We start from the raw sequence: 217,547 nt of genomic DNA, 5'->3' as shown, positions 1-217,547 counted from the left end.
GTTTGGATTTGATATCCCGCCTTTCACTCCCCTTCAGGAGTCTCAAAGCGGCTCACATTCTCCTTTCCCTTCCTCCCCCCCAACAAACCCTCTGTGAGGTGAGTGGGGCTGAGAGACTTCAGAGAAGTGTGACTGGCCCAAGGTCACCCAGCAGCTGCATGCAGAGGAGCGGAGACGCGAACCCGGTTTCCCAGATTACATGACTACCGCTCTTAACCACTACGGAGCCCCAAGGGAGGCCCATTTGCACAAGGGAGCCCCAAAGGTCATCTAGTCCCACCCGCTATAATGGAGGGAATACCAATAAAACAGTGAACAGAGGGGTGGTGATACAATGACTACTGCAATCTACACAAGATAATATCACCAAGGCAACTGCCTGTAAACAAAATAAACATCCATAAAAATGGCAAAAGTTTCTTTCCCAAATCAGTTTTATCTTAACAGCAAACACAGTAAATAAAGAGTTCACTTGCAATATGTTGGTGGTTCAGTGCTCATTTTTTCTCTTTCCCAAATTAGATTTTATCTTAAACAATTGCAAGCGCAGTAATAAATAGTCCACTTTTGATATAGCAGTGGTTGGGTGCTCAGACGTTGTTCCAGTAATCCAATGTTTCGGTGCTAAAGAGCTGAGTCATCAAGCTGCCAAAATCTATTGTAACAGAATTGCAATTAATTAACAAGTAGAATAAGGAGAATTAAAATTAAAAATACGTTGAGAATATGTAATTAAGGTATACCTTTGTAGTAAATGATACACAAGAGAAGACAGTGTGTAAACAGCTTAAAGCAGGGGCATATCAACAAGAAAAAAGTGAGACAATAACTCGTCTATTTGCACATACAGTGGTACCTCGGGTTACATATGCTTCAGGTTACAGACTCCGCTAACCCAGAAATAGTGCTTCAGGTTAAGAACTTTGCTTCAGGATAAGAACAGAAATCGTGCTCTGGCAGTGCGGCAGTAGCAGGAGGCCCCATTGGCTAAAGTGGTGCTTCAGGTTAAGAACAGTTTCAGGTTAAGAACGGACCTCAGGAACGAATTAAGTACTTAACCTGAGGTACCACTGTACAGTCATACCTTGGGTTAAATATGCTTCAGGTTGAGCGTTTTCAGGTTATGCTCCGCGGTGACCCAGAAGTAATGGAATGCGTTACTGCCGGGTTTCGCTGCTCGCACATGTGCAAACACTCAAAATGACGTCACGCACATGCGCGGAAGCGTCAAATCGCACAGACGCACAGTCGCAGGTTGTGTTCTACTCAGGATATGAATGGGGCTCTGGAATGGATCCCGTTTGCATCCAGAGGTACCACTGTACCTAGTTAATACCCCCAGTCACTAAAGAGAACAATGTCCTTCCGTTTGTCAAACCTCCTTAGGAAACGTGGGCAGAGCTCACAAATTTAAAGACATAACGGCAGAAAGTCCACAAACAGCTGCATGTAATTACTTGAATCCTGTGAACTAATGTTGAATTTAGTCCACATGGAACTAGTGTGTTGAGTTTATAGCAGTCTTAACAGGGCAGGTGGTGGCACTAATGTATATCAACTGACAAGGGCAATCAATTAATTAAATCACGTTTCTGGTGCCACAGTTAGTGAATCCATTCGATTTCAGAATCATGGAGCTGTTAGGGACATGGTAAGAGGCACTTTCAATAGCCTGGTTGCAACAGCCTCCACACTTAAAGTGTTCCAGTGGTAGACGAGAAGTTTTCTGTGGTCTTTTAAAAGACCACCTGCCCTGTTAAGACTCATATTTCAGAACACCGATCCCACATTAGAGGCAACATCAGAGAGGCTCCGCTGGTTGAACAGTTCATTGAACAAAACCACACTTGTGATGACTGTCGCTTATTTGTTGTAAAGCACCTATCTTCAACTCTCTCCGCTGGTTTTAATGTGTCCAGATTACATTCCCAGATGGAGTCCTAATATATTTATAAACCCAATAAAAATACCTAAGAAGGAAACAAACAAACAAACAAACAAACACATAAGTAATTACTTTGAGGGTATGCTATGGTTTAAGATAAAACTGATTTGGGAAAGAAACTACTTTTGCCATTTTTTATGGAAGTTTATTGTTTATAGACAGTTGCCTCGGTAATGGAGGGATGGCAGCTACAGAATCCGTGGCAGGTGGCAGATGCCTGGACACCATTCTGCCCCTTCCGAGACAAATAAACATTCCCTGAATACAGCGCAAAGATAAATAGGGTGGGAGAGATTCATATGCATTATTTGGGTTGTGTGAAAACGTGCATTTGTAGGTGGTCAAAGCGCTGAGCTCACTGCAAATGATTGAGGTGTAACTTCTCCAGATCCTCTCGTGGGAAGGAGAGAAAGAAGCCATGACGCAACAGCAATTCCGCACAACATGTTGACCAATAAGTGTATGAATAATAGTATGTAAATACAGATAGATATTATGCACCAAGGACCACTGTGCCAGGCTGTGCCAGGCTGTTCCACAGTAGCTCAGCCTCACCTTGGGTCACTGACAGCCTCCTTTTTCCCTTGGATGTAAACTCTGCTTCCCATAAAATAGATGCAAGTCCAGAGCCGCTGACTACCAGAACAGGATGCAAATATCTGGCTTGTATGCGACGCGAATCATGAATCCTGTTGAGAGTCAAGTCACCAGAATATGGGCAGGACTTAAGTAGTAGATTTGAATAGTAAAAGAAGAATCAACAGCACAAGGCCTATTTGCTTCTTCTCAGGTAACTGCAATAGGACTGTAGTGAAATCTTCTGCCTTATAGAAGTATTTAGCAATATAATGGTTTCATATACATAAATATGGCTTTTATATGTAATTAGTGTTATTCATAATTAGACCAACAGTTTTCAAACACATCATTCCATAAAATTAATAACCTTTGATCTTCTCTTTTTAAAAAATGGCATTCAGGTTGTGTGAGTGAGTGGATATAATGCAGGAATCTGCTTATATAGTACTTTCCTCTCCATCTATCATGCACTGGCTTGAGATATTGATTAGAAAGCTCTGCAATAAACCCCTGGCACTTGATTTATTTGACGGTTTTCTTCATTGCAGGGTCCCTGCTTCATATACACCAAAATCCTATATTGCACACAGGCAATTTTCAAAGAATATTACATGCCTTTGTCTTTTGTTTTACAATGTGTGCTCAACACAAAGAATTAGATGAAGCAATGTATTTTCTTCCAACAGCAAAAAAATGTGTTATAGTGCTGCCCATCAAATTGCATTCAGCAATCAAGCTTTATTTGTGGAGCCAACCATTTCCTGAATCGGCTGTGTTGTTCCAGATTTATGGCACTATTTTTTATCACAAAGTGGATCTAATGGCCTGCTGCAATCTTAATTGGCATAAATTAGCATATCCATTGAAAGTTTTTTCAGCTCTATTCTTTACCATTACTGTAATTTATTAGGTCAAATGTCTAGAACTTTCCCTGTGTGCACAACTTGGAGATTCTTGACCCTTGGTTTCCTTTTTCTAGGTGTTATGACTGTCAGCATCGCCCTAGAGCCAGTGCGCCAACTGGACTCATGTACCTCAACCCCGACTGGGCTGGGCGAGCTGGGTAGCACCGCCAGAGACCTCCTTCCCGCAGGAAACGGTCACAGTGCTGTGGACTCACAGCTTAGAGCTGAGAGCACCGGATTCACTGTCTCAATAATTCAGTCATTGCGCAGCAGAGTTTTGCAGAGTCTTGCAGAGTATAAACCACTCGGAGAGCAGCTCTGTAAAATATCTTCCTTTTATTCTATAACTACAACTATGGTACAAAACTATATACAGAGCTAAGTATTCTGAGCATAAAGCAATGCTATACTGAGAGTCTGCAGCTGCTCTTAGCAGCAATCTAATCTCTAGGATCTCTAACACTCTCACTCTCTCCGATACACTGACTGACTGACTCTCTCACACACACACAGATATGTTGCTGGGCAGAATAAGTTAATAGGCAGGACACGCCTCCTCTTCTCTGTGGAGTCAGCAGAGATCATCAGGAGATGGTCAGGAGATTCTTGGGTATGGGAGGGGTGAAATCTCCTCATCCTCCCCCATTTCATCCGACCATTTCAAGAATCTTTAACATAACTGCAATTTACACATACACTCCAAAAGTTGTTCTCTGCTTACAACCTTGGTTAACATATTTGCAGGTATCTCTTTTCCCAGCATATAACACACTTTTACAATACCATTGAATAAGCAGCTTCTAGAAAAATCTTCACACACGTTTCTCTCTTTTAAATGCAAATTGACATTTCTAATTAGGCAGATTTGAACAAACCATTTTCAGAACTGAAATACACGCTTTCCTTCAAATATCAGGTAAGGAAATAAATAAAGTGTTTTGTGCTACTACTCTCAGCACACTTCATGCTAGGTTTAAAAACTCCACCAGAGTTGCACGTGACCGCAGTCTTTGCAAACTCTTCAGAAAACCTTTTCGGTGGTACACCCTTGGTTGTTCTCTCAGATCTGCGCAAAACTCTCTGATCCTCTTGTTCTGGTGCTTCCTCCTCTTTGGGAGAATGGGGAGCTAAAGTATATGAAGCTGCTAGGTCTGAGTCAGCGTCAGACTCACCTGAGGCTTTTGGGCTCTGATAATCTGTGCCATCATCTGGAACTACATTGGCATCAGGATTATCACCACCAACAACACTTGCCTCCCTCTTAACTTTCTTTGCCCCTTTTGCACCATCATCACAAATGGGATGATACTGAAAAACACCAACTTTGTCCCATTGTGGATTGTCATCAATACTTCTGGTCAGCCTTATGGCTTTCGTGTCTGTGATCAGAACACGATAAGACCCTTTCTCATATCCTAGGAAAACACCATGTTCTCCACACTTGCTCAGTTTGTCACCATGCGAGGTGTGCACCCAAACCTGCGAACCAAAAATTTTAAAATGCTTTACACATGGCTTTCTTCCGTGAAGCATCTCATATGGGGTGCAATTTACACTAGACTGGTACCTCCTGTTATACACGTGACAGAAAAACGAAAGAGCTTCGGCCCAAAAGGGATTGGGCAGCCCTGAATCATGTAACAGTGTTCTGATTCCTTGCTGCAGGGTTTGGTTTACTCTCTCACATAAACCATTCTGCCAGGGTGATCTGGGCGTGGCGGTCCTATGCTCAATGCCCTGTTCAGAAAGAAAACTCTCAAACTCTTCTGAACAAAACTCTCCACCCTTATCTGTGAAAAGAAAACGTACATTCTCCTTATGTACATTTCTGAGCCATTTACAAAACTGACGAAACTTGGTAAAGGCTTCAGACTTTTCCTGCAGCACATAGACCCAAACATATTTTGAATAGGAGTCTATCAGAACCATAAAAAACCTTGAATTGCCTCTAGAGAGCGCTAGAGGCCCCACTAAGTCTGCATGAATGACTTCATATGGTTTCTTGGCCTCTCTCCCAGACTCTGTACCTTTGGGAGCTTGCCTTGCCTTACTCTCAGCACAAGAAACACATTTCATGTGGTAGGGACATTCTTTCAACCTCATACCCTGAACCATATCAGGCATTTTTGCCACAGCCTGGAAACCCAAATGACCATAAATGCGATGGTAATAATGAATACATTGGTCATGCAACTTCTCATTCTTATCAACAGATAAATTGCAACACTCTTTCTCAGTTGCTTCTGCAGTGCCTGTACCTGAAACAAAAGGCAATTGGTACAATCCATTTACACATTTTGCATACAAAATGAGCTTGCCATCTCTAAGAATTTCACAGCGAGATTTAGCAAACACCACCTTAAACCCTTGACGATCAAGCTGGGAAACACTCAACAAATTGTCCTGAATATCAGGTGCATACAGGACATTCTTAATAGTTGCATTCAGGCTCTTTAAGAACACAGTTCCCTGAGCCACACTTGTGAGAACTGTCCCATCTGCTTGATGAATTTCTTTCTCTTGCTTCTCAAGCTGAACAAAGAGATTCTTATCTTTGGCTACGTGGTTTGAACAGCCAGAGTCGACCACGAAGAAACTCCGCCCACGTTGACTGGAACAGCGAGAGATCAAGGCCTTTGAAGTAGCAGGTGCTTGGGGATTTCTTCCTCCTCCCCCTCTGCCTCTGAAGTTTCCCTTCTTCTTTGAAGACTTCTTGCACTGGAAACTCAAATGGCCTTGTGCTCCACACGAAAAGCACCGCTTCAATTTCAAAGCTTTAACAGCATCAGTTTCACTTTCACTTTCCCCTGCTGAAGACTCAGGCACATTTTCAAGCACATTTTTAACAGCACAGTTTTCCCGGCTTTCTCTAACAGCCTGTCTGCGATCCCACTCATTCAGAAGCACGCTAGAGACATAATCTTCTGTTAGCCGGTCAGAAGGCATCGTGGAAATCTGGGCAGCCACTCCATCATAAGACTCATCTAGGCTATTGATCATTAGCATTGCAAACACAGCCTCTGAAATAGCCAGGTCTCGCTGAACAAGGTCCTGTCTGAGACGCTTTAATTGAGATAGATGGCTAGGCAAATCACCACCTTTCTCCAACTGCAGCCTGCACAGCTTCTTAAAGAAAATCACACTGGAACCAGCATTTTGTCTCAGATGCATATCTCTCAACTTATGCCAAACAGCTTGTGCAGTCTCTTGACCCTCTAAGTTCACCAGCAAGTGGTCTGAAACACTCAAAATAATTGTCCCTCGGGCTTTCATATCTGCAGCATGCCATTCAGCCCAATCATCATCATCCTTATCTGGAGGGTCATCTTCTATCGTGTGAAATAGCTTTTCCCTCTGTAAAAGCGCTTTCATCTTTACTTGCCAAACTGCATAGTTTTCAGGCATGAGGAGGGGAAAGGACAGAGCCATCTGGCCAGAATGTGCACAGGCCATGTCTGCTATTACTTAGAGCAAGACACTTCCCTCGTGCAACACAGATAAAGCCTTGACTCCTTCAGCCACTCTCTCTCCCACTCAGAGCGCAATTAACAGGCAAACAGGGATGCTATCTTCTTCCTTTGGCAGTCAGCAACATACCTCCATAAATCAAGCAGCAGCAACAGCAACAGCGGCAGCTTGAATACTCTGCTCCAAAACAGCTCTGCTTCTGGGCACCGCAAATCAGTCCAGCATGCAGCGTCCGTTCCACCGTCCGGCAAACAGCAACAGAAACCTCTGGCGATTGGGACGACTGGGACGACTGGGATGACTGGAACAACACCAGGTCAGACGACTGGAACAACGACTGGGCCCATAACCGATGTCAGCATCGCCCTAGAGCCAGTGCGCCAACTGGACTCATGTACCTCAACCCCGACTGGGCTGGGCGAGCTGGGTAGCACCGCCAGAGACCTCCTTCCCGCAGGAAACGGTCACAGTGCTGTGGACTCACAGCTTAGAGCTGAGAGCACCGGATTCACTGTCTCAATAATTCAGTCATTGCGCAGCAGAGTTTTGCAGAGTCTTGCAGAGTATAAACCACTCGGAGAGCAGCTCTGTAAAATATCTTCCTTTTATTCTATAACTACAACTATGGTACAAAACTATATACAGAGCTAAGTATTCTGAGCATAAAGCAATGCTATACTGAGAGTCTGCAGCTGCTCTTAGCAGCAATCTAATCTCTAGGATCTCTAACACTCTCACTCTCTCCGATACACTGACTGACTGACTCTCTCTCACACACACAGATATGTTGCTGGGCAGAATAAGTTAATAGGCAGGACACGCCTCCTCTTCTCTGTGGAGTCAGCAGAGATCATCAGGAGATGGTCAGGAGATTCTTGGGTATGGGAGGGGTGAAATCTCCTCAATGACAAATGATTATATATTTTCATGAAACCAGCTGCATTATACTAGGCCACACTATTGGTCTGCCTAGAGGATCACATGATTAGCACCCCCATCTCTTGCAGGTCAAGAGGGACTGGCGTGCGTCTTGGGGGCAGGGCGGGGAGGCAGCTGCGATGGCACCCTACTGGGATCGCGCTGCCGGGGGCGGTGCGCTCCCCCCACACTCCTCTTCCTCCACCAGTGGGTGAAGCCACCGACCTGCCAATCATATAACATTGGGGTGGGGCTTGGGAGCACGATTTAGCCCATTATTCTGAATAAAGTATTAATCTCCTGCCCAGTGGCAGACTTTGGTAATATGGTGTCCTGAATGAGGGCAAAATCTGGAACCCCCAAGCTTTGAGTAGACACCTCCGTAAATATACTCTTTAGGTAGTATTATGTTGTTGTTGTTGTTATGAGTCCCCTTGGCTCGGAAGTCCTGCACCACCTTAAATCTGGCCCTGCCCTGCCATGTACCTTCAGTGGATTTGTGCTTATGTGGGTTGCTCTGAAACAAGTGTCTTTACCCACTCTTCACGTCTGTGGCTCTCCCGCCTAGGGAAACACACCTTGCCTTACTCCCTTAGTGAATTATTAACACCTTTATGCCTTTAGCTGGAAGCATTTTGCCCTGTCTCCCATGTCCTTCTAATTCCATAAAGATGCCGCTGCCCTAAATAGCAGTATATCACAGCAAGACGTAGCTGGATCCTTCTGAAAATCAATAATCACAGCCAATGTTTTTTTCTGGGGGGATGCACACCCCTAAACACTTTGTGACGCTTTGTACTTTTGTTCATTTACTATATTTATTTCCCCTCGATTTGAACTATAAAATGGTGATTTTCTTGAGTAAAAAGGAGAGTACCCCTCAACATTTTTTAAGAAAAAAAGCACTGATCATAGCTAAACATCTTTTTGTCAGGTCACCTTTTGTACCCAAGAACCTCAAACACGGCCTCCATTTTGCTGCAGTTTCCTTTGGTACATACTGGACAGTGAAATTGACTTAATTTTTTGAGGTTTGTTTTGTTTTTTGGTCTGTCTTTTCTACATATACCGGTAGATGAATTTTAATTACAGCAAAGATGGTGCAAAACATTTAAACTACTTCACACTGTGAAGAATTTATTTTCTGTCACTCCAAAGGGTAGGACCCAAATCAGTAGGCTCAAATTACAATAAAAAGGATTTAAACTGAATATGAGGAAGAATTTCCAGATGGTCCACTTGGTTGACAGTAGAACAGACCCCCTGGAAGGTGGGGGCTTTCCTTCATTATAGGTTTCAAGCAGAGGCTGGGGGGCCACCCGTGAGGGATATTGTAGTGTGGATTCCCTGCACTGACAGGGGCTGCCCACTTGAGGTCCCTCCCTCCCAAATCTATGATTCTCAGTTTATAAATACTCAAGCCAAAAAATGTGATCCAGTGATATCATATTCATGCCTACTAAAAAATAAATCCCACCAAGTTCAGTGGGGCTCATTCCCAGGGAACTGAGGATAGGATTATTATAGAGTTGGAAGAGGCCCCCAGGGCCATATAATCCGACCCCCTGCAATACAGGAATCTCAGCTGAAGAAGCAGTACATGTGAAAAGGATCTAGGAGTCTTGGTTGACCACAAACTTGACATTAGCCAACAGCGTGACGCGGCAGCTAAAAAAGCCAATGCAATTCTGGGCTGCATCAATAGGAGTATAGCATCTAGATCAAGGGAAGTAATAGTGCCACTGTATTCTGCTCTGGTCAGACCTCACCTGGAGTACTGTGTCCAGTTCTGGGCACCACAGTTCAAGAAGGACACTGACAAACTGGAACGTGTCCAGAGGAGGGCAACCAAAATGGTCAAAGGCCTGGAAACGATGCCTTATGAGGAACGGCTAAGGGAGCTGGGCATGTTTAGCCTGGAGAAGAGGAGGTTAAGGGGTGATATGATAGTCATGTTCAAATATATAAAAGGATGTCATATAGAGGAGGGAGAAAGGTTGTTTTCTGCTGCTCCAGAGAAGCGGACATGGAGCAATGGATCCAATGGATCCAAACTACAAGAAAGAAGATTCCACCTAAACATTAGTAAGAACTTCCTGAGAGTAAGAGCTGTTCAACAGTGGAATTTGCTGCCAAGGAGTGTGGTGAAGTCTCCTTCTTTGGAGGTCTTTAAGCAGAGGCTTGACAACCATATGTCAGGAGTGCTCTGATGGTGTTTCCTGCTTGGCAGGGGGTTGGACTCAATGGCCCTTGTGGTCTCTTCCAACTCTATGATTCTATGATTCTAAGAATCCCTGAGAGGTGGCCATGCAACCTCTACTTAGAAACCTCCAAGGAAGGAGAGTCCACCACCTTCCATGGGAGTCCATTCCACTGTTGAACAACTCTTACCATTTTTAGTCAGAATCTCCTTTCTTGTCATTTGAATCCATTGAATCCCACCCTCTGAGCAACAGAAAGCAAGCTTGGCCATCTTCGAGGTGACAGCCCTTCGGGTATTTGAAGATGACCATCATATCACTGCTCATCCTTCTCTTCTCCAAACAAAGCATATCCAACACCCTCAACCATTCCTCACACGGCTGAGAGCCAGTGTGGTGTAGTGGTTAAGAGCGGTAGACTCGTAATCTGGGGAACCGGGTTCGCGTCTCCGCTTCTCCACCTGCAGCTGCTAGGTGACCTTGGGCCAGTCACACTTCTCTGAAGTCTCTCAGCCCCACTGTTTGTTGTGGGGGAGGAAGGGAAAGGAGAATGTTAGCCGCTTTGAGACTCCTGGAGGGGAGTGATAAAGCGGGATATCAAATCCAAACTCTTCTTCTTCTTCTTCTTCTTCTTCTTCTTCTTCTTCTTCTTCTTCTTGCAACTTTCAATATAACTAAAAAACAAAATATAAAAATATCCCTGATCAATGAAGCCAGGGTCCATCTAGAACACAAAAATATGCACAGCTATCTCGATGCACAGCTATCCCACAGCCCCAGCCAGCATGATCAGTAAGGGTGATGGAAACTGTAGTCTAACAAGAGTGGGAGGGCCACTTTTTCCCTATCCTTTAATTGCAGTCTCCAGTGTCCCACTGTAGATCGCCAAACTGTTCTGGGAACTGCAGAAGCGGGGTGTGAAGGTAGCAGCTCAGGCTGTTGTCTTTACTTTTTAAACAAAGTGATGTTTTACTGATAAACCCCAGGATGATTGTTCTTTTGATCTAGCAAAAGTCCGTCCCCCCCGCAAACTCTTGTGAAGTTGGTTTAACCTTTTTAACAGATTAAATGCAAGGAACTTGAAATTACCATTTAGTCATAAGACTCCAGTTAATTCTTTTCCGGGAAGGACAAACTATTTAAGGGCACTAAAGCAATTAAAACTTGAAAGAATAACCACTGAAAAGTTTTAATGGATATTTATGGCTGAAATCCTGTACAGTTATCTGGGAGTCTGATAGAACTTACTTCTGAAGGGTCATGCATAGGACGGTTTTGTGCCTGATCAAAAAAATTGATTCAGCTCAGTTGATTAGGGAATTGGCCTGAATGGACAAAAAAGAATTTATGCTATTTAGATTCATGTGCTTTCAGGTTACAAGGGTACATTTCCAGGAGTGCTCCAGATGTCACCCCACGACTAAAAATAGGAACATGGTGAGATACTTGTCAATAACCCGGAAAGGCTTTCAATGCCAATCTTTCTTTAAACTTCTGCAAATAGAAAAATAAAATATTTAAAATATTGAACTGGAAAGTAGACTCTACATTAGGGATGGGGAATTTACCAGAAGTTAACTTTTGCCCTTGGCCCTGCCTCCCCCTGGCAAGTTTGTGATCAACTATCCTGACGAGTTATTAACTTGGTCAGAGGAAGGGCACCATTCACTCTGCGGTCGTGCCCTTCCCCTGACCAAGTTCATAACTCTTCAGGATGGTTCACCTGATGTAACCAGCAATGCGATTACCTGGGGAGCGGAGCTGCAACTGAGATACAATTGGTTCAGGCGGAAGTGCATTTTGTGTGCATTAGTGCCTCCATGTGCAGATGCTTCCCACACTGGTAGCGGGTGCAACTATGGCATGCATCCACATGCTAAGCTAGTGAGATCTATTAACATGGAGGTGCAAAGAAAGTTAAGGTTCTTCAAACTAACTTTTTCTATATATACATGGAGATTCTTAGCCGAATGAAAAATTCTATAGACAGTTCTGTACTTGCAGCCACTATTCACACAACCCTTATAGGAATGGCAGAAGTGAAATTGTATCATTACGTTTTGTAGCAGTATTCAAATATGCTGCATGTACTTTCAGGAACTTGGACCACTCATTTAGAAGTATAGCTAATCTTAATCACCAGAATAGGCTTTGTTTATGTTCTCAGGACGCCGATTGCATGAAGCATATCCTACTGCATTGTGGGCAGTATGAGCAAGCAAGGGATCAACTGATCAAACCCTTACTAGCAAATTTTCCGGGAAAATCTGAAGCCTCCCATATTAAATACCTTCTGGAGGATAGGTCAAATGACATTACACTGGCCGTGGCAAAGTTTCTTTCGGAGGTCACAAGAAACAAAGACCATCATGTTCTAGACATAACAAAATGACCACCTCGGTCTCTTTCACCTGTTTGGCTGTATCTTATTTTGAAACTGTTTTGTGGGTCTATGGACCGCAATAAAGATATTTGATTTGAATCTTAATCATAGGATCTCATGGACTGGCTGGACGAAGAGGAGAGATGGGAAGCACCAGTTGGGGAACCAGCTAGGGAGGCGCCCTGGGGAAGGCGACTCAGAGCCAGGGACTGGTGGTGGGAAGACGAGTGGTCAGAGGGAGCAGCAGACTGGGAGGGGGTGCCAGAAGCAGAAGAGGTGAAAGGGTTTAGTGAGCCGCAAGAGGCCAGGGAGTCTCCCCCTCCTGCTGCAACCAGCTGCTCTCCCTCCCAGAGAAATGAAACAGGCAGAGCAGAGGGAGGTTGTGTGCAGACGGCATGGGAAAGACCCTGGAGAGGAGTCCTAGTGGGCACTGGGAAAGCAGGGACCTTCAGGCCTCACAACTGCTTCATCTGAGCAGGACCTCCTGGAAATTGTTGCTGAGACTACCAGGCCGAAGCTGTGGTTTGTTTCCTTGAACGAAGAGGTAACTTCACTGGCCTCAACTGATTTGATTGTTTGCCTTTACAATCTACTGTTCATGTCTAAAAGCGATCCGGGGAAAGCTTACATCACAATTCCTCACAAGGGGAGGCAAAAATGTTATTTGCAAGAATCTTTGGACAAATCACCAATTTGCTGGACAGAGTACTGTGGACAACATGAGCCAAACATCTGTAGTAGTAAGCAATTACCATTTCAAATGCATTTTGCTTCTAGTTAAGTGCTAAAGAGGTTGAGGTGGCAACCCTATATACACTTACCTGGGAGTAACTCCATTCAACTCAATGGGACTTAATTCTGAGTAAATATGTAAAAGGATTGCACTCTTAGCCATTTTTGACCAAATGTCATTTTACCTGCTGACAAACTCAGAACCAAACCATGCATCACATTTCTAAAATATTTAAGCATCCATTATTTATTGTTTTGTTTTTCCTAGTTAGCAGACTCATCCTAAAAATAACCAGGAGCTATGCATTATACAAAACATCATTCACTGCTCATTTATTGCATTCTGGGATTTCTAAATCACTTCATAGAGTAATTTAAGAGAATACAAAAGATTATTGCCTTGGGCAAGACGTGCATTAAATGTAATTTTGGGTAGTAAGGAGCTTATTTTTCTTCTGTGCTTTAGCCATCTGTGAAGGATAAGAGATCTAACAAACGTATTTCAGAGACCTCATTTTTCTTCCTCCCCATCATGACTACAAATAAGAGGCAAAATATCTTATGGGTCCTATTGACTTCAATTCCAAGCTGCCATATTTTTCAAACCAAGATGTTTGCTTCAACGAGTGGTATATTAGATGTAACAGAGATGCAATCAAACTTTAACAGTATTGTTTTATTAAGTAATAAAAAACAAAGATGAGTAGAACCAAGAAATTATAATTCTCTGAAGAAGTGGGCAACGCGTTTTACTGGTACAAAAGGACCCGATTCAATAAACAGCATTACTAGCTTCTCCACTCCACCAGTAAGACCTGTATTTGTGTATCGAAAAACGCCCATTTTCCCCACTTCAAAGTGCTTAAGTTATTTATCTTTTTCTTTTTGCTCTTTGTCTTTCTTTTCACGCTCTGCTTTGGCTTCTTCCTCTTCATGCTTCTTTATCAACACTTCCACTTCTTTTTGCTTTAAAACTCTTATTACTGTCTTTCCATTCTCTCTTGTCAGGGTTGCAATCTCAACTGAAACATGAAAAATATAAATGATACATTTGAATATCCAAGGCTTCTTTTGAATTGAGTCAGCCAAAGGAAGAAGGTACAAGTCGCCCCTACAAAAAATATTGTCAATTTGTATGACTGACATATGAAAGGGACTGCCTTAAATTATTAAACTGGCAATTAGTCAACACCCGTCCTCTGTTTTAAAAATTCACCAAACTAGAGCAAATGTCTTAAGTGTGGCTTCTCTCCAGTGCCAACAGAAAACACTGAAGTACAAGACAAAGATAGAAGGTTTTATGACACTTCAGCAGATAATGGAAGTTCCTCGTCTTTATTTTTATGAAATTTGTATACCGCCATTCATCCAAACATCACAGGGCTGTTCACAACATAAAATTTCCACTAACAAAATACTGAGCATGTCAGAATCCTTGCAATCCTGAATTTTCTTTAAAGATCTGTTTTCCCCATAGGAAAACTGCGGAGTGTTTTGGGGAAGGCTCAGGCTCAGGGCTCCGGGGCAGAGCATCTGCTTGGCATGCAGAAGGACGCAGACTCCATCCCCAGCATCTCCAGGTTGGGCTGGGAGACTCCTGCCTGCAACCCAGTCAATGCAGACCGGGCTGAGTTAGATGAACCAGCAGCTCCACTCTGTGTAAGGAAGCTTTCTATGGAACTATTTAAGCAGGCTTTATTATATTTTGTACATCATCTTGGGACATACCGTATTTTTCGCTCTATAGGACGCACCGGACCATAGGAGGGGGAGAACAGGGAAATTTTTTTCCCCCTTGTCTCACCCTCTAAAACAAGGTGCATTCACCTGAGCTTGTGGGGCTGCTTTCCCCCACCGCCAGCCTCAAAGATCCCTGAAGCCTTTGGAGCGCAGTGCCCCGCTGCCCTGCAGAGGCTTTGGGCGCAGCCATCCCCAAGCTAGAAGAGCGGGACGGATGGCTCCGTCTCGGTGTTCTGGCTTGGGAACAGCCTTCCTTTGCGCACAGCCACCCCCAAGTTAGAAGAGTGGGACGGATGGTTCCGTCTTGCTGTTCTGGCTTGGGAACAGCCTTGCTAGCCTCTGCAGGACAGCAGGGTGAAGGCACCCTGCTGCCCTGCAGAGGCTTTGTGCGCAGCCACCCCCAAGCTAGAACAGCGAGACGGAGCGCTCCGCAGCTCTCCGTTTCCCTGTTCTGGCTTTGGGCTTAGCCATGCAGCCTGCATTCGCTCTATAGGACGCACACACATTTCCCTTTAATTTTTGGAGGGGGAAAAGTGTGTCCTATAGAGTGAAAAATACGGTATGTGGAAGGAAATACAACCACCGCCACCACCAGCTATTAGGCACTGTCATGCTACTCATATTAAGACAGGGAAAAATCATTATGGATGATGCTGACAGATTAAATTATTTAATATGTCAAACATACAGAGCATTAGAAAACACTGCCAACTGTAGCATTTATTAAACAGATACACACTTCCCAGAGGGAAGGCCAAAACCCTTTGTGATGGCATCTTAATGCCTCACAAGAAAAGACGCATTACAGCTCACCTTTCTCTGCAGAGAGTTTACTGACATCCATGGTTTTGTTCAGGACTTTGACAGCCAAGGCAAGGGCGGATTTCAAGGTCATTTCTCCCTCTTTGTAGTCTTGCTTTAACATTGACACAGCTGCCTGTTAAGGAACATAAAAGATGACACTGCAGTTCTGCTGTGCCTTTATGTAAGACGGGAAGCGTCAAAGCCTGCTAGCGGATACTCAGCATAGACCTTACTGCTGGATGCTCTATTTGCAAAAAAGTTATGTTCAAGATTACGAAACAAGGAATTTAGCATGAAAGATGACAAACTTACAGCACTGTTGTTTCCAATGCAGGTGGCTTTCCATCCCCCATAGTTCCCACTAGGATCACTCTGATAGAGCTGGAATCCATAATGCTTATCCCAGCCAATGTAGAGCAGTGAAACTCCAAAAGGACGCTTTCCTGTTAAAACACAAGGTTATGAGTGATTTAAATTAAGAAGCACAATTTGCCAAGAGTCCCACTTCAAAAGGGGAAAAGCCAAGACGAATGCAAAATCCTTTGTCTATGAACTAGGATTTAGTAGCTTGTTCAGAACTTCTGCTGCTTAAGATAAGCTCCAATACTGCCTCACCCCCACAGTTTCTTTCCAAGATGTGTGTAAGAACAAGGATGCCAGAGACCTATTTTTGTCAGCCTGCCCTCATGCAGTTTCCCCCTTATGTTTCTTTGAGTCAACACACAAGCATAAGTAACTGCAAAACATATACAGAGTGATTAAGGACTGATTCCCCCACCCCACCCCCCAAAAAACCTGTTTTATTTTGAAGTAAATATTTATCTAAGACAAAAACCTGAAATGCATTTTGGAAAATCAGACACAACAAACAACTCCGTTCAAGCCTTGCAATAGTCAATAGGCAGATTTCTTAATTAAAAAGCAGAGGCAAATTAATAATAAAAGATCCATGTCATCTCTACCCCAAAGAGAGAATTCAGAGGACCAAAATACAATTTGTTCTGCTGGTTAATTAACTACCCGACTGACCTGCCATCTCAAGCGATTCAAGCACCACTGGAGCGATTCACCACTGGAAGAAGCCTCCCACCAAACACAGGGGTGGTGAGTGCACCTTTCCAAGGAGCTCTGCCTCAAAGTCCATTTTTCAGTCTGACTCTGGGCTCAATCTATGCCAGCAGAATTAGAGCCAGCTGCTTACAGCCCAGCAGCAATAATTAAATCAGCAAACTTTTTCAGCAGGGGGCCGGTCCACTGTCCCTCAGACCTTGTGGGGGGGGGGCGGACTATATTTTGAAGAAGAAAAAAGAACAAATTCCTATGCCCCACAAATAACCCAGAGATGCACTTTAAATAAAAGGACACATTCTACTCATGTAAAAACACACTGATTCCCGGACCGTCTGTGGGCCGGATTTAGAAGGTGATTGGGCTGGAACCGGCCCCTGGGCCTTAGTTTGCCTACCCATGAATTAAATTATTGGTGTTGGAAGTGGTGATTTCCTGTACTTGACTAGGAATCTAACTTTTAGGACAGTGCTCTGTATTCCAAGTTACTTTTATTTGCCACTTTAAAGGTAAAAATGTTACCTCCAAATTGTGTATAAGCTTGCTTGATATCACACAGGGCTGTTACCAACTGCTCACAAGGAATTGGTTCTTGATACTGCAACAGATACCTAGAACAATTGGCACAATATTTACAAACATGTTATTAAATTCCTAAACCACACTACATCTGAAGATCATAGAGCAGTTTACAATAGAAAAACACAAAAATACATAACATAGTAACAAACCAAAACAATCCCACACCCCACCTTAAAAGGCCACATATTATTTAATTAGCCAAAGGCCAGGGAGAAGAGGAATGTTTTTACCTGGTGCCTAAAGATACGTAACAAAGGCACCAGCAAGTCTCCCTGGGGAGAGCATTCCACAAACAGGGAGTCACCATGATAAGGACCTCTTGAATGTGCTAATGCACCCGGTGCAATGATTAATGGTTTCCCGTCTACTTCTGAAGCTACCTGGAACAACTCTTACAGCATCAGGGTAAAATATTATCAAATAATTTTTTTTTTAATATCCCTATAGAAATTGCACAAATCAGCTACAAATAAGCACCATGTTTACGTTTTACTTTCAGACCCCAACAGATTGACATGCTTGAAAACAAACATTCCAACACACACCCCCCCCCCCCCCGATGACTGGAGAGACTGGTCTTCTCTGTCTTGTTTTGATCCCTTTCCCCTTTCCTTCAAGCATCTGCCATAGGGACTGCTTCACTACAGCCTGGAGGACCTACATCCAGCTGCACTGGGATTGTTAAGCAGTACAGGTGGGGACTGCTGCACACAAAAACCCAGCTTAGGAAAGACACAGTGCTAAATCTACAACTTCAAAGCTCCTATAAGACTCATTAGAATAGGGGTGAGGAGCCTCAGGGGCCAAAAGCAGTCCTCTGGGGCTCTCTATCTGGCCCCCAGAACTCTTCTTGGCTTTGTACTATGAATGGCTTTGTCTGGCTGGACTGCATCCTCAATCTGTTGTACATTCATTCCCCTGCCCACCACTGGCCCGTGGCCCTCAAAAGGTTGCCCAGAAAATGAAAAAAATGCCTTTATATCATTACTTTTAATGATATAAATTAAAAGGATTGAAGAAAATCCAAATATTTGTAGGCAGGCAGGATTGTTATGCTACTTAAAATAACTTAATTCAAAAGCCAAGTCAGCATTCTGTAGCTGATCCACTGGGACCCTAAACTGGGTCACTGAGCAGTTGAAGTAGGGTTGCAAATAAGAGTACAGCCACTCTTATCTTTTGTCTTTTTTATTTAATGGAAGCTGAAACAAAGAAAAATTGGGGAGCACGGAAAGAAGGAAAAAAAGGTAATCAAACCACTTTCATTGTCCAATTTCAAAGTGGATACATATCTTGCTGCCTTAGAAAAAAAAAAAAAGTCACTGAGAGGACAGATTGTTCTGCTCTGTCTGAGGTGTGATTAGATACACTTTGACTATTCTATTTTTAAAGATTTCTAACAAGGCATGCAATTGACCCTTGCTTTAAGGGCAGCTCAGTCCCTCCCAAAATCAAGCAGCTTTTCCTGGGATTTTGGTCAATGGTCATGATCAAGTCAAAGCAAAAAACTCATCCCACTGGTTTTACGAAGCAATTTAAACATGTTTAAGTGTCTGGAATACAATTGAATCTCACCTGCAATACCCATCTGCAAGCAGAACAGACTTCTGATGGCACAAGGGGACTTTCCCCTTCCTCTCCTCCCTCCTGCATGTCTCTCAAATCTGCTCTAGAGTGCAGCGGTACACCCTAGAGCAGATCTGCAAGGTGGTACCTCCTAGAGTGGGACGCGGGTGGCACTGTGGTCTAAACCACTGAGCCTCTTGGGCTTGCCAATCAGAAGGTTGGCGGTTTGAATCCCTGCAATGGGGTGAGCTCCCGTTGCTCGGTCCCTGCCAACCTAGTTTAAAATAATGCCAAAAATGCAAGTAGATGAATAGGGAAGGCAAACGGTGTTTCTGTGTGCTGCTCTGGTTTCGCCAGAAGCGGCTTAGTCATGCTGGCCACATGACCTGGAAAAACTGTCTGCGGACAAACATCGGCTCCCTTGGCCAGTAAAGTGAGATGAGCTCCGCAACCCCAGAGTCATTCGCGACTGGACTTAACTGTCAGAGGTCCTTTACCTCTACATTATTACACCCTAGAGCAGGCGAAAGGAGAGGAAGGGGGAAGTCCCTGTGAACAACACTGGATATCACCTCATATGCTTTAAACTTTCAAGTAAGGCACCATCAACAGATTGCTTAATCTCTGCAGACTACGGCTAAAGATGAAAGACTAACAGGAAGGAAATCTCACTAAATACAGTAAGATTTACTTATGATAGGTCTGATTAGGATCTAACTACAGAACATTGGGGGGGGAGGGTTGTACATTCTGAACTAGCCTTTCTCAATCTTGGGTTCCTAGAGGCTGTTGGACTACAACTCCCATCCGTCCCATCCAGCATCGCCAGTGATCAGGGATGAAGGGAGTTGTAGTCCCACGACATCTAGGAACCCAAGATCGAAAAAGGCTGGTCTAAACAATTGGCTCCTTTGAACATGGAAATACTTCCATTTAAAAGTCTGAAATCTAAAGTCACACATTGTCTTTATTTCAGAATTTACATATTAGTAATATCTTTTGATACAAGAAGAAAACAAGTATGTCTGGTGACTTTGTCATACTGCTGGACTTTAGGTTCCAAGCCTAACATCAGTTGTCATGAATTTGTCTCTTAAAGATTCCAACCATTCTTGTGATTTTACTATTCTCTTCTGCCTGCACTGTCATTTAAAGGTAAAGGCACCCCTGCCTGTACGGGCCAGTCTTGACAGACTCTAGGGTTGTGCGCCCATCTCACTTAAGAGCCCGGGGGCCAGCGACACTTCCGGGTCACGTGGCCAGCGTGACAAAGCCGCATCTGGCAAGCCAGCGCAGCACACAGAAACGCCGTTTACCTTCCCGCTGGCAGCCCTGGGCAGGTGGAAGGGCAGGGCAGAAGAATGCAAACACACACACAAACAAACAAACAAACGTACCTTTGTGCAATCAGCCTCAGTTCATTCGTTAGCACATTGGCATCTGAAGTTATGCCAGCCACACTGCAAGCCATATCCCTGGAATATAGAAGATCACTGTGTTTGACTGTGAGCTTCACGTACCATTTTATAAAGCAGAGGCACTATTTCATAACACCATAGCACACTTAGCTCCAACCGAGCCTATATCTTCACTGCACATAGTCATTACTTGAAACAGTTTGCTGATTATATGGGTTTATCAAACGACTTGTATTAACACAGTGCGTGTGCTTCTATGTCATCAAAACTAATCCACAAATTAACATATTATCAAATTATCACAGCTGGACTTTTGAAAACAAGTAGATAAACAATTTTCTCTCCTCTGGTCACATCAAATATTTTTCAACAATACTGACACCGCTCACAAACATTTGTAACAAGATAACAAAAAATCGTACACTTGGGAAGTCCAGATATGGATCATCCCAAAGTAAGGGCACCTGCCCACCCAGAGATGCTTGAAACAATGGATGGGGAGGCATAGGAATTGGGTGGGTGCTCTTACTGGATAACAACAAAAATAGGTGGATGTATAGAGACGACAGATTCAGCATCCGATAGGGTGCACAGGAGGGTACACTTGAGAAGATGCACTGCAAACAAGCCAGAAGTACCAGACAGAAACGCTTCACCTGCCAAAATTTCAACACAGAAACAAAGGCAGAAAGGGTAAACTGGAAGGTAGGAAAGGAGAGAACTGTCCTAGAAAATTAACTGGAAACAGCTGCTAGAGGTATTAAAAAAAGTTTTGCTGTATCTGCTTTCTTGACAAAAAGTACTTTGTGTCTCAATAGTTCTAACCTGTTTTTACTAAATGCTTTTCTTGCTGAATTTAAGAGGGTTACATGATAGCTATTGTTTCAGCAGAAGGAAAACAAAGGAAGTAATTTAAGGGTTGGATTTAGGAAAAGAAAGGGTAGCCTAAATTGGTATGGAGCCTAAACCAAATAAACATTAAGTTAATTTGTTGATATGGTAAAATATTCCTTAACAGTCCAGGGGAGAGTTACTGATGCCTAGAAGAGGAATGGCAAGAACTATAGAGAAATCAAATACAGAATATTTTGTTGCTGAAATATAGGAATGCTATTGAATGTTTCTGAATGCATAGAAATTGATGGCAAAGTTATACATCAACTCACTACAGAAAAGGAATGTTAGCACAGTATTATTTCTGCTAGGAGAAAAATGTTGCTATGGCAGCAGCCCTGAAAGAGACACCTGTAAATGGAAGTTGAAAAAGGCAGGGAATCAAAGACGTCAATACCTCATAACCTGAACTTGCAGAAAAATAGGGAGCTGCCTTATATGGAGTCACATCACTGGTCCATCTAGCTCAGTATTTTCTACATTAACTGACAGTAGCCTCCAAATTTCAGACGGGTCTCTTCCTAGCCCTACTTGAAGATGTGAGAGATTGAATTTGGGGCACTGAGCTGAGACTTTTCCTCAAAACATTTATAATCGTACCACCTTTAAACAAAAATATATATAAAACATAGGGGCATACAACTTACTCATTGAGTTTGTATATTTTCTCTGAAAAAAATACTTCATCCAGAAGTTTGTGGATGTTGCGCCTTTCTGCTGCCAGCAAGACTCCATCATTTGCCAAAATCCCCAGGCAGGTGCCTGCGTGTCCAATGGCCTCCATGGCATATTCAACCTGATACAGGCGACCTGAGGGGGTAATAGTGGCAGCTGAGTCACTGATTTAAACTCTAGGCCAGAGTCACACAAGCATCAAATTTCTTTCATTTGTGTCCTAGCCAGGGATTCTTTTGGTCCAGAACAAAATATATAGCATGCAACCCAGACTTCCCACAAGGAGAGTTCTACTCTGATGCTCTGCTGGGCAAAAGAGTGATTCAGCAAATTTCTGCCACTTCCTCCTCCACTCTGCAGACCCCAGTACCACCTCTCACGAGGATACCCGGACCCTGCAGAGCAGCTTTCTGGAAAATGTGGGAGACGCAGGGGAATGGGCAGAAATCACTGACTCACCCTTTCTCCTGTGGGAGCCTGGGCTGGACTGGGGTCTCCTCTGCAAACAGAAGGAATCCTTCCATTTGCAGAAAGCTATTTCTGGTTCAAATCCACTTTGACCAAGTCCACACAGAATAATAAATAAAGACTGCCACTTTTAGAAATAATGTTAGTGTAAAATAACAGCATATGGTTGTAACTAAGGGTGCCCTTCATTCTGATGGAAGACTCTTTAATTCCGTGCAGAATTTTGCCAGTGGAATGAGGGTGTTTTTGTTGTAGTTCTTTTACCAATTTCCTATCCCCTCTGCAACTGTAACATTCAAAACTTGCTCCAGAGAACTGGGAGGTGGCCTGGACGAATGGGTAAATATAGCTTCATTCCACTGATGGAAGGGTCCACTGGATGAAAGAGCTTTCTGTCAGTACGGGGGACACATCTGGTGACAACCCATGAAACTGATAGTTAAGATAATTAATATTCAAATGCATTATGCTCACAGTGCTACCCTATGCATGTTTATCGGGAAACAAGTTCCACTGTTTTCAATGAGATGTACTTCAAGGTAAGTGTGCACAGGAGTTTATCCTCAGGTGAACTTCAGTTGCTGCTTATGGCAACCCAGGAGATCAAATCCTTATGCTTCAGTACACAGCCAACCTCTCAAGGCAGATTACAGCAATGTAAAAATGAAATATTACAACCAATGAACCATTCACAAAGCTCCATAACTGCCACCTTGGAAACAGCATCATTTCATTTTTATCAGAGCAGCTGATGAAGACAGAAATTGAAATGTTGCAATGCAATTACCTTCTGGGGAAAATATTGTCGTTCGCGAATCATATCTTCGAGACTGCAAAGATGATTATTTAATTTACAAACCATTCAAATGATAAACTGCAACATCCATAGTACTTGGAAAAATAAGAACTTGGGGAAAAGCATCTGGGTAGGTAGCTGCTAAACTTATCCACTGCTAGTTTTATCCTTCTGAACTGTGTCACAAAAGACAGTCTATTTGAAACCCAACGGGGGTCCTTAACTCTACTTTGGGTCCCATATCAATGCATGTCAGAGGCACAAATTTCTGTGTCTGATCTATATACTGTCCTATACCCCAAGATCACAGGATGGCTTACAATAAAAAACACAAAAATATATAGCATAACAACAACAACAGCAACAAAACCCTCAAGTTTTAAGGACCATAGATTGTTTAATAAGCCAAAGGCCTGGGAGAAGAGGGATGTTTATGCCTGATACCAAAGGTAAGTAGCAAAGGAGCCAGGCAAGCCTTCCTGGGGAGAGCATTCCAAAAGTGGGGAACCACTGCAGGGAAGGCCCATTTTTGTGTTGCTACCCTCCAGACCTCTCATGAAGAATGGCCTTAGATGATGATGGCAGGGTCCAGGTACTCCTTGAGGTATGGGAGTCCAGAGCTGTTTAAGGTTTTATAGGTCAAAACCAGCACTTTGAATTAGGTCCTGAAACTAACTGGCAACCAGTGCAGTCAGGCCAGGATCGGTGCAATATGCTCAAACGTCTTGCCCCAGTGATCAACCTGACTGCCAAAATCTACACCAGCTGAAGTTTCTGAACAGTCTTCAGAGGCAGCCCTATGTATTGCAGTAATCTAGCCTAGAGGTTATCAGAGCATAGAGAGCAATAGTTAAGACTGTCCCTGCCTAGATAGGGGTGTAGTCAGGCCACCAACCAAAACTGATGGAAGACACACTGTCTATTGTTTTTCATGTTCTAAGTGCATGGAAATCCCATAAATGAGCCCACACTTCTGATTTTCATAAAAACCTAATTTTTTATATTCTGAACAGTGAAAAAAAAATTTATTCTGCATATATCTGTGGACCTGTCAACATAGCCCCTCCCCCCATTTCATTAACCTTGTTTTCATACAGCTTGAGCCTCAATCTACTACTGGCTATCTTCTACGGCCAGAGTGCTTCTAAACACGAGTTGTTGAAAACTGCAGGAGTGGAAAGTGCTGTTGCACTCACACTCTACTGGCAGGCTTTGCATCGTCATCTGGTTGGCTACTGTCAAAACAGGATACTAGACCAGGTAGGCCACAGGTGTGATTCCACAGCCTGTTCTTACATTATGTAATCTGAAAACTGCTCCCACCCTCATTGCTAAAATATACCCATCTTCCACAGAAACAGGACAGAAACTCACCATGGTGCTTGTAGACTGTAGTATGCTGCAAAGGAAAACAAATGGGTGTTAGATGGATCACACACAGGATTGCCAACGTTTTCCTGAATGTTCTGCAAAGCCCTTAACAGCAAGCCTGTCTCATGGAAATTCCTACCATTCATCCATGCCAAGAAAAGCTTCATCTGCTACTTTTCTGGGAGAAAGACTGCCAGGACCAGTAAGAAAACTGGCAACTTTAATTGCATATAAATAATAATAATAATAATAATAATAATAATAATAATAATAATAATAATTTTTTATTTATACCCCGCCCTCCCCAGCCAAGGCCGGGCTCAGAGCGGCTTACAAGCAATAATAAAAACAAGATGAGTGATTACAACTTAAAAACAAAAATAAAATACAACATTAAAATAATGGAACATTAAAATATTAAAATGTAGCCTCATTGCAGGAGAAGGAAAAGAAAAAAGAAAAGGGGGGGAGGGAATCAAATTGGCTCCAATCCAAAGGCCAGGCGGAACAACTCTGTCTTACAGGCCCTGCGGAAAGAAATCAGATCCTGCAGGGCCCTGGTCTCATGAGACAGAGCGTTCCACCAAGTTGGGGCCAGTGCTGAAAAGGCCCTGGCTCTGGTTGAAGCCAATCTAACTTCCTTAGGGCCTGGGACCACTAGGGTGTTGTTATTTATGGACCTTGAGGCTCTCCGTGGGGCATACCAGTCGAGGCGGTCCCGTAGGTACGAGGGTCCTAGGCCGTGAAGGGCTTTAAAGGTCAAAAGCAGCACCTTAAATCTGACCCTGTACTCCACCGGGAGCCAGTGCAGCTTGAAAAGCACTGGATGAATATGCTCCCATGGCAGAGACCCCGTGAGGAGCCTTGCTGCAGGATTCTGTACCCGCTGGAGTTTCTGGGACAGCTTCAAGGGCAGTGACATCCAGTGACATCCCACACTTACCAAACACTGTTTTAGAAACAGATGAAGCATAGAATCAAAGAATGGTAGAGTTGGAAGGGACCACAAGGATCATCTAGTCCAACCCCTGGCAAGGCAGGAATCTACTTACTTCGCCAAACCTTTAATAGACATTACAAATACCGGTATAAGGGACCCCTGACTGTTAAGTCCAGTCGCGGACGACTTTGGGATTGCGGCGCTCATCTCTCTTTACTGGCAGATAGAACCGCCGTTTGTCCACGGACAGCTTCCAGGTCATGTGGCCAGCATGACTAAGCCACTTCTGGCGAACCAGAGCAACGCACAGAAATGCTGTTTACTTTTCTGCCGGAGCAGTACCTATTTATCTACTTGCACTTGACATGCTTTCGAACTGCAGGAGCTGGGACTGCAGGTGGGCAGGAGCTGGGACTGAGCAACGGGATCTCACCCTGTTGCGGGGATTCAAACCGCCGACCTTCTGATCAGCAAGTCCTAGGCTCTGTGGTTTAACCCACAGCACCACCCGCGTCACTTATTACAAGTATAGGCCATCATAAAACTTCCATATATAAAATTTTACCTAACGTGGGGCTTGAACCCACAATCCTGAGATTAAGAGTCTCATTCTCTACCAACTGAGCTATCCTGACTACAGTAAACCAAGTTAAAAGTCCTTGCACAACCTGGTATTTAGATTTTGTAGCATCAAAGGTATTTGTGACATCTTAAATATTAACAGATTTATAATGGCACAAGCTTTTATATATGAGTAGAGAAGGGAATATTGTCCAACTACATTCAGTAATTATTTTCTAGGGGAAGAAATGCTCAGCCTACCATGACCTGGAAACTCTTCCCTTAATCCCTGGTATATGGAAGTTCTACTTTTACAGTGGTCCCTTGGTACTCAAAAGGCTTGGCTCCCGAATGCCGCAAACCCAAAAGTAAGTGTTCCAGTTTGCAAACATTTTTCGGAAGCCCAACATCGGCTTCCGCTTGAGTGCAGGAAGCTCCTGCAGCCAATTGGAAACTGCACCTTGGTTTTCGAATGGTTTCGGGAGTCGAATGGACTCCCGGAACGGACTAAGTTCAAGAACCAAGCTACCACTGTACTATGAATTACCCACCCCCGCCCCCAAGCAGCTACAGAATTAGAGAGCATCTTCTTCTTTCTTCTCTGGTGATCACTCGTAGCCGAGTAAGATTGTTTTTCATGAACACCGTTTTAACATTGAGTCTGTGACTGAGGAGCCAATTCTGGATCCACGCTCCTTCCACAGTGGGGGCATAGGTTTCTGGGCGGGAGCTGATCACGGTGAGGGTTTGCCAAGCATGCCTTCCTCTTAGTACGTTTCTCCCTTTCGTCCCAAGTTTGAGCATCTTCAAAGTCCACAACACCTTTGGTAAAGGCTTTGCAGCGCTCGCAGGCCAATGTTTCCCAGTTGTCAGTTTAATACTACATTGTTTTAGATTTGCCTTGAGGGAGTCTTTAAACCTCTTTTATTGACTACCAGCATTACGCTTTTCATGTTTAAGTTCGGAATAGAGTAGTTGCTTTGGAAGACGATAATCAGGCATCCGCACAACATGACCAGTTGAACAAAGTTGCTGTTGAAGAATCATTGCTTTGACGCTGGTGATATTTGCTTCTTCCAGTACACTGGCATTAGTTTGCCTGTCTTCCCAAGTGTGTAAAAATGTTCGGAGACACCGCTGATGGAATCTTTTGAGGAGTTGGAGATGGTGTTTATAAGTGGCCCATGTTTCACAAGTAAGGCTGGTAGTACAATACCTTCGTAAACAAGCATTATGATTTACAGTGTTGAAGGCCTTAGTCAGGTCAATAAACGCTATATAGAGGAGTTGGTTTCCTCTCCGCATTTTTCTTGAAGCTGTCAAGTGGTGAAAATCATGTCCACTGTCCCCTAGAACAGGCACCCCCAAACTCGGCCCTCCAGATGTTTTAGGACTACAATTCCCATCATCCCTCCTGTTAGCTAGGGATGATGGCAGTTGTAGTCCCAAAAACATCTGGAGGGCCGAGTTTGGGGGTGCCTGCCCTAGAATGCCTAAAACCATTTTGGGATTCAGGAAGGGTAGCCTCAGATATTGTTAACAGATGGTTTGCTAATATCCTTGCAAAAAATTTTGCCGGCCGCAGTTAATAAAGAGATGCCTCGATAGTTTCCACGATCCATTCTATCACCTTTTTTTAAAGAGATTGATAATTATGGCATTCCTGTCGTCTGCTGGGATCTTCTCTCCCAGATTTCTTCGATGAGCTTGTGAAGTTGTTGTATAAGTTCAATTCAAGCGTTAATATGTCAATTAAAAAAAAAAACAACCCCAAGCATTTTCCTAAGCAACATCCCTTTCTTCCCACACTTTTAAAACATTTTCTCAACATTGGCACAAGACCACTTCAAGCTTTAGGTGTATGAAATATTATTCTCGGCAAAGTTAACGTCCAAATGTGTGTACATAATCGTAAACGATCTCACAGAGAAACACAGGTGGTTACAAAGGAAAAGGTTGGTGTTCTAAACTGAAACACCCCTGGAAGAGAAACAGGATAGAGATCCTTCTCCCCTTCAAAAACAAACATTAAGGAAAACTGGCAAAATGCTCCTACTAATTATTATTTTTTTGGGGGGGGAGCGGGTGTTATTCCCCGACCTCCACAAAACTGCACTGTTTCAAATAACAACAAATGGATCTAGAGTACAAGAAACAGCAGAACCACTGCCTCTCCACCTGGCTCCCTCGCAGGGTGTAAGGAGGAATGGCTGGGTCGCTCGCTGCGCGGCAGCTCCATCTGCCAGAAAGCTACTCCTGGAATGAGAGGCGAGCTGGAAGGGACCCCTGGGGGTCATCTAGCCCAACCCGAGCTGCCCCGGTCGGGCTGCGGCCCAGCGCGGAGCTCCGGGAAGGCAGAGGAACCTGCCGAGTCATCCCGGGAAGGGGCGGCGGCCTCTCTCGGAGGAGCCTGCAGGCCAAGGCCCCTCGCCCCCCCCGGACCCCGCCCCGCCACCAGGGGCCGCAAGGACCCGCCGCCGCCCGGAGCCGCCCGAGGCCCCTCGGCCCCCGCCAGCCTCACTCACCGCCGCCGCCGCCGCTGCTTCTTTCCGAAAGCGAGAAAGATGGCGGGCGCCGCGCGCCTGCGCACTGCTGAGCAAGAGGGGCGGGCATAGAGACGAAGGGCCAGACTGCCCGCCTGGGTCTTCTCCGCGCTTCGCGACTCGGATCCCATTGTCCCCGTGGGTGGACTACAACTCCCATCATGCCCGAAGCGTCGCCTGCGTAAGCTGCGCCAGAGAGGGACGGAAGCGTCAGGGGACGCTCGGGGGCCAGGAGGCGGGTCGGAGGGGAGCGAAGGGCCAGATGATTCCTAGGAAGGGAGGGGCCGCTGCCTCCCCTTTGGATTTTTTAAATTAATACGAAATGCGAAACAACATTTTATATTGCTTTTAATTCTACATTTAAGGGTGTATTTAAGAGTGTTTTAATGTACTATATTGTATCTTATATGCCCTGTTATTGACCCAAATGATGATGATGATATTACTTTATTATTTATACCCCACCCACCTGACTGTGTTTCCCCAGCCACTCTGGATGGCTTCCAGCACATATAAAAGCATAATAAAACACCAAACATTAAAAACTTCCCCTCTGATGTCTTTGAAAATACAAATTCCCTTTCCTTGGTTGTCCCAGTGTGTCCCATCTGCAGTGTGGCTCATATTTGGACTTTTTTGGGGGAAGCAGCAGAGTCTGGGGTAAGAGTTGGGCTGCTTCCTTGACCCAGCACCCAAAGGAAAGGTATCTTGGAAAACAAAAAAAACTCAAATGTGCACAAAATGTGCATATGTTAATTTCTGCATATCATAGAATCAGAGAGTTGGAAGAGACCACAAGGGCCATCGAGTCCAACCCCCTGCCAAGCAGGAAACACCATCAGAGCACTCCTGACATATGGTTGTCAAGCCTCTGCTTAAAGACCTCCAAAGTAGGAGACTCCAACACACTCCTTGGCAGCAAATTTCACTGTCGAACAGCTCTTACTGTCAGGAAGTTCTTCCTAATGTTTAGGTGGAATCTTCTTTCTTGTAGTTTGGATCCATTGCTCCGTGTCCGCTTCTCTGGAGCAGCAGAAAACAACCTTTCTCCCTCCTCTATATGACATCCTTTTACAGTGGTACCTCGCAAGACGAATGCCTCGCAAGACAAAAAACTCGCTAGACGAAAGGTTTTTCCGTTTTCGAGTTGCCTCGCAAGACGAATTTCCCTATGGGCTTGCTTCGCAAGACGAAAACGTCTTGCGACTTTGTTTCCTTTTTCTTAAAACCGTTAAAACAAAGGGTGCTTAGCTTGAACAGCTGCAGTTGCGACTTGACTTCGAGGAGCAACTGTTAGCACGTGGTTTTGTAGCCTTTTCTCAGACTTTGCTCACTTTTGAAGCTTTTCCAAAACTTTTCCAGAACTTCTCTTGCATCCATTTGGTAAGTTAAACTTTTAAAACTTCTTTGGGGGTTTTTGGATTTTGGGTTGGGGTGTTTGGGATTCAAGGACTTGGTGTTGTGGGGGGGGTTGCGATAATCTGGGAGCTTGTGGGGCTTTTTTGGGAATTTTTATGATTTTCTGTGACCACTGGGCCAGTTTTTTTTTTTCTCAATTTTTTTTTCCTGAGTGAATTTCTGAGTGCTGGCTGGCTGGGGGAACAGTTGGAGAGGTTTCTGCAGGAATCTGGGACCATTGAGCCATGTTGTTATTTTTTGAATTTTTTTTTTTTTTGTCTGGGTGGGGGAACAGTTGGGGAGGGGTTTGCAGCAGTTGGGGAGGGGCTGGGGGAGCAGTTGGGGAGGGGTTTGCAATTTCTGTGTGGTGGGTGGGTGGGTGTCTGTGGGAACAGTTGAGGTTTTTGAAGGCATTGGTGATTTTTGAAGCTTTTCCAAAACTTATTTTGCAGCCATTTGAGGTTTCTGAAGACTTTGGTGATTGATTGTTGAAGCTTTTCCAGAACTTCTCTTGCATCCATTTGGTAAGTTAAACTTTTAAAACTTTTTTGGGGGGTTTTGGATTTTGGGTTGGGGTGCTTGGGATTCAAGGACTTGGTTCTGGGTTTTAATTTCTGTGTGGTGGGTGGCTGGGTGCTTTTGAATTTTTTGGATTTGAAGCACATCACTGATTTCTTTTTCTTTTTCTGAGTTTATGAAGGTAAGAGCTGTGCTACCATGGGACCCAAGAAGACTGCTGCTGCGGTGGCCGGCGAGAGGAAGAAGGAGAAGGTGACGCTGGAAATGAAGAAGGAGATCATCCGGAAGCACAATGGCGGAATGCGTGTGACGGACATCGCCAGGGAGTACGGGAGGAATCCATCAACCATCGGGACCATCCTGAAGATGAGGGAGAAGATCCTGGCGACTGATGCAGCCAAGGGAGTCACCAGGATCGTGAAGAACCGCCCAGCTGTTCTGGAGGAGGTCGAGAAGTTGCTGCTCATCTGGATAGAAGAGAAGCAGCGTGCAGGGGACACAGTGTCTGAGGCCGTCATTTGTGAGAAGGCCAAGGCCTTGCACGTTGACCTCATCCGGGAACAGCCAGGAACCTCAGGCGAGCCAGAAGTCTTCAAGGCAAGCAGAGGTTGGTTTGAACGGTTCAAGACAAGATCTGGCATCCACAGCGTGGTCAGGCATGGAGAGGCTGCCAGTTCTGATGTTCCTGCGGCTGAAGACTTTGCAGTGGAGTTCCTGGAGGTTGTGAAGACGGAGGGCTACGTTCCACAGCAGGTCTTCAACTGCGAAGAGACCGGGCTGTTTTGGAAGAGGATGCCCAAAAGGACTTTCATCACACAGGAGGAGGCCAAGTTGCCTGGCCACAAGCCCATGAAGGACCGTCTGACCCTGCTCTTCTGTGCCAACGCAAGCGGCGACCTGAAGATCAAGCCCCTGCTGGTGTACCACTCGGAGAACCCACGGGCCTTCAAGAGACACAAGATCGACAAGGAGCGGCTGAGTGTCATGTGGCGATCCAACAGCAAGGCTTGGGTCACACGTGTGCTGTTTGTGGACTGGGTCAATCTTGCTTTTGGCCCTGCTGTCAAGCAGTACCTGCTGGACAACGACCTGCCGCTGAAGGCTTTGCTTCTGATGGACAATGCTCCTGCCCATCCTAAAGGCCTTGAGGTGGACTTGTTGGAGGAGTTCAGCTTCATCAACATCATGTTCCTGCCGCCTAACACCACGCCACTGCTCCAGCCGATGGATCAGCAGGTCATCGCCAATTTCAAAAAACTCTACACCAAGGAGCTTTTCAGGCGATGCTTCGAGGTGACTGACTGCACCACCATCACCCTGCGGGAATTCTGGAAGGACCACTTCGACATCGTCACCTGCTTGAAGATGATCACCACGGCCTGGAACGGGATCAGCCAGAGAAATTTGAATTGCGCTTGGCGCAGCCTGTGGCCGGACTGTGTGGCACCAAGTGACTCTGATGCACCAGAGTCAACAGTGGTGCAGGACATTGTTGCCTTGGGGAGGACCATGGGCCTGGAGGTCACGGAGGAGGACGTCTGCGAGCTGGTGGAGGAGCACAACGATGAGCTGACCACCGTGGAGCTGGTCGAACTGCAGGCAGAGGCTGCGCAGGAGCAGGCCTCACTGGAAGAGGAGGAAGCAACTGAGGAACGGCTGTCCTCCGAAAAACTGAGGGACATTTGCCTGAAGTGGAAGGAGGTGCAGACTTTTGCAGAGCAGCACCACCCTGAGAAGCACGTGGCACATGACGTTGGGAACATTTATGATACAAGGGTCATGTCGCCTTTCAGGGAGGTGCTGAAAAGGCGGATGAAGCAGCAGACTATGGACAGGTTCTTGAGCAAGAAGCAAAGAGTGGAAGAGGAGCCTTCTTCAAGTGGTCCCCCAGAGTCTTAGAAAATGTACTGTACACTTTGTTGATTTTTAAATGTTTTTCTGTCATGTTTATAAAGTTAATTTATTTTCCCTTCAATTTTTGAACTGCTCTTTACAGTATGTGTGACTTTAAAGAGCAGTTAATAAACTCTTGTTGTACCAAATTTGGCTTTGTTTGGACTTTTTTTGACCATAGGAACGCATTAATTGATTTTCAATGCATTCCTATGGGATTTCGTGATTCGCAAGACGAAAAATTCGCTAGACGACAAAACTTGTGGAACGAATTAATTTCGTCTTGCGGGGCACCACTGTATATATTTGAACATGGCTATCATATCACCCCTTAACCTCCTCTTCTCCAGGCTAAACATGCCCAGCTCCCTTAGCCATTCCTCATAAGGCATCGTTTCCAGGCCTTTGACCATTTTGGTTGCCCTCCTCTGGACACATTCCAGTTTGTCAGTGTCCTTCTTGAATTGTGGTGCCCAGAACTGGACACAGTACTCCAGGTGAGGTCTGACCAAAGCAGAATACAGTGGCACTATTACTTCCCTTGATCTAGATGCTATACTCCTATTGGTGCAGCCCAGAATTGCATTGGCTTTTTTAGCTGCCGCGTCACACTGTTGGCTCATGTCAAGTTTGTGGTCAACCAAGACCCCTAGATCCTTTTCACATGTACTGCTCTCAAGCCAGGTGTCACCCATCTTGTATTTGTGCCTCTCATTTTTTTTGCCCAAGTGCAATACTTTACATTTCTCCCTGTTAAAATTCATCTTGTTTGTTTTTGCCCAGTTCTCTATAGATGCAACCTTTGGAGAAAATCCCTCTCCTTGAAGGCTGAGATGAGGGGAAGCCTGAGAGCAGACAGCGCTCTGCCCTCAGAACTCCTGGGCGCCCTTCCTGGAAGCAGCCCAGGGAGGGCAGGGGGGCTGCCCAGCCCTTGGGGCAGACTGCCAGGCAAGGACCTGCACCCACCGGGCAGCCTTGGGCCAGTCACTGCCTCGCAGCCTAACCTCCCTCACAGGGTCACTGTGAGAATAAAACAGAGCAGCAGAGAAGTATGTGACCACTTGGAGCTATTTGGCAAAAAAATGGGAAATGAATGTAACACTGTAAGAATAACCATGTTTCAAACAACCCTTCACTGTACTCTAATCATATTAATAAATTGTTTTATCTTGTTTTAAATTGTTGTACTTGAGCTTTTTAATGGGAAGGCTGGTATAAATATTGTTATAACTTATTTTCCTTATTATTATTGACACATGGAGGATAAATAATAAATAATAATAATAATAATAATAATAATAATAATAATAATAATATATTCATTATATGCCACCCATCTGACTGGGTTGCCCCAGCTACTCTGGGCAGCTCTACCGGGAAGGGAATTCGGGTGGGGATCACTACTCAGCTTCAATATTAGTAATAATAATAATAATTTATTATTTCTACCCCACTGATCTGGTTGTGTTTTCCCAGCTGCTCTGCCCAGCAAACGGAAGCAAAGACCTTGGGTTAGTCAGGAGTTCTTGAGGCTACAAAGTACCTTCAGATATTTGAAGGAAAGGTCCAGCAATAGAATAATAAGCTTTCCCAAAAATATTTATTTAAAGTGATTTTCATCCCACTCTTCAGATGAAAATAGGCTTCCAAAGCAGCTTACAGCAATCAATAAAAATCTGGTCCCTGCCTACAGGCTTACAATCAAGGGCACAAAAGGCAAGGGGGTTGTGGGGGGAGGAGGAAAAAAGCAAACACAGGCATTAGTTTTTGTCAGACGTTCCAGAGGCCTCTGTGTGTGGGCTCTGCCCAATGGAATTAATCTGAAATTCTTTGAAAAACTAGATTTTGGAAGCAGGGTGAAATTATACAAAGGATAAATACCGGTAAGTATTGGCATAATTCATTCAGGTAGCAGTATTCTAGATTCCCTGATCATAACATCTGGAACTTTAATCTGGGCAGAGCCCCATTTTAAAACTGTAAATCTGAGTGGCCCATAACCATGTAACCCAACATTTAGGAAGGCCCCTTTTTGGCATACGCTTCTGCTGTGTTAAACCAGATCATCTCCACAGCCTTTTGGCCCATCTCAAAGAGCAGCAGCAAGCGCTTCCATCCTGTCTTGGATGTGGTCATCAAGTACTCTTCATTCTCGGGCTGCAGGAGGGTGGTGTGGGCAGCCATCACGAGAGACTGAGCAAACCTCCCACTCACTAGGAGAAACAGGGCATCTCGCTCCTCCTCCGTCAGCGGGACGATGCTTTCATATCCCGCGAGAATGTGGCCTCCCACGCTGAGGGGTTCCTTGCTTTCAATCATCATGTACATGATGAGTATCGCTACTTCAAACACGTAGCAGCCATAGCTCATGTCGCTAAAGTCCAAAATACCAGACACCCTGTACTGTGAGCGTTTAGGGGAAGCAAAATCGGTATCTACTAGAATATTGTGGTCATTGAGATCTCCATGAATGATACCTGAAAGTGGAGAACGAAGAAAAACTGATATAATTCAAGTGGGGCCTGTAACAGAATGTTGCAGTGCTGAATGCTTCTGTTCAGGATTCCAGCCACTCCATGTCGTTATCCTGTTTCCCCTCCCCAACTGTCAGGCCAATGAGGATGCTCAGTCCTCACTGGGGTGTCTTTTGGGGCTGAGCTCCCCTTCCCCTTAGAACTTCCCCTCTAGATTACTTTTCCCACTTCTGTAACCCTTGGAGTTTCTCCCAAGCCTGTCAATGCCTCCCACTTGGGCATGGAACTATGGAACCCCCCCCCCACAGGAGGCAGGGGCGACCACCAATCTGGATGGCTTCAAAAGAGGGTTACACACATTCATGGACAAGAGGGCTGTGGGCAGCTGCCAGCCAGGATGCCCTGTGCTCTGCCTCCACAGCTACCTGCAAGTGCAGGAGGGGAGGCGGCTGCTGTTGTGTTCAAATTCTGCTTGCAGACTTCCCACAATGGGCATCTGGTTGGCCACTGTGAGAATAGGATGCTGGCCTAGATGGGCCACTGGCCTGATCCAGCAGGGTCTTCTTATTGTGATGTTGTTTTGACTGGAAAAGTATTGGCCTGAACATTGGAAAGGGAGGCAACAATCTGTTTAGAATAATATACAGTGGTGCCCCGCGAGACGAATGCCTTGCAAGACGGAAAACTCGCTAGACGAAAGAGTTTTCCGTTTTGGAGGTGCTTCGCAAAACAAATTTCCTATGGGCTTGCTTCGCAAGACGACAATGTCTTGCGAGTTCCTGCTGATTTTTTTCCCTTCCCCCCCTTTTTCTAAGCCGCTAAGCCGCTTATCAGCTGATCCGATCAGCAGATAAGCCGCTACAAGCCGCTAATAGCGCTAATCCGCCAATGGGCTTGCTTTGCAAGACGAAGAAACCGCTAGACGAAGAGAATCACAGAACGGGTTCTTTTCGTCTTGCAAGGCACCACTGTACAGTAGGCCCTGCCTTACAATGCAATTTGATGCATGTCTCTGCAGAAATCAGTTATCCAGAGTTCAGTGGTACTTTAAGGCTCATTATTTTAATCTAATTTGGGGCCTAATATACAACTGAGCACTACCGCGTCACAGGGAAGTTAGAGCTCCCACATGCATGAAGCATCTCTCTCCCCACCCCACCTCCCTCAGGCACATAAAAAACACTTAGCAAAATTTAAATCAAATAGTCAGAGGCACACCTAGGGACGGTGAAACCAGCCCCCCCCGGAAACAAGCCATGCCCCCCCCCGCATAAATTACCTATCAGACTATGGAATGCATGACCAATATGTGTGTGCAGACAATGCCGGTGTCGCAGCGAGATCAAATGCAAGAGGAGCTTCCCATCTTTCTCGCACCTTCTCGTAAAGTGGGCTTTTCGGGGGGGGGGGGCTGGTACAGCTCCTTGCCAGGTATGCCTCTGCAAATAACAACTACAGTGGAACCTCGGGTTGCAAACGTGATCTGTGCAGGAAGTACGTTCACAACCCACAGCACTGCGACTGTGCATGACGCAATTCAGCGCTTCTGCGCATGCGCCGAAACCCCTGGAAGTAACCTGTTCCGGTACTTCTGGGTTCAGTGTTTCCATAACCCAAAAACGTGCAACTCGCAGCGATCGCAACCTGAAGTATGACTGTATATTACTGTGCATTTCTTTAAAAAGATACTTACAGGGCCGAAAGGAGTGTAGGTTTGGGACTATTTTACGCCTGAACTGATCAATGGCCCATTTCACTGCGTCCAGATATTCGCTCCGGCCCAGCGCATGAATGTATTGCTCCAGGAGAGGGACATTAGCCAGATTCCAGATGAAGCCACCTCGGTGGAGACTTCTCGTCAATGGATGCTGGAATTTCTTTTGGGTGGCGGAGGAGGGGGGGGGACAGGAATACATTGTTGCAATTAAAAACAAAACAAAATTGCTGAGTGCATATATGGGCAGTGTTGCTGTGATGGCTTCTATCTTCCCAGATCAGTGGCTGCCCAGAATTTCAGGCAGAGGCCTTACCCCTTCCAACCTGGAAATACTGGGGGGGGGCACTGAACCCCAGACCTTCTGCATCTTCCCCTCCCCCACGTGAGCATTTTCAGCTTTCTCCATTACCCAAACATTGGAGCCAAATATCTCACATTGCTTAATGGTTACAGATTGGCACCAGCAGACGCACATAAAAGCGATATAAAGTCAACAAAAAATGTTTAGCCCACCCAAATCCCAGGTTGACCCCCCGGCACCCAAACTGCTGGCTTACTCCATGGCGTTGCTGGAAATTAAAATAGCAGCTAGTCTTAGTTACGGGGCTCACCTAAAACTAAGGCATATTCCAAAATCTCACCTCTGTGAGTGTTTTGTCCATCCTGGCTGCCATCCGCCCAAGTTCATACAGAAGAGGAGGACTCGTGTGGATCGTGGCCACCGTTTTGCCTGGGAGGTAGCTCAACAGCCGCACTATATATGCTCTTTTGGCAGAGCTAGTATCTAAGAAGCAAAGATATTCAATTTTATTCAGCAACATTCACATACAGAAGAGCTCTAAGTTGTTTACACAAAAGGATATCACAGCAATAAAAAAACTGACTTTAAAAACAGTAATAATAAAATTATCAAAATAGAAATAAGAGTTTCAAAAAATAAATGCAATACAATCACACTCCTATTTTCCAGGGACAGGTCTGGGTTTACAGAAGCCACCCAGTTTCTGATTTGATGCTGGAATGTCCTGCTTTTTGTTACGACGTCCCTATTTTAATTGGAGAAATGTTGGCATCAAGAAAATAAGTAACAGTACAACCTTTAGAAGACATCTGAAGGCAGCCCTCTATAGGGAGATTTTATAACGTTTAATGTTTTATAATGTTTTCATACATGTTGGAAGCTTCTCAGAGCGGCTGGAGCAACCCAGCCAGATGGGCAAGGTATACGGTAAATATTAAAATTGTTGTTGTATAGGACACCCCTATTTTCATCAGAGAAATGTTGGAGGGTATGGGATCACAAGCAGGGAGACTGCAGCTGCCCTCCTGTTCTGCTTGTGAGCTGCTCAAAGGCAGCTGGTCTCCTGCTGGACTAGATGGGATCTGGCACCAGCAGAATAGCAATGTTGGATGCATGTTCCACCCCCTCACCTACAGATTCCAGAAACATTATTCCACCCTCTTTCGTGGATTGAGGAGTTTGCACGGGAAAGCCCTCGCCATTCAGGAATATCATGACCTGGGTCTGCACCTCAATGAGTTCAGTGTTCTGGCTGTCTTCGCAATTGATTATTTTGAGGACAAAATTCTGGGCGCTCTCTGCTTTCCCTTCAAGTGCAGCCGAAGCACACACATAGAAATTCTGATCATCATAGCTCGGCAATGGTTTGAGCTCCAAGACCGTTAATCCGAATATCTTTTGGACCAATTCAGTGGCTTGCTTTTTGCTGAATGCTGGCTTCTTAAGAGGCTGTTGCTTATTTTCAGCCGACATTGTGCATCTGTAAGAGGATAGTAATAACAAGAATCAACAATGACAAAGAACAGAACATTTAGATTGAGTTTTGCAGGTAAGCTACTGTGCATGCATCGCCTTAAATCAGAATTCTGGATGTAGTCCTCTAGGAGTTTGTCAGCTGAATGATAAAAGTTGGCAGCAAACAAGAGTTTTATTATTTTCTTCTCAGGGAGATCCTATTTTGATAACAGGTCCCACTTGAAAATTCTACTGCAAAACTCTCCAACAGAGACCCTTGGACTCTGTTAAACAAAGTGAGAAGCTTCCTAACCTTTGTACATTAAAAAAAACCCTTACATGTAGCAACAGCGAGGTACAACAATCATTCTTCACATTGCACATAACTTATGGAATTTGCAGCAATGGTGACTGGGGGTGGTCGAACAGACAAATTTATTTTAGGGCTTTAAAAGGTGGCTGGCGCTGTGGGTAAAACCACAGAGCCTAGGGCTTGTTGATCAGAAGGTCGGCAGTTTGAATCCCCTTGACGGGGTGAGCTCCCGTTGCTCGGTCCCTGCTCCTGCCAACCTAGCAGTTCGAAAGCACATCAAAGTGCAAATAGATAAATAGGTACCAGTCCGGCAGGAAGGTAAACGGCGTTTCCGTGCGCTGCTCTGGTTCACCAGAAGCGGCTTAGTCATGCTGTACGCTGGCTCCCTTGGCCAATAAAGCGAGATGAGCGCCGCAACCCCAGAGTCGGCCATGACTGGACCTAACGGTCAGGGGTCCCTTTACCTTTACCTTTAAAGTCCCACCACCAGATCAGGGATTCTCACCTCGGGGTGTGAAGTCATAGCGCTGTGTGAGTGGTGCCAAAATGACCTCTCCCCCGGGGCACAAGCCTGGGCCGTGTGCCTGGAGGTCCTGGGCTGCCCAGATGAGAAGACCCCCCTCTTGGCCTCACGGATGGGGTCCAAAGGAAAGCAGAGCACCAGCTTGGCTGCAGGTGTTGCTGGAAGGAGGCATACGGGAGACATCCAACCGTCTTAGGGACTTGACTCCAGATTTGTGTAGGCTTTACTCCTTACTCTATCTCCTGAAGATGTCCCACAAGGCACCAGGGTTTGCCTTCTCCTAGGTGGACTCCCTTGAGCCCCATCTGCCCCTCGCTTTCCTCTACAGAAATTGCCTTCTTGATTGTTGGACCCACTCTGGGTCTCGTCTGCTCAATCTGCCCGACTCTGTCTCTGCATGCAGAGGAAGTCCCTGACTCACTGAGGATTTGAGACCAGTTGGAGGCCTTGATCAGATAGCCAGTCAAAGTCATTCCTGGGAATGTGGCCGCTGTCACCTGCCAACAGCTTCTAGGAACCACAGGGGAGAGTTGAGTGCAGGGTGGGGTCCAAAAGGTGGACAAACTACCCCAGAAGGAGCACAACATGTCCCCCACCAGAGGTGCTACCCCATACACCACAGAGATCATTCACATGCACAAATGAGTAAGTACAGTGGTACCTCGGGTTAAGTACTTAATTCGTTCCGGAGGTCCATTCTTAACCTGAAACTGTTCTTAACCTGAAGCACTACTTTAACTAATGAGGCCTCCTGCTGCCGCCACGCAGCCAGAGCACGATTTCTGTTCTCATCCTGAAGCAAGGTTCTTAACCCGATGTAATATTTCTGGGTTAGCGGAGTCTGCAACCTGAAGCGTATGTAACCCGAGGTACCACTGTACTTGCCAGCACAAACAATCTGGCATGGGTAACCCAATTCACACACGAAGCATGATCAAATTCACTGTGCTATTTCAATTCACAAGTATTTTCCCAATGAAAGTTCTCTTACCAGGACAACCAGGAATGCTTTCCTTCTTTCCTGCTTCTTTTTTTAGTGAGTGGGCTGCCCGCTGAACTGCCAGCTGAGAAAAGATGTCTCTAACCTAAGTTTTTGAGCGTGGCGCACAAGCAGGCCAAGCCCAGCAGGAGGCGCTGGAGCTCCTCCCGGGAAAGGCTCTGCCGGCTTGAAGCTGCGCCTTGAAAGGAGAAGATCTGCTGCGAACGGGGCCGAGGTTTCGCTCCTGCGGAAGAGCTCTGCCCGGGGCTCCTTCCTGCGCTTCTCGGAGCACCAAATGCAAAGCTCTTTTTTTAACTGCCTGGGAAAGCTTAGAAGGAAGCTTCTGATTGGCTGCAAACAAGCAGCCTCCCCCTCCCCCCCATTCATTTCCCCTCTGCGTGTGTCCGCCCACTCCGAAAGGGAAACTCACAAAGGCCAACTCACAAAGACACGAAGATTTCAACTTGCCAAATTCAGCATTCTTCTCCTGGTTTTTTGCAGGGGGTGGGGATTGTTGCCTAACAACCTGCGTGAGGAGGCACCAGCAGTTGAACAGGAAAGATTTGCAAGCTAATTAGCTAATAAGCTAATTATTTGCTATCCAGTGGACAAGCAACCGTGTGTACTTATCAAGGGAGGAGCAGCAGACTTGTCCTTCTGAGTTGGGAGGGACCCCCAGGGTCCTCTAGTCCAACCCCTTGCAGTGCAGGGATCCTGCCCACAGCTGTCCCTGGGGGGGGGGGGGGCTCAAATCCCCAGCCTTCAGCTTAACAGCATAAAAAGACAAGTCATAGAATCATAGAGTTGGAAGAGACCACAAGGGCCATTGAGTCCAACCCCCTGCCAAGTTATACTAGCTATCCCATCAGAGAGCTGCAGTGGGCGAGGCTTTTTGCTGCCCATCAGCCGTAATCCTATTACAAAAGTCTGCAATTTCTCAAGAACTTGAGGAAACTGGGTGGACACACCTGGCTGGCACCAGGGTAGCATGAGAACGTAAGAATCATAGAAGTGTAGAGTTGGAAGGGACCTTGAGCATCATATAGTCCAACCCCTGCAAGGCAGGAATGTACGGCCGTCCCATATGGGGACCGAACCTGCCACCTTGGCGTTATCAGCACTGTGCTCTAACCAACTGGGTTAAGCTGTTGAAGAGCTTCTTGGATCAGACCAGTGGACCAAGTACTCCAGCATCCTGTTCTCACAGCGGCCAACCAAATGCCTGAGGGAAAACCACAAGCAGGATTCGAACGCAGGAGCCCTAAGGCATTTTTCAGAAGTCTATAACTGTTATAACACAACAGATTGACCATAGAAATGGCAATAAGCATCTCTTTTTATTTACAGCCATAAGTTTCACACAACTTCCTCTTGATAGTCACAGACTTAAAATGTCCTATTAATGTTTGTTTTAATTTTATGGGAATACAAGATATATGGAAGCATGGATAGGACAAGTTTACTGTGCAGCATTTGCAGATGATTAATGAAAGTGAATCACATATGGAAAGTGGGAATGGGAATGGGAAAGATGTTTATCAGCAGCCTTCACTTCTAGAAAAGAATTATAAAACTTTATATTTATATAACTGGGTTATATAACAGAAGGAGGAACTGCTAATTCTCACGTCTAAGGAATAAAAGGTGGTCTAAAAATTTAAAAGGAAGAAAATGGTTTTTAATAGAGCAGTCTGTTAACCTGCTGTGAAAAGGTAAATACAATCAATTTATTTGTTAAGGGGAAAGGGTACATACAGATATGCTTTCTTTATTACAGTTATACCTTGGTTGTTGAATTTAATCTGTCCTGGGAGTCTGTTTGACTCCTGGAACCGTTCAAAAACCAAGGCGCAGCTTCTGATTGGCTGCAGGAGCTTCCAGCACTCAAGCGGAAGCTGCGTCGGTTGGCTTCCCAAAAACGTTCGAAAACTGAAACACTCATTTCTGGGTTTTTGACGTTTGGGAGCTGAAACATCCGGCAACTAAGCCATTCAACATCCAAGGTACAACTGCATATGTAATTTTTCATGTGTTTTTATCCTTGTTGTAAGTGGTCCAAGAACCTGGTTATATAAATATTTAAAATACAGTAATGAAAAGGAAAGGTCAGTAGGAAAGCATCTGCTTGCATACGGAAACTCCCAGGTTCAGCCCCTGACCTCTCCAGGTGGGAGAGAATCCTGCCTAGAACCATGGAAAGGGGCTGCCGACCAGTGCAGACAATACTGAGCTGGATGGACCAATGGTCTGACTCAGTACAAGGCAACTTCTTGTGTTCCTATCGTGAGAACAGCTGCTTCCTTTTCTCGCAATGTCTCGCCATGTGCTTCTGTTCTTCATTTAAAAACTGCATGACACAACTGCTCAAGGGGGGCATTGTCACTTTACCTTCCGTGCTTGTGGCAAACCATGCATGTGTCTGAGCTGCAGTCCTGTTAGGCTCACGGAAGTTCGCCTGGTGTGCTGTGTTGGTTGCCCAGAGTGCAGCATGCTGAGCAAACTGCAGAAAAAGATGTGTTCCGGCTTTGGCTTGAGTTGGTCACTCTTCTGTACTCAGTGTGCAGGAAGTCTTGTACGCCCTGATCTAAGAACAAAGTAATTTATTGGGGTTATCAATCTCTTAGACAAATTACCCACACTTTCATCAGTCAATGGGACTTACCGTAGCTTCCGGTCTCTGGAAGCTTCTCGGAGCATGCCAATGCCTGACCTCCAGGCCTGAGGGGCAGAATTCTCCTCAGCCAGAGGCCGCTTGGGGGTGAATTCGTGGCCTCCAGGCTGCAGCAGCTGAAGGCCCCATACCCCTCACCCCACCCACTTGACACTTGCTCCCCGAAAGCCGCCTGAGGTGGTGCAGAAGCCCCCTGGCTGCCCTCTGGGGCTCTTTCACGTCTCCCTTGAGGTGCCCAAATGGGAGGCTTCTGAGGGGATGAGTTTGCTTCTAGATTCCGTTGTCAGGGATTATTTTACACACCTTTGATGCAACTGGGTACTACTGTTTAAACTTTCCCTTTTTCTTTTGTATTGTAGAAACAGACTTGTTTTATTGCCCCCCCCAAAAAAAGTGCTATTATTAAAACAAGATGTCTGAGTCCCTATTGGTTTTGGCTGTTTTTTGTTAAATTTCTTTTTCTTTTCTTTTTTTAAAAAACATTTATTTCCATACATACAAACAAAAACACACTAAATCTACATACCAAGAAAAAATAATAGACACATTGAAGAACAACCTACTTAAACATACAAAACATTAAAATTTCCTACACCCATGTGACTTCCTCTGGGTTTTAAAATTCCTCATGAATGCAACCCCCCCAAATTTTTAACTCTTCCGCAGCCCCACCACAGTACCCTCCGCCTCCTTACATTTCCAACAAAGATTGGATTTTGACTTGTATATTTTGGCAAGCTTTGTGAAATTTATTTCCTTCACCACACGGTCTGAGGGGAGGTTACAACAATATAAAAATGCAACCTTGAAATAAGTTAGAACAATTTACAGTCAGAAGAACAGGGCAGGCCTTAAAATAGGTAGCATCCGGTTCCTCCAGCCTATCAGGAGAGGGACGTTCACCTGCAAAGAGGGACACCTGCTCTTGAAGGCAGAGGGCCTCTTGCTCTGGCTGCCCTGCTGGCATCAAGGAGCCATTCTGGGGGGTTGCCAGGGGTGGAAGGCAAAAGGCTTTGGTTCCACCAGTAGGCACAGAAAGCCTTGGAGCTGGTGGGCTTGTTTTGCTTCCCTTTGGAAGGAATGGGGCTTCTTGCTGAGATAGCTGCCCCCCCCCTTACTGTACTTTCACATCCAGGGAAGAAAGGATTTAAAAGGGGGTGGAGTGGGGGGCTCCGAGCAAATTGACATTTCAGCCAATGAACCAATGAAGGCCGAGGAAGAGAAAGCAGCGGAGTGCTATCCCCAAATGCCCCCAGATCTATGAGGGAATCAGTGGAGTTGGAGAAAGCACACAGTGACCGAATCCAGAGTCTATGCAGCTAACGGAAGATGGATCCCAAACTCCTGCCCAATTCATCATCTCCCATGGACCAGGGGAGTGTCACGCTGGGGAAATGGCCTTGTGGGCCAAAGTTAAACAGACCTCTGGGGAATAAAAAAAAATTCCTTCCAGTAGCACCTTAAAGACCAACTAAGTTAGTTCTTGGTATGAGCTTTCGTGTGCATGCACACTTCTTCAGATACACGCACACGAAAGCTCATACCAAGAACTAACTTAGTTGGTCTTTAAGGTGCTACTGGAAGGAATTTTTTTTAATTTTGACTATGGCAGACCAACACGGCTACCTATCTACTAGTGAGACCTCTGGGGAGGTTGACTTTGACCCACAAATTGGAGGATCCCCGTTTGGCTGCCTGGGATTTGCAGCCATGTGTGTCATAATGGCCGGGTTCCAGTGTCCCTGGAGACGCCAGAGAACTCCAAGGCAGTTGCAGACTCTCCTCTGCGGGCACCAGTGCTCCTTCCCAGGACCCCGCCCTCTCCCCCCTCAGATCTTCCCTGAAGACATCCCCCTCCCTCCTCCCCCCGGTGTCCCCCCCCAGACCTTGTCCCCCTCCTTTGCTCCCTCTCCCTGAATCTGCCCCCTCCCGCAAAAGATCCTTCCCTATGTCACCTCCCCCCCAAGAGACCCTTTATTGCCCCCCTCCCAGCTCCGCCCTTGGCCCTGATACCCTCCTATTCACCCCGTCCCTCCCTAAATCCGCCCTTTAATCTGCCCCCTCCCCCCTCGCTGAAGCGGGCTGCCTCCTTTTTCCTGGTCGTGCTTCCTGCTTGCTCCCTCCCTCCTCAGCCCAGTCTCACCCATCCTTCTTTCAGAAATTGTGATATATTGCTATATTGCGATGGTTAGCTGGTGATAGTAAGAAAAGATGGTAAGAAAAGGTTGGAAAATCTTTTTTCCAAAAAGGTTGGAAAGATCTTGTCTCTGTTATACTCAACTCAGGTCTGGTCAGTCTTACTCATTGAAACATTTTTCATATCCTAGACTGCGCATTTTCACCCCAGACTAGCTTTCATTTTCTGATTGAAGGTAGTGCTGAATAATAATAATAATAATAATAATAATAATAATAATAATAATGCTGCAGAGTAGAGTCCTGCAGGAAAATATCTGGGTTGCCAAAACAAGTAGCAGCAGTGCTTTGATGAGCTTTCTTGAAAATAGCAGCATTTATTTCCAATTACATCTTTTATTTTGTGGTATAGAGATTAATAAGGAACACCTGCAGGATGGTAATAAAAGGTTGGTAAATATTCTAAAATGTGCTTCCCAAAGAACGTTCACAAACCAGAACAGTCACTTCGGGTTTGCAGCATTCGGGAGCCAAAACATTTAGGAACTAAGCTATTCCAAAACTAAGGTACGGCTAGATTTTATTTTGAACAACTGCAATTGCAATAATAAAGAGTCCACTTGTGATTAAAATTAAAGAAAAATTAATTTTAATTTTCCTTATTCCACTTGTTAATTCAGTGCAATTCTATTACAACTGATTTTGACACCTCGATGACTAAGCTGTAGCAATAAACATCTGATTACGGCAACATAATCAGTCTATCTCATCTATCTTCACCTTTTAAGTTGAATTACTGAAATAAAGGAACTTTTCCACGATATTCTAATTAGCTCAGCAGGCTTCCTTTCATGCACTTTACTTACAGTCCGCATCTTGGGTTCACAGTTCCCTTCTGAAGGCGGTACTGCAGCGGCAATCGGAGAGCCCGGTCATTGCGCCCACGCTTTGCTAGACTTACCCAGAGCTACAAGATGTCTCTCAAGGAAAAGCTGATCGAAAATGTTCACAAAGTATGTCCCCTACCCCCCTCGAAGAGACCCTTTTTGCCCCCACCCCAGCTCTGCCCTTGCCCCCTCCCTCCTACACCCCTGAACACTGGCATGAGTACGACTAATCAAAATTTCCTGGATGGACCTCTGCTCGAAGCCCGAAGAGCCAAGTTGGTCGCTGTGGCGTTCGTACGGAGCCCCCGGTCGCCTCACGGACTATTGACCCGTACACCACTAATCCGCTGCCACCAACCAGGTCCTGCCTGGTAAAATCACTTCAGTCTCAGTCAGATTCTCAATTAATAAAGAAGAGTATCTTTTATTTCAGACACAAACAAAACTTTTACAGCATTCCAAACGTTGTTGCTCTTTACTTTCTTAGTCTTATTTTCCTCTCTCTGTCTCTTCTACCTCCCCACACTCAAGAACCCACGGCCCTAACTGTCTCTCTATTACCAACTGCCTTTCCCAGGGGCCCTTCTACCGTATTTTTCGCCCTATAGGACGCACTTTTCCCCCTCCAAAAATGAAGGGGAAATGTGTATGCGCACCGACCCCTCTCGCTCTCCAGGCTTCAGAAAGCTACCCGCAAGCCGTGGGAGAGCTGCACAACTTCGTTCAGCTCTCCCATGGCTTGCAGAGAGCTGCCTGCACCCCGACGCCTGGGCGCGCTGAGCTCAGCACGCCCCGGGCTTTGCGCAGCTCACCCACGGCTTGCGGATAGCAGCCTGTTCTGGGGGCTGGGGTCGGGGGAAGCTCGGGCTTCCCCCGCCCCAGCCCCGCACCTGGGGGGGAAATTTAAAAAAATTCTTTATTTCCCCCCCAAAAAACTAGGTGCGTCCTATGGGCCAGTGCGCCCCATGGGGCGAAAAATACGGTACTTTACATCTCAGCAATAATTCAAATGGGCTAAACCCGGTACTTTCTTGGGGTACATCCCTATAGGCATAAAGTAGTGGTTGTATCGTGTCATCCCAATCATTGGGATTTTCTGCGGTATAGGCTTTAATCATTCTCATTAGGGTTCCATTAAATCTTTCAACTAATCCATTAGTTTCAGGGTGATAAGGTGTTGATGTTAAATGCTTAATACCACACCCCTCCCATAGTCTTTTCATTAGTCTTGATGTGAAAGAAGAACCCAAGTCAGTGACTATTTCACTGGCAAAGCCCAATCTACTCATAGAGTTAATTAAAGTGGTTGCCACTGTTTCTATTTCAATGTTTCGCAATGGAATGGCTTCTGGATATTTGGTTGCGTAATCCACTATGGTGAGGATGTATCTGTTTCCCCGCCTGCTGGCTCTAGGCAAGGGCCCGATCAGGTCCAGCCCTAACCATTGAAAAGGGGTTGATATGATAGGCAAGGGGCGCAATTTGGCTTTTGTTTTGCCTCTTCTCTGACATATGTCACAGGCTTGACAGTATTGTTTTGTTTGTTTCCCCATGCCTGGCCAATAAAATTTTTGAGCCACTCTCCGTTTTGTACGTGTAATACCCATATGCGCTCCAAATACACTATTGTGAGCGTGCTGCAGGATTTTGCCTCGGTATTCATGTGGGATTACTAGCTGTCTTTTCACTTCTTCACCCCCTAGATGGTGGGGCAAGGACTTCTCGATATAAAAGGTCCCTGCTCAAACCAAACCGTTCTGGGCACTCAGGAGTTAACGGCCTCTCTGACTCGGCTGCCTCAAAGTACCTTTGTAACTCAGTGTCTTCTTTTTGCTTTTTGGCAAAACTTGGGGTTTGACTTTTAGTCAAAGGAAACAAAAAGGTGTCTTTTCCTTCCTCACACTGATCACCCCCTTGCTGTCCTTCAGCATTGTCTGCCTCTGCTACTGTATCCACCCCCTCAGGATTAGGTGACTTTTGCTCTGGTAAGTATGAAAGCACTCTGCACATGTTCTAAAATGTCCCAACCAATGAGCACAGGGGCGGGAATTTCTTCCGAAAGGGCTACCTGCCACTTCCCTGCCCAGTTTTTGAACCTGACATCTATTTCCGCCACCTTTAGGATCTCTGCTTGTTTCAAAATTCCTTTTAATTTCATCACTTTTCCTGGAATTATGGCCTCATTCCTGATTATTTCCGGGTGGACTATGGTGACTTGCGATCCCGTGTCCTTTAACCCGAGATATCTTTTTCCATCTATCCAGATATACTCTCCAGCCTTCTTCAACAAGAGATTATCTTGTTGAATCGCATAACAGTGCGGGACTTTGGCTTCTACTACCTCAGCAGGCTCGGGCCTAGTGGGCATGGCCGTTTCCTTGACAACCTGACTAGTCTGGCCCTGCTCCACAGGCTGCATACAATATGTCTGCTTCTGTGTGGTGCTATAACTAGACGTTTCTTTTCCTGTTTTGCAATCAAAACTTTTATAACCTAATTTTCCACATCTCCAGCATGAAATGTCTTTGGGTCCTACATAACTTGTTTTATTGGCTTTTCCCTCAGTAAACTCTGTATGGGTGTGTGCCTTCTCATGTGGGCTTTTTGATGAGGGGCTACTTCTCTCATCAGTTTCTGAGGTAATCTTTCCTTTGGTTTGCTGAAATTTATTCTTGTTTGTTTCCCAAGATCTCCCACCAATTTTTGGCTCATCAAATCCATGCTCTCTGATTTCATTTATTTTATCGGCTAAACCAGCTGCTTCCTCTATTGTCTTGGGGTTCCTTTCTTTTATCAGGTACTTCAATTGGCCATTTATTGTTTTGTAAAATTGCTCCAATGCTACCACTTCTCTAATCTTAGGTACTGTGTCTGCATTCTTTTGCTCTAACCATCTTGTGAGGTAAGTTTTTATCTTTGCCCCCATCTGCGCATAGGTTTCCTCCCTCACCTTTGTCACACTACTAATTTTTTTCCTCAACTGCTCTGAGGTAATCCCAAAGCGTGTGTATATTAACTGCTTGTACACCTCAAAATTTCGGGATTGTTCCTCAGTCATTTGAGCGTATAATTCGGCTAGAGGACCACTTATTCTAGCTCTCAAGATCATCATTTTATCTTCCTCTCACTTGAAAATCGTGACAGGCTCTTTTGAAGGATACCAGAAATGCTTCTGGGCTATCCTTATCTCTCAGGGAAGCGTTTTAAATCTACCTTCATTTGATTCTGCCCATCGGTGTTATTACTATTACTACGATTTTCTAAAACCGTTAATTCCAACGGTCTCATCTCTAACTGAAACCGCTCCTGTTCCCTTTCCTGCTCCGCCCTCACTTTTTCTTTTTCCAATTCTTGCTCAAGCCTAATTTTTTCTTGTTCAAGCCTATTTTTCTCAAGCTCTAATTTCATGTTATATTCTTGTACTAATTTCCGCTTTTCAAAATCCTCTGAGAACTGTGGAACTTCTACTTCAGGTGGGGTTTTAGTCATCTCTTCTATTCTCATTTCTTCCCCCTGGGGATTCCCATTTTCTTCTCCAGAGCTTTCGTATGGGTTTTCCCTCACTGGGTGCTTGTTCTTCTTGGGTGGCATTATGGGTGAGTCAGTGTTTTCACTAATTAATTAAATAAGAGAATTTTACTCTCAACACTGCTTGGCTTTTCAAGACCCTGGTCCTCAAAGTATAGCTTTAGGTTTTTGCCTCTAACCCTTCAAGCTTACTTCCTCTGACCCTGAGCCTAAGCCTCTGCCAGAACAGTCTTTTGAGATCTCTTGCTCTTATTGTGATCTCGGCCTCGCGGCAATCTGGGATTTATCCTCAATCACACCCTCGGGCCAGGTAATCACTTCACCGATTTACCCTTCCCCTCTCCAGGTGTATTGCTTCCCCTCACAGGCTCTTAGACTTATCGAATCCCGCTGCTGCCGCCAATTTTGTGGCGTTCGTACGGAGCCCCCGGTCGCCTCACGGACTATTGACCTGTACACCACTAATCCGCTGCCACCAACCAGGTCCTGCCTGGTAAAATCACTTCAGTCTCAGTCAGCTTCTCAATTAATAAAGAAGAGTGTCTTTTATTTCAGACATAAACAAAACTTGTACAGCATTCCAAACGGTGTTGCTCTTTACTTTCTTAGTCTTATTTTCCTCTCTCTATCTCTTCTACCTCCCCACACTCAAGAACCCACAGCCCTAAGTGTCTATTACCAACTGCCTTTCCCAACCAGCCAACCCACTAAATCCAACCAACTGCCCACCCACAACTCCCAACGAACTCCTCCCAGAACTGGTTTTATAGTCCCACTGACTCCACCCCCCCCCCCCGGTCCTGACTGTCCAACCTATTTAACTATTTCCCCTCCAGCACTCTCGCATATATGTTAACATCACATACCTCCCCCCTTAAGAAGTTTCGATTCAGGAGGGTTAACTTCTTAAAGTTACACTCCTGATCAAACAGTTTTGTATGTTGTTTTGTTTTCCCCCATATATATATATATATATATATATATATATATATATATATATACACACACACACACACACACATATACATAAACAAGTAAATTGTTGATTGTCTTTGTTCATCCTTCACTCTCAGTTTTCGGAAAGGAAGAAGGAGGGGGAAAAAGAAAGAAGGGAGGCCGGAAGGGCGGCTCCGAGTTGGGCACTCGACTAGCGGCCTCATCGTGTGAAGCAAGCGGGGCCATGGCAGGGTTGGCAGGGCCCCTGAGGGCCGCCTGGTGGAGACAGGCTGAGACAACGGCGGCACCCGGTTCAAGTTCCCCCCGTGGCCTATGCTGTTCGAAAAATGTCCAAAAATGAAGCTGTTGGAAAACTCAAGTCTGGAAGCCCGAAACTCCCAGTTGAGGGTGGAAACAAACGGGAGATGCACCCATCCTTGGCAGGATTGAGAGCTCCTCTTGCAAGATGGCCGCTGACGACAAGCACCTCTTCAAGCCGTTCTGCCAGGAAGGGCAGCCCCACGTGCTTGAGGCCCAGTCCCCACCTCAAAGCCCACCAGGCTCAGCAAGAGCCCAAGTGGCAAGGAGGAGGGCCCCCACAGCGACAAAGGCAGTCGCAAGACCCTCTTCTACCTGAGAGCCACCCTCAAGGAGTCCTTCCGTCAAGAGCCACGAATTCAGCCAAAGGATTTCCGTGCCCTGAAGCCCCACCTGTGGGACGCTGTGGAGCAGGAGATCTGCCTCTTGGAGTGTGACATTGACAGCTACAACCCGGACCTGGACTCGGACCCCTTCGGAGAAGAGGGCAGCCTGTGGTCCTTCAACTCCTCCTTCTACAACAAGCGGTTGAAGCGGATCATCTTTTTCACCTGCCGTTCCATCCGTGGCTCCACATACCCTCACCCTGAAGTGGGAGATGAGCTGCACATGGATCTGAGCGAGGAGGAGGAGGAGGCAGCAGCAGGCCTCTGCGACGAGGATGGGGCCAGCATTGAGGAGGAGAGGAGACAAGTGACTTCTGCATGTGTCTTCTGGGGCTCTTTTGCGCCCCCTCTGAAGAAAGCTCCTCCAGCGTTCTCCCCCAGACTAGCGTCGTCGTGTTGCTCTGCCTCTTGGCCCTGTGGATGCTGCCTGACCAGCTGGTGCCTCCAGACTCCCAAGGATGCTGCCAGCCAGTCCCTTGGCCCACCTGTAGGCTTGGGCACCCCTGCAGCACTGGAAACTTGGTCCGGCCCCTGAGATGCACTTGCCTGTTCCAAGTGGCATCAGGGGAAATGCCCTCCATTCATCTGCAGCAGCAGCAGCAGCAGCAGCCATGGTGGGGAGGCTGCCCCTGTCTGGGTTTGGGGCTGTGCCTCCCTTTCCTCAGGACACTGAACCCTCTCAGACTGACCCTCCCTGGAGATTTGTCCGCCAGTTTCCAGCATCTGGGGGCCCGTTTTTGCCCCAGAGTTGGCCTCTGCTGACTTCCAGATGCTACAACCTGCTAAAGACTGCAGAAGCTGGATTTCCTGAGGGTGGCATCTCCCCCTCCCTTGTTTTAGACCGCAAAAGACATTGGCGCCAAGTGTCCTGGACTGGCAGAAGTCAGGGGTTGGGCACCTTGGTGGTTTGGCTGCTTTGCAAACAAACACACTTCTCTTTTGCCCGGCAAAAACCCACTATTGACAGCTGAATCAGAACAAACGGCATTCCAGGGGAAACCCAAATTGCTATTTGCTCTGATTGAGTGGTAAAGATCAGGTTTTCCTGGGGGAAGCGCCAGGGAAGAAAAAATGCGCTCAGAAACAGACCAGAAAAGCGCAGGGCAAACGGTAAGAGCTACACTTGCAAAACATTTCTGAGCATTGCATGCAGAGCTCCCCAAAGCTCTCTAAATGAAATATTACTGAAACAGTACAATATTATATTGTATGAAAAATCTCAAATTATTAAACTGAGACACTGTTGCTATCTGCTCCTTTCTCTTTCAACTATTGCCCTCTAGCTGTCTCTTTCTTTCTCTTTTTCAGCTGTCCCTTTCTTTCTCTTTTTTCCCTCACTCTCATAATTTTCCTTCATTCCTCTTCTTCTTCATTCTCGGTAGTTGCGCCCACCCTGTGAAACACCCTCCTGTCAGATGTCAAGGAAATAAACAACTATCTGACTTTTAGACGACATCTGAAGGAGCTTTTTAATGTTTGATGTTGCCCAGAGTGGCTGGGAGAACCCAGTCAGATGAGTGATATATTAATAATAATAGAAGGGGAAGAAATGGAGGCAGCGAGAGATTTTACTTTCTTGGGCTCCATGATCACTGCAGATGGTAACAACAGTCACGAAATTAAAAGACGCCTGCTTCTTGGGAGAAAAGCAATGACAAACCTAGACAGCATCTTAAAAAGCGGAGACATCACCTTGCCAACAAAGGTCCGTATAGTTAAAGCTATGGTTTTCCCAGTAGTGATGTATGGAAGTGAGAGCTGGACCATCAAGAAGGCTGATCGCCGAATAATTGATGCTTTTGAATTCTGGTGCTGGAGGAGACTCTTGAGAGTCCCATGGACTGCAAGAAGATCAAACCTCTCCATTCTGAAGGAAATCAGCCCTGAGTGCTCACTGGAAGGACAGATCGTGAAGCTGAGGCTCCAATACTTTGGCCACCTCATGAGAAGAGAAGACTCCCTGGAAAAGACCCTGATGTTGGGAAAGATGGAGGGCACAAGGAGAAGGGGACGACAGAGGACGAGATGGTTGGACAGTGTTCTCGAAGCTACCAGCATGAGGGAGGCAGTGGAAGACAGGAGTGCCTGGCGTTCTCTGGTCCATGGGGTCATGAAGAGTCAGACACGACTAAACAACAACAATTAATAACAATTTAACAGCATTACATTATTGCTCTTGTCCACTCCATCCACTGGAGCCTGTCTTCACATGCAGGGGAAGTCCATAACTAACCAAGAATTTGAGACGCATCAGCTACCCTCTCTTGGTTTAGCCAGCTAGTCGAAGCTGTTCCCAGGGTGTGGCTGCTGTCACATGATGACAGCCTCTAGGAGCCAAAGGGTTAGGGGTAGGGTTTGTGTCAGGGTTAGGGCCGAAGGTGGACAAACTACCCGAAAAAGAACCACTTGTTGCCCCACTAGAGGTACTAAGCCTCCCCTAATGCCCTGTGAAGGGTGGTCTCTTTCATTTTGTTGACAAACAAATATTTGGGGTGCTTTCTGGGCAGCTCAGAGTCCTGTGTGTGCTTCTTGTGTCTTTTTAAAACATTTTATTTTTGTTTTTTTAACAATGTTTTTATACATTTAAATAATTTTCAATTTTTACATATCTCCTGTCTTCCCCCAATCTTCCCTTGGTTTCCAATTTTTCTGTTCATTCTATTGCATCTAATTACATTTTTCTAATTCATTTTATATCCTTTTTAAACCGTGTTAAACCACAGAGCCTAGGACTTGCCGATCAGAAGGTTGGCGGTTCGAATCCCCACGACGGGGTGAGCTCCCTTTGCTCGGTCCCTGCTCCTGCCAACCTAGCAGTTCAAAAGCACGTCAAGTGCAAGTAGATAAATAAGTACCACTCTGGCGGGAAGGTAAACGGTGTTTCCGTGCGCTGCTCTGGTTCGCTAGAAGCGGCTGAGTCCTGCTGGCCACATGACCCGGAAGCTGTACGCCGGCTCCCTCGGCCAATAAAGCGAGATGAGCGCCGCAACCCCAGAGTCGGTCACGACTGGACCTAATGGTCAGGGGTCCCTTTACCTTTAAACTTAAATCATATTACATTATAAGTGTTATAATCCCGCTAGCATTTTTAGATGTCTACAGTGGTCTTTAAGATAGTCTATAATTTTTCCCACTCTTGTGAGTGCTTCTTTGTCATCTATCATGTAGAGTGTGCAGCTTGATTGTCTTCCTTGTGCAATTTAATCTGCCCAAATCTTTGTGCCACAGCTCTCCTCTACTACTGCCAACAGAATCTTGTTCTGTGTACTCAGGCTTCCTAGCCACATGGAACCTTGTTCTTGCACTGGCACCTATCTTAGGCTATTTTGTGTTCCTACTCCTACAAAACACACACACACACACACACACACACACACACACTATTGCCCTGATTTTTCTTTCTTCTTTATGACACACAGCTGCATTTCGTGGAAGATAGACTGGTTATTTGAAGCGGCTCTTCCTAAGCCGTTTTATCAAGCGTATTTAACACATTTAATGTTATGCGCAAACTTTATTTTTGCTCTTGCATTCAGCAGCCTGTCTTAAAGACACAGAGCGCCCTCTCGTGGGCAGAGAAGTTATAAACCTTTTTAGCTAAATGTGTACAACTCTGTTGTAGGGACGCGGGTGGCACTGTGGGTAAAACCTCAGTGCCTAGGGCTTGCCGATCGCATCGTCGGCGGTTCAAATCCCCGCGGCGGGGTGAGCTCCCGTCTTCGGTCCCAGCTCCTGCCCACCTAGCAGTTCGAAAGCACCCCTAAGTGCAAGTAGATAAATAGGTACCACTTTATAGCGGGAAGGTAAATGGCGTTTCCGTGTGCTGCGCTGGTGCTGGCTCGCCAGAGCAGCTTCGTCACGCTGGCCACGTGACCCGGAAGTGTCTCCGGACAGCGCTGGCCCCCGGCCTCTTAAGTGAGATGGGCGCACAACCCTAGAGTCGGACACGGGGGAGACCTAGGTGTTTTTCTTGTGGGGGGAGTTATTTGTCCTGTCTTCACGCTTTTTATGATGGAGGACCGCTGTAGCCACCCCCAAGGACACGTTCTCAAGATGGAGGGGGAGGGAACAGCTGCAGTCGCCTGCGGTTCCTGCGCAATGTTTGCCATCTTGCCAAAGGTTGCAGGCAGCTTTACCTGCAGCAATTGCATGTTGATTGCCCTCTTAAAAGACAAAGTCCAGCAACTGGAGGAACGTGTAGCTATGCTCCAAAGAATTAGAGAGCTGGAGCTCTTCTTGGAAGCAACAGAGCACACCGTCTCCAGCAAGGAGGAGACAGGGGACTCCCCTGAGAAGGAGGCTAGTTCCCCAACACAGGAGCCAGATATATGGAGAAACGTGACTCAAAGAAGTAGGAGGCCCAGGGTTCGCTCTGATTGTTTAGAAATACACAATCGCTTTGAGGTCCTCTCCCCTAACATGGAAGACGAAGAGCAGACTCCATTTGAGGATCTCTCCATTTGAGGATCTCTCCCTCATTACAGTCGATCAGGTATATGAAGACGAGCAGCAAAGTCAGTCCTCAGGGAATGTGCAGGCGATCTTGGAACGGTCAGCTCACGGAAGAACCCCGACCAAACCTAAGAGGAGGCGTGTAGTGGTGATAGGGGATTCCCTACTGAGGGGAACAGAAGCAGTGATCTGTGGGCCTGACAAGATGTCTCGGGAAGTGTGCTGTCTCCCCGGGGCTAAGATCCAAGATGTAACTGAACGACTGCAAGGAATCATAAAACCCACTGACAAATACCCCTTCCTCTTGGTTCATGTGGGAACCAATGACACTGCAAGCAATAGCCTCCAGAAGATCAAAAGAGACTACGAGGCTCTCGGCAGGAAATTGAAGCAACTAAATGCACAAATTGTCATCTCATCTGTCCTCCCAGTTGAACGACGTGGCCCAGGGAGAGAGGGAAAAATAGTGGAAGTGAACAGCTGGCTTCGCAAATGGTGTAAACAGGAACGGTTTGGATTCTTAGATCATGGACTGCAGTTTCTTGAAGATGGACTTCTGGCAAGCGATGGGCTGCACCTCACAACGGTTGGGAGGAATGTTTTTGCCAAAAATCTCAGAAACCTCATCAGGAGGGCTTTAAACTGACTAATGTGGGGGAGGGAGACAGTGCTCCTGAAGGTAGGAGTCTATCAATTGATGAAGATGATCATCCAAATGTCATAGACCAAATGGAGCAAACAGCACGCAGACCTAGTGGTGGGAGGAAAAAATCCTTAAATAAGAGACACGGGGGAATGATTAATGGACTTCAATGTCTGTACACTAATGCGCAAAGCATGGGAAATAAACAAGATGAGCTTGAGCTCTTGGTACAGCAAACTAAATATGACATAATAGGCATCACTGAAACCTGGTGGGATAAGTCCCACGATTGGAATGTAATAATGGGGGGATACAATCTATTTCAGAGAAACAGACCAGACAAGAAAGGAGGAGGAGTGGCGTTATATGTCAGGGATGTGTATACCTGTGAAGAGATACAAGATTTAGAACCTCAAAGCCAAAGTGAGAGCATTTGGGTCAAAATTAAGGGAGAGAAGAGTAACAGAGACCTCATTGTGGGAGTTTACTATAGATCCCCAAGCCAAACGGAGGACATAGATGATGCCTTCCTGGAACAGATGGCCAAGCATGCAAAAGGAAGGGAGATAGTAGTAATGGGGGACTTCAATTACCCGGATATTTGTTGGAGGTCAAACTCAGCCAAGAGCATAAGGTCAAACAGATTCCTCACTGGCCTTGCAGACAACTTCATTGTCCAGAAAGTGGGAGAAGCAACAAGAGGAACAGCCATTTTAGATCTGGTCCTAACCAATGTTGATGACCTGGTTAGTGGGGTAGAAGTGGAAGGATCATTAGGCGCGAGTGATCATGCTCTTCTGAAGTTTACTATACAGCGGAAAGGAGCAGCCAAGCATACTAGGACTCAATTTCTTGACTTTAAGAAAGCCGACTTCATAAAACTTAGGGAAGTGTTGGGTGAGATCCCATGGACAGTAATACTAAAAGGAAAGGGAGTTCATGATGGCTGGGAGTTTGTTAAGAGGGAGATAGTAAAAGCACAACGTCAGGCAATACCAATGAGACGGAAACATGGAAGGTGCCTAAAGAAGCCAGGGTGGCTAAAGAACTTTTAACTGAGTTAAGATTAAAAAAGGATGTGTACAAAAAATGGAAAAGGGGGGAAACCACCAAAGAGGAATTCAAACAAATAGCCAGCACGTGTAGACACAAAGTCAGAAAAGCTAAAGCACAGAATGAACTCAGGCTTGCTAGAGAGGTTAAAAGCAACAAAAAAGGCTTTTATGGGTATGTTCGTAGCAAAAGGAAGAACAAAGAAACAGTGGGGTCACTCAGAGGAGAAGATGGTGAAATGCAAACAGGGGACACAGAAAGGGCTGAACTCCTCAATGCCTTCTTTGCCTCAGTCTTCTCCAATAAAGAAAACAATGCCCGACCTGAAGAATTTGGAGCAAATGATCCAGCAAAGGAAACACAGCCCAGAATAACTAAAGAGATAGTACAAGAATACTTGGCTAGTTTAGATGTATTCAAGTCTCCAGGGCTAGATGAACTGCATCCAAGAGTATTAAAAGAACTGGCAGATGTGATCTCAGAACCACTGGCAGTCATCTTTGAGAATTCCTGGAGAACAGGCGAAGTCCCAGCAGACTGGAGGAGGGCAAATGTTGTCCCTATTTTCAAAAAGGGGAAAAGAGAGGACCCAAATAATTACCGCCCAGTCAGTCTGACATCAATACCAGGGAAGATTCTGGAGCAGATCATTAAGCAAACAGTCTGTGAGCACCTAGAAAGGAATGCTGTGATCACCAACAGTCAGCATGGATTTCTGAAAAATAAGTCATGTCAGACTAACCTGATCTCGTTTTTTGACAGAATTACAAGCCTGGTAGATGAAGGGAACGCAGTGGATGTAGCCTACTGTTAAGTCGTGGGTTGACATAGCAGCCGGCACAGCGATTTCTCCAAGTAGCTCTTTATTGTGGTAAGCTGAAATAGAACTGGCTGAGAACAGCTCAGCCGGCCTGTATTTATAGGCAGCCGGCTGTCAACATTGTAACCACCACAGCCCAGAGTTCCCGCCTAAAATAACTGCCGCGGACCTGAGTGAAAACTATCTACAGACCTGAGTGAAAACTATATACAGTATCCCCCTGTTGGCCCAGGGGGAAACTACACTACATAACACCCCTCCCCACCGAGATAAGGCGTTAGTTACAATCGTAATGGTTTCCTTATATACAGCACTACGCGTAATGGTTCAATTAGGCACAAAAGCATATCGGTTACATTTCCCATACTTAGACCAACAGTGATACCTGTCCAACAACATAGTCCTTTAAATACGTTGGGCGCTTGGAAACTCTGCCAGACCGCCGGGGACTGGTAGCCAAGTCCGGAGGGCCACACAGTTCTCGCTGAGGCTGTGGTGCGACCCTAGGTGGCGTTGGAACCAACTCCCCTGGATCCGCTGCTGTGGGTGGAGCCTCCGCAAGTGGAGTGGTCTGAGTCTGTTCTGAAACGGCTTGGTTCGGCTCCACGCTGGCAGTTTGCGAGGAAGGTGTAGGTGGGGCCTCGCCATCTGTACGTGTCTCTTCTGGAGCCGCAAGCGCAGTTGGGGGCACCTCGGTAGTGTCCAAGTCCCCAACCCTGCGCCTAAGCTGGTCTATGTGCCGTCGCCACAAGCGTCCGTCTTCGAGTGCCACCTGGTACGAGTGAGGTCCAGTGACTCCCACTACTGTGGCTGGCACCCAAGGGATGTCCCCCACATAGTTCCGGGCAAAGACCTGGTTTCCTGGGACAAATGACCGTGGTGCATTGGCACAGCCTGGGGGTTCAGCCACGGCAAAGTCTGGGTGTAGCCGGTCGAGCGGTGACCTGAGGCGGCGGCCCATAAGCAGTTCAGCAGGACTCCTCCCTGTGGCCGCATGAGGGGTGATGTGTTGCACGAACAAGTATTCGGCGACCCGCTCATGCCAGTCTCCCCGGTCCAGGCGCGCCAGTGCCTCTTTTGTCGAGCGCACCATTCTTTCCGCTTGCCCGTTGCTGGATGGATGAAAGGGTGCCGTTAGGGCATGGCGGATGCCCAGTCCCAAAAGATACCGCTCAAACGTGCCTGACGTGAACTGCGGTCCGTTGTCAGAGACAAGGACATCAGGACACCCATGCGTTGCAAACAGGCCTCGCAGCACCCGGATGACAGCTTCGGTAGTGGTGGAGGGCATCAGGGCGACCTCCAGCCATTTGGAATAGGCGTCCACCACTACCATAAAGGTCCGGCCGTGAAAGGGGCCAGCCAGATCGATGTGCACCCTCGACCAGGGTGTCTTTGGCGTCTCCCAGGTGTGTCCCTTAGCTGCCGGTGGTGCAGGCCTCGACTCCTGGCACGCTTGACAGGCGGACACCCAGGCAGTGATGGCATCGTCCATATTAGGCCACCAGACGTAACACCGAGCCAACGCCTTCATTTTGACAATTCCCGGGTGGCCAACGTGCAGAGCCTCCAGGACGCGCTGATGGAGTCCCTGGGGAATCACGACGCGGTCTCCCCACAGCAGGCAGCCGCGATGAGCTGAGAGTTCATGTTGTCTGGTTGCGAAGGGCTGGAACTCCGATGCAAAAGGCCCTTGTGGCCACCCCCTCCACACCCAGTTGAGCACCCGGCTGATGGTGCGATCCTGGGCAGATGCGGAGGCCACAGTGGCAGCCGATACAGGCGCTGCCGGAAGATCCTCAATCAGAAGGAGCGATGAAGCTGGAGCCGGGTCTTCCACAAATGCTGGAAGAGGGCAACGGCTGAGGGCGTCGGCATGGCCCATCGATTTTCCCGGGCGATGGATGAGCCGGTAGTGGTAGGCAGCCAGGAAAACAGTCCATCGCAGCATGCGTGGTGAGAGGACCGGTGGAGTTGGACGATCACCGGCGAGGAGGCCCAGGAGTGGCTTGTGGTCAGTGATGAGGTCAAAAGTCCTGCCATAGAGGTATTCATGGAACCTCTTCACTCCAGCCACAAGTGCCAATGCCTCCTTGTCGAGCTGGCTGTAATTCCGTTCCGTCGGAGATAGTGTCCTGGAAAAGTAGGCGAGCGGTGCTTCTCTTCCATCTGGAAAACGGTGACTAAGGACAGCACCGATGCCAAAAGGTGAGGCGTCGCAGGCAAGGACCAGCGGCCTGGATTCACTGTACTGTACCAGCACACTGTCTGAAGAAAGGAGAGCCTTGACCGCGTTGAAGGCCGCCGTCTCCCGATGACCCCAGGCCCAAGGCGTCTTAGTGCTAAGGAGTCGGTGAAGAGGCTCAGCCACTGTGGCTTTGTGGGGCAGGAACATGTTATAAAAGTTCAGCAGTCCCAGGAATGCCTGCAACTCCGTTTTGTTCTTTGGGGTGGGGGCCTGCTGGATAGCGCGGATCTTGGATGTGGTTGGATGAAGACCGGAGGCATCGATAAGATAGCCCAGGAACTCTACCTGTGGAACGGCGATCTGGCACTTCTCCCTCTTTACCTTGAGCCCGGCCTCCTGGAACCTGGTCAGCACGGCACGGAGGCGCTCGAACAGCTGCTGGTGTGAGTCTGCAGACACCAAGACGTCATCAAAATATGGTACCACGCCCGGAAGCCCTTGCAGGAGACGCTCCATAAGGCTTTGGAAGATGCCAGGAGCCACACTCACCCCGAACTGCAACCGGCGGCAACGGAATGCCCCCCGGTGGGTGACGATCGTCTGGGCTTCAGCAGTGGCATCATCGACTGGCAGTTGTTGATAGGCTTGGGCAAGGTCCAGCTTAGCGAAGACCTTACCCTCACCCAGGGAATGCAGCAGGTGTTGGACAACAGGAACCGGATAAGCATGCTGCTGAAGTGCCTTGTTGATCGTGCACTTGTAGTCAGCGCAGATTCTCACCGACCCATCTGGCTTGACAGGCGTGACGATGGGGGTTTCCCACTTTGCGTGGTCAACCGGCTCCAAAACTCCTTGGGCGATCAGTTTGTCCAGTTGTTCGTCCACCTTAGCCTTGAGAGCAAAGGGAACCCGGCGTGGCTTTAGCTTGATGGGGGCGACTTGTGGATCAAGGCTAAAGGAGATGGGCGTACCTGTATATTGGCCCAAGGTGCCGTCAAAAACCTCGGCAAAGTCTTTGACCAGACCCTCAGTCTCTGCGTTAGAGATGCAGTTGATGCCGGTGACTTCCAGGCCGAGGGCATCAAACCAGTCTAGCCCTAGAAGGCTTGGCCGCTGACCTTCGACCACCACCAACCGGAGCAGGCCCGAAAAATCCTTGAAGGCGATCCGGAACCGGCCAACGCCTACCACGGGAATGTCGTTTCCCTGGTAGTCTCTCAGGTGTACGCGGTGAGAGTCGAGTTGCCTTTTGGACACTCTGGGTACCAGTCTTTTGATGGTGCTCCATGACACGATGGACAGGGCAGACCCGGTGTCGATCTCCATGTCACATGGAGCTCCTTCAATGAGCACCGTGACGTTCAGCTTGCGTCGCGTAGTCGAGTCGGTTTGGCCAATCGTGGTTCCAGACGGGCAGCGGCAGTTGGTGAGAGCGAAACAACTTTCCTTGGCAGACTGGAGTGAAGACTTGGACTTGCGAGTCGATGAAGGGGGGGTGTCAGACGGAGCCGATCGGCAGACCTTAGCGATGTGGCCCCTTCTGGAACACTTCCTACAGATGGCGTCTCTGAATCGACACTTGGCACGGGAATGGTTGCCTCCGCAGCCAGCACATTCCGGTTGGCCCTTGGACTTCTGTTGGAACTTCCTGCGCTCCCGCTTTGTCTGGTGCACATCATCGTCTTCACTGGAGGATGCCTCCTCACTGCTGGCCTCTTCATGATGCACCGGAACTGGCTCCCTAGCAAGACGCGGGCTGCTGGACTTGCGGATCTCCTGGGCGGAGCGTTCAGCAGCTTCTGAGGCCACAGCCTCCTCAATGGCTTTCTGTAGCGTGAGGTCTGGCTTGGCTAGGAGGCGCCGTTGCAGATGGATGTCCCGGACCCCGCAGACGATTCGATCCATCAGGGCATCGTCTAAGTCTCGGAACTCACACTGCATTGCAGCCTGTCGCAGGGCGGTGGTGTAGTTGTTGATTGACTCCCCCTCTGCCTGGTTCCGGTGGTAGAACGCATGGCGGGCAGCAATCTTGGACGGCTTTGGTGCGTAGTGGTTGCGGAGCTTCTCTTGGATCGTGTCCCATGGTGTTGCCTGGACTGCTTCAGGCGCAACCAACGCTCGGGCCGTCTCAAACACTTCAGGCCCACAGAGGCTGAGGAATAGGCCCCGCTTCCGATCCTTTGATACTGCTGTCAGCTCGTTGGCTTGGAGGTAGCAGTCGAACCGAGCGAGGTAGGAGTCCCATGATTCAGAGGCTGGCGCAAACGGCGGTAGAGGCACAAGTGAAGCCATGATTCCGATGCCGGCGTGAAGGGCGATGGATGGAACACAGTGCTCTAGCCAGAACAGTCAGCTCTGAATGGGTTCTGCTGCCCAGTGATTTCGCTCAGTGATTTCGCTCTGTGATTCAGCTCAGTGATTCAGCTCAGTTCAGAGGCTGGCCGCATCTGGCTGTGCTCTGATGTCCATCCATCCCACCCTCGTCGCCAGTGTTAAGTCGTGGGTTGACATAGCAGCCGGCACAGCGATTTCTCCAAGTAGCTCTTTATTGTGGTAAGCTGAAATAGAACTGGCTGAGAACAGCTCAGCCGGCCTGTATTTATAGGCAGCCGGCTGTCAACATTGTAACCACCACAGCCCAGAGTTCCCGCCTAAAATAACTGCCGCGGACCTGAGTGAAAACTATCTACAGACCTGAGTGAAAACTATATACAGTATCCCCCTGTTGGCCCAGGGGGAAACTACACTACATAACACCTACCTTGATTTCAGCAAGGCATTTGACAAGGTGCCCCATGATATTCTTGTAAAGAAGCTGGTAAAATGCGGTCTTGACTATGCTACCACTCAGTGGATTTGTAACTGGCTGACTGACCGGACTCAAAGGGTGCTCATCAATGGTTCCTCTTCATCCTGGAGAAGAGTGACTAGTGGGGGGCCACAGGGTTCTGTCTTGGGCCCGGTCTTATTCAACATCTTTATCAACGACTTGGATGATGGACTCAAGGGCATCCTGATCAAATTTGCAGATGACACCAAACTGGGAGGGGTGGCTAACACCCCAGAGGACAGGATCACACTTCAAAACGACCTTGACAGATTAGAGAACTGGGCCAAAACAAACAAGATGAACTTTAACAGGGAGAAATGTAAAGTATTGCAATTGGGCAAAAAAAATGAGAGGCACAAATACAAGATGGGTGACACCTGGCTTGAGAGCAGTACATGTGAAAAGGATCTAGGGGTCTTGGTTGACCACAAACTTGACATGAGCCAACAGTGTGACGCGGCAGCTAAAAAAGCCAATGCAATTCTGGGCTGCATCAATAGGAGCATAGCATCTAGATCAAGGGAAGTAATAGTGCCACTGTATTCTGCTCTGGTCAGACCTCACCTGGAGTACTGTGTCCAGTTCTGGGCACCACAATTCAAGAAGGACACTGACAAACTGGAACGTGTCCAGAGGAGGGCAACCAAAATGGTCAAAGGCCTGGAAACAATGCCTTATGAGGAACGGCTAAGGGAGCTGGGCATGTTTAGCCTGGAGAAGAGGAGGTTAAGGGGTGATATGATAGCCATGTTCAAATATATAAAAGGATGTCACATAGAGGAGGGAGAAAGGTTGTTTTCTGCTGCTCCAGACAAGCGTACACGGAGCAATGGATCCAAACTACAAGAAAGAAGATTCCACCTAAACATTAGGAAGAACTTCCTGACAGTAAGAGCTGTTTGACAGTGGAATTTGCTGCCAAGGAGTGTGGTGGAGTCTCCTACTTTGGAGGTCTTTAAGCAGAGGCTTGACAACCATATGTCAGGAGTGCTCTGATGGTGTTTCCTGCTTGGCAGGGGGTTGGACTCGATGGCCCTTGTGGTCTCTTCCAACTCCATGATTCTATGATTCTACGACTGGCCTGTACAGGCAGGGGTATCTTTACCTTTACTGTGTACGTACTTGGGCTGGCTTGGGGAGAGCGGGGCTCTGTGTTGCACACTGCAGCTGCCTCCCAACTGGTATTCTTTGGTAAGTGAAGTTTTGCCGCAGACTGGAAAATGTAGGTTGTGCAATTAAAGTAGATTTGGTGCTGCTGTGCAACAAACCCACTTCCAGTAAACAATCAAACAAACAAACAAACAAACAAACAAACGGTGGTGGCACCTCCTCTCTGGGCAGTGGAGAGAGCCACTGCACCAGCTCAAAATTTGCCTTGCTCCTTCGTTTACTCCTTCATTATTCTGTCATTTTACATTTGTCTCATGTCAACTTGTCTTCAGCTCACTCAGACACTAGCTCAGGTATAGGTGGGAATGGGATATATTACAACTTTTTATTCCTGAGCCCCATTTGGAAACAAATATTTCACAATCACATCCCAGAACATTCATAGTAATTAATTACAGATGGAGTCAGCCAAGTATATTTATTATTTTAGTTAATCGTATTTTAAGATTCCTGTGTTTCCAACAGTGAGTATGTGAACAATTCGGTCCAAAATCTGCTTGTAAGCTGGATTGTTGCCAAAGCTCTCCAGTAACCTTTTGCTCTCGTTTCACTGGAGCCCATACAGCTGCTCATTTGGGGACAGAAGACACATTTGCAAACACATTTCTGTATGCAAGAGCAGGAGCTAAAGTACCGGCATTCAGGTCAGGAGCCCTATGCACCGTGTACCATTTCACAAGGAATGTTACAATTTGCTAAGAGAGAATCAAAATCTCCTCGGCACAAAGTCCCCTCATGCCACGTCCTCACTTGGCATTTTTCATCAGATCCCTTGATGCCCTCAGACGTTGATCGGGGGCTAGATTTATTCTGCGAATATTAAGCTCTGTGGCAAAGGCTCTTGCCTTTTGGTAGAAGTAGAGAGACTTCTCTCGGTCCACCAGGAAGTTGTGGTAAATTATTGCAAGTCTTGTGTAAATCTTCAGTTGAGCCTTTTTGTTGCCCAAGTCCATGGCAGCTGCAAGGGCCAAGTTATAGTATCCAGCAGCATCAAAAGAGTCCTGAAACAGTGCAGCAAGATATGAGCCACGGTGGAATTTCATACCAACAACAATTTACAAATATTCTAAATAATACCTAAGAATAACCATCACACCTTGCAGGCAGCAAAATTGCTACTTGTTGTGAAGTGTGACAATTATTTTTGCCATTTATAACTCTAGTCACTCCAATTCATAGAGGGTGAGTTGTTGTGCCTATTTTTGTTTTGCTTTATGGCCTTGTCATCCAAGTAGCAGCCTGTACTTTATCTCACTAAATTTGGATTTTCTCCAATAAAGGAAGCAATATAGTATTTTTCTAAAGGTTCTCCAGAACAGGTAAACAAATACCCAGGTTCATGCCCACAATGGACCTCAGAATAAAAATAGATTTTGGAGCCATAAAAATGACTACATTCATGTGGTCACAAAGGCACATGAACGTGCACACAGAAACTGCAACCCATGGCACACACTGATGCCCTAGTGGACACAAAGACTTTCAGACACTTTAAACTTCATGCCTCTCCCTGTTATATTTCCTGCTGTATTTAGTGACAGGGCGGTATCTGACTAAGTCATGCTTGGTGTTGAATCTGATCTGCTCCATAAAATTATGGAACAGCTCAGAAACTCAACATTATGAAAACATTGTCTTTTATCTTAAGCAAAACCCAGCAATATGACTAAAACCAAGGCCACCCCACTCTCCTCTCTCATCCCGATTCATCATCTTTGAGAGCAAGACAGCAACCCAATCCTCAACAACCAAAACAAAGTGGCTACAAACAAAATCCCCAAACTGCTTGTTTCCCTTTTCAAAATGTGTTTCTACAAATTTGAACTTGGGGCAGAACATCATTGGACTGAAAGGTACAACTTGCCCACTTTGTTCCAGAAGCTTCCTCGTGGGACTCAATCAATATGCCCAAGGTCTTGAAAAAAAGTGACAAATGTTTGGAAGACAGAAACAGAAGCCAGCGGTGGGAGCGTACACTAACCTTTCACCCTCCAATCATCTGAACAGGGAATTAAAGAGTCCAATTCATTTCACACCAGCAAGCAAACTGACAAACCATTCCTAAGGCAGCACCTTGGAAGACATTTTTGACTTGGAATACTGGAATCCAACCCACCTAGTCATGGCAAGGCTGTATAATCTCGGTCCTGTTACTTAATCCAGAGCATGCAAAAATATTTTCCATATTCATATATCAATTCCATCCAAGTGTCTCACCTTTAAGTCATAGAATGTAATGTCTCCAAGAACAAGGTACACTTTTACATAGTATAGGGCTTCCTCATCAAACTCAAGAGGTGAGGAGCAGAGAGACAAGGCTTTTAAGAAGAAGTGCTCAGTGAGTTCAACTTGCCCTAGATGATGGTAGATAACAGCCAGCCGGTGATAGGCTATCCTTTCATTTAACAGATTCCCTAATGAGGTAAGCAAAAGAATCAGTACAGTGTGGAAATCGAAAGAGGAGTTAAAACAAACAAGCACAGCACTGTATGCATCGATGAATGACTTGGGTCAGATTCACACATACATGCTCCACATGTGCATGTGTGAAGGGGCCATTACAGGTAGAACTTAAATATCGTATTAACACACAAGTTTTTCAGTGGACTGGCATTCAAACATCCAAGGTCAAACTGTGGCCTGTTGATCCCTTCTCTGTCATCTTCATAAAAGAGTGTTTTGAGTCTTAGATGAGAAGAGGCTGGTTAACTATTTTCCTGCTAACCATTTTCAGCTTTCCCCAGCCACCAGTACACACATCTTTTTCCCCTTGCAGGGTTCAAAGTCTGCATTTGTGAAGTAAACCTGCACCATCTGTTTGCCCCCTTTTGGGTGCATTTAGGACAGAAGAAGGGAATCTTTTTAATCTGTCCAGCTGTGCACACTAAGAGAGAGATGCACCAATATCACATATAGGCATGTGTTCCTTGTACACCTATAAGCTCCCCTTTCACTACTAGTTTGATTAAAAGACACAGGTAATCCCAAGGTGGAAACTGCTACTGGGAATCAAAAAAGAAGGTCATTCTTGCTTCCTGGGCTAATTCCACTTGCTACATGAAGCCCCTTTGAAATGAGGCAAGCAATATCTTTCTCCTTTATAAATACAATAACAGCCTGAGACGGCCCCAAAACAAGGATTGGGAACCTGAAGTTTGGGGGCCAAATGATGCCTCCCAACTCCCCCCAGGCCAGACCCCTCACTGGCCCTGCCTATGGGCGTTCCCATTCCTGTCTGCAACGTGTCCTTGGATTCTGTTAACGTGTCTTGCTTGGCTACATGGAGACATGCATGTGTGTATAGACAGCTCTGAATGTGCAGCCAGCTCCATTCCAGTCATTAAAAGGGCAAGAGTCATATCCATAGGAACCAACGGGGCCGGGGTCCCTTGGGCCCCTCCAATTATTTTATTCTGGGGGAACAGGCCCCTCAATATTCTCTCCCCCACCCACTTTCCTTCTCCCTTGCTCCTTGCACGGAGCAGCCCAGCTGAAGTGCATATTCTCTTATAGGGTAGTCCACAAACATTGTAGCTAAAGATTAATATCCAACTATGCAAAACTGGGTAAACACTAAATTAAAAGCACAAGGTCACTTGAGGATTGCTCAGTTTTCCTTGTAGACCTCAAGTTCTTTAACCCTGTTGTAGCAAGAGGAGGAACATCTGTTCTAGTGTAAAGGAATAAAGATACCACACAGATTGTGTTCACATAATGGGACATAGAAACCTTTCAGAGAAATATAAGGGCTGGTTTACACATGCAGTCACAAAGTGATGAATATGCAACCTCGTTTATTGATTTGCATGTTTTGAATTTAATATATTCCAACTTTCATATGCTGAGTCCCATAGACTGCAAGAAGATCAAACCTCTCCATCCTTAAGGAAATCAGCCCTGAGTGCTCACTGGAAGGACAGATCCTGAAGCTGAGGCTCCAGGACTCTGGCCACCTCATGAGAAGAGAAAACTCCCTGGAAAAGACCCTGGTGTTGGGAAAGATGGAGATGTTGGGAAAGATGGACAGTGTTCTTGAAGCTACCAACATGAGTTTGACCAAACTGCGGGAGGCAGTGGAAGACAGGAGTGCCTGGCGTGCTCTGGTCCATGGGGTCACGACTAAACGACAACAAATATTCCAAGTGACCTATTGTAATTGGGTGGTAAACCAACCAAGTAGATCCATTAGCGCAATGACTTCTGGTGGCACAACACAGCTTCCCCTCCCTGTCTCTCACATGCCTCCAAATCTTTTCTGGATTTTCCCTCAACCCTCTAGAGCAGATCTGGGGAGATGAAGTTTTGTTGCATGCACAGAAATCCTTGCATGAAACTACTTTGCTGGATAATGCCCATTAACTTCAAGGTAGCATACAACAAATTTAGAAGCACAATTAGTTGAAAGCCTATCACAGAAATGTGGGAAAATGATTGCTTGTACATGAGAGCATGAGCAAAGTTCTTATTGTTACAGGGTGATCTCATAGCTAGAAGCATCCTTGGAGCATGAATAGCGCGTGAACAGCTCGTGCTGTCCCATATGATTGGCTAACGTAGCATGGCCTGATCGCTCGCACGGTTTACGAAGGTCTTTATCTGCTGGCTAGAACAAATTGCTTGACTTGTATTTTTTGTATCCTTACTTGGCTTGTATCTTTCTGATTTTCACACAATAAAAGCTGTGCTGCATTAGCCCTAGGAGCTGCCATGTTTCCCTAGGAGCAGCCATAATTCGGAACCTATCTTGGTGTGAGACTGATTTTTCTTTGGATGCCGAGCTGCAACTCGACAATTGGTGCCCCGTGTGACTGCCTTCGAACTTCACGTTGTTTTTCAGCACTCACCAACACGTCGTTCATCCACGTAGTGGATCCCTGGTGAGTGCTCCCGTGTGACTGCCTGTTTTTCATTATTCAGCACTCACCAACACGTCGTTCATCCACGTAGTGGATCCCTGGTGAGTGCTCCCGTGTGTACAACGTTCAGCTCTCACCTCGCCCCGCAAGGGCTGCAGACGCGTCGTTCATCCACGTAGTGGATCCCCGGTGAGAGCTCCCGTGTGAATGTGATTCTGGACTACGTTACGGACTTATCAGCACTTATCTCCGCCCGGACAGGGCAAAAAGGCGCCTCTCTCTCATCCTCCTACGGATCCCTCGGTAAGTGCTCCCTGCTCTTTTTGCAACTCTTGCAATCATGGGAAAATCTCTCTCTGCACCACAGAAAAAATTTTTAAAAGACCTTAAATTCCTTTTGGCCAGTAACAACCTTGCTGTTCGGAAAGCTGACCTTAAGTCCCTTATAAAAGCCCTGGACACTCACTGTCCGTGGTTCCCCCAGGACGGAAACTGGGAGTTAGACGATTGGAAAAAAATTGGACACTTCTTTCAAAATCATCCGCAGATTGATGTAAAGGTTTTGCATGCCTGGAGTAACGTCTACAAAGCTATGTCGTGCTTAACTCCTTCAAACATTCTTCTGGCTGCTGCAACAGTTTCTTCAAACGCCCCCCCGGTTCCCGCTTTGCCTGCCTCAAACCTACCTCCTAAACCGCCGCCTCCTCCTGTCACTCCCCTGCATTCTTCAAATTCTGCAGCACCCCCTGCTCTTCCACCTCCTCCGCCCAAGGCATTTGGCACCGCTCCTACTACGCCTCTCCAAGAATCTCTCCGTGCCGCCGCTCCGTTGTTGCCTTTTGATTCTGATACTCCAAATCTCTTTCCTGTGATTGCTCCTGCACCCCCAGCCCCCGTCATGCTGACCCAAACCGATGTCCTCGATGGGCTGACGGGAGGAAGCAATTTTCTTACCATTGCCCAACAGCCAACTCTCGACCCTCAGTATTGGGCAGCCACCACAGCCTCAGCCCAAGAGGCTCTGTCCTCTGTCCCTGATGACAGGAATGAGCGAGATGGCCGATGGGCGAGCATCAGACAGGATCCTGCAAAGCCCTATGGACAATTTGTTGATGGCCTGTACAATACCTTCAAGCGGCAAGTTCAGGACCTGGCAGCACAAGAACTGATTGTTTGCCAGCTTGCGTTTGATCATGCACATAAGGATGAGGACTTTAAGCAAGCACTGCGCCTTCTAATGGCAACATCAAATATAGCCATTGCTGATATGCTTAAAGCCTGCCAGTCAGTGGGCACTGCTAGCCACGGCCTGCTAGCCACGGCCTTGTCCTCCGCCGTGTCCCAAAATCCTGCAAAGGCTACAACCTGTTGGATTGACAGTGGCTAAAAGAAAAAATCCAGCGGACCTTACCTATTACGTGCCTGGGACACAAGCTGCCAGCATCTGCAGCCATTCCAGTCACGCCTCAACTACAGTTTCCTGATCTTAAACTGGTGGATTTACAACAAATTCTTGGACAGCTGAATCGGATAAAGAGTTATTTGGACCTGCCCACCTCCACTTTGTCTCCACTATTTTCTGCCCTTAAGGGACACAAGAATCCAGCGGACAAGATCACAATCACCTCTGTAATGGATAAAGTCACCTTCCACAGCTGTTCCAGTGTTTCCTGGCACGTTGAAAGGCCATCTTCATCCCTACTGCATTGGCCCCCCTTTTCCCTGGGAAGTCACTTCAACCACCAAACAGCGACCATCCCATCTGTGTCATCACGCTTCATTGGGCTTGGACTTTTGACTCAGCAGTACAAGGAGCAATACATCAGACTTATTTACAGCAAATGGGCTCCTGTATCTGCAGAAATGGCTGTGTGGCTTCTTCTGGATTGTGGTTTTTACATGCCAATAATCGAGCCACGAAATATCACACAGGTTGCTCGGAAATAGCCATTGGACTAATTTACCATTCTCATCCTTATTGACATCGCTTGGATTTTACCCCCCATACTTTTTTTTCTCCTCCCTCAGGAGTCCTGCCTTATGATGTGTTCCCCTGAGCATGTATAGAGGGCTGTCTTGGAACTATTGTGGACTCTTGGCAAGGGAGGGGGTGAAGGATTTTAGTGTGTTCCAGTTGTTTCATTTTTGTGCTTTGGCATGGTTCCCGGACAGAAAGAAAGTTGCAATATGGTTCTTTAGCACGGCCCGCGACTACAATGGGCTCTGTTCTCGACCTTGTTGCAATCTTTTTAGTTACAGCAAGCGGAATATGCTTGAAGCAGAATATTCTTGGCTAGTGCCTTTAGCTGCTGAGAAAAATGATTTTTAAAAGCTTCTCAAAGCTTTGAGCTTTTTTGGTGATGGTATTCTAGCATTCCAGTAAATGCTTAATTTAAGATTAGCAATAATATGAAGGATAATCGCATAAGTTTATTCTCTGTGTTTTTATTGCTTGCAGAAATAGTGTCTTATTGTTTTTGTTTTAATCATAATAATAGTACATTTTTAGGTCATTATCCATATTATAATTGGACATATGAATACATTAATGGATCTTCTTGTTTTCTAAATGTTACAACCATGAGTGGTAGGCCAAAGGTCTTAATTAATAATGTCACAACCTACATGACCTATGAACAACAAGCTGCGTGTAGAGACTTTTATATTTGGTTCGACTGGATGAGAAAGAGCAGCAGAACTACATGTTTGCTTCAATCTGACTTATGGTTATTTTGTGGCACACATGCCTACAAAGAAATTCCCTCTGCCTTTTCTGGTACCTGCACGTTAGGCATAGTGGTACCCTTGGTGTATAAAATAGATAAGCTCCCAGCGGTTCGTTTGCGTAACAGAAGGGAAGTACAATCACCTATTTCTCAATATACAGGGACAGCAATCTCTAGATCCCTTCTGCCTTCTTTAGGTGCAGCCATGAATTACCCTTCTGCCTTCTTTAGGTGCAGCCATGAATTACCGTGATTTGCATAAATTGGCAAACTGGACAGAAAATTTGTTTAATTCCACCATTTTGGCTTTAAAAATGATTAACAAAGAAATATCAGAAATAAGAAATGTGGTTCTTCAACATCATTATGCTTTAGATGTGATCCTTGCTTCTAAAGGTGGAATTTGTGCCTTAATTTATTCTCATTGCTGCATGTATATAACTGATCAATCGACCAATATCTCTGCTACTATTGATTATATGGAACAAATGATAGCTCATAATCCTTTGAATCCACCTGAAGGTTTTGATCCATGGGAGTGGTTGTCTTCTTGGTTACCCAATGGAGTATGGTTAAGAAAAGTATTATTGATTGTAATTGCATGTGTTGCTGGATTCGTCGTGGTGTGTTGTTGCATTCAATGCATACCCTCTTTGATTTCCCAATGCACTGCATGGTGGTACCGACCACGGCCCACCACAGGGGTTACAAGAGGAATTTATGTTGCAAAGTGTAGACGCTTAGGCAATGAAGTGTACTAAGGGTCCCTCTTTTCCTCTAACAATATAAATAAGAAAAGAGGACATGTGGGAAAATGATTGCTTGTACATGAGAGCATGAGCAAAGTTCTTATTGTTACAGGGTGATCTCATAGCTAGAAGCATCCTTGGAGCATGAATAGCGCGTGAACAGCTCGTGCTGTCCCATATGATTGGCTAACGTAGCATGGCCTGATCGCTCGCACGGTTTACGAAGGTCTTTATCTGCTGGCTAGAACAAATTGCTTGACTTGTATTTTTTGTATCCTTACTTGGCTTGTATCTTTCTGATTTTCACACAATAAAAGCTGTGCTGCATTAGCCCTAGGAGCTGCCATGTTTCCCTAGGAGCAGCCATAATTCGGAACCTATCTTGGTGTGAGACTGATTTTTCTTTGACAGAAACAACAACCAGCAGTGGTATAACAGTCGGACCACCACAAAAATGTCTGACTCCTAGAGTTCAGGAGGAAGAAGTGCACACTTTCCTTCTGGAAATCCTTCCATGACATCATGGCAGCTGCAGAGAAGGCCTTACTGCTTGCTGCAAATGCTCCAATGTCATGAGCTTACAGAACATGAATTACAGTCCTCAAAGATGACCTCAGCTGATGGGTGAGGTCATATAGGGGAAAGGCAGCCTCTAAATGGGTCATCATCCACAAATAGAAGATTAGTACCCCTTCAACATGCTTTTCAACAGCTAGTTCATACATTGTTGAGTTGTCAATTTTTAGGCAATGCGGAATACATATATGTATGTATGTCTGAATAGGCCCCAAGTGACTTTTAAAAGACTTCTATACAGTTTTCCATATATTCTCCTTACCTAAATTGACACTGAGCATTAATGCTGTTTGTGCATACCCCAGACATTCATCGTACACCTTTAGAGTTAACAGCAATCCCACCAGTTTGTTGAAGAGTCGGAGCTCAGCGTTGCTGTTCTTCATCTTAATAGCAAGTGGTAGAGCCTTGTCCTAAAAGGAGTACAAAAAACACACCAAAACTGTTTAAAGAGTTACTGGAAAATGTGTTTTCACAAAGCATCATCACATATCACACAGCATTATCTCATATGGGTCACAACCGCAGCCTCGTCCCTCTGACCAGGAGCAGAGTTAGAAAGATGGAGAACAGAAAACCAACCCTGTAGAAAGGCACTGCTTTTTCCTTTTCCCATTCTCCATTAAAAAATATGTCTCCTGAAGCTTCAAACAATTCCATTTGCAAATTAGGATCATGAGTACACAGAGCAGCATTTTGGGCAACCTAGAGAGAGGAGGGAGGAGAGAGAGATTTCATAATTTTGGACCTCTAAAGCAACAATAGTGACTGTTTCAAACAGAAGCACTACATTGGGTAGAGAGTATCAGCCCAGCCAGAATGGCCTGTAGCCAGGACCGATGCATCTGGAGGGTGTCACACTGGCTACTCCTGTAGTACATAATTCCACAAGTATTTCAATACAGCCTTTCTTTTGTGACGTATCAGGAACAGGCTATAAAGCAGGAGCAGTCGCTGTGGTGGGACAGTGCCCAACAGCTGCATCATTGCTGTTTGCCTGGATGGGGTCAGGACAGAGCAGTATGAGCACCGGATTGGGTCTGGTGCGCCCATGCAGACCTACCCTTGCTGCCATCCTGCCCTGGCCTGCCCAAGTAAGTGGCAGCAATGCCAGTATCCAAGGCACCACCCGGCCACACCAGCTGCTCCTGCTCTAACAAATCGGAGGTGATGCCAGTAACTTTTGTCTTGTCCACAGTTCTGCTCATCGCATGCCTAGGAAACAAGGGTCCAAGCACTTCTGCCTTTGTCCTGCCGTTTTACTCCAGGAAACACACTCTTTGGCACTCAATTGGAACAAGCGTCAATCTGGATAAAACCCAAGTGACATTTGCTCCAATTCAATGGCAAACATCAGGTTTCCCCGAAGGAAAGTGGCAGGGCAAGAGAAAGTGTGGGTGAGCCCCTTGTCCCTGAGGCCCACCTGAACACCAGAGTCCCCTTCCAAAACTTCAATTTCCTCTGTTCTGTTATCCAATACTTTTACAGGTGATCTCACAGAACTTGCCTCTTGTTTATGGGAGGATGCGAAGATACCTTTTAAAACAGCTGCACATCCACCCACTTGGACTAAGGCTCAAACATACATAGCATTTCAAAAGCTTGCAAATATCTCAGTATGACGACGTCTCTTTGCAGATCACTCATGCCCCATGTATGTGGCATCACTTGTTCTCTCCCTTTGCTTTCTAATCAGATTAACATGTTCCTAATTTATATGCTTCAGATTGAGTTAGACAGTTGTTCTATCACTGAGGTAAAATAACAGAAGACAAAGATGACATTAAACTGTATTTTTAACCGATGCAATCTCTTCTTAACCCAGCTATCCTTGCATCCTCCTTGCATCCCATCACAGCTTCAATTCCCAAGGCATCATTCATCTTACCTGGATATAAAGATCTACAAGCTCGTTCTGCCTCAATTTGTAATATATCTTTCCTGCCTGAAGCCAAGCCTGGGCCTCTCTCTCTTTTGCTTGAAGATCAATGAATATCCCAAGGCTTCTTTTAGTGTACTCCAGGGCAGATCTGTATGCCCTAAAAGAAATCACTCAGAGTAAGGAAAGGAAACACCTGCCCCCACTAACACGCTTTGCCACTTTGTTTTCAAGGAAGCTTCTTCCAGCTACCACATACTATTATTGCCAAAGTCACCGCGGACCATCATAATATATCCATTGGTTGCTTTAATACTGTCGGTTCATGGTGCAAATAAAACAAAAACACCTTTCAACTGATAATTTACTTGAAGCTTAAGATGAAATATCAGGTGACTATTTATCAGTCATTAGACTAGGACAGTGGCGGCTGTGTGTGCGCCATTTTCTCTTCCAAAACATCCTGGGCCAGCCCTGAGGATGGCTGTGTGCATGGAGGGAAGGCTAAGCAATTGCGCAAGTTTCCCTTATGACTTCCTGTCCGTAGTGGTCAAGCCATCCACCAGGAGCAGTGATGAATGGGGCTTGCCCTTGTGGCAATGTTGTGTCTGAGTGCATGTGGTCCCCCACGTGGCAGCCATTCACTTATTTAAGAGACAGACTGCAGACCTAAACATGCGCTCTACCCTGATTATTCCATTTTCTGGCATGAGAAACAGGATTTGCTTCTTATCAATGGCATACCATTTCCCAAAACAGAATAACAGAAAGAAATGGCGCTTGCTACACAAGTCATGGAAGCTGTAGTTCAGCAACGCCTGGCATACTGGGAGTCAGCAATTGTTTTCTGACTCCAGTTTCTATCCAAGCTAGATTCAGGCCCCTGTAGTGCTTGCCTCTCCTTTGAGTCTGACTTAACAGGGCACTGAAGTTCTTTTCCAATTGTGGCCCAGTGGCAGGGCTGCACCGGCATCTTTAGCTGCTGCCTCTCTGCACCTCAGTGCTGCTGCAGCTAAGAGCATCAAAATAATATGAAATAAAATGGGCAAGCTACAAAAAACTAAGAGACAAAAAATAAAACACCCAAGCACTCTGTTTAACAGCTTTACAGGGCTAACAGATAGTCTGTTGCAGCTGTTACATATCCACTTGAGAAAGAGGCTGCAGAAGCTCTAGGGCAGATCCACCTGCTGACCTCCAGAGGTTTGGAATTGCAACTCCTTTTAGCCCCTGCTAACTGTAGTCCAAAAACTGTTGTAGTTTCTTGCATAAAGCTCTAGCACGAGGAGCAAAGCAGCTTTCCCACGAGCGGAAGGTGGCTTTTGCATGCGGAAGGACACCTTTGGGTCTGGCTCATTGACATAAAACTAGCAATGTAACTAAAAAGCTTTCAGTTTGAGACAAATCAGCTTCTCCAACTGCCTCTTCTTACCTTTCTGTGCCTAAAGATAGATACAGCTGACTGATTGTTTCCAATATCTGTCCCTCCGTGACTTTGTCAGATATTTTCCTAACTAAGGAGAGTAGATACTCATTGTAGACGAGACACAGAGCTTCATCTGGAAGAACCGTACTGTAGAACTGACACAGATGCTGAACGGCCTGGAGCTGCCCTATAAAGAAAAGGGAACAAATGATTCCCAAAGGGAATTGTACAGAAAAAAATGGCTGCTTCCAGTGTTTATGGCAACAAACAAACAAAACACACACACCTGCCCCACTCAAGGCTGTGGGTGGCTAGATCAGTGTTTTTCAACCTTTTTTGGGCAAAGGCACACTTGTTTCATGAAAAAAATCACGAGGCACACCACCATTAGAAAATGTTAAAAATTTTAACTCTGTGCCTATATTGACTATATATAAAGTAATTCTCTTGAATAGGAATCAAATAAACACAAATAAAGTATTTTATAATTACTTTCTTACTTGAAATAGTAAGTAAACAGAAATATGAAAAATTATAAAATACTTTATTCAGTGCGCAACCTGGGCCTGTTTGGCTGAACACAAAGCTGAAATTCTGGCTGGAATCGAAGAAAGACACACACGTAGCTCTTCGTCAACAGCTCTCAGTCTCTCTCTGTATTTAGTTTTTATAGCAATCATGCTTGAAAAGCTCATCTCACACAGATATGTAGTGGAAAATGGGAGCAATGTCAAAATTGCTTTGTTTGCCAGAAGGGGGAACTCCTTGGCAGTATCCAGCCAAAAACTGTCCAAAGGTAGATCAGCAAATCTTAGCTTGAAACCACGATTTTGTCTCAGTTCAGTTAGTTCCTCCTGCTCCTGTAAAGTCATGTCCTTTCCACCAACTGATGCTGAGCTATAAGGGTCCCTAACCCAGTCAAGGCATTCAGTGGAGACTGAAGAGAAATAAAATGACAACTTTTCCAGTTCTCCTGGTGAACTCGAATCACGACGTCTTCTTCTCTCTGCTGCTGCGCATACTATGCTCGGGCGGGAAGGAAGTCGGAAGATGATGTCCTAGTGTGATAGGTCAAAACTGGAGTCTGGACCAATCACATCAGAAAAGTGGAGGGTGTCCCCCTGAGGAGCGCCAATTGGCGCCCCTGCTGGCCGAGGGTGGGGTCAAACCCCCCCATACCCAGGACACGGTCTGGCGCCCGCATAGCGGGCGAAAATTTGAAATTTGTTTTTTTAAAAAAATCTTTTGGATTTTTCCATTTTTCCTACGGCACACCAGGCAACATCTCGCGGCACACTAGTGTGCCGCGGAACAGTGGTTGAAAAACACTGGGCTAGATAACCAAATTGTTAAAAAGGAAACACATTTTTTTTACCAGATGGAGGCAGTGCTGCAGCCCTCACATACCTTGTAAAGCAGTGATGGCCAAACTAGGCCCTCCAGCTGTTTTGGGACTACAACTCCCATCATCCCTAGCTAACAGGACCAGTGATCAGGGATGATGGGAACTGTAGTTCCAAAACAGCTGGAGGGCCAAGTTTGGCCGTCTCTGTCGTAAAGAGATCAACAGGACTGCAGATTCTGAAAAGGACTCATGATCTGGTCCAGGTCACAATGCACCTTGATTGGACCAGGTGTTGGCTTAGGAATCCCAACTTCTGAAGGTTCTTTCCCCATCCCTAATTAGGGGTTTGATAGAAAGTGGCGGTTTTTATCACCTCACCCTAGTATTTACATCCATTGCTGGTTCCAGCTCATTATAACAAATGAAGAATTTGGAGGTAGCAATCTCTGTCCTGAGAAGCTTTTTCTAGTAGGATGAGGGAAGGGACACAGGGAAGTCCATTGATAATTATGTCAAAGAATGAACAAGCTAATTCAAGAGTAGCAAATGAGTTTACAAAGGAAATAAGGGAACCAACTTTTCTCATATTTCCCTGTGCAGAGATAACTTCTCATCTTAGCATCTGCAACGGTGGCCCTGAAATACAAGTTACCCCAGTTTTGAAAGCAAGATAATATACGTACCTTCCAAATGGTTTGCTTCCATTGCTATCAAAAATGCCCATTCAAAACAACATCTCCCTTTATCTTTATAAATTCCACTGACATAGTAGCTTCCCAGCCTGAGAAGGATGTATATAAAATCTCTGCCACACTCAACACTTGGCAGTTCAGAAAACAGTGCTACTGCTCTAATTAAGAAACGCTCTCCAAGACTTCTGGCAGCTGAATGCAGACAAAGAATCCCAAGGTTGGCCAAAGCCACAGCCTGATTATGTACTAGTCCCATCTCTCTTGAAATGCTCAGGGCTTTATAGTAGCTTTCAGCTGCCTGCTTTGTATCATTCATTCTCTTTAAAACAATGGCAATCATGTTGTAAACAATACCTAACTGCTGATGACTGCTCTGTGTAGACTCTACTACAGCATTTAAAATGTCCAGAGCCACCGTGTTGTGTTGGTGGAGAATATACAGCCAACTGAGGAAGACTAAATGACCAATAAGTTCTTCACTGCTTGAATGTGAATTTGTATCTAGTGCCTTCTCCATGTAGTCGATTGCTTTTCCGTACTGTTTGTGGTGGCTATATAGTAGAGATAGATAGCAACAAACCATGCTGCACAACTTTGGGTGTTCTTTGCTGGTCTCTAGCAAGTGGAGTACTTGTCTGAGATAATATGCAGTCTGGGAGGGATGTCTTTGCCCCCCAGTTTTCAAGCAATGGACTTTGGGAGCATTTTTAAATACTAAGTCAATGCTTCTGAATAACTCCAACAAAGTACATGAGCTGCAAGAAGAGGCGACCTTAACACAGCTTAGCACAAGGTGGGGCAAACACTTCTCACTATAGAGTGGACCTAGCTTAAAATAGCAATCCACTGACAATGAGCCATTTTGTAAACCCAAGGCATTACTCAGAAGCTGCAGCCTTTCTAGGAATGGCAGGGCTTCTTCACCCTGGCGAAAGTTCAGATAGTGCTTTGCTAGCAGGAAGCATGCTCTAGCTTCTGCATACTTGCTTTGACTCAGCACTGCCCTTTTTAAAGCATACTTCAGAATATCTGATTCCATTCTGGTGCTGCTGATATAGCTGGGAATTCCCATAAGCAAAGAAGCAACCTTTTCAAAAAAGCAAGCACACTTTTCCTTGTTCTTTTGTTTCAGGTAGATACCAGTTAGATTTGTATAAAGAGAAGCTATAAGGAAGAGGTCACTAAAATCTCCCTGTGTTGTTGCCAAAGCTTCTTCAAAATAAACCCGAGCTTGAGAAAGCTTGAACTTCCGGACACTCATTCTTCCCAGGAGATAGCAGAGTCGCGCCAAAGCCCTTGGCAGACTTGCTCGTTTGGCTGCTTCCCTTGCCAGTACAAAATAATCAACCAGATCTTCCTCGCTTGCATAGCCATGGAATAGGGTGCTAAGAAAGGAAAATGAGAGGTCATATATGCTTCTGAAACTGCTCTCATATCCTTTGCAGTTCAGAAACAACAGTAAGGAATCAAGGATTTCTGGCCCACAAACTCCATCATCTGGGCATATGCAGAAGTGTGGATCCTGGGATTTAGAAGGCATCTCCTCATCTGAAGCAGAGAATGGCCTTTTCTGATCCTTGACCTCTTCCCTGTGCAACTGTAAGCTTCTCGCTTTCATCAGGGAATGCACCATATTGTCTTTCATTGTGCCAGAATGCTTGTTAAGGAAGGAATGTGACATCTCTGAAATACAAAAGACAGAGAATCGCAGGAAGTAAGGGAAACATAAGTCATAATAATTCATTGTGATAAATGCCCAGGTCTAATTACCAGGTCAGAAGTCAGTTTATGAACCATGTATGAGAGAGAGGGGCTTCCATAGGCAAAGCAGAGCAAGGGCACATGTGGGCCTCAGGTACTTCATATATATATATATCTCACAAGCAACATCCAATAACATTCTCAGAGCACTTACAGCAGAAGACCTGCTTATGGGACATTTATCCTGATTTGTCTGCAGAGAGATTAGACAATGTTTGCTCTTTAATGAGCATTCATTCTGATTGGTTTGTGGGGAGACTAGAGGGTGTTGCATACAAGCAAGTGCTATCTCAAACGTCACATTCCATTTCTCTGTCACTTTCTTTTTTGCAAGAAGTCTGATATTTTGGGGAAGTGGCTTGTTGTGTAAGACATTGCAATCAACTGCAAAGGCACAACCTGGAATTTGCCCGTATGGAACTGAATCCCACCTGAAAATAGCAACAGAAATAATAAGATCAGGTCTGGTCCAAAGCAGCCAGCACCTGCTCAACGAACGGCAAAATCTGCTTTTCAGAGGAAAAAGTAAACTGCATTACATTGTTGATATACATTTATCTCATTGCACGAGAAGAAATATCAAGAACTACAAGAAAAACATTGGACCAAACTAGGGAAGACAGAGGAAAGAGCGGACAGGATTCCAGTCAGGGAGAGGGCACCAGGAAAGGCTTGAACTGCTTCCTGCAGGGCCTTTTCCACAGTCCAATGCAGCTGTTTGCACTTTGAAAAGGTCGGGGTGAAGGGAGATGCACATATTGATAATCCCTCTGCTTTGCCCTTTTACCTCGCTCGGTAGATTTCTCCAATTCAAAATCTTCCTGGCCATCTGATAATAGAAGGAAAAACATTTAAGCCACCCCATTGCTGTAGTTATTGCAGAGGATGGAACTACACAAAATATGCAATGTGAACACAATCCTTTTCATTAAATCCACCTGGTCATTTTCTGGTGTATTAAGTACAACCCTGGATCACAATAGCCCTATTGCATATATTTTGTAAATAAGAATCTGAAATTTCACAGAATGAAGCCAGTAGAAATTGTAATTCATTTTTGGTGTGCTGAAGGAACAGGAGCAAGGCAGAATATGAATTCTGAACAACTTGCTCACGATTTTAAGTCTTAACAGCTGCTGTAATGAAAATGAAATCATTGGCTTCTGCATGTTGTTTGATGTGATATTTTTGCAAAAAGAAGCCACTAGGAAGGCTGAAAGGTCAAAGCCAGGAGACAGCAGTTTTTATATTTAATGAGGATTTTATCCTTATTGTATATTAATTGGCATATGGATGGTTTTTGTCTTTATACTTGGATGTTTTGCGAAAAATATTTTTTGGGGGTTAGCTGTAATAGACTTTAGCTTTCTCCAGAATAACTCAAGTTATTGAATCAGAAAGTTGATACAGTTGAGTTGTTTTGAGCTCAGTGAGACTTAAAAAATATTACTGGATATTCCACATTGGCATTTTATTGGATATTCCACAGCACAAAATGAAAGGTGTGGACATGCAGATAAGAACACAACACTGGAGTTGCTTACCTAATTGATATAAATTGCAAATGTTATAATGTGATGTTTGTGCCAAGAGATTCACCACATTTTCTTCCAAAATGGCAGTTTCTTCTGCAGAAATAGAATGCTCCTCTTCAAAGAAAACCAGGCCTGGTGGTCTGAAGGAAGCACACGACACAGAGGAGTTAGGACAGAGGTAGGCAACCTAAGGCCCACGGGGGTCGTTTAAGCCGCCCCTGAGCTGCCCCCAAACCGAAAGGCAGGAAGTGAGTAAACACAATGATGAATTTAGGGTGTTTAAAACGTGAAATTGCACATGCTCAGAGTGTCTTATTTTTGCATGTCAAGGTTGGCAAAAAATAAAAATAAATGGGGGAGGGTTTGCTGGGACTTGTGAAACTGGGAAAGATACTACAATACTTATTTTGTGGTTGCTTGATTCATGTTTTCCTGGGGGAGGCTATTTTGGGAAGGGTGCCTGAGCCCTCGCATACCTTAATCTGTCCTTGGCTATGAACAAGAGGAGCAGTCAAACAAGGGGGGGAAACTTATACATTTGGCCTTCAGAAAGTAGAGGCTGTCAGAAAGGAAGAAAGTGAATGGGGCAGAGTGTTGTGCTGGGTCTTGAAGATGCTGTTTTTGGCTGTGGAAGCCCTAAGCATGCAACAAGAGCACCAAAACCAAAGCCAAACCCAGGGATAATGATCCTGCGTCTCACATACTGCACTGCTTTGAGCTAACCTGTCAGTTCTTTGCTTGAAGGCTTCCAGTCTCAACTGCCACTTGGAAATAGCTATTATTCCAAAATTCTCTCTAGTTTTCCTCAAGTAAACATACCTAGTGGGCATAGCCGGGGGGGGGCAGAGGGGCAGCTGCTCCCCCCAAATCAAGTAAATCAATAAACATACTTAACTAACTGAGGTTCTGCCCCCCTAACATGAAGCCTGCTCCCCACTAACATAAATCCTGGCTACGCCCATGAATGGAAGTCATTTCTAGCCTTTGAGAGCAGTAAGTATAACTGGAGAACAGAATATCCCTGTGTCTACTGCAATATAGTTAGCTAGAAAGCTTTTGAGTTCTATGTTCTAATGCCCACACTTGGAGTAAAAGATGTGCATTCATGACCTCCGATGCACAGCAGCAGAAACATTCCTAAAAGTGGAATTTGTTGGTGGATAGAGTAACTGCCTGGCTTTATGGTCATCCATAGTACTTACTCTGCTGCAGTCGTCTCGAAGTCATCAGGTTTGACATGGCTGCTCTGCACAAAACCAACTTGGCCAGTAGGGGCGTGTCTTCCCACAAACCACTTCATGCATCTCATAAAGTAGCCAATAATTTCAATTCTGTCTCCTTTCTGGAAGCCAATTTCCTCAGGCACAGCACTTTCGTGGCTAACAATTGCTACAGAAAATCCTGTGGCTGAATAACAAAGAATTGGGAAATACAGTAACTTATTTAAAATAAGGGATCAAGGCAATATGTTGTCAACATCATTACTTTTAGTATTACAAGTCACATGAGAAATAAGAGTAAATAGATATTGATGTAACAAAGAGGAAAGAGGTGATTTAGTTGGGTTGAGTGGGACTTGCTGCATGCCATAATTGGATGCTACAGGTGACTAATAATAATAATAATAATAATAATAATAATAATAATAATAATAATGTATTATTTATACCCTGCCCACCTGGCTGGGTTTCCCCAGCCACTCTAGTATCAGCACAGCCATTCTCAGTTACAGCAAACAGTAGCATTTGCAGGTGGTGAGAAGGGACTCCCAGTAATGATAAGCAGGGGTCCCCCTGGCCCAATGTGGACTAAGGTAGTTACTCACACCAGCAACAACAGGCCATATATCAGAGATAAAAACACAGAGACCAGACCCTCCCACAAACCCAGAAGTCAACTTTGTTCCCGTATCTACTTAGGCAACACTATTAAAAGACCCCAAAATGTCAGCTAACACACCCAGGATTCATTCACCTGCTCATCTTCCCATATGATCTAAGTGATTTGATTCCCCTCCCCACTCTCAGCAGAACAATGTTCCTGAGCTGTTCTAAGGTGTTGTTTGGAGGTGGCTGGGAGAGAGGAATTGTCTGATTTTACAGGACATTTGGCACATGCACGCACCCTATTCAGAGAACTAAGAAGCCTCAAATTGTTTTAATTCTTATAAATCCTGCAGAATTCTCTTAAATCAGAATTGTGCAAATATATTGTTTAAAAGCCAAGCAAGCTGCGGTTTAATGCTAGAAACTTAGAGCTTGTCCAGACTTCCTTTCATGCCATGTTTCTCGCTTTAAAGCTCCTTATCTGAGCACTCGTGCCCCCCCCCCGTGCTTTCCCCGCGAAAACCCAAATGGAAACCTCCAGAAAATGTCAAATGGCAAACTGCAGAAAACCCAAATTGCCATTTGTTCTGATTCAGCATTAAAGAACAGGTTTTCCTGAGGAGAGTGAGGGACGGGGAGGGACAAAACATAAATAAAACAAAAGACAGGATATTTTCTCCAGTGATGTGGATAGCAAGCAGGAGAATAACAATTAATATGGAGAGTGAAAAATGGGAGCGTGTGGACCCTCATGTATCAATCAGGCCCCAATAATATTGTGGTTTTTTTATATAAGATATTTATTGCAATTTTTAAACAACAAACAAACCACCAAACATATAAAATACCATCACCATACACACAAAAAGAATTAAAACAAAATTAAAAAGTAAACAAAGAATGAAAGAAGAATACATATAAGATACAGTTGTTCGTAAGTCATATTTTCATAGTCTTTGGACTTCCTCGCATCACCCTTCCCTGCGTTCTCAGTCACATAGTTATAGACAGCAATTTGTTACCTTATTTCAGTTCTTATTTTATAAATCTCAGATACTATGTCCCAGATTTTAACTAGCTTTATCATAAATTTAAACTGGTTGGTTTGAACATAGTATTGCTTCGAATTCATCATTTCCTTAAACCTCACTTATTCTCATATATCTTACAACAAAATTACTGCTGCCGTGTTACTTTCAATCGTGCATTCTCCTAACATTCATACAGTTTATAATGTTTTTGTAAATAGTCTTTAAATTTTTTCCAGTCCTCTTCCACCGTCTCTTCTCCCAGGTCCCAATAATGTTGGATCTGAATGACCCATTTGTGAGATCATGTCCCTATCTGAATCACGACACAGCCTAGGACTGGTTAGGGCCAGTTCAGCCTTGAAGCTCACTGTGTGACTTGGACAATAGTACCTCAAAACCTGAGGTACTATGAGAAGAAGTGGAAGGGGGAGAACCAAGCAATGATAGAGGACAGACAGACAACAAAACTATATAAATATACAACACACCAACACAAAGTATAAAACACCCAAGCCAGCTTCGCAGCGTTGACATAGGGCTTATTCACACTTCCACTTGCCATGCTACTTTCCCCGGGAAAACCTGCAGTTTAGTGCTGAATCGGAACAAACACAACTGGGTTTTCTGTGACTGCCGTTTGTTCTGGTTTATTGCTAAAGAGTGGATTTCCTGGGGGAAAGCAGTGGGGCAAAGGCAAAACCGCCTGTGGGCCTCCTATGATAAACAATGATGCAACATGGCTGGTTGTCCTGGGCAAACTGGTTTCAAAGCATAGGCATTGCCACAAGGTCAAATTCCCAACTTTTTATTTTTTATTTAATCTTTATTGATTTTATGCAATGAATCACAGTTGTAACTCTCCATCAGTAGTGTAAATAAAAGAAGTAAAAAAATGTTGGGAATAAGGTAAATTTATTCCTGTATTGAGACTTCCCTCCTTCCCAACCTGGGCTCTCTACATTTCTATATCAACTGCATATTAAACAGCATCTATTTTGCAGTTATCCAATACGTCCAAGAACTATATCACATTGCAGGAGTCATTCAAAGCCTGCCAAAGCTTTTACATGTTTACAGTGATCTTTTAAATCTCGTCTGTATTTATCCCATTCTCTGTTAAATTGTTGATCTTCTTGATTCCTAGCTTTCCCAGTCAATCTTGCCATCTCAGCATACTCAGATAATTTTGTCTGCCATTCCGTTTTTGTCAGTATAAATTCCCAACTTACCAGCGAGTCCAGTTTGCAGCAGCACACAGTGCTAGGAGGGACCACAGTCTTTCCCCATATGGTTTGCCTGGCTGTGGGGAAGGGGCTTCCCAAACCAGGGAACCAATCAGAGACAGGGCTCTGGCTTCTCTGGGCAGCGCCTGGGAGTGGAGCTGATTGAGACTCCCTTGGTCAGTCTGCTCCCAGGGCGGAAAAGGAGCCCCACGCCTGCTCTCCCCACCCACCGCCTTCTTCTGTAGTGTAGTCTCCTTTTACAGGGGAATCCCACCTCCAGCATTGCTATGGGCACAGCTGGTTGCTGATTCTCAAGGCCTGGGAGAAATTTTTTTTACCAGCAGACGGATTGGCTATGGTTCTGTGGGGTTTTTCCCTACCTCATAAAGGTAAAGGGACCCCTGGCCATTAGGTCCAGTCGTGGCCGACTCTGGGGTTGGGGCGCTCATCTCGCCTTATTGGCCAAGGGAGCCGGCATACAGCTTCCGGGTCATGTGGCCAGCATGACTAAGCCGCTTCTGGTAAACCAGAGCAGCGCACGGAAACGCCGTTTACCTTCCCGCCAGAGCGAGACCTATTTATCTACTTGCACTTTGAGGTGCTTTCGAACTGCAAGGCACAAAATGGAGTTTTCTCATTTCCGTTCTTGTCACAACTCATCAGAACTATTACAACCTCTGTCTTAATAGCAGTTACTTACCTATTTGATCTGTGGCTGCAGATTCATTTCTCACAGCAAAATCAGCAGAGTCTGTGTTTTCTTTCAGAAACCATCTAGCATGGGAAAGGTTCAAGGAAATTAGCTTGGCCTGCCATAACAGTAATAGCAATTTTAACATCAGGTCAATTTCAGTGCTCATTTGGTTATAAGAAAGGGAAACTGCACCAAAGGCAGAAATGTAGAGAAATGATGGAGCACATTAATACAGTTTCCTGGTGATGCAAAACACCACTGTTCAAGGCACACTTAACTGCTGGATTGTGGCTGCTTATATATATTATCTAACTGCTGTTGCTAAATTTAGATTTGCAAGAGAGCTACGTTAAAATATTCACTGTGAAATGTTACACTTAGTTTTTAGCATATAAAGCTGATAACCTAAAGCCCTACGCACTATTCTATATAGCAATGTTTATTCCAAATGGAAAATGGCAGAGCTTTCAAGACCGCTCATTTCATCATCGGAAGCCATCAATTAAAAAAGCAAAGCAACATCAGGGCTATGCAAAACAATTCCCTGTTGCATTCAGTGAATTCTTGAGATGGCATTTGGAACATGCCTGCAAGCCATGCTTGTCTGCAGTGAGTGACCACACATGGAAGGCTGTGCATTCAGAAGGAAGGTGGAATTCTGCCCTCTTCATGCTGGTGCTGCATGCATGGCCAAGAGTCATGTGTCAACGTGGAAGGGCCCACGTGATCCTACTGCTGCCCTCAAACATTCATTGAACAAATCCAGGGCGTCTGTGTCTTCTGAACACCTCTGCCGTTGCACACTCTTTTCATATGTTTGTTTCGTATGGTAAGCTGGCCCATCTTTTTCTTTTTCTTTTTTTAGACAAATGGCTATATTTTGTGTGCAGGTTGGATATGGCATACGTTCAAGGGGATAACAATTCCTGCCATGCATAGAAAATGCTGCCACTTTCGCTAGACATCAAAACATTTAAATATTAATCCTTCTCCATCTGCTGTAAAACTGGGAGGAAATTATGAAGAAATGAGCATGTACTTTTATTACAGAACAGCCACTTGGTGTATATTTGCAAGCACACGTGCGCACACAGGTGGAACTGAAAGTTAAGTTCAGAGACCTACTGATGGAACGGGATCAGGGGCTCTGGCAAGCCCTTAGCGAGGTTTCCCCCCATTTCTTCAGGAGCTTTCTCAGTAGCGGACCAATTCAGCTGGTGAATTGCGACTCCAGCGTCTGCAGCTCTTCTCTCACTTACGTTTTCATTATGATATACAAAGAAGGTACCTTAAGAAAAAAGCTGTATTTGAAAACATATCAAGTATTTTTGCAGTCATTTTAACATGAGCCACATAAAATGAACCCCAAATGAGCCAGCCCAGACCCTGTGGGAGGGGCGTTTCTCTCTCTGAAACATGAAGTACACTCTGACCATTGTCTTTTCTTTTATGTTTGATGCTGTTAAATCAAATAAGGGGTGGTGATGAAGGTTTTATGGTCGTATTTGCAGGGGGTTGGACTAGATGACCTTTGGTGGACCCCTTCCAACTCTAAAATTCTATGATTCTGTGGTTCTATGGGTTGTTGGTTTATTTGGTGTGTGGGAGGTGTGATCCTGATGTATATTGTGCTCTAGAAGGCTTAGTTTGGTCAGAATCAAGTATATGCTTCTAGGTAAAGGTAAAGGTACCCCTGACCATTAGGTCCAGTCGTGACCGACTCTGGGGTTGCGGCGCTCATCTCACTTTATTGGCTGAGGGAGCCGGCATACAGCTTCTAGGACATGTGGCCAGCATGATTAAGCCGCTTCTGGCGAACCAGAGCAGTGCACGGAAACGCTGTTTACCTTCCCGCCAGAGCGGGACCTATTTATCTACTTGCACTTTGACGTGCTTTCGAACTGCTAGGTTGGCAGGAGCAGGGACCAAGCAATAGGAGCTCACCCCGTCGCGGGGATTCGAACCGCCGACCTTCTGATCGGCAAGTCCTAGGCTCTGTGGTTTAACCCACAGCGCCACCTGTGTAAATACATTACTTCTGGGTAAATGAGCCACCATAGCCACTAGAGGGCCGTGAAAATTTGTATCCCAGGCTCTTTAGACCAGTGTTTCCCAACCGGTGTTCCGCGGCACACGAGTGTGCCGTGAGACGTTGCCTCGTGTGCCGCGAGATGCCTGGAGGGAGGCGGGCAAGTCGGGCGGCGAGAGGCGGGGCGGCGGCGGCGAGGAGAGGCCGCGCCTCCTGCTGCTGCCTGGCGCTCCTCCTCGCAGCTGGCAGCGCTGCCTGGGCGCCTCCGCGCGACTCTGCCTCGCTGGGTTTGGTCTCCCAGCAGAGACGGGTCACACGCGCCCCTCCCTCCCTCCCTCAGCCTGCGCGGAGGGAGAGCCAGAGAGAGGCATCGCTCCTGCGCGGCGGGAGAGGGAGCAGCCGGAGCGATGCCCCAAACGAACGCATGGGACCGGAGGGGAAATCCTCTCCGAGGCGGAGTGAGCGCAGCTGAGAGAAGCCTTTCGAGGAGCTGCCGAGGGGAAAAACTTTCACTTTTGTGCGTCCCTCCCGGCGTGACGCTGCGCGCTGACGTCACGGGGCGGGGCTTTAATGGTGGTGTGCCGCGAGATTTTTTTTCAGTAAACAGGTGTGCCGTTGCCCAAAAACGTTTGGGAAACACTGCTTTAGACTCATCTGTTGTTGTTAGTCGTGTCCGACTCTTTGTGACCCCATGGAGCAGAGCACGCCAGGCACTCCTGTCTTCCACTACTCATGTACTATCTGAAACCAATGGGGTGCACTGGTTGCTGGATGTGAAATATATTGGCATTATTTTTAGCTCTCCCACCCCACTATCAAGTCCTGGGCAAACAGGGGTTTCAGGAAAACCAGGCAGGGAAATGTTTTCCCCCTTTTTCCACTAACCCCCTTGCCCTGAAGAGTTGGACCCCTGGCTGGAAGCTCCTCCTTCTGCTGAGAGGGGCCCCCAAACCGCGGCATTTTGTAATATGGAATAGTCAACATTTGTTCCCAAAGATCATCATGTAATTTAACTCCATGAATATTTAGTATTTCCGGACAATTACTAATACAAACTCAGTACCTTCTTGAATTAATAGGCCTCTGTATATCATACCAAGACATTCCTCATCAAGACTAACATCAATTCCAACTGATTCCTCTGATGAAGAGAGCCAGAAATAATCGTCTAGCAACAGATTCTCCATACAATGATTTAAAAAACCTGCCGAAGAAATTTTTTCAGTGTAAGTGGGGTTTTTTTAAAAGTCCCTTTTTCATAAAGCCGGTAATAGTAGAAACAAGGGCAGGTAACAAGGTGTAGCTGACCTGTGAGTAGTTCCAAGATGACTGTTTTAGATTGCTGGTTTTTTTTTATTGAAATGCATCTTATCATTTTGTAACAGTTTTATGTGAACTGTCTTGCGAGATCTTTGCCTTAAAAGGTGGCCTAGAAATAAAATATCCTGGCCAGGGCATGTTTTCGCTGGGAATAAGATTGATAATGTTTTTTTCTAATCTGCATAGTGTTTGTGTCTGCTATAACCTTTTGGAAGCAAAGACAGCAAAGGTTATTTGAACCCCTTTCATCCATAAACTAATTCTGCCCACCCTCGATGATATGAACCCTTTAGGGGGCCGATTTTGAAAACTAGGGCAAGAGGGATGTGCATGTAGCCTACTTTTTATGCATTTCTGAATTCAGTTCATTTGTCGTAACAGAGATGAAACAAACTTTTTAAAACTAAAGAAAAAGGACTTGAAAGCAAGCATGGAGAATAAAAACCATTTGCTCTATGCTCTGGTAACCTCAAAGTTAGATTACTGCAGCATGTTATACGTAGGGCTGCCTCTGAAGATGGTTCAGAAACTTCAGCTGGTGCAGAATTTGGCAGCCAGATTGATTACTGGGGCAAAATGGTTCAGGCACATTACACCGATCCTGGCTGGACTACAGTAGCTGGCAATTAGTTTTCGGGCCCAAATCAAAGTGCTGGTTCTGACCTATAAAGGCTTAAAATGGCTCAGGACCACAATACCTCAAGGACTGCCTCTTTCCATATGAATCTACCCGGACCCTGAGATCATCATCTGAGACCCTCCTTTATGTGCTTCCTCCACGAGAGGTCCGGAGGGTGGCAACGTGAGAACGGGGCCTTCACTGCAGTGGCTCCCTGTCTGTGGAATGCTCTCCCCAGTGAAGTTCGCCTGGCGCCTTCATTATACACCTTTAGGCGCCAGGCAAAAAGGTTCCTCTTCAATCAGGCCTTTGGCTTATGAACACCCGGTGCCCTATTAAATGTGTTGTTGGATGGGGGACTGTTAGTTTGCTTTTTGTTCTTACTTTTATTATGTACTTTGTGCTTTTTATTTTGTAATTTTATGCTGTGAACCAGCCTGAGATCTACAGATGAAGGGCAGGGTATAATAAAATAAAATAAAATAAATATCATTGTCATCGTCATCATAGTGCTCAATTATGTACTTTTAATTTATGACACCCATCTTCAGCCTAACAGAAATGGAGAGTTTACAGCCCTCAGTTTTATCTAGTGGAAGCTATGCTGATAAATATTTCATCCTTACAAGTGTTTTCACTTTGAGTAATGAGTAAAGATGTTGAAAACCCTTCCATTTTCAAGCCCTTTGGTACCTGTAAAAATCAAACAGCATGTTTCCAAAAAAGAAAGCAGAAAGAATAGCAAGCATTGAAAAAAGCTGGTTTATATTTCTTACTATGAAGAAATGAATCACAAAAAATCTTAACTTTCCTATAGGCAGAAGTGCTTTACCAAGGGAATAATAAGTTACAAACTTCCAGATTTCTTCAAAGGTCCAAAATGTCACCACTATTAGTTGGTCTTCACTGTGAATGGACAGCAGCCTGGCAGACAACTCCTAAGAAAGGCAAAAACACCCATGTGTTGCTGATTGTTGCTTTTGATTAAATTTATATCCTGTCCTTCCTCCCAAGGGAGCCCAGGGCAGCGAACAAGTGATGAAACAATACAAATTCTTTGCAACATCTTTAAAATATATATATATTTAAAAACAGTTCCAATACAGATGAAGAAAATACATATACAGTGGTGCCCCGCAAGACGAATGCCTCGCAAGACGGAAAACTCGCTAGACGAAAGAGTTTTCCGTTTTGGAGGTGCTTCGCAAAACGAATTTCCTATGGGCTTGCTTTGCAAGACGACAATGTGTTGCGAGTTCCTGCGGGGGTTTTTTCCCCTCCCCCCCTTTTTCTAAGCCGCTAAGCTGCTTATCAGCTGATCCGATCAGCAGATAAGCCGCTAAAAGCCACTAATAGCGCTAATAGCGCTAATCCTTCAATGGGCTTGCTTCGCAAGACGAAAAAACCGCTAGACGAAGAGAATCACAGAATGGATTCTTTTCGTCTTGCGAGGCACCACTGTATGTGAGTCCTATGGAAGGAGCCAGTTAAATCATATTTGAGCTAAAAGAGAAAAAACCATGGTGGAAATAATTAAACCACAAGTTTGCCCCAAGAGAAACAGACCTACGGAAGCTACATTCGTGATTGGAGTGAGACAGAGCAACCCAGGAAATGTAAAGAAATTGAAGGTACTTTTTTTCACCTTTGGTGGACGTGCCCAAGGATTAAGGCTTTCTGGGAAATGATATATAATGAAATGAAAAAGGTATTTAAATATACCTTTCCCAAGAAACCAGAGGCCTTTCTCCTGGGCATTGTCGGCCAATCGGTGCAAAAGAAAGACAGAACATTTTTTATGTATGCTACAACAGCGGCAAGAATACTCATCGCAAAGTATTGGAAGACACAGGATCTACCCACCTTGGAAGAATGGCAGATGAAGGTGATAGACTATATGGGACTGGCAGAAATGACTGGCAGAATCCGAGACCAGGGAAAAGAGACGGCAGAAGAAGATTGGAAGAAATTTAAGAATTATCTTAAGAAATACTGTAAAATTTATGAATTTTAGAATGATGTGGTTTTTAAAATCAAATGGAGTACAGCTGTAAAGATTAAGTGAAAGGAAAGTAAAGATAATAATTAGACAAAATTAAGGGTGAGGATTTGCTGAACTAAATTTTTGAAATGGGAATGCAGAAAGGGGAGGTATGAGGAGGTCGGTGAAATAAGTTTTAAGAAAATAAGGTATTGAAACTATGCTTGTTCTTTCTTTTTATTTTATTTTTTGTTTGTGTTTGTGTGTATTGATATGCTTGTTATAATTTGTAAAATCCTAATAAATATTTATTAAGAGAGAGAGAGAGAGAGAGAGAGAGAGAGAGCAACCCAGCTACACCGAGTAAAGCAAAAAAGCATACATGTATTTTGCAACTAGGGCTTTTTTCCTAGAAAAAGAGGTGCCAGAACTCGGTTCTGGTGAGTTCCAGCTGGAAAGAAAAGCCCTGCATGTGTTAATAGGAATGTAAGTTGAGTGGTCAATGTACACAACTGGCCATTGTGCAGAGTCACCAGGTTTCAGAGAATGTGCACATAATCCTGCGAGTTTATCTTTGAGATCACCTTATGCCAAATCTGCCACCAGACCATTTCGATTTGCGGAACTGGCACGGCTACAGGTGCCACATAATAATTGTTCAGTGTTCGAAAGAAATCAATCTTTTAGCGTGCCAGCACTCACAATTTGAGGCGCCCTGCCTACTGACATCAGGCGAGCACCTTCATTGGACTTTTCTCAGTGCCTACTAAAAACATTTTTGTTTAGACAAAGACTAACCAGATATGCAGAATGTTCACATATGTTTTAATCCATTTTTAGCTTATTGCTGTTTTAATTAATTTGAACATTTTAAATAATTTTAACTGTTTTTTTACTGATCATTGTATTGTTTTGTAAATTGCTTTGAGATTTTTTTTATTTTTATTTTATAATCAAGTGGTATATACCGTATTTTTCGCTCTATAACACGCACCCGACCATAACACGCACGTAGTTTCTAGAGGAGGAAAATCCGTAGGCATGCCACCTGTAGGCATTCCCTCCATAACACGCACAGACATTTCCCCTTACTTTTTAGGAGGAAAAAAGTGAGTGTTATGGTGCAAAAAATACGGTAAATTGTATGAAACAAACAAACCTTTTGTGACGAGAGAATTCCATATTCCCAGTCAATATACGTAATTTCCAGCAGGTCGTGGGAAATGAGCATATATTTACTGAATTTTATACATTCTCCAGATATGATACATAATCTCCAAAGGGAATAAAAATAAAAATAAATAAAATATTGTCCAGTAGCACCTTATAAACTAAGGTGCTACTGGACCATTTATTATTATTATTATTATTATTTCAACTGCGTCAGACCAACACGGCTACCCACCTGAATCTAGAATCTCCAAAGAGGTTTGGGCATGTGTCAATTACATTTGGTACATTTACTGGGTAATATGCACATTGTCTGGTTAGTATGCAGAGTCTCCTAGAAACATGCCATTTTCTATTTCTTGTTCAGAAGTGTGCAATCTGCACTCCCTGGGCTGCTTCAGTGCCAATCTATGATCTTACATGGGCCACAACATACCCAGCCAAGCTGCAGGAAAAAGAAGTGGGGGCCCTCTAGATAAATCCTAAATTTTGTCTGCTGTCCAGGTCCCTTCTCACCAACCTGACCTGGATGCTCCACTCAGCTGAGCAGCACAAGGGGCAGTGAAGAGGAAGGAAAGTTTTAACCAGCAGAGGCAAAGAAGGCTGGACTTGGACTAATCTTTCAGCAGTGGACTGAGCCAGAAATGGCAGTGGGAAGGATTAGCGGTACTTCACACCCTTTCTCTCCCAGACCTCTTGCCTGGTTAAATATCCCTTCCCCTGCATTGCCCCATGATAACTGGGCCCCTTGCTACTATTCAACTTAAGAGCAGCGGTGGTGGGGATACATCAGAATGATGGCAGCGGGAGGGAAGGTTTAAACTTTCCTTTCCCTGCAATTCCCCTTGTGTGGCTCAGCTGACGGGGGAGCAGCTGAGAGTGTGGGGGGGGGGGAGAGAGAGCAGGACTGCGGGGGTGGGGTGGGGTGGAGCTAATCTTCATCCAGAGACGACCTTCCTGTCGATCACGGCACATTGCAATAATCCTTCTTGGGTTGAATTGTGAGGAAAGTGGGGAGGGGGTGGAAACGCCTCCTGGGAAGCAAAGTGGGCGGCAAGAGATTCCTATCTGTGCCAGGCGCCTGAAAGCAGCAAGTGGTCCTGTGAATATCCCTCCTCTCAGGCCATTTAGGGCTTTCAAAGATGAATACTATAACTGGCCTGAGAATACAGCAGGTGCTGTTATTTCAGCTTTATAGCATTCTAAGCGTTGGCAGCCATAAAGCACCAAGAAATAAGGTTGGCTTCAGCTACAGAGCTAAAATTATTGCCCCCTTAAGTTGTGACCATTTTGTGCTTTGCAGGTAACAGAGACAGGGATGCCCAGCCATATTTTCTACACGAGGGATAGCAGGCTGTGCAAAAACAATTCCCATGGCTTTATAGATCCTGGAAGCTTAATTTTGTGGCACTGAAGGCAATTGTGGATAATAACTGGTTGTAAATGACTTACACAGAAAACTGCCCTGGCTTTTTTGTCATCGTTTTCCAGAAGACGAAGTCGTCCTCTCAGATAACCCTGCAGCTGAGAGTCAGGAAGCCCAGTCTTACATCTTACCATGGTTATCTTCAGGGGTAAATCTGAAAATATGTGTTTGGTAGACTGTGAATATGAACATATGATTAACCTACCTTATACTGAAGTCAGATTACTTCATCTAGCTTAGAACTGTCTACTTTGATTGGCAGTGGCTTGCAGATGCCTCTTCCTTTTGCAAAAGGATATGTGAATATTTGCAGTATTTCACTTTTTTATTATGAAAGACTATTCCTTTTTATTATGAAAGACTATACTATATATAATAAATATAAATAAATAAATGTGGTAAAAATTAGAATACCAACAGTAGTACAGTTCTATGCATATTAACTCAGAAGTAAGTACCGCTATGGAACTTAAAAAGGTAAAGGTACCCCTGCCCGTATGGGCCAGTCGTGTCCGACTCTAGGGTTGTGCGCCCATCTCACTTAAGAGGCCGGGGGCCAGCACTGTCCGGAGACACTTCCGGGTCACGTGGCCAGCGTGACGAAGCTGCTCTGGCGAGCCAGCACCAGCGCAGCACACGGAACGCCGTTTACCTTCCCGCTGGTAAGCGGTCCCTATTTATCTACTTGCACCCGGGGGTGCTTTCGAACTGCTAGGTTGGCAGGCACTGGGACCGAGCAGCGGGAGCGCACCCCGCCGCGGGGATTCAAACCGCCGACCGTGCAATCGGCAAGCCCTAGGCACTGAGGTTTTACCCACGCCACCCGCGTCCCTTACTATGGAACTTACTTCCAAGTACAGTGGTACCCCGCAAGATGAACGCCTCGCAAGACGGAAAACCCGCTAGACGAAAGGGTTTTCCGTTTTGGAGGCGCTTCGCAAAACGAATTTCCCTATGGGCTTGCTTCGCAAGACGACAGCCCATAGGGAAATCTCAGGGACAGCGGGGAAGCGCAGCGTGTCTTCCCCACTGTCCTCGGACCTCCTCCGAAGCCTGGTGGCGGGGCGGGGACACCTCCTCCTGCCGCCGCCGGGCTTCGGAAGGCTCCTCCGAAGCCGGGCGGTGGGGCGGGAACACCTCCCGCCGCCGCCGGGCTTCAGAAGGCTCCTCCGAAGCTGGGCGGCGGGGCGGGAACACCTCCCACCGCCGCCCGGCTTCGGAACGGTGCTCCGAAGCCGGGGGGGAGGGGACACCTCCTGAAGGCGGGCGGGGGGCGAAAGTCTTTGCTCCCCCCTGCCTGCCTGTCCCGGAGGGCTTTTGAAGGCAGGCGGGGGGGAGCAAAGACTTTCGCCCCCCCGCCCGCCTTCAGAAGAGGTCCAGGACCTCTTCTGAAGGCTGGTGGGGGGCAAAAGTCTTTGTCCCCCCTGCCTGCCTTCCCAGGGGCTTTTAAATCGCCCCAGACAGCGGAGGAGTCCTCCGCTGTCCCGGGGCGATTTTAAAATGCCGCCCGCCAGCATTTTAAGATCGCCCGGACAGCGGAGAAGTCCTCCGCTGTCCCGGGGTTTTTTAAAATGCTGGGGGTGGGAAGAAAAGCCCTTGTCCCCCCCCCCCAGCCTTCAGAAGAGGTCCGGGGACAGACTGTCCCCGGACCTGGCCTGAAGGCGGTTTCCCTAGGAACGCATTAATTGATTTTCAATGCATTCCTATGGGAAACCGTGCATCGCAAGATGAAAAACTCGCAAGACGAAGAGACTTGTGGAACGAATTAATTTCGTCTTGCGAGGCACCACTGTAATTGTACCTATCTAAAACATCAGAAATGTCAAAAAGATATTTTCATCATGTATAGCAGAAATATTCCATTGTTAAAAATGTGTTGAATAATATTATGAGCAGAAACACTGGGAATTTAAGTAATGAAGCCTGCAGAGTAATCTCCTGAACCACGGCCAGTTGAATGCAAGCTGAATGCATTCATGAATGCAAATTATCCCCTTACTTAACAGAACTTCAATTGAGACACTCCTTTTTCTAAGAACAAAACCAAATAAATAATACAACGTTACCCCTGTGATTTTCCCTTTTAGACTGCAATGCTACCATAATTGACATAGTTTCACTGGCAACATATGAGTATTGAAGCAGATTGAACTATTCTTCTTCTTCTTCAGGTATCTGAAGAAGTGTGCATGCACACAAAAGCTCATACCAATAACAAACTTAGTTGGTCTCTAAGGTGCTACTGGGGGAAAAATTTAATTTAATTATTATTATTATTGTTATTATTATATGTTTGAGGGTTGAGGAGAGGCGAAACAACTGGAGGACGTTAACAGGCCTTACCTTTTTGCTGCTGCTGCTGCAATGCAATTCTCTCATTCACACTGGACAAAGGCACAAGCTTGCAAGGAGAGGTGCTCTCTCCCAGTAGCTCGGCGTTCTCTTCCCAGCTGGTTTTCTGCTTGGGTTGCAGGTGTGAGGGAGAGATGCAAGGATTCTTTCCCTCTGTGACAGCATCATACTCAGAAACAGATGTGCCAAATTGTTCTTCTCCTGTTGCTACTGAGGACTCCATCTTTTTCAGGTACTACCAGCTCTATAAAAAGCAAATTACCACACAAACTCTGTTGGTGTCACTGACGTGATATAGTATTGTGGCTATGAGACTGAGCTACCACTTCCACTAAAGAACTCAAGAAAATGTCTCTCATGAGAAAAAGAATTTGTTTCTAGATAACAGTCACAGCTGCAGAAGTCCAAGACTATAGTTTTTAAGCAGGCTATATTAAGGTGGATTGAGTGGCTAATAATAACAAGAACATTAAAAGCATCTAATATGGTGAAGGTACCTTTGGATCAATCCGTGACTGTTGGTATTGTTCAGCAATTGATGGCTGAACAATTAAAAATGATCTGATCAATGTTTGATGAAAATGAAGAAAATGAGCCAGATGATAATGGAAAAAAGGAGTCAGAGGAATATGAGGCAGAAAATGGAAATGGGGAATACACAGAGGCTCCAGACCAAACTGATGAAAAGTTGGCAGGACTAGATCAAGAAATGATCAAATGGAAGGAACCTGGTGGTCATGTGGAAAGGGAAAGGGAAATGGAGATGACCTCCATACAAGGATTTAGAGGAGAAGTAGAAGATAAAGTCACAAATGATTTGGATAACTATCTGGATATAGTGTTGATGAAGTGAAGAGCAGAAAAAAAGCTTTCAGTCTTCATTCCTGGCCTTTTTTTAGTTTTAGCAGAGAGAAAGTACTTTGCATACAATCTGGAGTGAAATAAGAGAATGTTGCTATTAAAACCATGGCGCTATCTCTGGAAAAAGACTGGGGAAAATAAAAATGGAAGGTCTAAGAGGTGGAGATTGGGATACCATTGTAAACACAACAGGACACGGAGCTGAACATATGGACCTGGATATGAACAAGCAAATATATAATGAGAAACAAAAATAGAATACTGGTCCAATGTGTGATCTTAGAGGAGGGACTATGTACATGGATGGAATAATTTAGTATTATTCAGTATGGAGTAATGATGTGGGGAATTAATAAAGGTAAAATTAAAATGGTTAAAATTCATTAATAATAATAATGGGTGGTGGTTCTTCTTAATCTTCTTTGGATCAAAGCTGGTTTGGAGGAAACACATAAAAATGCAGTATTTCATATGATACAGGATATGGGTTGTTGCTAACATTGTGGGTGCACATCTTCCCAAAGTAGTGCTGGGATCACACTGGACCGGATGGGAGTATGGACACAGTCCTAGTTATAGTTGCCACCTGACCACCCAGGACCAAGGCAGGATCCAGGAGACCCTTAAGCCGCTGATCTTTCAAGAAGCCCCGTATATTTTAAAGTAAGCAACCCCCATCCAGAACAGGCTGCGCAGCTAATCCTGGATTAGTTCTCCTATTGCACCTCTCTGTCTTTACATGATTAAACCTCAGCTTGTTAATCCACATCCAATTAATCATTGCTCCCAGATAAAAAAAAAATGACTTCTGCTGTCTCTCTGGAATCAATGGAAAAGGAGAGATACAGGCAAGGCTCATAACCATATTCCTATTTATGGCACCCCATCCTGCACCCAGAAGAGAACTGCTTTTCAGCAGCAAGCACCAGAAACCCAACTAAATGGATGCCATCAATTGCCAAGGATTTGCTGGGGTGCATTTGGAGGGAAGAAGCAGGAGATGGGGGGGGAGGGGCTGTTTCATCCTTTCCCGGCTGCCGTACAGTATTCCCTTTTTTCCCTTATTAACCTACAGCTGGGAGAAAGTGGCCGGGGAAATAAACTTTCAATAGTAAATTGCCCCCTCCCGCTGCTTCTCCTTAATTATAAAATGGCCCCCACTTTGCACACCCATGGTAGACACCAGCTGGGAAGCTCTTGTTTACAGTGGTCATTCAGCTTTCATTCTGTTAACCCCCAAACTACACCAGCTGTCATTTTGACCTACATGGATAGGGGGAAAGACAGTGTAAAGTGTGCATATGGAAATAGGGGGGGGGGAATGACTTAGGACTTAAGGGTTCATTGGATTTCATAATCTAGGAAGAGAAAATAATCTATCCTGTGCAAATTCCTGAAAAGCTGAGTTTTACATCAGTTTGCCATTCCACACACACACACACACACACACACACACCCGGCACCGCAACTATTTTATTTTACAGACTAATCCCCTTCTCTTCTCTTCTCATGCATTCAGTCTTCCTGCAAAAAGCTGCGTTAGTTGCCCAGTATCTGAAATAGCTGCAGAGAGGGCCAGCCCAAGACATTTTGCTAGTTGAAGCAGAACGTCAAATGGTGCCTCACCCCAACCTCACGTTAAGGTCAAAGGACCATAGTAGGGAAAGTTATGTTGGCACTTGAGGCAGAAAAATCTCACAAGTGCCTCTTCCCGACAGTCAAAATACAACAACAACAAAATTAGAATAGCTAACAATTTGTTGCCCTTGTTCTGAAGTAAACACCTCACTCTGCCTAATGATAGGGTCGGCCCCATGAGAGCCACAGAACTGAATCAAAACACACAAACAAAAAGTCTGAGAGAGAGTACACCTACCTCCCAGCCTTGCTGGTTCCTAATTTTCACTTCAGCAACATAAGGCACATTTTACCAGTTTTGTTCCAACTAATTCCCGATACATCCTTTCCTGTTTGAACCTCCCCCCACTTCTCTTTTCCTGTTGGCTCACATCTGATCTGGACAGTTTAGCTAACTCTGCAAGTTAGTTGACCATTAACAGACACTGTTAATCTTAGAGTCTCTTCTTTAAAACTGACTTGTTGCTCTTTGCCTGTTGAAATCCTGAACTCCAAATTAGCAGATTATATCCATTTTATTGCTTTCAGCTTTTAGAACCAGTGCATCACTCAAGGGGCAGACTTCAGCTTTGCTTTTGCCTCCTGCAGTCAACAGCAGAATAAATAGTGGGGCTCAAGTCTTCCTGACCAGCAGCTCAGGCTGGAAGCCCTTCCCCAGGCCCTGTCAAGGGGGGATTCCCAGGTTTACTCATTGGTGAAAAAATGCCAGTGTTCAGGGACCTGTCTTCTCACTTCATATATCCTAGGCTGGAAGCCTTTGCACAGAAAACAGGCACCGTGCTGAGTCCTGGATCAAATTAAGCCCTAATAGGATCAATGATGGAACCACAATGGTTAAAAACATTTAACATCTTGACTATAATCCAGCCAAATCACAACATAGTAAAGTAAAGGTGCAAGTCAGAGTGACACACAAGCAGCTCAGCAATGTTAGCACAGTTCCACTGGGTGTGCCAAAGGAACAATCACTGCATAAAAGGTCCTCTCTGACACATGGTCACCAACTTCATAGACCTAGGCAGCGGACACACCAAGATGGCCTCTGACTGAGACCTCAGTGTGCAGTCTGGATGGCATGGGTGCACATGGTCCATCACACAGCTCAGGCCCGTTTAGGGTTTTATAGCTTAAGCACTTTAAAATGGGCCAAGAAACATAGCAGAAGTCAGTGCGTAGCTGGTATAATACAGGAACTGGTGAAGCTGACTGTTGTGCACCCATTAGGGCTGTGGCAGCCACAATCTGAACCAGCTGAAGTTTCCAGACTGCCTCTAAAAGCAGCTGCACATAAAATGCATTACAGGAGGACAGTATGAACATGACCAGAGCATGGATCCCTGTGGCTAGGTCTACCTTCTCGAGAAACGTCTGCAGTTGGGTGAAGCTAATAAAACAATCCTGGCTACCAGATTTAAATGTTTTAATGTTTAATTATGCTTTTATGTATGTTAGAAGGCACCCAGAGGGGCTGGGGAAACCCAGTCAGATGGGTGGAGTGCAAATAAATAAATAAATAAATAAATAAATAAATACCAACATTTACCTGGGCTTCCCCAGTCAGGAGCACACAAACTTGTGACCCAGGGCTCTTACAATCAGTCTTCCTGACCAATGTAGTTTTTCTCAGTCTGGAACCATTCATGCTCATCTAGATTGAGTCCACACAGGTAGGTGTAGTTACTTACTATGCATTTGAAAACCTTCCCCTTGATTAGGTTAAATCATTACTGACACAACAATGTAAGGTGATGCCTATACATCAGGCGACCAACTCCTTGATGACCACGATAAAATTAATGCTGAACACCAGATTCAATTCAACTCAGGGCTTATCTACCCGTAATCTTTTCCTGCTGCTTTCTTCTGGGGAAAACTGCTCTTTAGTGCTCAATTGGAGCAAACAGCAATTCGGGTTTTCTCCAGGTTGATGTTTGCTCTGGCTGAGCACAAAAGAGCAAGTTTTCCCTGGGAAAGGAGTGGGGCAAGGGGGAAACCACTCAGAGTTGTGCTTTCTAGACACGGAACAAGCGGAAATGTGGATGAGCCCTCACAGGGGGTCTTCTTTAGCGGTCAATGAATATACAAGTCATAATGTTGTCACTGGAAGTAATTAATTTGACAGATCTATATAGATATGGTGACCTGACCTACAATAGAATGTATAATAGTTAATTGCAGCCCTATAACTTTCTCTCACTCATAGGTCATATTTGGCCCAGCAGGGGTCCCAATTTCACCCACAAGGCCGTTTTCGAAAAACTATTTGATTTTAAGTGAATTGCCATCTCATCCAAATTCCAGATTTTGGTCAGGTGGTTATCCAGTCAAGTTATGCTGTTACTGAGAAGGGGGCAGAGGTCAAGAAAATTTAAATTAGACACGTTTTTGCCACATGTATGATTGATTTTGGCCTTTTCTAGCAACTATCACATCTTCTGCTTTCATAAATACTACTGAAAGGAACACAATTTTAAAAATCATAATTTGACTCCAGACTTAGGGCTTGTCTACATGCAAGCATTATTTAGCTCTTGGATGACTTTCCCCTTATCTGAGTTAGACAAGAGTGATCTACACTCACATGTATTTCCGTTCATAACAGTAGCCTTCCCCTTCTAATGTGTTGGTTCTATTATGCAAAAAAATATATATCAAGAGGGCATGCAAAGAGGGCTTTTTGGTGTGTGTGTTAAACCCACTCAAAAGTGTGCAGAAGCACATAGGCAATTGTAAATTTTCTTGTGTGGTTTTCTGAGAGATGAAATGAAAGGGGGAGTGAACTAGGACGAGTCACAAGCACCCCCAGAAAAGAAATAATTGAGCAAGTAGTGGGCATGGAAAGAGTGGCAGAAAGTGACGATTGATCCCCACCCCCGCCACCAAAAAACCCCTCACCAAAACCAATAGTATGAAGCCCCATTTTCCCCAATTTATTGGATTAACCCTGCATTAGGTAAACCTAAATTTTCAGGGGGAAAGCATAAAGATTTGCGTTTGAGGGGAACATAAGATGGACTATGCAAATCAAATGCGAATACAAACCGTAAACTCCAGTGCAGCCAAACCCCAACAGTGCAAGTTAGCCCCATTGAGTTCAACTGTATTCAATTACAAGCATTTATTTACAGGACTGCAGTCTGTTTGTTGCCCTTAGGCCCAATGAAATCAACGTGAAAAGAATGTCAGGTCTATCTTTTTTCGTTGATTTCAGTGGGCATTGTGTGCAAAAAAGCATACACACACTATACCTTGAAATCACATTTGTGTTACCCTTTTCCTCCTCAAAGAATTCTGGGCACTATCACTGACCCCTCACAGAGATATAATTCCCATAAATCCTTTACAAACTAAAGCACCCAGAATTCTTTGAGGAAAATAAGCTTCACATGTATAACAACAACAACAACAACAACAACAACTTGTCACCCATCTGATTGGATTGCCCCAGCTACTCTGGGCATCTCCCAACAAAATATTAAAACACACACAAAAGACCTCAACAGAAATCATAGTGTTTGCATAGTTTCTGACGACCTGGAAGCTGTCTGCGGACAAATGCCGTCTCCCTCGGCCAGTAAAGCGAGATGAGCTCCGCAACCCCAGAGTCGTCCGCGACTGGACCTAACAGTCAGGGGTCCCATTACCATTACAGTGGTGCCCCGCAAGACGGAAAACTCGCTAGACGAAAGAGTTTTCCGTTTTGGAGGTGCTTCGCAAAACGAATTTCCTATGGGCTTGCTTTGCAAGACGACAATGCGTTGCGAGTTCCTGCGGGTTTTCCCCCCCTCCCCCCTTTTTCTAAGCCGCTAAGCCACTTATCAGCTGATCCGATAAGCCGCTAATAGCGCTAATCCGTCAATGGGCTTGCTTCGCAAGACGAAAAAACCGCTAGACGAAGAGAATCACAGAACGGATTCTTTTCGTCTTGCGAGGCACCACTGTACAAACCAGGGGTCAGCAACCTTTTCCAGCAGGGGGCCGGTTCACTGTGCCCCAGACCTTGTGGGGGGCTGGACTATATATTGAAGGGGGGGATGAAAGAATTTCTATGCCCCACAAATAACCCCGAGATGCATTTTAAATAAAAGGACACATTCTACTCATGTAAAAACACAGATTCCTGGACTGTCCGCAGGCCGGATTTAGAAGGCAACTGAGCCGGATCCGGCCCCTGGGCCTTAGTTTGCCTACCCATGCTCTAAACCCATATTAGGAAGATGTATATCCCCTTTATGTTTAAGATCACAAGCTGTATGTGATATTCCATTCTCATTCTCCTCAGGATCCAGGTCCAGCTATCACTTGGCTCTTTCTACATAAAAACAAATACTCAAAATATGTCCACCTACAATCCCTTTTGGATAGTTTGATGCATTTAGGTTTCTTTTGAAAGGAAGCTGAGATATGCATGACATATGAGTGGGGGAAAGAGAACATTTCCTTTTATTGTTTTCTTCAGGGCCAGCACAGCTTCCTGCTTCACTGTCTCTGCATGGTCAGCTGAATATGCAGCGGATTTTCAGATGCAGCCATCTGAAACACCCTCGTGCAGTGCAGTGGTTAGAGCAGGGGTAGGCAACCTAGGGCCCGGGGGCTGGATGTGGCCCAGTCGCCTTCTCAATCCAGCCCGTGGACGGTCCGGGAATCAGTGTGTCTTTACATGAGTAGAATGTGTCCTTTTATTTAAAATGCATCTCTCTCTTATTTGTGGGGCATAGGAATTCGTTCATATTTCCCCCCCAAAAAAATATCCTCACAGAACTCTAGCCCAATGGGTGCCATTAATTTGATTTTGAATTTATTTTAGAATGATTTTAGAATGCTGTGTTACTTTGATTGTTGTTAGCCGCTCTTAGCCTGGCTTCGGCTGGGGAGGACAGGATATAAACAAATTATTATTATTATTATTATTATTATTATTATTATTATTATTATTCTCTGTTCATCTATTTACTGGTTGTCCTTTTAGTGAGAGTCATTATTTATGTATTTAATTTAATTGTTTTATTATGATATAACCCATCCTGGGACCTTGAGTGAAGAACAGGTAATAAACATTTCATTTTTTTTTTAAATCTGCAAAGGTTCGAGATTCTGAATGTGCAAGGTGGGGACTGGGGGAGAATTAAGTGTGCCTGGAACCAATGACCCTCTGGCAGCCTCCAACACCTCACTCCCTGTACCACCAGTCCTCCGGTTCCTTCAGCAAACCTACTGGACCAAGATTTATGGGTCAAGGCTGCCCGCTAGGCTTCAGCATCAATCTGAATGCTATCTGCTAAGCACAAAGGCTGATTCCGATTCACCATGCTCTATAACAGGGGGGCCAGATTTGATGAAGTGAACATGCTTGAGGGCTGACCAGCTGCCACAGGGGCTGGATTTAATCGAACGGCGGGCCGGATTAGGCCCCCTAAACAGGCTTTGGACATGCCTGCTCTATAAACATCTGAGGAAGGCACTGTGAAAACTGGAGTAGGGCAGTCTTCCTTCTGGGTTGGAAATGAGGAACACTTTTGTTTCTGACTCTGCCAACTGCTAGCATGCAACCCAAAAGATTCCCCCCCCCCCCAAGGAAAATGCACCTTAAAAATGTTTGCCCACCCCGCCTTACTGTGTTCTGAAAAAAGAAAAATAGGTCTGACATAAGATGACACGTCTATATGTTACAAGAAAAAACTCTCACTCAATATAGTGTAATTTAATTACTGGTGGGTAGGGAAATAATGTATGGCATAAAACATTTATTTCCCCTCTGTCTGAATCCATTTTTTTAAATGAAAAGGGGAAGATGTACACCTTTCAGTACTGAAGCTGAAGGATGTGCAGTCAGATACAATAATGTTTACTGTGATGTTCCACAACAATGTGCATGCAAAGCATGTTAATAGAATGCATATTAAATCAGTACCAAACTGTTTCTCCCCAATCTAGATCTCCCTTCATACAAGCTGCATTAATAATAATAATAATAATAATAATAATAATAATAATAATAATATTTTTTTATTTATACCCCACCCCCCACCAGCCAAGACCGGGCTCAAGGCGGCTAACAACCGATAATAAAAACAAGTTGATTAAAATACAATTTAAAAGTTTAAGATACAACATTAAAACATTAGGGTGCAGCCTCTTCACAGGAGGAGAAAGGAAAAAGAAAGAGGGGGAGGGAATCAAACTGATTCTAAGCCAAAGGCCAGGCAGAACAACTCTGTCTTACAGGCCCTGTGGAAAGAAATCAGATCCCGCAGGGCCCTGGTCTCATGAGACAGAGCATTCCACCAGGCTGGAGCCATCACTGAAAAGGCCCTGGCTCTGGTTGAGGCTAATCTGACTTCCTTAGGGCCCAGGACCTCTAGGGCATTGCTATTTATGGACCTTAAGGTCCTCCATGGGGCATACCAGGAGACGCAGTCCAGTACGTACGCGGGTCCTAGGCCGTGAAGGAAGATTTGCTCCATCTGGAAGGCCATGCAAGTATCTGTATGAAAAATAGAGATCATAGACACACCAACATCTTGTCTAGTTGTCCCTTAAAATTGTGGGATTCATCCAGCCTCATATACAGTAACCAACATGTTTAACTCTAATTGATGCATGAAGGGGTTAAGACCATAGAGTAAGCTGTCCTGTCAGGCTTAGCTAGGTCACACCCCCTCACCATGGGAGAACAGGTAACTTAACTCTTTGTTCTCTTCCATTTTCTCTCTTCAGCCATGTCACCCTACCCTGCTCTAAGATCAGACCACATGGCTTTAGCAAATCATCTTAGTGTTTCTATACAAAATTTTTAGAAACTCTTACAACTTTTTAAAACGATGTACTGCCTGTTTTTTTCTTGCTGCTGCATGGAAAAGCACATCAATCTGACCTCTGAAAAAATTGTCAGTAAATCATTTTTAACTTACCGAACCCGTGGTTTCTTTCTATATTAAGGGAAGTGAGAAACTTAGGAAAGAAACTTAGAAGAGGATATTTTAAAGGTCTAACAGCATATATTTCCAGTATTTTACTTTACTGCATGTTTTGTGATTTTAAATATCTGCTACGGCTCTCTCACCACAGAAATCTTGCAGGCAATAACTCTGGCATCATCTAGCAACTCACTTCTTTATGGTAGTTTTAAGGAACTGCTCCAAGTGGCTACCATTGCACCATAGATTCTTAAAGACTTCCCCATGTAGCAGTTACAAACCAAGCAGCACACTGGAAGCAAAATAATCTGACTCCATCTGCAATGCTCCCTACCACAAACCCTAAAAGCAGTGAATGACATCAGCCCTTATATTGATCCATACTATATTAATCCGTATTACAGTGGTGCCTCGCAAGACGAAATTAATTCGTTCCGCAAGTCTCTTCGTCTTGCGAGTTTTTCGTCTTGCGATGCACGGTTTCCCATAGGAATGCATTGAAAATCAATTAATGCGTTCCTAGGGAAACCGCCTTCAGACCAGGTCCGGGGACAGTCTGTCCCCGGACCTCTTCTGAAGGCTGGGGGGGGAACAAGGGCTTTTCTTCCCACCCCCAGCAATTTAAAAAACCCCGGGACAGCGGAGGACTTCTCCGCTGTCCGGGGCGATCTTAAAATGCTGGCGGGCGGCATTTTAAAATCGCCCCGGGACAGCGGAGGACTTCTCCGCTGTCCGGGGCGATTTAAAAGCCCCTGGGAAGGCAGGCGGGGGGGGGAAAGACTTTCGCCCCCCCGCCGGCCTTCAGAAGAGGTCCTGGACCTCTTCTGAAGGCTGGCGGGGGGCGAAAGTCTTTCCCCCCCCGCCTGCCTTCAAAAGCCATCGGCGACAGCGGAGAAAGGCAGTGCCGCTCTCCCGTGAAGGCAGCTCCGCTCTCCCGTGAAGGCAGGCGGGGGGGCGAAAGAAGAGGTCCAGGACATCTTCTGAAGGCCGGCGGGGGGCCAAAGTCTTTGCTCCCCCCGCCTGCCTTCAAAAGCCGTCCGCAATAGCGGGAAGCGCTTCCCTGCTATGCCGGACTGCTTTTAAAATGCTGGCGGTGGGGAGCAAAGCCTTTCGGCCCCCGCCAGCCTTCCTGGACCTCTTCTGAAGGCCGGATGGGGGGAAAGGCTTTGCTCCCCACCACCAGCATTTATAACAGGTCCCCGGAGATTTCCCTATGGGCTTTCGTCTTGCGAAGCAAGCCCATAGGGAAATTCGTCTTGCGAAGCGCCTCCAAAACAGAAAACCCTTTCGTCTTGCGGGTTTTCCGTCTTGCGAGGCATTCGTCTTGCGGGGTACCACTGTATATTAATCCAGTCATGCTGGTTCAAGCATATATCTAGAAATAAGTCCCATTCCAATCTTAAATTCAGATGCACTTTCATAATTCACATCCAAAATAAGATTTAAAAATTGGACCCATTTAAGCCATATGTTTTGACGAAACTCACAAGTAGGACATGTAAACAAGAGCCCTCCTGCTTCTTGTTCCCAGGTGCTAGTCAGAGAGAGGCAGCCACCTCAGGTGAGAGGTGCTACAGAGCGGCAGCTAAAGAGTATTGGAGGAGGGAGCGCTATATGACATGGGCCCTCCCTGCTATGCTGCCCTCAAGCGCAGTGAAAGATGCTGTCCTATTCCCACTGTCAAAGAAATTCTGTGTACACACTATACTTTTAAAGCACAATATCCCCCCCCCCCAAAAAAACCCCACATCCTGGGCACTGTGAGGTAAACTCTAAGCCAGGGGTCCCCAAACGAAGGCCCGAGGGACTCGTTTATCCGGCCTGCAGTGCCCCCTGCTGCCTGCTCGGTTTTACCAGTGCTGCACTGTGCGGCTTCCCACTTCTGGGTCGGAGGAGCACCAGAAATAGCTTATGCGCAAGTGTTATTTGCGCACGTGCATTATTTCCGGTGCACATCCGAGTCGGAGGAGGCCCGTGCACATGTGCACAAGCTATTTCTGGTGCTCCTCCAACCCGGAAGTGTGCCAGAAATAGGGTGTGCGCACGCATGTGGGCACACGCTCCCCCACCCTCCGGCCCGCCGTGCAATTGGCGCTGGAGACACTGGCCCGAGGTGTGGTAAGTTTGCTGACCCCTGCTCTAAGCAACCCTTAACAAACTGGCTGGCATCTTGCCTGTTGTCTCAGCCAGCAAGATGTCTTGAGGCAGCTCTCCTCATCACTTCCAAACTACTCGCCTCCTCCTGGCGTGCTCTGGTCCAGGGGGTCACGAAGAGTCGGACACGACTAAACGACTAAACAGCAACAACCAGCTGATTATTAGGAAGAGAATAAATGGTGTTCAAATCCAGAAAAAGCCAGCTAACGCTGGAGCAGCCCAACAGGAAGAAGCACCAAACACATCATATATGCCCCCGACTTGTTTCCTTGCCAGCTTTCTATCTTCACATCTTGTGTTAAGGGGTTTTGTTTGTTTGTTTGTTTGTTTGTTTGTTTGTTTAATTGTGAAAGGAGGAACACTTTAATCTAAAGGCTAAAAAGCAGTTGATGTGCAATTACCATATTTTACTCACTTGGCTTTTCCCTGCGGCTGAAGCCTTGGAGCAATTATAACATCTTATAAAGAATATGAAATCAAACATTAATTATCAGCTCTGAAAGACAGTTAATTATCTCAGAAGAGGACCCAATGACCCTGGCACAGGCTGAACTTACTCCTCCCAAAAAATCTAAAAATACAAAATAAAATTATTTAAAAACAAAATCATGAATATTTCCCTAGCAGAGAAAGAGTAAATAATGTGCACCTCAGTTTAAAACCAAACTACAAGAGTAACAGCATGAAGTTAAATTATCAAACAATTACCAAACATACACACACACACACACACACACACACACACTAAGAAAACATTGCCTCTTGACTTCATAAATGTAGGGATAATTAAAAATAGCTAATTCATAGTCGCAGAAATATTAGTTTAACTCCCACCCCAATGATACCCTATTTTATTTCTTCATTTTTAGGGCCTTACAGGACAATCCTTGCTCAGAAGTAAACCCTAGCGAATTTGGTGGGGCTTATTCCCAGGTAAATGGGGTTAGGATTAAAGCCTTAGTTCCAAAGTAAAATATTAACTAAATGCTTTGTCCTTGTATATCTGGCACCTAAGGCAGAGAACAGAATCCTGAAAGCTTGAGTCACAGAGAGCGATGGAGACACTCACCTGACAGGGGAGGCAAAGCAAAGCAATCCAGCTGTGAGAAGGCCAATAATGGGAGGCTTCAGCTGGTAAATTGGGCAGGTGGATGAATTTAAAGGGTAAGGCAGGCTCCACACGACAGTATTCCCTGTTCTGGAACCTTCAGTCTTTCCCTTGGCCCATCACTCATGTTCTTTATATGCAGGAAAGATTGTACAGTGTTCATCTCTGCTAACCATTGCTACGTTGAAAGGGAATCTACTGATTTCAAGCAAAGCTCTGAGGTACAAAACTTCACGTGGGAACATGAGGATGCTTTGTGGCCACTGTGGCTGGAGTGTTAAAGAAGCCCAGGAGAGGAAGCAAGACACAGACCCTGTTTCACTTGGGAAATTCCAGATAACTAAATCAACATAGGGGCCCCAAATGGAGTGGAGTTGCAGAAGGAAGTGGGAAACAGAGTAAGCAGTGGGTTGGAAAGCAGATATGTGAGAGGATCAAGGCAAAAACAGGCTAAACAGCTGGAGAAGGCCTCTAAGCATGTCTGTGGATGGTCACAGGAGCCGGGCATCTGGGAGTGTGGGGGGCAGAAGGCAGAGGACCAAGAGCCAGAAGCCGACTGGATTCCAGTTATTGGCCTGAACTAATTAGCTAAATTTTAACTGCAGGTGTCTGGCAAAATGTTATTAGGTGGAACATATATGTGCCATTGTTGGTGTCCTCTGTGCATTGTAGCTTTGGAGTGTACAAAGGCAGTCAAAGTAAATGTCCTTAAAACAAAGCAAACAAAAAACCTGCAGTGGGTGGGGGACTGGAATACGGCTACCAGCTTTTTGTTTTACTGGCCTGAACCGTATGTGTTTAATCACAATCTGAACAGTAACTGAGCTGGTGAAAATGTGGCAGCCTTAGGTTCACTTACTGCTTATGACCATAATCCAAGATGGGGAGAGAAAGACACCCATCTGCAGAAGTCAAGTGTCTCCACAAAGCTGTAGTCCAAACTGTATTTTACAGTCATAAAAATTAAGACGTCGTGGTGAGAACTCGGTCGGAGAATTTGAGGGAGGTAACAGCATGTCCACTGGATACACTTTCCCTTTAAGCAGTTGCTGTGGGCTGTTTGAAAGCTCCAGAAATATTTTGTTCCTGTTATTTTAAATATTTCTAAGCCATCTTTCAAGGCAAAAAGCTCTCCTAAGGCAGCTCACATAAAAATATAGACTTGCAATGCAAAACTTCAATAGAATACCATAATTTTAGAATAGAATACCAACCATTTTAAACACTATTTAAACCCAGCAGTAAGACTAATAATCCAGAACTTGCGAGAATGAAACTAAAAAAAGGATGACCTCATACCTCTCTGAATTGTTATCACTGAATGCCTTAAAGCTGTCCCTGGATGTCTCTTGGTGTTTTCCAGAACAAATAAATGTTATGGTGTTAATAGTCCCTCAGAGGATTATTATGAATAGCTCATGACAGTTATTTTCCAGATCTGGGAGGAGGAATGTTTTTTCATTGTCTTCGAAGACAGCTGGCTATTTCTGCCACATGGCATTCTTCAGGACCATAAATCAAAGTATAGCCACTCCTGTACACGGTTCGGAACAAATTTCTGATCACTAAGGATTTTAAAGTAATGGGATTATTATAAACTGGTTGACAAATAATAATAAAGCAATGTCTACAAAGGTCAAAGGAATATCTCAAGACTGAAAAAACATTCCTCCTCCCAGATCTGGAAAATAACCATAATAAAGCAATGTCTACAAAGGTCAAAGGAATATCTCAAGACTGCTCACTGCCAGCCCAATATTTGGTCCGTATTCACAATTCCAGCAAGGAAATAGGATCTAAATAATGCAGCTGTGATGCAGATTTACATGTCAAACCTACACATTCACTCGTTCACTCTATCACCAGCTTGACAGAAAGTGCAAGAGTCACATTTTAGTTTCTGATCCCCACGCAAAGCAACAAGCATTCAAGCTAGATATAGGTATGTCTATCCAAGAGAACTCTATAGGATAATCCACATGGTCATTTCCTGTGCATTTAATTAATTGATTAAAATCCCGCTTTCATCCCCACAACAGCCCTGTGAGGTAGGCTAGGTTTAGAGGCGATGCCTGGCCCATGGTCACCCCGTGAGCTTCATGGGCGAGTGTGGGGACTAAAACCCTGGTCTCCCAAGCCCTAGCCCAACACTCTGCCAACTGCACCACACCACTACAATGTGCAGAGCAGGGGGAGAAAACTTCAGGCTAGAGGAATCTGATTTGGCTTTCATGTCCATCAGCCAGAACCAGGTGCAAAATAGTCGTCGGAACAGGTAGACGGATGCAAGGGACGGGTCCCGCTGAGCCCAGGAATTAGCGATCAGCCCAGAACCAAGTTCACAAGGCCACTATTATCTCCCCACCCCAGCCACTTAGCGTAGGGAACAACAGAAAAGGTTTTGTTCCTCCTGAGTGAGATGATTCAGACACCAAGTTCTTAATAAAGCACCCAGAAACTTGCTTAAAATAGCCTTTCAGCATAGTCACTGTACAAATTTAGGAATATATATATTACGCCTAAGAGCTCAAAATCTTTTTAGAAATGGATTGGGTGAGTGAACATACTGAAACTTACTTCTGATAAGGCAGAGATGCTATCTATTAGCGGTTCTGACAATCTGGGTGAGGATATCGCTGTGCTCTGGGAACGGTTACACTTCTGATGAAGTGCCAGGTGTCCATCTACAGGTATGGCACCAGAGGGTCTTCCCTGGATGTGCTGGTGGAATTGGCAGAAACACAGAGTGCCTTTTGGAGGCTGTGGCCAGTTGCTGGTGGAAACCACAGGAGGGGGCGAGTGTCCTCATGGTCGAATCCTGCTTGGTTTGCCACAGGCAACTGTTCAGTCACTGTGCGAACAGGGTGCTTGAGCCATGGGCCTGATCCAGCAGTCTCTCCTTATGTTCTTATGCAGCTTTTCCTATAGAAGTTGGGCCTCCACCCTCCTCTAGACTAGATTCCCACAACACTCTCTACATGGGAACACTTTTTGAAACAGTCTGGAAACTCCAACATGTGCAAAATGGGCCTGCTAGTCTGTTATCTGGCCCTGGAATATAACAGCATATATAACATGGATCCCGTTCCATATGCACAGGATGTACAGAAGCAAAGTTTGATAATTTTAGACTCTGGAGGTGTTAGAGGGTAATATGCAGGGCCTCTTCTAGGGTTTTCTATGTCATTGAACCCCCTTCTACTTGTGGTCATGGGCCTATAAAGGTTCAAATATTCAAATATGTGAGGTAGTGGAGAATGCTGATCATATTTGAGGGAAAGGTGGAATAACAGCTAAACAGTGCTCAACTGTCGAAAGCCATTGTCCACCACAACAGGTATCAAGTCATCAAGATGTTAAATAGATAATATTCCCAGTGTTCTGCTCCACTCTGTCCCTACTGTCACACTTAAGTGTAACCAAAAGAAGCCAGGATGTGAGGGACAGAGGACTCAGCTACATTTGCAAAGAAAAGGCGCTTTATGCGTTCTTTATGCATTCTAACACTGTGACACCAGATGGCGCTCTGGAGTTCCATTTTTGCTAACCTGATTTCTCATACAAAGTTTGCAACGTGTTTAACCGAAACGCTTCTTTAATCCAGCCGGAGACTTGCTTTGGTCAACTGCCTCATTCTGCAGATTTTAGTTGCCACGAAAGAACAGCAAATTGTTAGTTATTTAATGCATCGCTGTTATATTTCTTCTGCCAGAGAGCAGGAGGGATTTTCTGCCTCGGGTACCAAAATGAATCAACCAGCCCTGAGTGAGTAATGTGTACTTTGACATAGGGATGGAATATCCACTGTTCCAGCTCAGGCAGCAAAGCATATTGGACTGAACGTATTGGAGAAGGCTTGGTGAGGAATCAGCATTATATCCCCTTGCATGTCCAAAACGAGACTTGATTTACCCAGATCATACGTTTCCATGACCTGGAGGCTCTTCCCTTTGAGACGCACAAGCATTCTCAACATCAGAGCTTCCCAAACTGTGTGTCACAACATGTAGGTGTGTTGGCTGCAGTGTGTAGGTGTGTTGTGCGAACGCTCCCTGCTCTCCTCTGGGGTCTGGAAAGTGCTTTGCCAGTAAAACCGAATTAATGTGTCACGAAATGATGCAAGTGTGTCGCCAACATGAAAAGTTTGGAAAGCAAAGGTGTTTATCAGTTACCCCAGGTCAACTAAGCTTTGTGCCATCCCAGATAAAGCCAGTGGACAGACTCCCCCCCCCCCCCACCATGGCATTATATCTGGCCTAGTGCTTCCTTTTTGGCAAAGATATTTCACATTTCAATAACTGTCCATATAAATGATGGGCTCTTCTTCTTGGGCGTTTTTGAAGCTGAGGTTGGCTGGCCATCTATCATGGATGCTTTACAGTGGTACCTCAGGTTACATACGCTTCAGGTTACAGACTCCGCTGACCCAGAAATAGTGCTTCAGGTTAAGAACTTTGCTTCAGGATGAGAACAGAAATTGTGCTCCGGTGGCGCGGCAGCAGCGGGAGGCCCCATTAGCTAAAGTGGCGCTTCAGGTTAAGAACAGTTTCAGGTTAAGAACGGACCTCAGGAACGAATTAAGTACTTAACCCGAGGTACCGCTGTAGTTGAGATTCCTGCCTTGGAGGGGTTTTGGCTAGATGATCCTGGGGGTCAACTCTTCAATGTCGGAGTGGAGAAGGAACTGGGCTTGGCGCCCCGTCCAGGAAAGCGCGCCCGGCCCAAGGAAACCGCCCCGTGCTCCTCCTCGACACCAGGAATGAAGGGGCGGCGGGGGGGGCGGGGGGCGCCCCAAATGCAGCGGCTTCGGGAATCCTTTGGCTGTCACGTTTCGCGGCGTTGCCAGGTCTTCTCCGCGCGGCCAGAAGCGGGCGCCGGATCGACGACTGCCGCTTTCCCGGCGACATGTCGCTGCCGCAGCAGCCCCGGGCGCTTGGCTCCTCCGGCCCCGGCGGGCTGTAGGCGCTCCGGAGGGCGGCGGCGGTAAAGCGGGGGCGGCCGAGAGCGGCGCGCCCGTCCCGGAGCCTCCGCCCCGCACGCCCCGCCTTCCGCGCCGGGCCTGCCCAGCCGCGGGGAGGAGGCGGCGGCGGCGGAGGAGGAGGCAGGAGGCCGGCGCCTGGTCCCGCCGCAGGAGAGCCTCGGCCGGAGCCTGGCCCGCCGCGCCACAGGTGCCTGCCTGCCTGCCTGCCTGCCTGCCTGCCGGGGGATGCGGCTGCGGCAGCAACCCGGCGGGGAAGAGGCGCGCCATGAGCACCGGCACAGGTAGGCGCAGGGCTCTGGAGCGGGAGGAGGGCAGCTTGCCGTGGCCGCCGGAGGAAAGCGCCGTCGCCGCGGCGCCCCGGTCACGTCAGAATGCGGCGGGCGGGCGGGCGGGCTTGGGGAGCGAGGCGGCGGAGCATCCTCCGCGGGCGCCCGGGCGAGGCTGTGATGGGGCGAGGCGGGCAGGGTCGCTCCGGGGCTTGGCGCATTTCGGGTCCGCTTGGCGCCTTCGCTCTCCGCCTAGCCCCGGCCAGGCTCCCCGGCTTCAGGGCGGGGCCGCCGCGGTGGCTTTGCTGCAGAGCGAGGCGCTCGTGTGGCGCGGGGAAGGCGGAGGATGCGCCTGGTCTGCCCTCCGCTCGGCTCTCCGTCAGGCGGCTGCATTTGCCTGGCTGCTTCGGGGCGCCTCTGGGAGGAAAAGCGGATTGTCGATTTTCATGGAAATGAGGGTATCTGCTCTCTAGCGTGAGCGGCGGAAGGCAGGGCTGGCGAAGATGCTCGAGGCTGCTACCTGGGCCCCCACAAAAAGGAGTCAGGCACTCTTAACTGCTTCCACCCTGCTCCATTTCTCGGGAATTGAGGTCAATTTCTTACAAATGACATTGCTGATAAAACATGGCATTTTGTGTCCTCCCATTTTGGGGGAATCCCCCCGCCCCTGACTTTTGAGTCCCATTTTTAATAATAATATTAAATTATTTCCATCTCACACATCTGACTGGGTTGCCCCAGAGAGACTTCCAACAAATTATAAGACCACAGTAAAACATCACACATTAAAAACTATACAGGGCTGCCTTCAGATGTCTATGGAAAGTCATCTGCAGTACAGTAATTGTTGATCTCCTTGATGGGAGGGTGTTCTACAGGGCGGGCGCCACCACCGAGAAGGCCCTCTGCCTGGTTCCTTTGGACCTCATTTCTTGCAGTGAGGGAACTGCCAGAAGGCCCTTAGAGATGGAGCTCAGTATCAGGGCTGAACAACGGGGGTGGAGATGCTCCTTCAGGTATACTGGGCCAAGGCCATTTAGGGATTTAAAGGTCAGCCTTGTGTACAATGGCATAGTGTGGGTTGACAGCACCTGGGCCGGGACAAGTTTTGTGCACGGCCGGGGCGAGGGCACATGCCGTTGGGGTGCACAAACGGTGAACAGAGCCCTCTCCCAGCCGGCTCCTTGCCCGCTGCCTCCTCCCACCTCCAACCCACCTGCCGCCACATCTCAGCTGCAAGGGCTGCATGGTTGTCATGGGGGTGCCTGATTGCGCCCCCTCAAAAATGTGCGCTTAGGGCCGTGGGTCCCCCTTGCCTCCCCCACGCTACGCCTCTGCTTGTGTGAACTTGCCGTTGCTTTACCTGGCAGAGAAGTGAAGCAGGCGGCAAAATCCCACCTTTCTGAATGGTTTTGCCTGTCTTTCCTGGTTGTATTGTTGCGATTCCCTGCTCTGCACCCGTGGCGCCATTTCAAAAAGCTTTAAATTATGCAGATCAGATATTAGGAAGAAGAAGCAGTATAGTCTGCAGCCTTTCTCCACCTGTGGGTCCCCAGATGTTGTTGAATTACAACTCCCATCACCCTTAGCTAGCAAGGCCAGAGCTCAGGGATGATGGAAGTTGTAGTCCAACAACATCAGGTTGACCCACAGGTTGAGAACCGCTGGAAGCAGGTAGGGTGTTGGACTTGGACCAGGGAGACGTAGGCCCAGACGTAGGTCCTTGTCACCAAGGTTACTGGATAACTTCTGGCCAGTTTCTGGTTCTCAGTCTAAACAGCTTGTGAGAGGGCTGCTCCGAGATCCTTAGAGGAAAGGTGGGACAACAATCTGATAGAGGGCTAACTTCAACTCTTAGCTTCCTCCTAGCTTCCATGACTTAATCCGCTTGTATCTTGCTCCCGTAGCATCGTTCCTCCTTGCCGTTTCTTAAGTTTATTTAATTTTCTGCTTTGTTTTTATGTTAAAGTGCATGTCTGCTAATAAAAAACAAATAAAAACAAAATAATAAGTGAGTATTCACACGTGTTGGCCTACTAGTGTGCCTTTCACTCTTCATTTGCAGTGGGAATGGGCATGGAGGAGCATAGTGGGGAAAGTAGTGTTTATGTTGCATGCCGTGTGTGGAACATTGACTTCTTTCTTGCTGGTTGCAGAAGATTCAGCATCACTAAAAGACCCTCATGTGCCAAGAGCAGTGCTGACTACTTAAAATTAGGTGCTGATAGCAGTGATAGCACCAACACAGTTCAGTACCTTCATGGTTTATTTAACAAATGCCACATTTCACTGCTTGTTCACTTCTAAGGAAACACACTTAAGATCCAGCTGGCAGACTTTGAACTGGAATGCCACAATTATCTGTATCTGGTTTATAATATAGCACTAAAATAAGGGCGGTAAAATAAGAGAAAGTAGACATTTACACATCAAGGGGTATATTTGCGTCTCCCAATGCAAGCAGCCACATTTGACATCTGCATTAGCAGGAACAGAAGTTATGTTTATCTAGGAGTTTCCTATTGGCCAAGAGCATAACTTTGCATCACCGACCAAGTGTTTGTGGATGAATGAATTCCCTCAAATAGAGAACAGCCTGTATTTTTGAAATTGGAAACCTTGAATAAAATGTGGAACTATTTTCTAGGTCATTTATATGCTCGTCTCCTATCTTTTACCGTTTGGCTCTCAAGAGTTTGCTATTTGTGTTATACAATACTTGGATTTGAAATCCATTTATAAATAGTAAATACTGGAAATGATGGAGCCAAAATTTGGGCGTTAGATGTAATCCTGCATAGCTTTCATGCCGCGCGAGGCACTGGGTCTTGCTCAGCTGGAGGGTGGGAGCTCTTTAAAGATGCCAAAGGTGCCACAAGCTGTATCGGCCTGGGGATGCAGCTTGCTGCTCTCTCTGTGAGATGAGGGGCAGAGCACGATGGTGGCTTCACACAGCAGGATATTGGAGGTGAAACTGCTGCTGCTGTCCCTCTGCTTCCAGCAGCCCGATACTGAAAGTGGAGCTGGTAGCAGAGGGAAGCCGCCGGGTGAAGCCGCCATCTTGGTCTGCCCCTCATAGCAGTCCTGGGTGGTGTATCAAGACACACCCCAGGCCTAATCTCAACCAACAAAAAGAGAACCAGAAGGTCAAAGGGAGTAATTTGCACTTCACGGGGAAAACATATTTTTCTCAACCACTTAATAGATATTTCTGGAAAAAATGGATAGAGTGTAAGAGTTCAGATCTAAAGTGATTGGTTGCTCAAAGAGATCTTGATGTCTAAGTGTTGATCCTCTACTTCAGTGATTTATTGCTGCGGTCCGTGGTAAAGTGGCTTGCAAGCTTCATTCAGGTGAAAAATACAATTAAAAACCATACAGCATCTAGCAGAGCACATTGCAATTGTTCCAGCAGGCAGAAAAATGCCCCCTATAGCATCTGAGACGTGATTTTTTGCAATGAGAGTGAGGCAACTCTACGTTGCAGCACTTTGTGGAATTCCCTTCGCAAGAGGGCTTGCTTAGTTCAGCCAAAGTGTTCACTTCTCTTGGAGACAGGGGTGATGCCACTCCATTTATTTTTCATTCTGCCTGTTTCATTTTCTCACTGCTTGGAATGTTCAGGAGCTTTTTGTTACCTTGAGTTTTGATGTGAAAAAAGTTTTCAAAAAGCATGCAATTATTGTCCACAGAGTTAAGGCACTGCAAATTGTTCACTGGACCAAACTGCAGTGATTCCAGGGGTCTTCCAGGGCACCAAGATGCGGGACACAGCCCACGTGTGAAGAACACTCTGGATGATATTCTTGGCCCTTGTAGCTGGCATGGGTTGATCCAAAATTCTTATCCCATGGTTATATCAAATGATTGATTTACTGCACAACCACATTTAGATTTGCTCTCCTTCAAGCATAAACCAGAAGGGAAGTTTCACCTAGGGGTGTGTGATCACCCTCCAGCATATCCCCAGAGTTCAGCCACACTGGTCAGCCCTGGTCAGCCAACCAGACACAACAGGAGCCAGTCTCCTTAGGCAGATGGGGAGACCCACTCATGACATCTTTCCCCTTGACACACTGCACATGCTGGCATTGGTGGAAAGAGCTAGGAATACTTGCAAACAAAGTACTGTCCGTCAACACCAGGGGTCAGCAAACTTTTTCAGCAGGGGGCCGGTCCACTTGTGGGGGCCGGACCATATTTTGAAAAAAGAAAATGATGCAAGTGCACCACGAGCCCCGGTGGCTGCTTACCTGTGTCTTGCGAGCAGCAGGGGCTGGCGGCGGTGGCAGTGAGGTGATGAGCGGCGTGGGAAAGGGCTCTGGAGAGGGGGCTGCTTAAAATGGTGCCCGCTCGAGCGCTGCTGCTGCTGCTGGCACCAACAAAGCCCAGCTCCCTTCCTCCTCTAGGCAGGGTGGGGAGAAGCCAGGAGGAGGGGGGGAGGAGGAGGCGCCGCCGCCGTGTGAGGGAGAGGGAAAGAACGCGCACGCTGGTGATCCACATGGCGATTCCTGGACCGTCCGTGGGCCGGATCCAGAAGGCAATTGGACCTGATCCGGCCCGTGGGCCTTACTTTGCCTACCCATGGTCAACACCATAAGCATCGTTTTGGCTGTGCAACACAATAGGAAGGCATGATAAGCGACACAACGCAGCTCTGTTTCAGTGGTGGAATCAGAAAATTTTTTGGGGTGGGGCGCAAAAGTGCCAAAGCATATTTCTAGGTGGGGCTGTTGTGTGCCACATATTAAGATCTCTGAAAGGAAAATAACAGTATGTGTTAATGACAGGAGTCCAGCAAATGAGGGGGCAAGTGGGGAGCAAGCTCCTTGGGGGGGGGGAGCATCTGCCTCCCCTGGCACTATCCATGCTCTGTGTTCATAAAGGTGGTGAAATCAACCAAGTACTATCATACACAATAACTTCTAAATGAATAATATGGGACAGACTCAAATTCTCAAATTAAGGTCAGAAGTATTCCCTTAATATCATTTAATAATGAAAAATAGCTTAGGAAATTTATCTGAATGCGGCCTGCAGTTCTGATAATCCTATTTTAGAAAAGAATAAAGGTCAGGGTAAAGTCTTTCCTTCTCACTTTGAAAAGAAACTTCCTTAAATAAAACAAGATATCTATAATTACAAACAGCTAGAAAAAATTCCAGAACCACTTTCCATAATACTTCCATTGATCATAAATACACAGATTAATAAATTAATTAATACAAAATTTAAAAATAGAATAAACATGAGATTATTTGATCTGTTGCTGCACACAAATGTCTAATAAATAACAATTCATTGTACTCATCAAATGGATCTGTAGTCTGAAGATTGTTGATCCCTTATAAATGCAGACAATACTGGTATGTTGTTGGGATCTGATTTTTCTATATACCGTAAGCACTGAAGTCGCACCAAATGATGTAAAATTGATCTTTTTTTATTTGCTTCCTAAATAATTAATTTCATTAATTTCTCTGGTATTGTACTTGATTGTATGTGCTGATATTTAATCTAGGATCATGTTTGCATGCCGCAGTGACGTCACACCACTTTCACATTGGGGCGTGCTCGTTAAAGTTTGCATTGTCCTAACGGGCAGACCCTTTCTTTCTTGCAGCTTCTCAGCCACAGGCTGTGCACAGCCACTTGGAAAAGCCTTCTGGTGCTGCAATCCTCTGCAATAATTGTGGAAATCCATGCAAAGGAGAGGTGCTAAGAGTACAAAAGAAGTATTTCCATATTAAATGTTTTGTTTGCAAAGGTAGGAATTTACTTTTCATATTGTCAGCTATGTATGGGCATGGAAACGTAAAGAGGTGTAAAAATCATTGAGCTAGGCAGAGAAATGCACATGCAGTTCTCTTCTGGTATGCTGTAATCCTAGAATAACTTTGCTTGTCTAAAAAGGCACTTTCAGATATTAGGCAAAATGCAGTGCTTTTTCTGTGATGGGAGACATCAGTATGCAATACCAGCACCTCTTTTTGTTGTTGTCCATGGCAGCCTTTTTGTGCTGGCACCCATGGCACTTTGATCAAGATTAGAGAACTGGCACTTCATTTTGTTTTATTTACAATGATGGCAACAAACTGCACACTGGACAAATGCATACACCAGAGCAAACAAAAGAGAAGATAAAAAGAAGTGGAGCAGATTGAGAAGATCTGTGATGAAGGTCTACCACTTTTGTAAAAAAATCTAATTAACATCTCAAGCTTTGAAGAGTAGGAAAGTGGTCCTCTAAGATAAATGTTTAACCTTTTCCTTACTTGTTCTTCCCCCTGTCTAGCCTCCCTGCCCCTGCAGAGTGGTACTTCTGCCTGATTGACTGCTGGGTCACAACTTAATGGTTCCAGCTATGGAATCTTTGCAGTCAAGGCCTTGATTCACTCACAGCCCCAGCTTGGCCTTGATACATGGTCCAGCTTATTTGTTGTAGCAAACAGCCATTTTCCTGCGCAGTTCCACGGCTGGTGTCCCTCCCAGACAGAGGTTTTCAGCTCCTGAATATCGCCACGTAGGGCCTCCTCTCATCATTGGCACCATTCCCTCACAACCCTTTGATCCAGTAGCCAGCAGCAGTAGGCACTGGTCATAGCATCACATCTTCCAGGTGGGCCCCTGTGCCCAACTTGGTAAGAGTGGGAGTTGGCCTTCCATATACAGAAGGACAAATCACAGTTGGCACATGATAATAACAGCAGGGCTGGGCAACTTAGAACACTCGAGATATTGCTGGATTTTCAACTCCTGTCTGCTCTGGCCAGCTTGGCCAATGGTCAGGATTGATGGGAGTTGTAGTCCAACAGTATGTGGAGGGTCACAGGCTTCTGTCTTAACTTCTAATAAGTTAGTCTCCATGGAATTTGTATGCCGGCTCAATTTGTATTTTCGTGTGGAATGGGAAAGATGCTAATTTTAAGTAGTTTGTTTTAAAAAATGTCTATGGTGCGTAGTAATGTTTTAAAATCCATATTGTTGCTCTGTTAGGTGTAATGTTCTGTTGAGACTGTGGCAGCTGAGGATAGGGGAAGAATTTAATTCATGCCAACAGTTGCCATAAAGATACGCCCCCATTTAACAGTGGTGCCCATATTTCTTGCCAGTGGTGAACAGCCCTGCTTCTGTTGCCCACAACCAGCACAAAAGTCTCCCTTATTGGTGCTGTCGTACCAAAACTCCAAGTGAGGGAAAGAGGCCATTCTCCTCTCCTCCACTGAAACGAGGGGGGGGCAGCTTCTCTCCTGTAAGATGGGGCAAGGATGGCCAGACACTGTCATGCACTTGCATGCTCTTGTCTTTCATCCTCCTCCATGTGACGCGGGTGCCAAGTCACCTTGGATTTGCACCGTTCTCTCACTCCTGCTGCCTGCAAAACAAAGGAGAGACCACTAGTGAATACTCTCCTCATTGCCAGGAAAAGGGCATCTTCACGTAAACGGAAGATGAAGGTGAATGAGGGCTGGCAGGAATTTATCCACTCAGTGCTTGTTGTTATTCTCTCTCCCCACCCTGGCATTCCTAAGCTCCCCACGGCCCAATTGGGGTAGAACCACCCCACCCCAACCAAAGTTGGAGTGCAGTAACAAGCTTTGGAAGCATCAGTATCTTCCTTGTTGGTTGGGTTGTTTGGGGTTTGCTTGTCTAGTTCAGGTAGCTGCAAAACCTGAGCAGTTCAGAGCTGCTGGTGATCTGCTGAGTGAAGGTGGACATTATTTTCTCTCTCCCACCTGTTCATGAATTAGGAAAGAGGGATGGTGTGAACTTTCTGCAGCATTGCTCTATGAGAAATCAGGCTTTGAGCATTAAGCCATATTTCATTCAAGACATTTAGCATGGAATCACCATACACCATTCCCTCATGTTTCATGGAGACAGACATTGTAATCCTTCTGCCTTTTCCCAGTGCTGCTTCTTTCTTCCCACAGAAAGCCCAACGTTTGGGGTTTTTTCTTTTCTTTTCGAAGGACTGAAGAATAGAGTCACTCCACAGGTTAGGAGTTAGGAGTAGCCCATTAGGCCTACCCTTCCATCTTTTGTTTTGATAATGGGCAGGTGAACCTATTGCAGATCTCCCCACATTTGCAACACATTTGCAGCAAGCAACATTTTATAACATCTTATATGAGTTGTTTAGCTGATCATAGTCATGAGAAGTACTAAATGGGGGAAAACACTAATGTAAACAATTATTTGCCCAGATCATGGTTTTGAAATCATCCCTTTCTACAGAGCACATACAGAGTGCTTTCATCACTGCCAAGTAATTGCAAGAGATGGCAGCTCTGCATTCCCTCCCTTCTTCTCTAACACTGCAATCCTATGCATGTTTATTCAGAAGAACATCCTATTGTGTGCAATCAGACTCACATTTTCCATAGGTCAGCAGCTGAGTATTTTGTGGTAGTATTGGACTTCACTGCTGCTATGCTAATATGGTTAGCTACCCAAACCAGGTGCAGTTTGTGCATCAGCAGGGTGACTTCAGGGTGACTTTTTTGCTTTGTTTTTCTCAGCTTCAAATTAGTTGATGTGTTCCTTCTCATGCAATACACATTGATTATTTCAGGAGCTAGCAGGGCACTAAAGTTTTCATATTCCTTATGCTTCTAGACAACTATTAGTCAACTCATGGCAAACAGGAGAATGTTGATGTGCAGCCTGATGGCAATCTGCAATCAATTCTTATTATTGACTTTTTATAGTAGGTTATTATAATAAATAGTAATTGAGAGGAAGAAGTAAATGGTGATTAACAGAGATTGCAGGGCAGGCACTTTGGTGTCTCAGGGATTTGGTTTGGCATTTCGCTCACAACAATCATAGCTTTGAATGGTATATCATGCTTACTGTTGTACACACTGAATCCAGGCTGACCAGTCCTTCTCTTAGAGCAAAATAGATACTCTGTCATCTCTTCAATGACAGGGATATGATAGAGTGAATTTCCTAGATTTTACTCATCTCTTCATGTGCCTGAATGAATTTGCCTTGCCTGAATCCCCCAAATGAATATTTTCCCATTACTTTTGATATTCTTTATTGCTGGTATATGCCAGGGTCTTTTCTTTTCTTTTAAAGGACACCTCCAACCCCCTAAAACAGTCACTGGGTGGCTATGGAAAGAATGAAAAAAGAAAGCAATCTCAAAGGCCTCTGTAACTGGATAGTTAGCGCCACTGTGGTTGCTAGCTCATTGCTTCTAGGAGAATGGAAGCAGTATCTCACACTGGGCGACCCCAAATGTCAGCCTTGGGCCTCAATGTACACATGGCATAGGAGACCTGTGATCTTCTTCAATGCAGTTTTCTTCTTCAATGCAGCAGTGTTTGGCTGCTAATCTGATAATAGAGATGTTTAGCCCTTTCCCCAGTCTAAATTGCTGTATCCTCTGCTGAAGGTCCCATTAGTCTTGCCTGGTTTGGGGAAATGTTGGGTACAGTATTCCCCCACAGTGAGAATGCTTATATGTAAAAAGCACACGTACTACTTGTGTGAACACTGTAATGGAGCTGTCAGAAATGCAAGCAAGATCCCCCTCTTGCAGGGAAAGGAGCTGTGATCTTGTGTGAGCTCACAGCTCTCAGGCTATACTGCTCACATGAGTAGACCACATGCATGTGCAGACAAGTTGGCTGACAGCGTTATTATCAGAACCAACTGAGAAAATTCTAAGACTGGAAACAAACTATTCCATAGTTAACGGAAAGAAAGAAGAAGGAATATGCTAAGCCATGTGTGAGTTAATAACAGGAGTTGGTATATACCAGATCAACTCCGCTTGCTAGTCTATAAATAAATTTGCTAAAAGCTACTGTGTGTAATCTGAGAGAGCCTGCATAAGAACATAGCGTAAAGGAAGGGTGTTTCAGATTACACAGGGAGGAGGTGCCATTTGCAGGAGACCAGCCAGAGGATGAGTTATTCAGTGATTTATAATATGCTCTTTGTTTAAAACCAGTCTCAGAGTGAGCTACTGTATAAAAGTATATAATGCATTCAAAAAAAAATCTTTAAAAAACCCAAACCACAGCATCAGTAAATTGGATTATATCACAGTGCTGTGGGAGCAATAAAACATCTCCTCCACTCAACTTATCAAATGGCTCAGTAAATAAATAGGCATTTACACCCATCAGGGTTGGCGCCAGCTGAATCTGTGATGGGAGGGCATTCCACAATTGGAGTGCCACCACAGCAAACATCCCCTCATGAGATGAAGCAAAGATGAAACATTTTCCTGGGAGTTTACCTGCCTGAAAAGGCACAGAAGGAAAAGTCCTTTAAAAAAATTCCAGCAACATGCCATGTGCTAAAATCCATTGCAGGGATTCAGTTCTTTATCACTGCTTGAGTATATTGAGTCTTCAGTATATCCAAAACAGATAACCAGTATATGCCCTGTCATCGTTTATATTTCATTTATCACTATGTGCCAGAGTTTCTTTATTTTGGGACAAGTCCAGAAAATACGTTTTATATCAGCATTATTCATTCTACAATGAGTTACGCTGTACCTGTAAAAGGTATAAAGACCTTTAGGCATCTAGTGAGGGGGAAAAAGCCATGTACAGCTTAAAATAACTCAATATGTGATGCTTTGCCTTCTTAGGGATGGAGTTTCTTTTGTCATATATTGTGTCCTGTTTTGCCCACAGCCTGCGGATGTGACTTGGCTCAAGGAGGATTTTTTGTAAGACAAGGAGACTATATCTGTACTTTGGACTATCAGCGCCTCTATGGGACACGGTGCTTCAGCTGTGATCAGTTTATTGAGGGAGAAGTGGTTTCAGCACTGGGGAAAACCTACCATCCAAATTGTTTTGTGTGTGTAGCTTGCAGGTGAGTTTATTTCTCTGAAGCTTTAACGTCTGCCTTTATTTTTAAAAAATGAGATGGTGAGAATTGACCTAGTTCAATTCCAGGAATGCTTCTGTTCACCAGATTTCCTCTCTTGACAGCTATTGGACTTTTTGCTCCAGGAGCTGTTCCAGCTGCCCTTGGCCCAACTAAGAACCTGCCATTCTCCAGTGGGTCTTAGGATCTCTGGAGGCTTCCTTGACACTGCAGGCCTTGCGGTGTGTGAAAGTCCTACATTGGCTCCCAGTACGTTTCCGAGCACAATTCAAAGTGTTGGTGCTGACCTTTAAAGCCCTAAACGGCCTCGGTCCAGTATACCTGAAGGGGCGTCTCCACCCCCATCGTTCTGCCTGGACACTGAGGTCCAGCGCCGAGGGCCTTCTGGCGGTTCCCTCATTGCGAGAAGTGAGGTTACAGGGAACCAGGCAGAGGGCCTTCTCGGTGGTGGTGCCCGCCCTGTGGAACACCCTCCTATCAGATGTCAAGGAAATAAGCAATTATCTGACTTTTAGAAGACATCTGACAGCAGCCCTGTTTAGGGAGGTTTTTAATGTTAGATGTTTTATTATGTTTTTAATATTTTGTTGGGAAGAAGAAGAAGAAGAAGTGGCAGCAGCAGCAGCAGCTAGTGTGGCTTCCCTGCCCAGGAGGCATCTCCATATGTCCATTAAGGTCTCTGGAGATATTGCAGGTGTCATGGACAATGCTGGAGATACAGTGGTACTTTGGTTTGCAACCGCTTTGGATTACAACCAAGTCAAACCTGGAAGTGCGTGTCCCTTTTTTTGGATTACAACCCATTTTTTGGGATTACAACTCATTTTGGGGGGGAGGCCCCATTGGCGAAAGCGCCCCTTGGGTTACAACCTGTTTTGGTTTACAACCGGACCTTTGGAACAGATTATTGTTGTAAGCCAAGGTACCACTGTAGGTCGAGTGACAGCCTCAGACGACGCAGGAAGTTTCTGCCCCTGCCTGCCTCCATACTGTATCTTCAGGGATCATGACACTCACTCATGCACTTGTGAAATGTGCATAGGTTTTCACCAGTTTTTATGTATTTACTGTATTTATAGCCAACCTTTTCTTCAAGTAGCTTAAGGTGGAATAAATAGGTCTCACCTTCTCCTTTAATCCCCACAACAGCCCTGTGAGGTAAATTAAGCTGAGAGGTAAATTAAGCAGCCCAAGGTCACTCAGTGAGCTCCATGGCCAGGTGGGGATTTAAAGCCTCCTCTCCCAGATTTAAATCCAGGTTTAGTCTTGACACTAACCACAACACCACACTCTTTTAAATGGCTTTATTGGGGTACCAAAGATACTTTGTCTGTTGGCCGTGAGCCTCCTTAAAGAAACATAATTTATCTTTCTGTGCTTCACTGCTCTCAACGCTCACAATACAATGCTTTCTTGAGGGGGAATCTTGTATGAGCAATCTCCATTCGAAGTTTTCACATTGAGATAATCTGAGACACAAGAGACTATCTAGCTATCTAGCAATTGTATCAAATGGGACTATGATGTTGGAAACATGATTTGTCTGCTTACTTCATTCAAAGTTGGCTTTGTCAATGGAATCCAAGATGGCTGCCATGAATTAATGTTTTGGTTAATATTCCATCCCCACTGGTTTTAGTCAGATATTGGAATCAGAGTTTCTGTGTGCATTATTTGATTGCCTGCATTACTTTTCTGACATGGTTAGGCTCCCTCTAAAAACCACATTTTTTTCTGCCTGTGGCAATGAGATTTCTATAGGATCCTTTCACCATTCTTGATCACCCTGCTGTTATACTGAGAGGGATAAAACTTGGTTTTTGAGTTCTATGAAGCTGCTGGTCACTTCTAGAAAGTGAATATTGTAGAATACGCAATGGATACTTAAGTATGTCTGTGGAAGAACAATTAGATGATGGACTGAGCCGTGAAAAGAGCAGAGAGAGCCACACTTCCCCTTAAGTCTGTACCTCTTTGCCACATTTTTAGTTTGGTTTGGAGCTGGGTGTTCCCACTTGTGATCTTTGCCTCATATTTTACTTGGTGAAAGACCCCTTAAACCCTGTGTTTTCCCATTCATTCTTCCTATAATCAATAGTCAACTTTTCGTTTTGTCTCCAGCTCCACCCACCTGTGGAAAAGAGTCAGAGAATCAGAAGACCAGATAAACAGAAAACCACATGATCGAAAAAAACCAGAGAATCTGAAAACAATCATTTTGACGTATAGAAAATGAGTCATTACTTCCCCCAACACAGTTCCCAGGAAAACACATCAGGAGCTATTTTAGGACCAGTTCAGATGAGGAACAAATTTTCATTTTGGTTTTCCACAGTTAGATGTCTGTTCCAGTTCAGCAATAAGCAGCAGTTTTCCTGGGCAAAGTGGTGGGACCCCGAGGGGGGGGGAGCCCTCTCAGACCCCTGATGCATAATGCTAGAAATCATGTGACAAATGCAGATGTGGACGGGCCCTTAGATGAGGGAGAAGGAACAAACAGAGTCCTTCCGTTGCAGGATGGAGAGTGAGGCAGGAGCATCTGTGGAGGGAGTGTGTGCTAGGGTGGAGATGCATTGGCAAAAGGATGGTGTGTATTTTGAGAAGAATATTTTTTAAGCTGCTATGGTACCTCAGTTCTTTCCCAAAGGGAAGTAGGCATTCTTCTTCAATGGCGCCTCTTAAATGCTGAGCTTTCAAGTCACTGGTCAGATTTGCCAGCTGGAAATGAATGATAAAAGTGCTGAAACTAGAGTCCCTTTTATAAAAATAGAAATGCAATTGAAACATTGCAAGGTTCTTCATTTTCTAATGCATTTGATTTCTTTTGCTGCAGGCAACCTTTTCCTCCTGGGGACCGCGTAACTTTCAATGGCAAAGACTGTATCTGTCAGAAATGCTCTCTGCCATCTGCTGGAAGCAACAGCAATTTTCCAGTCCTCCGAAGTAAGAGCACATTAAAAAAATTATATGACTGAGCTTTTGAAAAATGGTTTCCCCCCAAATTTCACTAATATTCATTTCTTCAGTCTCCAGTTTCATGTTAAATAGTTCCATGAATGTGCTCTTAATATTTTAATATTAACTGACTATTCATCATATTTTTGATTTCTCTATTTCATATCCAATGCTTTGATTTCAGTAGTTAATATTTGGTAGCTAGTATTTGATAATATGTGACAGCTGGAATATTTAGCTTTTGACAGGATTTAACCATTGACATGCAATGATATCTGATAGCTTTTGATGCCATGCAACACTGTTTTGCAATCTGTATGGTTTCATGCATGAGATGCCAAGATCAAAGCAATCAAGAGATGTCTCAAATCTTAACGGATAAAGTTAATAAATCTTCTGTGGCAAAATGTGAATTTCTGTTAAAGTTTGAATATTTGTGAATATTGATGTCAGCGTTATTTGTTTAAACAAAAAATCAATGGTAAAATGAAACTGGGAGTCTCAGAACTTTCATCTTTTATCTAAACTAGTCATTTATTTATTACTTTTCTTACCCTATTTTTCCTCCAAAGAGCTTAGGGGGGCAAATGTGGTTCTCCCCTCGCCCCCCCCTCCTTCTCCCTCAACACAGCAACCTGTAGCTGAGAAATAAGGGCAGGGCCCATGTCAAGTTCTGCCACTAAGGAGTGATTTGAGTCTTAAGCCCAACAATCCCCTCAGTGGTGTGTGTTTTATATTTCAAAAAAGGCAGAACACATCGCATCAAGAATGGCCTTGGATCTGTATTAACACATTAACAAGACTGGCTGCATCAGCATTATAGAATAAGTTTTTGAAATACAGGGCTCCCTGGCTTCATCACAGGTTTCATTGTATTTATCTGTCTCTGGGATATAAGCTGGAAATGTTAGCGCATATTTGGTTCTGCCCTGTCATGCAGGATTTTGAAGAGAGCACTTTAGTTTAATTCATGAAAGATGGGACATTTTATACTTTTTGAACCTACAAAGGTAACATTACTTTAAATATGATGTTGAAATAGCGGCCGTTTTTTGACAGCTGCAAAAACTTTGCATTGTGGCCCCTATGCCGCAGCATCACTATTCTCTGATTAGTTTAGAATAAATGTAGGTAGGCAAAATAGGCTTTTTTCTTTAAAAAATCTCTTTATGGATGCATACGGATAAATTAACTTGTTTTTAATGTGTTTTGGAAATTTCAGGATGTTGCAGTTCTTTGCATAGCTTTTATTTAATCTGGTGTTTTATTATTTGTATTGAAAATTAATTTTAAAATGCCAAACATAAATTAGGTAATGCAAACCACATTTGCTCAAGGCAGGCAATCTGCTGGCGCAAGTAAGAAGTGAGCGGCAAAGCAAGGGCAGCCTCTGTTGGTTTTATCTGGGCTGAGCACGTGAGTGAATGTGTTAGAAATAAATCTGCAAAAGACACAGCACAAATCCCTGTCTCCCAAATCCAGGCTGTTAAATAGAGGCATTAGAAAGATGGAAAGAATCAATGAAGTCACGTCTTCATCTCTCTCTGGCAAAGAAATGCCCAAATAGTAAAACTAGACAAAATGTTTGCATCCTACGAACAAAATACAACTATCAATTTGAATGGGGGCAGAATTTAGAGATATAACGTGTTTGTATATTTTTCCTGAAATTTCCCAAATGCCCTAGTATTTATCATTATTCTGAAACCTGGCCATGGCTGTGTATCCTGAGTACATGCCCAAAACCCAGGGGACGCATTTGTTTTTCTACAGCCTCTTAAATGACTCATAAAATATATTGCTTACATTTCAAAGTCATTTGTGCCTTCTTCTTTCTTTACAGATTGTGGGAATTGTGGCTCTGAAATAAAAAATGGACAGTCTTTGGTTGCTTTGGACAAACACTGGCACTTGTCCTGTTTTAAGTGCAAGATATGTGGCAAACGTCTGAATGCTGAATATATCAGCAAGTATGTTGGATAGAGTGGATCCATCTTCTCTTAAGACACTTTTCAGTGCTATATTGTCAAAATGTGTTTTGTTGGCATCTTGTGATGTGTGACTCTGTGGAATGTCAAACGCTTTTCACTAGGCAGGCCTAGTGAACAAATGACACACTAAGTCTCATGGAATGCTTGCCTGATTTCCTCTGTCATTTCTTAACATGCCTTGGACTTCCCATAATTTTGTGACTATTTGAATGTTTTTACCCTATTCCAGAGACTTACGTGGCTTTCACAGTGCACACATCCTTCCTGCTGGCTTGCCTACTCACAACTGAATGGGGAAGCTAGCTCCAGAATCTCTCAATGCCATGTTAACTCCCCACCCACCCTACCTACAGCTGCTTCTGCTAAATGCCAGGTCAGTTATTAATAAAACAGCTTTAATCCAGGACATGGTCCTGGATGAAGAGGTTGACCTAGTTTGTATCATCAAGACCTGACAGAACGAGGCATCCAATCCTGTCTTAGTACAACTTTTTCTAGCTAAGTGATCAGCACCAACCTGACAATTGCAGAATTGGAAGGGACCTTGTCAGGCATGTACCAACCCCTTAGTCAATGCAGGATGTACAATGCAGGTTACTTGATCGGTGGCTGACCAGCCTCTGCTTAAGCACCTCCAACAGAGGAGAGCCCACCATCTCCCAAGCAGTTTCTTCCCCACAATTTCCACTCATTAGGTCTAGTCCTGCCATCAGGAGCAACAGAACAGACCTACCCTATTTTCTGAATGACAGCCCTTCAGCTATCTGAAGACGGCTCTCATCTTTCTCCTTAATATTTCCTTTTCCAAGCTAAACATATCCAACTCTAATCATTCATCATAGACCCCTCATCTTCCTGGTTACTCTCCCCTAGACATCCTCCAGTTGATCAGTGCCCTTTTACAAATGTGGCATTTAGAATGGGAGGGCAAAATGGCAGCAATACATAGAACTGCTACCACCTTTGCCATGCATTCTACCCAGCAACTGGAAAATGAATTCAGACTTGGGATTCCGATGGAGTCTCACTTGCCCTAGAGCAGGCATAGGCAAGCTCGGCCCTCTAGATGTTTGGGGACTACAACTCCCATCATCCCTGACCACTGGTCCTGTTAGCTAGGGGTGATGGGAGTTGTAGTCCCGAAACATCTGGAGGGCCAAGTTTGCCTATCCCTGCCCTAGATCATGTATGACTTGCATGTAGGGCATTTACGTATTGACTTGAGTAGGGCTCAACTTTTAGCCCTGTTGCTGACACAGCAGCTTTCCCCTTATTTGTCATTTTCATTACCTGATGAAGTTGCGATCATCGGTCTTTGTAACTGCGTAAGAAACACATTAAGATGGTCTGGCCCAGGAGGCAGGATATAAAATCACTACAGCTTTCTTCAAAAAGACTAGGATGCTGTAAGCAGCAGTGTCACAAACTAGTGGTTGCATTGCTTACAGTTGTATTCAACTAAGTCTTACTCACCCATTGAACTTAAGGAACCTAAGTTAGGGCTCATCTACACTTCTAGAAATCTAGCAATGGGTCTGAAAGATTTTAGTTTCGTCCCATTGCTTCCCCCAGGAAACCTGCTGTTTACTGCTAAATCACAACTAACAATAATCTGCAAAAAATCTGATGGAGCTTTGTCTTGATTCAGTTGTAAACAGCAGGTTTTCCCAGGGGAAGCGACAGGACAAAAGAAGAAGAAGAAAGAAATCATGGGGTAAAGGAAATGTGGGTGATATCTTCTACTCCTGTCCATTAACTTGAATGGGTCTAACCTGTGAATAATGAGCATGGGATACCACCCAAAGTATTGAGCCAGTGCAGTGCATTAATGCATTTGAAGTATACGGTAAAAGGTTACTTTACAAACCCTCACAGCTGAACAGTTAATCGCCAGTAGATTAATTGATTCATTATGCATAATAATGTGCCGCAGAAAAGTTGGGCAGTTTATTTCATTTGTAGTCTTTGATGGCATGGTGTTATTAAATCAACCTGGGACACATAACTTTGCTTCTTATCAACTGAGCCACACCTAGGGAACTGCTAGGACTCCCTATAAATACAATTATAAAATGTTCCAACTAAATCATCAGTTTTGACATTTGTAGTTGAAATGATCCATGGATATCGTCTTTCTTCTAGAGATGGTGTTCCATATTGTGAAATGGACTATCATGCTAAATTTGGAATAAGATGTGACAATTGTGAAAAGTACATCACAGGAAGAGTTCTGGAGGTAAGGCAACTCTCTGCCCTTAATGTCTGTGTCCTAAGAAGAAACTCCCTGAGAACTAACCTCTTATTCATGAGTTACAACAGGCTTCCTCAACCTTGGCCCTCCAGATGTTTTTGGCCTAAAACTCCCATGATCCCTAGCTAGCAGGACCAGTGGTCAGGGTGATGGGAATTGTAGTCTCAAAACATCTAGAGGGCCGAGGTTGAGGCAGCTTGAGTTACAAGAACTGAAACACTTATATTTTGTCAGTCTTTGACACTCGCTTTCCGGAAACTGGTATTTCCTTACCCCTCAAGCATCAACTTGCTCAAATGCCTACTTTAAAATGACTTGCCTGAGAGAGCCAGTGTGGTGTAGTGGTTAAGACCTGTAGACTCGTAATCTGGTGAACCGGGTTCGATTCCCCGTTCCTCCACCTGCAGCTGCTGGGTGACCTTGGGCCAGTCACACTTCTCTGAAGTCTCTCAGTCCCACTCACCTCACAGAGTGTTTGTTGTGGGGGAGGAAGGGAAAGGAGAATGTTAGCCGCTTTGAGACTCCCTAGGGTAGTGATAAAGCGGGATATCAAATCCAAACTCTTCTTCTAAAAAAATAAAATTAAAATAAAATTAAAATAAATGACTTGCATGCTTCACTGGGGATTACACATGACATACTCTTTCAGTTTCATAGGTTGAAGTGGAGGTGACTACTTTAACTAGCACCCCCTCCTTTAGCCTTGTCTCAACTACAGAGTGATCTGGATGTAGTAATTTCAAACACCTTCATCTTTATTCTCTTTTGTCTCCCAACAGGCTGGAGAAAAACACTATCACCCAACTTGTGCACTGTGTATCAAGTGCAACCAGATGTTTGCAGAAGGAGAAGAGATGTATCTTCAAGGTAAAGGAAAAGCAGATTGGAATTACTGGCACTGCTGAGCTTTATTCATAGAGAAACAGCCAGCGTTGTTGTAACTGGTTTTGTTTTTATTGGGGATTTGCTATGATAGTCAGAGCACTATGGTCTTAGTTTAGAGGAGATGTAAATGTCCAAGATGCAGCATTTTTAAAGAAATGTTTGCAGTTGAAAATAAGGTTGCTTATCTGTAGCTTTGTGATGTCTGTACACCCGTTTATGTATTGAGCTATGGGTAGTGTAAAATGATAGCTACGTTGTCTACACTTGGAATTGCTTAAAGAATTCAACTAGAGTAGGAGGAGTCGCCACTAATTCTGCATCTAATTTAGTATACTGGTTAATCTAATCTTGATTCTAGCCATTTTTAAGGTATTGTGTCTTGAACATACCACATGTTTTTTACCATACCTCCTCTAAACTAAAGCACTGCGCATATAAAGCATGGCTTTGCACAATCTTTTTCTCTCAATCTGGACTCATCTAGACTTGCATTTATCCTGTGGTGTCTAGGCACAGTCCAAGAGGATTTTCTTTTGACCCACTGCTTTCCCTGGAAAAAAATCTTGTTTACTGCTGAATCGGAACAAACATCAATCAGGTTTTCTCTGGGCTGACATTTGTTGCAATTCAGTGGGTTTTCATTGGGAAAGCAAGGGAACAAAACCTCCTGGACTTGTGACTTTAAACCATGGAACAAACAGAAATGTGAATGAGCCCTTTCTCTCTCTCTCTCTCTCTCTCTCTCTCTCACCAGTAAATAGAGCATTTCGGGGGAAACTGTTAGAAATATCAGGAATTAACTAGAGTGCTGACTTTTTATTTTCAGGGGCTTCCATCTGGCATCCCGCCTGCAGACAGGCAGCCAAGGCTGAAGAAAAAGCCAAGGTAAAACCCTTCCCAGCTCAAATGGGCTCCATTGATTGTCATAAACAACCAGGCTATTAGAATTCTTTAGCCTCTGCAATTCTGTATGTCAGAAATCAACCTGTGAATTTTAGGGGGAAATGCAGCGGGGTGCAGTTGAGGGTTTGTTTCTGTTAAGTTTTCCATTAGAAAGAGATCACTTATTAAATATTTCAGAATGGTTAGGGAAATAATTTTTGAAATGTTTTAGAAATAAAATACTTCTATACCTGGAGCAGCGTCTCCACCTCCGTCGCCTGGACACTGAGGTCTAGCTCTGAGGGCCTTCCCGGTGGTGGCACCCACACTGTGGAATGCCCACCCATTAGATGTCAAGGAGATGAGTAAATAGACATCATTTAGAAGACATCTGAAGGCAGCCCTGTATCATGAAGTTTTTAATGTTGAATGTTTTATTAGGCTTCTATAGAGTCATACCTTGGGTTGAAGTAGCTTCGGGTTGAGCATTTTTGGGTTGGGCTCTGCAAGTAATGCATTACTTCCGGGTTTCGCTGCTCGCGCATGTGCAGACACTCAAAATGAAGTCATGCGCATGCACGGAAGCCGCGAATCACGACACGCGCAGACGCGGGTTGCGTTTGCTTCAGGTTGCAAACAGGGTTCCAGAACGGATCCCGTTTGCATCCAGAGGTACCACTGTATTTGTTGAAAGCCGCCCAGATTGACTAGGGCAACCCAGTTAGATGGGTGGGATACTATTGTTATTATTATGACAACCATTTAAACTGTCAAAAAAACCTTACAGTTCTGAAGCAATTGAGTATTTACCTAATATTTTCAGGATAAAGCAAGAGGCCAGGTCTAACTCCTGTCAGGCTGCCAGTATTAAATTGTTCTGTTAAGAGTTCCCTTAACAAGTAAGAGGGAAAGCAGTCCTGCATGGACATTAGGTTACCTCATTTCCAGGCAGACAGAACTGAACACAATACTGGGGAAAATCGGTAATTTTCATTTTCCAAAGCTAAGATCACATGTTTTCAGTAATGGATAAATATCCTAAATCAGCAAATGATTTCCCAAATTATCACACGCCCACATGAAGAAAAGGAGGAGGAGAAAACATCTGCACAATTAAGCTACTAGCACAGGAAGGAGGAGTTTGCAAAATGGCCCAGTAACATGTATTACAGCAGTGCTGAACTAAGGAATTATGATAAGCAATAGCACATGAATAACAAACCAGAAAAAGGGTTCTCCATCTAAATGGAAGGGTGGGTGTGTAGTGGGAGCAGGTGGCGCTGTGGTCTCAACCACTGAGCCTCTTGGGGTTGCCAATTGGAAGGTCAGCGGTTAAAATCCCTGCGATGGGGTTGCTCTGTCCCTGCTCCTGCCAACCTAGCAGTTCGAAAGCACGTCAGAGTGCAAGTAGATAAATAGGTACTGTTGCAGCGGGAAGGTAAATGGTGTTTCCGTGTACTCTGGCTTCCATCATGGTGTCCCCACCAGAAGTGGTTTAGTCATGCTGGCCACATGACCCGGAAAGCTATCTGTGGACAAACGCTGACTCCCTCGGCCTGAAAGCGAAATAATAATAATAATAATAATAATAATAATAATAATAATAATAATAATAATAATTTATTATTTATACCCCGCCCATCTGGCTGGGCTTCCCCAGCCACTCTGGGCGGCTTCCAAAAGAATATTAAAATACTATAATACATCAAACATTAAAAGCTTCCCGAAACAGGGCTGCCTTCAGATGTCTTCTAAAAGCCTGGTAGTTGTTGTTCTCTTTGACATCTGGTGGGAGGGTGTTCCACAGGGAATGCGCCACTACCGAGAAGGCCCTCTGCCGCACCCCATAGTTGCCTTTGACTGGACTTAACTGTCCAGGGGTCATTTATACCCTTACCTATATGTATATACGTAATTGCTTTGAACCAGGGGTGGGAAAGCTGTGGCCCTCTAGATGTTGCTGGACTCAACTGCCCCCATTCCTTGGCACGGCCAGTGCTGACTGGGAGTAATGGGGGGTTTGGGCCCACAACAATTGGAGGACCATACATTTCCCACAACAAAATTTCAGTTTAGTATTACATTGCAGTTTTATTGAAACTCAGAACTGGGATGAAATGCTAAACTCAAATTCTAGGCTTGTGCAGATAAATAATTTTCAACAGGGCAGGGGTTTTCGAACTGTTACTTTTTGATTTGAAGTACAAAACATTTTATTTTATGTTTTCCTTTAATAATTACTCAACAATACTCATCTTACATGTTTTCAGTTCCAGGAAACTAGAACATCATCTGAGAGTATAATTTCAGTACCTGCTTCAAATACTTCAGGTTCCCCAAGTCGAGTGATTTATGTAAGTACTTTCATTACAGGGGGAAATTACTAAGAAAATCATTGATAGCGGACTTCCGGGTTAGCGCCTCCGGCAATGGCGGATTTCCTCTGACCGGGAGGAATCCGCTTCATGGAAATTAGGGTCTGGACCGCCATGGCGAGGCGGAGACCCACCAAAAACCACAGGCGGGAGAAGCCTGTGGACGTGGGATTCGGCTGGCACCTTTTGCGCCTCCCCTACTTGCGGGGAAACCCAGTTTCGGGGATCCAGAGCAACGTGGGGTGAGTGGTGCGGTGCTTCAGATCGACTGCTCTTTTCACGGAGTGAAGCCGCATTGCTGTTGCCGGAGAGCGCTGACTTTTTCCTGTGGACAATTAGACTTTAAACAACTACCCGTGAGTAGAACAGAAAATTGGACTATGAAACATCTTAATTTGGCACCGAAGCGGGAAGGTTCTAAACAGGAAGTCCGCCTTCCGCTTTTGTAAATAGATTGAAGCAAAGACATTGCAAACTAAAGTCTGGAAAGTCGTTTGTAAAGGACTAAATCTACATCAGTTAAAACTACCAAACCCCCCTTGGAAGCAGGAGAAGAGGGGGGAAATCTTAGACTGTTTAAGCCTGCAGGAGAGAGAGTAAAGAAAGATAAATTTCCACTGTCTTGAACCTGGGAACGGGGTGTCAGAGACAGACGTTTTGGGGAAGTTCATTGATTGTGAATAAAACGTTTCTTGACAGATAGTTAAAAAAGAGAAACATATTGATTCCAATATTTCCTTTTGCATTTAAAAGGAACAAAATATTTGAAAAACGAAAGTAATTTTGTTGCTGGATCTGCTTTCAAAAAGACGGATACAAACAGAAATTGTTTCCTCTAGAGGGAGCTTGTGAAACTGTTGCTGGAGTCGATCTGGGGAATTCTACAGCTGTAGAGATTAAAGATCGTGAGAACCAGACATTGACCTTGAACAAGAATGTGCCCAGAAGAAGCCTTAGTGCTTGCTTTTTGCAAGACAAGCGCTTTACTGGAACAGCTACATGAGAAGATGGATTTGATGACTGTTGCAGTTAGTAATTTTGGACAAACAGTGAATACCTATATAGAAACAACCCAGGAATCTGCTTTGTCAGGGCAAGTTGTGCAGAAGACAAAGGAGGAGGTTGTTGCTGAATCTCAAGTAATACAAATGGAGAGAGCCGCGGCCTTGCAGGAACATAAGCTGTTGTTTTTGATGACTGAACCTGAAGAAAGTCAGATTTGGAGAGATGGAGTACTGTTTGGTTTGGAGATGGGAAGTTGGATAGATCCCCCTATGCAGGGATGTTTTGACTTCTGGGATCTGGTTTTGGGCCAGGGGGAGTTTGGAGTTGTGGGGGCCCTTAACTTTGGAGGGACTTTGAAACATGCCTTTAAATACCTTTTGGATTTCAGTGCTGACTATGGAGAATGGGCTGACCTGTCGAGAAGGGATAAAGACATTGTTAGGTTGGAGTCTCCCCGAGATCTACTCCTCAGTGAGAAAGGAAGGAAATTAAGAATAAGATCAGCAGAAGACAAAGTAAAGTGCAGGTATAAATATGAAGAAGATCTGCAGAAGGAACATGGAAAAGAGTTAAGAGCCTCGGATAGAAGATCACCAGGTTGATGGACTAGATGGAATGGATAGAAAGGACTGACAGAACCCGAGACCAGGGTGAAGAGACGATGGAGGAAGATTGGAAGAAAGTTTAAAAATTCATTTAGAGAATTATTGTAAAATTAATGAGTGTTAGAAAAAATGTTGGAATGAAACTATTTGGCTTTAGTAGAAATGCTATAAGGAATTATGTATAAATAAGTGTAGTGGTTGGGAGTTACTCGTGCGTAATCCTGCTCCGTTTGAGCATTAGATTGCCTGGTTAAACCCTCCGGACTACACAGCCCATATTTGCGTGGCTGCCCTTAGTCACTCGTAGAATCTGTCTGTGGGCGTTTCTTAAAGCGCTGCCAACAGTTGATAAGTGTGTATCTGAAGAAGTGTGCATGCACACGAAAGCTCATACCAAGAACTAACTTAGTTGGTCTTTAAGGTGCTACTGGAAGGAATTTTTTTATTTTAACATAAGAGTTGTTTGACGCCCAATCGTCTCCGCCTCTCACTGCGCGGGAGTCTCCTGCGCAGGGTGGGCGTGGGCAGCGGGGTGCTTGGGCTCTCCTCACTAACTTCCAACGAAGAGTCCGGGAGCCCCTGCACCTCCCTGTCCCGTTGTTCTCCTGGATCCCTGGTGTTACACTCATTTTCTTCCCCTTCTTCCCAGCTGAGTCTCCCTCTAGCTCTGGGACCTTCTCCTGCAGAATCAGAGACCCTCTCCTTCTCCCGTGCCTCTGATGTCAGTTCCCTGACAATAAGTTTTAAGTTTTAAGCTTTAGGGCTTTTTATGGTAAGATAAGGTTAAAATAAATTAAGGCAATTTAATGACAGAATATAGTGAAAGATGGAAAGGATTTGCTGAGATAATTAATAACTAGAATACAAAAAAGGGAGGTGTGAGGAGGTTGATGAAACAAGTTAACGAAAGATAAAGATTTGGGAATATTGGACTTGTTTTTAAATTTTTTGTTTGCTTTTGTTTTTGGTTTTGATGTATTGTGTGTTTTGTTTTTTTCTTTCTCTTTCTATTGACTTGTATTGTTTAATTCCTTTTTTGTCTCTTTTTTCCTTTTCCTTTTTTTCTCTGTAATTTTAAATTCTCAATAAATATCTTTTTTTTAAAAAGAAAATCATTGATAGCAATGAAGAGCAGACAGGAGGGAATTAGTTTTGAAAGCAAATATTAAGAAACAATAATATGCAGATATTATTACTGTGTCTGTCTACAGAAATACAATCAAGCAGGTCTCCGACCATCATAGTTTCTGTTTTTGACTGTCATAATTGTTTGTTATTCCCATCTAGACAACACCAGTTTCTAGACAATGACTCAGTGTCCCAATAGTTATCCCGGATCAGTAGAAAAGGAAAAACACGAAGTGGGTGCTATCGGTATACTGGTGACACCACACTATGCCTCTCTATGGTGTTCCTCAGTGGCTTTATAGAAACATTTCAAAGACAGAGACCAACAATTCAAGCGTAACTCTTTAGTTGTGCCATAGCAACTTGTCAGGGAACTGCCATCAGAGCATCAGGTGGTGGAGGGACTCAGGCAGGATGAAAGAGACTCAACTGCTGAAGCAGGGACCAGCAGGGGGAGGAGTGGGTCTCTGAGGGAATGCGAGCAGGAGGGAGGGCTCAGGGAGGCTTCCAGCGAGAACAGTGGGGAGGTATCGGAGTCTCCCATAGGGAGACCCACACCTCGCAGGAAACTGTCACGCCGTGAGTCCAGGAGACGCGTTTCCGTTAAGGAACTTCTTTGCTGGAAACGCTTCCGCAGACAGCCACTGTCGGACTCTACTAGTGACTAGAGCAGACATGTCTGAGGAGCTCCGTCACACACGGAGGTTTGTGGGGTCGCACAAACTCTGAGGGAGCACGTTTTCACGCACAAGCAGCTAATCAAACCCTCACAGCAGTCCGACAGTCTTTGTACGCTGCCTGTGCAAGAGAAGGCATCATGAGCGAACCAACCGGAACCGGAGGAGCAGGGGCTGGAGCTGGTCCAAGCTTGGAAGATAGATACCGAGCGTTGGAGGTTCAACTGGCCCTGCAGACGGCGAGGTTGGAGGAGAGAAGGGCTCAGGATGCAGACAAGAAGGGGAGAGCCACGCAATTCCCCAGAAAGGTACCAGGATTGGTGCAGAAGTTTGGGGGGGACCCCAAGGACTACCATGCTTTTAGGACAGAGATGCAATATGCCCTTAATGTGCAGTTCGATGAGTTCCCTGATGAGGAATCGCGAGTTGCTTTTGTAATTGGGCATCTTGAGAAAGGGGCTAGAGACTGGGTTCGACCCCTAATGGCAACGCACAATGACATACTAAAGGACACAATGAAGTTCTTTCGTGCAATGGATATCATGTTTTCCAGCGATATTGAGGAAGGGGTGGTGCGCAGACAGCTAATGGCTTGTAAGCAGGGAAGTCGATCTGTCCGTGAATATTGGACTGAGTTTACCATGCTGATTCACAGACTTAGTTGGGATTTATCGGCGGCACCCGTTCAAATGCTATTTGAAGAAGGTCTTTCTTCGGGGGTGAAAGACGAGCTGGCACGGAGCCCCAGGGCGGAGTCTATGGATCAGCTGACCAAATCTGCGCTGACCATAGGAGCGCGGCAGGAGGCAAGAGCCTTGGAGAGGCGGGAAGGGAGAGGGGAACGTTGGAAGGAGTTCCGCATTCCAGACATTCCTGAGCCAGCTTTCCCGCCGGCAGAGCCGATGGAAATCGGAACAGCGCGCGCGCGCGCATTTTCAAAAACCAGCGAGGGAGCTAAGAAGGAGGGAAAGGGCCCCCGGAAATGCTATCTCTGCCAACAGCCAGGCCACTTTGCCAGAGTCTGCCCCCAGAGGAAGGAATGGCAAGGGATGGTGGGAGCTGTTGAGGGGGGAGAAGAAGGGGGAGCGGAGCAGGTAAAAGCCAACGCCTGGTTGCCACAATTGGGGCACTGCAGCCAGGCCAAAGAGCAGTGAAAGTGCCCGTGCCAGAAGCTCCTCGACCTGCTCTAGTGATTGAAGTGTCGCTAGAGCTGCAGAATGGGCACCCCCTAAAAATAAAGGCGCTATTGGACTCAGGCAGCTCCTGCAACTTTATGAGCAAGGAGTTTGCTGCTGAACACCAGATACAGACCATCCCTTTAAGCAACCCCCTGCAGGTGACCACGATTGATGGCAGGGAGTTGTTGGGAGGAGGAGTCCGCTTGCAGACTGTCCCAATGATAATGAGGGTGGCAAGGCACACAGAACTGATAGCGTTTAATGTGGCCACCCTGGGAGGCGCTCCCATTATTTTGGGAATGAGCTGGCTAGCTCTACATGATCCGCTGGTTGGCTGGCATCAAAGAGTGGTGTCCTTTGGTTCAGCACATTGCCTAGAACACTGCAAAGGGGAGAAGGGTTCAGCAGGGGCCCAAGCCACCCTAGCAGGGACTGAAGTAATGGGGAAGGTGAAGGTACCACCACAGTATGCAGATCTCAGCGACGTGTTCAGCGAGAAGGAAGCTGACCAACTACCACCTCATAGACCCTTTGATTGTCAGATCAATTTACTCCCAGGAGCACAGCTTCCCGTGGGCAAGTTGTATGCCATGTCAGACAGGGAAATGCAGGAGTTGCGAGGGTTCATTGACAAGAACCTGAAGAGAGGCTTCATCAGAGAGTCCAAAGCAGCAGGGGGGAGCCCAGTGTTCTTTGTGGACAAAAAAAATGCGGACAAGCCGAGACTTGTATGTGATTTTAGGCGGCTGAATGCAGTGACTGAACCGGTGGCGTTCCCTATGCCCAGAATTGATGATATTTTGACCAGGGTGAGGAAGGGAAAGATTTTCACAAAGCTGGATCTAAGGGGGGCGTACAACCTGATACGCATAAGGAAAGGGGATGAATGGAAAACCACCATGTTTACCCCTTTGGGGGCGTTTGAATACCTCGTTATGCCATTTGGATTACAAGCAGGCTCCGCGTGTTTTCAATCTTTTATGAACCACGTGCTGGGCCCTTTGCTCTACAAGAATTGCGTTGCCTTTCTAGATGATGTGTTGGTGTATTCTGAGAATGAGGAGCAACATGTGAGAGACGTCAGAGAAGTGTTGAGCAGACTGCAAGCCAACAGGCTGTGGGTCAAACTGGAGAAGTGTCGGTTCCATACCAAGGAGGTGGAATTCCTGGGGTACCGCCTGTCAGACAAGGGATTGGCCATGGATCCCGGCAAGGTACAGGCAGTGCTGGAATGGAAAACACCCAAAACCAAGAAGGATGTGCAGAGGTTCCTAGGGTTTGGAAACTTTTATCGTAAGTTCATCCGCAACTTCGCCCATCTGACGGCGCCCATCACTGACTGTCTCAGCAGTAAAAAGAAGTTTGTATGGACGGCGGAGGCGGAGCGAGCGTTTGAGGAACTGAAAAGGGCCTTCGCCTCTGAAGAACAACTTCTGCATGTGGATTTACGAAAGAAGCTAAGGGTTGAAACAGACGCATCTGACAGAGCCATAGGGGCGGTGCTTCTTCTGCAGCCGGGGAAGGAGGAGTCAGAGTGGCGTCCGTGTGCCTTCTTCTCGCGGAAGCTGAACAAATCCGAGAGGAACTACACGGTGTACGACCGAGAACTGCTTGCTATTCATGAGGCGTTCCGGAGATGGAGGCATCTGCTAGTTGGTGCACAACATAAAGTGCAAGTGTGCACGGACCATAAAAATCTAGAGTACTGGAGAACGGCGCGAGTGCTCAACCAAAGGCAGTTGAGATGGGCCCAAGAGTTCTCCAAATTTAACTTTGAGATTTGTTATGTGCCAGGCCCAGAGAATGTTAGGGCGGACGCTCTCTCACGCAAACCTGAATATTTGGAGGGGGAGGGAGCACCCGAAGAAACCCATATCATTCCAGAGGACCGCTGGGTGTGTGGGGCGACTTTGGTGGGGCAAAGGGAATTGGTAGAGGGTACGGTGCAGGATGCATACGCCCAGGGGAAACTCAGGGATCTCAGAGGGGAGGAAGACAAATCCGGTGGTTTTGAGGAGAGAAATGGGGCATTGTATTATAAGGGAGCGTTATATATACCTGAAGGGGAATTGAGGGAGAAGGTACTCAAGCAGCTGCACGATAGCCCCACAGCAGGGCACTTTGGGCAACACAAAACCATGTGGCTGGTTACCAGGGAATTTTGGTGGCCCAAGGTCAGGGAAGATGTGCGGGAGTATGTGAGAGGGTGTGAACAATGCCAAAGAGCCAAGGGGGAGAGGCAGGCGCCGGCTGGTTTATTAGAACCACTGCCCACACCTGAGAGACCGTGGGAAGCAGTGGCAATAGATTTCATGACTGATCTGCCAAGGTCTAGAGGGAAAACAGCCATCATGGTTGTAGTAGACCTGTTAACTAAAATGGCCCACTTCATAGCCTGCTCACATGCGGTTACAGCAGAAGAAACCGCCAAATTGTTTGTAGAGAATGTGTTTAGGTTGCATGGCGCCCCCTTGAGGGTGGTTTCAGACCGAGGGAAACAATTTACTTCCAGGTTCTGGAGGAAGCTCATGAGCTTACTGCATGTAGAGGTTAATTTCTCGACGGCCCGTCATCCTGAAACCAACGGGCAGGCGGAAAGAGCAAATGGGGTTCTCCAACAATATTTGAGGTGTTATGTTAATGACAGAGAGAATGATTGGGTGGAGAAGTTGGCGTTGGCAGAATTTGCCTACAACAATGCAGAGAACGTGTCCACGGGGATGAGCCCCTTTTTGGCTAATCACGGGTGCCATCCCAGAGCCTTCCCAGGGGGGGAGGGGGAGAACTGGAGCGTTCCAGCTGCAGAACAGTTCGTGGAAGAAATGGAAGCGATCCATCGCCAGCTTCAACTCAACTTAAACAGGGCTAAGGAGGAATATAAGAGGCAGGCAGACAAAAACAGAAGGGAAGGTGAAAGCATCAGGGTGGGGGACCAGGTGTGGCTGTCAACCCAAGGGTTGCCATTCAAAGGAGGTTGTAAGAAATTAAGACCCAAAAGGCTGGGTCCGTTTGAAGTCATACAGCAGGTCAATCCAGTGGCTTTCAGGCTCCGGTTACCAAACCACATGAAGCTGCACCCAGTTTTTCACAGGTCGTTGCTGTCACCGTATAGAGGAGACAGTGAGGGGAGGGTCACTAGGGGACCAGCAATGGAGGAGAAGGAACACAGCTACCATGTAGCGGAGATCCTCGATTCCAGGTGGAAGGGAGATCAAGTAGAGTATTTGGTAATGTGGGAAGGGGAACCGGAGTCGGAAAACACCTGGGTTAGGGCAGAGGATGTCAATGACGAGGTTTTAATAGAGACTTTTCATCAGAGGTTCCCACGTAAACCTCAGCCTGTAGCGAGGTTCCGAAGGGAATACTTTGCCACCACCGACGAGGAAGAGGAGTTGGAGGGGTTCCCAGATTCTGAAGAGGAGGAGGATTCAGCTGGCCAGGACGACGATCGATGGAGAGAATTGTTCGAGACGTCAGAAGATGAGGAAGATTCGTTTCGGGGTTTTAGCCCTTCACCTCCCAGGGGGGAGGAATTGGGAGGGGGTGAGGGGGGCCCTGGAGGGGAGGTGGATGTCAGGGAACTGCCATCAGAGCATCAGGTGGTGGAGGGACTCAGGCAGGATGAAAGAGACTCAACTGCTGAAGCAGGGACCAGCAGGGGGAGGAGTGGGTCTCTGAGGGAATGCGAGCAGGAGGGAGGGCTCAGGGAGGCTTCCAGCGAGAACAGTGGGGAGGTATCGGAGTCTCCCATAGGGAGACCCACACCTCGCAGGAAACTGTCACGCCGTGAGTCCAGGAGACGCGTTTCCGTTAAGGAACTTCTTTGCTGGAAACGCTTCCGCAGACAGCCACTGTCGGACTCTACTAGTGACTAGAGCAGACATGTCTGAGGAGCTCCGTCACACACGGAGGTTTGTGGGGTCGCACAAACTCTGAGGGAGCACGTTTTCACGCACAAGCAGCTAATCAAACCCTCACACAACTGAAGAGAAAATAAATGAAATTGTCCCCTTTGGAGTATCTCATAAGTTTCCTTACATTCTCAGTTTCAAACGTGTTGTGATACTTGTTTTCTAAACTGCCTCTTCACAGCTGTTTCCCCCTCTATTTCTTAGGCAAAACTTGGAGTTGAAATCCTTGATTACAGAGATTTGGCTGCTCTTCCTAAGGATAAAGCTATCTATAACATAGACCGTCCAGATATGATCTCCTATTCTCCATATATCAGCTATTCGACAGATGACAGACATAGTTACGGGGAGGTAATGTGTGTGTTGCTATATTTAAGCAAATATTGAGCCATTTTTGTGTGAAAGATTGTATACATGCATGTCATAGTTAAGAAGTATCCCTTGCTAAATTCCACTTCAAAATCTGTTACCAAGCCAAAATAAATTCATGTTTTTGTTACACACGTGATATGATATTGGTGGCTGTATAGAGGCAGCTCTTTTTGCTTTGTAGATTCTCTTCTGTCTTTCAGCATCTTTCATGTCATCCATGTATATTTGTCCCCCACATATGAAACAGTTGTCAGTGTGTGAAATAACACTTTTATAAAATACAAAGTTTGTCTTAAAACACTCTTCATTTCATTCCATCATATCTCATTCATTAGGAAAATAGAGTGGGTTGTTTTATAATCGTCACAAATTCCCAACACAAAGCCGCAGCAGACCTAGGATGTATGTTTATTCTGAGATACACACATCCCACATTTCCTCTAAGGAGCTTATGGTGACATGTGAGGTTGCACACCCACATCTCCCATCTAGGAATTTCACCAGCTCCAGGCCAGTTTTATTACATAAGCAACATTGATTTGTGGGGTGATGCCTTTGTTTGAATTGAAAGGACTTAAAAGATGAATGCAATGCAACGTAACTAATGTTTGGTGCTTCTGTGGGAGATGGGTGAGATTGCTGAACATTGCTTCTTGTATAAATAAGGGAGAACAATAAAATATGGGAGGAGGGACATAGAAAGGGCTTCACAAACTCAGCTGTTAAGTAAGAAAAACACACACAAAATGAGGGGATCATGAGAAAGCATAGAAAACCTCTTGGCTGCCTCCCACAGGCCGTGTGTAGCCATCCCTGTTTATATCAGTGCAATTAAAATGTTCTGTGAATTTATTTAAACTACTGCATTTTTTTCATCTAGGTACCAGGGTGGTAGAGATAGTGTGACAATAAAGTCTAGGTGGTTTGTTTTTTTTTAGCGTTGCTTTTGTGTCTTTGGAACTGAATAAGAAACATAATTGTGAAACCTGAAGTTTGGATGGCATGAGTGCAAAATGTGGTTGATTGTAAGCTTCTTGAATGTTGATGTTTTTTTCTGCCCTGATGAGTTCCCTCTCACATCCTTAGGGTGACCAAGATGACCGTTCTTTCAAGCAGTACAGGATATCCAGCCCTAGTTCTACTGGCTCACTTGGCTACGGCCGCAACACCCCAACCTCTCACTCTCCTCAGAATTACAGCAGACCAGGTAACTGACGGGCAGCTGTCCTTTACAGACTCTCATGGCTTTCCTGCTCACCTTTGACCTGTGGAAGAGGAGACAGTCTTCCTTTTTAGATGTACCTTGCACAGAAATAACTGCAATTTCAGGATCACTCTAAAATTTATTACAAGTTGTTTATATTTTGTCAAATACTGCCATCCTGAGAGCATTAAGCTCACACACTTCAAAATCCATGGGATGTAACCTTCATGCAGCCGTTGAAGAATGGCATCATTGGGCCTGCACACTCATGTGAGCAATGAGGGATTTATGGAAGTCTTCTAGAAGACTTCTAGAATATTAAGCAGCCCCCCTCCTTTGGTAGCAGCTCTCCCCAAAGAACATGTTCACTCCACATCCTCCTCCTACACAAAGTCAGTCCTCACTGGATTAAACACTCTGATTCAGGGTTCCACTACGAGAACTCCCAGGTGCACTATTATCCTTTCAGGGAAGCGGGAGAAGCGTAATGTTTTCAGTAGGATTTATTTGTCATCCAGAAGACAAGATAAATCCATCTCTAGCAATAATAATAAATATATTGATATGTCACTTGAAAGGACCAGGTAAAATATGTTGGGTAAGCACCACCAAGACCCTCTTACAATATACCCAATCCGGAAAAGATAATTTTTGAACTCTGGTCTCCAGAAATGAACCTAATACAGTGGTACCTCGGGTTACATACACTTCAGGTTACATACGCTTCAGGTTACAGATTCCACTAACCCAGAAATAGTGCTTCAGGTTAAGAACTTTGCTTCAGGATGAGAACAGAAATCGTTCTCCGGCGGCGCAGCGGGAGACCCCATTAGCTAAAGTGGTACTTCAGGTTAAGAACAGTTTCAGGTTAAGAACGGACCTCCGGAACGAATTAAGTACTTAACCTGAGGTACCACTGTACTCCAAATACAGTTGTGCCATTTCTATAGGAAAGAGAATGGTATTTTCCCTTCTGAGGCTTGGAAGCAAACTCCTGTTGAGACAAATTAAAGGTGCTTCCAGACATGGATGATTTAGCAGCCCCCAGTAGTCGCTGTTCTGCTTTTATCTGGAAGTGAAATAACAACTGTGGTTCCAGACTGTAGGCGGGTGGGCAGTCCCCCTTTCCCCAGCCCTAAATAAAAAACTGTGTGTTACAAGCAACACAAATTGTGTCATGTATAGATAGGTTTCAAAGTTACATACCTGGGTGTGGATGCTGAGTTGTCCACCTGGGAAATGGGTGATGCCTTGGCAGAGGAAGCCAAAGTACCACTTCAAGACTGTCCAGACCCACCCTCAACACCACTCCCATACGTAGGCAGAGCAACGGCTTAGCAGGGTAGGGGTGATTTTCCTCACACAACTCCTTCTGTAACACAGTCTGAACTGTGGCACGCTCTATAGGTTCATTGAAATGAATTCTCTACTTCCAAGTCTTAGAACAGAGTTTCCTGCTTCTCAAGAGATGTTGCGCTTCTGGCTTCACTGCTATTCCTCCTCAACTCATCCCAATCCATCCTAGTGCAAACAAACTTTTGCATTATTAGTATGACAGTTTTCCTAAATTGAAAAGGTGTCATTGCTGTGAGTGTTTTGTAGCTTTCAGTAAGCAAATGAAGGAGTTTGTTTTCATTTAACTTTCTGTTGCCCCCTAGCTGGTACTCAGACTCTTGGTACCAGTAGCTGCATCTCCCTGCCCCAACACACAAGCCTTACATCTACATTCAGACATCATTACATCCCTTTCTTCAAAGGTAAGGCCCAGGAATGCCATTTGTGACGTGGTTACTGTAGACATCTCCAAGTGTGTTTTGCTGTTGTGTTTGCATGTCTCTCTAATAGATAATTCTCTCTCTCTAACTTTTGTTGCTATTTCTTGCTATAAATCTTTTCTTCTGTGGGTACTGATTGATTACTGAAGGCAAAATTATTTAACTTCACAATATTACAGACATTTACAAACATGTTTATTTTTATTTTTTGTCAGATCAAATGTACAAAGCCCATGGAAATATGAATGGCTAAATCAAATATCTACCCAAAATTATTTTTCCCTACCTTTCTTTTAGACAGGTATCCAGTCTCCAACATTGCTGCCCTTCTTTCTAATTTCCAGTTCATTAGTTTATAACCTTAGGCCTTGCATCAGTTGGGTTTGATCTCCTGAGATGTGTACTGTGTATAAAATTGGGAACATCTTGCAATATTTCACAAAAGCCTTGATTGATTCTGTTTGTGTGTTTGTGTGTTTGTGTGTGTTTGTGTAGAGAGAGGGCAGGCAGGAAATATGTGCTGAGGAAATCTTTAGAATCCTTTTCTCCTGTGTATTACCTAAATAGTTAAAACATTGGAGGTGTTTAATAAAACATTATTTCTTCCACAAAATTGCTAATTTTATTGATAATATAAAATACAATGGGAAGCTTAAGAAGGCAACAATAAGTGAAGTGGCATAAGAAACAGGAAAGAAAATAGCTGTTTTTAGGAAAAAATGCTTCTCTCTTATCAATGTATGAAATTTGTACCATATTCCACTAATCAGTAGATAAAAGCAGCCTAACATGCTTGTCATACTCTTATATGCTGAATTTTTAAATATTGAGTGAAGACGAGTTTCTTTGTTGTGCATTAGAGCAGTACTATTATCTTGTGAGGTGAACCTAACCCTTCAGCTAAAAGTTGGTGAAGTTTCATTTTAAGGAATGTATTCCGTGGCCTTCTTGGCAACCTACCACAAATATTTGAGCCTCTTTCTTCTAGAAGCACACTCTTGTCAGTTTGGCACATTTTTCAGCGTAGACGACTTCATGAGACTCGAGGCTTTGTGCTGTTCTGCACGTCTGCACACAATGAATTTGTGGATGTTAACCTCTTACTGTCTTCGGGAAGTAGCAGTCCAAGTGGCAGACTCTAATTTCAAAGTAGTAATCCAAGTAAAACGAATAGGTTTGTTCAGCTCAAGGATGAGGAGGCTCATGCAGGCCTCATCTGGAGTGGCTTGAGTGATGCCACGAAGCTGGCTTCCCATGTGGGTCAGGGTGGTGGCAAGACCACGATGGCTGCTTCTGGCCACACCCCACATGCCCAATGCCCTCGTCTGCTGTTGCCTGACTGGAATGTGCCATTGAACTGTGATGGTGATGCCTCTTGCTTGCCTGGATGGAGAGATGTGTGTGTTGTGGAGAGATGTGGAAACCTCTGACTTTGCATGGCTGGAATGTAGCCTACTGTACAAAGGTAAGAGTAACATACACTACCCTTCTCCCTTTGCCTCTGGCCCTCACACTGGTTTGAAGGCCTTGCAGCGTTACCCGCAAAGGGGTACAGTTCTTAGGCCTAGGAGGGTTCCCGGTTCAACTGTTAAGTAACTGAACATGGACGGGGGAGGGGAGAGGGCAATTTTCCTGGGAACAAAACCACAAATACCCTCCAGCACTCAAAAGTTGCTGTATAGCAGGGGTCAGCAACCTAAGGCCCATGGGCCAGAAGCGGCCTGCGGAGGTCGTTTATTAAACCAGCGCAGCATGGCACAGAGACTCGCTTCTGCGGCGCCGAAAATCGCGTCTACGCGGACGCCAAAAATTGTGGGCACGCGCACAATCCAGCCCACGGAGGGATCTCTGCGAGACCAATCTGGCCCAGGCAAGATAAACCTTGCTGACCCCTGCTGTATAGGAATGGACTAAAGCAGATGCAGGAAGATTTCAGACAGGCACGTCCTACTCTAATTTTTAATTAAAGACTTAGGGTCCAACAAATGCCATCAGTCACAATTACCTAGGTTGTAGGTGACTGACAAGTACAAGATCAGATCCATCTCTGAGATGCTGCAGATAAGAGATCCTAAAATCTTCCCTCGAAATGATCCAAGATAGCTTCACAAAGACCTAGTCAAATAGTGCTGCTTTTCTCTAGTTTGCAACTACAGTGGTGCTTCGCAAGACGAAATTAATTCGTTCCACAAGTCTCTTCGTCTTGCGAGTTTTTCGTCTTGCGATGCACGGTTTCCCATAGGAATGCATTGCAAATCAATTAATGCGTTCCTATGGAAACCGCCTTCCCCCGACCTCTTCTGGCGGGCGGCATTTTAAAATCGCCCGGGACAGCGGAGGACTTCTCCGCTGTCCGGGGCGATTTAAAAGCCCCTGGGAAGGCAGGCAGGGGGGACAAAGACTTTTGCCCCCCGCCTGCCTTCAGAAGAGGTCCAGGACAGGCTTCGGACCTCTCCGCAAGCAGCGGGAGCGCTCCGCTGCTTGCGGAGAGTTGCCAGCGCGCCCAGGCTTCGCGGCCCCGCCGCCCGGCTTCGGGACATCGTTCCCATGCCAGGCGGCGGGGGGAGACTTTCCCGCCCCGCCACCCGGCATCGGGACATCATTCCCATGCCGGGCGGCGGGGGGAGACTTTCCCGCCCCGCCACCCGGCATCGGGACATCGTTCCCATGCCGGGCGGCGGGGGGAGACTTTCCCGCCCCGCCACCCGGCATCGGGACATCGTTCCCATGCCGGGCGGCGGGGGGAGACTTTCCCGCCCCGCCACCCGGCATCGGGACATCGTTCCCATGCCGGGCGGCGGGGGGAGACTTTCCCGCCCCGCCACCCGGCATCGGGACATCGTTCCCATGCCGGGCGGGGGGGAGACTTTCCCGCCCCGCCACCCGGCATCGGGACATCGTTCCCATGCCGGGCGGCGGGGGGAGACTTTCCCGCCCCGCCACCCGGCATCGGGACATCGTTCCCATGCCGGGCGGCGGGGGGAGACTTTCCCGCCCCGCCACCCGGCATCGGGACATCGTTCCCATGCCGGGCGGCGGGGGGAGACTTTCCCGCCCCGCCACCCGGCATCGGGACATCGTTCCCATGCCGGGCGGCGGGGGGAGACTTTCCCGCCCCGCCGCCCGGCATCGGGACGATGCCCCGATGCCGGGCGGCTAGGGGAGGCTTTCCGTTCTGATGCCGGACTTTCCCGCCTCGCCGCCCGGCATCGGGGCATCCTTCCGCGCTTCCCCGCTGTCCGGGAGATTTCCCTATGGGCTGTCGTCTTGCGAAGCAAGCCCATAGGGAAATTCGTCTTGCGAAGCGCCTCCAAAACGGAAAACCCTTTCGTCTAGCGGGTTTTCCGTCTTGCGAGGCGTTCGTCTTGCGAGGTACCACTGTAATTGCTGACCGAGATATGGTGGCAAAGGCATGCTACCTCCACCCAAAGAGAAATATAGAAGTTTCTTGTTCATGGGCAGAGAATCAGCACTACCATTACACCCAGATAGCAAAAGGAATAAAGACACCTAGCTTTGTGCTGTTGAAAGTATTTCTGGACTGCCCATCAATATAATTCCCCAGGACAGTTTCTGAAAACAATTGTAGGTTTAAATGTGGAGCATTTCTCCAGCACCCAAAGGAAAGCTCTCCCCCCCCCTTTAGTTTTTAGCAAATCCCTCTTGTGAGCTTGAGTGAGGACCAGGAATGCAAAAATAGGGTCACCCTTCCCTCTCATTTGTCTGTGGGGGTACTATTGTGGAAAGACCAAAGGGCAGTACAAAATACATTTATTCAGGTCTGGCCTTTCATTGGCCTCTTGCTCATTACATTAAGCTGAAGAGGGGGTGGGAATCTAATTTGAATGTAGTATAATTGATGTGATGAATATTCATACTTCATCTCATATACACAAATAGGAAACAAGGGGGAGTCAGTGCTGTGGTTTATGCATGCCAGGGATTTGAGAAGAAGTTTGTGTTCATGCGCACACATGCGGTCATGCTTCAGTGTCTCATTGTAGCATCACACCAAGAAACAGAATCAGGATGCAAAGTTGCAGCTGTGCAGCTAAGGCCTGGCCCAACTTTGAGATCTGTGGGTCGCAGTAAATGGATGCCATTACATGCCACAGGAAAAGTGGGGCAATATCCGACTTTCAAATGACACAAGTCACCAGAGGATGAAGGTGCTATATTCTCCTACCCAGAGCCACATCCTTCCCATTCATCACCATGGCAGGTCTTTGAAAGTGAGGGACATGGGGAACAAAGTGACCAGATTGGGACATTCATGGGAGAGTGAATGAACATGACCATTCCACCCAAGGGCACATTTAGTTCCCACCTCACAGGTGCCCCTGCACTGCACTCTCACATAAGACAGTGGCTACCACCCCCTACTGGCTGTAAAATTTCTGCCTTTGAAATTGCGTCCTGGTGGGTAAAGCTAAATCAGTAGAAAAGATAACACACACAAAATTGCAACTGAAACAGTTTATTGAAGCACAATCCACACAGCAACAGCAGAGAAATAGAAAACAAAGCAAATAGATCCCCAGAAGGTCAATGCAGATGTCCAGTGCTAGGACTGTGGGTAAAGAAATAATAAAACAAATGAAGGGAAAAAAGAATTGGATGGAAATATTACAGAAAATATGCCCCACAAAGAAATAAACACTAATAAAGCCTAGCCCTTTTGCATCTATCATCCTAAACATCCTGCAGCACTCCTACTTAACTACAGGCCTATTCCCTCTTACCTTTTGCTCTGCTCTTGCAGGTCTGCCCTTTCAATGTTCCATGCCAAAGCGGTTTTGTTTTTTGTTTTTGCCCTGAGCTTTCCCCACAAAAATCTGCTCTGTAAAGTTGAATTTGAGTTTGCTGCAGACAGAACTTTAAAGAGTGTTTTTTTGCTGGGAAAACTCTGGAGCAAAAAAGGGACCCTCGGACATGGAGCTTTAAATCGCATACCATGCCTAGAAAGAGTGGAGGAAAGGTAAATGTGAGTAAATGAGTGAGTAAACTCACTCATCCCAATCATTCTGAGTTACATCATATTCAAGCATCCTAAGATGTTTATAGCTATCAGTGTCCATAGCAACCAGAAAAGGGAGTTAGGGAGGGAGGGCAAGGAGAGACATAAAGAAACAGAGAATGAAAGCTAATATAGAAGACTTTATCTCTACTTTCTCCTGGGCTTTTTATACGAGGTGGGGCCAGATCTTCCTACATTGCTTAGAGGTGGATGTAGAACTTTTAACTCTCTACATTTTAAGGAGAGTTAGTTAGTTAGTTAGTTAGTTAGTTAGTTAGTTAGTTATTCAGTTGCTCCAAAATTAAAGGAACACAGTAGCTACCTAAATTTATATATTTACTTGTGAACTGGTATGCAGAACCCTTTAAGAAACCCTTTGTATATCACCTGCATCTGCCTTGAAATACCTAACTCTTGACACACAATGAATTCCCTATGGGTAGACGCAGAAGGGCTTCAGGAGTTTGTGTGAACTTAGAAAGTTTCCTAATGCATGCTCAACACTCTGCTGCAGCTGCACATTGCACAGTACTGGTGGCAGGTTCTCTGTCTCTCGCTTTTCCTAGTAAAGCATCCATTTATTTATAAAAGTGAGGTATTAGCATATTACCGTATGTTCATTTGTGTTTTAAGTGGCATCAAATTGGCATAAGGAAGAACTTAAACTCCAAAATAAATGAGATGAAATCTCGTCCCTATGCAAAGGATGGAGAAAGCAGAAGCAAATTTTACAAGCTTCCTCCCTACTCTGCCCTTCAGCCATAGAAGTAAAATTGACCCAAGGCTGATTTTCCTATCTTATAGATACAATTCATGTTCATTGGAAGAGTGGCGGGTCCCCTGGCCAAAGCGGAAATTTGATAAATTTGACAGGCTTGATATCTAGAAAGAGGTGCATCTCTTTATAAACTCACTGACCTACACTGCAGCCTTTGCCAACTTGGTGCCCAGATGTTTTGGACCACAGCTCCCATTGCCCTCCTCCCACATGGACATGCTGCTTGGGGCTGATGGGAATTGCAGTCCGAAACATCTGGAGGGCACCGGGTTGTGGAAGACTGTCACAGTGGCTCTGAGCCAACAGAGAGTACGCACAGAGGCCAGTGCTCTGTGAATGCCCTCAAAAAAGGAAACTGAAAGCAGCTCCTTGATGGAGAATGCCATAAAAAATGCCACTGATAATTGGTTTATGTTATAAGATGATTTGAAGGAAAAGAGGAAATGAATGTATACATACTAAATAATACATTTTACATCATAATACCTGGAATATGGCATTATATATCCATGACTTGATAATACAACACACACGTAAAATAGTATGGAGATCAGAGGCTCGAGAGGGGATTATAGGGGAGACAAAGTAGAATTTATGACCAGTTACATCAGCAAAGCTATATTCCCACACTCTGAAGATTTGCTTTAGCGAATCTAGCCTGTAGCTCTGTGTGTCATGAGACTTTCTGTGAACTGGATTTCCCATACTGAAAGCAGTTCCCCCAAAAGCTGTGACATAAGAAAATTCCAGTTTTGTAAATAAAGTTGTTGGGGTGTAGCTGTTAATTACATTGTTTCCAAAACTGTAATATTGTACTATTCTATGAAAAAGCAGTTAATTAACTGCAAGGAGATGGAGGGACAATATGTGGAAATGAGACAATTTTTGATATATTCACACGTGTCTGTTTACTTCAGGTTCAAAGAATTCAAAACAAATGTCACAAGAGAGGCCTTTCAATCTGAACCATTAAAAAGAGAAAAATATCATGTCCGGTGCCAGGAATAAAGCAATATCAAAATGCAGACAAAATATTTTGCAGAGAATAAACTGTTTCAGTTAAGATGGTGTTAATAAAATTTACTTTAAAAATGCATTCCTTTTTTACATAATAAACAGGAAGGAATTTGTAACAAACCTAAGAAGCGTACATGTCACAAATCTAAGGTGACTATGGCTAAAACTGAAAATAAAAAGTAAAGCGAAAACATAGGAGGGAAAGCGAAATCCATATAAAATAATCCTAGGTAAGTAGGAAGCCCCTATAAAACTACCTGTCATACATAAATTTTTAAAGGTGGGTGGGGCCAGGATTTAGGGGTGGGGGCTAGAAAAAAGAGAGGTAAGAGAGAAAAGCTGGAAGCTCATCGAAAAAGATGAAGGCTTAATATAATGGGAGCTAATCATTCAGTCTATAGTACTCTCAGGGTTTTACACGAAGGTTTAAACTTGTCCAGTTATTTCTTAATTTATCTTCCTTCTTACTCTAATAAGCACTGATAGCTTTGCCTCCTGCATGCATTGCCTACCAGCTTCAGTAAATGCTTCATTGATGCTTTGTGAATTTGCTCTGCAGCTCAGTAAGGAGTTTCTTCATCTCAGCAATTATGCTGCATCTTTAACTGGATCAAGTGGGCGGTGGGTTCAGAGCAGGGATAAGAAACTGATCTAGAATCCAGTGAAAACTCAGGTCAGACGAAAGTGTGGACAAGCCCTTACTTCCAAGATGTTTGACCCAGACTACCTCCTTCTTTGAGAGTTTAGGGAGCCACCACTAGTTTGAATAGTTGTCACTCAGGCAGCTTCACACATTCGTGGGGGCTGATATGGTCCACCCCAGTAGGTTTTGGGAGAGGATGCAACTCTGATGATAAGATCTGTATGTGGTGCAAATGATGTTGGGCTAAACTTTTAGTGAAGCCATTTCCTACCCTTCTGCATAGCACAGTTGTTAACAAGTACAAAATCTTAAATACTTTCCTATATAGGTTTTACGATTGTGAGCCATAGTGCAGTGTTACAGATACTTACAGAATCAGAAGCTGCTGGGATGTTTGAAATAATCTGGGGCTTCCTAAGCCATTGTTGGTTGTTTTTTTTTTAAGAAAATGTTGGATTAAGAAGTCATTTGAAAAAGCTTTTCTTTTATGCTTGAATTTATCTCTATTTTGCTTGCCATTTTTTTGTTTTATATGCTTTTTGTTTTTGTTTTGCTCTTCCTCTTGGAGGCAGTGAAAGTGGTCGAAGCACTCCAAGCTTATCCATGTGCTCAGACAGCAAATCTTCATCATCGCTATATCAGCAAGCACCTAGACATTTCCATGTCCCAGGTAGGCATTCATTGCTTTGTCTTAATCTTTAATTGCCATCATCTGTAATGCTTGCGTGTATAAACAATAGACAAACAAATTTATTTTTATATAAACCAAAAATATTTTAATGCTACACTTAATTTCATTTTATGCCTAATATACAAATCTTAACATCCATCTATTAACAACAGTTTTCTAGGCCATCAAATTAAGAGCCAAACTGGAATCTTTTCCTTTGCTATCCAAGCCATCTTTTCCTTTGCTTGCAAGCATCTGGAATCCACTTTTTATTGGGGCAGCAGCACTGGGATGCCTTTTCTTACCACGCAGTTTCCCTGATTTAAGTCACACTCGCTTTGCTTCCTACAAAGAACAAAGTGAAAAGAATTTTGGGAGATCTCTGGTTGGGAGAACTCAAATAATTTCTAGTTTGGCCTTTAATACTTCAAACTGGGCCTGACATGGCAACTTTTAAACACAGAAAACAATCAGATCTCATGCAACGCATCTAGTTTGGCCCCAAGCCCTATTCAGGCCTTATACTTGTGTGTAAAACCATCACATGAGCAGAGAGGGAGCTGCGTTGACTAATCCGTCTCATGATATACGCACAAGAGTAGCTTCTCCCTCTCACATCCTCACATATAGCATGAACATCAGCTGGGAGGCATCTGGAACCCTGAGTCACTTAGGACTCTGGCAAACTTTTTTTTAAAGGACTTAAAGCTACTGCAAAAAAAAGTTTGGGAAAAATTGATCAGAGCTGGTAATTTACCGTATATGTTAATTCTGGCTGGCTGAACTGGATACCATAAAGATAGCTAAATCTTTTAAATTCTCTTAAAGAAATGAGTAACAAAAGTATATCAGATGACATGTCTCCCAGATATTTACATTGCATTGTGTATACTTTCCATACAATCTGGAAGTCTGAACAATCCAGACAGAAGCTTTCGTGTGATACCTCCCTGCAGATATTCATGTTGTATGCACGGTCTGTATGACGTTGGGGGTGAGTCTGTTCACATCTTGGTTTTACATTTGAGTTTTAAGAGCTGAACAAGCCTTTAGCCGCATTAGGAATATGGGAACATTTCAGCCACATTTTTTAAAAATGCATTTTATCATAAAAAGAAATATGAAAGAATTGAGCATTCATTGCTCAGCCATCTTAAGTACACTGCAGAAAGGTCGCACGTATAAATAAATATGTTGCTGAGTTGATTCCTAACTTTTTGCTCCATGGTCAGGAAATCTGTATACACAGGGAGTCCTTAGAGGCGTGCAAATCTCCTTCCATGAACACAGCAACAAGTTAGGAACCAAGCCAATGCTAATGTCTCATTTATTTATATGCTCAAAATTAAGCAATGCATTACTCGATATCTGGGGTGGTGGTGGAGGTATTTGATAAAGAGGAAGCATATTTCAACCGCTTGCTTACTGTCTGGGTCTTCTTCTTTTTCTTTCCTTCTTCTCAGACACTGGAATAAAAGATAACATCTATAGGAAACCCCCTATCTACAGACAGCATGGTACAGTCTGCTTTTCTCTGCTGCCGTGTGGTCTAGCCAGGTCCTTTTCCCTCCTTATGCATGTTTACCTCTGAGTGTGTGCCACCGCTCTCTGCTCATTTGTTCCTATCACTATTCCGGTTGCATGAATGTTTGTCCAGGCAGACGGGATCTTATTTCTTTGTTACTGGGCAATCTTGGACACTGGTGCTGGTCTCCCAAAGATCCATCACTATTGTGTCCTATGCCTCCAAGGGTGGTTTTGTTTGTTTGTTTGTGCTTTTTGCAAAACAGTACAGTACATTGTTAGTGGGATTCACCTGGATCGTTGGCTTATATTTCCCTCTTTTCTCTTAACAGTGCCTGCTGTAAAATATTTTACAGTCATGGCACCGTAAATTGCCTTTTAATTCCTGTATGAGGTATCCTGTTTCTGCTGCCAATTCTTAGCAATTTTCCGCTACAGAATGCAGTTTAGGGTTTGCCTGGAAACATCTTCAAACATCTTCCTGACAGTAAGAGCTGTTCGACAGTGGAATTTGCTGCCAAGGAGTGTAGTGGAGTCTCCTTCTTTGGAGGTCTTTAAGCAGAGGCTTGACAACCATATGTCAGGAGTGCTCTGATGGTGTTTCCTGCTTGGCAGGGGGTTGGACTCGATGGCCCTTGTGGTCTCTTCCAACTCTATGATTCTATGATTCTATGATCTTAATGGGGATTAAAGTGTAAAAAAATAAATAAATCATGTGGCACGCATGAGGAAGTGAAAAGAATTGGGGAAATGACTGTCAACAAATGCTGCTGTTGACAAAACCGTCGAGAGGCTGAAACAAGGTGACAAGGAAAGTGTCAGGGTCAGGCCAGGTCAGATCCACTTCAGTAGCTCTTTTGCAGATGCTAATGCTCAAAGAAATGAATGTGTGCTGGCAGGGAAGGTACATATATAGGTTTGTTTCAGATACTGGGACAAATGAGCCTAGGCCAAAGGCAGAGCTGGCTGCCATGCTGCTCACCACTCCCCCTGCCTTTGCATCTGAAACAGGGTGATGTTGTTCTCCAGCTCTGGGTCCTGGAAGTCAGTTGTTAGAGGTAAGGCTGTGAGCTGAAATCGTGACAAGGCAGCATTATGGAAGCATTATGGAGAGGTGCTAGCAAGCAACTTGCTCTGGCCGGGGTTGAAAGTGAATGGAGGCCTCTTAAGCATCTCTCCTCCAGCCTGCCTCTTCTAGGCTTTGCTGCCCTGTGGAGAACTAGGCCAGGCCTCTGGTCTGAAGATGGGCACTTCCCCTATGCTCCTTGTGCTTTCTTCCTGGTGCATTTCCTGTGCTCTTGGGGTTGGTTGGTTCGTAGCGTGGGAGGCACTCGGATCCTCTGGCCCATGAAAGCACCATGAGGGAACCGATGCTGCCTTTGATCGCCACTTAGGAACCTGGCATAGCCGGTGAGACCATAGCCTCCAACTTAAGTATCCTGATCACTGCTGGAAGCTGGGTTCATTATATGGCCAATTCAGAGACAAATGCCACGCCACTGGTCCCAGCCATGCGTAGAAAGAGATGGTGTCACACGGGGTTTTGGATAACTTCCTCAGGCAGGCCTCTCAGTCAGGTCAAGTCCTTCTCCAAGCCCTGGAGCCCCTAATAGGAAGGTGATGAAAGGATGTTTTTGTTGTTCCTGTGCCTCAGGACAACCCGCTGTTTTTGTGGATCTCGTGAAGCTGTAACGGGTCTTGTGGAGCTAACTGGTAACTTTGACCAGGAAAGATGCACATCAGATTATTCCAAAATCAATCATGCACAGGAAGGGGGAGCATGTCTCAGGTACATATGAAGAGACATATAGTGCAAAAGATAACAATGTATTATCTTTCAATGGATTAGTGGCTTGGAACCATCAGATTTGTAAAGACAGAGATGTCAGCAGCATTTCTAACTAAAGTAGAAAAATATTGGTGGAGCTCCAGTGAATATTTAGTCTCTCTACCAAAATGCAAGTTCATTGTAGTTATGAGGCAAACATCAAAATGCATTAATCAGTTGTTGAATTCTGCATTATTCACCACCTTTTCCGCATGCTAGATTTTTGCCTTGTGTGACACAGATAAATCTTGCATATAAGCCACACATCCCAGTGAGGTCACTCACTGTTTGCTTCCTCCCCATTTTCTTCTTAGCCTGTCCTTACCTAATAATGTGGTATTCTGAAGATTCACATTGGTGACCTATCTGTCAGGATTCGTAGAGATACAAGGCGGGTGTATTGTGCTAAGAGAATAAAAGTCTGTGCTTCTGTTCATTTATCTGAAAACCTATAAATACTAGAGAAAGCTAATTACATGATATTTGCCCTGTGGTTTATGGAGCATTCGGGGATGGTTAGTCCCTCTGGTGTAGGGACATGTCATGCTCCACCTTTGGTCCCCACCCTGCACTCAGCTCTCACCTGAGGCTCCTAGGAGCTGTCAGCATGTGACAGCAGCTGCACCCTGAGAAAGGGCTTCAACTGGTCAGCTAAACCAGATGGGGGAGCTGATGGGTCTCCAACCCTTGGTGAGTTAGGGAGTTCCCCTGCAGGTGAAGACAGGCTCTAGCAGATAGAGCAGACAAGACCAAGAGGGGGTCCAACAGTCAAGAAGGCGGCTTCTGCTCATACTGTAAAAGGAAGTGAGGAGCAGATGGAGCAGGTAGCCCATCTAGGAAAAGGAAAACTCTGCAAAAGCTCTGCTGCTTTGTGGGAAAAGGCTAAGGAGCAAACCCTACACAAATCTGAGTGGAGTCCCTAGGACAGTTGGATGGCACATTGTATGCCTCCTTCCGGCAACTCCTGCAGCCAACCTGTTTCCAAACACATTGCTTTCCTTTCCCCCCTGCGAGGCAGAGAGGGGAGTCTTGTGATCTGGGCAGCCCAGGACTTCCATACACTTTTCTCAGGCTTGTATGCTGGGGAGCTCACATCAATCGAGTGTTTTGACTTCACCCCCAGAGACGCACTTCATTGTCTCTCAGGACAGACGAATGCCAACAAGGCTTTATTGTTGGAGACATAAAAGTGTTTATATATTTTGCTATAGCACACAATAAATTACTGTAAGGAGGTTAGTGTGATCTAAATATTAATCCCAAGTGGCTGAAAGACATAGGGAAGGAGATAGGGTGGATTCAAAGCATTTGCTAAACCTCTGGAAAATGAAGAAAGCTTTTAAAAATGAGGGAAGTGAAGACACATTATTTATTTTAGAGTTGGTGGCTTGGATCCAGGCTTAATCATGCTTCAACAAGTAAACCCCTTGAAATTAATGACTAGCTTAGATCCCTTTGATTTCAGTGGGTTTACTCTAAGCATTATTAAGTCTGAAACCAACCCTGCATTTCTGTAACACAGAACAAGAGCGGTTCAGCCCCCCAATGCATCAAATGGTGACAGTTACCACAAGAAACAGTTAATCAGTTGTGGGAATTTGTTCTTTACTGTTAGCTGAATGAACTGGATGCCCTCAAGATGGCTAAATCATGCATTGTCATAAAAGGATAAGAGTCCATTGCAGTATGTTTATGAAACTGGATTAGATGACATGTTTCAAGACATTTTCATTGCATTGCATCTGCTTTTGAGTATTCCAGTTATTGTGAGCATAGTCTTCCAAAGTTGTGGTTATGACATGCCGTCAGTTTTGAATCAACCCAGATCATGTCAACAGAGAAGGATGTTGCTGGTGAATTAGAGCTCAGGTAAACATGGCATGATCAGTATCTCCTCCTGTTACTTCAAAGCAGCCATGGTGGAAATCGAGGGGTGGGACCTGCTAATTTACTTGGGGAAGTACAATTGAGGTAGGAACATTTAATCTTCCTATTCTGACTTTTTCCTGTCTAATTCCTTCCCATAGAGGATTTAGTGTCATTGCAGGGAGAGGGGAACACAACAGGTACAGAATCACATAACAGCCAGAACTGAAGTCTTGAGGTCAGAGATGGAACTAGCAGCATGTTTCAGAGAAACCTCAACTACACTGCAGCAGTTCTACACAAGCCAATAATTTATTGTAGCCCTGATGGACCTGATAGCAATTTCTAGCTGCCTCAAAATTGTGTTTTATTCCTTGACCATTGTCTCTAGAGTAGTCTTTCTCAACCTTGGGTCCCCAGATGTTGTTTGGCTACAAGTCTCATCAGCCCTGACGGCTGGCCTTTCTCACAAGGGATGAAGGGTCATATATAAATTTAATAAATAATAGCAATAATGCTTCATATTTACATACATGAGTTAACCGCCATATTTACTAGAGAGAGAAAATTCATTCACAGGACCAGATATGCAGGCCAGATGGCTGTCTCAAAGCACAAAAGGAACACTGAGTACATGGAGTTATTTGTATGTAAACAGAGAACTGAAAAGCTAGCTCCATTAGACCTAAAATATGTCTCGTTGAAGAATACAAAGTCCATTTTTCTGTAAAGATCCATGGAAACAGTCATTTGTTCTGAATAAATCCCAAAACAAGTTGCACAAATCTTCTAAGAATCAAAGCTAGCAAATGCAGTGCCAACTTTAAAAACCTTGCAACAGAACTTGGGGGCAGGAGAATAGGACAGCAAAAAAAGATTATTTCACTAACATTGCAGCTACATTTTAAAACCAGAATGAGAAACTTCCAAAAGACTGGGTATTGATGGTCTGCTTTATGTAGCTAAGACTCTCCTTCTTTTATTTTATATTAGGCAAGTTTTAGGATTGTGAAAATTAGTTTAGAATTTAGCATGTGAATGTACTTTGTCTTTCAAAACATTTACTATCTGTGGAGTTGAGAGGCACAAACTCTCTTTTCAAATGCCCTATAAAGCTTTTTGTTTTCTTCCTCTACTACAAAATCTGCCCTGGGCGTCCATAGGAGTTCATCTCCTGTTGCATTAAGAGTGGGGCAGGAATGATTTCACCTTGAGATGAGAGTTCTGCTTAATTCTTTTGTGCTGAATTTAAAGCTTAAGATAAGCCATATGCTAGATTCTCAATTTGTTTTGGTTAGTTCCAGCTCCTGGTGTCACAAAAATAACCATTTGATCCAGTCATGTGGCGTTTCCAGGAATTATTTCCTGCTAGGCTGAATTTTCCAAGCATTTCAGCTATTGTGTTGTACAAAGAGACTTGTCTGTGTTGTTTAATGTGGAATTACTTCCACAGTAAAGCTGCAACATGGACTGGACAATTATTCCATTAGATCTAATGCTGATTCAGGGAGGACTTTAAACTTACTGACATTTATGTGATTGATTGATTGATTGATTGATCGATAGACAGACAGTATTTGTGGGGATAAAACACTGCAAGACTTTTCTCACCATGTGCTCCACAGTGTTATTTATGAGGTTAACTCTGATGAGATTATGAATACTGATCCACCTAACAAAAAATAGAGTTTGTGGCCATAGCGATAGATTTCCTATAGAATGACTAGAAAGATATGATAGAAAAAGATACCATGTTTCATGTGTCTTTTAGCATGGAGATGTGCAACTGTTCATATTTATTCACAAGTAGTCCCATTAAGTTAAGCAAGTCTGATGTGCTCCATTTAGGCTATGTCTAAGCATACATCTCCTGGGAGATTTCCCTACTTCCACATATATGCAATTTACACCTACAATATGCAGCTGAGAGCTGGAAATGCATGATTTCAAACCTTGACTGCCATTAGATACCACACTTAGGTTTGCATTCTCCAGCTACATCCTGGCTCCTGAAAAACAGCTGCTTTGTTTTTAATGGGTAGGATTTGTCTGTTTTCTCTCCTCTTCCCCACCCCACCCTGCACAAACTGTACATTTCTAAATAGTGGTTTATTCCAAAAGGTACCACAAGCCTCCAATAATCAAGAGGGAAGCCACCTTGAGATTCCTGCCACTTGGTGGGAAAAGTGAAACAATCGTTTAATTTATGCTACACATGCTTCATTTATTTCTAGATGTTACCCAGTGTAAGTCTAGCTTTGGCTGCAAATGGAAACAGATGAAGTGCTTGGGGAGGGACTGGGTACATGGAAGAGAATTGGGGGATGTGGTGCTATGAAGGGTGAATTTGGTTATGACTCATGAATAAGCCAAGCTTCTTTCCAATGGGGGGAAGTAGCTCAGTTTATTTAGCCATGGATGTCTCCACCATCTCTATAACACAAGGCCTGGATGCTTGCTAGTACACCGGCCCTCATATTAATTTCATAATTACTGACAAATGTAGCATTTCATAACCCTCTTTTTGCAGGTTTGTTTATATAAGCTGTTGTTGTTTGCAGAATACACTTTAAAAAACAAGCAAACCAAAATGCTATTTTTACTCTGGAAATTCTTTATATTGTCTAGCGTCAAGAAAATCAGATGATGACAGCAGTACTTGTGATCAAGACAGCAGGAAGGTAAATTTTGAAGGCATCAGAATGATAGTTTCCTACTGCATGGGGACAGTTTTTGAAATGGTGCTTAAAAAGCAATATACCCTCCTGATCTTTTTGTTTTATCGTTTGCTTTGAAGTGGCAAGAAATTTAATTAAATATCTGTGATCAATAGAATCGCATCCAGCAGAATGGTCTAACTGAAATCAGCAGAACTGCTCCATTGAAGTGGTTCCAAAGATTTCTGACCACAGCCCAAGATAACACCCAGTGTTAATGAATCTAGGCTATGAAAACTATTAGCAATGGAAAGAAATACAAATTATAATAATGAAGCCCTTGGTGAAGCTCTCCACATTTTTGCACTATAGCTTTTTTCAAGTCCAGATAAATTTTTGAGTGTCTGGTTCAAGAATTAAACAGACTCCTAGAAGTATAGATCACATGGAACTTGTTCCACTTGCGGATCATCCACACATTTGTCCTATCAGCACATCATGATCCAGAAGGTGGCCTTTTATCCTGGCTGGTGTCAGTATAACAATGTGGCTGACCCAGTATTTCCTTTTGCATTTTGTGTCAGCCAAGGTGTCGGGCTGTAGATTCATATAGGTAGGCAGGCAGGCATAGAAAATGAAAAACTGGTAAGACACTTTGAGGAAAACTTTTGAAATGTATTAGGGATATTAGGTGGTAATGTCACCACACCCAGATACCTTATAAGTAGGGCTGCTTCATTAAACAAACTAGTTAATTAAATTAATGTCCTAAATGAACCAGGCATTATCTTCAATGCAGCAAGTCAAGCTCAGAGGTATTGAAAGCTCCCTTGCTCTGCTCTTCAGGCAGTTGCACCCGACTTCACAAACCAGGCACATTTATTCATGTCATCAAGTCAAGTTGGTATATGTTTTGGGGGGGGGGGAGACTCAAGACAAATGGTTACTGTTTTTGAGTTCTCCCTGGCACAGCACCAGATGAGCAAGCTATGCTGTGCTTCTTCTGAGGGTAAAGGCGGCCTCACGCTGGGCTGGGCAGCACCCAGAAGTGCTGAGATTTTCTTTTGCCACTTCTGTGCACGTCCCAGCCTGACATGAGGTGAAAGGTTGGCTCCTCACCCCTCTTCAGAGTCGCCAGCACTTGCCAGAAGACAGGGACAGGGAGCAAGGATCTCTTTCTCTTGCCTGGGTGAGCAGAAGGTGAGAAACTCATCCACCAACTTGAAATCAAGACAACAGCTTCATTATCTCACACACAGATTGACACTCAGTTTACGCAAAACACTGCAGTGAGATTTCAGTTTGTTTTATTGATCCGTATTCTTAAGAAGATCCCAGATGGGCACTTTGGCACTAAATGATTCCACACCACAGTAAGGAGAATCTCCGGCATCTTGCCCTTCATCATTTTCAGGACTTGATTTTTTAGGCCACAGGTGTGGCTAGACCTTTGATCTAGCTACATAGGTACTTTATTAGCCTTCATATAACAGTGTAGTTGCCTGGGGTAAATTACAGGGGGTCAATGCATAATCTTTCATTTCATGCAAATATTAAAGGTGCCTGACCTCACAGTGCGGAGGGTGCCATGATACTAAGAGTGCTTGCTCTGAATAATTCATTTTTCATCACCTGATTTTATGCATGCACAAAATAATTGAATAATCACTGAAACCTCTGATAATTGATTTTTTTAAAACTGAATGACAGTGCTGCTTGTAAGACTGGTCAGGTTTTTTGAGCACTTGGACTGGGAGGGCGGAAGCATTTTATCTTCGCAAAAAACATTCAGAGTCGGCTGTGTAAATGGGCCTTGCATGCTGCTGATGTTGGTTTAAGGCATGTTAAACCCTTCTGGCGACACCCCCCCCCCCCGACATGAAGGCAGCTTGTCAGATTTGCTGCTCCTTACTTCCTCTTTTGGGAGGTTGCTCATATTCATATAGCCTGATATCTTACTGAAATTGGAAAGCGGAAAGGGAGCAACAGGAAATCCATCCTTCTTAACATCTCAGTGGTGAAATACTTTCTTGCTGATACAAATGGCTTCAAAATAATGATAAAACTTGATTTTCTTTCATATTTCACGCGGTCAATTCCTCCCTATATGAATTTTCGGGAAAGCCTCTCATTTTAATGCTGGGATTTGTTCTTCTCAGCTAAAATCAAGTTGGCTGACTTTGAAAGGGGAGGTGGATGCCAGAACTAACTCTCCAGATCTGGATACTCAGTCACTCCCACAAAGTCCTGGAACCGACAGAGAGCTTCAGCGTTTGCACAGTAACGCAAACAGTACCTACTTACGTAAGTACTGGAAGTTCCCACCCCCTTCGTATCTGGTAAATTAAATTGACGGAGACCTGATTAACACAATCAAAAAAGTCATGTGGCACATTAACGACTGGCACATTTATAATTGCTTGTTGCTCAAGCCCACTTCATCAGATCCATGAAGTGAAACCGTAAGAAAATTGTATGGTGGGAGTTGAATAGCAATGAGATACCAAAATATATGACCAGTGGTTACTGATCATCTTTAACCTTTTACTGAAGCAGGTTGGTGACAGTTACTGAGATTACTGCATTAACACAGCTGTAGTGGGGCAGGGAGTTTTTCACCAGAAACAGCTGTATTTAACCTACAAGTGATGGCATTGAACTTCAGCTGTTTCACCTGTATTCACAGTCGCTTCAAAAAGTGCAATGGAAAGCACATTGTGGGAGGTTTCAGATCTCCCATCAACATTCAGCCAAAGACATAGGGCGTGAGACTTAGGAGGGTCTGTATGGCACCCCTCTGCAACCTGGTGCCTTCCCGCTATTGTTGGAGTACAACTCGTGTAATCACTGAGGTTGATGGGGATTGAAGTCCAAAATATCTAGAAGGCACCTGGGTGGTCTGTAAGAAGACAGCTGAAAGCTGTATATTTTATTGAGGCTCAAACTAATGCGTTGGCACTGGAACAGCCACCATATATTGCATTAATACTGGCAGAGAAGGCGCAGTGTTTGCACACCCTTAACCGCCCGTTTATCGATAGAGGGATCCATTTAATATGGAAGAATAATGACTAGTGATCCGTGAAAGCAAGTGTCCAAAAACTTCCCGCCACTTAACTAATAGCATTTTCAAGATTTGCCAACATTTCCTAAAATATTTCATTGCAAAGTGTCTTACTGGAAAGTAAAGATAGAATGAACACTTGTCCCTGTTATACATATTTGTAAATCTGTACTATCCATATTGCACCCCCACCCCAATATATAAAGCAGGCATAACTCCTATAGTTTGCCTGACTGATCATTCAAGCCATTGCATTTTCTACTAGGTGCAACCCCTGGGCCAACCTCAGGGGCAGCCCCACATAGAGCATATTGCAGTAGTCCATCTGGGAGGTTACTAGCACATGTGGCAACAGTAGTAAGGCTATCCTGGCCACAGTGTCTTCCCAGCCTAAACTAGGCACTTCTAAGCACAGAAGTCACCAGGGGCTCTAAGGACAAAGATGGATCCAAAAGCACCCCAAGACTATGAACTGCTCCTTCTGAGTTATTGGTAAAGCTTGCGGAAGACACCCAGGGTGCTGCAGGGTCTGTCCTGGCCTCTTCTTCTTCACTGTCTTTATAAGTGACATGGATGAAGGAATTGAGGGGATGGTCATCCAGTTTGCAGATGGCACCAAACTGGGCAGGGTAGCCAATGCTGCAGAAAACAGAATCAGGATTCAATATGCCCCTAACAATTTGGAGAACTGGGCCCTTAAATCAAGCCGGAACCATTCCAGAAGGCCTGTGACAAGAGCTATAGCAGGAACCATTTTGAATCCCATAATAGCATTATTTTGCCAATATAGTCTTGTGGTCCAGTTGTTCAAAGTGTTTACCTAAAATGCAACTAAATTCTAGTTCCAATGAAAGTATTTTTCTGGGTGTTTAATTAAATAAATAAATGTTGTGTTTACATATTTTTGCAGCATGCCATCTAGCTCTCATAAAATCCCAAATGATCTGCAGAGAAGCTCTTGCCATCATAACATTCTGGGTACAACCCAGAGAGAATTAGTTAAGTCCCGCTGAAACTAATTTGGCAATCTGATTCTACCCTTGTTTATTCAGAAGTGATTCATATAGAATTAAAATGTGCACAGGATATCACAGCCCAACAAGACAACAGCAAGAACCCACCAACAGCATAGAAATTAATATGGCTAACTTGACCCAACAACCCCCCTCCCCACATGCAAACCAACCATTCCCTGGGCCCCCAGCAACCTCTCTCACTACCTAGGAAATATAATAAAGGAATAGAAAATGAACCTACCCAAGTGACGCTGACATAAAAACCCCACATACACACCAAGTATTACTATCCCTCTTCCTCCCTTCTTCTTCCTCAACTTTATTCTGTATACAACACTAATGTTTCACTTCAAATGCAAAAAAGATTCTTAAACCTGAAAAAAATATACAAGGCATGTACTTTGGTAAACCAATAAAATCTTCAATAATAATTATTTTTTAATGTTCACAGGATCCTAGCTGTAATCACACTGTTCAGCACTTAAAGTCTTAGCACTAGGTACTTCTGGACCAAGAGGCCTCAGTGCTCGCTGATGGCTGCTTTCTGTTTTCTGTTGCATCTGGAATTGTATCTATACCCACTGAAATTTGACATTTTCTTTAACACCCACGATGAGTTGCTTTTGATTCTGAACACTTCTCTGTATTGAAATACTGTTCAGTGTTTCCTTTAGCCTTAGAAATTGCATTCAGTTCTAAATCTGCACAGCTGAACCAGTTGTACCACTTGGCTTCTCTGAGCCACTCATACCTCTTTATTTTCTTGTGGAGGGAGGGATCTGTCTCATTTCACTGCCAGAGGCCAAAGCAGATTACAATATAAACACACCCACAAAATTTCCAAGCAAGAATTAGATTAAATTAATGCATGTGAAAGCTTCAAAGTGCATCAAAAATATATTTTGTTTAACTGACTGGCCATCAATCGCCAACCCAAATGGAAAGGTTTTTCTATACTTCTAAATGTGCCTAACCTAGAACATCAAAGGGAGTATCTGGAAAATACCACATGACCCCAAAATGTTCTGTAGAAGTTGAGGCACTCTGCAGGGACTGACGATTTTCTTTTATCCCTGCTCCTGCCCTCATTTTTTAGTATAATACAGACATTTTATGGAAATTCAGCCCTCAATTTCAGACTGGAAGAAGTCTAATGGATATAATCCTTATATCTGCTCATCCTTCATGAAATATGTTAGCTTGTTGTCCTATAAAATAATGTATAACATAAAAGCAGCTGCATTTATACACAGAAACTCAAGAGTGGATGTGGCAGATTCTGCCTCCATTTTGATACATTTGACGAGACCTGTCTATTTTCTACACTACAACTTAAAATTATTGAGGCAACCTCTTGCTTATTGAGCTATGCATATATCAGACAATGCATTTTAAAAAGATATCTCTTCTGTCTCTTTCGTAGGATTTCCATATTCCAAATCTGCTTCTCTTCCTGACTATGGAAAGAATGGGTTACACCATGTAGGTAGACATAAAAATGTCTTAAGTGCAAATACAATGTCATATGTGATTAGGCTGATGAACCATTTAGCTCCCTGTGCTTGCGCCAGGTCAGGCTATTTGTTAGCCTGATCTGGCATAAGGAGTGAGTAATCTATGGCATGAGGGCAGATTCAGCCTTTTGCTGAATTTCATCTTGCCCCTTGAAGGCGTGGGTTGGGCCAACTGACAGTTGATGAGGGGCAGGGGCTCTAGGCTTCTTTTTTAAATTGTGTATTCAGGATTCTTTGTGTTCCCGGCAGTGCTCAAATGTGCTCTAGCATTCAAGTTCATTTGTGACTCTAAAACTTTTAAGATGGTCACATGCCAAAAGTAGCAATGCCTCAAAAGTTCCACACTAGAAATATTCCTGTTGTTGTTTTTCTACTGTCACCTTTGATGCACTTTGCCACCACGGCAATGTGCCAAATTGAAATCAGTTATTCAGTGCAGCCACTCACACGCACGCTTCGTGATGATGACATTTTTGTGAAACTGAGCACAGCAATCAGAGCCTGTTAAGAGTGAGAGTATAGTGCTGGCACGGTGGCACAGTGCAAACATTCTGCGCTTAAATAAAAAGTGTGGGGAAGGAGACAAAATTCCTGCAGGCCTGATCTTTTTTCCAGTTCCAGTGGCTTTGGTTGTGTGAGCAGGGTGAGGGTCCACTGCTGGAAAAGGCGGTGGTGGGAACATGGAGGGAACATAAACAGTGGCCTGGGAGGAGCATAGCTGTCAACGTTTCCCTTTTTTAAGGGAAATTCCCTTATTCCGAATAGGATTCCTCGCAAGAAAAGGGAAAAGTTGACAGCTATGGGGAGGAGTCAAAGGAGGACAGCACAGTTCAAAGTTGCAAGAGTACTGAAGAACATTTATGTATCGGGAGGGGAAATCAGTACAAATCTGCATTGAAAATGTTTGTTGTTGCAAATACCTGCAATAAGACATGTGTCTGGAGAGGCCCTGGATCTGCTTTTGCAGAAAGGGCCAGCTGTCAGGTGGCTTGATCACAACTTTAAGAGCTGTCCTCAGGTGGGAAATGTGATTTTTACTTCTGTATGTTCTGATTTTTTTTCTGTGGGTAAATATATTTGGCTACCAGCTCCATAGACTTCTGTTCCTCTTTAAGGCTATCTCCAAACAGATGTATTCTCCCACTACTCCTTTCTCTGTTTCTCTCTCAACTTGGGGGAAAGGGTTAAAAAGCCCTCCTCATTTGATGTGGTACCACCATGGCTGATTATTTTCTTTTTTAAGAACATAAAGGTAAAGGTAAAGAGACGACTCTGGGGTTGCGGCGCTCATCTCGCTTTACTGGTCACGTGGCCAGCATGACTAAGCCGCTTCTGGCGAACCAGAGCAGCGCACGGAAACGCCGTTTACCTTCCCGCCAGAGTGGTACCTATTTATCTACTTGCACTTTGACGTGCTTTCGAATTGCTAGGTTGGCAGGAGCAGGGACCGAGCAACGGGAGCTCATCCCGTCCTGGGGATTCGAACCGCCAACCTTCTGATCAGCAAGTCCTAGGCTCAGTGGTTCAACCCACAGCACCACCCACATCCCTTTTAAGAACATAGAGACACTTTAAATCTGATGAATGCGTTTATCATGATGCATAATATGTAAATTTGACATTGTTTCTTTAAAGGAAGGAAAATAATCACCCCAATAAAATTCATAAGCAGAATTACAGGCAGCAACCGTTCGATGTTTAACTGCGTGACTGGAAAAGGGGGCGGGAGCATAACGGGGCAGCGCAAACTTATGTGCGCTCCACCGTCACACACAGTGACCTGGAACGCAACCCCCTCGCAAATCAGAGGTTGCCTGTACTTATGAGGAAACATTAGAATAGGCTCTCCTTCAAGCTAAATGTAAAAATAAAATGAGAACGTGAAATGAATTGCATTAGCTTAAATGTGAGCTTGACATTAATAAAAGTAAATAATGGAGCATTACTTCAGTAAGATGATTAACAGTGAAATCATATTTATGACTACTCAGAATTAAGCCCAAAAAAGCTCAGTGGGACTTACTCTTAGCTAAGTGTGCATAAGATGCAACCTGATAGCATTGTTACTTCAGTGAAATAATTAATGAGAGGCCCCTTTGGACAGAATTGCTAGAGATATTTCACACAACCATTGTCAGATACCTCAAGAAAAAACAGCACCTTGAAATACAAGGTTTGAACCACACCTAGTTTCAGTAATAAAGCTACACAATAATTCGTATGCCTAAAGAATTCCAAACTAAAAATTGGCTTTAGTAAAATTGCTATTGTTTTTATGGTGGTTATAGATATTTATAGACCACTTCAAAAAGTTTCATCATATCCATATCCATATGCATGTTGCAGCTGATTTGTCACTTTCCCATCACAGGTAAAGTGTTATATTAAAGAGTGCATGCTATAGATGGCGTTTTTCTGCATTATACTTTATTATTTATTGAATTAATTTACAAAACACCGTTTTTCTTTCTGTCCTAGGCTGCAGATATGGCCCAGTATGACACCGACCAGGATTCTACTTGGGGAAAGAGAGGTATACCCCAAAACTGTCCCATTTCTGCCTTTCAAAGGAAGGGGGGTTTGGGAGGGAGGGATCCCAAACCGCTGTTCTCCGTATGAGTTGTGCTAAGACTGCATAACCTTCAGGCACTCACCAGAACTGAGCAATTGGCAACCTCAGAACTCTCTCTGCATACCACTAATAACAAACAAACTTCAGGCTGCTTTGCACAATGTAGAATGGATTTCATATTTAATGCATTTGCATCAGTGCAGGAGTTCCAAACTTAGCATCAAATTACCAGCATAATTGCTTTTACGATGAATAATCTTAATGGGTCTCTAAAGGGTCAGAGAGGTCAGCGGAGTATGCAGCTATAGTGATTTCACAACCTCAGGGATGGTTGAGATTTCACTGGTTTTCAGCTGGTGGGTTGGGACCTGCTACTGAATTGAAGTCTGACCCAACGTGGGTCACACAGATGAAAGCTAAAAATGAGGAAGTGGGTCTCCAAATTACTTCTTCAGCTCAAACCCAGTCCCAGGTCTAAAAGGTTGGAAACTACCGGATCTGGCACTAGGGCCATCATGAGAGCATCACACAAACCCCCTCTTCTAGGTGGAAAGCCCACCCTTTCCCATTTGTACAAAACATGCCAACATAACAGCCATTAAGGATATGTTAGTTTTATTATATGAAGTGCCTGCACTAAATATATATTACTTGTTGAAGCATAAGATAAGGTGTGCTATATCATCATCATTATCATCTTAATTTATTACTTGCCTTTCACCCTAAGGTCCCAGGGTAGGTTACAACAACTAAAACAGAATTTTAAAATGAAACACAAAAACAGTTTAAAACGTAATCACAAAAATAAGGTGGGTCCTGAAAATGTACATCTCACGTGTCTTTGGCATTCAATGAGTATTGCATAAAGAAGAGGAGGGAGTTCCACAGTTTAGGGACTGCCGCCACCACCTAAGCTTCTGAGCGTGGCAGATCACCAAAAGGCCCCCCTCTGCCAATCCTAACGCCTGAGGGGTCCTTGGGAAGGACGCAATATTTCAGGTATTTGGGGCCTATGGCATTCAGGGCCTTAAACACCAACATGAGCGTCTTGACCAATTCAACTGTTTCAAAACAGGGGTTGGGGTTATGTGGGATGTGAGGGGAACCCCAGCTGGTAACTTGGCCACTATTTTGGAGCTTGCAGCTTCTACATGGTCTGACTCCACACAGTAAACTTTTTTGATGGCAGTCGACAGGGAGAAGTTGATGGGTGTAGGGAAGAGGATATATTTAATACTCTGCAGACCCACATGTGTGGGTTAGCTAACAAAGGAAAAACAGCTAGTGCCTGCTTTTAAAAACGACGGGACTAGGGGACTAGTACATAAAGAGCCGTGGTAGCAGAGTTTAAATCTTATCATTAGGCTGATTAATGAAACATAGGAATAGGCTATTCAACCTTTTCTACCCTCCTCCGTGAAATAGACCACACTCTGAAGTAAGTTTAAAAATGCTTTCCTTGCTTAATCCAAGGTCACAGCCACACACTTTTTCTTTATGCAACAACACTAAAATACAGGAAAATGTTCTTGGGTAGAAAAGCAGCCGCTGACCCATGTCTGAGACAGAGAGCTAACTTGAGGCGTGTCTGCCTCCATTGCTTGCAGTGTGAGAGGGATGGAGGGAGAGAAATAGGAGCAGGAAACAAGCCTTTGCTCTCAGGAGAAGGAGGGGCGTGACATCATTGAGCCTACTCTAGGGATCTAGAACTCTGTGGTCCTTAACCCCTTCATATACTAACTAGCATCTATGCATCTATGCTAAAATCTCCCACAGAAATAATACTTGAACCAGTTCTCAAAATGTAGTATATAAGCAACAGCCAGTTCTGCTCTAATCTGACAGTTTTTTTCCCTGTCTCTTGCAGAATACAAGGTAAGGGTTGCTGTTGACAACACTTAGAGAATGTTGAGAATCAGCCCTTCTTAACAAGGTTCAGTATATTCCTTTTTCTCCTTTAGTCCTTTTAAAATCAAATACATCAAATATAGATACAAATATGTTCCATTTGCATTTTTAAAAATTTCCACAAGGGATGCATCTTTCTAGTGTCACACTTTCTCTTTGCATTAGGTCTATCCATATGAAACACTTATTGTAACAAACAGAGTTCGAGTGAAGCTACCAAAGGATGTAGACAGAACTAGGCTGGAGGTAAGGAATGCATTTACTTATTTATTTATTTTTAAATTGTATGTGTTGGGATTTCCTGAGCAGATGTGGCATTTGGAAGGTGAGTGGCACAGAAAGTAGCAAGTTAGTGATTGCTAGGTCCAGAGTTGAAGGACTCTTCTAGTTGGGTTAGGGAAAGAGGTTCCTCCCCTTCTGGAGCAACCAAAGTTGTCCCTGCCTCTGGATTAAGGGAAGGGGTCTACTCCTAAGGGGTCTAGAATATCCTCCATAAGTCATGTGGAACAGGAACATTTGCTAAGTATTTTCCTTTTCCAAATACCATGGGGTAATGGAGGCCATGGAGAGGCTTTGAGCCTCCACACTTGGTGTTTTATTATTTTATTTTCTGATCCTGATTGGTATCTACCTGTCCTTCTGTTTACTTGCTTTGTCTTTTTATGGCTTACTGTATTTTCATTCTGATTGTTGGTTGCTCTGAGTGCTGCGGGCAGAAAGATGCAATACAAATTTAATAGAGAAGTATTTTCTTTGACATTTTAATGTATGATTTTGGGGCAAATGGTTTCCGAAATATGTTGTGAATTTGATTCAAAACTTCACATTTTTATTTCTAGCACAATACATGCATAAAAGTAAGGATTTTTTTTACTGCTTTTTCTTTCTTTTCTTCTTCAAGCGTCACTTGTCCCCTGAACAGTTCCAGGAAGTCTTCGAAATGAGCATTGAACAATTTGAACGACTTGCACTTTGGAAAAGAAATGAGCTAAAGAAAAAAGCTCTGCTTTTCTAGCCTCCCATAGACAAACTGAAATGTGCTTAATGAAAACAAACTGCACTCTTGCCACAGCTTATCATCTGCGCCTGCTGTTGACCCTTTGTCTAGCTTCATTGTGTTAGGGGTAGGGACAGAAAATTGGAGAGAGAGAAAACATGGCATTTGCATGACCCAGAGGAATATCTCAGTAGCTACTGGGTCTTCAAAAGTATATAACAAGCCTTGCTTTAAATTAATGATTGCTTTAGCTGTTGCCTGTTGCAAAAAAAAAGGAATTTTAAATAAGAAGGAAATGTGTAGTTTTGACAAAAAAATCGGCTACTGTTTTGTTTCTACATTTTGCACTAGTGAGCAAAACCTGTACAAAATCAAAATATGCTGATGAAAAAAATCTTCCCCAAGAGGGTAAAAAATGTGCTACTTTGAAGCAAATGTGATAAAGGCCAAAGAAAAGCATGTCAGAAAGTCACTCTTGCCAATGTTTGTGTGTGACATCTTTTTAGGAATAAAAGCAAACCTATAATAAAGCACTTTAAGTCTCATTCTCTCACTTAAATACAATCTGCTGTTCCACATGTAAAGTAGCAAATGAAAAATAGCTATCCATCTTTTATTTTAGTAAAGATAGATTGTGATGTACATGTGTTCAGAGTACCATTCAGACAGTTCAACATGCAACCTATTTTAGATGAAGTACTTGATTTAAAATGCCTGAACCATTTATTTCAGTGGGACAAAGTTCTAACTACTTTGGGTTTACCCAGCTGGAGATCATGTAGTAATTCAACTTTCACATCACAAAAATGCGTAAATTCTTGTGTGTCATAAGGCTGTGCAATTCTGACTGTATTTCTATTTTTTCTACATTTCACATACAAAGAATGTGTAACTAATATTGATTCTATGCACACAGTGGTTGTCCATATTAAAAATATTGTTTTGTAACTCACATGTTATATGGTTTGTTACTCCACTGTTCACCTCTCTTAAGGAGGTGCTGCTATAGAGAGAAGTAAATAGAAAATTCAGTTCACATGTGGCGTCATTAAAAAAAAATCTATCAATAATATAGAACCATTTGTCTGTGTCTGCATGCACCTGTGCAAAGAAACTTCTGCCATGATATCCTGGGTTAGTCAGCTTCCTCTTCTCTGTCTTAAGATTCTCACCAGATGCAGTCACATCTGGCTATACCTACCAGCAAATTCCGCACCTCCAGCTTTGCTTACTGCCCGGCCCAGTGGTTTTCAACCAGTGTGCCGTGGCACCCTGGGGTGCCTTGAGAAAGAAGGATAGTTGCTCAAGGGAGCCATGGACTCACCTCTGGCCTAACCGGATGAAGCGTTTTGGAGACGTTGGAAGCTTGCACAATATTTTGTGACATTTTCGTTGACTTCAGAAGGTTTTGGCCTAATAAGATTTTTTAATAAATCAACTACAGTGGTACCTCAGGTTAAGTACTTAATTCGTTCCAGTGGTCCGTTCTTAACCTGAAACTGTTCTTAACCTGAAGCACTTTAGCTAATGGGGCCTCCTGCTACCACTGCGCCGCTGGAGCACAATTTCTGTTCTCATCCTGAAGCAAAGTTCTTAACCAGAGGTAATATTTCTGGGTTAGTGGAGTCTGTAACCTGAAGTGCATGTAACCTGAAGCGTATGTAACCCGAGGTACCACTGTAATCCTATGGGTCATCAGGTTTTTTTACTATGTTTACAATGGGAGTTTTAGCCCCTTGTTAGCATGCCATTTGTATTTTGTTTCAACAGCTAATTGCCCTCATTCTCCTACAGATTACTTCTGGACCATACCTATTAATATTCAAGCCACTAATTGAAAAAACTTGATAGAAGTTTGCTCATCTCAAAGAGAAAAATAACTCTACATGAAATGGCTGCTGTTTTGCTTTTTAAACTTAAAATAGTTGGGAGCTTAGGCATCTGCAAGCGGTCAGATGGGCAAACAGCATAGTAAGAAATACACTCCCTTTCCAGATCCTCTCCTACATGTACTGTACATATATGGTTTCTGACCTGGATGGAGATGATTGTTACCGGTAGTTTGGTAGTTTAATTTCTTTATATTCATTTTATACACCACAGGGGGGAAATTTGTGGTATCCTCTCTCTTGTCAAGTGGCGTCCCAAAACATATCTAAGCTCTTGCTTTCTATCACTCCAAACACACATTGAATAGGTAACATTTATCTCAGCCTTGCCTCCAAGGAATTCAGCAAGGCAGTCTACATCCTCACAGGAACCCTGAGCAGGTTACAGTGGAGTCATGGCGACTGGCCCAAGACCTTCCAGTGAGCAACATGCCTCAATCATGCTGGCCAGGACACCAACACTGGCTTTGCTCTGCTGAGGGCCACACAAGCAGGCTTGAGGATGCCAAGACCAGTCAGAGCCGGGGAAAGGAGGGTGTTCCTATCCTGCTTGTAGAAATGTAGAGGTCTGTATAAGCTGCCAGGGACAGCAGGAAGGAAACTGCAGTCGGGAGGCATGGAAGGTCTGCAGAAATGATCAGTGCAAAGGAAGAGCTTTGATGTGGAGTGGAGGATCTGCAGGGTCCAAGTGATTTTGCAGGTTGCTGCATGGGAAGTCCAGGAATGATCTGCAGGGTTTGAATCTGCATGAAAAGGTTAACTGTTAGTAGAACTATATTGCTGTTGTCTCATGGGGAGAAATTACAAAGCTAGAAATTATACACACAGGTATGCAGTATTTCCACCGAAACCTTTTATTTTAAAAACATCCAACACATTGACAATAACAAAAATTATAAAACCCATTGGAAATATTCACAGTACAGAAAACAAAAAGGAACAAGTGAGTTACACACAATTTCAACCCAAGGCATTGCACGAAGTGTGGAATGCAAGGTCAGGAATGCTTTTGCCACCCCATTTGGAAGAGATGCTGGGGGGGACAGGACTGAAGGTCAAAAAATAAAAAGAAGTGTGAACTCAAAAAAGAAAGCCGGATCCAAAAATGGGGAGTGGATGTGAGGGGATAGATATTTGGGTAAAGAAATTATGGATTTTTAAAAGAGTGTAACCACAATGCTTGACACTTGAAGCTGCCTCTCCTCTTCTGCTGCACAAAAGGCGGCTTCCATCCATCTTGGAAGCCCAAGGAGATTGTGTCAAAACAGGCTATTCATGCCTTTGCTGGATGCCAAATGTTTCAAGCCATGAGGGAAGGTTTGGGGACCGCCAGTCTCTCTCTTGCTTCAGGGGGATTGCAGGCATCCTACTGCAACCACCATCTCATTACCCTCAAGAGTTTTATGTAACAGGCTGAGCAGCAAAAAGAAGCAACATGAAGATAATTCGCAATAATCAATATAAACGGATGGTAACAATTTCCAGTGTTTATGACAATCTCTTTTCAGTTGTTCTGGAAGTGAGGCTCTTCCAGGCTAAGAACGTAACAGGTACTCCCAAGACAGTAGACACTCCCTTCCTTCCTTCAAAACCTCCCAAAGTTCAATGCCCCGAGGAAGACCACATCATACTAGGGATGATGTCACAAAGTTCCCAGGTTTCCCCTGGAGAGGCGAGGGAGACAGTATTATTTTTACTACTGGTTTAAGATTATGGGGTAGACATCTTCCCATGCAGTCACTGAGTATGGACATTGTCCCACTGGGTTAATGAGCATGAACAGGGAGGAGATCATGAATACATCATACTGGCTTCCTCTTCAAGTGGAATGAATTAAAACAAACATAATGCTAGCATATTGCACTACGTCATATATCTGTACCTGTAACAGAACATTCCCCGCAAGACGAGAGCGAAATCTCAAGTAAAATAAGCCCTAGTTCTGGCTAACAAATATTTGAGATCTCAGGCTCTTCAGATAAATGGGGTTACAACTTTTTAGTATCCAGTTTTAGTAGCTTTAGTCTCTATTCCTACATTCTATCGTCTGCAGCCCAAAGCAATTTCTTGTCAATAAATTGCCACATACTTCATTTAATAATAAAATAATTAATTACAAAAATACATTTTGGAAAACTAGTTTCGTTTCAATTTCATAAATACCATCTGTTGTGTAACTCTTTTTAAAAAGAGGGAGAGAGAGAGAACAAACCACTAAACTATCATGACTGCCAAAGGAAACAGTAGGTCAATGTCATCCTACTACTTCACAACGCCTTTAAGAGACACTGTGAATTCCAGGACCCTAATATGCTTGAAAATGTGATACAGAATTGTGTCTACTTCAAAAAGAGGAGGAATGGAGGGGAACCTACAGAGAGGCCTCCAGAGATGGTTTTTCACTTCTCACTAGTGCAGAGTGTGAGGTGGATGCCCTCACAGAAAGGTTCAATTCTCATATTGTAAATGCAAATTAGGAGACCCTACAAATACTGATGTCCATAAAGACTGGATGGGTCTCGAAATAAGACATTTATGTCCCCCTTCCTGAATAATACGTTCACACATTAGCAGCCACAGGACATTCATTCATGTCTTAAAAAATCACTACAAGAAATGGCCTCCAGCCTATAAGCTGGAAATGGGATGACTGAATACATCAAGTTGCAATGCCTTCTTTACTTTATCATTACAATGTTCAAGTAATACTTAACGACAGGTATTCAACACATTCACCAAATAGCCTGGTAAGCACTGAAGCGTCCATAGAACTACAGGCTTGTTCTCTCCACGGCTCAGTTTTCCTAACAGCACAGTTGACCCTTAAAAAGTGATAAGCACAATCTCCGCAGGACCGTACACCACCTACAGAGTGACCTTTTCCTCTTTGGTATTTCACTGCCTACCACCAAAATGCTTTGACAGTCATAGTGATTCCCAGTCCACACTTCCTTCTATTTTACATAAAAATAAATATTTACAAGCAAAATGACACAGGAATAAATAAACTCTAGTAAACAATTTTTCTCGAATAGTACAAAAGGGGGCAGGACTTTTCTCTTTATCCCTATTTCCCGAAGATGAAGCAAACTCCCATTTGATGAAATAAATAGCTCTTTCCCATGCACACCCATGATTTAAATAATTCTGGGCAGCCATTCCCCACAGCCACACTGTAGAAAACACTCTGGCAAGAGAAGGACCATAGGAGAAGCCATCAGTTCACTTACAGGAAAATAATTTACTTCAAAGCTGTAAATGACCAGAACCCCCTTATACAGGGTTAGCCCCATGTAATGATGCAAGGAGAATGTATTAAATAGAGGCGGGGGAGGGAGCCATTTCTTAGGTCTCTATGAATGAGTGACAGGGAAAGGAGCAATGGAGGGAGAATGGTAAAGCCGTATTGCCTTCCAGCACTGTAAGCAAGGCAAGTTTCCCTGCATTGAACTTGTTTTAGCATGTGGCAAGAGTCTTGGCACACAAGGAAAGGCTGACGGGGAAATGAAGAAATAGCAGCAATTAAAAAAGTATCTCTGCTTCCCCCCGTGAGGATTATCCTCAGAACCGAGAAAGTGTCAAGAACAGAACATTGTTAAATATTTGGTGCAACATCTTTGGTGGGTTGTATGCTAGTCAGTTCCACCATTGGCCCCTTTTCCATGGTTGCTGGAAGAATACCATCCTCTCTTCTCCTTTCAAAGCCACTGGAGATCTCTTCAAAAGTCCGGCCTTTTGTCTCAGGGACTTTAAAGAAGGTGAAGATGAAGAAGAAGATGAGGAAACCAACAAAGATGAGGAAAACATAATGTTTGAGGACATTCTGCGAGGGAGAAAAGAGAAAGAGTTATACCTCAGTAAGGTCACAGGCCTGAAATTAAAAACATAGCTATGGGGTCCATCATCAGAGTCCTCTGCGTGTAGCATATGCTTCTCACTAGCTCTCCTACATCATGCCCTGATGCGGCTGTTATATGCCCTGTGGCAGGAAGCCTTCCCATTGCGGCATTTTTCAGACCAGGAGGACTTGGCCACTTGAGGGTTCACAAGAAAAGCAAAGAGCTTTGGCCCAAGTTGACCTGTGTGTGTGGCTGCTAACTGAGCAACCAATAGGAGAAGGGATGACAGGTCAGGGCGTCCAGAAACCTTTCTCCACTCTCCCTCTCATTCCCACTCATGCAGTATGCATGGGGCTCCTGCACAACTGGACGTGTATCATGCCAATGCAAGCCTATTTTAATCCTTGCAAGTTGCAAAGAAAACACTTTCCCAAATGTTATCACACCAGCATACCACTCACTAAAGCTCCTCCGAACCACTATTCTCAAGTGTGACAAACTCTTGTTTGCTCATTTTCACCTCTCAGTGCCCTTGCTTGCCCTCTGACCTTTCTCATTCTAAAGAGAACTCCTTGGGACAGGAGCCTGACATTGTGATTTGGCTGTGCTGTTAACTACCCAATACACAGATCGTGATACATTGCTCAAAGCAACTCTCTTACCTTTAGGATCGGAAACAGCATGCCCACTAGAAAATTGGACGTCCAGTTGGAAAGGCCAGCTACAGCCACAGCTGCGGGACGAGGCCCCTGGCTGAATAGTTCAGACACAATGAACCAGGGGATTGGGCCAGGGCCAATTTCGAAGAGAGCCACAAAGGCTAACGTGGCAACAACGCTGACGTAGCCAATCCCGGATACAATGCCCTGTTACAAAGAGAAAGAGAATTAACAGCAGTTAGCAATTTTGAGACAGAAGAGTCTGTGTCTGTATCTGCTTCATTTTCATTTATATTTTGCAGAAAGGGGCCTGAAGCTAAGAAAGAAAAACCCAGCCGCCAGATTTCCAGGCTCAAGACTAGATCTGAATCCAGGTGCAAGCGAGCTGCAATTACCGTATTTTTTGCACCATAACACTCACTTTTTTCCTCCTAAAAAGTAAGGGGGAATGTCTGTGCGTGTTATGGAGGGAATGCCTACAGGTGGCATGCCTACGGATTTTCCTCCTCTAAAAACTACGTGCGTGTTATGGTCAGGTGCGTGTTATAGAGCGAAAAATACGGTACTTTCTCCCTGCAAAAAACCTTTGAGCCAAACCTGTGAGAAGCAACAGCATGAAGCAAATACGCAGCTAGCGCACCTATGAGAACCAGTAATGGTTAGAGGGTTGGACTAGGACCCGAGAGACCAGGGATTGAACCCCCTCTCAGCCATGAAGCTCAGTGGGCAACCTTGGGCCAGTCACTGCCTCTCAGCCTCTGGGTTGTTGTGAGGACAACATGGGGAGGGGGGAAACCATGACCTCCCAAATAAGGGTGATCTGGTTGTGGCTGTCTTGCTTGCTAGTGGACTAGTGTACATCCTGGCTTGTGAAAAATCAGCTGCAATACTATTATAATGATTCCAACCTGCGAGCCATTTCCTTTCTTTTCATTACACTTGCATGTATGCCTGATCTGTTTTGACCCCAAAGACACTGCGGACACACCAGGAAGCAGGGGTGGTGATGGCTTACCTTCAATGCCAAGGAAATAGTCATGGCGACAGCACAGATGGCCATGCCTCCTAAGCCAATCAAATGGAGTGTTCTGCGGCCTGCACGCTCTACAAGGAAGAGCTGGAAAATGGGAAGAAAAATAAAATGTTGCTTTTGGTGGCAAGCGCTCTCCCCAAACTTAAGCGCCGCCTCCTCTTCAGAGTTTGCCTAAAGTACAGAGCCTTGGGCTTGCCAATCAGAACGTCAGCGGTTCGAATCCCCGTGACGGGGGGAGCTCCCGTTGCTCGGTCCCTGCTCCTGCCCATCTAGCAGTTCAAAAGCACGTCATGTGCAAGTAGATAAATAGGTACCGCTCTGGCAGGAAGGTAAACACCATTTCAGTGTGCTGCTCTGGTTCGCCAGAAGTGGCTTAGTCCTGCTGGGCACATGACCTGGAAGCTGTCTGCGGACAAACGGCGGCTTCTTCGGCCTATAGAGTGAGATGAGCGCACAACCCCAGAGTTGTCCGCGACTGGACCTACTACCTTTTGTAATTGAATGATGATCATAACAACCATCAGGCTGGTGAAGTGTCCTGTGAATTTGCATCCCAACTTAACTGAAATCTCTTCTCCATCCCCCAACCCTGAAACAGTACCCTAACACTTTAATAAGCAAAGACTACCAGCCATTTTCATTTTCATTTTCTACCCTTTTCATTTTCTACTCTGATAACCCATGAGAACAAAGGCCAACTGACGAACTGAATTAAAACTCATAGCTCAAGTAGTACTGCTATAATATCTGAAGTCACTTTGGTTAAGACATGAGACGCCACCTCCGAGTTTGCTGTTCTATAGCTGGGAAACATTTCCGTGCTTGTGGAGGTGGGGAGGAACGCAAACAGGGGCGACCCTGTTATTCCCCATGTAGCAGCAGCAGCAGCAGCATTCCATCCTCTCTCATGACAGGGACAAACGAGGAAACTGCCTCCTGCCCACAGGCAGATTTGGCTTCAGGGCAACACAATCGGGAAAGAAGGAAGGAGAAGGAAGCAACGCTCCCTGTTTCGAAAAGAAAATGTCGCCCAGTGGGGAGACCAATTAAGCACAGGGTCACAGGACTGAGTACCCACCCTGAATTCTAGCCATATATTTACCTCCATCCCTATTGTTCTAGATATAAAGATAAATATAAAGGGAAGGAGAGGGGAGACTTTGACTCAGCTATAAAGTACATGAATGCCATGTTGCCAAAGACTACTTACCGATACAACTGTAAAGATGGTGTTGACCACACCGGCACCAATGGTAGCGTACACTGCCTGTTTCACTCCAGCATCTTCAAAAACCTCAGTAGAATAGTAAAAGACCTAGAGGCAGATAAATATTTGTCACTGCTGGTGTCTGGGGCTCACCTTGTTCTTAATGCTAAGCAGGGAAATTCAACGTCTATCTTATTATTATTCATTATTATTCATTTATTTTATATGCCACCCTATACCCAGAGGTCTCAGGGTGGTTCACAGAAAAGGTCAACATAAAAACCACTATATAATCAAAATATAACAACAACCCAATAACACCCCTCCCCAAAGAAACAGCCACATTTTAAAAGGGCATAGGATGTCAACCAAAGGCCTGGTTATAAAGGAACGTTTTTGCCTGGTGCCTATTGACTCAGAAGCAAATCTCACAGAGTATAATGGGAATTCTGACCAGGTAAGTGTGGGCAGGATTGACCACTGCATTGCTTAACTGTTGCTAAGATTGAGGGCAGGTAACAAAATCCCCTGCTATCTTTAAGCCTCATAACAGTCCTTTCATGTGGATTGCAGCTGTTCCTACTTTTATATCCAGGGACTGGGGCCTCAGTTACTGTGACTAAGATTCTCCTACAAGCCCATAATCACTATTCTCTGCTTCAAAGATGAGCTCTCCAACAGGAACTGGCCCATCCACACAGCCAGCAATTTAGAACACGGCCGCCTCCTTCTACATGGCAAAAGTATTTGGCTGCAAGAGAAAAGCGCTCAGGGAATGGAAGAAGAAAGCAACATACTGCATTGATGCCGGACAGCTGCTGGGAGAGCTGAAGCACAATGGCAATGATGATGGCCTGGCGGTAGCTGGGGGAACGGAAGAGCTCAGGAATGGTCACTTTCTTCTCTTGAGACATCTTGGCGCTCTCTTCTTTCATCTCCTGAATATCACTCGACACATCTTGGGTGCCACGGAGCTTCTGGAGAACTGGCAGGAGGAATCAAACATCTGAATTATGCACAACGCGACAGTGATAATGTCCTCCTACCCTGAGAGTTCACTTCTTCGTGACAATGAAGCCAGCTCCCTAGTTTATTCTTCTGCTCAACTCATGAGGTCAACTGGCCTTTGGTCTAACCCATTAATCCTCATCACCAACTTTAACAAAATCAAAGTATTTTTAACTGTATTTGCTCACAAATACAGATCTCTTGCGGCCTCTTGATTCTCTCTCCACTTTTCCTTGCTGCTTTCCCCATTGGCTAAATTCAAATTCTCGGTAGGGGACAGTTTCTCTTGCTTATGGCATTGTTCTCTCATGTACATTGAGAGAGATATAACACAGGCATGGCCAAACTTGGCCCTCCAGCTGTTTTGGGACTACAATTCCCATCATCCCTGACCACTGGTCATGTTAGCTAGGGATGGTGGGAGTCCCAAAGCAGCTGGAGGGCAAAGTTTGGCCATGCCTGCTATAATATGCCAACGGCTGTAATTAGGCTGAGATCCCCCACACCTGGAGATGCTTCGATTCATAGCTGAGGCACGTTGATACCCTTACAGATCCAGGAAGGAATTCCCAAAGAAATCCTATGGGTAACACTCAGACTTTCCCCTTTCTACTCATGTTTCTGCATTTTCCCATTGCAGGCAGGTACTGGCACAGAAGCAAACCTTATGGCAAGACCCAGGAATATTCTGGGTTTCTTATGTCCCTCTGTGAAACAGAAACCATTCACACAACCCACAAAACAACTTGACTGAGTCCAGTTCAAGTTTTGGAGAAGACAAGACAAAGAGGAATTGAAAGGGCCATCCAGGATTTCCATGCTTCTATGTTTTCGTTGTACTGTTTTCTCAATCAGATTTTTCTCAGAAAATATGATAATTAGAGAAAAGAATCTAACAATACAGCAATAACGGCAGGTGTTGGCGGTTCTCGATGCTACCTTCTAGAGGTGTGGTTTTGATGTGGGTGGTGACAGTTTGGCAGGTGAACCTATTATCTTTCCAATGGCTCCCATTTTAATGTTTTACTAATCTTTTTGGCTAATTCTTTTAAAAATTACAATTATTTATGCAGTAGCGCTCAGATGAAAAAGCATCATAGTGCTGATTTTGAAAATCAGTTTTAAAATCATGCTGCCTCAGTAACCAGCATTTAATCAATAAAATGCCATTTTTTAAAAATGGCTGCTCAAGTGGGCAGTACCTTCTTCTATACTTCATAGCTATGCGTGGCCAATAGTGCGGACAGAACATAATGGGACGTACGCAAGAAAGGTGATGGTAGTGTGTGGCCTGTTAAGTTGCAATTCCCCTTACAGCTTCTGGAAGGGAGTAGATTGTCCTATGAGCTACCCATAAGGATAATGAAGAGGCTACGCTGCCGCAAGCCAAGGGATTGGATTGCTTCATTACTCGGTGGTTACCTGCATGTGCTTTCTCTTCCTCCATCCTGTTGATCAGCAGGAATCGTGGGCTCTCAGGACAGAATGGCAGTGCTGCACACTGCAAGACGGCTGGGACAACGGTGAGTCCTACCAGCAATGGCCAGAGAGTTTTAGTTCCCAGGATGACATCTAGGCCAAAGACCTGATTGTAGAAGTTGGTGGAGAGAAAGACAAGACAAAATGCTTATGAGCTATATTTCCAGAAACTGAAAGTTACATGCAGCATACCTAGACGTTTTATAACAGTCTATGGCTTCCCATAAAGAAGCATGGATTCTTCCCACGAGGAATGGTAGTTTGTTGATGATCCCTAGCCCACCTCTACAGAACTCCACCCAGTTTCAATGATAGGAAGGAATGATTCTTTGTAATGTAGCATCTCCTTTCCTGAATGAATCCTCACTCATTTACTTTAAGCACAAATTTAAAAAATTCCTTCCAGTAGCACCTTAAAGACCAACTAAGTTGGTCTTTAAGCACATTCAGCTTTAATCTGAAAAAAGCTCCACAGTAACTTTTAAAAAGTGAAGGACCCCTGACAGTTAAGTCCAGTCGCGAACGACTCTGGGGTTGCGACGCTCACCTCGCTTTACTGGCTGAGGAAGCAGAAGTTTGTCTGCAGAGTTTTTCCGGGTTATGTGGCCAGCATGACCACATGGCGAAACCAGAGCAGCGCACAGAAACACCGTTTACCTTCCCGCCTATTTATCTACTTGCACTTTGACGTGCTTTCGAACTGCTAGGTGGGCAGGAGCAGGGACCGAGCAACGGGAGCTCACTCCGTCGCGGGGATTCAAACCGCAGACCTTCCAATTGGCAAGCCCTAGGCTCTGTGGTTTAGACCACAGCACCACCCATGTCCCCCCAGAGTAACTTACATGAGGTCAATAACAAAACAACACAGTCCCTGCCAGCAGCCTTATCAACTAGCCATAAACTATTTTCCAAGTAGCCAACTGAACCCATCTTATGCATCCAGTGGTAGATAGGTAGCCGTGTTGGTCTGCCATAGTCAAAATAAAAAATTCCTTCCAGTAGCACCTTAAAGACCAACTAAGTTAGTTCTTGGTATGAGCTTTCGTGTGCATGCACACTTCTTCAGATACACAGTGTATCTGAAGAAGTGTGCATGCACACGAAAGCTCATACCAAGAACTAACTTAGTTGGTCTTTAAGGTGCTACTGGAAGCCATCTTATGCATGTTTAATTTAGAATTAAGTCCACGGTCCTCAACAGGGATTACTCCCAGGTGCACAGAGTTGGGACCTGGTCATTAACTCCCTTCCAGCAATACCAATGAACCACTTAGCTGCGTGGCTTTGTAATCATTCTTACCTGTGCCACCAGGATACCCACGACAATACCCAGCTGATTCAGTGTGCCAAAAGCTCCTCGCAAGGCAGTGGGGGAGACCTCACTGATATACATGGGCACAAAGCCAGTGCAGAGGCCGCAGTAGATGCCAACAACAAGCCGGCCAGCAATAAACATTTCCAAAGCGTTTGCCATTCGGGAGAAGCCCATCAAAATGCCTCCTGAAATGGGCAAAACATTCACCAGCAACATAGAGTTTCGCCTGCACAGGAGGGGGAAAATCGTATCATTATTTCAATTTATATACCGCTTTTCCATATAAATATGCCCAAAGTGGTGTTACTTATTTAAACAGAAAATCCAAGTGGCACCATGCACCCCTAATTAAAATGGGTCATAATCCATCACTGGGACATTATCATGTGCAAAGAAACCACACTGGAGAACAAAGCAGACTCATTTCGAGGGGCTTGTGCAGAAGCTCTTCCTGGTGGATTGGGCTCCATTGCTCCCCTCTGCCTGTGCAATTTGTTGTCCTTAATGGCACCCAAAATATGCTTTCTGGTAGGGGAAGTTGCCTTCTTAGTACTTCCATACTAGGCATTCCCCCAAAGTGTGACACAATGATCATTATGGAATTGAATTCTCTGTCCATTCTGTAATGGAGCTAATTTCCTCTTATCCCTTCTTGTTCTTCAAAATGGAGGCGGAAACTGCTCTGTAGTCCAGAATATTCCCCCAACGTACCTGCCAAATCGGTTGACGAAAAGTCCAACAGAGAAAGAGCCAAGCATCCCCCCTACTGAGAAGATTGAGACAGAGAGTGCCCACAGTGAGGTGAGCAGAGGTTCGGACATTGGGGCGCCTGACCGCTCCACCCATGAGTCATTAAAAAATTCTTTGATAACCTGTGTGTGAGAGAAGAAAAAACACTCCATAGGTATTGAGTTACAACCACATACCAGGGATATTGTGTTGAGAAAACTTTGGAATTGTACTAAAGGAATGCGGTGAGAACAGAAATCAAAAGAAAAGCTTCTTGATATATAGAGTGGTATAAAAGTTAAATACTTTTCTAAAAGTGTTTAAGTGAATCTGGTTCAAGACAAAAGAAATACTTTTACGGTTCCAGGGCAGTAGTTTTCCAACAGTAAGGAAGGAAGGAACCTTGGCTTTACTGGAAGTTTAAATCAGGAATTACTCCGCGAGAACATACACAATGGCAGACAAGCTTTCCTGGAAGCCCCGTGCTCCTGCCATAGGTCAGGCCAATACGGAGTGTTCATTCTAATGTCTGCAATGTACAGGAAATCTGTTGCAGGTAATTCTTTTTTTAAAAAAAAAATTATCTGTTGCAGTTAATTCAACATGTAAAATGTCCCCTGGAGGTAGAAAGAGTGAAAACTATTCTAGAAAAGTTAAGAAATGGGGAGTGGAGACACTGCCTCCTTTTGAGGCATGGCAAATCTCAAGCAAGCAGTTCTCAAATGCTTCTCAAAGGTAAGAGTGCATTGGCTTATAGCTTTAAACAGGTATATTTTATCACATAATATTGGACCTTATATTTCAATCTACTGAATTGAATTAAACAGACATTTAATTAATAGAGTCATACAAATCTACATTCTGATACATGCACAGCTCCTGTAAAGAGGCTTTTGGCTGATAGTCAGACATGAAAGGAGGTAATAGCTGTGTCTGCTGAAATACCATCTTCTGCACTCACAACTACTAAAGCCACAAGAAACCCACCCACCCTTTCACATATTTGAAAAAGTGTTCAGGTGCAAATGGTTCCAGTCAACATGAGGAAAGAGAGCAGCAGGGTCAGTGGACAGGAGGCAGCCATCTTCTTCGCTGCCACCAGATGGCAGCAGGACCTGAAGCATGAGCGCAAGAACAGATGCCTGCGGTTTCTGCATTTTCAGATCTCGGGTGCGCATGGTACAAGTGAGTCATTCGTTTTGTAAAAACCCAAACCCACACACTTCCCCGGTTCTCCCTCTTAATCTAATGGTGCAATTCTGAGGTGTCTTCCTTGCTCTACTACTGCATGAAAATTGAAAATATGAAGATCGAGAAAAGACGGGTAAGAATTATAACTGTAAGGGGAAGGGGGGGCTGATAGTTACAGGATTGGAGCCAGAGGTGGGGGCTGAAGTAGAAGAGACTCTTATGGGAAACCAGAGCATCTCTCAGCTCTGCACTGTGTGCCAGGCCCTGCCTCCCTCCCTCCCTGCCTTTCTTCCTTCAAGCAGATGTGCCCTCACTGTGACTCAGCAGCTGGCGGTCCTCCATTTTTTATTACAGCGACCTTCCTTCCCCCTCCAACCAGAGTCATGCTGAGGGTGTCGGGACTTGGACCTGGGAGACCCAGATTCAAATCACCACTAGGCCATGACGCTCACTGAGTGACCCTGGATGCCAGCCACTGCCTCTAGCCCACCTCACAGGGTTGTTGTGAGGGTCAAATGAGAAGGAGAGCCATTTCTGCCCCTTGAGCGCCTTGGAAGGAAAGGTGGGATATGAGTGGAATACTGTAAATAAAAATCCCCAAAGATGTGTGTCCCTGGGAGGTTAATCATTTAATCTTACCCCAATTCTAAGCATCAAATCTGCTCTTCTCCCACTGTCCCCACCTCAGTCATCCGACTGCAACAAAACTCTCTTTATAGCACTAACAATCCTGGTATGGCCGTTTTTATGTTTTGGCCATCCTAGAGCAGGGATATTGCAGATTTTGCTGTGTTTAGTATATTGTCTCTGTGTATTTTTGCTAGTTTTGCCAATTTTCTTGGAAGCTGTCCTGGGAATCTGTTTGAAGGGCAGGGCAGAAACACCTAACGTGTGTGTGCGTGTGCGTGCGTGCACATGTGTGCAATATAGGTTTGGGAGGGACCATGAGGGTCATCTAGCCCAACCCCCTGAAATGCAAGAATCTTTTGCCCAACATGGGCCTCGAACCCACAACCCTGAGATTAAGAGTCTCGTGCTCTACCAACTGAGCTTACCCAGCTTTTATATTATGACGCCCCTTGTAAGGTGTGAATTTCCCCCTTCCTCAAGGCCAGGTCAGAAAACAGGCAATGAGTTTTTATCTGTAGTTTCCCCCAGATTTTCTTCACAGTTCTTCCCCTCCTTACAGGATGAGCTGTGCTGATTCCATGGGCATGACTGCTTTCAGGCAGTGGTCAGCAATAATAGGTTGCTAGGAAAATTCATATCCCCCCAACAGAAGTGCCTTCTTGAGGGGAAACCTTTGCATCCCATGCAACCAAAAAGAAGGGCCATTACATTTATCACACAACAAGTCCATTTTCTGGAAAGGTGTTAACAGCTACAGAGTAATTTGAACCAGAAATAGCTCAAAATATGGGTTTAGTTGCAGGTTTAGCGCTACCATCACTGTGACAGCCATGCTTTACATTCTTTGTCTGTCTGGACTACCAGATATCAAGCCAAGAATCCCTGCATGGAATTTAGGGATGAGGATTCGGACCACTCTTCCTTCCTGGAGAGACTGTATCCTATTTTTATTTCTTCCTCATACGCACAATAGTTAAGGATACATCAGGTGTCAATTGTTCTTGAGTTTCATCTCCCCTGTCTCCAGGACTACTACATTTCTGTGCCCCACGATTTGATTTATTCCCCCTCTGCTTCTTGTACCCTTCATGGCTTCCTCAACTTCCTGGTCGCCACTAAAGGCAAGGACAGTGATGGAGCCCCTAAAAGCCCACAGCACATAGTCTTACCGCTGCAGGAGCATTGATGACTCCCGTGTTGTACCCAAACTGGAGAGATCCAATGACAGCAACAAACACAGCAGTGACAAGCGGGCACGTTATCTTCTGCAATAGAAGGGAAGGAGAGAAAACAGTTAATTCACATTTTCCCAATTGGCTTCCCATGCGAACAAGCAGCAATCTCAATCCAAGGTTTCTTAGAAATCAATGAGTAAAAATGAGAAATGCTTTCCAAGTTATCCATTCTGCTTGGGAAATAATGCAACTTGCAGGCACTACAAAAAAAAGTGCAGGAAATACAGAGAACCATTACCCCAACAGAAAAATTCTAATCCAAGAGCATTTATATTTCTCATTCAGCTCTTCATTACACATTGCTAAGTCACCACAATTTTTTTTTTTAAAGGAAGAATAATAAAAAGACACTTGTGGGAAATTGTTGAATTGATGGCTGTCTGCAAATGTTAACTCCTCAAAATGGCTGACTCCCTCCCTAGGCAACAACTGGTGAAGCTTGTGTCTGGGAGAAAACATTCAAGCACTTAAAGGGTAAAAATCAAATCAGACACACAACACACAAGTTCTTCCTTGAGGATTTCCTGAATATGCTTGTGCTGAAGGACAAAGAAAAGCAGGCTAATGGAGCCCAACACAGGATTTGTTAACCTTTCTTCCTTACCTTATCCAGGATTGGAAGAAAATTAAAACATTAATCTCCCACAGATCAGACAATTTAGCCCTTCCTCCAGCACATGCACTGGAATTGCCACAGGTAAAGCCCCAGGCAGTTTGGGGGGGGTAGTTACTGGAAAAGATATAAAAAGATGACCTCCCTGTCCCTCCCTGTTACTGTCAAGCTTCTACAACTTGCACAATCCCTCCGAGGGCTGTTTTAATTTGATGTGTGATTTGCTATTTGTGACCGTTTTTTATTACGGCACGGATTCTGATCCAGACCACATGACGAGAGCACTGGAGAATTCTCCCAGGCTTTCTGGGGCTGAAATCTGAGAAGATAGATTGGATGCTGTGGAGGGGCAGCCGTGATGCATGTCTGCACATCTGTATATATATGTGGGCACAGGCCTTTAAAGTGTGCCCATCTACTTACAGGTACTGCATGAACCCACTTTTGTGCCACTAGGTGAGACACAGCAGAATGTGTGGGCCCAGTCCAGTGGGAGCCCCTGAAACCTGTAGATCCCACCCAAATATACCTGCGTCCCAACTTGTAACAAACCTCACGTGCACCTCATCACTTCATGTGCTCCCAAAACAGATTTCCTGAATCTGTCATGGGTCAGGCATCCCCATTTTGGAGAGAGGTTTGCTCTGGAGAAAATAGTGAAGGTGGTGAAGAGATTCAACACCCTTGCCCCACTTCATCCCCCCACCATCTCCACCGAAAAACAACCACCAAAAAACCACCCTGGCCCCACCTGTCTACAGCTTCTGTGCTTTAAATCTCCCCACCCTGTTTTCCACAAATTTTGGTAGGGATGGGATCCTGGCACACAGATATCCTGCCTTTATGGCTAGGTAGCCTCTCTCTTTTAATGCAAAGGGAAACATGAGACACAAAAACATGTACAGTACGTAAATACCCCAGGCTGGCTGTGAAGGGTTAAGATCTCCCAGCAAACAGTCAAATGATTATTGCAACTGATACGGCACTTTTTCCAGTGTCGAAAGCCCTTCCCATCTCTGTAACCATCACCATTGGAAATGTAAGCTGTGTCATTTCCACATCTCTCTTGCCGATGGGAAGCCCCAGCTTGCCTAAGGCCAGCTCCCTGGTCTCGTAGCTGACGTGAGATTTGAATCAAGGACTTCCTGTCTACCAGCCCACACTGAATCACAGGACTACATCAGCCTGGACTAGCCACAAGACAAAGTAATTGTAAGGGGCTGAGGCTTCTACTTCCAGTCCTCTGTTCAACCATGTATAGCATGCATGCATGTACGTGAGTGTGTGCACGTGCACCCCCACCCCCACCCCTCCCTACAGGCCAGGCTCCCTTAGGCAGCCTCACTTTTCTCCTTCTACAGCTCTGCTTTCCTGTAGACTCCTCTGAATTGGCTGACATCTCAAGAGTGTCCTGTGGCAGCCCTTAAATGCAACAATCTGGATTACTTCACTGTGGGGTTTCTGCTGCTTCCTTATCTTACTGCAAAGTCATAGGACAGCAGAGGCCTTGGCAATTCCATGAGAAACATTTGTCTAAAAACATCTCCTTTGCTGTCCATCCAGCATAATTGTGTTGCTACTATCTAACAGTATTTGCCCTCTGCAATGTCTGTCCAGAAGGCAGCCCTGCACTTCAGGGTGGGGGTGGGGAGGCCTGGCAGCCTCGCGGTGGAACCCACACCAACTCCAGGCGCGCTCCCTGGCACATGCATGCTCTCTCCCTTCCCCATGCTCTGGTCTTCCGCCTCCACATTTTACTAACGGCGTTCAAGCTCCCCTCGGGCAACGAGCAGTATTCCAAGGGGCACCACTTGTTGCATCCAAGTGGGGCATGTCTTTGCCATCCTCTAAATGACCTTGGCAGAGACCCTCCTGGATCAGGGCAGCAGCCACCGCCTGCATCCCAAATGCTCTGTCGAAAGCACATCTCCGCCAGGTATCTTTCCTGAACGCTAAAGGGAAGCAGCCAGTTGTGCCACCCGGCCCAGGCCAGGCGGGAAAGCGGCAAAGAGCGGCCCCCGAGCAGATAATGGAGAAGGCCTCTTCTTTTTAGAATCAGAACAGGCCGAGGCTCATTCATTCCTTTGCCCTGCGAGAGGGGTGGAGGAGCGGGTCTTCGGCGCGTCTGCCCAGGCCGCTCCATCCGCAAGCCGGCCAAGCACCAGCTCCCCTTTCCCCCGTTCCAGGGCCGTCCTCCTCTCCCGTTTCGAGGGCTTTCCGGCCGGCCTGCAGCCCGGCGGCCCTTTCCCCCGCTCGCCTCCTGCCCCTTTCCCGAAGCCCCCCACGCCGACCCCCGAGAGACGCGCCGAGGCCCGAGGCGTCGCCCTCACCTTCTTGCTCTCCATGCCCGCCACACGCCTCCGCTCCGCGCCCCTCCGAGAAGAAAGTGCCGGCGCGGCGCCGCGGCTCCCGGGATGCGCAACCGCCACGCGCCTCGCCCGCTGCTGCTGATGCTGATGCTGCTGCGCCGCCGCCTCCGCCTCCGCTGCACGTCGCTTCCTGCTGCGCGAACCTCCCGCCTGGCTGGCTGCTCGCTCTCCTTCGGGGCCGGCCGGGGCGCGGGGCTATTTCAAGCTTCGGGCGGGCGGGGCGGGAGAGCCTCCGCCCCGGTCCAGTCCCGCTGCTGACGCGCCCCTGCATCTCGGCGTGCGCGCATCGGGCTTTCCTTTCTCTGTTTCAGAGACGCCCCAAAGCCCAGAAAGGTCGGCCAGGAGGGAGCCTTCCAGGATTTCTCCCCCTCAGCCCGCTGGTCTTTCTCAGGGAATGCGAAAACCCTCAAGAAAGAGTTAGGAGTTCTCATTCTGGGCTTCGGCAAGAAATAGGGGAGGGGGGAGAGGGAGAGAATCAGAGACAGAAGAGAAAAACCCGGGAAGAAATTAAAACGTTCCACAATTATGCCGGGCCAGTTTTCCCACAGTTCCTGAGCACGAAGGAATTGCTATTACGGAACTGATACTATTAAAATAGTCCCAGCCTCAGATTTAGCCTGGATCCATTTTCATTAATAATTTTTATATTATTATTTTTTGCCCCTGGAAAACTCAAAAGGTTGCTCCCCGTTTTGTGCAATTTTGGTAGTCCTAATTTTGTCATTCCTTTGGCATTGGGGCCACCATAAAAGAGATAAAGGATGATTAATCAACGATTGTTAAAACGAAGGGGAGATGAAACCGGCAAATTTGCAGCTGCTTTGATTCTGCAGTCTACATCATTCATATATCGTATTCTCCTTTCTGGCACGGAATCCTAGAAGTGTAGAGTTGGAAGGAACCCCAGGGATCATCTAGTCCAGCCTTCTTCAACGCAGGAATATTTTGTCTGAGCTCATCTCTAGCAGAGGCAGGCTAAGGCATTTCGGCCTCTGCAGCTCAGAATAAAATCCCAGCCCAGCTATAAAAGCATCATAATAGATTCAGTAACCAAACTTATGGGCTTTAACTGGACCAGAAGCTGCTGCCTGAGGAAGCCTCCTTCATCTCCCTAATAGCTGGACCTGATTGAGAGAAAGCATTCAGTAATGTTCTAGATACACTATAGAATTATCGTAGACTATGCAGACTGATTGCTTCTGAACACTCCAGAAACATTCAGAAACTCAATTTCAAAAGTAAAAAAAAACGATTCCCCTCCCATTCAACAGCTTTCCAAATCACATTCCTGAGAACAGCTCTGACTTTGCTTCTAAGGCATGCAGTGGGAGGACAAAAAACTTTTTGTTATGGATTGCGCCACAGTGATCCACTTCAAAGATCCACAAAACCTGAGGTAGTGTCAATTGTCCAATTTAGCATTTTTTAAAGCATTTACAACAGCTCCCTGCCTCAGTATTGATGTTGAGAGAACTGGAACCAATATTCCAGATCCTTAAAAAAAAACAACGCTCACATATTTTGCAGAACTGGTTGTGTTGACAATTGCATGATTTTATCTTCATAGTTTTGAGTACTTAGGGTTGTATACATTTCTCCACGAATGGTCAGGGTGCTCCTTCCTTTCAAGCTCTCAGGAAGCTGAAAGGAAACCACAGAGCAAAAGAGAGATGATGTTGTTGCAGCACTTCCTAAATGCGGCCAGAGAGGGGTGCTTACGAGGGAGACGTGACGTTATTGTCTCATTTTCTCAGTCCTTCAGGCCTCCTTGTTCACTCCAACTCAGAAGCTGCTCCAATTCAGCATCTTTGCCACAAGCTCCGTTTTTCCTGATCAATGTTGTCATGGAAACAGGGACAACTAGGGACAAAGCCAGAAAGGAATACCCTTAAGTCATGCCATGAGCTATACGCTTATCTCTTGTGGTGTATCTGACTTGGTCATCATTTCACACACATACTAGGATGATGAAGAAATCTCTACTGGCAAGCTACGACCTTTTCTTGATTGTACAGATCACAGTTATCTAATTCTCTCCCTTCTACGTCTCAGATCGTAGGGGCATGGGATCACATGACTGAATGCTTCAATTTGCACACAGAAATCCACACAGACAGAAAACTAGCATGTTAGGAAGAAGGCTAGACACCTTTCTCTCTGACATCTAGTTTTCTATATGTAGGTACAGTGGTACCTTGGGTTACAGATGTTTCAGGTTACAGACGCTTCAGGTTACAGACTCCACTAACCCAAAAGAAAGAGTGCTTCAGGTTAAGAACTTTGCTTCAGAATGAGAACAGAAATTGTGCAGCAGCAGCGGCGCAGCAGCAGCAGCAGTGGGAGGCCCCATTAGCTAACGTGGTGCTTCAGGTTAAGAACAGTTTCAGGTTAAGAATGGACCTGCGGAACAAATTAAGTTCTTAACCCGAGGTACCACTGTATTTCCTCCCAGCAAACCTACAGAGGAGTATCTAGTCATTTTATCCCTTACTTGTAGTCAGTCTGAAGCTGTGCAAGTCCAGAAAGTGGTTTACTACCTCATCTGCTGGTTGCGTGAACTAGATCCACGTGTAACCCAAAACCTGGCTGGGCCTGTAGCACTGAAACCAGTCTTCTGGGAAATTTGCTGGGGCCAGAAACCAGGGTGTTCCTCAGCTGCGGCTCTTGTTGGGTAGGCCAGGGAAGGAGGACACAGCGAGCTTCAGGGAAATAAACACCCACAGGACTTTAATCTCTCAGGAATTCCCTAGGCAACCCTTCGAATCCAAACTATTCTGGGTATAGTTTAGTTACCATTGCAAACAACCCTTGGAAACTCAGGGTGGCATTTCTGCCCAAGTTTGCTGGGCCTCTTCACACCGAGAGCCACACCAGCTGAGAGAGAGCAGAAGCAAGGAGGCTGCTGGAAGGCTGCTAATAATGCAGCAGACAGAGAAAAAGGACAAAATAGTTGAATTTCTTTTACTCAAACTCGTCAAGATGAGAGTACTGGCAGGACATCCCTGTTCAGGGCTGAGGAAGAGCTGCAGTTTCCAAAGGCAAAAATAGCAGAGAAGTCTGAGGGGAGGCCCAAAATTGCAGAAACCAGTTGAGAGAGGCACTGGCAGAAATCTCAAGGGGGGAGGAGCAGAAGCCTGGAGCAAGAGGGCCTACGCTGTAGTGGGATTGACAGGCGCTAGCAGCGTTGTGTACGTGGGTAGGCCAGGGCAGGAATGGCAGGGTTATTTCAGGACAAGATGGAGAGGCTCATACACAGCTGGAAAGAGAGGGGAAGCCTGGAGAAGGAAGCGATTCCCGAAAGTTTACAAATGACTGGAATTACCCATGTGCGTTTCTGAAGAACTGGAGGGGCCTAGGAGGACATTGCTGAAAATGCAAGAGCTTCTGCTGGTGGGAAGAGACCATTGACAGTGGCAGCTTGCTTTCTGTTTTTAAATGACTGCAAGAACTGAAAATATAGCTTGAAGGAGGAGGAAACTGTAGTGAATGATTTGGCAGATGTTAACAGGAAGCAAAGTTGTGGTGCAAAAGTGAGGTCTCTGCAAGGCCCACTAGGGCATAGTTCTAAAATAAGCCACTGGTTCTTTCCTTCCTATTCTCATGCTCTCAGACTCACTTGGCAACATACAACGTTTGTTCTTCACCCCCTCCCCAACCCCTTTCTGCATAATATTCCTTCTTTTGCTAACATCTGCAGCTATTCACAAATGAAGACATAGAGTAGAATCAGTGAATACAATGTTTTTTTGTTGGGAAGTATTTGAGGCCCCTGATCTTTCCAGCTGTGGTGCCTTATGCAGGCCCAACCAGAGAGCAGCATGAAGCACACTCTTTGGTGATTTTAGCAACATTAATATGATGCTTGACATACCAAGATTTCTGGTGCAAGGTGACTTTGTCCTCTCTCACATTTTCCTGATTGCATTCCCCTTAAAATAGGTTTCAACTGGGGGGAAATGGGGTGTGATTTCTCTCACTTGCACCAGACTCCATTGTCACAAAGGTCTGGGGTGCGAAAAAGCACATTTCTTGTCACCCCACATCATTTCCCCAACTGTATCATTTTCCTGAATCCATCACCTACCCGAAACAGGAAAATAATGAGTTTGGGAGACACAATTGCCCCACTGCATGCAATAAGATGCACACAAAAGAGCAAAGCTTTCCTTTATGAACAGGTCCTAGTGGTGCTCCATTGGATGCTGCCTTCCATAGCAAAAATTGGCTGTCTGTTCCCACCTGCTACTTGCTAATGTTCAGCAAGGTAAGCATTACTTGCCCATATCACGTGCACAAGGTCTAACACGAGATATAGTAATGACCGAGCGAGAGAGTGCAGCATGTTTGCGTATAGGAGACAGTGCATATGTACATAGACTTAAAGGATATAAAAGACATTCTCACGCAGAGGGAACCCCCAGGACCAGACCTCAGGGCAATTGCTGGCCTTCCAGCCCTGTCCCTATTCCTTTCTGAGCCCTGCTATCATATTATCTCCTGAGAAAATACTTCTTTTCCCTCTTCCTGCTGGAGGCTGTTTGCACACCAAAAGAAAAGGTGCTTGCCAGAGGGCTTTTTATTCTCACAGAGTTGGGCAAAGAGAGCAGATTTATTTGTTTAAATAAACTATCAAAGCTGGGCACCTTCCAGAGGCAAGCATAAAATTTATTGTTTAATTGTGTAGAGTTATTTGCAAGTCTGTTGATACATTTTCAAAGCACAATAAAGGAGTAAAAGGCTCTCATGTCAGCTGATCTCTCCTAGTTTTTGTTTTAATATTTACAGCACAAACCTCACAATACTTGGTCAGAAAGAGAGATCTGGGCGGGCGGGACAGACCCTACAGGTTTTATTCAACAGTAATGGTACCCAGAATGTTCCATGGGCACAATAATTCCTTGTTGCCCAGTTTAATGTTCTCTCTCTGGGAGGTCCATGTCTTAAATGCAAAATATCCTCTTAGAGCCAGTTCCGTGCATGTTTGGGGGTATTTTGCAACATGACAGGGAGGGGGCACCATTCTGCCTCAGACAGCAACATGCATACATACATGCACACATAAATTTATTTGTATGCTGCCTTTCCACTGTTAAAACTGTGCTCAAGGTGGCTTACAACATGGAAGAAAACCCATAACTACAACATAGCAAAAGTAAAAAAAAGGTAAAGGACCCCTGACAGGGTTTTTGTGGTGTGTTTTTTTTTTGGTTTTTTTTTTGAGATGAAGAAAGTTTATTGGGAAAACCAGGAGTGGAGTTTTGTCTGGGACTGGACTGTAAGTTTAGATATGGTGATAAAAACACACCCCTGAGCTGAGCAACTGCTAAGAAGCACCTTGTTCCTTAATTCTAGGCACATGTTGCCCTTCCCCTGACACTGTTTCACACTCTGATTGCTGGACTTTGACATTCACTGGCATCCTAACAAACCAAGAGCAGGAGCAGGACCCATGAGCCTGAAGTTTGCTGCTTATCCCTGGTGCCTACAAGAATGGGCTGGAGGACCCCTGACAGTTAAGTCCAGTTGAGAACGACTCTGGGGTTACGGTACTCATCTTGCTTTACTGGCTGAGGGAGCCGACATTTGTCCACAGACAGTTTTTCCGGGTCATATGGCCAGCATGACAAAGCTGCTTCTGGTGAAACCAGAGCAGCACACAGAAACACCATTTACCTTTCCGCCAGAGCGGTACCTATTTATCTACTTGCACTTTGATGTGCTTTCAAACTGCTAGGTTGGCAGGAGCAGGGACCAAGCAACGGGAGCTCACCATGTCAAGGGGATTCGAACCGCTGACCTTCTGATCGGCAAGCCCTAAGCTCAGTGGTTTACACCACAGCACCACCTGCATCCCTTATAGCAAAAGTAGTCATAAGCAATAAATCAAACATTAACACACAAGCAAACTGAACAATTTGCACATAAATCACAACAAGACCTAAAATAAATATTTAAAAAAAACAATAGCAACCACACCCTCCTCCAAAAAGAACAACCACTCCAGTGTAAGAGTCTTGGGCCACCCGTGAAAACCCAGCAACACAGACACCTTCTGTTCCTGGAGGGAAATTCAGTGTGGTTTGCAACAGCTGTGGAGCTGAGATTAAGGGAGGGCCGCGCAGGAATTTCCATTAAACCGATGACATCAAGGAGAGTCATGGGAAAGAGGTAGTTTCTCCTTTCCCTCTAAATGCCACAGATGGAAATGGGATATGAATAAAGTTAATGACACTTATCTATGCTGGCATTTGGGGAAAAATAACCTATAGATGGTAAACATCAGGATTTTATATTGCCTGTCCCAAATGGTGTGTTTTGATTCAACCTACTCCCAATAGAAAAAAAGCTCCAGGAAGATAATCCGGAAGCAATGCAGAGAGAATTAAAACTAGGTCACCCTGAAGGAAATGTCCCAGCATTAATTGCCATCTTGAGAATGGATGAGGGAAAAGGTGGAAGGCTCATTTGCAAGTCCACAAATTTGCATACGCACAGTTCTTTTTTTATTTATTTATGGGCAGCTTCCATGAATGGAGGTCAAAGGATATTCCATGCCAACTGAAATGAAATGCATTATAAAGGCTTGGTACTTTGCATGTCTCAATAAATTAGTCCTGCTTTATTTTGCCTTGGTCAGGCCACACTTGATGGTCTGGGCACCACAATTGAAGAAGGAAATTGGCACGCTGGAACGTGTGCAGAGGAGGGTGACCAAGATGATCAGGGGTCTGGAAAGGAAGCCTTATGAGGAACGGTTGAGGGAGCTGGGTATGTTTAGCATGGAGAAGGGGAGACAGAGAGGAGATATGATAGCCATCTTCAAATATATCAAGGACTGTCACATGGAAGATGAAGCAAGCTTGTTTTCTCCTGCTCTGGAAGGTTTGGCCCGAACCTATGGCTTCAAATTACAAGAAGGAAATTCCGACTAAACATCAGGAAGAACTTTCTGATGGTAAGAGCTGTTCAACAGTGGAACAAACTCATTGTGAGGTGGTGGGCTCTCCTTCCTTGGAGGTCTTTAAGCAGAGGCTGGGTGGCCAACTGTCATGGATGCTTTAGCTGCGATTCCTCCATTGCAGGGGGTTGGACTAGATGACCCTCAGGATCCCTTATATATGCCTCCTTCTTGTCTCCCTTCCCACGCTTCTCACCCATGTGAAACCAAAACCAGACATCTGGAAAGTCCATTTTCACTTAGGGCACTATTAAATCTTTCTTGCACTACTTCTGCTACCTGTACATGTTGTCATGAAGACAAACAGCATTGCCATTTGTACTGACCAGTCTTGGCCAACCTCTGGGGATGTGTACATCTGGTAAAGTTGTCTCTCCAAGGGGTCTCTTTGATAAGGTGTTTTATAAACATGTGCACACTGGGACATGGTAAAGGCTGCTTACGAGCCTTGTCAGAACAGGGTTTGGCTCAAAATGATGACCCTCAACTGAATGGACTACTGGCCTGATCTGATTCACTGTAAGGTGGTCTTCTGATACCAGACCATTTCTCATTAGAAAGCAATAGCACATTAACTGATTAGTACAATAACCACATATTGAAAATCAATTTTAATTTGCATTCTCTGCCAGCAGTTGCTCAGTGCTGACTGAGAATTGCAGATGGTCTTCTTCAAGCATCTCTTGATTCATAAAGTGTGTTATGATTTTGTGAACAATAAATGACACTGTGGGTGACTGCACTGGAGCTGAACCAAGAGTCTGGGCTGTGGATTTGCCTGGTCCCGTGCATGAGGGCTCGTTTGGTGCATGTGCACTCATAATACATACCTGGTCTGAATCTACAGCTGCTTCTTGTCTGGCATTAAGGCTGAGTTTTTCAAAATTGCCAGGAAAAAACTTCAAACATAAAATATAATCAGAACAAAACATTTTGACATTATCAGGAAGGGTTGTTCCAAGAGAATGTGGAGTCTGATAGGAGGTGAGAAGTCCAAACTGCACCCAATGCACTAATTTATATGGGGCCCAATCCTTAGGGAATCCCCTTGCATGAGGCTCTTTGAAAGGAACAGGAACTGCAGAAGAGCACAATAGGTGACATTTGCACATAAACATTTCCCGGAGAAGTCTGATCACACTTGAGCAGCCTTAATGAAGCCCTAAATATGCTGGCAGAGGCAGCTGGTGGCAGGATTGCCTCTGTTACATGGGAATTTTGCATGCTGCTGGGTGAGAAGGGAATCTGGCTAGGGCGGGCCCTAGAATCTATTTTTTCTTTCTATCTCTTGGCTGCAGATGACGGCTCCTCCTGTGCCTGTCATCATCCTGAGATGGTTGGAGGGTGTGCATGGCATCAGTTTAGAGGGATGCTCACACTTCTCCCGGCACACCAAACCTGAGGCATGCCCACATTTCAATTGCCTTTCTTTTCTTGCAGATATAAACCAAACCGTTTAAGATGGCAGTTCCTGCTTTTTCCTGAATATGCATCTTTTTCCCTTCCAAAGCCACCATCCACTTCCCCTGCGGTGGCTTCTGCTCTGTTGTTAATCCTTCCCAGATCGCCCGCTTTCCCTTTAAATGTGTGGCTGTGTCATCTGACCCTGCCTGTACCCTTTTGCGGATGCCAGTGCAAAGAGAGGCAGGGCAGGCCAAGTCACATGCATGCCTACGCTGCAAGAGTCACGGCAGAAGGTGCGCAGTTTGTGTCTTCTGACAGGCACACTGCAATCCATAATTTAAATATGCTATTTGCGATTGAGATTCTGTTTCGGAAACCTTGCCTGTGAAAACATACGAGGTGAAGCACACCTCTGGGTCTCTTGAGTCATTTGTCTGTTTTATTTCTGTGGCTCTCTGTCCATAGGAGAACATGCCCATTTATGGACATATCTTTCAATGATTATTAAGTAAAGTATTATTATTATTTATTATATTCTTATTTATAACTGTTTCTCTCTTTATTACTGTACTTTTAATCATATATTTATTATATTATCTGCAATAAAAGTCAGCAAATTAGCCAGGTGGCAGGGAATGTTGTTCCACAATTTTCCCTTAAGAATGTCTCAATTTCTTTCTGCAGCTTCTCTTCCAACATTCTGGGTCAGCTCATTTACTGAAGCCACGGACTTGAAAACTTCAGAGACCGTTCTGACTCTTTGCACCAGACAGTCACCTAAGGCAGTGGTTCCCTTGCCTGCCCCCCCCCACTAATTTTTTATCATTTTTGCATGGTGATATCACAATTTTATGGTCTGTTTTAGCGCTGTGCAATTTTTCAATATATTGGACAAAATCGGTTTTGAATCACAACGCGGTAACGGTTTTGACACGGCAACATGCAGCAATACATCGCTCCTTGCATGAGGGAAAGCTGGGCAGCCGATTGTGAGGTGCTGCCTTCCCTTCACTCACACTGATGGATAAAAGCTGATCACCCTCACTTCAGGGCGGAACAGCTCTTCTTAGTCAGCAGGAAAGCAGCAGCAGACACAGTGGACTGCATCTTCGCTGGCTGCCACCCCCCCAATCCCCCTCCCCTCCCACTCAAGCCATGTGGTGGAGGTGACTCCGCTTCTTCTCTCCCCCCCCCCACCTGATCTCCATGGCTGCTTCTTCCCTCATCTCCATGCCTGATCTCCAATTTCAGACATTGTGATATATCGGAATATCATGCTGTTTAGCTGCTGATTTATCAGGATGTTGAAAACCAGCCCTAGCCTTTTTTTTATTATACCTAAAATCCTTTGCTTATTAGGGGCTAACCCAACACTGCTTTGCAGAGGTAACTATCATAGTTATCAAAATTTTCAAAAGTGAGGGTCCATGGCTTGGCTTTTGAAAAATAGGGGGTCCTCAGTAATTAGATAATTAGCTAAGGAGCTGCCTCACCCATATATCGCTGCCCAGCAACTGCCTTCCTCCGTTGGGGCACTGCTGACCACATGGCATGACCCAGAGGTGGGCTTAGTTTGGACTAGAAATCAGACATTTAGTGTTGCAGCTCCAAGCCTCTGGAATCAGTTGCCAGCTGAAATTAGACAGGCACCCGGCATCATGATCTTCATGTGCTCACTGAAAATGCTTTTGTTCAAGAAGGCTTTCCCAGAGATGTAATATTTCAGGAATTACGAGCTATTAATTGTACAGCAGTAGAACATGGGGTGAAATAAGAGCCCCTCGTCCTCAGATTATGCCAATTTAATTAAATAAACATTTGGGTTGATTTATAAAACAACAGGAGTACAATCAAGGAATAAACACAGGAAATGCCCGGTAGTAGGATATATCTTACATGGCACCAGCAGAAGTCAAAGGCCCTTCTCCTTCCAGAAGATGCCGTAGGGAATCTACGGTCTGTAAGCCCAGTGCTCACTCTCTCTCTAAAAAAATCTAACACAAGACTTGGCTGTATATTTATAGCCCCTTGCCTGTGAAATTGAGGCAGTGGCATATCCTGCTTTAGAATATAGGGCAAATATGAAACAAAGGTCAACTAAGAGAAACAACATGTACTTTTGCCCCTTAGGAAGCCAGGTGGGGTCTGAGTGTGGGGTAAAACAGATACAAAGAAAAGGTCAGATTACGTTGTCAAGCGTGGCCCGGCCTCCTAGGGCCAAGAGGTTTCAGGGTTGGTTTCCTTGGAAGCATCACTGGAGACAGGTTTTGTTTATGTCCTTTAAGATTTTGCTTCTACATATATACAGGTTCACAGCATTAACTTCAACAGATACTGCTCCCATCAGATTTCTAAGGGAATCCCCAATGAATTAGCAAGAGCAAGACAGGCCTCTGGATCTTTTCCAGCACTGCCAGTCTAATGGAGGGGCTGTGGGGGGCGGGGAGGCAAAGCCCCAACTCTCAACTGTCTCTCTCCTTCCAAAATAGCCCATCCATTAAGAGAGATCTCCTTAACAAAGGAGGGTACTTGACCACCATCAAGATGCCACAGCCATCAAGATAATCTCCAGATGAACTCCTGGTACCATTAACCTTCTCCTGAACAAACCTGTTTTACAACCAATAATTACATCCAGATAAACCTCCCAAATTTACAACTATATGCACCTGTTGCACCACTGAATTTCTGTAGTGGGTTCTGAGCACTGTTTACCGTATTTGCGGTTGGCATCCATCTGTCTTGAGAGTGTGCCCATTTAACTTATTAACTTGCTTTTTGCCATGACAACTCAAAGCAATTTAACAATAGTTTAAGCAAAAAACAAATACAGTGGTACCTTGGGTTAAGTACTTAATTCGTTCCGGAGGTCCGTACTTAACCTGAAACTGTTCTTAACCTGAAGCACCACTTTAGCTAATGGGGCCTCCTGCTGCTGCTGCGCCGCCGCAGCACGATTTCTGTTCTCATCCTGAAGCAAAGTTCTTAACCTGAAGCACTATTTCTGGGTTAGCGGAGTCTGTAACCTGAAGCGTCTGTAACCTGAAGAGTATGTAACCCGAGGTACCACTGTACATACATTAAAACCAGCATTAAAAATACAAAACCATCTAAAAGACAATTCTTTTTTTGTCAAAACTAGATTAAAACATCCCACCCACTCAAAAACACCACAGATATTTAAAAGCAAATGGCCGGGTGAAAAAGGAATGTTTTTGCCTGGCTCCTAGAAATATGTAATGGTGGCGCCAGGTGAGCCTCCATGGGGGAAGCATTCCACAAGTGGGGAGCCACCACTGAAAAGGCCAGTTCTCCTGTTGCCACCTGCTAGATCCCCAAAAATCAAAATCTCCGGATGTACATTCCATGTATCCTTGGCTGTGTGCGATCACTGTGCGGCTGTCTGCATGACATCTTCATTGTTATGTGGCAAGATATTTTGTGGTGGGGATGGTAGTAGCAAAACATCTGGCAGTGACTGTCCTATCTGAGCTAGCATCACAGGAGGCCTATCTATATGTGATACAGAATAATCTCTGGCTGCCATTGCCTGAACAGTTGGCATCAACACATTCTGTTGCATTAATATTTTGCTATTTTTTACTTGTGAATACACCCTATTTACACATTTTATCTGGGCTAAGGATGTTTCCTTTTTCATTCTGTTCAGAATTCAGGTAGTGGTTTTTTTAATGAACAAACAAAACCATTTTCACCCTAAAGCAAGAGAAAACCAGGATGTTGCTTTAAAAGTTACACACACACACACACACGCACACACACACATGCACACGCACACGCACACACAGGTAGGTTCTTTTCTACAGCTGTTGGACAAGCAAAACTTGATATGGAGTGTGAAGAGTGATGGCAGTTTTTCAAAAGCTTGTTGCCTTTCCAGCAGCACCTGATGGAAAACTGTAATGCCAACCAGCGGAAAGAAATAGAAACACTATTTTGAGGAAGGTCAGAGCTCACCACCCCTGGCAGGGCGCATCCCATCATTCATGTGACACGACTGTGTGCCATATCAGGTTGAATATCCAACATGGGGGCTGGCAAAGATTCTAGATACGAGTGTCAGGAGGGGAAGTTGTATTTTTTGTTTTCATCATTCATTATGATATATTTCAAGAGATGTATTGAGGATCTCTGCCAATCAGCACTTCCATGCCACAGCTCCATGAAGAGGCTGGCACCATGGCCTTAGACCAGGGGTAGGCAACACACAAGCGGCCCACGGGGGTCGTTTAACCGGCCCCCGAGCTGCCCCCGAACTGAGCCGCCCACTCAGCAAGTCCCTGGGCGCTGCGCTAAACCAGCACAGCACGGGAACTCGCTTTCACTGCACCAGAAATCGGGTCTGCGCAGACACAGGTGCTGGAAATCACGGGCGGGTGCACTCACACACACACACAATCCGGCCCACAGAGTGAACCGGCCCAGGCGAGGTAAACCTAGCCAACCTCTGCCTTAGACAATGTAGAATGCAGGGGTTCAAGAATTTTAGTTATTATTTTAAAATACCAGTTGTACTTGGACTGGTCATGCCTTGGTTTTGACATCGTAGGGTTTGTTATTGATAATGTCCCACAATGAAGAGGACCATATGAAGTTTTTGGGACTCTAACACAGTATGGATTTATTGCACAAGAGGAAAACCCTGCAGACTTGGGGCCAGGTCCACTTCATCCTCTCCCTCCAAACTCTTTGTCCCTCAAGGTACTGAACTGCATCAGAAGAGCTTTAGATATTTGAAACTGGATGTGTTGCCATGTGTCCCAGTGGGCTTCCTATTCAGGATGCCAGGGCAGCAGTCAATGTCCCTGCAGCCTCTGCCTCCGTCCTTGAGCTGCTGCACCACTCCCATGTCCCATGCCCTTCACATGGCCTGGGGCGCCTCCCTTTCTCACCCACCTGCTTCCTCCCTCTCCCTTCCACTATGCCCCCTATACCTATCACTCACTGACTCCACCCCTCATTCTGGCTTCTCTCGGCATTCAACACCTTCCTAACTCTTTCAGTAGCTTGTGGTTGGCTGCTGCTAACACAGCAGTTTGATTTCACCCCCCCCCCATTGTTTCTCAAGACAGTCAGATGCCAAAAACAACATTGCTTCTCTTGATCAGGGCACTATGCTTCTGTTGATGCAGCCTAGAGTAGCATTAGCTTTTGTACAGGCAGGCTGGTAAGCAACCATGAAGCGCATCTTAGCAGCCAGCCAGTGAGGCTTTTTGTGTGTCTTTGCTCTGCCTTCCCATCCTCTCCATCCTTTTTCATTCATCTCCAACCATTTGCCCCTTGTTATATCCCACCCACACCACTCCTGTTTCTTTCATCCAGTTTTCCACCCCCTAGGTTCACTCCATCAGTACCGCCTTTTCCATCATTGTCAGAGACCCCCTAGCTCTCCTCTTCCTTTTATAGCCTGGGGAACATGCAAAGATACAAAACAAAGGTCAGAGGTGAGAGGATGAGATGCCAGCCCCTTTCAGCTCCAATGCATAAGAAAAGACGGGCTGATGGGGCCTTCCTTAGAAGACTCCAGAGATTATGTGCTGCCTCACACCCCAGAGTAATGTGTGTATACACACACACACACACACACACACACACAGTCTGAGTTGGTGCTGCTGTTCAGCACTGCAGCCAGCGGGCAAATTTCTATAGGACAGGAGATGTCATTGAGGTGGAGAGAAGAATGAGAAGTTTTTTTTGGGGGGGGAATAAGCCTCCAAAATAGGGTAGAAGGAGCTAGTTGTAACATCTTAATAAGAGCATTAGGGTAAACTTACAATAGCAGTAAACAAAAACCCCAATGCCTTCTTCTCAATTTCTCTCAGCCCCTTTCCCATTCCAGACATGGAGTATGTCCCCCCCAATCCAAAAACAAAACTTGGCCTCAACTGCTCAGTCCTTATCTGTAATTCCTGCCCTCCACCTCCTGTATCAGAGCCATATCTACATGGTCACCTCTTGCAATGCCATGTGAGAAAAAGTGGACCACAAAATCTGTTTCAAAGGGCTTGAGGGAACCTTCTTCAACCTCCTGCTAAGCCTAGGGGACCCCTGTTTTCTCTGCCCTACCCCCATTGATGAAAGCGCTATTTGAGATGTCCAATGAGGACCATAGAAGCCCCTCCCTCCTCCAAAACACGTCGCAAATATTTCTGCCTCAATCAAGGAGGTTCTGCAGATATGGGACCACTCGCATGGTGAAGAATGGACAGGGGAAGGTAGAGGAAGTGATTCTGTAGCCACCAGATGCTGAGGAGATACACTGGGAAGAAAAAAGGATCTCTTCCTGTTATGTATTGAAGCTCTCACCCTGCCGACCAGGAGTATCTTTTATATAGTTTTCACTCAGGTCCACGTCAGTTACTTTAGGTGGGAAACCCTGGGTTGTTGTTGCTACAATGTTGACAGCCGGCCTGCTTTTATAGGCAGCTGTTTGCTGTTCAGTTCTCTTCCAGCTTACAAATAAAGAGCTGCTTTGGAGAAATTGCTACCTCGTCTGCTATGTCTACCCACTATTTAACACTTCCCATTAATTAATGAATGTATGTGTGTGTTTGTTTTCTGGGAACAGATCATTACAAATTCAGTGTTATTTTAGAAAAGGAAAAAAGATACAAAACCCCCTCAAGCTCACAAACTCAAGAGGAGAAAAGGGTCATTTGTGCTGAGAAAGAGTGTGATCCGGGCCGACCAGACGCCCAGTGCATTATGGGACTGGCTGGCTGGGCTGGGGGGGGGGCGAGGAGGTGGGGGGAGGAGAAAAGAGCAGAGAGGTAAACTGAAAAGAAATCAAATGAAGTTGGACGCATGGACACGCTTCCCTTCAACTTTAATCTTAGGAAATAATATCTGGGATGGAACGGGAAGAAAAAGCAAAAGGGTGTTATTGGGTAGGAAGGACAGTTAGTGATGCTGAGAAGCTAATAGCCACAAACAAAAGTGTGTCTCAAGTGTTTCAAGACACAGAGTGTCTCAAGACAGTTCTGGTAGCCTCACCTCAAAGAGGGTATTGCAGAGTTGGAAAAGGTTTAGGAAAGGGCCACCAAAATTATCAAGGCGATGGCACAACTCCCCTATGAAGAAAGGTTGTTAAGTCCAGGTGAGAAAAGTGAGCAAGAGGCGACGTGATAGAAGTTTATAAAATTACTCATGGCATGGAGAAAGTGGGTAGAGAAAAGCTTTTTCTCCCTCTCTCAAAACACTAGAACTGGTGGACATCAATGAAGCTGAATGTTGGAAGATAGGAGGCAGGGATGGACTCCATCTTGGATGCCTTTAAAAGCGGATTGGACAGATTCATGGAAAGGGCTACCAGCCATGGTGGCTGTGCTCCACGTCCACAGCTGGAGGCAGCAATGCTTTGAAAAAACAGCTGCTGGAAACCAGGGTTTCCCACAAACAACTGCTCACTGGTTTCCCACAAACATCTGGTTGGCCACTATGAGAAGATGTTGCTGGAATAGATGAGCCATTGGCCTGATCCTGCGGGCTATGATATTCTTATGTTCTTAAGAGGAAAATGAGTTGCTCAAGAGTGTTTGCAGAAGTCTCCTCACTTTCAAAAAAGGAAATGTTAACTAACTACCGCAGGAAGCAAAGAAATAGAGTGAACTTTCCCAGAACAAAGGGGAATAATGTGAACTGGGTTCTATGTGAAGGGGTCAAACTGAACTAATAACCTGCAACACTAAGTTCCAGCTCTAGATAACTCCTGGTGCCCACAAACAACTTTGAAAGCTGATGTCACACTGCATACTGTGGTCAGGTATCCTTTGCTCCTGTGCCCTTGAAAAATGAGGTTTTTACTTGTACAGACATAAGGTGAACATGGATATCATACAGCACTATTAAGGGTATCTCACCTGATGAACAAAGACTTGGCAGGGGTATAAAGGAAAGGCAGTCCTAACTATAACCAAGTCCCAAGTTCTTCAGGGCTTCCTGGACTAAAAGTCAGACTGTCTTACCATACCGTCAGCCAGTGGTTCCTTCAGCAATGAACACTTGGCAGTCCTTGCATCTTCTCAGTTCAAACACCATCCAGATTCCATGGAAGTCACCCCAGCTCTCTCCAACTGCCGAGTTTGCATTGTGCCTTAGAGAAAAAGACGAGGGGTGTGGACTCTATCAACTTAAAAAAAACAGCTAGGTTGTTCTTTCTCTCAGTTTGAATTAAACCTGGTTAGGGGGAAAATGCATCAAAATGCTATATTTCATAAATTACAGGACAGACCCATGATTGCGGCTAATGTTGTGGGTGCAAGGCTTCTCAAACCACTGGAAGTGCACTAGATGCAGAAGGGAGGGGGAGGGGGGAGGCAGCCAAGGTGACACAGAGCCTCCACTCAGTTCAGCTGGCATTCACAGAGCAGTCAGAAGTGCAAAGAGTGAATGGTCTTAATATTAATTGTTGTGGAAAGGAAGTATCCCCAGTCATAAAAATGATAGAGACTTCAGGACCAGTATCTGCAGCACAACTTCACCTGAGGCGCTCTCAACATGTTGCCTTGCCTATTTAATGCATCCCTTCTCACTAGTATGAGAATTTTGCACCTCTTTCTTAGCTCCCCAGAAGCCCCTTTCTAGCATGTTATGACAACCATAGGAGAATGTTGTCTTTCTCCTCTGTGGAATTCTCATTTCATCTCTATTTTAATGCCTTATATTGACATTTATAATGCAGTCTTCATAGACACTATCCTCATTCCTTCTAAATACCCAATGCCTCACCAACATCTGGTCCAAATATTTTGGTGAGGGAGTATCCTGAATAACCACATCATCTCTTGAAGCAGTCTGCATTCTGTTTTCTTTACACATTACAAAATTAGTGGGTCCAAGGTGTAGTAAGATAAATGCATTTTTTAACCTTGTGTATCAAAGCGAAGTATATTGTAGCTCAATCATACTCGGATATTCAGTGGACACATTATTTTCACTTTCCCCTCTAATTTAGCCTCTTGAATGATTCCTTCTTCCACACGTATTTTCTTCTCTCCAGCTTTTTTCCTCTGGTAGCTCGTAGTGACTCCACAAAGCCTGGCTGAAGTTTCCTGGGGCCCATGTCCTCAGCTGCCTCCTGTTCAGTGTCTAACCTCGTGCTGCAGCTATCTGCATGCCCTCACCCAGGAAATCTGGAAATAAAACATCAATCATATCAGTAAGTCTATACAAGTGGTGCCAGTTGTAGGACTGCTCAGAGCTTTCCTTGGAATGTGTGTGCACACACGCATGCATGTTTCAAGCCAGTCTCTTAGGCTTTTCTGGTATAACTTTGAAGGCAAAGGCATTCTCCATGAAATATTAGAGATGGAATTAATTGGCTCCTGAAAAAATGAATCAAAATTCTCTTCTGCAGATATTCACTGATTATTTGACATCCTAATGCATTTGAGTTTACTATCTCATCTTTGACTAACTGAGGCTATATTTGACAGTATTTGTTAGCAGACACGCAATGACATTTTATACCTCATAGTGTTTGAGTGTGTCCATTCCCTCCTGCTGTGGTTCTCCTTGAGATCTCTCACCACAGCAGGTAAGGGAGAAAGGCAGGTGACAAAAGAACTGTGAAAGGAATGGGGGGGGGGGAGAGAGACAGAGTCCTGTGTTTGCCTTTTCTCTTCTTTCAGATGGAACAGGCAACATGTCACTGTATTTGGCTGCTCACATCGCATTCGCCATTTGAATTTTGAACTCGCATTCAAAATTTCACATTAAAAATGTTAATAGTAGAATTGGAAGTTTATGCAAATTCAGAATACTTGAGAAGGTTTTGGGTCCCCAACAGGGGGACAGCCTGGCATATTATATCCAAAGAAGCTTTGAGAGATGCCATTTTGACAGGCTATGAAGCAGACCCTGAAGTTCTGAAGTTCAGGGCTGCAGCTGGCAAGGAGCACTGAAATGCCCCCGTCCGCCTTCTTATATTCACTCCTTGCTTGTGTTCCCATAAGGGTGTTCTCAGCTGACGGGTTGTCATGGAGACAGTGCTGTCATAGCAATTGGACTAATGGGGAACACTTAGGAACTTGGGAGACAGAGACGACGCTCTCCTTTGAGACTACGTTGCAGAATTGCCAGATAACCAGCGTGGCGTCCTCAACCCAGAGCCTCATGACTGAGGAGGGGAGCACTTGATTTGCAGCCTCCTCCTGCACCAGAATGCCAGCACATTCCTCAGGGGTGTCCCCTCTACCTCCAGGCATTCCCACCCACCCACCTACTCAACTCGGAAGCAGGCTGCAATTTCTCTAGGTGCCCTGAGAAGAGAGAGAGATCCCCTCCTTATCCACTCTGCTCTTGCAGGGGGGAGGCAGAAATGGTGGGTATTCCCTGTTTGCACAGCAACACGCTTCCTCCATCCAGGAGTACAGAAAACCTAGTCTCTTTCCAGCTGCTGAATCCCCTAACAATTGGCCTTCCCTCTATAGACCAAGTAGAGCCTTGAGAAGATCTTCAGAGGAAGCCTTGCTGTGGAATGGCATCTGGCACCAAAACCAAACCAGGCCTTCTCCATGGTGGGGCCGACCTTCTCGAACACCCTCCCTCCTGTGATTCGGACATTATTTTTATTTCTTTGCAGCGGTAAGTGGTATAAACATGTAATTAAATTGTAAATAAATAAATGAAAATCATCTTGCTTAAGATTTTCCAGCCACGGTAGAAATAACTGTGATTCCCTTTCAAAATCAGTTTGCTATCAAAGTCAATGATTGAGGCTGCAATCTCAAATAGTCATTCCCAAGACTACAAATTATTTCTTCCCCGGCCCGAGTTTTTCTCTCTGCCTCTTATCAACACACATGCATTTTGGCAGGTGGTATTCAGTACCCATGCTACTCTGAGTAGACCCACTGAAGTTAATATACATGATTCACTTAGGTCCATTAAGTTCAGTGGGTTTTCTCTGGAAAGGACTTAGCTGAATACTAACTTAAATAATCCAAACATTAAAATTGCAAAACAAACAGTATAGGACAGCTTTCAGTTTTAACAGAAACCTCTAGAATTTTCTGGCCCCCAATGGCCCATCAGAAAAATTAGTTCCCTATGCAAGTAAATGCCCACTTTTTCTCACAACCATTTTAGCAAAGGAGGAAAGCTGGTTCTTGCATGAATTTCTTTCACACAAGTTTTACAATAAAAGAAAAAAAATGCAGGTACACAGAAAGAATAAAACTGCACATACACTCAAAGGAGCATGTGGCTTGATTTGTAGAATGAAGGGAAGGATACTCATGAAAATTCTCACCACATAAAAAATAAGAGGCTGGTGAGCTCAACAAAAACCCTTCTCCCTGCCCAAGAGAATTTCACTAACATTTCCCCTGCCTTTGATGATTTTAGAACGCATTGCCTTTTCTCTTTAATTAATGTGATCGGTGGGGGTTGCACACAGAATAAATTTTCAGCACAGCTCTCTTCTGAACCCAATATCTGGGCTTGGGCAGCATCAGACATGTTTCTGTCTCCACACAGATAAAATAATGACATTTTAAACCATTCCCTTTTGCTTTCTGGGTGAAATCCAGTTACACACCCAGCGTTGCAAACTGCTATGACGTTAGTTGATTCCTTGTTTTGTTACCCAATTTTATTTAGCAACCAGACGGGAAGTGACTCAAATGGTGTCCAGAAACTTTACTGTAACTTTTCCAATTATATTTATTATTATACCCTCACTTCTTTTGAAATTTGAAATGACACCAATCCATAATTACACCAATAGTGGATAAAAACACATATTGACTGACTGACTGATGGATGGATTATGTTTCCTGCCCATAGATCTCGGGGTGGTTCACAACATAAAAATACAAAATAAAAAACACAAAATACATGTTGTTGTTGCTGTTTAGTCATTCAGTCGTGTCCGACTCTTCGTGACCCCATGGACCAGAGCACGCCAGGCACTCCTGTCCTCCACTGCCTCCCGCAGTTTGGTCAAACTCATGCTGGTAGTCAAAATAAAAAAAATCCTTCCAGTAGCACCTTAAAGACCAACTAAGTTAGTTCTTGGTATGAGCTTTCGTGTGCATGCACACATCTTCAGATACCTGGTAGCTTCGAGAACACTGTCCCACCATCTCGTCCTCTCTCGTTCCCTTCTCCTTGTGCAGTCAATCTTTCCCAACATCAGGGTCTTTCCCAGGGAGTCTTCTCTTCTCATGAGGTGGCCAAAGTCCTGGAACCTCAGCTTCACGATCTGTCCTTCCAGTGAGCACTCAGGGCTGATTTCCTTCAGAATGGAGAGGTTTGATCCTCTTGCAGTCCATGGGACTCTCAAGAGTCTCCTCCAGCACCAGAATTCAAAAGCATCCAGCTCTCACTTCCATACATCACTACTGGGAAAATACATAATAAAAACAATATCTAATACAACAACATTTCCCCTCCCCATTTATAATGGTATCAGATACTGATCAGCCAAAGGCCTGGTTGAAGAAGACCATTTTTGCAGCATTTAGTTACCTTGATTGGATTGTACGCACATTAAAAGGAAAGTGAGAAAGGGAGGGGAAGTAAGCAGAAGTCCTGAAGTGAGTGGGACCTAAGTCAGGGATGAAGGGCTGTGCCTTTTGTTTGAGAGTTATGCCCTCCCCACCTCTCACCTGCACTAGCAAGGTTGCAGCATCTCTCTCCTCCATTCTTTGGCCTGTGGGCCAATGAAGCACGAAGGTGCTCCTTGAGAGGAGGGACAGCCCATCCATGAGGCAACGCAAGGTGACCACCTCAGGTGGCAGGACTCAGCGGGGCAGCAGATCCCAGTGTCGATCTCTTCTCCTTGTTCCTGCTGTAGATCGTCATCAAGTGTCAAAAGGTCGGGTTGGCCCTCCTTCAGAGCACAGAGTGAGAAGGGGGTCCTGTGAGAGCTCTGAACTACCCAGCCATAGAAAATGTGAGGTTTAAGTACCACTTTGACCCAGTGAATCCTTATGAAGGAGGGAGTGGTCTTTGGGGATGTGTGAGTGCTACAACATCTTTATTTATTGGTTCCACATGTTTCTCTTGTCCAGTTTGCAGTTGAAAGGACATGACTGTAGTGAGAAATGACTAACTGGTTATGCATATGTCTATAGGGAACTCAGTTCTTTCTACAGGAAGTGATCATTAATTTTCGTTGGTAACAAAGGATTAGTGTGCTGATCTCTACATTAGGTATTACGATGTCAATATATTTACTCATGTCATCCAGGTCATCGTTTAAGATGAAGACTAGTACCAAGGGATAAAAGAGGTCAAACTGGGAGCCTCTTTTAATATCAAGTTATGCCAACTTCACTGAGGTCATGATATACAGGAATAAACCAGACTGGCACACTCCATAACAATCCTTTGCCTGGGCCTGTTTCGCACTATCTGTAACACCTTCCCAATTCTTAGGAAATGAACTCAGGATGCTGGCTTTCATGACCTTCGCTTTAAAGTTGGCCTCATTGTAGAAGGTTCCTGAGAGCAAGATGGGCAATTATGCAGCCAGAATGCCAAAGTGCATGTACAAAGCTCCGGTGAGCCTGGCTTGGATGGAGTACATTCCTGTGAGCAGAGC

The 217,547-nt window shown here is 45.0% G+C and overlaps 5 protein-coding genes, 2 long non-coding RNA genes and 1 pseudogene across 26 annotated transcripts; 4 read left to right on the top strand and 4 right to left on the bottom strand.

The window, feature by feature from the left end:
• Positions 1–13,786: 13,786 nt before the first annotated feature.
• Positions 13,787–28,703, bottom strand: PSMA4 (proteasome 20S subunit alpha 4). 3 transcript variants are annotated; one of them, XM_083460795.1, is made up of 9 exons: positions 28,540–28,703; positions 24,517–24,541; positions 23,134–23,176; positions 21,851–22,013; positions 20,289–20,366; positions 17,266–17,354; positions 15,988–16,118; positions 15,685–15,808; positions 13,787–14,153 (listed from the first exon to the last, which is right to left on the bottom strand). In XM_083460795.1, exons 1-9 carry the CDS (start codon positions 28,686–28,688, stop codon positions 13,999–14,001), a joined length of 957 nt encoding a protein of 318 aa, XP_083316921.1. In that variant the 5' UTR covers positions 28,689–28,703; the 3' UTR covers positions 13,787–13,998. The 3 variants fall into 3 exon arrangements, with proteins under 3 accessions (XP_083316921.1, XP_083316922.1, XP_083316923.1); XM_083460796.1 differs by having other exon boundaries at positions 28,543–28,703; XM_083460797.1 differs by having other exon boundaries at positions 28,546–28,703.
• A 5,245-nt stretch (positions 28,704–33,948) lies between these two features.
• On the bottom strand, positions 33,949–43,161 carry HYKK (hydroxylysine kinase). 2 transcript variants are annotated; one of them, XM_083460781.1, is made up of 5 exons: positions 42,518–43,161; positions 37,990–38,339; positions 37,200–37,342; positions 36,535–36,718; positions 33,949–34,844 (listed from the first exon to the last, which is right to left on the bottom strand). In XM_083460781.1, the coding sequence occupies exons 1-5, from the start codon at positions 42,538–42,540 to the stop codon at positions 34,384–34,386; spliced, it is 1,161 nt and encodes a 386-aa protein (XP_083316907.1). In that variant the 5' UTR covers positions 42,541–43,161; the 3' UTR covers positions 33,949–34,383. The 2 variants fall into 2 exon arrangements, with proteins under 2 accessions (XP_083316907.1, XP_083316908.1); XM_083460782.1 differs by lacking the exon at positions 42,518–43,161 and adding an exon at positions 40,142–40,433.
• Positions 43,162–44,730: 1,569 nt separating this feature from the next.
• Positions 44,731–52,240, top strand: LOC310686732 (repressor of RNA polymerase III transcription MAF1 homolog; annotated as a pseudogene). Its single transcript, XR_014530108.1, has 3 exons — positions 44,731–45,014; positions 45,805–45,949; positions 50,425–52,240. The product of XR_014530108.1 is annotated as a repressor of RNA polymerase III transcription MAF1 homolog (transcript).
• A 12,213-nt stretch (positions 52,241–64,453) lies between these two features.
• On the bottom strand, positions 64,454–101,355 carry SH3TC1 (SH3 domain and tetratricopeptide repeats 1). Of its 3 annotated transcripts, none has more exons than XM_083460694.1 (17): positions 100,101–101,355; positions 97,346–97,607; positions 95,038–95,165; positions 91,267–91,372; positions 89,559–89,699; positions 87,592–87,754; positions 86,473–86,546; positions 82,895–83,099; positions 81,702–81,832; positions 80,945–80,986; positions 78,388–80,079; positions 76,366–76,546; positions 74,943–75,093; positions 73,637–73,759; positions 73,317–73,467; positions 66,365–66,561; positions 64,454–65,148 (listed from the first exon to the last, which is right to left on the bottom strand). In XM_083460694.1, the coding sequence occupies exons 2-17, from the start codon at positions 97,584–97,586 to the stop codon at positions 64,894–64,896; spliced, it is 3,981 nt and encodes a 1,326-aa protein (XP_083316820.1). In that variant the 5' UTR covers positions 97,587–97,607; positions 100,101–101,355; the 3' UTR covers positions 64,454–64,893. The 3 variants fall into 3 exon arrangements, with proteins under 3 accessions (XP_083316820.1, XP_083316821.1, XP_083316822.1); XM_083460695.1 differs by having other exon boundaries at positions 97,355–97,607; positions 100,101–101,354; XM_083460696.1 differs by lacking the exons at positions 91,267–91,372; positions 95,038–95,165; positions 97,346–97,607; positions 100,101–101,355 and adding an exon at positions 91,061–91,121.
• A 13,470-nt stretch (positions 101,356–114,825) lies between these two features.
• On the top strand, positions 114,826–177,486 carry ABLIM2 (actin binding LIM protein family member 2). 13 transcript variants are annotated; one of them, XR_014516050.1, is made up of 21 exons: positions 114,826–115,306; positions 120,915–121,058; positions 125,956–126,139; positions 128,988–129,097; positions 130,953–131,079; positions 133,243–133,336; positions 134,131–134,218; positions 135,063–135,121; positions 137,389–137,472; positions 146,202–146,348; positions 147,456–147,576; positions 149,232–149,330; positions 157,372–157,473; positions 158,937–158,990; positions 165,320–165,372; positions 167,508–167,652; positions 170,852–170,910; positions 173,421–173,475; positions 175,382–175,447; positions 175,588–175,668; positions 176,324–177,486. XR_014516050.1 is itself a non-coding variant. In XM_083460734.1 (21 exons), the coding sequence occupies exons 1-21, from the start codon at positions 115,291–115,293 to the stop codon at positions 176,435–176,437; spliced, it is 1,944 nt and encodes a 647-aa protein (XP_083316860.1). In that variant the 5' UTR covers positions 115,100–115,290; the 3' UTR covers positions 176,438–177,486. The 13 variants fall into 13 exon arrangements, 1 of the variants encoding a protein (XP_083316860.1); XM_083460734.1 differs by having other exon boundaries at positions 115,100–115,306; positions 175,382–175,389; XR_014516051.1 differs by lacking the exon at positions 175,382–175,447 and having other exon boundaries at positions 115,061–115,306.
• On the top strand, positions 151,383–156,127 carry LOC310686748. The gene is made up of 2 exons (XR_014516087.1): positions 151,383–151,490; positions 152,721–156,127. It is a non-coding gene; the product is annotated as an uncharacterized lncRNA (long non-coding RNA).
• A 1,660-nt stretch (positions 177,487–179,146) lies between the features above and the next one.
• On the bottom strand, positions 179,147–205,991 carry LOC310686711 (solute carrier family 2, facilitated glucose transporter member 3-like). 2 transcript variants are annotated; one of them, XM_083460747.1, is made up of 11 exons: positions 205,874–205,991; positions 197,335–197,475; positions 192,568–192,663; positions 189,560–189,720; positions 188,834–189,074; positions 187,477–187,639; positions 185,844–186,031; positions 185,050–185,154; positions 183,822–183,923; positions 182,810–183,013; positions 179,147–182,131 (listed from the first exon to the last, which is right to left on the bottom strand). In XM_083460747.1, the coding sequence occupies exons 4-11, from the start codon at positions 189,667–189,669 to the stop codon at positions 181,904–181,906; spliced, it is 1,341 nt and encodes a 446-aa protein (XP_083316873.1). In that variant the 5' UTR covers positions 189,670–189,720; positions 192,568–192,663; positions 197,335–197,475; positions 205,874–205,991; the 3' UTR covers positions 179,147–181,903. The 2 variants fall into 2 exon arrangements, with proteins under 2 accessions (XP_083316873.1, XP_083316872.1); XM_083460746.1 differs by lacking the exons at positions 197,335–197,475; positions 205,874–205,991 and adding an exon at positions 195,577–195,914.
• On the top strand, positions 202,088–204,891 carry LOC310686743. Its single transcript, XR_014516082.1, has 3 exons — positions 202,088–202,570; positions 204,014–204,485; positions 204,662–204,891. It is a non-coding gene; the product is annotated as an uncharacterized lncRNA (long non-coding RNA).
• Positions 205,992–217,547: the final 11,556 nt, after the last annotated feature.

The sequence above is a fragment of the Podarcis liolepis genome (assembly GCF_965112155.1).
Source record: "Podarcis liolepis genome assembly, chromosome: 9".
Lineage (NCBI taxonomy): Eukaryota > Metazoa > Chordata > Lepidosauria > Squamata > Lacertidae > Podarcis > Podarcis liolepis.
This window is presented reverse-complemented; position numbering and strand designations above follow the sequence as displayed.

Coding starts and splice junctions, on each gene's coding strand:
- PSMA4 (XM_083460795.1), bottom strand. CDS start 28,688: ATGGGATCCGAGTCGCGAAGCGCGGAGAAGACCCAGGCGGGCAGTCTG. Junction 23,177..24,516: donor TACAGTCTACAAGCACCATG/GTGAGTTTCTGT, acceptor TCATCTTTGCAG/TCTCGAAGATATGATTCGCG. Junction 15,809..15,987: donor GCATTGGAAACAACAGTGCT/GTAAGTTTGTCA, acceptor GTTCCTTAACAG/GCAGCTGTGTCAATGTTAAA.
- HYKK (XM_083460781.1), bottom strand. CDS start 42,540: ATGGTTTGCCACAAGCACGGAAG. Junction 37,343..37,989: donor AATGTTTCTGGAATCTGTAG/GTGAGGGGGTGG, acceptor TTTGCTTCTTAG/ATACTAGCTCTGCCAAAAGA. Junction 34,845..36,534: donor CCTACACTCCTTTCGGCCCT/GTAAGTATCTTT, acceptor CTCCACTTTCAG/GTATCATTCATGGAGATCTC.
- SH3TC1 (XM_083460694.1), bottom strand. CDS start 97,586: ATGGAGTCCTCAGTAGCAACAGGAGAAGAACAATTTGGCACATCTGTT. Junction 87,755..89,558: donor AGGCCTATTAATTCAAGAAG/GTACTGAGTTTG, acceptor TTTTTTCTTAAG/GTACCTTCTTTGTATATCAT. Junction 80,080..80,944: donor GGAGAAATCTACCGAGCGAG/GTAAAAGGGCAA, acceptor TTTGTATTTCAG/AGATGTCACATTCCTTCCTT.
- ABLIM2 (XM_083460734.1), top strand. Junction 134,219..135,062: donor AGAAGAGATGTATCTTCAAG/GTAAAGGAAAAG, acceptor TTTTATTTTCAG/GGGCTTCCATCTGGCATCCC. Junction 157,474..158,936: donor TAGACATTTCCATGTCCCAG/GTAGGCATTCAT, acceptor CCTTCTTCTCAG/ACACTGGAATAAAAGATAAC.
- LOC310686711 (XM_083460746.1), bottom strand. Junction 187,640..188,833: donor TGGGTATCCTGGTGGCACAG/GTAAGAATGATT, acceptor TTCTACAATCAG/GTCTTTGGCCTAGATGTCAT. Junction 183,924..185,049: donor CCATCTTTACAGTTGTATCG/GTAAGTAGTCTT, acceptor CCCATTTTCCAG/CTCTTCCTTGTAGAGCGTGC.